At 40.2% G+C, this 251,257-nt stretch overlaps 6 protein-coding genes, 1 long non-coding RNA gene, 1 other non-coding gene and 1 pseudogene across 15 annotated transcripts; 5 read left to right on the top strand and 4 right to left on the bottom strand.

The window, feature by feature from the left end:
• Window positions 1–32,586: 32,586 nt before the first annotated feature.
• On the bottom strand, window positions 32,587–34,892 carry LOC109730504 (small nuclear ribonucleoprotein G pseudogene; annotated as a pseudogene).
• An 11,755-nt stretch (window positions 34,893–46,647) lies between these two features.
• Window positions 46,648–62,551, bottom strand: GATM (glycine amidinotransferase). The gene is made up of 9 exons (XM_012766713.3): window positions 62,379–62,551; window positions 60,608–60,826; window positions 54,107–54,302; window positions 53,103–53,293; window positions 51,647–51,784; window positions 51,344–51,508; window positions 50,108–50,171; window positions 49,525–49,641; window positions 46,648–47,704 (listed from the first exon to the last, which is right to left on the bottom strand). The coding sequence occupies exons 1-9, from the start codon at window positions 62,445–62,447 to the stop codon at window positions 47,592–47,594; spliced, it is 1,272 nt and encodes a 423-aa protein (XP_012622167.1). The 5' UTR covers window positions 62,448–62,551; the 3' UTR covers window positions 46,648–47,591.
• An 18,336-nt stretch (window positions 62,552–80,887) lies between these two features.
• On the top strand, window positions 80,888–82,566 carry LOC142871507 (L-lactate dehydrogenase A chain). The gene has a single exon (XM_076004320.1). It carries the CDS (start codon window positions 80,985–80,987, stop codon window positions 81,981–81,983), a length of 999 nt encoding a protein of 332 aa, XP_075860435.1. The 5' UTR covers window positions 80,888–80,984; the 3' UTR covers window positions 81,984–82,566.
• Window positions 82,567–89,741: 7,175 nt separating this feature from the next.
• On the top strand, window positions 89,742–107,109 carry AFG2B (AAA ATPase AFG2B). Of its 3 annotated transcripts, none has more exons than XR_001154633.3 (8): window positions 89,742–90,917; window positions 92,116–92,301; window positions 96,847–97,005; window positions 99,654–99,863; window positions 100,373–100,596; window positions 102,248–102,378; window positions 103,540–103,665; window positions 105,340–107,109. XR_001154633.3 is itself a non-coding variant. In XM_012766714.3 (8 exons), exons 1-8 carry the CDS (start codon window positions 89,832–89,834, stop codon window positions 105,502–105,504), a joined length of 2,256 nt encoding a protein of 751 aa, XP_012622168.1. In that variant the 5' UTR covers window positions 89,742–89,831; the 3' UTR covers window positions 105,505–107,107. The 3 variants fall into 3 exon arrangements, 2 of the variants coding, with proteins under 2 accessions (XP_012622168.1, XP_075860436.1); XM_012766714.3 differs by having other exon boundaries at window positions 100,373–100,565; window positions 105,340–107,107; XM_076004321.1 differs by having other exon boundaries at window positions 89,778–90,917; window positions 100,373–100,547.
• A 4,686-nt stretch (window positions 107,110–111,795) lies between these two features.
• Window positions 111,796–114,297, top strand: COXFA4L3 (cytochrome c oxidase associated subunit FA4L3). 2 transcript variants are annotated; one of them, XM_012766717.3, is made up of 5 exons: window positions 111,796–111,938; window positions 112,062–112,124; window positions 112,296–112,381; window positions 113,370–113,430; window positions 113,936–114,297. In XM_012766717.3, exons 2-5 carry the CDS (start codon window positions 112,089–112,091, stop codon window positions 114,002–114,004), a joined length of 252 nt encoding a protein of 83 aa, XP_012622171.1. In that variant the 5' UTR covers window positions 111,796–111,938; window positions 112,062–112,088; the 3' UTR covers window positions 114,005–114,297. The 2 variants fall into 2 exon arrangements, with proteins under 2 accessions (XP_012622171.1, XP_012622170.1); XM_012766716.3 differs by having other exon boundaries at window positions 111,863–112,124.
• A 7,769-nt stretch (window positions 114,298–122,066) lies between these two features.
• Window positions 122,067–122,128, bottom strand: LOC142871692 (U7 small nuclear RNA). Its single transcript, XR_012919909.1, has one exon. It is a non-coding gene; the product is annotated as a U7 small nuclear RNA (small nuclear RNA).
• A 5,179-nt stretch (window positions 122,129–127,307) lies between these two features.
• On the top strand, window positions 127,308–188,683 carry LOC142871508 (uncharacterized). 2 transcript variants are annotated; one of them, XR_012919772.1, is made up of 4 exons: window positions 127,308–127,394; window positions 139,983–140,139; window positions 159,419–159,555; window positions 187,984–188,683. It is a non-coding gene; the product is annotated as an uncharacterized LOC142871508 (long non-coding RNA). The 2 variants fall into 2 exon arrangements; XR_012919773.1 differs by lacking the exons at window positions 159,419–159,555; window positions 187,984–188,683 and adding an exon at window positions 135,713–135,839 and having other exon boundaries at window positions 127,329–127,394; window positions 139,983–140,700.
• Window positions 142,525–182,139, bottom strand: SLC30A4 (solute carrier family 30 member 4). 3 transcript variants are annotated; one of them, XM_076004323.1, is made up of 9 exons: window positions 182,088–182,131; window positions 177,607–177,677; window positions 172,459–172,962; window positions 165,726–165,872; window positions 150,578–150,731; window positions 149,225–149,426; window positions 148,288–148,393; window positions 147,355–147,489; window positions 142,525–146,732 (listed from the first exon to the last, which is right to left on the bottom strand). In XM_076004323.1, the coding sequence occupies exons 3-9, from the start codon at window positions 172,847–172,849 to the stop codon at window positions 146,578–146,580; spliced, it is 1,290 nt and encodes a 429-aa protein (XP_075860438.1). In that variant the 5' UTR covers window positions 172,850–172,962; window positions 177,607–177,677; window positions 182,088–182,131; the 3' UTR covers window positions 142,525–146,577. The 3 variants fall into 3 exon arrangements, with proteins under 3 accessions (XP_075860438.1, XP_075860439.1, XP_075860437.1); XM_076004324.1 differs by lacking the exon at window positions 177,607–177,677 and having other exon boundaries at window positions 182,088–182,139; XM_076004322.1 differs by lacking the exons at window positions 177,607–177,677; window positions 182,088–182,131 and adding an exon at window positions 173,092–173,317.
• A 29,117-nt stretch (window positions 188,684–217,800) lies between the features above and the next one.
• BLOC1S6 (biogenesis of lysosomal organelles complex 1 subunit 6) lies at window positions 217,801–236,326 on the top strand. 2 transcript variants are annotated; one of them, XM_012766719.3, is made up of 5 exons: window positions 217,801–218,234; window positions 222,870–223,011; window positions 229,980–230,067; window positions 232,933–233,019; window positions 233,720–236,326. In XM_012766719.3, the coding sequence occupies exons 1-5, from the start codon at window positions 218,204–218,206 to the stop codon at window positions 233,837–233,839; spliced, it is 468 nt and encodes a 155-aa protein (XP_012622173.1). In that variant the 5' UTR covers window positions 217,801–218,203; the 3' UTR covers window positions 233,840–236,326. The 2 variants fall into 2 exon arrangements, with proteins under 2 accessions (XP_012622173.1, XP_012622172.1); XM_012766718.3 differs by having other exon boundaries at window positions 217,802–218,030.
• Window positions 236,327–251,257: the final 14,931 nt, after the last annotated feature.

The following is a 251,257-nucleotide window of genomic DNA, read 5'->3' on the forward strand; positions in this document are numbered from 1 at the left end:
AGCCTATACCCCGAAGGAACTGTAGGATATGAAGAATATGTGAGGCCGGGCGCTGTGGCTCACGCCTGTAATCCTAGCTCTTGGGAGGCCGAGGCGGGCGGATTGCTCAAGGTCAGGAGTTCAAAACCAGCCTGAGCAAGAGCGAGACCCCGTCTCTACTATAAATAGAAAGAAATTAATTGGCCAACTGATATATATAGAAAAAATTAGCTGGGCATGGTGGCGCATGCCTGTAGTCCCAGCTACTCGGGAGGCTGAGGCAGGAGGATCGCTTGAGCCCAGGAGTTTGAGGTTGCTGTGAGCTAGGCTGACGCCACGGCACTCACTCTAGCCTGGACAACAAAGTGAGACTCTGTCTCAAAAAAAAAAAAAAAAAAAAAGAATATGTGAGAATCAAGATGATACAGGTGAGAGTGGATCTTGAAAGTGTAAGATTGAGGAGAGAGAGAGTGCATAAAATGAAGTCTTCCAGGAGAGAATTCACTGATCTGAGGGCACTCACTTCATGAATTATCATCCAGTGTTCTGGCCAGTACACTTGAGGTAATTCTAGATAGTTTGTTGCAATGTTTTCTTGAAGTTTGGACAGTTGGTAAAAATACCAGAAATATTTTGGCATTGTTTTGGGGAAGGGATCAACAGTCATAGGAAAGTGAGACTATTAGAGTGGATTTACTATGTAAGATCCGATTACCCATCACCTGACTGTGTACCCCAGGAGAGTCCAGGGAACTTCCTGTTACTAAGAAATAAGGAATACAATGGGGAAGGGAGCTCAGGCATCTTTGTCTTCTGTAAGTCAGGGTAGAGAGTGGGGGATACCGCCATGGAACTGGGCTCCGGAATATCAAATGGGATGATGTAATTCCAAAATAGCAGGAGCAAGGTTAATAGCACTTAACTAGAAGAGCTAACAAAGGTAAATGCAATTACTAATGTGCATGTAGGAAGACAGTCTGTTGCATGGCAGGAGTAATGCCATCTTGAAGTGAAACTGCCATAATGACCAATGTTTGACTCCTGCATATCCAGTCGCTCATGCAAGATCAAGAAACAATGCCTGTAGCATAGATAACCCCTCATAAACATGCTTAAATTCCCCACTGATCACAAGTTTCACAAGAGGGTCTGAGACATGACACATGTTCTACCAAAACAGTTTGCTATACGAAGTATACTTTCTGGATGGCAGGTGCAGGAATCCACCATCTCACAGCCACTCAAGACATGGTTTCTGTTTGTAAGTCCCTATTAAATGTTTCTCTCTGAGAAGCTTGATTGTCAGCCTCTTTCTTTGGCCTCTCAGGTCCCTTGGCCTTAGGTGCTAGGTTTGCATACCCCACCGAGGAACAGGGCAGCAAGCCCAGAGGTGCCTTGACCCATAAGGATTTTGGGCAATGATCAATAGATTAGGGTGTTCCTAGGATTGAGACAGATGGACAGCCACTTAGGGAATTACTCAATTTATAGAATAAAATAAATGCCAGGGTTGGTAAGCAGGAAGCTGACATCACTCATCACAATGGAACATTGTTATCCCTCAGCTAGTTTCTAAATCTAAGTTCACAAACTCAGAGCCCATTGATTGAAGGGGAAGGTGAGTCCCCTTGAGAAGGAAACTCCAACACTACCAAAAGGATATATATTAAATATTTTTATAATCCCTCTCTAAAAGGACCAGTGACATTTTCCAAAGATAACTGCACTGAGTAAAGGAGAATATCTAGATGTTTTGAGAACTGATTCAGGGGACCTGTAATGCTATCATGTCCTGTAGTTAAATTAGGGGTTTCCTGGGTCCAGGTGAGGAATGGAACACTGGCCCAAGGTTATCACAATGTTTCCAAGGTTTTTCAAACTCACCTTGAGTTTATTCTCTTGGTCTCTGAAAGTATAATCGAGACAGATACACTCAGATGCTGGGAAAACTGCTACTTTGGTTTCCTGACCTGTGAAATAGACTGCTCCATGGTAGAACAGGCCAAATAGAAGAGCCCCAAGCCTCTGCCCCTGGCTCAGATAGTAAATCAGAAGCATCACCACATCCCAAGAGGAACTGCAGAGATTAAAGTGTCCAAGTGTCCGGGGCTGGTGGTCCCCATCATATTCCCATTCAATTCCTTTATTTTAGAAAGCAATAGACAAACAATGGAGGATGATAATAGACTGCGATAAAGTTAACCAAGCATTTCCTTAGTTGCAGTTCCTATGGTATCTTTACTGCAGCAAATCAGCACAGCTTCTGGTATTTGATAGGTTGCTGTTGATTTGGCAAATCCTTTATTCTCAATCATGGGTTGGCAAACTTCCTATAAAAGGCAAGAGAGTAAATATTTTAGGTTTTGCAGGCCATCTGATCTCTGTTGTGCCTACTCAACTTAGCTATTTTTCTGCAAAAGCAGCCATACACAATGTGTAAATGAATGAGCCAGGCAGTGTTCTAATAAAGCTTTATTTATAGAAACCAAAGGAGTGTCAAATTTGATCTGCATGTTTGTAGCTGGCCAGCCCCTGTTCTAGATCCCCATCAACCAGGAGATTCAAAAGCATTACTGGGCAATAACAGCAGTACATTTGACTGTCTTGCCTCAGGGCTGTATTAACTTTCCTGAGCTGTCAAAATATATTCTGTAGGGATTTTGGTCATTTTGGTATCTCACAGCACAATATGCTAGTTTCATTATTTTGATTATATCATGCTAATTGGATCTAGTAAACCCACTGCTATGGTTTAGATATAGTTTCTCCTCAACAAGGCTCATGTTGAAATTTGATCTTCAATGTGACAGTGTTGGGAGTTAGGGTCTCATGGGAGGTATTTGGGTAATGGAGGCAGATCCTTGCCATCTAATTTTTTTTTTTTTTTTTTTTTTTTTGTAGAGACAAGGTCTCACTCTGTCACCCAGGCTGGAGTGCAGTGGCATGAACACAGCTCACTGCAACCTCCAACTCCCAGGCTCAAGCAATCCTCTTGCCTCAGTCTGCCAGGTAGCTGGGACTACAGGCAAATGCCACCACGCCTAGCTATTTTTTTTCTTTTTTGCAAAGCATTCCTCACTTAGACTACCTTTTCGTTGGCAAAGCTGGTGAGTTCCTGCTATACAATCAAATCACCAAGCTCTCTAATAGAAATGTTAATGTTTGGTTTTGGTTCATTGTATGATAATAATGAAAACTTACTAAGCAATACTGGAAATTGCCTATGACCCTATCTGGATTAGGTTTGAAATAATAAATATTACCAGATAGAATCAAATCTTAACATTTTTTGTTCTTGATAGTCATTCTATAAACTATATGATGTAATGTGGTATACATGTTGTACGGTGAGGAATGGTACTTGTGGAGAAAAGCTCTATTTCTAGACATTTTGAGGGTGAGCTAAGGTTTATGTGACTACCGGTGCATATAAATTTAATTGACAGCTCCCCGTTCTCCACATTTGCACAGCTGCTACATTTCTCTGTAAATATTAATATAGAAACAAAAATACTTTCTATTTATAAACTGTTAAAGGATATCCTGCTTTTTAAATGTCTTTACTATATTTTAGTATTAAAAAGCCATGTTTTTTCCATTTTAATGAGATCATTTAATAATTTTTCTATGAGTATTTTAGCAAGTTAGCTTTAAAGAATGATTTCCAAAAAATACCCACATCCTGTATGTTCACTTAATGAACCCTCCAACTCACCACACTGAGAGAACACAGCGCCGAAGGAAAGAAACCCTTGGTCCTCTGCCCCATCCTCCTCCCTCCTGTCTTCTAAGCCTGACTCAAAGAAAGAAGGAGGCCTCAGTAATGTGCTTCTTGAACTGCAGCCGGATTTATGCTCCCAAAGGCAATGGTTACAGGTTTGGAGTACGGCTCAGTGGAGCCAGACTGCTTGGGTTCCAAATCCATTTAATAGCTGATCTTGAGTAAGATACTTAGCGTCTCTGTAACTCAGTTTTCTCATCCGTAAAAAAGAAAAAGTATATATCTACCTTACGGGGTTATTATGAGAAATGAGCTAGTTCTTATAAAGCGTCTATAATGGTGTCTGTGGCACAGTAAATTTGGAGTGTTAGCTACTGTTATTGCCACGGTGCTCAGTCCACGGATGCGAATCAATTTGTTGGGCTTCTCTGAAAGTTTGGCCAACACAAGAACAAGGAGGAAATCTGGACAGGAAGGGCAGGCTGTTTAACTCTGCCTCAGTCTCCTGTTTAAAGCAAATCTGGGAGCAGCTCTGCTCACACAGTAAACGGAACGATCCTAAAACCACCGCCTTCCGCACAACTTAAAAGTTGGAAGGGGCACAGCTGGCAGCCTTGGGCCCCGAGGGCTCTAGTCTAGGCTGTTGCCGTAGGCCACGCCCAGGCTAGGGCGGAAGTGGGCTGGACAGGCTTGGGTTGGGTGGGAAGAGCTGCCAATCCTGGGATTGGCACCATATGGACCAATCGCTATCGGGCTCCGCCCTCAGAGGCGGGAGAATCGGGGCGACCTCGCGCCTGGGGCGTGGACTCTGCGCTGCTGGCAGCCCTCCCTGCCTGTATGATCCGCGAGTAGGGAGTCACCACAGCTGCAAGGTGTTGAAAAGCAGTGCGAGGGGGTCTCGGGAAAGGGGTGGTAAAGGGAAAAGGGGAGATACGACTACCTAAGCTGAGAAATCGGAAGTGATGGGGAACAAAGAGATGTGGGAGTACATGAGCATATGGAGAAATTGAGGGTGGAGGGTGGCATGAGTGTGGAGAGGCGACCAAGTGCTGGCGGTAACCCACCCGAGTTTGGGATGCCCTAGGGGTTCATCCCAATGGGAAAGTAAAGCAAAGCCTGGGAGAACATTGGGAGCCAGAGTTCTTACCTGGGATTGTTAGATCACCAAGTTAGCCACCTCTCCTGCATCAACTGGCATGAAAGTTAACCTAAGGAGTGCACAGGTGAGGTCCTAGGTATCCTGTGGGTGGCTGGCCCTTTAAGATGAGAATGGTATTGAGAGTTTTCCTTGGTTGCTCTTAGTGGGAAAGTCGTTCTTCTCAAAAAACTAGACCTAGACAGACAGCTCAGATTCAACCTCGGAATTACTGCAAGATCACCCCCACATCCTCCAGTTTTGAGAAAGGAGCTTCTCTAATCTTACCTTTCCTTTTACAGGGTCCCTGACAATCTCTGGCATAAACTCCCTGAAGACACTTTGCACTGATTTATCTGCCACTTTTCTGAGGAGTTTTTTTTTTTTTCATTGAGTTCATGATAGACTATTTTCGGTAATACTACATCCTCCCATCCCACTTCCACCTAAGAAACCTATCTGTAAACTCAGACTGGCAAAGCAGGAGTAGGGCTTTTGATATACTTTGGTGAGGGCCACTCACTTTTAGATGAGAAAACTGAGACTCAGAAAAGTGAAAGTAACATACGTTGAGCCCTCAGCATGCACCAGGTGCTGTGCATATCTTACATATAGTATTCAAAAACCTCAGCTGTGTATACTATTATTATCTCCTTTTTTTACAAATGAGGAAACAGGCTAAGAGTAATTAACTTGCTAATAAGTGGTAGAGCTGGGATTTGATCCCAGGAGCTCCAAATCTAAAACCCACCTGCTTAACCAACTGAATAAAAAAAAGCACTAGATAGTGGCAAAATAATTTTGTTTTTAAACACACCAGTTTCCATTTGTTAAGTCTAAGCCTCTTTATATTGTTTTGCAAATTCAATTACCTATTTGAATGGCACATAAATCTACTTCTCTACCTCAAGCTATTTCCCTCTGTTTGGTCTTATAGGGAGAGGCACTTTAGTTTCAAGAAAAATTTATATTTTGAGCTCCCCTGATAAACTAGGAGTTAGGGAATGCTCACCTTACAGCTCTGACTGTAGCAGTAAATTTTTTCATGACTGTTGTGAAACAGGTAATTGGCAGGTGTGGGAGGAATTTGGGAAATAAAGCTAAAAATTACTGGAATATCAGTGGCTGGCACTTCTGGGTTTTATGTGTTGTATTCCCTTCTACTCAAGGCCTTCAAGCTTTAGGGGTGACATAGGTATCTGTAAACCTATGAATAATCATCTTCTACTAGACGCATTAATTCTACTTAAAGTGAATATCATGAACCTGGACTTGTCCATCTTCCCATTCCCTGTTTTCCTGCATGCCCAATTCCTGTCACAATGAGTAGTGCCATAATTTTTGGCATCTCCTGAAATCTTATAATAATCTCAAATTCTTATTACATAAAATCTGTCCTTTTTACTCTCTTCATTGTCTTTTTATTTTTACACAATTCATTATAATTTGTCACTTTTTTGTCTTTTTTTAATAACTGTTAGTGTTATCATACCTTTTTTAAAATTTGTAGGCAGTTTATCTTTCCAAGAGCAATCCCCAATCATGAAGCAGTCATTGAACAGTTTAATTCCCAGAAATGTGAGTGAAAATTAACCTGATGAGTGCATAGGTGACACTCACCTTCCGAAGTTAGTTTTAGGTTAACTTTTTAAAACAAATATATTTTCTGTTGTTTTAAATTACATAATCCATAAATTAATGTTCACTATTAAAAATTCAAACAAAAGAAGTACATAGAGGCCAGGCGCAGTGGCTCACGCCTGTAATCCTAGCACTCTGGGAGGCCGAGGCGGGTGGATTGCTCCAGGTCAGGAGTTCGAAACCACCCTGAGCAAGAGCGAACCCCATCTTTACTATAAATAGAAAGAAATTAATTGGCCAACTAATACATATAGAAAAAAAAAATTAGCCGGGCACGGTGGTGCATGCCTGTAGTCCCAGCTACTTGGGAGGCTGAGGCAGCAGGATTGCTTGAGCCCAGGAGTTTGAGGTTGCTGTGAGCTAGGCTGACGCCATGGCACTCACTGTAGCCTGGGCAACAAAGTGAGACTCTGTCTCAAAAAAAAAAAATAAAATAAAAATAAGAAGTACATAGAGATAAATGAGAAAATCGTCTTTTACCCTGTCCCTGCAATCCCACTGCTTTTCCTGAAATAATTGCTAATAATTTGGAATATTCCATATTGCCTATACATTTATACAGCTGTATGTATACATATGTGTGCATATGTGTGCATCTATATGTATCTACACAGTTTTTTTAAATAAAAACAAAAATGAGATATTTTATCAGCCAGGGTCCCAGTCAGGAGACAGAAACCCCTCGTTAGATAAGTTTAATATAAAGACTTACTGAATGGTAACAGGGATTAACTATTAGGCGTAAAGAAAACTTTAAAAGAACAGTAATAGCAGATAGAGGGGGCAGTCTCCACCACTAGGGTCAAGGCATAGTGACCAAGGAAGATACAAATGGGGAAGAGCCCCCTCCCACCCAGATGATGATTAGGTCTTATAGCAGAGTGTGTGACTATGGCCCACTCACTGATGGAGTTTGTTGAGTTGCTGCTGAACACAGGGTGGGCCAGCAGGAAACTGCAGGCTGGGCTGCTGAGGAAACTAGCTGGGAATTGCTGGGTGGCCGCCGAGACCCTGGGCTGCAGCTCAGAATGCTGCAGGTAGAGCTCAACTGGAAGACTCTCCCCACCACCACAGGGGTGCTGTTGGTAGCAAGATGCCCAGGCGCGAAGCTGTAGAAACCCTGCGGTAGGTGAGCAGTACTGGGTGTCCCTCAATGGGAGGGAGGGAGAGAGAGGGAGAGAGAGAGGGAGAGGGAGGGAGAGGGAGGGAGGGAGGGAGGGGGGGAAGGGAGGGAGGGAGAGAGAGAGAGAGAGAGAAGGGGGAGGAAAAGAAAGAGGAAGAGAGGGGTGAGAAAATAAAGAGAAAGAAAAGAGAGAAAGAGAAAGAAAAGAGAGAATAAAGGAAAAAGAAAAGGAAAGCAGGCTGGAACCAGGAAGAGAATCCTTCCGTCCCTTTAGTGGCCTCTACTGGTAAAGCTTAACATCGTATCAGCTGGCAAAGAGAAGCGCTGGAATGTCCAGTATCACAAAACAGGGCAATGAAGGGTAGATTTGGAGCCCTGGTGTTATAAATGGATAACTGGCACAGGTACACAGCTTACTTTTTTCACGTAGTATCTTATGGAATCCTCCATGTTGATACATATAGATCTATCTTATTCTTTTTAGTAATTGCGTAATGTTCTGCATGCCTTAATTTCATTCATTAATAGACATTTGGGTTGTTTTCAGGTTTTCACTGCCATCGTGAGCATCCCTATACATAGTACCCTGTAAACATGGCAATTATTTATTTAGGGTTAGTTTCTAGAAGTGGAATTACTGGATCAAGAACATACATGTTTTAAACCTTGTAGATATAATACAAATTAATTCTTCCACTTGTATACAACAATTTTTGTCAAATATTCACCAAAATGGATACTATAATTCTTTTTTCGCTAATCTGATGAGCAGAAAATTATATTGTTATTTGAATTTGTATTTTCTTGATATTGAGTATCTTTACATATGTTTTGGTCATTTGTGTTTCTCATTCTGTGAATCTTGTTTTTTAATTACAAAAGTAATTTCTGTAATAATTCAGTGTCAAAGTATATAAATAAAAATGATAATAGTTAACATGTAATGAGTATTAACTGTGTGCTAGGCACTATTCTGAAAGTGTTACATAGATTAATTTAAGCATATTCAACCACTGTCATCTGAAGTAACTCCTGTTAACAGTTGGGTGTGTTGACCGAGTGCACTGCCTCACGCCTGCCATCCTAGCACTCTGGGAGCCTGAAGCAGGAGGATCACTTGAGCTCGGGAGTTAAGAACAGCCTGAGCAAGAGCGAGACCCCATCTCTGCTAAAAATAGAAAAAATTAGCCAGGCGTGGTGGCATGCACCTGTAGTTCCAGCTACTCAGGAGGCTGAGGCAGGAGGATTGCTTTTCATTAGTTGCATCACTTTGTAATTGTTCTCAAGTCATAAGTTGGCCAGTAATATCAAAAATACTAATTATCCAAGAATATCACTAACTTCCTGAGCACAATACTTTTTTCTTTGTGTCCTCTCCATTCATATTACAGGTATTCAGTAAATTCTTACTAATTTACCAATTTTGATTCATTACTTTAAAAAATGCAAAATCATACTGCCTAAATATCTATCCATGCTTTATTTCTATCCATATCGGCATTACTTACAATTTCTCCCTATGGGATTTTCAGGTTTCTTAGTATTGTCTCTTCTTCCTTCAATTTATCCTTACAATTGATACCAAAGTTTCCTACATTATCTTCCTTTCATTACCTTCCTCATAACATGTCATGATCTAAATCTTGACAATTGCTTCTTTTTCCAGTCTGAATCAAGATCAAGACTGCTGCAGGCTTTGTCAGCTTCTCTTTGGTTCACCCCTGCTGCTCTTAAGAAAGGGGTGGGGGGAAGCTTCAGTTTCAGTTCCTAAAAGATTTTGCCTCTTCCAAGAAGCTTCCCCTAGACTGATTATTGAAAAGCTACAGCTAATTACCTCTTTTTTCCAATCTCATTTGCATGAGATTGCCAAGTTGTAATCTCTCCAGTATCATATCTAATTATGTACTCACTCTTGCCTTAATTAAAATGTATTTAAATCATAGAATTAGAAGTTGGAGAGGACCTTGGGAATATAATGGGCCTCCCAGTTAAATGTGGTTGAATTAGCACATTCACTTATCTCTACTGCCTATCCAAAGCCCTCTAAAATATGTTCAAAATGCATAAACCCACCCCCAGGACAAAGAAACTGGGTAAGAAAATGACAATGACCACATTTTGGAAGTCGTAAAACAGATGGAAGAAGGGAAACAGAACTAGCAGAGGGGTAACCCACTAAACTATTAATGAGGGAAGCCCAGAACAAGCCAATTCTCAAAACCCCAGAAAAACTTAGGCTTTAGAGGTACTAGGCCTCTCTGAAAGGGGCAAAGTGATGTAAAAATATGAGCCATAGCTGAGGACAGGGATACTGCATTGAAAATGGGAATTAGATAAAAGTCAGTATTACACAGAGACAACCCAGCTCTCTTCCAATTCAGCTCTGAGAATTCTGTAACCAGGCTTATCCTCTTCAACTCACAGGCAATTGGAAATTTCCTCTTTGGGAAAGCTGTCCAGGCCACAAGAGGGGAAAACCCTCCAAGCTTGATAAGATCATCCTATACTGACCAGCTCAACCTCCTAGCCTACCCCACCCCTACTGTTGGTCTCATTGTTCTTTTTTCTTCAAATTTTACTTTATTGGTAAGAACACTTAATGTGAGATCTACTTTCTTAACTAATTTTTAAGTGTACAGTTCATTTTTGTTGCCTATAGGAACAATGTTGTGCAGCAGATCTCTAGAACTTATTCATCTTGTTTGATTTTATGTCTGCATTTAGTCATTGCTCTTAAATGGACTGCCAAGGATCACTTTCAGACAACCAAAGAATTTCTCCAGCATGAAAGACAAAATCAACAAAATGAAACTCAGAGGCAATAAAGGCAGTGAAGTTAGCAGGAAAACATGTTTTAAAAAACCCTACTATCTATTCTTGTTGCTAAGAAGAGATGTTCTATCTTCCCTCCCCCTTAAAGCAAGGAGGCTTTAAAAAAGAGCTTTCAGATGAAAAAAGACTTGGAAATTGAAAATACTACAGTAGAAATAAAAAAAATTTGGCCAGGAGCAGTGGCTCACACCTGTAATCCTAGCACTTTGGGAGGCCAAGGTGGGAAAATTGCTTGAAGCCAGGAGTTTGAGACCAGCCTGAGCAAAAGTGAGACCCTGTCTCTACAAAAAAAAAAAAAAAAAAAAAGAAAGAAAGAAAAATTAGTCAGGCATGGTGGTGCCTACCTGTAGTCCCAGGAGTTTGAGTTTGCAGTGATCACACGACTGCACGCTAGCCCAGACAACAGAGCAAGACCCTCTCTCTCTCTCTCTCTCACACACACACACACACACACACACACACACACACACACACGGAAATTCAACAGAAGGGAAGGAAAATAAGGCAAGGAGACCTCTGAAAACTAAAACCATGTATACCCACACAGCTTACTGTTTATATTTACAATACTTTATTCTTTTTTTCTCATCGCCAATATCATTTTGCTATTACAGGAACTCTCTCAAGAAAGAATGCAAATAACTTTATTCTGAGATCTCCCCCCACCAAAAAAAAACCATTTAAATGAACATCAAACTGTCCAATTTACTAATCAATAGCATCGAGTGACAGTTCACTGCCCAAGAGTCTTTTGGGCCCCTCGCCTCAGAATTGTTGCTTGGTGTGTTCACTAACCCTAAACTGTTATCCTTGTCCAACCCTGACCAAGCCCTAGCACGGAAAAGACCTGCCTTAAGCCAGGCTTCCAAACTTCATAAACTTCTTAAATGTTCCCTTCCCCCTCTAAGAGGCTACTGAGGCTCTTCCTTAAGAATAAACTTACCTTTGTTTAATCTACAGGTTGTTTTGGTTATATTGGTGGAGCCAAAATTACCACCCTTAAAAAAGTAGTACAAAAAAAGACGGTGGGGTCCAGGGGAATGGGAGAATAAAGATAAACAAGATAAACAAGATCAATCCAGGAGACCTAACATCTGAATAATAGAAATTCCAACAAGAGAAAAGAGAAAATGGTGTGGAGAAAAATATTAAAGAAATCATGCGAGAAACTTTTTTAGAACTGAAAGACATACATTTTCAGAATAGAAGACATGATGACTCAAAGGAGACCCACACCAAGCTTAAAAATCATCGTAAAATTTCAGAAGAATTGAGACCTATAGAAAGCAGAGGTAAGAGTTCCTGGTTGCCTGCAGTTAACATTATTGCCACCAGATGGCAGGAATGCCTTAAAGGCTCTAAGATTTTTTTTTAGTTTTTCTTTCATCTTTTTTTCTTTCTTTTTTTACTTCTGCCAGCTGAAACTACTTGATCCTTCATATCTTTCCAAAGCTTTAGAAAGTTTCTAATCTGGATTTCTATCTAGTAGTGAGGCGCCATCAGAGTTCTGACTCTGATTTCTTCTGAAAAGGCTCTGCTAAAAGGTCACGGTGAGATCAGCCTGGAGGAATAAGTATATTCTCTCTAAGCAAATGGCTCATGTAGCTCTGAGGGAAAAAAAGACTTTTAAGAGAAGGGACTCTGAGTATAATTGTCTACTGTGCACAGAAGAACTTCTGTCATGCAGGGATTCTATAAGGCATTCATTCATTCATTCATTCCCTCAAGTTTTATTGATGCCTACTATATGCTGAGTGCTGTGTTAGGCACCAGGAGTACCCCAGTAAAAAAAGAAATCAGGCCAGGTGCGGTGGCTCACACCTGTAATCCTAACATTCTAGGAGATTGAGGCAGGAGGATCACTTGAGGTTAGGAGTTCGAGACCAGTCTGAGCAAGAGCAAGATCCCGTCTCTACTAAAATAAAAAAAATTAGCCAGGCATGGTGGCTTGCAGCTGTAGTCCCAGCTACTCAGGAGGCTGAGATAGGAGGATCGCTTGAGTCCAGGAGTTGGAGGCTGCAGTGAGCTATGATGACACCACTGCACTCTAGCTGGGGTGACAGACAAGAAAAAAAAAAAAAAAGGAAATTGAATTGCTTGAACTCCACTTCTCAATCCCCTCCTTTCATATTAAAAAAAAAAAAAAGAAAAAAAGAAATCAGACATGGACTTTGTCTTCATGGAGCTTAAATTCTGAGGAAAGACATAGTCACTAAATAAATATATTAATACATACATAAAAACAAGTAGATATATAACTATATACATACATGTATATTAACTAAATTTTGGTAAGTACTATGAAGAACTAGGTACTCAGAAAAGAAGAGAGCGATCAGGTGTCTCTGAGGAATTTGCTAGAAGTTAGAGTGGACCAGGTAGGAAGCTATGCAGCTGTCTAGGTGGGAGCTGACTTGGATGGGGATGATGCTAGGGGAAAGAGAAGTAGGTGAATCCAAGAGAGGCTGGAGGTAGAATTGACAAGGTCATTGTCTGGATCTGGGAAGTCATAGAGCAGATGCATTAAAGGCGGCTCCCAAGTCTCGGGAGCAGGCAGGTGGCCAGGCTATGACAGTTGCTCTTTTCCAAGGTGGAGAAGGCTTGGGGAGAAAGGGGTTTTGGAGGAGGGGGTGGTGGACAGAATCAAGAGTTCAGCGGGGAATGTTAATTAAATTGGTCTTTCTCCCCCTTCTTCCCTCCCATGAACTGCTGCAAAGCACTGTTTCTCCCAAACAGTGCAGCCATGGGGGACCTCCCAAGTAGATGACAAACACCCCTCCTGTGCCTCGTCCAGGCTTGTCATGAAGCCAGGCCCAGCCTGGTAGCACATCACCTGTATTGCTTCCCAGTCCTGCTTTGCTCCGTTTCGCATTCCCAATGGATGCCTTGGGTTTGCACCTCCCCAGTAAAACATCAGCATTTAGTTCTTGTTTTTAGGCTCTATTTTCTAGATGATTTGGGGAGGACATTAGACAAGGGCAGATAAGGATGACTGTCCTCCTCCCACCTATCCCAGGACAAACAAGCACCAGATACTAAGAAGCCTATCCTGCCCTTGGGGTCCAGGGGAGAGTGACTATCCTGGTAACTCGGCCAGGTAGTTTAGAACTGGCTGTGTTTCTGGACTCAGCAGACCATTTTACCGGCCAGCAAACTAATGATAGTGAGACAAGAACCTGGCCAGGCTATCAAGTAACGAGCTGAGATCCCAACCAGGATCTGTCCACTCCAGAGGTAGTCTCTCACCTAAGGGACGGTGCCTTCTCTAGGTGTTTCCTGAACCCAGTCTGGTGTAGGAAACCAAGCATGGCCAGGTGATGGCCCCAGAGAGATTAGTCAGATCTAGTTTCTGTGCTCAAGGGACCATCTTGGTCTAGGGGCTGAGAAGTCCCCCTAGGAGCAGTGGCCATGGGGAGGAGATGCCACTAAAGGGGAGGGTCAGAAAGGCTTTCTAGAGGAGGTGACCCTGGAGCCCACTAGGAGAGTGTGGCATCTAGTAATCCCTCTCATGTTGAAATAAACTGAGCAGGTGACTGAAGAGGGAAGAGGATTCCTGGCAGAGATTACTGGACCTGGCAACTGCTCAGAGGAGAGTTAGCCTGTAAGTTTCTGTTCTTCAGCAAATGTTTTCTGACCTCACGTTACAGAGAGCACCGAGGCTGTGGGGACCCGTGGTGAGGAACACAGAGACAACTAAGGGATGTGTCAGGGAAGACAGACTTCCCAAGGAGGTGCCTGAGTCAGACCTGAAGGACTCACGAGGGGTTAGCCTACCTTCCGTACCTTGGACATACACCCTTGGTCATGCTCTCTGCTGGACACTAAGGATTCAGAGGTGCATGACGGCACCCTGCCTCTGTTGTGGAGCAGAGAAAGGTCACGTACAAAAATTCTGAATGTGCTCAGTGCTGCCAAGGAGTGGGGCTGGCCCTCTGCAGGCTCGAACTTATTCTGGGCCACTGGGGAAGCCTCACAGCCTCGGCTGTGCATGCCTCCACCCTCCTACCCCTATCCTGATCCCGTTCTGCTTAGCTGCCTTGGTCTGTGTCGCTAGTGGCCCCAGTGTACCAGAGGTAGACATCCAGGCACTCTCCACCCAAGCTCCAAGGGAGGGGAGGGGGCTTGATTTAAAAAACAGGGCCAGAGGGGACTTATTTGTGACCTATTCACTGGCCCCAGGGATTGAGGTCTTGAGTACTTAACATCTCTGTCATTCCACCTGGGCACCAGATCTTGTCCATAGAGCAGGCCATATCAGGTTTTTTTTTTTTTTTTTTTTTTTTTTTTTTTTTTTTTTTTTTTTTTTTGAGACAGAGTCTCGCTTTGTTGTCCAGGCTAGAGTGAGTGCCGTGGCGTCAGCCTAGCTCACAGCAACCTCAAACTCCTGGGCTTGAGTGATCCTTCTGCCTCAGCCTCCCGAGTAGCTGGGACTACAGGCATGCGCCACCATGCCCGGCTAATTTTTTGTATATATTAGTTGGCCAATTAATTTCTTTTGTATTTATAGTAGAGACGGGGTCTCGCTCTTGCTCAGGCTGGTTTCGAACTCCTGACCTTGAGCAATCCGCCCGCCTCGGCCTCCCAAGAGCTAGGATTACAGGCGTGAGCCACAGCGCCCGGCCCCATATCAGGTTTGATGGGCCATGGCTGGTTTCTGTCCCCAACCCCACCTGGCTCGTATACAGCCCAGTGGGTGGGGTCAGCAGACCAGATCTGCTGGTCTGGTCTGGTTGGTGACTTTTGCTGAGGATTGGGCATGGAGAGGAACCAGAGCGGGCAAGGGTGTACGATGTGCCTTATGATGGTGGGCAAAACAGGTCCCTGTCCTTGTGGAGGTCACAGTCTATTGGAGGAGAGATGTTATTGGAAATATATAAAGTACTGGGAGGACAAATACTGGGGACTTGCTGTCATAGGGCATGGAGTTTAGGAAGGTGTTTTTTGGAAGTGTGGTTTGAGTTCAGAGTCAAAGGTAACTGGAAGTTAGGCAGATAAAGGAGGTGAGGTGGTGATTGGAGGAGAGATAAATCTGTCCTTATCTAGAGATTACCCTATGCTAGGCAATGCTAAATCTTTCCCAGTGTCACCTACAGTGGGATAGTGGATGGATAACACAAGTGGACTCACAAGTAAGACTAGCAGATTTTTTTTTATTATTATTATTTTTTGTTTTAAAAATTTAAATTAAATGGGTCTGTGGAAAAGACTAGCAGATTTTGAACCCTGCCTCTGCCATTTCCTGGCTGTGTGGCCTTGGGCAACTTACCCATCTCTCTGTTGCTTGTGATAGCAAGGGAGTGGGGAGATAGATTCAAGCTGAAGAGAGACAAGGCTAGTCACATTTAAAAGTGTTTTCCGTGGGCCGGGCGCGGTGGCTCACGCCTGTAATCCCAGCACTCTGGGAGGCCGAGGTGGGCGGATTGCTCGAGGTCAGGAGTTCGAAACCAGCCTGAGTAAGAGCGAGACCCCGTCTCTACTATAAATAGAAATTAATTGGCCAACTAATATATATATATAAAATTAGCCGGGCATGGTGGCACATGCCTGTAGTCCCAGCTACTCGGGAGGCTGAGGCAGCAGAATTGCTTGAGCCCAGGAGTTTGAGGTTGCTGTGAGCTCTGACGCCCCGGCACTCACTCTAGCCTGGACAACAAGCGAGACTCTGTCTCAAAAAAAAAAAAAAAAAAAAAAAAAAAAAAGTGTTTTCCTTGGGCCAGGCTTGGTGGCTCATACCTCTAACCCTGGTACTTTGGTAGGGCCAGGTGGGAGAATCCCTTGAGTTTAGGAGTTTGAGAGTTTGAGACCAGCCTGAGCAAGAGTGAGACCCACTCTCTTGATCTCTACTAAAAATAGAAAAAGTATCTGGGCATCGTGGCTCGAACCTGTAGTCCCAACTACTTGGCAGGAGGAGAAACTGAGGCAGGAGGATCCGATCCCTTGAGCCTAGGAGTTTGAGGTTGCTGTGAGCTATGATGATGCCACGGCATTCCACCTGGGGCAACCGAATGAGGCTCTGTCTCAAAAAAATAAAAAATGTTGTCTTTGGCTGTGGTGCCATATTAGGATTTTTTTTTTTTTTTCTTGAGACAGAGTCTCACTGTGTTGCCTGAGCTAGAGTGCTGTGGCGTCAGCCTAGCTCACAGCAGCCTCAAACTCCTGGGCTCAAACGATCCTCCTGCCTCAGCCTCCTGAGTAGTTGGGACTACAGCCATGTGCCACCATGCCTGGGTAGTTTTTTCTATATATTTTTAGTTGTTCAGCTAATTTCTTTCTATTTTTAGTAAAGATGGGATCTCACTCATTCTCAGGCTGGTCTTGAACTCTCAAACTCCTGACCTCAAGTGATCCTCCTGCCTCGGCCTTGTAGAGTGCTAAGATTACAGGCATAAGCAACTGTGCCTGGTTGCCACATTGGGATTGAATTAGAGCAGGAGTCTAAGGGAGATAAGGGATTTTAGTGTTTCAGGTGAGTCAAGGTGGGTTGAGCCAGGGTGAGACCATGGAAGTAGGCAGAAGTAGAAAGTAGTAATTAATTGGATTTGGTTGGTGACTGGGTGACTCCCAGGTTTCTGGCTTGTGTTATTATAACTAATTCAGCGTTTGGGGGATGGACATGCTTGAAGCTCTGACTCCAGGGGGAGGGAGGCATGGTCAATATACGTAACCTTAACACTTGTACCCCCAAAATTTGCTAAAATAAAAAAAAATAACTAATACAGAAGAAGAATGAATGAAGTTCATTTATTTTCCATTTATTGTGATATCTATCATACATGCAAAAATATTCTGTATGAATATATATTCAATTTGAAGAAGAAGAATAAAAATATATACTTATTTATCTCTTAGGTCACTTGAGAAAAAGAATTCACTAATACATTTAAAACCTTTGAGTTCCTCGTCTTTCTCCCCGGAGCTAACCACTATCCTGAATTTTGGTTAATCATTGAACTTTTTCAATCCAAAAGTTTACAGTCAGAAAAAAATTTGGAAAAAAAAATTTTTTACATTTATGATTATAAATAAAAGCATATTTAGCAAACACACGTTATTTTTACTGTCGGGCAACATGCACTCTAAGTAAAAACAGTGTGCTTACTGTAGCCTTGAAACAAGTCCTCTGGCTCCCCCTTCCCACCAGATTGCTACCCCTAATCATTTCCCATGTAAAAAATCTGACACTCCCGCTGCTCAGCGTTGACACAATGTGGTTGAAGAGTGGGAGCCAAGGCCTGGCGAAGGCTGCGCATTCCTCTGAAAGCTGAGTCTCCAACTCCTTTTTCCTAACTCCCACGGGCTATGTTGTTTTTGTGCTGGCCGCCTGTTCTCTGGATTTGCAGAGGACTCGTCCTGATTCTTGTTTCCTGATCCAAAGCTTATTATTTAATAAACTCTTTGGGAAAATGATATGTTTGAAGCCCTGTGAAAAGTCCCCCTTGAACTTTCGCCTGAAATGCTAAGTAAGGAAAAAGTCGGGCTGCACCTGGAGTCTGGGCTCTGTTGGAAATTCTTGCAAAACAATGCAGATATGGGTTATTCAAACAATCTACGATTTCTGGCTTTTTAAGCAGAAAGTTTTGGTTCAAAGCTTTGGGGGAGGGTAGTTTGGAAACATACCATAGTTACACCCCAATCTAAATAACAAAACGTGTGAAATAGTTTTCCTTTGGTCAGAAAGAGATTGCTGTAAAAAAAAAAAATAGTTGTCCTATTTATTATTTTCCACCAACTCAAAACATTTTGTCCTAGTCCCAGTTTTTTTCATAAAAATGATATCTGCTTGATAGCGTAATTGGTCAAAAGAACAAGAGGTTTAAATATTGAAAAGGAGGTGACGAAATTGTCCTTATTTGCAGATAACATTATCATTCATATACCTGGAAAGCCTAAGGGAATCAACTTAAAAGTTAATTAGAAATAACAGGAGCATTCACTAAGGCAGGCATGGCAAAATTAATATGTAAAAATTAATAGTATTTTTATATTTCAACAAAACCAGTTTAAAAATATCACAGGTAAAATTATTTTAATCACAAATCAAAACAACAATAACAACAAACCCTAAAGGAAGTATATAGGACCTAGATGAATAAAAATATAAAACTTAATAGAGGACTTAAAAGGATTAATCAGAAGATTCCATTTTATATCCATTTTCTCTACATTCATCTATCAATTCAATGAAATCCCAACAAAAACTATAATTAGATTTTTTTTGTTTGTAACTTGACTTGATTTTTCCCAAAGAGTAATTATATGAAATTTACCAGCCAAAAAATTTCAGTAACTGTAAGAGAAGACTTGACCATGGCACGTGCCTCCACCGAGGCCCCCAGTGATCTCTGCTCCTGATTTTCACACCCTTGTATCGTCTCCCTCCTACATTGTACCAGGGTAAGGATGCAAGATAAAACATAAGATGCCTAGTTAAATTTGAATTTCAGATAAACAACACATAGTTTTTTGATGTCTCAAATATTGCACGAAATATACTTGTCCTAAAAAATAATTTGTTGCTTATTTGAAAATGAAATTTAACTGGGAATACTGTGTTTTATTTGTTAAATCTGGCAACTGTATTAAATCAGTTGGTTTGTGTGAATAATAGCTGTGATGGAAGTAATGGCACATCACTTCTGGGATTAGGTTAAAAAAGACTGTGGTTTCTGTCTTGGGCATCTCTCAATGGTTTGCAGACATTGGACAAGAGGCAGTGCAGAACTATGATACCCGAGAGAAGTGGAAAAAAGGAAGGCTGCCATTGCCTTAGCACACACTTCCAGGAGGCAGTTTCCAGGCTTCAGCACAGGGAGAGAGAATCCAGAGCCTGGAAGTCTCACAGTTAGGAAGGCCAAGGAGGCTAGCATCTGTGGGGCAGAACACTAGAAAGAGAATGCTGCACAGAGAGCAAGCTCTAGAGACCTGCAGAGGAACCCCTCAAGTCTTTAGCTGAGTACTGGTCTATGCATGTGTTAGAGGAAACTGCTTAAGTAAGGCTGGGAAAGAATCACAGGAGAGCAGTAGCCATAATCTTTCCAGAACTGACACGGGGCTAGGAATATCTCATGTTCTTACGTGCTGGAGTGCACATAATACACAGTGTACATAATGCACACCAGGTAGAGTCCTCAGAAGGTTATCACCTTAGTAGTAGAGATAAATTATCTTTAGATTAAAGGTTGCTTTGTACCCAGTCTAATACAAAGGAAGCTTCAAAAGAATCAAACTGATTCCAAGTTCAACTCTTTAAAGGAATAAACGAAATCTAGCGCCAACAATTTAAATTATAAGATGTTTGGCAAAAAAATAAAAAGTTTGTAGACCTGCAAAGAAGCATAAAAGTATGGCCCATAACCAGGAAAACAAAACCTGGTCAATAGAAACAAATCTAGAAGTGACAGAGATAATGGAATTTGCATTTGAGGTCATTAAAAAAGATATTATAAATACGCTCCATGAAAGGAAACCACATTTTTCAGAACAAGGAATGTTGCCAAGAATAAAAGGGGACATTTCTCTGGGAGGCTTAAGTGGGCAGATCACTCAAGGTCAAAACCAGCCTGAGCAAGAACGAGACCTTGTCTCTACTAAAAATTGAAAGAAATTAATTGGCAAACTAAAAATATATATAGAAAAAATTAGCTGGGCATGGTGGCACATGCCTGTAGTCCCAGCTACTCTGGAGGCTGAGGCAGGAGGATTGCTTGAGCCCAGGAGTTTGAGGTTGCTGTGAATTAGGCTGACACCAGGGCACTCTAGCCAGGCAACAAAGTGAGACTCTGTCTCAAAAAAAAAAAAAAAAAAATAGGGACATTTCATAATGACAAAAAAGTCAATTTATCAAGAGGGCATAATGTTCCTATATGTGTATATAGCTAATAATAAAGCTTCAAAATACAAGAAGAAAAACTGATAGAACTGAAAGACATAGATGAATCCACAACTATGTTTGAAGATTTCATCACTCCTCTCTCAGAAATTGAGAGAACAAGTAGAAAAAAGCAGCAAGGTTTAAAAAACTTCAATATTAACAAATTTGATCTAATTGTCATTCATAGACCATTCTACCCAGCAGCAGAATTTACATTCTTTTCAAATATATAGAGAACATTCACCAAGAGGCACTATTTACTGGACCATAACACAAATCTCAATATATATAAACAAACTGAAATAGTGCAAAGTATTTCTTTCCCCACAAGAAGTTAAACTAGAAATCAATGCCAGAAATATATCTGAAAAAAATCTTAGATATTTAAAAAGTAAGTATCACACTTCTAAATAATGCATGGGTCAAAGAAAAAAATCAGAAAGACATTAGAAATCATTATCAACTGAATTTAAATGATGATATATCAAACTATGCAGTACACATCTAAAACAGTGTTGGAAGGATATTTATAGCACTAAATGCTTATTAGAAAAGAAAAATCTCAAAAAAGATACTCTGAGAAAACAAAAATATGCAAGCAGAAATTAAAAATTCAGTAGAAACAGAAGAAATCTAAGAAAACAAGATAAAAAGTCAAAGAAATAGAAAATAAGAAATAAAAGTAAAGAAATTAGTAGGCCAATACAGGAGATACAACATCTATATATCTCCCAAAAGAGAGAACAGAAAACTGTGGAGGAGAAATTGTTTGATAGTTAAGAAATATTTCACAGAAATGAAAGACATGAATTTCCAATTTGAAAAGACCCATTGAGAAGCCAACACAGTGGATCAAAAAAAGACTCACAGCAAAGCATATTATAAACTTTCAGAACATTGGAGATAGAAAAAACCTTGCAGAGAGGAAAATATAATCATCAGAAAGGATAAAGAATCTGAATGGTATGTGACTTCTTAATAGCAACTCTGATAGTAGAGACCAATGGAGAAGTGTTTTTTAAAATAAAATTTTAAAACAAAAAAAAATTTTAATTCACATTTGATTTGGGTTGAAGTAAGCTGTACAAATTGATATTTCTCAAAATAACAGCCATATTTTTATGTTATTTGTAGATAAACCACAAAACACTTATTTTAGTATGTTTTTCAGATTTTAAATTTCAGATTTTACATCTAGATGAAGTAGATATAGTCATGAAAAGAGACAGAAGAAAACAGACACATCAGTTGTCAGTATCCAGAGCTTCAGATTCTGTACTGACCATGAAACTAAAGTTGTTAAACATATGCCTGATAAAAAAGTTGGCTGGGCACTGTGGCTCACACCTGTAATCCTAGCACTCAGGAGGCCAAGGCAGGAGGATTTCTTGAGCTCAGGAGTTTGAGACCACACAGAACAAGAGAGATACCCCATCTCTACCAAAAATAGAATAATTAGCCAGGTGTGGTGGTGAGCACCTGTAGTCCCAGCTACTTGGAAGGCTGAGGCAGGAGGATTGCTTAAGCCAGGAGTTTGAGGTTGCAGTGAGCTATGATGATCACTGCACTCTAGCCAGGCCGACAGACAAGACTCTCTCTCAAAAAAAACCAAACCAAGGTACTACAGTAATAGGGTATTGGGCAGGTGGGAGGGAGGAGGGGGGCGGATATATACATACATAATGAGTGAGATGTGCACCATCTGGGGGATGGTCATGCTGGAGACTCTGACTTGTGGGGGGAAGGGGGAAAAGGGCATTTATTGAAACCTTAAAATATGTACCCCCATAATATGCCGAAAACAAAACAAAACAAAACAAACAAAAAAACATATATATGATAAAAAAAACTTATGACGCAGGAAGATGTAGTCTCAACAAAGGAATGTAAACAGCAAGTAGAGAAGTGGAACAACAATTCCAGACTCTTCTCTTCTTCCTTTAGGTTCATTTGATGAAGACCAAACTTACACTGACACCCTTGTTTGTTAGGGAGCCCACAGTTTCTTTCACTCTGGCAATTCCCTTAACTGTGCATTTCAGATTTTTAACAGTATACTTAAAAGTCCTACTAGAGGGCTGGTCACGGTAGCTCACGCCTGTAATCCTAGCACTCTGGGAGGCCGAGGGAGGTGGATCGCTCAGGGTCAGGAGTTCGAACCCAGCCTGAGCAAGAGCGAGACCTCGTCTCTACTATAAATAGAAAGAAATTAATTGGCCAACTAATATATATAGAAAAAATTAGCCAGTAGAAGCCGGGCGCGGTGGCTCACGCCTGTAATCCTAGCACTCTGGGAGGCTGAGGCGGGCGGATTGCTCGAGGTCAGGAGTTCGAAACCAGCCTAAGCAAGAGTGAGACCCCGTCTCTACTATAAATAGAAACAAATTAATTGGCCAACTAATATATATATATATATATATAATTAGCTGGGCATGGTGGCGCATGCCTGTAGTCCCAGCTACTCGGGAGGCTGAGGCAGAAGGATTGCTTGAGCCCAGGAGATTGAGGTTGCTGTGAGCTAGGCTGACGCCATGGCACTCACTCTAGCCTGGTCAACAAGCGAGACTCTGTCTCAAAAAAAAAAAATTAGCCAGTAGAAAAAATTAGCCGGGCATGGTGGCACATGCCTGTAGTCCCAGCTACTCAGGAGGCTGAGGCAGGAGGATCGCTTGAGCCCAGGAGTTTGAGGTTGCTGTGAGCTAGGCTGACGCCACAGCACTCACCCTAGCCTGGGCAACAAAGCAAGACTCTGTGTCAAAAAAAAAAAAAAAGTCCTACTAGAGAAAGGTCATTTCTCAGAGGCAAGTATCTAAAAAAGGGGGAGGAGGGGGAGAGAAATGTCAATTGTAAGATTGATTGTAACACTATATAAGAATGTATTCCTTCCTCCCACATCTCCCCCAAATTTATTCCTTCAAAGTACTGGTAACTCAGTATAACCGGGTTCACAATGAGACTAAATGCTGTGTCTAAAATGACTTTTAAGCAATTCCAGAGTGCAGGAACCAGGGTATGAAGAAATGAAATGCAGCACTTTCAGTGCTATCTTCTGGAAAAACAGATAGGTAAGTCTTCAAAGTGTGAGTGTTCAAACAGCAGTTGTTTGAACAAGTGGATTATCAATGGCTAATGGAGTCAATCGGAGGCCTATAGGCAAAGATAGTGGTTGTGGCCTGCATACATCTTTCAGTTTTTCCTCCAAATATCAAATATAGTAGAAAACCTATTTAAAACATTCTCTTAGATATTTTCAATGGTTTCTGAATCATCTGTAGGAAGCTCTGACTTGTAGAAAATGATACATACATCTACCATTAAATTCACCTCATGTTTTATATCAAAATTTATGTTAAGCAAAACCAAATTATTTAACCTTTGGTCTGTCAAAGGGTTCCTCAGCTGTGCTTTGAGATGCCTTTGTCTATTTTCACAGTGCTCATTCTCAATCTTCATCACAACAAGAATACACAGGACTTTCAGCAATGCATAAACATTAGGGGAAGACTTGACATCAGGCAGATGGAGGGCTTCCTGGATGGTGGGTGGAAGCTCTGCCTCTTCTCTCCTGTGTTTCCACTTGATCCTCCAACAGTGGAGCTTGGCTGAGCGCATGTCAAGATTGGCCCAGTTGCTTCTGTGCAAGTCAGCTCTGTTTCTCTGGTGTGTTGGATTTGAGCTGTTCCCCGATAGATGGTACCAGAGATAAGCACATGTGAGCTCTGAGGTGCTGTTCTGAAAATAAATCTTTAAATTCCAGAGCAGCGTGCTCCAACGTTGGAGCACTTAGGGACTCTGTATAGTGACTTGTGGGGAGCGGTGGCAACGCCATTCCAAGATGGCGCCCGCTTCCTGGTCAAACCCTGCTGTTAGTCTGACAAACAAGTGCTCAGCGCATGTGCAGAGTTTGTCTCCTCCCTTCCAAGTGCCTTATCCAATCAGACAATGCCCAGTGTACTTACTGCCTTTATAAGCAGCCGCCGAGAATGCCTCGGCGTCTTCCGCATGTAACCAGCTAAGCAATCCCCATTAAAGCGCTGTCAGAAGAACTCTGGTTGCCGCGTCTTCCTTGCTGGCGAGGCGGGCGCGACAGTGACTCTCTAAGCTTAGTTGAGATTCCAGGTTACCTTGCTGAGCTCTGCAGGATTTCCCAGGGAGTTTTATTTGAATATCAAGTTTGGTTATTGAATTTATGCCTTCCCGAAATTCATGATAAGTTTTAATATTTTCCAACACTCCATTAGTGAGTGATACAATAGTGCAGCCAAGCTGCTGGCTGCAAAGAAAACACGGGAGTTTTGCTCCCTTGAGATTTTCTGCAAAAGACTCTTGTAAAAGGACATTTTTCTTTTCTTTTTTTTTTTTTTTTTTTTCCTCCCCGCCCCCCCTAAAGGACATTTTTAAGGACAACAATGATAAAAACGAAATCCAAATACGTTAATGCACTGCAGAGTACAAATGCTCAGCCAGCGCTACAAGTTATTTCTTCTAATAGTTATGTCATCATTTCTATCATCTAAACATAAAACTAGTGTTTGCAGAGATCCACTAAAATTTCAGAAAGCATCATGCCTGTTCATTGAGAATACAGATTTTCCTCAGTTCATTACTCCTTTCTTCACTATTTTGAGAAAGAACAGAAATTACATAGTCAAGTTCTGCAAGCACTTGTGGTGATGGATAAATAAAAGACCCAACTTCCTCAGTCCTTCCCAATACAACAGATACTCTCCTAAAATAGGTACCGATTTTGGCAACCACAAATTTAAGGCACAGGAAGAGCAGAGTGTGTGGCTAGCTTGGGGGTGTTTCTGTAAAAGTCTTGAAGCAGCAATTTCCATTTTTGAAGGCACTCTGCTGGACGTAACGTACACCTGGCCGCAGCAATCCTCCACGTTTTGGCCCCACTTCTCGGTATTCGTAGTATGAAATGACTACAACCAAAAAGTCTGTGTCAGCTTCTTAAGGCCTGATGCCCACACATTCCTCCCTCAGGCATGACATTCATCAGCCCTTGCTGGTGTTCTTGCTCTGCCGAGTCCAGTAGGGCATTGGTGATCATGAATAAGTGTGAATCTCTCACTTGCCTGAGGGTTTCTCCCCAATGCAGCTCTCTAGCAGCTGTTCCCGCTGTGTTTTCCTACACAGCGGTCTGTTAACTGCCCTGTTCTCAAAGCTCTTTCTCACGACCTCTTCACCAGGACTTCTGTGGCAGCCCGCAGAGTGCTGGAAAGTTATCAGGAGTAAAGAGACCTCCTGGATTTCATCAGCTCCATGTCCATGCAGGGGTAGGTTTTGTTTTCTCATAAGAAATCAGAATTGAAATAAAGATTTTAGGTACTCTTTGTTTCCCTCTCTTCAAGGTGTAAAAATAAAATGTCTTCATCCCATTCTTCTCTCCCTTCTTCTGCGCTGGGCTTCTGAGCATTGCTGCTGTTTGTTTCTGTTTTCATTCCTGTTCAGAAGTTTCATCAAGATTTTTTAGTTTGGTTTTGTTTCAGTGTCCTGATTTCATCTTCACTCAGTTTCTTTTTGGTTGGCTATTATACAAGTGTTTATGTTATTTATATGAACCAGACATTACAAGTTCCTTTGAATTTAGGACTCATTAAAAAAGCATAATTGTTTTTGACAAAAAGCATAAACATTTTCAATTGAATCCTTTAATGCCAGCTTTCTTTTTCTGAGATTTTTAGCCTCCCATGTGTGCTTTAAGGTTTTTAGTAAGCCTGTGTTCCTGTTATGTATGGCTACGTAACAAACCACCTCTCATTCAGTAAGCAACATAAAAACAACAATAATTTTCCTTACAGAATTCAGATAGGGCATGATGTGGATGTTTTGTCTCTGTTCTGCTATGTCCAGGGCCTCAGCTGGGAAGACTCAAATGGACACAGCCATGTCCATTATTTTACATATTGTCACGCTGCAATTCACACTACAACAGCAGAATCAAGTAGTTGCAATAGAAGGACGGGCATGGTGGCTCACACCTGTAATCCTAGCACTCTGGGAGGCTGAGGCGGGCAGATTGCTCTAAGTCAGGAGTTCGAAACCAGCCTGAGCAAGAGCAAGACACTGTCTCTACTATAAATAGAAAGAAATTAATTGGCCAACTAATATATATAGAAAAAAATAGCCGGGCATGGTGGAGCATGCCTGTAGTCCCAGCTACTTGGGAGGCTGAGGCAGGAGGATTGCTTGAGCCCAGGAGATTGAGGTTGCTGTGAGCTAGGCTGCTGCCATGGCACTCACTCTAGCCTGGGCAACAAAGTGAGACTCTCTGTCTCAAAAAAAAAAAAGTAGTTACAATAGAGACCAGGTGGTTTGCAAAGTCTACAATGTTTACTGTCTGGCTCTTTACAGAAATAGTTTGCTGAGCCCTGCTCTATTGGTTAAAATAATCACAAGCCTGCCCAGTGCCCACGGGGAGGGAATAGACTCCACCTTTTGCAGAAGGCGTGTCAAAGAAGGTGCAGCCACTTAAAAAAAATTGCCACATGCCCTGTTTGCCTCTCAGAGTTTGATCTTTGATTTTTAATTTTATAAGTTATTTAAAATAGCTCTTCCACGTGAATGTATACTAAAGTTGCTTCTGTTAGAAAAAGTTAAAAAGTGGAAATCAACTGTGTTATTTCAAGTTATGTTCTTTTTTTTTCCTTGAGGCACTACACTTTCCTATCAAGTTATATTCTTTTGAAACTTGCCTGTGTCAGCTCCTTTGGGTAAACATTTAGGTGGAAATTCTTCCAAAGAAAGGTTAGAAAGTTAACTCGTGTTCAGAGTTAATACCAAGGACAAAGACCTTTAGTTTCTTTAAAATAATAATAATAAAAAAAGGTAAATGGGTAAATGATAAATAATTGTCAAAACAGTTAAATCTTGCTTGGTCAACAAGTTTCAGGTTATATAAATATTATTTATTGATGAAAACTTTTTACTTAAATTTGCTATATTGGTACCATTTAAATTAAACCCCCAATTTCCTCATCTATAGAATGAATGGGTTGGGTGGTCAGTGGTTCTCAACCCTGGCTGCATATTCAAACCATGGGGAGCCCAGACTCCTACACTAGGTAATCAAATCAGAGCCTCCACAGGTGGTGCCATGACAGTTTTAAAGGCTCTTCACATGATTTTAATATACAGCCAGGCCAGAGAAATATGTGGTTAGGTGATTGTAAGCTCTTTGCAGAGAGTAAAATTCTGTGGTTCTGTGATTATAAAGGAAGATATGGAAATGGGAAGTTTTCCCAAATATTTCCCATGTTTCCCAAATATATGCTGCTTATGCTACTGAGAAAATTATTTGAAATGAAAGTTTGTATGTTTCAATATGATAACTAGCATGACTTCAACATCTCATGGTCATTTGAGCTAGCTGAGTTAGCCAGAACCTAAGTGAAATCGAAAAAAAGAAACAGGTTTCTATGATCCTTTCATGGGACTCAGTTTAAAGGAATAGTTAATACCATGTCTTTCCTTCACTTTCTAGAATTCTTGCTGCAGACTGATAATTTACCATCACAGTCATAGAGCAAAGAGGCTTGGCTTTCATTACAATAGAGGAAGAAAAATACTAATTTAGAAAAAAGGTAAGTTCAGCTTCTGTGGTTGGATAAAAAGTCTACACAATGAGATGGATACTGAGTCCATAAATGGCCTCAGGGGATAATCCACAAGTAGGAGATCGAGTGAACTCTAGATCATAATAGCAATAGAGCAGTTTCTTCTGAGCTCATTCAAGTGGCTATCTCTGCACTGGGGAAGGAACCCAATATAAAATAAATTCCAGGGACATTGAATGAAGCCAAAGCAAAACTTGTGCTCAGACAGTAAGCCTACCCATATGACCAGTATATAGTTCTTGGGATTAATTTAAACAGAAGAAGAGACAATACATTTTATTGTGTTTATTTTGCCATCTTTCTTGCGGATTGCCTGGTTAATGGAGGTTACATGGGACACAGTGGCCACAGAGACTCTGAGTGCAGCAGGAAACTTTCTTGTGGGTGTAAGTAGCATATATCTTTTTCATTAGTTAATCTCAGATATTTCTTTAAACACATTTCAGAATTCCCAGAGCTTTGCTCTGGGTGGATATAGAAGGTTTCTCAATAATTTTCTTGTAAAAACTTTCCAAAATGACAGAAACTTATCCTTGCTTGTCAGTTCACTTGAGGCTTTCCTGATGGAATACCTGATTGTTCTAATTCAGCTTCCCAGACTAAAGTAACTTGCTTCTTCTATTTCTGGGGTTGTTTCATGAGCAGAATTGCAAGTGCTCTTTATTTTGTGGCAGCCCATATCCTGACCTTGATTATCTTTCTTATTTGTAAATACAGACATCTCTACTGACCCATTCATTGAAGACTGATGCTCTCTGAGATCCCTGCCTTGACGGCTTGACTTTGCTATCATTCCAGGAAGTGTGATGGGTGCTATGTGTCTTTTGGGAAAAGAACTACTTGTTTTTTGTTTTTGTTTTGTTTTGCTTTGCTTTGAGACAGGGTCTCACTCTGTTGCCCAGGCTAGAGTGCAGTTGGTGTCGTTATAATTCACTGCAACCTCCAACTCCTGGGCTGAAGGGATCCTCCTGCCTCAACCTCCCAAGTATTAATAGCTGGGACTATAGGCATGTACCACCACTCCTGGCTAATTAAACAATTTTTTTTCTGTAGAGAAAGGGTCTTGCTATGTTGTTCAGGTTGGTCTTGAACTCCTAGATCAAGTGACCCACTGAGAATACTTAAAATTTCTATTAATAATAAAACATATTAGGCATGTAATATGGTCATTTACCTGTCCCATCCAGACTATTGAATCTGGAACATGTATGTTGGCATTTCCATACTGGTTTTAGTTTTTTTTTTTTTTTTTTTTTTTTTTTTTTTTGCGACAGAGTCTCACTTTGTTGTCCAGGCTAGAGTGAGTGCCGTGGCGTCAGCCTAGCTCACAGCAACCTCAAACTCCTGGGCTTGAGTGATCCTTCTGCCTCAGCCTCCCGAGTAGCTGGGACTACAGGCATGCGCCACCATGCCCGGCTAATTTTTTATATATATATCAGTTGGCCAATTAATTTCTTTCTATTTATAGTAGAGACGGGGTCTCGCTCTTGCTCAGGCTGGTTTTGAACTCCTGACCTTGAGCAATCCGCCCGCCTCGGCCTCCCAAGAGCTAGGATTACAGGCGTGAGCCACAGCGCCCGGCCTTGGTTTTAGTTTTAATAAGTGCTTTGATCCTTTGGGAGAAGACCAAGATAAAAGCATGAGAACCCCAGGGGACTTTCCAGTTGAATTTCTAGAACCCAAGTATCCTAATTATGGTGTTCTTCTGGTGCAGTCTAATTTATCCCCAGAAACACTGCCTGAGTATCAATAACTACTCTTAAGGGAGCCTAACTGTCTAGTATAGTATGTTCCAGAAGCCACCATCACTAGGATATTAAGGAATCCCTTTGATATCTCTGGCCTGCCATCCCATCCTAATCCTGGGGGGAGACTGGGGAGTGTGAGTCTGTCCACAGACATTGGGGTGACTAAGGGATCTCTTATGCCGTCGGGGTAGACACAGAAGATTAGCCTTTGGTCAATAGGTTCCCTTTGGTCTTGTGCTAGTTATTAAGGAGAATTCCAGTGGGACAGTATTATTCTAGGTCACTTAAGCATTTCTTTTTCCTATAAAGAAGTCCAGAACATTCCATTTGGCTCAGAACATTTGGAACTTAGTTGAGATAGCTGCGTGATACAATAGTTTCACCCACTGCTACCCTTCTCTCTTCAAATGTGGGTTAATGAAGGACCTATGTACCCCCAGGGCTGCCAAAAGACACAGATCCTGTTGTAGCAGTGCTTATCTAATCTTAATTATTTTTTTTTTTTTTAAACTTTTTTTTTTTTGAGACAGAGTCTCGCTTTGTTGTCCAGGCTAGAGTGAGTGCCGTGGCGTCAGCCTAGCTCACAGCAACCTCAAACTCCTGGGCTCGAGTGATCCTTCTGCCTCAGCCTCCCGAGTAGCTGGGACTACAGGCATGCGCCACCATGCCCGGCTAATTTTTTATATATATATCAGTTGGCCAATTAATTTCTTTCTATTTATAGTAGAGACGGGGTCTCGCTCTTGCTCAGGCTGGTTTTGAACTCCTGACCTTGAGCAATCCGCCCGCCTCGGCCTCCCAAGAGCTAGGATTACAGGCGTGAGCCACAGCGCCCGGCCTCTAATCTTAATTCTTTAATTCTACCAGTTAAATTTTACTCTACCCAAACGAAGAGAATAAACAAGCATTGCTATGTACTGGGACTAGCATTTCCACTGTCTAAAGTAAACTTTCATTCTTGCTTGATATGCTAATACTAGGAATGATATGACAAGACTCAGATGTGGATACAGGAAACGCTTCAAGAAAATATGTTGGAATAATATCTTTTCAACTTTATAAAATAAAATGAAGTTTATCCATTTTTTTTCTTCCTCTAATATTTATTGAGCTCAATGCCAATTTATTTTCAGATGTCATCCCAGACATAGTGGGGCGTGGCAGAGCAGTCCTACCAACCAGAGATTTTAGCACGATACACCAAGCCCCATCACACCGACCTTGCAGATTGCTTCCTCATTGTCAGTTGCTGCCTTTGAAATGGTTGCACCTTATCCCTTACCTTATGGAAACTCATCTACTCAGAAGTGGAAGAGGATGAAATTCAGGATGAAAACTAGGCAGATGGCAAAGGAAGATAGCAGCTTTCACATTCCACTTCACGTTTGTATCCCATTATAATAAAAATGTTCTTTATTGACACAGCATTTCTTTTCTTTCTTTCTTTCTTTCTTTCTTTCTTTCTTTCTTTCTTTCTTTCTTTCTTTCTTTCTTTCTTTCTTTCTTTCTTTCTTTCTCTCTCTCCTTCCTTCCTTCCTTCCTTCCTTCCTTCCTTCCTTCCTTCCTTCCTTCCTTCCTTCCTTCCTTCCTTCCTTCCTTCCTTCCTTCCTTCCTTCCTTCCTTCCTTCCTTCTTCTTTCTTTCTTTCTTTCTTTCTTTCTTTCTTTCTTTCTTTCTTTCTTTCTTTCTTTCTTTCTTTCTTTCTTTCTTTCTTTCTTTCTTTCTTTCTTTCTTTCTTTCTTTCTTCTTTTTTATTTTTTGAGACAGAGTCTCCCTCTCTTTCCTAGGCTAGAGTGCTGTGGTGTCAACCTAGCTCACAGCAACCTCAATCTCCTGGGCTCAAGCGATCCTCCTGCCTTAGCCTCCCATGTAGCTGGGATTACAGGAACGTGCCACTGTGCCTGGCTAATTTTTTCTATTTTTAGTTGTTTTGGCTGATTTCTTTCTTTTTATAGTCTCGCTCTTGCTCAGGCTGTTCTTGAATTGCTGAGCTCAAGGGATCCTCCTGCCTCGGCCTCCCAGAGTGCTAGGATTATAGGCGTGAGCCACCACATCTGGCCAACACAGCATTTCTGACATTTTACCATACTCATCTTTGGGTAGAATCCTCTCTTCCTCATTATTTCTAGAGTAATCATTCTTGTCAGACGCTGTGGACAAGCACGTGGCCCTGAATTCTACTACTTTTTCTCAACTTTTTTCTGCAGGGTTTTCTAGCTGAGTTGTTTCTAAGCCTGTGGAATCTTAATAGTTTTCAGGAAATGTGCAATTAAGAATAATATCTAATACTAACAACTGGGAGGCACAGAACCTCTTGGAAGCTGCTACCAAGGGAGCATCAAGCCTGTAGTAGCTGAGATGCTGGGGATTAACTTTCTATGAATAACCAGTTTGTGGCTTATCAGCAGCTGTCTCAGTATAAGAATAAACACCTCTCTGGAACAGAATGGGCAGGAAATGAATAGCAGTACTTTCCTGTAAGTAATCTGCCCATAGAAGCATACAAAGTTGCATTCTGATCAGCCCGTGTTAAGACTAAAATACGGGGGAGAACTATATAATTCCTTCCAATGTAACACAGAAAGCAACACAGGGTTGTTCAGAAATGAAGACAGATCTTAGGGTTTCCTTCTGCCATGACAGCTCTGAAGCCCATGTTGTACAAATTAGCTAATTAGTCTCTTCTTTCCTAATGTTACTACTCTCTCATTAAAGTAGCTTGTTTGTAAGGGTATTGAATAGCTCACAAAAAGTCTGAAGCTGCTTTAGCATAAATAAATAGAGATGTTATAGTAAAATCTAGAAAACTACTTGGCGTATTCTAATTTCTTTAACTGTAAGCAATTTGTGTGTGTGTGTGTGTGTGTGTGTGTGTGTGTGTGTGTGTGTGTGTGGATAGGCAGGGGTCTCATTATGTTGCCCAGGCTGGTCTTGAACTCCTGGCCTCCTGTGATCCTCCTGCCTTATCCTCCTAAAGTGCTGGGATTATGGGTGAGGGCTGCCATGCCTGGCTTTAAGCTGTAAGTAATTATAAATAACAGAGGATTTATGGGATTCAGGAAGATGGAATCACACAAATGCCAAGCCAACTGTTTAGATTTCTCAGACAAGATTGATGGCAACTGGTAAGTTAAATTTCAATTATAGCCAGTAATTTTATTCTTCCATATTTTAGCAAAGCTTCTATAAAAAGGTTGACTAATTTGAATTTTAATTTTTCTTGTTTCAGCCCCTGCTAAAGGTGCTAATGAGCACTAAAATTTGTACAAGTAAGTAAAGGGGAAAGAGAAAGAGGAAAAAAGAAGTTGCCACAGACCTGACAGCTAGCCCTTTAGAACTGATAACACATTCCTTTCCTAGGCAATCCACTCCACCCCAGAGAATTAGGGATTTTATTGGCTCTGAAAAGATCACATAATAATTTTCAAATTCATAGCGTAAAGAAAGCCAGTTTCCCTAGCCTGCCAACAAAGGACAGAATAGCTATTCTCATCTCTTGTCAGAGAGATTAGTTTCTCATCCCTTAATTTGTGGTTTTTCTTTTGTTTTTTTTTTACTATTACAAAAGTTTATTTAACAAAAAGTTTAATATGAAAATGTGCATGACCTGATTTTGACATCATAGTAAAACAGGCTCTTTGGAGAAGGGGACATGGATTTCTCTGCTAAACAGCCATTACTTTTATCATTCCAAGGCTTCTAACATGATGATACTATTTCCTCACATCACCACCATTCTGATATTGTTCAGTTGCCTGCTAGTTGCCATCTCCACATCTTCACCTATCACAAGATTCATAAAGGGATCAAATCCCCGCAATATTCCTTGGACATGTCTGTCACTATTTCATTTCAATGATAACTTCTTGCCCATAAATTTTTTCAACTTGGTAGGGTGAGCTTTGCTCATGTATCTACTCTCCTGGATCAGAGATCAGTCTGTGTTTTTCTTAGGTTTTTTGCATATAATTAGGATGACGGGAAGACCTTTAGTGGGAAGGACAACACTTCTCGCATATATTTTCTGTTTTTTTCAGGTAAGAACAGACATCATCACATTTTTTCTTTGTGGATGTGCCAATCTGTGATCCATTGGGATCCTGTTAGAAAACCTAAGTGAATATATAACAAACTCTCCACTTCCCCTCTCTCCCAAAACTGTAGGATTATAGACAATATTAGAAATGGGTATATTTAGTTAGGGAAAAAGTGAAGACACCGTAGTGGAAGGTTTGTTTGTAAAGAATGAAAACATCAAGACAAAATTTATAAAAATGAGTAGGAACTGGTGAAATAGAAATAGTATCAGTTTCCTATACACTTGATAAACAGATGAATACAGGATTTGTAATGGAAGGTAGAACAAAAGAATATTTTCCGCTGGCTTGGTCAATTGCCAAAAAAAATACGTGTTGTTCTTCATTGAAATTTGTTAAAGTTATAGAAGATTGACAATCAGAAGAAGAGAAACAAGTGATGAAGAGATAGCAGTTAGACGTTCAGAAGGCATATATTTACAGGTTTGAACTTTAGCTATCTCATGATAGGTTTTGGCTTAGCTTTGCAAAGCTAGCATTTCTGAAGTTGTTTTATTTCCACCTAGATATTAATTAAGCTATCTCTAGATGCTATTCTCATAGACAATGGTTAACTAGGTCAAAGATTGGTATGCTTTTTGATTTTTTAGAAATAGTATTCCACTAAATGAGCTAAACATAAATAATTACTAGAATTACCCCCAAGTTGAAAGAATCATACACAATTAGAAGAAGTTTCACATAAGATACATTTCAGTATAATTAATTATATCTCATAGTTATTTTGAAATATCATCAATTGTCACTTATTCTAGTGTTATCCTGCTTACTTCATTTTACCCAAACCTTAAGAAGAACAAAATTTTCAAATTCACCATGAACTGTTCTTGAGTTTGGTCTCCGGAAGGCCCTAGTCACAGTTCTGGGATCTTTGGCCGTTTTGTCAAGTATCAAAACCTCCTGTCTCTTTCATTGAGGCTTTTAACAGCATTAGGCTAATATCTGCTAAGCTTAAATAAGCTTTATGTGACCTTTCCCAGGGCACCTGATTATGTCCCTGAGTCTCTGAGTTGTTTTCCTTCCTCAGCCAAAGAAACAGAGAAAAGGCTGGGCGTGGTGGCTCATGCCTGTAATCTTCCTCACTCTGGGAGACTGAGGCGGGCGGATTGCTCGAGGTCAGGAGTTCGAAACCAGCCTGAGTGAGACCCCCCCCCCCCCCCGTCTCTACTAAAAATAGAAAGAAATTAATTGACCAACTAAAAATAAATATACAAAAAATTAGCCAGGCATGGTGGCACATGCCTGTAGTCCCAGCTACTCGGGAGACTGAGGCAGTAGGATCGCTTGAGCCCAGGAGATTGAGGTTGCTGTGAGCTAGGCTGATGCCACGGCACTCACTCTAGCCTGGGCAACAAAGTCAGACTCTGTCTCAAAAAACAAACAAATAAACAAACAAACAAACAAAAACAAAACAGAGGAAGTACACACCATCTTGACTACCTTGATGATGGTTAATTGTGTAAACTTGGTTATCTGTGGTGCACAGTTGTTTGGTCAAACACCAGTCTAGATGCTGCTGCGAAGGTATTTTTTAACATTTAAGACTTTGAATGAAGCAGATTTCCCCCCCATAACGTGGGTGAGTCTCATCCAATCTGCTGAAGGCCTTGACAGCAAGGACTGAGGTTTCCTGAAGGAGAAGAAATTCTCCTCAAACCCACAGCACAGAAACCCTGCCTGAGTTTCCAGGCTGCCTGGCCTGCTCTGGCCTGCACACTTTGGACTCAGGACTGCAGCCTCAGCTCTTACCTGAATTTCCAGCCTGCTGACCTGCCCTAGAAATTTTAGACTTGCCACCCCCCGCAATTATATGAACCAATTCCTGAAAAATCTCTCTCTCTCTTTTGCTCTCTCATATACATATATGAAAGAAATACATATATATATATATATATTTCCTATAGGTTCTGTTTTTCTGGAGAACTGTGACTAATATAACCTTTCTAATAAGAAAGTTATTACTCTATTTTTATTTTTTGTGTTTTTCCCCTTGGAACTAGAATCTACAAGCATTTCTTCATGGGTTCCTGGGTTTCCTTAGCTCTAACAGATTGTGCCAATTCTTATTTTTTTAAAGAAACTTATTCATTTATCTTTTCAAGAAAAGAACATTCTAAAATTGCATTTAATAGAAAGCAATGTTAAAACATAAATGCAAAGTGATTTGTACATACCTTGTAACTGTTTATTTTTAGATAGAGCTTTTAAAAACATTCTAAGTCCTTCATGAACAGAAATTTTTCAAAAGAAGACAGAATAATGGCCAACAAACATATGAAAAAATGCTCAACATCTCTAATCATCAGGGAAATGCAAATCAAAACTGCAATGAGATATCACCTATCTCCAGTAAGAATGGCCTTTATCAAAAAGTCCCCAAACAATAAACGTTGGTGTGGATGTGGAGAGATAGGAACACTCCTACACTGCTGGTGGGACTGTAAACTAGTTCAACCTCTGTGGAAAGCAACGTGGATAAAGTGATACAAGTAGATCTACCATTTGATCCAGCAATTCCACTACTGGGCATCTATCCAAAAGATCAAAAGTCACTTTATGAAAAAGACACCTGCACTCAAATGTTTATAGCAGCACAATTCACAGTTGCAAACTTGTAGAAGCAACCCAAGTGCCCATCAATTCATGAGTGGATTAATAAAATGTGGTATATGTATATCATGGAATACTACTCAGCTTTAAGAAACAATGGTGATATAGCACCTCTTGTATTTTCCTGGATAGAGCTGGAACCCATTCTACTAAGTGAGGTATCTCAAGAATGGAAAAACAAGCACCACATGTACTCACCAGCAAATTGGTATTAACAGAAGCACCTAAGTGGACATATAGGAATAACATTTATCGGGTGTCGGGCAGGAGGGAGGGGGGAGGAGGGGATGGGTATATACAAACACAATGAGTGAGATGTGCAACGTTTGGGGGGTAGACACACTTGAAGCTCTGACTCGAAGAGGGAGGGGGCATGGGCAATATACGTAACCTTAACATTTGTACCCCCATAATATGCTGAAATAAAAAAAAACATTCTAAGTCCTTGAGGATATCTATTAGATAATATCCATCTCCTTTTTACAGAATATAGTTAACTATATTTGGTGGATTATGGCTGGAGAAGAAGAAGCGTTATCTGAATTAATTTAAGACATAAAAGACTATAAGACTGATAATAAGAATGATGATATCTCTTAGAGTTATATGATATCACAAATATAAAAATTTTTTTAAAAGAAAAAAAAAAAGAATGATGAGATAGTACAAATGCCAGTTCACAAGAGAGAAGGGAAAGATGGTAGTACTATGAATTAAGAATCCTTTGGGAATTTCTCCTAGTCAGCGATAGTATACAGAGCACAAGACTGCCCAAGTTTCTTTTTCTAATCTCCTTTGTTGCTTGTAGCCTCTTTGGTGTCTGACTGGAAAAATGACGTTTCCGAGACTGTCATGGATGTCTTCTTCACTGGTGGTTGTGTATCTCTAATGCTTGTGTGGCAGGCAGATGCTTCTTTGAGATAGAAACATATAGAAATATGACTTCATCCTTAAGGAATAAATAGGAACCCACCCAGTTTCCAAAGGGGAGAAAAGTTCAGAATAATAAGCAAATTTTTTTTTTTTGAGTACCCAGTATACGCAAAACACTTTACTCAGGCTTTTTGGAGTAGTCAAAAAAAAAAAAAAGAAAGAAAGAAAGAAAGGAAATATATCTCATATCTTCAAAAAAAATTACAGAGGGGCTAATTTTTAAAAAGGAGGAGATGCACTCTATTTAAAGAACTCCTGGAGGTCTCACCCAATCTTTCTAGTAAAAAAAAGAAAAAAGGAAAAAAGAAAAAAAAAAAAAAAAGAACTCCTGGAGGGACTTCAACTCTAAATCCTACCTGTGGCAGCAGTTTTCCCCATTACTCCCATTTCTTCATGAACTCTTGGAAAGCATTTTCTGCATCTTGCTGGTTGTGGAAGTGTTTTCCCTGCAAAAAGTTGTCAAGATGCTTGATGAAGTGGTAGTCGGTTGGCGAGAGGTCAGGTGAATAGATAGATGGATGAGGCAACACTTCGTAGCTCAATTCGTTCAACTTTTGAAGCCTTGGTCGTGTGACATGTGGTCGGGCAGGTGTTGTCATGGATAAGAAGAATTGGGCCCTTTCTGCTGACCAACATTGGCTGGTGCATCTCATCGATTTGCTAAGCATACTTCTCAGATGTAACGGTTTTGCCGGCATTCAGAAAGCTATAGTGGATCACACTGGCAGCAGACCACCAAACAGTGACCATGACCCTTTTTTGGTGCAAATTTGGCTTTGGGAAGTGCTTTGAAGCTTCTCGGTCCACCCACTGAGCTGGTCGTTGCTGGTTGTTATTATAAAACCCACTTTTCATTGCATGTCACAATCTGATGGAGAAATAGTTCATTGTTGCTTACGGAAGAGAAGACGACACTTCGAAACAACAATTTGGGAAGCTGTGGCAACAGTTCAAGTAAGCGAGAATGGTAGCTTGGACTAGGACAGAGGCAGTGAGGATAAAAGAAATACATGGGGATTAACTGGAAGATTTCCTATAGATAATAGTGAAATCATGGGGAACAAAGTAGGAGACAGACCTAATGAAGAATGAGAAGGAAAGGGGGGGCCTTGAAAAGGACTCTAAGGAAGTCTAAGGGTTTAGAGTCCCAGGAGTTGGTAAACTTACACTGTAAAGGGCCAGACAGTAAGTATTTTAGGCTTTGCAGCCAACGGTCAAAATCAAGATATTATGTGGGTACTTATATAACAAAGAGAAAACAAATTTTCATTAAGCTTTTATTGACGAAATTCAAAATATAATAATAATAATTGAGAATAACTTTTTTTGCTATATAGGTCTACCAATGAGAAAAATGGAATTTTTCTTTTGGGAGATAGTGTTTTGCTTAATCTGTGTTCTAAGTTAGTATTCCCTATCATCAAAATAAATTGCAAATATTCATCTACTAATGCTGATCTGTAAGGAGGTTTCATATCTTTCTATATTTGAAATGTCTTTTCACACAGACAGGTGCTGCTAAATGCTGATTATCACTTCATGAACATGTCTCAAATGAGCAGATTCATTGCTTGGAAAGGTATTTATATTAATAGAATTCTATTAGATTCTTCTTTTTATAGTTGATTTTTTATTTGTCATTATATTGCAGATAAATCACTTTCAATAGAAGGTTAAATGGACTTTGAAATAGGGAAGTTTCCTTTGTACTTACATAGAGGTCTGAAAAACACTGCTGGAACTGTAATTTAAGCACAGAAAATATATCTGTTGCAAACGGAGAATGGAGATCTTGCATTTTGTTTTAACTTTTGACAGCATGGGAAGTGCATAGAGCAACTTGATATTACTTGTGATGGAAAGGACTTCAGTTGTTTTCTAAATGACTACCATATATGCTGTGCACAGTGGCTCAGGCCTATAATCCCAGCACTTTTGGGGGTTGAGGCAGGAGGATTGTTTGAGCCCAGGAGTTTGAGACCAGCCTGGGCAACATAGCAAGAACCTGTCTCTACAAAGTATTTTTAAAAACTAGCTAGGCACGGTCCTCATACCGGTAGTCTCAGCTACTCAAGAGGAGGATCAAGGTTGCAGTGAGCTATGATTGCACCACTGCACTCTAGCCTAGGTGACAGATAAGACTCTATCTCTGAAAAAAAAATTTTTAAATGACTACTATTAATACCATACTACAAGTTTTGCATATAAGCACTGTTTTGCCTCATAATTTCAGGTTGAATTTATTAAGAAATATGTCCACAGCAAAAGCTAATTTCCAAAGTTATTACCACTGGTCGAGGGCAGTTCTTTTCTTTCAGAAAGATTTTAATCTCAACCCTGAGCTCAAAAAATTGCAATAAAACTTTACCATTGCTAACCTATTGAACTGCTGTGTGGGAGGGCAAGTCAGGATGTCCACACAATTCTTCACTTTAGAATCAGTATTGATTCCTTAACAATCCACAAAGGAGCAGTATTGGTAACACGTGTTGATTCATCAAGAGCCAAGGAAAACCACTCAGAATCATTTGCGTTGTTGTTTAATTGACTATTGACGTGGCTCCTAATGTCTTCAACTCTTAGAGCAACTTCACACCCAAAGGCCAACACTAGTTTTAAAGTTTGTTTTTTCTGGACACATTTCTTCAGCTGTTGCAATCAAACGTGATTTAACTAACTCATTAGTACTTGGCTTTCCTTGCTTGGCTAACAAATGAGCTAGGATAACAAATAAGTAGGATACTTAATGTTGGTCGAAGGCTTATTTTCATTTTTTATTTTTGTGAAGAAATTTTGCTATAATAAGATATTCCATTTTCAATTTTCTATTTTTTCTGACAATTGCTTTCCCGTGAGTTGGATATATTGTAATGAGTGCTTTTGGTAATGTCAAGTTATATTGTATTCTTTTAGCACAGCTATAATGTCATCATATAACAAACACAATGCTCTTCCATTTAAGCTAACCAAAATAATCCACACTCCACTGTTTTAGAAGCATGACATTTGGCATCTACTTTTCTTGTTTTGACATGATGGGTATGGACTGGTAATAAAAAAAAAAACCATGGGTATGGTGATACATGAGACACTTGAAACACGATCAAGTTGTAACTGTCACCATGATTTGTGGTGCACCACAGGGAAGCAGTGATAGCACCAGGTAATGTCTCTATCACAACTACTCAACTTTGCCATTGTAGCACAAAAGCAACCACAGACAATATGTACATGAATAAATGAGGCTGTGTTCCAACAAAACATTATTTATGGTCACTGAAATTTGAATTTCATGTAATTTTCATGTGTCATGAAATATTCTTCTTTTAATTTCTCAAAGAATGTAAAAACTGGCCGGGCGCTGTAGCTCACACCTGTAATCCTAGCACTCTGGGAGGCTGAGGCGGGCAGATTGCTCGAGGTCAGGAGTTCGAAACCAGCCTGAGCAAGAGTGAGACCCCCGTCTCTACTAAAAACAGAAAACAAAAATTGGCCAACTAAAAAATATATAGAAAAAAATTAGCCAGGCATGGTGGTGCATGCCTGTAGTCCCAGCCACTCAGGAGGCTGAGGCAATAGGATCGCTTGAGTCCAGGAGTTTGAGGTTGCTGTGAGCTAGGCTGACGCCACTGCACTCACTCTACCCTGGGCAACAAAGGGAGACTCTGTCTCAAAAAATAATAATAAAAAAGAATGTAAAAACCATTTTTAGCTTGAAGGACTTGTGAAAAACAAGTGGCAACAAAGCACAATCAACAAAGAAAAAAAAAAAAGAAAGAAAAACAGGTGGCACACATCTGTGGTCCCAGCTACTGAGGAGGCTGAGGTGGGAGGATCACTTGAGCCCTGGGGTTCAAGGCTGCAGTGTGCTGTGATCGTGCCTGTGAATAGCCACTGCACTCCAGCCTGGGCAACATAGCCCAGTTTTTTACACCAACCTGTTTTTTACACAATAACAAGAACGAAAACAAGTGGCAGTCCAGATTTGACCTGCGGGTCATAATTTGCTGAACCCTGCTTTAGAAGATCCTGCCCTAGAGCAGCGGTCCCCAACCCTTTTGGCACCAGGGATGGGTTTTGTGGAAGACAAATTTTCCATGGACCAGAGCTGGGGGGGGTGGTTTCAGGATGATTCAAGCACATCACATTTACTGTACATCAAATCTGTTAATGATAATCTGTATTTACAGCCACTCCCCAGCGCTAGCATCACCACCTCAGAACATCAGGCATTCGATTCTCATAAGGAGCCTGCAACCTAGATCCCTCGCACGGGCAATTTACAGTAGGGTTCCTGCTCCTATGAGAATCTAATGCCACCGCTGATCTGACAGGAGGAGGAGCTTATATATGATGAGCATGATGAGGAATGGCTGTAAATACAGATGAAGCTTCGCTTGCTCACCTCCTGCTGTGCAGCCCAGTTCTTAACAGGCCACAAACCAGTATCAGTCCTTGGCCCTGGGGTTGGGGACCACAGCTCTAGAGGATGAACCAAGGTAAGATTGTTTCAAGATAAAGTCTAGAAAATGGCCACTGAACCTCTCAGTTCTTTGTTGAACTCAGAGGAAGCAGTTTTGACACTGTTGTGGGACTAACTTCAGATATAAGTGCATTGGACTGGGCACAGTGGCTCAGGCACTTTGGGAGCCCAAAGCAGGAGGATCACTTGAGCCCAGGAGTTTGAGACCAGCCTGGGCAACATTGCGAGACCTCATTTCTACAAAAGAACGGAAAAATTAACTGTGTGTGGTGGCACACACCTGTAGTCCTAGCTACTTGGGAGGCTAAGGCAGGCAGATTGCTGCAGCCTGGGAATTTGAGGCTGCAGGGAGCTATGATGATACTACTGCACCCCAGCCCAGGCACCAGAGCAAGACCTTGTCTCAAAAAAAAAAAATATATATATATATGGATTGAATAGTGAGTGGAAGGTGAGAAATGGACAAAGTATGAGCAAGTTTTTTGTGAAATTTGTCTCTGAAAACAAGAGAAGAAATTATGTGATTTAAGAGAGTATTTTTGGTTAAAATAGGAGAGACTTGAACATAAATACAATCTCTATTTTCTCTTTTAATAAGGAAAATAATATCTATCTTAAAGTTTCTTAGAAAGGTTGAATGAGGTAAAACATGTTTTGTATGCAGAATAAAGCCTAGCATATAGTAGGTTCTCAATAACAGGGATTCATTTTCATATACACTTATCTGCAAAAACAATGGAGTTTATTGCTTCCCATATGATTTTGTTATTTGGTTCTTGAACTATCTTAAAAATCAAGATTTTTACCCCCTTATTGAGGTGCTCTGGAAGTTGTTAAACGCATAAGTTAGCCAATTGGTCAAGATATTATAATTTCAATAGTTTTGATTTTGTCACTTCCTCAACTTTCCTCCTTCTAGACTGAATTCTAATCACTAGTCTATCTTCACATAGGAGCCATTCATCCCTTAGATAATTTTCATTGTCTTTTTAAAATCATACTATAGTCATACAAATGACTATACAAATGAATCACACAAATCATACACTAATTTGCTGTATTAGTGGGTTCATTTTTACCCTTATTAGTTTTTTATTAATAATGTAATTTTTTCCTGTAAGTCATACATAGATTGACCACAGGCCCTAGAAATTCCACTCCTAGGTATCTACCTAAGAGAAATGAAAACATATGTCCACTCAGAAACAGGAGCATGCCACTGGGAGTTTCCACGGGAGAAATGCACTGTATTTATAAGCAAGCAGCCTCTTTCCCCTAGGACTGACTATAGAGCCTGCCCAAGAAGACTTGCCTTGTTATTGTTATTGTTGATGGTCCCTTCCTTATGACCAGTACCCAAGGAAGTCTGGCAATCAGATTGGTTTCTAGAGGGTGGTTCCAGAATCAAGGACCATGGCTCAGTATGGAAAACAGCTGTTCTAATTCTAATTCCATCCTCATGGAAGACGATAAGAACAAGTCAGCCCAATGAGCTGAATTATTGGCTGTGTCTTTGGCAGTGATAAAACTGAACACAAATTAAAACTGCAAACCATATATGTGGGTTTATAATGATTCTTGGCTCATTGACAATGAGCTTATAAATTAGTCTAGCAAGTGTGCACTAGAAAACTGAGCAAGAGAAGGGACCTCCTCTGTCCCTGTGTATGGTACTGCTTTTTGGAAATCTCTATGGAAATTGTGAGAGCAAATCAAAGTAGTACATGGTGGTGCTTATCAAATAAACCATATGCCAGGGTCTGTGGTGCCAAGTTGACACTCTAGTTCAACCTAGGTCCACTCATTTAATGGACACAGGGGAAACTCAAGCAATGCAATGATGGGCTAAATGATGACATGCCACTGGCCCCCACTGACATTCAAACTAGTGATAAAACACACCTTATTTGCCAACAAGAAAGGCAGCATTTGAAGTTCTCCTGGAGAAGTAGTCCCAGGGAAAATGTCCATCATATAGCTAGCAAGTAAATTCCACTGTCTCTTAACCTATTGTTTGGGGGACTTACATTGTTAGGACTTGACACACATTCTAGGTTTGGTGTCATACCCATTGGCTTGTCAATGCTGCTAACATTATCAAAGGACCAATAATAACAATAGTATAGCTATATGTGTGTGTGTGTGTGTATGTATAACCAGTTTGGCCCAACTAGTTACATTTCATCAGATGAAGACACTCAGTGCACTGCCTACAAAATGGGCAAAGAATATCATGTTTGATAGGTTTATCATATTACTTTTCACCCTCAAAAAAATGGGTTAATAGAAAATTGGAGGCTGCATGCAGTGGCTCATGCCTGTAATCCCAGCACTCTGGGAGGCTAAGACGGGAGGATCACTTGAGGTCAGGGGTTCAAGACCAGCCTGAGCAAGTGACACTCTGTCTCTACCAAAAATAGAAAAAATCAGTCGGACGTGGCGGCACATGTCCGTAGTACCAGCTACTCTGGAGGCCAAGGCAGGAGGCTCGCTTGAATCCAGGAGTTCTAGGTTGCTGTGAGCTAGGCTGATGCCATGCCACAGCACTCTAGCCTGGGCAACAGAACAAAACTCTGTCTCAAAAAAAAAAAAAAAGGAAATTTAAAACAGCTGCTTTAAAAAGTGAGGGCAACAAAGGATCAAAGGGCTGGTTCACAAACACGGCATTGTGTCTTACAACTTAACATGAGGGGGATTAAAGGTGGGTCTCCATTACATAATTAGGTAAAATCAATATTGTATAAGCTAGCAAAACTCATAATACTGATATTAACAATCAAATGTATTGGGAGATGGAATGAAACCCCCCTCAGGATATTATCTCTATGGAACAGAATTGGCCTGAAGAACGTTTTGACTTGAGCAACGATAGATCAATTATAGTTCTAAATCACTCAACAGGCACACACCACAAAGTACAGATGGCTGTAGATCAGGTAGGCAAATGAACTGGAAACTTAATTTGAAAATATGAGAATGTTTATGCTGGAAGTTTTCAATGGCTCAGTTGTTTAAATCCAAGCCAACTAGCTATTTCAAATGTGTGGCATCTGTATATACATTTTGACTATCTATTTGGTTACATGATACTGTAAGACAAGTGGTAGCTGTCAAACTAAGGTGATCAGTTTGTTGTAAAAAGGCCGTGATCATGGATCAGGGGTATAGACTGTGCCTTGAGGGATTATTTTGAGCATGACTGTTTTCCGAGGTGGGGATAAAAAACCACACACATACATGCAAACACACACACACACACACACACACACACACACACACACACACACACACACACACACTTAACTTTGCTGGAGTTACAAGGAAGATAATTGGTGTAGCAAGCTCCCCAAAGAGAAAGATTAGGATCAACAGACAGCATGTGTGTCTGTGTGTGGATCAGACTTGGTCAGAAGGTTCACCTCTTTGTCTGCAGCACTTAGAGAAGTGTCCCTTTAAGAGGGTTGAGAAGTGAATGCAAGTGATTAGATGAAGGCCTGATTTTCCTTTCTAGAAGCTTAGCTAGTGCAGTAGTCACCCCTTATCTGAGGTTTCAGTCACCAGCAGTCAACCATCGTCTGAAAACGGTAAATGGAAAATTCCAGAAATAAACAATTCATAAATTTTAAACTACGTACTGTTCTGAGTAGCAATGAAATCTCTCACCCGCCCGCTCTGCCCTTCCCAGGATGTGAACCCTCCCTTTATCTAGTATATCCACACAGTCTACACTACTTGCTCTTTAGTCACTTAGTAGCTGTCTCATTACCAAATTGTATGCTGAAGTTGCTAAGATCTATGGTAAGAATGAATCTTCTATCCATGAAATTGTGAAGAAGGGAAAAAAAAATTCATGATAGTTTTGCTGTTGCACCTCAAACTGAAAAAGTTGTGGCCACAGTGCATTATAAATGCTTAGTTAAGATGGAAAAAGCAATAAATTTGTGGGTGGAAGACATGAACAGAAACGTGTTCCAATTGATGGCAACATACTGCACCAGATGAACTTAATTAAACTTTATCGTAGGTCTGTATGTATAGGACAAAGCATGGTATCTACAAGGTTTGGTACTATCCATAGTTTCAGGCATCCACTGGGGGTCCTCGAGGATAAAGAGGGACTATACACATCCCTCGAGGATAAGGAGGGACTATAAGCAAGGAGGAGAGAGAAACTTAATCAGAGTATGCAAATATGTATAAATCTATAAAGGACTGTAAACTTAGGGAGCTAATGCCTGGTGGTCTCTATTTTCTCTGTGAAAGATGAAATAACACAATCAGCTAAGAAAATGTAGTGCAGGTTTGGAACAGCTATTGAGAAGAATGCAGAGGGGGCGTGTAACAGAACTGCTGAGTAGCATTTAGGCCTGGCAATTTATACCCTAAGGGTGCACCAATCCACACAACTGCATCGATTTCTCAACTAGGATTCAGTCGAAATGTAGAACGAATAGGTGCGTCTGTGATGGATGAAAAAGGACACTAGGATATAAAGGAGATAAAGGTGTTGGCAAGGGAATAGTTGAAACCTGTGACTCATTTCAAGGCACACATTCTATGCAGATTTTCACGAATAAAAAAAATTATGTTTCCTTTCTGAGACCTAGGATTAGTCCCTTATACTCAAAAGATATTTAGATATTTTTGAATGAGTGAATTAATTAATTAAAAAACCCCAAATATGACTTTGCTAAGCACTCCTGAATACAAGTGTTAGGTTTAAATTTGGAATGAATATGTTCATTATTTTAGAGAATTAGAAGTCTGTCCTTCCTATAATTTACTTATACTAAGCTACCTTCCTATAATTTACTAGACTAAAATAACTAGACTCATGCCAAACCCTAATAAAGTCCAGTCTGGAACACAAAAGTTTATTAGAATAAAAATACATATACAGTATCTAACATTAAAATTATTTCATACTGTGTGTAGGTTTTATCTCCATTAGTTTTTTTTTTTTTTAATGCTTTTAAAGTCTATGCTGTAAATAATTTGCATACCTATAAACAAATCGTACATTACCAAAGATGCAATGTACCCATCAGATGCTGAATATCAAAATTTAAGGATGGGAACTGATAGTTATATCAAATTACACTAAATATTTCTGTAAATTTTTGGAAAAAGAGGAAAAGATTAAAATAATTCACTTAAAATGAGGTAAGTTGTATGAAAAGGTTTTTAGTAGCACATAACACCAATGCTGAGATGAGAATATTAAAAATATTCATGGAAAATTTACTTCAACATTTGCACAGTCTAGGTTATTTCTTTAAAAACAAAAAATTGAAAATTACTCAAATTCTTTATTAGAAAAAGACACAATTATCTGGTTCTACTGAGGATCTGTGTACCTTCTAAGCTTTTTCTCTTATTTAGAAAAAAAGAAGTAATACATTCTCAAGTCTACTGAAAAGGAAAAAAAACAAATTAAGATTAGGACCAACATTTCAAGCTGCCTTTTGGAAAGAAAATTAAAAACAGAGGTAGATGGTTAATTATTAGTTGCCAAGTTACCCAAGTGACTAATTTTTGTCTTGGTACACATTTACCAAAATTTTGCACTTGAAGCCAAATAGTAAATAACTTTAGGAGTAAAGAGTAATACCTAGTAGAAGTTATTTCCTTACGTCAAAGAAATGTAATAAAAGTGAACCAGGCTTAAGACCCCTGTTAAAGAGATGATTGTTTAAAGCACTACAGTTCATGCACTTTTAAAGCAGGAGAATGAACCTTGCCCCTAAGCTTCTTAGGTGTGTCTGAGGCCAGCCACAAGCTCCGTCAGGTCCGGTCAGTCAAAGTAGGACTGCAGGGTGCCTCGGCGCCGGACGTCGCAGGTCCAGCAGTGGAAGCCTCCTCCCAGGGAATTGGCGTTCCGAATGTTAACCTTAATGGTATTGATACCTGCATTGAAAAAGAGATGTGGTCAATTAGATGAATTAACATAAAGACTTTCCTACAGAAAGCAAGCCTAAAGACTTGGAGGAATCCCATGGTTCTAATCCTTAAGGCTACCCTCACCCAGAACAGTCTTTTCTCTTTCAATTTTATTTTTACCAACTATATGACATCTAATATATTCCACTGCTAATATAAAGTATTCATCAAAAAGTCAACAGAGACTCTGAAGTTTTGTTCTATTGACTATTCACAAGTCAATAGACTGGATGAGCATACATACTTAACAAATATTCAAAACTGAGTACTGAAATATTAAGGTGTTTTAAAATTATACTTTAATTTGACAGACTGTTTCTAATTTTAGCATGTTAATTTAGTAAGAAAAGCATAATTTAGCCAACTTGGAAAGCTGACTTCATATACTCACATATAAAGAGAGTTTATCTGATATAGATTAACTTTACCAGGACACATTAAGGAAACAAGAGAACAGCGCAGGTATTTTCAAATTGGGGATGTATGGTTATATAGGTACCAAAGATAATCAATTGGTTTAACCAAGTACCATATGTAACAACAAGGCTGTGACGTGCATGACCTACTTAACCAACAGTCTTTAGGAAGAATCTGTTGCATTAGACATAGTGGGGTTTAAAAATAAATCTATGCTCCTCTTTCAAGGAATTCATTATTTTAAGGGGGCAGATAAGCTACAGAGTCATTAAAGGGTCTATTGGTATAGTTAGGGAGAAGGAGGAGGCATGAGTCATTCAGGAAGACTTCCTGAGAAAGTGAGACTGAGAGTGGCTCTGAAGAGGAAGAATGCAGTTTGAACAAGGGCAAGAAGGGGATTTGGGGTAAGGAGTGGGCTTGTAAACGCCAGCAAAAGTTTTCTGATAGAACCAGGTATCTATCTTAGTCGGATGGCTAGGGACATATTAATCCTGAATGGGAGGGGATTCATTTGCTTGATCGAGTTTGCTTTAACAAGTTCCCTGTGTCTAAACAGACTTTTTTTTTTTTTTTTTTTTTTTGAGGCAGAGTCTCACTCTATTGCCCTAGCTAGAGTGCTGTGGCATCAGCCTAGCTCACAGCAACCTCAAACTCCTGGGCTCAAGCAATCCTACTGCCTCAGCCTCCCGAGTAGCTGGGACTACAGGCATGTGCCACCATGTCCAGCTAATTTTTTCTATATATATTTAGTTGGGCAGTTAATTTCTTTCTATTTATAGTAGAGATGGGGTCTCACTCTTGCTCAGGCTGGTCTCGAAGTCCTGACCTTGAGTGATCTGCTCGCCTTGGCCTCCCAGAATGCTAGGATTACAGGCGTGAGCAACCGTGCCCACCCAAAACAGACTTTAATTACTAAAAGTAAAATTATAAATTAGATATTTGGTCCTTTCCACTATGTTAAGCTGATAAACAACAAAATCTTAATAGACAAAGAAAATGAACCCAAGCATCTGGGTTATTTAACAAAAGCCAGGGGAAAAAGTGGCGTAGCATTAGGGGTCAAATCATTAGGGCTCAATATAAAACTGACAGGCCAAACTTTTTAAAGTAATCCTACACTGGCTAAGTCATAGAAGACTGATAAACTTATTGATAAGGGGGTGTCTCAGGAGCTCAGGCTGTACCTTCAACTTCTTGAGGCTATGCTTGTTGAAAACAAAATACTGGACATATATAAAATAATAACTTAGTGACTCTAAAAGGAATAGAAATTAAATTAGATAAATCATACATCAAACCTAGTATGTCATTTCTTTGGTTCTTCTCCTTTAACATTTTCATACACAGCATGGTTCATTTATCATACATACCCAGCTTTTCAAACATCTTTTGAATTGGGACTTCATTGGCATCCACCATAACACGTTTTTCATCTAACATTAAGACATTCATGGAAAGCCATTTGGATGACATCCAGAGTGGATGATCTAAAAACAGCAACAACTGTTAAACCATGTCTGCTATCATTTTTTTTAAAGCAAGAATTTACTTGAAGTGAAGAATATCAAAGTGAACCAGCTCAATTCTTTCAGTAGTTCACTTTCCATGTGAAAACTTATTTTAATCTTGACACAATTCATCAATAAAAGTTATGAATCAATCCATACTCATTACACATTTGGATTTCATCCTGTTTTCCTTAAAAAGTCATATCTTGGCTTTATGCGATATTGTTTTATTCTGTCTTCTCATTTTCATTTTCTATGGAAGAAAAAGTTGCAAACACAAGTCCCAGCCTTATTCTAGCACTTATAGTTCTAAGTACTACTTTATTCCTTACCTGGGGAAACATTTTCTCTAAATTGCTAACATTTGGGCTGCTCTCTATAGGTGAAAGATCCGTGGTCACCAAAGCAATCATTTTAGTCTATAAGCATATAAAAGTAAACATACCATCTGGGATGACTGGTGTTGGAGGAGTCACTATGGTCCACCCTGCTTTCTTGAAAAGATCAATCTGCAAGACCAAAAAAATTTAAAGAGGCTTAAATCCATATATACTATTCTTATTATTCCTGGTTTCTGATAGCCCTTATCTCATCAGTAATCCTTTCTGAGAAGCTGTCTTCTCAATTGCCAAAATAAAGAAATTTTCAAAACATTTGGATGATTTTGTCTGAATCCTAATTAAAAATGTATATAAAATCCTCAGATTCAAGTTTAAAAGTAACAGAAATATTACAACGTTTAAAGTTATTCTTGTGCTTTTCTCAGGTTTCAGAGATTTAAAATACCAAAGATACTTTCCTTAAGAAACTCTCATTTATAAAAAAAAAGAAACTATTTCCTATTTAGTTATAAGAAAACAAAAAATGTGACTATATCAAACCTGTAGTCCATCCATTTCATTGTCTATCACTTTGTATTTATGACAAATGATAGAGATGTATTTAAAAAAAACATAATTGTCCTTAGTGACATACTACAACTCAGCCATCCCTGTGTTTATATACCCACTTATTATATTGATAAATATTAAAATGAAATGAATAAGTCATTTTGGTCACTAGGTCTAAAAATAAGGGATAGAAATGAACAGTGACATGGTATAATAGTGGTTTTAAAAAGGTGTGCTGCAGCTTTGCAAGTAACAAAAGCACTCACCACCCAACTGGAAGTAGGGGGCCACAGGCAGAAAGTTAGGAATGGGGACAGACCAGTTGCAGCACAGTGGCTCTGCTTGCCCCTGCAGGGTGGAGCTGGCCACAGGGAGCCTGACCCTACTGGACAGGGAAGACACTGTCCAGTGGCATTGCCCTGGCCATGCAGAGAGATCATCTTGTTTACAATTCAGCTGCTGTGGAACCACTTCTGCAAGTTATGAGATAATACCACTCCGTTCAATAAAAATACACATATATGCACAAACTTGAGGCTTTGACAACAGCAAGCAGCCAAAGTCTGATGACATTACACTAATTATCATGGCAACAATGTATAATTCTGAGTGTTGGACAGCGAGTAATCAACACGCCATAAGCAATCCAAGGTTTGATCATCAAACGTTGAGCATTGCCGCATTTGTCAGTTAGAACCACCGGGAATCATGGAAGTGCTTAAAAATAAAGGTGGCAATTACTTTAGTTGCTAGACTCTATTGCTTTTTCAGAGTCCTAAGAACTCTTTTACCTGGTGACAAGGTCGGTCAGGGTTGGAAAGCACAAGACCAGGTCCGATGATATTGAAGGTGGCATCAATATGCATTGGATTAGGATCTTTAAAGGAGATGATATGCACTCTGTAGTCTGGAGCAAGATGTCTACGCATCCATTCAATGCCCAGGTTGTTTGTAACCTGAAAGGCAGACATACAATCTATAAAGATTTGGTTCTATGTTTAGAAAACTAAAAATATTTAGGATGAAAATATCTTAATTTGGAAATAAAAAATACAATAATATAGTGTGAAATTTCAGAGGCAGCCTCTATCAACCTGGCTTCTCTGTGCAAAAATATCTCTTCCGGCTCGAATGAAGTCAGCAGCATCAAAGCACGGCTCAAACTCAGTAGTCACAAATTTTCCCTGAGCAGCCAATCTGTGTCTGTCTTCTACAGAATGGATGGGATAATCCTAATTGGAACAAGAATGAACACACACAATGTATTGGTTCATGAGGAAACTATTTATAATGCATACATTATCTTAAAAAATCAGTTCATCATTTCCCAAAATACTACTATTCAGTCCTAGACTAAAACATGCATGGGAATTATGCATGATAAACAAACTAAAACAATAAAACAACAACAAAATAAAAAACTAAGCATTACGATAAGTAGTTTCCTATTATCCATGATTTTGCTTTCCACAGTTCAGTTACCTGAAGTCAACTGTGGTCTAAAAATATTAAGATAGTTTGAGAGACAGAGAGAGAGGGAGAGGTGGGGGAGGGGGAACATCATACACATAACTTTTATTACAGTAGATTATTGTAATTATTCTGTTATTAGTTATTTTATTAACCTTTTACTGTGCCTAACTTATAAACTTTATCATAAGTACGTATGTATAGGAAAAACATATAATATATAGGGTTCAATATGATCCACAGTTTCAGGCACTCACTGGGGATCTGAAATATATCCCTCCCCTCCAATGTAAGGGGGAACTACTATACTTAGAAAAGAGTGGTACAGGGGCAGTAATTGATTCTGAAAATGTTCCAAGACCCACACATTGATTTATGTAGCTATCGATATGAACATGTGTTTATACTGCAAGTTAACAGCATGAAGTCATACTGTTCTTTTAGAAAAGGAATTTGGTCCTGAGCCTAACTCACACCATAAAATGAGATGCCATGCTTATCCTGCCAAACTTGATGGGGTGTGGCAAAATAAATTCATTATTTACTTCTGTCTTTAAACCTCTAGAAGAAATTTTTATTTTTAAATTTTTCCATAAATGATCAAATATAAGTGGTTTAATAAGGGATATACATTTCATTTTACTGTGAATTTAGCCTGTGGACCAGGTTCTTTTTCTAAGAGAAGAAAATAAACTTCAGCCTAGTGACTTCCCTAGTTCCACTAACGACTGGAAGTACGCCAGCCGGCAAGTTTTCCTCCCCATCATGGAATGATACTACGGTACTCCCTCATAGGGTTGTTGTGAAGAATAAACAGGATTGAGGATGTAAAATAAAGAATTAAGCCCAGGACACAGCACAAGGTAAGCACCAAATAAATGTCAGCTATTACTAATAGTATTACTATCATAAGATCATTTACCTTCTTTTTATCATAAAACAACCATTTTTAAAAAATTAAGTGGTATTTTCCATTTCTAAAATGCGTAACATATACAAGGTATCAGAGAATCTCTATTTTACTCTTTGTGGACTATTTAGAAAAGTTACTAATAAATGGGCCTATTATTAGGGACTTACCTGGTCATAAAGCTTATCAGCCATCGTGGGCTTAGGAGCCGTGGTCCACTTGGCACCACGGTGGAAGTAGTCTTTGATAATTGACCGGTATGCTCGGTACTCAAAGAAGCGCGCACGCCACGCCATGGGAGCCTCGATAATCTCATTTCCCACGACTATCAGGATGTCTCGCGGCATCGCACTGTATAAACCTGACAGACCGAAAAGTTCCACAACAACCTCAGTAGTGTTAATTTCAAAGACAGAAAATTCCATATATTATTAATATAATCTCATTCTTAAGTAAGAAAAAAATTACTAAAAGCCCTGTACATGTATATATATATATATAATTATACAAAAATGGAAAAAGAATATAATAATACATACTAGATTGTTAACATGAATTCTGTGTGGGGGTGGCAAAGCCAAGCAAAAGGAGAAAAAGAAAAAAATGAAGCACTAAAGTCTGCACAAAGAGATCTTGAACCATTAAGGCTTCACCATTTGTAAGTTCCTTTCTTGCTGTCCAGAAACAGAGTTCTTGAAAGACTGTCAGTGATATAAGATAAAAATTGGGCCAAGGATCATTCTAAAACTATAAATTAGAACACTAACCTCAGGCACAAGAACAGTAGTGCAGCAATGTCAGTTAAAAATAGAAATGTTTCTATTCCCCTCTTAATTTCTGTTCTTGAGGAATATGAAATGGAATCCATTGTTCTTATGTAAACAAATGACCATAAAGTTTAGGAAAAACCGCTTGTTTAAAGGAGAGTCCACTAGATTTACTATGGAGTTTAGAATGTGCGTATCTTAATCATATCAACACAAACCAAACCATTCCTAAATAATTCTTTTTTTCTGATGATAAACTTAATTATGAGCATTAACTAATCTTTAAAGTTTGGAAGAGTATGTAAAACAAAGGAATCTCCAAGAAATTCTGAGAGCTTTCTCTTTACATGTTGAGAAAGAAATTGAAAATGAAGACGCTGGTAATTTAGTTATCTAACATCACTTACCCGTAGACTCAAAATCAGGAGTTTTATACTTCAGCGACCAGTCAATGGGGTCAGGCCTCTTCACTGTCACTCCTTCCATTTTTAAAATATTGCACATTTCTTCAATTTCAGTAACAGCCTTTTTCAAATGATCTTTGGGAAAATAATGGCCTCCATGCTTCTGGTAAAAGGGCCAGTACTTTTCATATGTGTTAGCCTAGAAATAGAAGAAAGTAAATGGAATACTTATAGGAGAAAAATATGATATAATATAGGTTATATTATATATAATATAATATATAATCATATATAATATAGGTTATATTATATATAATATATATAATAATATATATAATATAGGTTCACAGGCAGAGGCAACTCTTAGTATGGTGTCATGGAATTGAGACTACAACCACGACTTGTTCACTGACAATCCCCAGCATTGAGCATACTGGCACTCTGGGCAAACACTCCACATTTGTTGAATGAAGAACTCTTAAATTATCTTCCTATTCTGAGGCCTTTTGCTGCTTCTGCCGGAGATCTCATGCTCAATCACTAAGAGCATGTCTGCCCACGGATAGGCTTGGAATCCTCTTGGCCAGTTTGTACCATGCTTTAGGTCCAAAACAGAACACAGGCATTCCTGTTAGAGAGTCTCAGTGTGATATGAAACTAGGGAACACAGGAGTTTGAGGTTGCTGTGAGCTAGGCTGACGCCATGGCACTCACTCTAGCCTGGGCAACAAAGCGAGACTCTGTCTCGAAAAATAAAAAAATAAAAAAAAAAAAGAAAGAAACTAGGGAACAAACAAAATAGCCTAAGAATATAAAAGCACCTATACTAATCCAAAACCATACGTAACCCATGCATGACCCATACGTGACCCAGAGTTTCATGGGATATTGGAACACAGCACCTCAAGATATTTTATGGCAAAAAAGAGATATTTTAACCCTGTTAAGGTCAGGAACATACTTTCAAAATATGCTTTATTTCTCTTAAAAACCCGTTATTGATTTTTCTGTCCAACAGAATTAGCACTAGGCAAAATTGTGCAGCTGTGCAAGTCTGCCTTTAGTACTTCCCTGTCAGTGTGCCTCACACCAACCATGCCTCTCCTCTCCCCAATCCATTCAAGCTCTCACATCTCTTCAGGTTCTTTTGTCACAGAAGAAAGTGATCTGATAAACAAATTCACAAATTTTTAGTAGCTAAAAAAAATAAAAAACCTTAACAATAGAAAGTTTCCAGGGGTTATATGTATTTTAAAAGACAACAAGACAGTAAACAACTGAATGCTTTCAAATAGCTCAATCCATTTGCTAAAAGTTGAATTAGGGTAGGTGCAACAACTGTAAAATATTGTTTTCCAAAAATGTAAAAATCTAGAAAGATTCTGCATTCAGATTGCTTTGCATATGTCTAAGATCTCAACTTAAAGAAATACATTGGGAAATATACATGATGTGTTCTACAGTTGATCAAGATAGATGAAACAGAACTCTAATCAGAGAATCCAGAATCTAAGAAAAATCCTTGGACCTTCATCAAAAGATTTGCAAAGCAAGGTACATTTGTATGTTTTAAGTTAAAAAATGTTTTCAAGTTTTTAAATTTAAATTTTTGTTAAAAAATGTTTAAAGCAGGTATTTAAAAAAGTGTTTCTTTACACCACAGATTAACTGTCCAACCACCAGTACTGATCATATCAGATAGTAGGGTTTCCACCATAAATTGGATAATTTCAGATAGTGGTAAGTACTAGAAAGTACTAGAAAGTAAAACTGGGTAACGGGCTCAAGGGTATCTACTTTAGCTTGATATTCTCCCATTTGGTGCCTCCAGCAATGCTGCCTAAGACATAGGGCAAGTTCTCATACGCTCATTTCACATGCAAGGAATGGGGCTCAGGGAGGTCACATGCTCACTTGCCACCTGCACAAGCAGGACTAGGACTCAAATGCTCTGTTACTCTCACAGTGTTCCTACTACACCAAGGGAGGTGGTTAATACACTGGTTTGAACATTTGTATCTTGATGTGTAAAAACTTTTAAAACTGGAATTTCTTAACATAGTTTATATAGTTCCCAATGGTTTTTGCTCATCAAGACTGGACTCAATGTCTACATGTCTACTTCTTTAATGGCAAAGGAAATATCTTTTCTAGACTTTGTGTCTCTAGTTCCATTTTTACCTTCCATTTTGACAAATATAAAATACATGAAAGCAGACCTGCCTCTTGTTATTTCGATATCTAGGTTCACATCAGTTAGGCTGGAACCCAGCTTGGTTAATAACGAATAAGCCAAAAAACAGATCTTTAGAAAACATGAATGATGCCAGTGAAGCTCTAAAGTAGGGGTTGGTAAACAAAGGTCCATGGGCCAAATCTGGCCCACTGCCTGTTTTTGTAAATAAAGTTTTATTGGAACACAGGCACACTCATTTGTTTACATATTGTCTAAGGCTGCTTCTGCACTACAATGGCAGTAGTTCAGAGTTGAGTAGCTGCAACAGAAACTGATGATCTGCAAAGCATGAATTATTTATTATCTAGCACTAAACAGAAAGTTTGCTGACCTCTCGTCTGAATCACGAATTAGTTCCTTTACTTTTAAAGATGTACAGGCAAATAGCAGGCTCAATTTCTGGCCTATAAAAATTGTTATCAGCATTAAATATTTGAGTAATTTTTAAGACCAATCTACCCTTTCAAAAAACAAAACAAAAGCACTCCACTGTTTTCTACTCCTAGGAATTTGTGCAGCAGCAGCCAGGAAGAGAGGGTAATAACAACTCTTTATAAATTCCTCTCAGACACATCCTGGTACTACTTATCCATTCACCATTTCCTCCTTCTCATGCCAGGCACATCTCTTACAATCCGCTAAAGCACAAGAAGCCTTTGAAAATTTAACCCTGGGTTACAGTGGATGCAGAGTTATGTTGTCTTGCCAGACTCATTCCAAAGAATCCCGCGTGACTACACAGAGTGAAGCTTGCCTTGATAAATATAAAGTAAACTTTCCTGGGAGAAAAAAGTTATTTGAACAAATGTGAGTTTTCTTGAATAGCAGATAATCTGGCAAAGGTTGGACAAAGTCCAAATGACAGCGCCCATTATTACATTTTCCAAGAGATAGCTGGAAATTGTTTACACTTACTTTATAACCCTGCTAAGTGAGTTCATACTCATTTACCAAGCTGTCTGTAAGATAATGAACACTATATTAGATGTTTAGCATGTGATATTTTAAATAATCTGTTGCAGAGATGTGGCTGCATTCCTGGAAACTTCACAGTCTTTCAGAGCCTAAAATCCTTTACAAGGGCTTGCCAAATGAATTTTTAAATACTGTCTTTGGAAGACTAAGAAATAACAATGGAAACCTACTTCTTATTTATCCAGCTGTAAACTTATATTAACCTTGATTAATCTTGCATTTTATAAAAGGCCCTTTACCAAAGGGCTTTATTTTAAAAAAAGATAAGCAAAACAAAAAGCACATATTTGATAGCAAGTATTTACTATGTTTTGCTGAACAAAAGCCATATATATAGGTTTTAAAGATTGTGCTTCCTAACAGCTATGTTTCTCACTCCTTTTCTCAAAATTTCACTAGCACTTACATCTCCCAACATCTTATTCTCTAACTGCTTATAGACAGTTTACTATTTTATCTTTTATTGTTTCCAAACTGATTAATATATCTGTGGCATTCTTCTCCACCAGAAGGCACAGACTTGTCTAGAGGTCACGTATGTCTTAGATTTACCTTCTTCTCCCTCAATACCAGTCTTAGCATGTGGCATAAAACAGAAATAACCAGAGGAACGAAATCAATTCTGTAAATGTTACTAGTATCTACAACCAGTACACTCTCAATGGACTTTTGTAATATAATTGGCAAACAGGATCCATGCAACTGTAACGAATTGTAGTTTTATACTTTAAAAATCCTGTACATGTAACCTTTTACCTTTAGATTAATCCTTTAGGTAGATAACAAATGTCTTAATATTTTCATTTTACTGGGGCCCAGAAATTTCTGGAATCGTGCACAAGGTCAAATAGCTAATTAACTGAGACTAGCTATCAAGCTTTTATCAAATACCTAATTCGATCCCAGTCTCCTGACTTGCCACAAACCCTTGAAACTACAAAGTCTAGTCATAGATCAAGTGATAAAGAACTCAAAATAATGTCTGAGAATTCTGATTCCATAAGATCACATGATATGAAAGTCAATAATTTTAAAGATAAGTGGAAGGATAAATTATTGCCTGAATTTGAACTTTAATTTCATCCAATTAAAATGGATAGGGGATGGGACAACTTCTTTTCAAGAAAAGACTTATAAAGACTATGCGTTTTTAAAACATGTGGATGATACATAAATTAATCTGCTCATCAAATTTCAAATATCAGAACCAAATATAGTTTCATAACAATTAGAAGAAATTATTACTTTTTCTATTACCTTGTTTCCCAGGTCTAACTCAAGAACCATTTTTGGCCGGGTGCAGTGGCTCACGCCTGTAATCCTAACACTCTGGGAGGCAGAGGCGGGCGGATTGCTCGAGGTCAGGAGTTTGAAACCAGCCTGAGCAAGAGCAAGACTCCATCTCTACTATAAATGGAAAGAAATTAATTGGTCAACTAATATATATAGAAAAAATTAGCTGGGCACACATGCCTGTAGCTGAGGCAGAAGGACTGCTTGAGCCCAGGAGTTTGAGGTTGCTGTGAGCTAGGCTGATGCCATGGCACTCACTACTCTAGCCTGGGCAACAAAGCGAGACTCTGTCTCAAAAAAAAAAAAAAAAAAAAGAATCATTTCCTTCAAGAATACTTCCTAACTATCCAGCACTTACTATTATTTTTCTTCCTTTGCTCTCCTGGCACTACAATTCAACTGCTTTGCCAGTTGATTGGAGTAAGATACTTAGTCTTCATTTCTATGTGAACATCATATCTCTCCAAAAGAGAGGAAATTCTTTTGTGTTAACACCTCTAGAGTCCTGATACACAGTAGGCAATATTTCTGATGACCATGACAATGCTGTTACAGAACTTATTTCCTCAATCCTCATTACAAATAAAAATGTAGATATTCAGGAAAAATTAAGGACATCAAAGATACATTTGTAACCCATTATTAATGAGAGTTTAGGCTGTTGTCTACAATGTAAATGATGCTCCTTTAGATATTGGACCCTTATACTATATACAACCTGAACAACAGCCCATAGAGGTCTGACCATAAGAATTTCACAGATTAAAAAACACTAGGAATTTTAAAAAAGAGAGCTATTACATGTTGCCAGGGAAATACTGGAAGGCTTTGTGAAAGGAGTCTTTGGAGCTAGGTGGTGATAAATTTAAACTATAGGTAAGAGGGTGCAGGAGGATACGTGGAAGAGATTTAGGTGGGAGCAAAAACACAGGGCTTTCTAGGGAACAGAGAATAATCCAGTTTAGCAGCGCATAAGGTTATCTTATAAAGTCTGCTGACAACCAGAGTGGACTATTAGAGGAAAGGAGAGACATAAACAGGAATGAACATCTGCTAACCTGCCATACTAACACATCTCTAATGTGTTTAAACAGGGAGTCCTAGAAATGCAGACAATTGACAGATTGTGAAGGATCTTGAATAGCACAAGGACTTTATCCTAAGCAATGGGAGGCTAGCAAACTAGAGGAGTGAAGGGAGCAGGATGAGCAGCATGATCAAATTTGGGTTTAAAAAATCACTTGGATAGAAGTTGGAAGGTATTTTGGAGAGAAGAGTGAGTAGGGGAGACCAGTTAGGAGTTAACTGCAATAGTTCAGGCAGTAGATGAGCTCCTGACCTAAAGCAGAGGCAGAAGAATGGAGACAAGATTCATTTTGACAAAATATATGTTAGTTCTTGGAGAATGGATGTGGAGGATGTGCCTGAAAAGAGAAATCAAAGATGATTTAGCTTGATTAAATAGGAATGCCAAAGCTTAAAAGGAAGGAATGAAGAAGGGTCTAGTTTAGTGGGGTGGCTGGCACTTGAACTCTAGATGTCCCAACTCTGAGGTCCTGTGGCAATATCCAGTAAGGAGTTTACCAAGTTGATGCAGAGGGAGATCTGGACCAGAGTGGAGGTGGTGGGTAGGTAGCTGTGAAAACGGCTAACAGGAGGCCAATTGAAATTCTACTCAACCCCAACATTACAGACTGTGAAGGAAGATCTGAGCAGACTGTGAAGGAAGATCTGAGGAACAGCAAAAGAACCAAGATCCCCAGAAAAGGTCTCTCAGAATCCAAGGGAAGAGTTTCAAAAAGGAAGGAATTACCATTGTGGAAACAGTGTCAAATACCATAAAGGTGTCAAGTAAGATAATTCAAAGTTAACCACTGGATTTGGGAGGTCGAGGGGAGTCAGCCAAAGTGAAAGCAGTTATAGAGGAGGTAGTAGTAAAATCCGGCTGCAGAAGGTAAGGAGGGAACCCACTTTCAGACACATGAATACCCTTGCTTTACCTTCACCTCGACGGTGAATGGCGGAACACAGGCGTTTTCTGCTCTGCCCACTATCACTTCCTCCAAGGGGTCCCATTCATTGTACGAGGAGACAGGGCAGTCCTTGGGCAGAGGATCAGTGGCCTTGTCATCAGCTGCACAGGAGTTCTGGGAGGAAGCCGTAGCTGCCTGGGTGCTCTGGAAAGTTCGCTGCACCCATCCTGTTAAGGTTCTTCCAAGCTTCCAAGAACAAAGGAAAGATTAGCGTGCACCTCCCTATATAATACTTGGGAAGAGGAGGACGAGGAAACAGGATGAAAACTCAGAATAACAGTCATTTAAAACCCTTTAGGAGAACTTAAACCAAGATGTTAATACTGTATAGGTGGGTAGTGGGATTACAGGTGATTTTCTTTTACCTTCCCATTTATCTATAAATTTTATTTATTAATTGCTATAACTCTTTAAACCCCCCTCAGAAGATTGTGTGCCCAGAGGCCATACACCCTCATTTTATCTCAGATTGGGTTTCTGCGATCAAGCTTTAGGCAACTGTTCTGCAGATGATGGGTCAACACTCTTCTCAAAGATGGCAGAACGCTGCTCTACACCAGCCAAGCCCAGCTAGGGAGGAAGCCTCCTTTCCCCTTCAGTATCAAAGGTTACCCATACTAGGTTTTTTTTTTTCAAATGAAAACGTGGAAGGACTTTGTAAAGGTCTTTTGTAAAGGACTTTGTCTTTCAGAATAATCAGCTTCAAACCAGAAGTTTTTCATCTTTGACATGCACTTCACTTTCTTTGGCATGTCAGTTCTGAGAGTGACCGACTGCCATCTGCTTCTTTTTACAGATGGCCCACAGTACCCGAGCCAAGATAAAGATGAACTCGGGCACAAATTTAAACAATTAAAAACGAGATCGAAGAACTTCAAGAAGCCTTTAAAAAGGGTAGGGCCTATACAATCTAGAGTAGAGGGCATCCCTCTCAACCACTGAGCCAACCTCAACCTCCAAATCTCTATCCTCTGTTAAAAGCCTCAGTTAGGGGAGAGGAGGGGAGCTGGGGTGGGGACCAAAGCAAGAGGGAGAGCGGCAGCTGTGCAGGACCTGGTTCCCGGGGGAGCCAAACTGCCCAAGCTATTCCAGTCCCAGGAGCAAGGGAGGGTCTGCAGGCGCACGCGGGCACCGCAGGGAAGCCGAGGGCGGGGACTGGGCAGAAACTGCGAGTACAGGCTGAACTCGCCCCAACTCCTCTCGCAACTCAGGACTCCATGTTACACTTGGAGCGAGCCTGCTCGCCCGCCCCGCGTCCCCATTCCCTTTGCTTGCCCCTTCTCCCCATCCATCCGCTCCACACGCATTTCCCCGAAAGCTCCCCAACTCCATGCCCACCCAGGGCTCTGAACCCAATAACGCCACCCTTTCACTACGAAGAGTCTCCGTCGACCCCACCCCCTCGCCCTGGGCGGGAAGCTCGGTGGAAAGAACAGAGGTCCAGACAAGGAGGGCGGCGCCCCTGCGCTGCGGGCCGCCGCGCCGAGACGCGCAGACTGCAACTGCACCCCAAGGGGCGCGGCCGCAATGCACGCCCTCCTGCCCCGGGGACGCCGCCACGTTCCTGGCAGCCCGCAAAGGCTCTTGAAGCCGAGCCTCCAAGGGGGACCGAAGGGCCGCTGTCAGGCCGTCCCTGCTGGGGGAAGCGGGGGGACGCGGGGGCCCCGGGAAGGAAGCGAGCGCCCCGCGCCGCGCGCAGCCCAGCGCGGCCGCCAGACCAGGCCGGCGGTGCACGCACCCGAGACCCGATGTAGTGCACCGCCTCGGCGCCGCGGCTCCCGCCGCGCAGGCACCGCACCCGCAGCATCGCTCCGGCCCGGCTGGTCCACGAGCGCAATGTTCCCGGTGCTGGGCCGCGTCCGCGCGACGATCCCGAGAGCGCCCTGGGCGGGTGGGCGGGCGCGCGCCGTCCCGGCCTTTAGTAGCCGCGCCCCGCCCCGGCCGCCCCCCGCCGCCCCATTGGCTGCCGGGAACAGGTGGCGGGGCCGGGAGCGGGGCCCGCGCCCGCCGCCCGAATTAGGAGCTGTCTGGAGTCGCCGGGGGCCGGGTCGGGCTCCGGGCTTGCCCTTTTTTAGTTTGTCAGCCCACTGCTTGGCTTCTGCTGCGCGCCCGGAGCCCGGCCGGCCCTGGCGCGGCCCAGGAGGCCCCTGGTGTCCCGGGGAAGGGGGAGGTCGCGACTTCGGATGGAGTGAACTTCATTTCATGTTCTATATACATCTATTGTTTTAAGTGCCCTTTATGAATTTAAATATGCAAAGCGTGAGTACAAGCTTACGTTTAAATTCACGGATGTGCACTGACCCAGTCCCCTGATTTTACAGTGAACCAAACCACCTAAAGACTAGGTAGCTTCTTAAGGCAACGCCCGGTGTGAGGCTGGAGGGGACCAAGGCCTGACGCCGGTCACCTGCTCCCCCCATTACTGCGTTACTGCGCGCTTTCCATCCACTAGCCTGTTGGGTGTTAGGAACACTTGACATTTCAAATGGTCTTTGGCCATATGCCCCTGGCTTGAGGAACTCATGAAAATAGAGACAAATGTGGGTCAGATATAAGGGAGGACCGGAGATAGTTTTTTCCTTCCACTTCATGTATTACAATTTTTTAATTTATTTACATTTTTTTTTCTTTTTCTTTTTTCTTTTTATGTTTTGAGACAGAGTCTCACTCTGTTGCCCAGGCTAGGGTGAGTGTCCTGGTGTCAGCCTAGCTCACAGCAACCTCAAACTCCTGGGCTCAAGCGATCCTGCTACCTCGGCCTCCTGAGTAGCTGGGATTACAGGCATGCGCCACCATGCTCGGCTAATTTTTTCTATATATTTTTAGTTGTCCAGCTAATTTCTTTCTATTTTTAGTAGAGACAGGTCTCACTCTAGCTCAGGCTGGTGTCGAACTCCTGACCTCGAGCAATCCGCCAGCCTCGGCCTCCCAGAGTGCTAGGATTACAGGCGTGAGCCACCGCGCCCGGCCAAATTATTTTTCTTTTTAAAATCATGTACTGAAATGTTTGTTTCAACTTATTAGGATGCTTTTTTAGAAAAGTATTTCTCTCATAGTGCAGTGTTAATTGCTGTGAATTTGTGCAAAACTAGAGAACAGTTTAACGTCTAAGTTCCTAGCAGGAAAGGGGGCAAGAGATTTATTTCATTTTTGTACTTACAAAATATGTAACTATTCATTTCTAATGAGCTGTCTCTTAAATTCTGGTATCTCAAACTTGTTTTCCAGAGATCATTGATGGAAGGCACCAATCAGGATGGCATGGGTGAAAGAGCCTTGGAGAGGGAACTGGGAGAACTGAGTTTAGTCTTGACTCTGTTACAGACTACTTTGTGTCTTCCTGAGTTGCAATCTTTATCTGCAGAGTGAGAACAATTGCATTTATTGTCCCTAGCACTGGGGTTGATGAGGGTCCAAAATGAGAGATCGTGCTTGCAGAACCTGATGTTGCACCAACAGTTATATAAATATGAGCTACTATATTACCACTGTAACAATAAGGAGGCCCCCAAAAGTCATAATATGGTGAAAGGAGTAAGTCTAAATTCATATCTCAGCTCTGCTACTAACCTGGTATGTGACCTGGAACCAAATCCATTGACCTTTCTAATGAAGGCTTTACATTTTTAGTGAGGGCGTTGGGAAACCTCTTATCATTTCTCAAAATTTAAAATATAGGCTGGGCATGGTGGCTCACACCTGTAATTCTAGCACTCTGGGAGGCCAAGGCAGGAGGATCAATTGAGGTCAGGAGTTTGAGACCAGCCTGAGCAAGAGCAAGACTCCATCTCTACTAATAATAAAAAAAAATTATTAGATGGGCAACTAAAAATAGAAAAAAAAAATTAGCCAGGTGTGGTACCTATAGTCCCAGCTGCTTAGAGGCTGATGCAGGAGGATTGCTTGAGGTTAGGAGTTTAAGGTTGCTGTGAGCTAGGCTGATGCCACAGCACTCTAGCCTGGGTGACAAAGCAAAACTATGTCTCAAAAAAAAAAAAAAAAGTATCTTCTCCCAACAATAAAATGCAGCCCCTTCTGAGGTCTCATTCTCTCAGTGTATTTAGGGTGCCCAGACATATGTCCTCCTTAATAAAGGAATTAGGAGTACAGTAAGTACACATAACAAGGCCTTGACATTACCCTATGCCATTTCTCTCTAAGATCTAAGGACATCTTCATGTCACACATTAAAGACACTATTTTAATTTTGCAGATGTAAGAATTGGGAGTGCCTGGTAATAAAGAGGCTAGGGTGTCATGGCTTTTTCCATAAAGCCATACAGCACACCCTTGGATCTAGAAGAAAATATATGGATAGAACCACCCAAATCAGTGCTATTGTTATAAAAGCAAATCATATCACTCCCTTCTCTCCTTTATTTTTTGTTCTCAAAAAAAAAAAATTCTGTAACAAATTTTAGATTGACCTCATAAATTGAAAGCACAGCCTTCCATACTAGATTGTTTGTCTAAGACTGGGCCAAATCTGCACAGTTCTATAGTGATACTTGGTAACTCCTTGGTCTGTATGTGTTGCTTTATTCAGAATAAATGGAAAAGACTGTGTGAACTCTTGCAGTCCCTTCCTCCTCTGGCAGTAGATAATACCAATAACTTTGATCGAACCAATAATTTTAGGATCTTGATTGTCTCATATTTAGTGGTTACACATATTCAAGTCTAATAGTAGTGTACCCTTGTAGCTTAAATTCATAATTTAGGGTAGTGTGGCTGTAAAAGGGGATAAAAGGACAAGGAATAGAAAACACATCAGAAGCATGCCAAAAGATTCTGCTTTTCAATTTCTCTCTTATTACTGTTCCTTCGGGGATACAACTCTACCTGGTTCCAACCAACAAAGTAAGAGTTTTTGAGATGTCTCTTGATAGTAAAATAACAAAAACAACTAATAAAGTCATTGGGTCAACAAAATGTACAATAAAAGAGCTTGTTGTGAGAATTATTTCATTATCATAGTTGACTTCAGAATCTGTACAAAGGGAGCAAATGTACGTACAGAGGAAGGTGTTCCTAGAACTTAGATACTCTGTGAAACGGGCAAACCGGGAAACACACCATCTGCCCACCACACAACACTGGATGAGATTAGCTATTTTCAGAAGTCACCCATGCTATGAGACATTTGTACCTTTAGTTTAGGGCTGTGTTCCCCAACCCCTGGGCTGTGGACCAGCACAGTCCATGGCCTATTAAGAACTGGGCCATGGCTGCTCCCCAATGCTTGCATCACTGCCTGAGCTCCACCTTTCCCACCCCCACTCCATCCCCACCCCCGTCCCACTCCCCATCAGTGGAAAAATTGTCTTCCATGAAATTAGTCCCTGGTGCCCAAAAAGTTGGGGACCACTGGTTTTGGGGGAAGGATATTTCTCTAATTAAATTAGAAAAAAAAATGGTTATTACTCAAGTTCAAGTAAGGTAACTAAAGTGTAGTCCCATAAATGAAATGTAAATAAAGTTAAAATTTTTTTAAAATATCATTTGGGCTGCATTAATATCTTTGGAAGCATACACAAGACACTGACAACATAAGTTGCCCCTAGGGAAGGGACCTGGGTGGCTGGAGGACAGCAGTGAGATTTTTCACTGTAAACCTTATTGCACTTTGGAATTTTGAACATGTGAATGAATTGCCTAATATGTAAACAAAAAATAAATTTTAAAGATGGCATTTACAGAAGTGTGATTGTCAACATGAAGTCCTTTTTTTTTTTTTTTTTTTTTGAAGACTAGTCAAGTGCAGTAGTGAGAACATGAAGTCTTTAAAAAGGAAGCCTAGGCCAGGCGCAGTGGCTCAAGCCTGTAATCCTAGCACTCTGGGAGGCCGATGCAGGAGGATAGCTCAAGGTCAGGATTTCGAAACCAGCCTGACCAAGAGCGAGACCCCATCTCTACTAAAAATAGAAAGAAATTAATTGGTCAACTAAAAATATATAGACAAAATTAGCCGGGCATGGTGGTACATACCTGTAGTCCCAGCTACTTGGGAGGCTGAGGCAGAAGGATTGCTTGAGCCCAGGAATTTGAGGTTGCTGTGAGCTAAGCTGATGCCATGGCACTCTAGCCCAGGCAACAGAGTGAGACTCTGTCTCAAAAAAAAAAAAAAAAAGACCCTATACCCAATGGCAGGCACTCCCTCTACCTCCTCCCCGAAACCCAGGCCCTGGCAACCACTAATTTACTTTCTACTTATTAATTTGCCCACTCTGGACTGCTATAGTTTGGATATTTGGCCCTCCAAACCTCATGTTGAAACGTGATCCCCAATGTTAGAAGTGGGGCCTAATAGGAAGTGTTTGGGTCATAGGGACAGATCCCTCGTGAATGGCTTGGTGCCACCCTCACAGTAATGAGCAAGTTCTCTACTAGTTCTCGTGAGAGCTGGTTGTTAAAAAGAGCTTGGCACCCTCCACCCCCACCACATCCTCTCTTACCATGTGATCTCTGCACACACCAGCTCCCTTTCATCCACATGAGTGGAAGCAGCCTGATGCCCTCACCAGAAGTAGATGCTGGTGCCATGCTTCTTGTACAGCTTGCAGAACCATGAGCCAAATAAACCTCTTTTCTTTATAAATTACCCAGTCTCAGGTATTCCTTTAGAGCAACACAGAAGACTAAGATATGGGCATTTCATATAAATGGAACCATATAATATGTGGCCTTTTGTGTCTGGCTTCTTTCACTTAGTATGTTTTTAAGGTTCATCCATGTTGTAGCACGTATCAATACTTCTTTCCTTCTTAAGGCCAAATTATATTCCATTGCATGAATATACCACATTTTGCTTATCTATTCATCAGGTGATGAACATTTGCTTCCATTTTTGGCTATTATGAATAATGCTGTTATAAAATTCATGTACGATTTTTTTTGTTGTTGTTGTTGCCCAGGCTAGAGTGAGTGCCGTGGTGTCAGCTTAGCTCACAGCAACCTCAAACTCCTGGGTTCAAGAGATCCTACTGCCTCAGCCTCCCGAGTAACTGAGACTACAGGCATACACCACCATGCACGGCTAATTTTTCCTATATATATTAGTTGGCCAATTAATTTCTTTCTATTTATAGTAGAGACGGGGTCTTGCTCTTGCTCAGGCTGGTTTTGAACTGATCTCGAGCAATCCGCCTGCCTCAGCCGCCCAGAGAGCTAGGATTACAGGCCTATGAATGTATGATTTTTTTGTATGGACATATGTTTTTATTTTTCTTGGTTATATACCTAGGAGAATTGCTGTGTCATATGGTAAATCCATGTTTAAAATTCCAAGAAACTAGGAAACTATTTTCAAAGTGGCTGTACCATTTTTGCATTTTCACCAATAATGCATTAGGGTTTCAATTTCTCTACTAGCCAACACTCGTTATTGTCCATCTTTTTGGTTATATCCATTCTAGGGGGTGCAACATGGTATCTCATTGTGGTTTTGATTTACATTTCTCTAATCACTAATGATGATCATCTTTTTATGTGTTTATTGGCTATTTGTACAAGACATCTTCCCCGGGTTACCTCAATCTTAGGAAAAGCAAAAATTGAAGGATCTTTATTTAAGGAAGAGTGGATGCCTATTTTTAGGAGTTAACATTCTTTTTTCAAATTAAGACAAAACTAATATTTGCTTAGAAATACAAAGGGGCAGTATTTCTTTAAATACATTGCATAGGACATTGGGATTAAAAAGCCCTTTTATCTTAAAAAAACTATGAAAGATAACATCAGAGATAAATGATCAAGAGGAAATTTCTCTTTTAGTTTAGTATGAAGCAAATACAGTTCACTCAAAGAATTAAAGAATGGGCTTGTAAAAGACATTATTACCAACATTCCTACCTTTGAAGGAGCCTTTGAGACTTGCTTAGACATCAGCTAATAATGTAATTAAGTTACATCCACCCTTATGAAAAAAGATAGTTATTATTTTAATATAAACTCATGCAGAAAAACTCAGTTTACATAAAAGATAAAAGTATGTATGTGTGTGTGAGAAGGTCCTACCACATGGCCCTGTCCCATAAGAGTGCTCAATTAATATTTGTTGACTTGACTTAATTTTAAAATCATTTTTATTCTACTTAACAATAGCTACTATTTCTTAATTACTTACTACGTGCCAGATAAGAGTGCCACATTATCTCATTTACTCATCTATAAAGTATTCTTATAATAATCTTGTTTAGATGAGAAAACTGAGCCTTACAGAGGTTAAATAAATTGTCTAAAGTCAAGCAGTGGCCAAGTGGCTAATAGAGCCAAAATTCAAGCCCAGGCCTCTAAGACTCAAAAGCTTGTGCTCTTAACTTCTATGCCACGCGATTTTCTCACAAATTCTCATGGAAATATCTATTCCATAATGCATGGTAAACATAGGTAGCACAACTACTCCCAGTGCTAGATACTCTGCTGTAAGCTTCATGTTGCCTCATATCCTGCCACTTATCTCTCAAGGTATCTCCAAGTGTTTCCTCCAGGAGCATTTATCAGATAATTGTCCTTCTTAGAATAAAACCATACCCATAGAGATTGTGTGGTAATGAGTCTTTCACAAATTGAACTTATATGCATCAGATATAGCTGAATGCTGAAGGGAGAGAAAGATAAAAACAAAGTATGAGGCCTCTAAACAAGATGAGACATGGCTTAGATGCTCTACTGAGAACTCTACAGAGGCAAGAGAAGGTATTTTAGCATAGGGGTAGCTGTTGCCCCTGCACTGTACTCAAAGAAGGGAGAATATAATGAAGGGGAAGGATGCTTCAGAAGGGTCTGTCCCATTGGGACGGTTCTGAAAATACACTACATTTCATCCTCACCTGAGTCCAACCTTAAGACTTTTAGCAGGAGCCTAAAGTAGTTCCACCCATCCTGATGAAAAAGCTGGGCCTCACATATCTCCCTAAACTGGCACTTCTCTTTCTTAACCTAACAGGTGCTAGCACTGGTCGTGCAGCACAGGCGTGGGTCAATGTTGACAGCACCCAAGAATGAGGAAGGCATGTTGGCCAATTCTGGAAATGATGTTGGCGGTTCCATGGTAATGGTGAGCACTCTAGACTCTGAATCCAGAAATGATGTGGAAGTTAGTGAATCACTATCATTATATTATATAATATTAGTGCCATGAGATGCCTCTGCCCATAAGTACTTGCTGGTTTTGCAGGAAATATACTTGTAGCACCTTAGTGATGGAAGGCAGCTGTGGCTGGACCTTCTCCTCCATCTCATTCTTCAGCTCAAACTTCTCTCCCCGTGGTTTTTCAATCATTTTGTTCAAGTTGACTCCCTATTTACATTTCTGGTCTAGAGCCTCAAAGAAAATGCTATAAATAAGAAACAGATTGAATGACCAACAACTAGAGAATGATTAGGGAAATCACATCACATTCAGCATTTGGCAAAGTGCTTGGCTTTTAAATGAATAAATATTTTCTTCCCCCAAGCAGAGGGGAAGGGGGGAGCAATACATTTTTCTTAATGAATATTTCTTAAATGAGTGAATAAATTTAGAATTTAGAATAAATAAATTTCATCATAGGATGGTCATGCAGTCACTAAGAAGAATGTTTACAAAGAGTTGTTTTTTAAAGATGGTCTCGCTCTGACATCCTGGCTGGAGCACAGTGGCACCATCATAGCTCACTGTAGCCTCAAACTTCCGGGCTCAAGTGATCCCCCTGCCTCAGACTCCTGAGTAGCTGGGACCACAGGTGTGAGCCACCACACCTGACAAGAATTTTTTTTTAATAACCTAGGGCAATTCTCAAGTCATGACATTAAAGGAAAAAGAATAGAATATGATGTTGTACATATAGTATTCTCTCAACTATGATATATATATATATATATGCATATAAAGTGCCAGAAATAAATTCACCAAAATTTTAACAATGACTATCTCTGCATAGAGATGTAAAGGGTAATCTTTATATTCTTCTTTCTGTTTTTCTGTAACTTGTATACTTTACTAGATATTATTACATTTACAATCAGGGAAAAAAATAACTCTAAATGCTATTTTTTTAGAAGAAAAGGGCCTGTGTATGTTTAGAAAGAAGTCTTGTCACACAGATAGTTTCCTTTGCAGCTCTGCCCCAAGAAAACTGTAGACAGTGCTCTGGGAGAAAACCTCCCACAGCCACCTGGCTCCTCTCATGTCTACACACGCCATGATCTGGCAGGACGGGGAGATTAGCGTGGGAAAGCACTCCTGCCTGTCTCTCTGTTGTGTACTTTGCCCGGTTCTCTCAGTCTGTGCTTGCTATCTCACTCTTGTCTGTCTCATTTGTTGTTGGTGGAGAACTTTCTAGAATTATCTGTCCCAGCAAAAGGAACTTCTCTGGTTGGGCTCTGGGAAATGGAGAACTAACATTCACCAGCTTTTTGCAACCCCCTCTATTCCTACTTGTCTTGGACAGTATCCCAGGAAAAAGCACTCATCCCCTCCATCCACAATCATTTAAGTGGCAAAACTTCCCCCATAGTCATGTTCTCTCGGCTAAACAAAGGTCTGTCCAAACAAAATTATTCAGAATTTGCAAGCTTAGGATTGACGTAAGAGCCAATTTTGAACTTTTGCTTAGGAACTCTTAATTTTTGTTTTTACCATGCTACTTGGAATTTAAAAGCAAAACTAAATACCAAGACTATATATTGCAAGGCCTGAGCTAGAAATAGTAAGCCATAAGATGGAAATGGAATGATCTGAGAGGAATGAGTTTTTTTATAAAGGCTTGATTTAGAAATGACAGACTATGACAGCCAACACATTGCCTTTTCTAGAAAGTTATGTTGTTCATGTGACAGCAATTAAGTAACCTCAGGGCACAGATTTCATGCATATCAATATTCCCAAAAGAATGCATCTGCAACATGAGACACTGTATATTTCTGGCCTGGCTCTGTAGCAACAAAATTTCTGACTTAGCAGCCAGTTTATCGCTGGGAAAATCCAATAATTCCCAAATTTTCATACCTAGCCAATTAATATAAATGTTTGCTACTATAGGTCTGATTCCTCACTGACTCTAGTTAGATTAGTGCTATTTGATGGTATTCTCAGTTTCTTTCTTTTTTTTTATTTTAAAAAAGAGACACATTTATTCAGCGTAATGATCAGACTATTACATTTAGCAATCAACAGTATGGGTGCAAAAAAAAAAATCTACGTTAAAACCCTTTGTTGGAATATTTTACACTTTGCACAGAGCAGAAACTAAAATAACCCGTTATACAATTAGTCACAAATACAATCCTCGAGTTTTTTGCCCATACACATGAGTATTGTCTAAAACATGTCTTCTTTGTAGAAGGCCCTGCCACCACTGTGCTTGGCAGAGTTCACAAATCTGTTGTAATCTGTAGCTTCCCTGTCACTTCTCTGTCTCTCTTCTCCTTTTTTTAAATTAATTTTTTGTTTTTTTAATTTTTTATTTTAGAGTATTATGGGGTACATATTAGGTTACATATATTACATATTATGGGGTACATATTAAGGTTACATATATTGCCCATGCCTCCCCTCCCCCCTCGAGTCAGAGCTTCAAGCATCTACATCCCCCAGACGTTGCACATCTTACTCGTTGTGGTTGTATATACCCATCCCCTCCTCCCCGCTCCCACCCTCCCGACACGCGATAAATGTTACTCTTATATGTCCACGTAGGTGTTGATCCGTTAATACCAATTTGCTGGTGAGTACATGTGGTGCTTGTTTTTCCATTCTTGAGATACTTCACTTAGTAGAATGGGTTACAGCTCTACAGCTTAGTAGAATGGGTTACAGCTCAGGAAAATACAAGAGGTGCTATATCACCATTGTTTCTTAAAGCTGAGTAGTACTCCATGATATACATATACCACATTTTATTAATCCACTCATGAATTGATGGGCACTTGGGTTGTTTCTACAAGTTTGCAACTGTGAATTGTGCTGCTATAAACATTTGAGTGCAGGTGTCTTTTTCATAAAGATCTTTTGGGTAGATGCCCAGTAGTGGAATGGCTGGATCAAATGAGGTATTCTCAGTTTCTTATGTCCAAAGCTTCTCTAACCTCTAGGGCAGAGTGAAACAATTTCTCCCTGTGCACCTTGTTAATATCTTTTACAGGAGTTAGCACATGGCTATAACAGCTTGTTTATAGATCTCTCTTTCACCAGACTTCTGGAGAGCAAAGGCTATACCTCCTAACACAGTGATTACCACTTAATAAATATTTGTGGAGTATCTGATTAAGTACCTAATCAAAATTTTATTTTTCCCCTTAGAATTGATACCACACTTTAAAAAATATTTAAAATATTTGGGACATGCATATTTATAGAATTTTTGAACTGAGAGGGACCCTATTTTGTAGTTGGGACAACCATGGCCCAGGAAGGCTAAATGACCCGTCCAGATTCATCAAACGCTGCTGAGATCAATCCTCAGTGCCATTCTCTTTTCGAGAGTTAAGTAAACTTTAGGAAAATGCACTTTGATTTTATACTGCACTTTATTTATATACTGCACTTTATTTATAATGCACTTTATTCATATCTGTAAAACTTTAACTTCCAGGTTTAGCAAAATGGTGTTGTAGACCTCAAGAAGGGTTTTAAGTGTGAATACCACAGGTAGCTGTTTTGCACAGGTCTGCTTTCTAAACCTGTGGAACTCTATCTGTACTTCAATATGTTAAAACAATTTTTAGGAGTCTGAGGGAAATTTTATTTTCTATTGCAGTTTTTCTGATTTACACAAAAGTTACAAAGTTAGAACAGAGAGTTCCTGTAGACCCATCACCCTATTTCAGTGTCCCCTAATGTTATCATCTTATATAGCCATGGTACATTTGTTAAAATCAAGGAACCAACACTGTAAATTATTATTAAACTCCAGACTTTATTTGGAGTTTACCAGTTTTTCCACTAATGTCCTTTTTCTGTTCCAAGATCCAATGTGGGGCGCGGTGGCAACGCCATTCCAAGATGGCGCCCGCTTCCTGGTCAAACCCTGCTGTTAGTCTGACAAACAATTGCTCAGCGCATGTGCAGAGTTTGTCTCCTCCCTTCCAAGTGCCTTATCCAATCAGACAATGCCCAGTGTACTTACTGCCTTTATAAGCAGCCGCCGAGAACGCCTCGGCGTCTTCCGTATCATGTAAGCCTAAAGGGAACCCCATTAAAGCACGGTCAGAAGAACTCCGGTTGCCGCGTCTTCCTTGCTGGCGAGGCGGGCGCGACAATCCAATCCAGGACACCGTATTATATTAAGGCGTAATGTCTTCTCTTATCACCTCTGCTTTGTGACAGTACCTTAGTCTCTCATTGTTTTTCAGGACCTTGATAGTTTTAAGGAGTCAAGTATTTTGTAGATTGTCCTTCAAATTGGGTTTGTTTTATGTTTTCCTCACGACCAGACTGGCATTATGGACTTTTGGAAAAAATACCACAGTGATAAAGTGCCCTTCTTCTCACATCACATCAGGAGGTATATGATATCCTCCCATCACTGGTGGTATTAACCCTGATCATTTGGTTAAGGTAGTGTTTGCTAGGTTTCTCCACCATAAAGTTAGTGGTTTTTTGTTTTTTTTTTTTGAGACAGAGTCTCACTCTGTTGCCTGGGCTAGAGTGCCATGGCGTCAGCCTAGCTCACAGCAACCTCAAACTCCTGGGCTCAAGCCATCCTCCTTGCCTCAGCCTACCGAGTAGCTGGAACTACAGACATGCGCCACCATGCCCGGCTAATTTTTTCTATATAATTTTAGTTGGCCAATTAATTTCTTTGTAATTTTAGTATTTTGTATTTGTACTTTTTTATTATTTGTATTTTTGTATTTGTATTATTTGTATTTTTTGTATTTGTATTTTTGTATTTATATTTTGTACTTTTAGAGACAGTGGTCTTGCTCTTGCTCAGGCTGGTCTCAAACTTCTGACCTTGAGCGATCCTCCCGCTTTGGCCTCCCAGAGTGCTTGGATTACAGGCGTGAGCTACCACGCCCAGCCAAAGTTACTATTTTTTCTTTTTCATATTCTCTTCTTTGGAAGTGAGTCACTAAGACCAACTCCCCTGGGAAGGGGAGAGGGGTTTATCTACATATATTTTTTGGAAGTCTCCTGTAAAGGATATTTATCTCTTTTCCTCTTGTTATTTATGGAAATTTTAGTTTAATAAATTACAGCAAGTTTTGAGTTTGTGGGAAGTTAAACTAAAATTTAAATTGTGTAAGACAGTAACTTTTGGCAGATATAAAATAAGCATATGATGTTGGAATATGAGTTTAAGAGATGACATTTCTTTAGGTGACATCATCATGGCCAAGACATTTCATCTCAACAAACTTTCCAGGTCACTGAAACTTATTCCCCTTTAGCATTAAAGTTTTTTAATATATGAACTTCTCCCATTTTTATGGATGTCTTTCCAAGACAAATCAAATAATCTTTACGTTCTTGAACAGAATATACTGAACACAATTTAACCTTTTTACAAAACTTGATCATTGTGCTGAAATTCATGGCAATGATGATGGCAGAACTTGATGAGCTCTAAGGTTTCTTCCAGTCCAAATTACTATGACTTAATAACTATCAGGCAAAATTAATGAAGCTATGTCCCCAAATAACCAAAGATTTCTTGTTGATAACTCAAAGTTTTTACCTTGGGGTGAGGGTACAGTAATCTCAGCCTCACTTCTAGACCAGAGAGGAGCAACAGGTGTTCACACAAAGGCATCCCGGGCAGCACGTGCAAATCACCAGGGAGCTTGTTAAAAGGCAGATCCTGAGTCAGGCTAAGATTCTGTATTCCTAACAACCTTCCAGGTGCTGCCAATGCTGCTAGTCCATAGGTCACATGCGAAGTAGCAAGGTACCCTGGAAATCCCACAAACCAAACACTGTCCTCTGGCTATTGATAGGCCCACTGAGTTCCTGGGAGCAGTGTGGAGCTTTTCTCTTATGCTGCAAAGTGTTTTGAATAGACATGGAGAAGGAACTAGGTGACAGAAATAAAAAAACACATTCCTCTAATAGAAACCAAACAAGAAAGGAAAATGCTTTTCCTACAAAGAACTACCTTTGAAGGCAAAAATTTCCTTGACTCTAGGTCTCTTTTGATGGTGGGAGGAAGTATCCAGACCACATCAAAAAGACAATACGCTGGTTTAACCCTCAGTTTTGTGGAGAGAAGGTCCACTTCTAGAACTTGAAGCTTCTTATCCTAAAATTGCACTTGAGGGTCTTACAAAATGTACATTTTATAAGATTGCTTCTGCTACTTACTATTTTCTCACAAGCAGAAGGTAGGTTTCTCTGTCAGGATCTAAGCCACAGTAGCCAAACTCTTAGCTGCTTTCAAGCTAGGGTAGTATGACATATGGAATTTACTTATTTAAATATAAAATGAAGTATATGATTCCTGATCAAAATGTAGTGCCTTTATTAGGGCAACTAATAAAAGATTTCTTGACTGTGAGAAGTCTTTCACATCACTATACGTATGACTGTAGTCTGTCTGAGATAGTCCCAGCCAAAAATGCAGTGCTCAGGGCAGTGCACCACGTGTGCAGATCTGGAGATCTGAATTCTAGCCACTGCTTGACCATTAACTACTTGGATGACCTTTGACAGGTCACTTAAATCTCTCCAGGCCTACCTGTACAAACTAGTTCATCTCAAGGTTTAAGTTCTCATTTATCACCATTCCATTCTGATACCTTAGGAAGGTTATTTTGCATACATTTCTAAATAATGTTCATCTGTTTTAATAATGCCATTAATAAAGCTGATTCTGTCAACATTGTGCTTAATACTTGGGCAAGTAGCAGCTTGAATGTTATCTTAAACCAAGTAATCAGCAGGAAAAAATGCTGAGATTCTGACCTCATTTCTTGAATAGATACGTTTGTTTGTGCTTGTGAACTAGCTAGCAGTTTAGTCGATATTGTGCAGAATTGTTGCTAAGTTCTCATTTTCCCCAGATAATTACTAAAATCAAAGTTGGTAGCATGAATTATATCAGTTGATAAGAGTGTGCATTTCTGGCCAGGTGTGGTGGCTCACGCCTGTAATCCTAGCACTCCAGGAGGCTGAGGTAGGAGAATAGGTCAAGGTCAGGAGTTCTAGACCAGCCTGAGCAAGAACGAGACCCCCCCTCCCATCTCTACTAAAAATAGAAAGAAATTAATTGCTCAACTAAAAACATAGAAAAAATTACCTGGGCATGCATGGTGGTACATGCCTGTAGTCCCAGCTACTCGAGAGGCTGAGGCAGTAGGATTGCTTGAGCCCAGGAGTTTGAGGTTGCTGTGAGCTAGGCTGATGCCACGGCACTCTAGCCCAGGCAACAGAGGGAGACTCTGTCTCAAAAAAAAAAAAAAAAGACTGTGCATTTCTTTTAACTGAGTAACACATTATATTAGAGTTGGTGTTAGTCAAAACTGACTCTGGCTTTAATGAACTGTAAAAGGTAAAGAGGAAAACTGCTGGCTTCAGCCTGAAAAACTTTAGCTTGGCAAATGTGTGTCTGAGACAGTGGCAGGCCCCACGGCAGAGTGAAACACAGTACAGCACTGTAGGAAAGAGTGTGGGCTCTGGAGCTGTGCTACCTAGGTTTGAAGCCCGTCCCTACAATTTACTAGCTGCAGGGCCTTGTGTAAGTTAGTTAACCCCTCTGTACCTCAGCTTTCTCAAATGTAACAGGGATGATAATAGTATGTATTCCATAGAGTTGTTATGGTGATTAAATGGATTAATACATGTAAAGCACTTAAACACTCACTACATGACAGCTATTGTTATTATCATCATTAGGAACTGAAATGGAGAGAAAGGGAACCAGTCAGGACAGGAAGGCGAGCCTGGTCACATTAAAGAAGAAGTGCTGAGAGCAAGTTCAGAAATGGGGAAGAAAGTACTTGCCGTATCTGGTTCCTACATTGAGCATTCTCTGTGCGTGACTACAACACTCTTGTATAAAACTCTTCACCGTGTGTGTACAGTGTTTCAAAATGAGTTCATATATATAATCTCATTTAATTATCATCAATCTACAGAGGTAAAGTCTTTTATGTAACCTAGCAAATACCTCTGGCTCTCACAGAATGTGGGGTAAGTCAGGCACAGGACGGATCCTGAAAGCACCAAAGCTCAGCACAGAAGAGCACCGCAGGCCACCCGTTCCTATTTGGATTCTGAGAAGTGTGACTGCTGGGCTCTTTGACATGTCACCAGAGAGGTATTATGGGGCCATTTTGTTTCCCAAGATGACTTCACCATACATTTCCCAAAAGCACTGTATTTTATCATCTTCATTTCTTCACATTCACCAAATGTACTTCATGTTCCTTGTAGTAAGTATATTTTGCATGCTCTGCCTGGCTTTTACTATATATCAGATCCTTAGATCTGATCTATATATCTATATATCAGATATATATCTGATCTATATATCTATAGATCAGATATTTAGAATAAAAGTAGCCACTAAAAGCATTTTCTCTGTTTAGTCCTGAGAGATACTTGTATTTTTGTTTTGTTTTGTTTGTTTTTGATAAGATAGCAAAGTAAGGTCCAGGCGGGTGGATCGTTTGAGTTCGGGAGTTCGAGATCAGCCTGAGCAAGAACAAGACCCCATCTCTACTAAAAATAGAAAGTCATTAGACAGACAACCAAAAATACACAGAAAACATTAGCCAGACGTGGTGGTGTGATGGTGCATGCCTGTAGTCCCAGCTACTCAGTAGGCTGAGGCAGAAGGATTGCTTGAGCACAGGAGTTTGAGGTTGCTGTGAGCTAGGCTGACGCCACGGCACTCTAGCCTGGGCAACTGTCTCAAAAAAAAAAAAAAAAAAGATAGCAAAGCAATATCCTATAGATCAGTGCCACAAAAATATTTCAAATACAATTAGGTGACCAATAGAAAATAGCTATATGTTAATGACATAGAACATAATCTGTAGCCAAGTAATGGGAAATATGTCTCAGAGAGGTCACTGGCTTATATTATTAATTAAAGTAATAATTAAAACTTTTTGCTTAATATGTGCCTGGTAGTATGCCAAGTACATTATGTGAATTTAATTATCATAATAATATTGCAGTATGCCAGCATATACCAAATGGTAGGAGCTCAGTAAGTATTTGTTGAATAAATGAACTAAGGTATTAGTTTGATCTCTATTTTAGAAAGATTAAAATTAGGTGAATTTTAAAGCTTTGCTTAAGGTCACATAACTATTAATTAGTAGACCTATTTGCAAGTCCAAACTTGGTTACAGCATAGCATAGTGTAGTGGTTCAGGGTGGAAACTTTGGAGCCAGCCAGACCACCTAGTTTTGAATACTAGCTCTGCCACTTACTACTTGTGTGAACTTGAGGAAGTTATTTAACCTATTGTGCCTTAGTGCTCTCATCCATAAAATAGAATAGTTCTAGACTCCCAAGGTTATTGGGAGGATTAAATGAGATCATACATATAAAGCACTTAGAACTGTGGTACTCTACATGTATAGCCATTATTGTTTGGTAGAGCCTTACATTATATGCCAATAGAGCTTCTACTTCTCAAAATAATTTCCATAAATTATCTTATATAATAATATCCTTAGAAGGTAGGTTATAATAATTACAATTAATATAAGTCAGGTTGAGTATTCCTTGTTTGAAATGCTTGGGAACAGAAGTGTTCTGGATTTTAGATTTTCTTAGATTTTGGAATATTTGCATTATACTTACCATTTCAACATCCCTAATTTGGAAATCCAGTATCTGAAATGCTCCAAAGAGCATTTCCTTTGAGTACATGTCAGCACTCAAAAAGTTTGGATTTTGAGCATTTCAGAATTTGGATTTCCAGATTAGGAATGCTCACTTGATATTACTTAATCCTCACAATAACACATTCTATAAATTATAAGAATCAGGCTCAGAAAGATTAAATGAATTACTCAAGACCACACAGTAAGCCAGTGGCAATGCTAGCCCCTACTGGAAGAAGGTAGAATGAAAGATGACTAACACATAGTGTCTACTCTTAAAATCAGGAAGGAGTAGAGGGAAGACAGATGGGAAAACTAACTCAAGGCAGAATGAAGCCAAGTGCTAAAAGGGAGGGAGGTTACATGCTGAGGAAAACCAGAGGAAGAACTGATGAATTCTGTCTGAGGGAAGTATGTTTGCTGAGACTCCAATCCAATGGCCCAAAGCAGGTCAGGCACCATTTTGCGGTTCTTGGAACATACTGAGTTTACTTGAAGTCAGAAAAGTTTGCAGTTCTGAGAGTAGCAACGCAGAAAGAAGTGGGCCAAATAAAATTTCAAAAAATGCCTAGGCATTCATGGCTACTCCCACACATTTTTGGGTATGGGAGAGAAACAGTGACCTTCATTTCAATGGACAAAGGAAGCATTCATTACCAAGGATAATGTGAAGAATACAATTATTCTAAAGAAAGTTCCCTATCTGCACAGTTTGAGAGGATTCAGGACATGTATCTTCCTCCCTTTTTCTTCAGTTTTGCTACTTTGGAAACCAGTGGATCAATTTCTTTTAGAGTCAGCCCTCTCATTTTAAGGCCAAAAGGTTGAGTGCTCTCTCTCTCAGGGCTATACTATTACAGCAAGATCTTATCAATCAGTGAGATAATGGTGCAGCAAAGAGATATTTCTATCTCTTCTGTCTGATTCTGGTACCTTAGAAAGTAGAAATTAAAAATTTCATCCCATTTTTGGATGGAGTGCAGCAAAGTACTAGAGGAAACCTCGATGAAGTAGACATCTGTGAATCACTATGAATAAACCATTTCAGACACTCTTCCCTATCTGTAGACTGTCCTTATTTCTGGTTCAGTCCCCAAGACCAGATCTTATATACTGTTAGGTCAATTACTAGACAAGTTTGAGTGTTCAAAAGCTCTAGGAGTCATTATGATAGACTAAAATTCTCAGCTCTAATATACCTTAAGTATAATACCTAAACCAGATTTTCTGAGATTCTTCAAGCTCATTCTCCTAAATTTGAATAAAAACTAAGTGAATCTCTAGTAATTGAGGAAACAGACATTTAATTATTAAACACATAGCATTTTGCTCAACATTAGGGTGGGGAACAAAAATTATAATAGAAAAGAAGGATACAAATTCCTAAATCACTTAAAGATCTCACTGGAGAGATAATAAACGTCACATTAAATAACTGCCTACCATTGCAAACAGAATGCAAGTGGATATAAAAATGTATGGTTAGGCTGGAGTCGCTGCCGCCGAGTCCGGACGTCTTTGTCGCGCGCCTCCGACGCCCCCCGACTTGCATTCCCGATTCCTTTTGGTTCCAAATCCGGTATGGCGACTCTCAAGGATCAGCTGATTTTTAATCTTCTAAAGGAAGAACAGACCCCCCAGAATAAGATCACAGTTGTTGGGGTTGGTGCTGTTGGCATGGCATGTGCCATCAGTATCTTAATGAAGGACTTGGCAGATGAGCTTGCTCTTGTTGATGTCATTGAAGACAAATTGAAGGGCGAGATGATGGATCTCCAACATGGCAGCCTTTTCCTTAGAACACCAAAAATTGTCTCCAGCAAAGACTATAATGTAACTGCAAACTCCAAGTTGGTTATTGTCACAGCTGGGGCACGTCAGCAGGAGGGAGAAAGCCGTCTTAATTTGGTCCAGCGAAACGTGAACATCTTTAAGTTCATCATTCCTAATGTTGTAAAATACAGCCCAAACTGCAAGTTGCTTATTGTTTCAAATCCAGTGGATATCTTGACCTATGTGGCTTGGAAGATAAGTGGCTTTCCCAAAAACCGTGTTATTGGAAGTGGTTGCAATCTGGATTCAGCTCGGTTCCGTTACCTGATGGGGGAGAGGTTGGGAATTCACCCACTAAGCTGTCATGGATGGGTCCTTGGGGAGCATGGAGACTCTAGTGTGCCTGTATGGAGTGGAGTGAATGTTGCTGGTGTCTCCCTGAAGAATCTGCACCCGGATTTAGGCACTGATCAAGATAAGGAACAGTGGAAAGAGGTTCACAAACAGGTGGTTGAGAGTGCTTATGAGGTGATCAAACTGAAAGGCTACACATCCTGGGCCATTGGACTGTCTGTGGGAGATCTGGCAGAAAGTATAATGAGGAATCTTAGGCGTGTGCATCCAATTTCCACCATGATTAAGGGTCTCTATGGAATAAAGGAAGATGTCTTCCTTAGTGTTCCTTGCATCTTGGGACAGAATGGAATCTCAGACGTTGTGAAGGTGACTCTGACTGCTGAGGAAGAGGCCCGTTTGAAGAAGAGTGCAGATACACTTTGGGGGATCCAAAAAGAGCTGCAATTTTAAAGTCTTCTAATGTCACACCACTTCACTGTCTAGGCTACAATAGGGTTTTAGTTGGAGGTTATGCACATTGTCCTTTTTATCTGATCTGTGATTAAAGCAGTAATATTAAGGTAGCCTGGGAAAAACATCAATGTCCTAAAGTTAGAAATGGGAATGGTTCGTAAAAACCTACAGCTGTATCCTGACAATGGACGGTCCTTACCCTGTGTCACCCTAAACTGGTTAGTGGAAAATAGTTCCACCACTGCTGAAGCACCACTGCCAATGCTGCACATGCTGCAGTTGCCCTTCAAACCAGATGTGTGTTTACCATGTGCTATGTAACTCCTGGTTCCTTCACCCAACATGCCTAGTCCAGCTTTTTCCCAATCAGTTACATCTTGGGATCCAGTATATAAATCCAACATTGCATGTCCTTGTGCATAACTGTTCTAAGGATCTTATTTTGTGTACTATATGTATCAGTAGTATACATTGCCATATAATGTAAAGAAAAAAATCTACATATAAACAATGCAACCAACTATCCAAATGTCATACCAACTAAACCATTAAATAAATAAACCTTGAAAAAAAAAAAAAATGTATGGTTAGTGCTACAGGACCTCAGAGTAAGGCAAGAGCAACTTGAACCAAAGATGTGAAGGCAATCTTCCTGGAGAAAGTTAGATTTGTGCTGAGGCTTTATGAATAAATGGACTAGAGTAAAGGATTTATTTGGAGGAGTGAATAGCAGTAATTCTGCCCTCTCCCCCGTTATACTGTAGTACTCTGGACGCCATTTCCTAGCACATTGCCTGTACACAGAACGAACACATAAAATGGCATTCAAGGCTTTCCATGACTGAGTCCCATTTTATCAATCCAGCCTTGCCACTACTCATCCATTCATTCATTCAAAACATCTTTATTTTACACCTAAATGCTTTAGGTACTGTGGTCGTCAGTATGGAGCACCCAGAGAAAAGCAAGATCCATTTTCTGTCCTTAAGGGGCTTAGACAGACAAGGACACCACAACTATAACACAATATGATAATTACTCTACGAGGTAAGCATAGGGTACTGAGGAAACCCAGAGCTAGAAATGCTTATCTTGGAGGAGGGAATTAGGTCAAGGAAAGTTAGTAAACTTTCCTTGAAGTTGCTTTGAATAAACCATTTCCAGACAGTATCTTCCTTGTTTCTATAGGCTGGTGTTCTTTCTGGCTCAGTCCCCAAGATCAGATCTCATATAATATTGGGTCAACACTTAGACAAGTTTGTGAGGGTTTTTTTTGAGACAGAGTCTCACTTTTGTTGCCCAGGCTAGAGTGCCGTGGCGTCAGCTTAGCTCACAGCAACCTCAAACTCCTGGACTCAAGCAATCCTACTGCCTCAGCCTCCCGAGTAACTGAGACTACAGGCATGCACAACCATGCTCAGCTAATTTTTTCTATATATATTAGTTGGCCAATTAATTTATTTCTATTTATAGTAGAGATGGGGTCTCACTCTTGCTCAGAGCAGCTGGTTTTGAACTCCTGACCTTGAGCTATCCACCCACCTTGGCCTCCTAGAGTGCTAGGATTACAGGTGTGAGCCACCACGCCCGGCCAAGTTTGAGAGTTTTAAAGCTTTAGGATTCATTAAGATAGATTAAATTCTCATATCTAATATATCTCAGATATAATCCTCAAACCAGTTAAAGTATAGTAGTTTTCTTGGCTGGATTAATATAGTGGCAGTGTAAGGAGAGACTGGAGGATGGAGTTTAATCAGGAGGCTATTGCAATAATCTAATAAAATTAATAAAAATTCCTATTGATGGTAGAAATAGAAAAGGGTAGATGAATGTTTAGACAAGCCAGCAGCCCATGGGTTTCCAACTGCATGTTTTATTCAACCTTAAGATACAGTATACAGTATTTGAATATTAACAATGATTATGGAGGCAATCCTGAATTTTAACAGATTCTTATAATTATTGATTTAACGAAAAACTTAAAAGCATGCATAAGGAGGGATGAATGGAGGGATGAGTGATAGAAGTGGTGGCCAGGGTGGGGAGGGGTGGCCTGTTAGGAATAGGAATACCTCCCTTGAAGATCACGTTCAACGTCTACCTAAGTCTGCCCTGAAGAGTCTGCTGTGTCTACATAGAACAAGATCTGATCCATACAGCATGAGTCCCCAGGCTGCTCCCTAAATTCAGTCAGATTCAATTCAACGAGTACTTACTGAGCATCAGCTATATTCCAGCACACAATTGGATTCCTGTAAAATATGCCAAAGATATGTATTTTTTAAAGTTAGTTTCTATCCTTAAACAACTTACTATCTTCTCAGGGTAACAAAATATCCACCTATATGTAAAACATAGGAAAAAAATACTACTAGAAAATAAGTGCCAAAGGTATGGTAAAGACAAGACTGACCTTTTCATTTTGTAAACAATAGGAAGCATATTTCAACCTCAGGGCATTGGCACAGGCTTTTCCTTTTCCCTTCTTCTCTGATTCTGCCTGGCTCCTATTCATCCTTCAGGTCTCAGCTGGAATGTCACTTCCTCAGAGAGGCCTGCCCTGCTTTCCTGTTGTGAAATAATAAGAAATATAGATATTGGTCTCTGGCCCCAGTCCCTGCCTGGCACAGAGCTCCTAAAACTCTTGTAATTTCCTGTGTGATAGAGGTTTTAGGAGAATCTTTTGTTCTAATGGTTCTGCTCTGGTTTCTGACACAGAACCTTGGTGAATGGAGCAGTCTTTTGTTCTACTGAGGCAACTCTCGCCAGGGTCCTGGATAGATGCTGGTCACCAGAAAGAGCAACCATGATTATAAGCTTGGAGCTTTCAGCCCCAACCTCTAGCCTGCAGAGAGGGGAGGAGCCTGGAAATGGAGTTAATAATCAATCATGCCTACGTGATGAAGGCTCCGTAAAAATCCCTTAACTACAGGGTTTGGAGTGCTTCTAGATAGGCAAACACACATCTGAATGACAGGGTAGTGCACTCCAACTTCATGAGGACAGAAGCTCCTGCACTAGGGACCCTTCCAGACCTCCCCCTTTGTATCTCTTCATCTGGGTGTTCATCTGTATCTTTTACTATATCCTTTACTAATAAGCTGGCAAGTGTAAGTAAAGTGTTTCCCTGAGTTCTGTGAGCCATAGCCTGGCAAATTAGTGGAGCCTGGGAAGGGGGTCATAGGATGCCTGACGTACAGCCCATCACCAGTCAGAATCACAGGTCACAACCTGAGACTTGTGATTGGCATCTGGAGTGGTGGGTAGTCTTGAGGGATTGAACCCTTAACTGGTGAGATCTGATGTTATCTCCAGGTAGACATTATCAGAATTGAATTGGAGGATGCTCAGGTAGTGTCTGCCAGAGAATTGCTTGTAGTGTGGGGAAAACCCTCATATATCTGGTGTCAGAAGTATTGTGTTGAGTGACTGAGTAGTATGTGAGAATAGAAAAAACTCCCTCCCCCCATTCTTAATACCTGTCTAAAGTAGCCCTTTTCTGTTTATTTCTTTCATAGCAATTTTCATCACCTTTAGTTATCTGGTTTATTTACTTGTTTACTCCTTTAATGTTTGACTTCCCCACTAGACTATAAACTTTATGAAGGTAACCATTACAGTGTTTTTGTTGTTGGTGGTGGTTGTTTTTACCACTATATACTCAGCCTCTGATACAGTAACTAGCATGAAGTAGATGTTCAAGAAATATTTGTTTAATAAACACATATTATATTAATTGAACAGTGTGAATCAATATCATAGGAAAAATTTATCTTAAAATTAGCTTCTAAAAAACTATGAAATAAGAAATTTCCTGAAAATCTTCAAGAACAGACTTTCAGAATGATGTTCTATGAACTGTAGCCTGAGGGTCATTTGTAATACAGCAAATACTTTCACCCACCTTCCTCTGACTCTATATCTTACTCTACATCTGACTCTGTATCTAGAATTACTCTAAAGAATAATTATAGCCTGGATGCACGATAAAGAATAAAGATGGAAAGTTTAAAAAACAATTTTAATAATGCTCTATAATTTAAGATAAGAACATCTATTTGGCATATTAGGTCACTTAAGATATCTGCATGAGCATGCTGAGATGCAAGCATTTGCAAATCATGCTTTTTCAAGTGTGGCTAAAGGAATCTATATTCATCTCATCATAAACGTTGCTAATGTTCAAATATGTTAGGGTTCTATATAACATGAAAATGGAAACACAGGAAAGGATTGGCATTCATTGATTTACAGATGACTCATGGTATTGGTTTAATTATTTTTTTAGATTTTTCATAATTATGGCAGGTTTCATATACTGAAATATATTTAATATATAATATTTATGCTGAAGGCACAAAAATCATGTATAATCATTACCGTAAAAAAGAAACAGGTTCCAATTATTTCTTTTGAATTCTAGATATATTGTATGGAATATTAGACAGATTGTACCTAACCTTGAATGTATAATAGCAAATGAAATAAAGAGAATCTATTTGTTACATGTTTCTTTTTAGGAAAACCTCACAAAGGATTTTGTTTGGCAAAGCTCTTTGAAATAACTCAAAGATAGAAATGTTTCTAGGCTACAGCAAGATGAATTCCATCTGTTTGGATTTTGATATACCACTAAATTCTGGATTTAGGGAGAGCCTCATTTTTATATTTAACACAGAAATTAAATTTTAACTTAGAAACTGAGTTCTATGAGGCAAGTAAAAATTATATGAATATAAAGTTATTGTTATGGTCTGAATGTGTCCTCCACAAAATTCATTTGTTGAAATTTCAACCCTTAGGTATTAGGAGGTAGGGCCTTTGAGTGGTGATTAGGTGATGAGGGTGAAGCCCTTATGAATGGAATTAGTGCCCTTATAAAATAAACCTGAGAGAGTTAGTCAACACTCTCCACCATGGGAGGACACAGCAAGCTACGAACTAGAAAGAGGGCCTTCACCAGACACTGAATCTGCCTTGATCTTTTATTTCCCAGCCTTCAGAACTGTAAGAAATAAATTTCTGTTTGTAAGCTACTTAGTTTATGGTAATTTGTTACAGCAGCCCAAACAACTAAGACACTTAACACATAGAGACAACAGATGGTTTCAACATCCCGGTGTGAATCCTGGGAAAAATCTATCCGAAGCCCCAGTTAAGAACACTTCTATAGCATAATAATCTTGTAGTCTTCAGGCTTAATTGGTTCTGGACTCCCTCTAGTGGTTCAACCTTTTGGTGCTTTAATTGGTGCTCTTCAATTTATAAAATTACCATTTTAGGTCAGATTAAAAGCAAATCAGCAAAAGAACCACACAACTAACTCCCAATAGAATGGTTTTCTACAAGAAGATTATATCATTGAATGGTATGATACATGTGGATGTTCATATGGCTGAAATAATAGTGTTGCAAATGATCTGACAGTATAGGAATGGATTTTACTGGCTGACTAGAAAAGACAGTTACAGTTTTGCTCAGAGTAAGTGGATAAGAGTGAAGGCCCAGTAACAGAATTCTTCATTGCTTTTGTTTGTGACCTAAGGTGAGGACTAAGCCTTTTAGAGGGAGGGTGAAGTGAATATTTCCTGGTATATGGATCCTACAAGGTCAGAGGATTCTAGTTTGACCTCATATAAAAATCAATCTCAACCCAAAGCAACATGTTGTTTCCTTCACATCATGTCCCTAATACAGCTTCTACCTCTGTTTAAAACCAATGCAGAAGAATTTAAGATTGATTTAACTTTATCTGCCTTCCTATGTTGGCTTTGGTATGCCCACTGGCTGTATCTTCCACATGAGCATACTCAAAATTTGAGGAGGAAGATTCTTTTTTTTTTTTTTTTTGAGACAGAGTCTCACTCTGTTGCCCAGGCTAGAGTGCCATGGCGTCAGTCTGGCTCACAGCAACCTCAAACTCCTGGGCTCAAGTGATCCTTCTGCTTCCCGCTCCCGAGTAGCTGGGACTACAGGCGTGCGCCACCATGCCCGGCTAATTTTATATATATATATATATATATTTTTTTTTTAGTTGGCCAATTAATTTCTTTCTATTTTAAGTAGAGACAGGGTCTTGCTCTTGCTGAGGTTGGTTTTGAACTCCTGACCTTGAGCAGTCCTCCCACCTCGGCCTTCCAGAGTGTTAGGATTACAGGCGTGAGCTACCACGCCGGACATGGAGGAAGATTCTTAAATTCACTCCATTAAACCTTCACCTCTTGGTCAGTTTTGTACTGTAGATATACATAAATCCACTAACTCTTTTATATGGCAGCCCTTTACCTATTTAAGACAGTTACCATGTCCTCAGTAAGTCTTCTTTTCTTTTCCTAGATCCTCAAAGCTTCTTGGAGATATGGAGTAAAGGAACTTCATGAGGTACAGGCATCATGATAGGGGGCAGTAAACATATTGGCTTTTGTATTTCAGAAAGTGCAAACATTATTGAAAAGTGTGAAGACCAGAGAAAACAGAAGCCAATGAGAATAAGAAAAAGAAGAACATAGGGAGTAGTGGGTGACTTACCCATTTTAGGACCTCCTCCTGCTATTGCCTGATTCCTAAATTGTTCCAGCACTGGAGCTGGAAAAGTACAGTAGAGGCTAGATAAGTTGCTGTGGAGTCAACAAGTCTGTCTTAATGTCTGCCATGAAGTTTGGATAGAATGAGACCAAGAATTGGCATTGGTCTTAAGATCCCAGATCCGACAGTACTTTCCACTGAGAGGATATTGCTATACAGTCTGTAATTGATTATTTGCATAGATAGGAAAAAAAAATCTTCCAACAACTTATCTGAAATATCAATTTGATATCCCACATATTTGGGTTGCATTGATGATGGGAAAAACACAGGTAGGAAGATGTGAGTAGAATAAAAAGAAGGCATATTTTCTTGCCTGTGACTATCTGTAGTTCTTTTTAATGAGAGCTAAAAGGGATAAGAAATGTATTCTAGCTGATAAAAAGGAAAGAGGAATTCCCTGCGGGGAAGGGAAATGTGGAAAGCAGGTGGAAAAATAATAGCAGGCAATTGTCTCAGTTATATAGACAGATATCACCTCTAATACAGGACTTAGTACTGCGATGCCCCAAACAGACAGTAAGCACTTGTCGTATGAACGGAAATAGTGGTGATTAAGCTGTCCCCGAAGAAAAAAGAGTAAATCAAGAATCAGAACAAATGTACCATTGGTAAGCTACAAATACATCAGATAGCTAAGTTTTCCTTCTTTTCCCTCTCCAAGGGATTTTAAATGCCACAGTGTGCCTTTCCATAGGAAAGACCTCAAACAGGTTAGAACCCTGGTTATCAAAGGCGCCAAGGCTGTATTATCAGTTACTCCAAGTCACCTAAGACATTTGCACCAGAGCACCCAAAATACTGTGCCCACGGGACAGTCGTAGTTTCTACACAAAATAGCAAAGTCCCTAGGCTGATATTCCAACAGCGGCAGTGGTGATGCTCCAGCGCGAAGGCCAGGAAAACAGTGTGCAATGCCCGTGACTTCCAAAGTATGTGTAAACACCAAGGTCCATGCTTAACGACCGAGTGAAGTTAGCTTACGCTGCCGCCTAGATACTTGTAATGAAGACTATCTTCATAAAGCTCTGAAGCAGCCGACTTGATTTCATCAATGCAGACACCACAGCTGCCCAGAGAACCCGAACACAGTCTAATTTTCAGATTGGTCCTTTTGGCCTTCACTCACCCGCCAGTAACCAAAAGTCTTTCCCGGCGCATGCGCACCACCTGTTTCCGGCCCGGGAGAGCGGTGTTCCGGTCTTTACAGGCCGGGTGGGTTTCCTGTCCCACTTTCCTCTGCCAGGTTTTCTGTGTGCAATGGGTCCGGACTCGGGTCCTTCTCCCGAAGGGCCGCTCTTAAAGTTGCTACCCTCAGACGCTAGAGACCGGGGCACGCAGCGCTGCCGCCTGGGCCCGGCCGCCCTCCGCACCTTGGGCGCGCACTTGGGCTCGCCGGTGAAGATCTCGCTGCCCGCCGGTGGCTCCTGCCTCTGCACTGCCTGGCCTCGGCGGGACGGAGCGGACGGCTTTGTGCAGCTGGACCTGCAGTGCGCGAGCCCCGGGGCGGCAGTGGGGGCCCCGGAGAGTCTCAGCCTGAGCCGCCTCTGGCTGGTGCCCTGTCCACCCCTGCGGCGCCTCACCGTGTGGCCAGTGTTGCGGGAGCGGGCAGGCGCGCCTGGTGCCCCGAATCCACCTGTGGTGCTGGAGGCGGTGGAGGAGCTACTGAGGAACCGGCCGATCTCCCTGGGCCACGTGGTGGCCGCTCCGCCGGGCGCCCCCGGCCCGGTGGCCGCTCTGCACGTCGTCGGCGGGACGCCCAACCCTGATCCCGCCGGGCTGGTCACCCCTTGCACCCGCATCAGCCTCAGCGAGGAGCCTCCGTCTGAAACGCCGCCGCTGCCCGAGGTGCCGCTGGGGGGTCTTTCGGAGGCGGCCGATTCGCTGCGGGAGCTCCTCTGCCTGCCACTCCGCTACCCCCGCGCCCTGACCACGCTAGGGTTGGCGGTGCCCCGCGGGGTGCTCCTGGCGGGCCCCCCCGGAGTAGGCAAGACCCAGCTGGTGCGGGCCGTGGCCCGGGAGGCGGGCGCGAACCTGCTGGCAGTAAGTGCTTCCGCGCTGCAGGGCACTCGGCCTGGGGAGACCGAGGAGAACGTGCGGCGGGTCTTCCAGCGCGCCCAGGAGCTGGCCAGCCGCGGGCCCAGCCTCCTCTTCCTGGACGAGGTGGACGCCTTGTGTCCCCGGCGGGGCGGTCCACACCGAGCCCCCGAGAGCCGCGTGGTGGCTCAGGTGTTGACGCTGCTGGACGGCATCCGTGGGGACCGCGAGGTAGTGGTTGTGGGAGCCACCAACAGGCCGGACGCGCTAGACCCGGCGCTACGCAGACCCGGAAGATTTGACCGAGAGGTGAATAGGCCTGGCGCGTTAGCCCCTTGTCTCTGGAACCGCGGCCTCTCTGGCCCTGGTTGGCTGCTCCGAGTCGTTTAACTCTTAGGTTTGGGAGTTGATGAGGCTCCAGTGGGGCTCTTTATAATGCAGAGAACACATTCTCTGCCCTTGTATGATCTGTGAGCCAGGACGTGCTTTTTGTGTGTGTGTGTGCTCAGAGTCAAAATATTCTGGGAAGCAGGATGGCCATTAAAGATTAGTGTGGTTGCGCAAGTCCTGAGGATGTGTACTGTAATCAATAATGTTAATTTTTTTTTTTTTTTTTGAGACAGAGTCTCACTGTGTTGCCTAGGCTAGAGTGCTGTGGTGTCAGCCTAGCTCACAGCAACCTCAAACTCCTGGGCTCAAGTGATCCCCCTGCCTCAGCCTCCCGAGTAGCTGGGACTACAGGCACGTGCCACCATGTCTGGCTAATTTTTTTTCTATTTTTAGTTGTTTGTCTAATTTCTTTGTACTTATAGTAGAGATGGGTCTCGCTCGTGCTCAGGCTGGTCTCGAACTCCGGAGCTCAAGCAATCCTCCCGTCTTGGCCTCCCAGAGTGCAAGGATTACAGGTGTGAGCCACTGAGCTGGACCAATAATGTTAACTCTTAAGAGACTAGTTCTGCTACAAGCATATTAAACTCATAATAAGATTTGGAATGAAAATTTAAAGTAAAAGGGTAGCCTCAAGAAGTGTTGAAATAAAAAGGCAGAAGGCAGGAAAGAACTAAATCAAAGCAGGCATTAACTTCTGGATTTACTCATTCCTTCTCAAGACAGCACCATCCTATCCACAATTGAGAAAGTATCCACAACTGCTCCCTGAGTTGCTAGGAAAGGTGAATATTCAAAGCTGTCCTGTTTTATAAGTTTTGGTCCTAAATTGACTCTTGATTTCTAAAGAATAGTTTGAAATTCAGTGACTAAGTGATGTTTAGATTTTGTGATAGGATTGCACACTTTTTAGTTTAATCTGTTCAGGACTGGAGTGGATTTCTTCCTTGCACCATCTAGTCTCCTGAATAAGCTCCTTAAGGGCAGGGACCTAGACTCCATGGTTTACAATTCTATCCCTGGCTTTAAGAACTTAGTAAGTTCTTAAAAATAAAAACTTGTTAAATGGACATAGAAATTTTATTTTTAAACTATAAATTTTTCTTGGCTTTGTATATAGGTGGTCATTGGAACTCCCACACTTAAACAAAGAAAGGCAATTCTGCAAGTCATTACCTCAAAGATGCCCATCTCCAGTGGTGTTGATTTGGGCCATCTTGCAGAAATGACAGTTGGCTATGTTGGCGCTGACCTGACGGCACTCTGTAGGGAGGCTGCCATGCACTCACTCCTTCATAGTGAGAAGGTAAGTATTTATGAACATTTATGTTAATCTTTTCATTAATGTCACATTAATTTTGGGGCTAAAAAGTGGTAAGTACATTTTCTTGAAACATTTGATAGCTTCCACAGCTGTTAACATTTTACATCTCAATAAAATATATGGTTGAAGGTGGGGATAAAAAGATGTGTCCTTCAGGTCTACTGAGAGAATTTTCCATCACTCTCATAGTAACTCTCTAGTGCTGAAGCCCAGAGCAGCCAAGAAAGACACTGTGGCCCCAGAAGAATCAAACACTTTTTTTTTTAACTTTGAATTTTTTGAATTTTTATATACCCTTTACCCAGATTCTCCAAATGTAACATTTTGCCATGTGTGCTTTATCATTCTGTATTCATGTGTATGTATTTATGTATATACAAATATTTTATGAAATACTGGAGAATATACTGCAGCCACAATACCCCTTTACCCTTGGAAAGTTAAGTGTATAGTTTCTAAAAAGAAGGACTTTAAGCATAGTACAGTGGTTAAGCTGAGGAAATTAACACCAACACAATACTTTCACCTAACCTAAATAGACCTTAATCTAGAACCATCCTTTTATTTTAAGAGTATAGGTTAGTTATTCTGTAGAATATTCCTCAGTTTAGGTTTGACTGATGTTTCCTCATAATTCAATTCAGGTTTTGCATTTTTGGCAAGAATATCACAGAAATGGTCCTGTGTTTTTTTCATGGCATCTGTGAAGGTAGCCCTTGATATCTCTTTGTTCTATCACTGCTGAAGTTAACTTTCATGTCTTGGGATAGGTGGTGTCAGAGTTCTCCATCATCAAGATATAATTTTTCCCTGTGTTAATAATAAGCATCTTGTGGGAGAAATAAACTTTTATAACCAAGAAGATTGGGCACCTGGAATTTTATTTAAATTTGTCTTTGATATTGAGGTCTATGATTCATGACTACCTTTCTTAACAATATTTAAGATATTAGCTTAAATATAATACTTTTCAGCACCATTGATTGGGGAATCCAGTCATTTTGTATATATAATAAATAATCCTAAATCTCTAAACCCTTTTAGAAAAAAATTAATTTCAGCAGTTTGAGGATTCTGGGACAAAATTTTCAATCTGGTTGTGACATCAAAATTGTTTGAACTACAGAAGGGTGATTTGTCATTCTAAATTTTAAAAAACCTTTGTTCTTAAATAATTTATACCCTCCTCATTTCCTTTTCCTTTACTGTTACTCTTACACTGAAGGTGGGGAGGAGTTATGTGATCTAAGTCCTCATAGTGTATGTTTAGAACCAAAAACTGCTTGAAGTTTTTTAAGTCCCATGTGTAAAGGTTTGAGAATATATGTCTTGAGGGAGAGGATGAGAGTGCCAGGGGATGAGAAGAGAGATGTACATTTAGGATTTCCTCTGCTTTGAAGTTCCAGGTCTGGCTTAGGTGGACCAGTCAGCTGCTGTCATCCTAGGGTGGAGCCCACTACTACTTCAGGAGGGGCCTGCCCAGGTGTAGTTACCACAGGTGATGGCTGAGTTCAGAAACAACCCAGGGGAAGTGGAAGGAAGAAGGGACAGAGACATCTGGGAAGGTACTGACTCCATCTTTTTTTACTTTCCCTCACCAGGCAGCTGAGGGGCTGCTGCTGCCTCCATCTATGCCAGGGCAGACATAAAACATTAAAGTTTGTTAAACTTTTTGTGACGTATTCCTATTGAAGAATTAGAAATGTTTAACACACATATAACACATGTGCAGGGAAAAAGAATTTATATGTCTGAAAGAGTTATGGAGAATCAAGTGAAATAATGTACACACAAATGATCTTGAACTATAAATGGGATTTTTGAATATTAGTTGGTGTTATCTAAGAAAGCTATTTTTAAAAATTATATAATAGTGTTCTTTGTGAGAAATTAAACAAGATAGAAAACGATAAAGAAAGAAAGAATTGCCTAAAACCTCACCTCCCAGAGATTATAGTTGTTAACATTTGAGGGAATGCTGTTCAGAATAGTTCTGTACATATATATCCACTTACACAATTTTACATAAGTGGGATGAAATAGTTTATTGAAAATGAGAATTTGTGGACTAAAATTCAGAAAATTCTGAACTAAATGTTTAGAATTTTGTAAGAGGGCAAATACTTTAATAAATATAATACAGATATTACAAATAGAAATGTAAGGACTTTTTAACAAAAAATTTGCTTCACTAGAATAATCAAGGAAATTGCAAGTAGTCTCCAAAATGTAATCTTAGAATGAAGATGACTTTTCTAGGCATAACAGAAAACCAAATAGCCAAAATGAAAATTATTTGCTAATTTCACAATTTGGGGATGGCAAAACAATGCTGTAAGTAAAGTCAAGACTAGGAAAAATACTTTTAGCCCAGTTTCCTTGAGATAGAAAAAAAATTATTGTCTTTTGAGGTTTTTTTAAACTTTGTATTTTGAAAAATTTTCTCTAATTGCTTTAAATTGCATTTATTTGAGTAATAGTAAAGTATAACTTTTTAAAAGTATATATTCACTCTTTATTTTTTCTTTTGTGAATTTATTTATTTATTTATTTTTGAGATGGAGTCTCACTCTATTGCCTGGGCTAGAGTGCTGTGGCGTCAGCCTAGCTCACAGCAACCTCAAACTCCTGGGCTCAAGTAATCCTTCTGCCCCAGCCTCCCAAGTAGCTGGGACTACAGGCATGCACCACCATGCCTGGCTAATTTTTTCTATATATTTTTAGTTGGGCAATTAATTTCTTTCTATTTTTAGTAGAGACGGGGTCTCGCTCTTGCTCAGGCTGGTCCCAAACTCCTGACCTTGAGCGATCCTCCCTCCCCAGCCTCCCAGAGTGCTGGGATTACAGGTGTGAGCCACAGCACCCGGCCTGTGAATTTTTTTTTATTTTGAAATAATTTTAAACTTATAGAGAAATTGCAAGATAGTTACAGAGAACTTCCACTAATCCCTTTATACAAAATCACTAATTTTTAACATTTTGCCAAATTAGTTTTATCATTTTGTCTCTCTGCCTCTTTCTGTTCTTTTCTCCCTCTCCCCCACTCCTACCCCCTGTGGATATATGCACATATTATTTATGGGGACCATTTAAAAATGGGTTACATATATCATGATCCTTTATTTCTTAACATTTTAATGTCTATTTGCTAAGAACAAGGATGTTCCCATATGTAACCACAGTATGGTCATATTTAGTCATTATATTCAGGAAATTTAATGTTGATACAAAATGTTCTCAAATCTCTCAAATCTCCAGTTCATATTCTCATTTTGGTAATTGTCCCAATGTTTTTAGCATTTTTTTCCTCTAGTACAGAATCTAATCCAGGATAATGGATTGCATTTAGTTTTTAGTCTTTTTAAATCTTGAACATTTTTCTTGTCTGAGACATTTGACATTGTCATAGCTGAATGCAAGTCAGGTTCAGGGTATGCATCCCCACTGGGAATACTACAAAAGCAACATTGTATCCGTAAGACTGTTGTATGTGGAGGCGCAAGACGTCCATTAGCTCCCCACTGGTGATGCTAATTTTGATCAACCTGTCAGGGCAATGTCCAGTTTCTCCATTATGTAGCTACTGTTTTTCCCTTTGCTACTAATAACAAATCTGTCTGGAGATATTTTGAGATATCCTGGTCCTCATCAAACTTTCACTTATCTGTGTATATGTAGCATGCAGTTCTTACCCAAAATATCCTCTACTTTGATGGTTGCAAAAGTGGTTTTCTAATTCCATCATTCTCTCTATCTTACTCTGAATTGAAGAAATTAACACAATAGTCAGTACCATTTCTTCTTGTCATATTGTCAGAAATTTAAGAGTTTCTTAAATTATTACCACTACTGGTAATATCCAGTAGTGAAGAGGTATGGGAGGAACAGGAGTTTCATATTATTGGATGAGAGTAAGTTGATGCAGGACAGTTTGGTAATAGCTGTCAAAATTGTACATGTGCATATTCTTAAACCCAATAATTCTACTTTGAAGAAATTATTGTATAAAATAGCTGAACATGAGCACAAGGACTTTCAGTTGCAGCATTGTTTTTAATGACAAAAGACTGGGAGTGACCTAATGTTTGTTAGAAAGATGTAGTTATGGTACATTTTTCAATGCAGTTATCAAAAAGGGTGACATAGAGCTATATTAGTTGACATGAAAAGATTTCTAACATAAGTGAAAAAAGAAAAGTGCAGATTGATATGTATAGTATGGTCCCATTTGTATATCTGTTTAAAAAGATATACATATGTTTATTGCCATAAAGCATTGGAAGAATATATAAGAAACTGTTGATGTCTACTGGGGATGAATACTGATAGGAGTTGGCAGGAAGATGTTTCATTTTTTGTACTGTGAATAAATTTCTTTTATAATGATAAAATATTTACAAATTCAGAAGAGGATTTTGTTGAATGAGGTACCTTCTTGTTTTTAAAAAAGCAATTATGCTTAGGTGCCACAAAGAAGGCCCACCTGACTTTTTGTTTGATTTTCGTCTTTTGGGTGTATTTCTTCAGAATCAGGACAATCCGATGATTGATGAAACAGACTTCCTTGAATCTTTTAAAAAGATTCAACCCTCATCATTTCGAAGCGTCATTGGACTGATGGACATCAAGCCTGTTGGCTGGGAGCAGATTGGTGGTCTTGAAGATGTAAAACTGAAGTTAAAACAGGTAAACCAGATAATCTGCTTAAGCTAGTGGAATGTTACAGATAAATAGTCTGTGTATTGGCCGGGCGCGGTGGCTCACGCCTGTAATCCTAGCTCTCTGCGAGGCCAAGGCGGGCGGATTGCTCGAGGTCAGGAGTTTGAAACCAGCCTGAGCAAGAGCGAGACCCCGTCTCTACTATAAATAGAAAGAAATTAATTGGCCAACTAATATATATACAAAAAATTAGCCGGGCATGGTGGCGAATGCCTGTAGTCCCAGCTACTTGGGAGGCTGAGGCAGGAGGATTGCTTGAGCCAGGAGTTTGAGGTTGCTGTGAGCTAGGCTGACGCCATGGCACCCACTCTAGCCTGGGCAACAAAGCGAGACTCTGTCTCAAAAAAAAAAAAAAATAGTCTGTGTATTTATGATGAAAACATACCGCGCTGAAACTTCTCTTGCTGCTGTCATTAGCAATTCTAAGATCTAAATCCAGTGACCACTTTTCAGTCCTTATTTAACTGGACTTCTGTAGATATCAAAACTTTTTCATACTTTCCCACCTCAACCTTCTTTTTTCTCTGTTTTTTGTTTTAAAGATTTTATAATTTAGGACAGAGGTCAGCAGATTTTTTGTAGAGGGTCAAATAGTAAATGTTGGAAGCCTTGTGGGCCATGCAGCCTCTGTTACAGCCACTCATCTCTGTCATTCTAGTACAAAAGCAGTTGTAGAGAGTATGTAAATGAGTAATTGTATTCTAATAAAATTTTATTTGGGGCACTGAAATCATACCATTTTCGCATGTCAGAAAATATTATTCTTTCGACCTTTTTTTTAAGCATTTAAAAATGTGAAGGCCGGGCGCTGTGGCTCACGCCTGTAATCCTAGCTCTTGGGAGGCCGAGGCGGGCGGATTGCTCAAGGTCAGGAGTTCAAAACCAGCCTGAGCAAGAGCGAGACCCCGTCTCTACTATAAATAGAAAGAAATTAATTGGCCAACTAATATATATACAAAAAATTAGCCGGGCATGGTGGCGCATGCCTGTAGTCCCAGCTACTCGGGAGGCTGAGGCAGAAGGATCACTCAAGCCCAGGAGTTTGAGGTTGCTGTGAGCTAGGCTGACGCCACGGCACTCACTCTAGCCTGGACAACAAAGCGAGACTCTGTCTCAAAAAAAAAAAAAAAAAAAAAAAAATGTGAAAACTGTCCTTATTTTGTGGGCTGTAGAAATACAGGTGGCAGGTCTTGGTTTGCCCCAGACCTCTGATCTAGAAGACAGTAAGTGGATACAATACAGGGACTGGTAAAAGCACAAAGTTGCAGTGAACAATCACTGTGGCCTGTGTGGTTACTTAGTACTGGTTTTCACCATGGAAGTTGTGGGGAGTACTCTCCAAATCCTCTTAACCTCCATTGCGGGTTCAGAAATTGATTTTGCCAGTTCACCTACCTGTGATCCTGCCCTAAGGAACTAGGTTTCATAAGTGTCAATTATAATGTGTTCATCTTAACCAGGAGCTATGTTTCCAGTGAACCCTGGAATCCTTGAGTCCATGGATAAGAGCACTTACAATATACACTAATATTTTTATGCATCATCTCATTTAATCTTCACAAGATGTGTGAGAGAAATTAGCTTCCCCTTCCTTTTGGAAACACTCAGTTTCCTTAGCTTTGAGATGTTAAGTTTTCCTCCTGAGCACTCTTCTCCCCTCCCTTAAATGTTAGCACTCCAAGAAGCTTCTGGAAGTTCTCTTTTTGCAGGACTGTGTTCTTAATCTTTGTCATCAAGATTTTCTTGATGTCAAGGGCTTCACCTGTCCCCTGAAAATTGTTGACTCAAAAATCTATGTATCTAGAGTAGACATCTCTTCTGCTCATAAGAACTACTTAGCTGCCTGCCTACTGGATAACCTCAGGGATCTCAAACTCAGCTAGTCAACTCCACCCCCCCCCCCCACTGGATTCCACACTTCAGTGAATGCAGCCAGCCCCTCCCATCCCCTAAGTCAAACAGTTTCATGCATCTCTGTGTCTATTCCTTCTCCTTGTAATGCCCTTTTCAGGCCTGGTTGTTAATTTACAGCATTTACTGAGTGCCTGCTTAGGGCAGGTATCATTCTAGTTGGGGATTTAGAGGTGAATTTTGGTTACATTGTAGCAGATCAGAATGACAAACCCAAAATGGAAAAATAAGAATAGTGAATTAATAAGTGTTGCAAAATATGGGCAGTAACATAGTGACTAGGATGAGGATATTCTACTTTAACCAAGTCCTCTCTAAGGAAATGACATTTGAGCTGAGACCTGAATGAGAAATAGCAACACAAAAATTTTGGGGGGATGTTCAGGCAGAGAGAACAGCAAGAAAAGGCCCTGAGATAGAAACAAACTAGATATTTGGGAAATAGATTATATAAGGCTTTGTAAACTGTGGTGAATAAGGAATTTGGATCTTATTCTAGTTCTAATGGGAAATCACGGAAGGATTTTAAGCAGGAATGGATGTGAGTTGACTTAGGTTATAAGATCTCTGGCAGCTGTATGGAGAATGGACTGCATTTCCAGCTCATAATGGGTAGCTGAGCTTTTTTTGAATCAACAAATTAATTTACTGAATTATTTAACATTTTGTTATACTAAATGACTCTTCTTTTTGTATACTTACAGAGCATTGAGTGGCCTCTGAAATACCCTTGGGAATTTGCTAGGATGGGCCTGACACAACCAAAGGGAATTCTCCTCTATGGGCCGCCTGGATGTGCTAAAACCACCCTGGTGAGGGCCTTGGCCACAAGCTGTCATTGCTCTTTTGTTTCAGTGAGCGGAGCTGATCTCTTTTCTCCTTTTGTTGGAGATTCAGAAAAAGTCTTGTCTCAGGTTTGTTTGTTTGTTTCCTCATGTGTTTGAGTTTACTTTTGAATTTTTATTTCATGCCTAATGGATAATCCTTATTTTTAAAAATATTACCAGCTTTTCTTCTGATTATAAAAGTTATGCATGTTTATATATAGAAAACTTAGAAAATGCAGGAAAATGTAAGTAAGAAATCTTCTATAATCCCTCTCCCTACTATTAACATTTGGTTGAATTTCCTTTCCTTTTTATTTTTAAACAAAATTGAAGGCAGGTTTTATATATCTATAGCTTTATCCTACTTTTTAAACTTAACATTATCACTTTTGAAATTCCATAATAAATATTCTTTGAAAATAATGATTTTTGTAACTCTTACACAATACCATTGGCTACTTGTTTTATTTATTCATTCTCTAATTCTTAGACATTTAGAATCTTATATTTTAAGTTATAAACAGTAATGCAGAGAACATACATTCACGTGACTGATGTATGACATATAACTTTTTAATATATTTTTTCCTAACAAGGTATTTCGACAAGCAAGAGCAAATACTCCGGCAATTGTGTTTCTGGATGAAATTGATTCAATCTTGGGAGCTCGATCAATCAGCAAAACAGGATGTGATGTTCAAGAACGAGTTCTTTCTGTTCTCCTCAATGAATTAGATGGTGTTGGACTTAAGACAATAGAGAGAAGAGGAAGTAAATCAAATCAGCAGGGTAAATACAAGGAGCTGAAAAAAATGAAGAGGTATTTATTAGCCAGAATGCTCCAAAAATCCAGGCCAGCATTAAATAGAATGCATGTGTGCTGTAGCTTTTCCTATACCTGAATTAATGTCACAGAAAGATTTGTATAATTTCAATTTGACTCTTTTGGTATTTTTACAAAGCTAGTTAAATTTGTGATTTGGCTAGGAAAGGTGAGATAAATTTTATAATAAATTATCTTAAATATATATGAATGTGAATTGTATTTTGCCTCAGTATGGCCAGGCATGGTGGCTCATGCCTGTAATCCTAGCACTTTGGGAGGCCGAGGTAGGAGGATTGCTTGAGGCCAGGAGTTCGAGATAAGCCTGTACAACATAGTGAGACCCCATCTCTACAAAAGATAGGAAAATTAGCTGGGTGGGGTGGCATGTGCCAGTAGTCCCAGCAACTTGGGAGGCTGAGTTAGGAGGATCACTTGAGCTCAGGAGTTTGAGGTTGCAGTGAGCTTTGATGATGCCACTGTACTCTAAACCAGGCAACAGAATGAGACCTTGTCTCAAAAAAAAAAACAGGGTGAGGGGAGAATGAGAAATAAAATTTTACTTATTGCTAATGGAGAAGGGAGTTTATTCTTATTTCTATATCCTGAAGAGCCACTGTTCATGCTTTTCTAAAAGTTTTATTTATAAAACAAAACATAATTTTGAATAATTTTAATAGTTGAAAACTTTTAAGTATCTTTAGGAATGGGTTTCCATGGTTTTAATGAAGCTAAAATGACCTTTGGAAGTCCTCTTCCTCCCATTCTAAGTCTCTTCTCCAGATAGAGTTTGGTATCCTTGGCAATTTTTTTTCTTTTATTCCTCTTTTCTTAATTGTTTCCCATTTTTACAATTGTCACATGGAAGGAGAATCTTATAGCTCCTTAGGAACATATCATACTAGAATTAGAAGGGACCCACGAGGTTATTTAAGTCAGTCATCTCATAATGCAGGAATTCCTAATATAGTATCTAGCAGGTATTCCCCCAGCCTCTGCAAAAATACTTACAAATACAGGGAACTCACTACTGTGAGGGATGATGTCACTGGAGAGTTACTCTGATTATTCAATTCAACAAATGATTTTGAATGCTTAGTGTGTGTAAGGCCTTGCACCATCTGCTTATGGACATTTCTTTATTCAGGATTGTTGTACCTGCAACTTAGATTAATTGTCATTATTTCTGCCTCTGGAAAGAAAAATAAATAAAAAGTAAAGTAAATTTCCCTCTTTAGGGATATATTATTCATAGCCATACATCTCTGCCTGTTAGTCATAATGCGGCTGTGTTTTCAGTAGTCCGTTTAAGTTGTGATCATTTGCTGGGGGCTTATGTGCTCTCAGGTCACCAGATAGGCATTCTCTGCTGTGGGCAAGGCTTTTCAGTGGTTCTCACATGAAGAAATGTCTCTCAGGATTAGCCACTCCTTTTACCATGCACACAAAGTAGCTCTTTGATTAATTAACGATTTTTTTCTAGGGTACCTTAGTATCAAGAAGGTGGTCTGGAAAGGGGGTATAAGCATTCTGGCCCTAAGAAAAGGATATCCCTATTTAAAAATAAATGGACCTTCTGATTTATAACTTTAAAAACATTAATAATTAACAACTTATTGACAATCATTTGTTGTGTGTTTTTCCTTAGAGTTTCAAGAAGTTTTTAGTCGAAGTGTCATGATTGTTGCAGCAACAAATAGACCTGACGTGTTAGATGATGCCTTGTTACGACCTGGAAGATTAGATAAGATTATCTATATTCCACCTCCAGACCACAAGGTAATCATTGTACACGTCTACTGTGTGTGAGCATTCTTAACAATGCATCAGCGTCTGTGCTCTAAGGGGCTCAACAGAATTGAATATAGATATCCGTGGTGTCCTACTCATACTGGGTTATACATTCTTCTCTGCCTAGTGGTCCTTCATAAAATCATAGTTTTGATCTGCTTTTGCTAAATACTCTGGCTCTGTTTTCAGAGAAAGAAGCCTAAAAGTAAGTTAGTTACCTTTTTTTTTTTTTTGTCACCCAGGCTAGAATACAGTGGCATAATGACAGCTCACAGCAACCTCAAACTCCTGGGCTCAAGCAATCCTCTTGCCTCAGCCTCCCAAGTAGCTGAGACTACAGGCATAAGCCACCATGCATGGCTAATTTTTCTAGTTTTTGTAGAGATGTTGTCTTGCTTTTGCTCAGGCTGGTTTCGAACTCCTGGCCCCAATCCATCCTCCCACCTCAGCCTCCCAAAGTGCTAGGATGACAGGTGTGAGCAGACTCAAAATACTGAGTGTCTTGAGTTTACTCAACATTATCTTGCAACTAGAATGGAGGAATCTTAAATTGTTACAAAGGGTTTTGGAGATTATCTGGGTCAGCATCCTTATTTTATAGTAGAAAAATCTGAGATTACAGAGATTATGCAAAGTATCCAGTCAGTCAGTCAATCAGTAAATACTTTGCCCTCAACATCCGAGCCACTGACAGGGAGTGGTGAAAGACACAGGATGAATTTTTTTCCTTCCTTGAGCTTTTATCAGGTTTTGAAGGGTCTGAAAAATAAATTTTAATGTCTATTTTTTTTTTTTTTTTTTTTTTTTGAGACAGAGTCTCACTTTGTTGCCCAGGCTAGAGTGAATGCCGTGGGGTCAGCCTAGCTCACAGCAACCTCAAACTCCTGGGCTCAAGCAATCCTCCTACCTCAGCCTCCTGAGTAGCTGGGACTACAGGCATGTGCCACCATGCCCGGCTAATTTTTTTCTCTATATATTTTTAGTTGGTCAATTACTTTCTTTCTATTTATAGTAGGGACAGGATCTTGCTCTTGCTCAGGTTGGTTTCAAACTCCTGACCTTGAGCAATCCGCCTGCCTCGGCCTCCCAGAAATTTTAATGTCTATTATACTTTACTTATTGTCTATTATACTTATTATTTTGTTCCAGGGAAGGCTTTCTATTTTAAAAGTCTGCACAAAAACCATGCCAGTAGGGACTGATGTCTCCTTAGAAAACCTAGCAGAAGAAACCTGTTTTTTTTCTGGAGCTGATCTTAGAAACCTCTGCAAAGAAGTAAGTGATTAGTAAAGAAATCTATTGTTCAAAACACTTCATCTATTCAAATCTTGATTCAGCAGTATTTACTAAAAAACATCTATGTGTGACCTTTTCCTTTATAGCTTACAGTTGGATGAAGGGGTACAGAGAGGCAAACCGTAGCACTGAATTGGCAGTTGAAGTACGTAGTGAGTTGTGCCCAGTCCAGACTTGGCATGTCAGAGAAGGCTCTCTGAGAGAGGGGATGTATAAACTGAAATTGGAAGTATGATTAGGGAGTTAGCTAAGATAGGGAAGGGGGAATGTTTGAGGCAGAGGGAATAAAATGTGCCAATGATTAGAGGTAAGAGATGATGTGACTTTATTAAATCTTAAAGTAGAGAATGGCAAGAAACACAGCTGAACGAAGTGGATAGTGTCCATAGCACACAGGTCCTTGTAAGCCACTTTAAGGCATTTTATTTTTATGGCAAAAGAAGCCATTGTAGGTTTTTCCATTTCCATAAACTTTTACTAAATATAATACAACATTCACAAAAAGACACAGATCATAAGAATAGTTTCTTTTTTCTTTCTTTTTTTTTTTTTTTGAGACAGAGTCTTGTTCTGTTGCCCGGGTTAGAGTACTCCCAGGCTCAGGCAATCCTCCTGCCTCAGCCTCCTGAGTAGCTGGAACTACAGGCATGTGCCACCCACACCTGGTTAATTTTTTTCCTATTTTTAATAGAGATGGGGTCTCGCTCTTGCTGAGGCTTGTCTCAAACTCCTGACCTCAAGCAGTCCTCCCGCCTCAGCCTCCCAGAGTGCTAGGATTACAGGCATGAGCCACCATACCTGGCCAAGGATACTGTTTCTTGAATTAACATAAAGTGTTCACACTTTCATAAGCACTACTCACATCAAGAAATAGAACATTATCAACACCCCAGAATATTCCTTTGGACCCATTCCCAACGTCTGTACCCTGCCTCCTTCCAAAAGGGACCCACTGTCCTGACTTCCAACACTGGATATTAGTTTTGCCTGCTTTTAAACTTTATATAAATGGAACCATATGGTATATATTATTTTCTGCCTGCTTCTTTAACTGCAGAAGAAATTCATCCACAGGTTTATGTATAGCCATAATTTATTTGTTTCCATTGCTCTATAACATTGTAGTATATGAATATTTTGTATTTATCCATTCTTTTATTTTTGAACATTTGTGTTTCTACTTTTTGCCTATTATGAATTATGCTGCTATGAACAATGTTGTACGTGTCTGTTAGTCTTTGTGTGTATTCATGTATATTATATGTATATAACTACAAAGAGAATTGCTGGGTCATAGGGTGTGGTTTGATCTTTTCCTTTAGGATCAGAGCCAGCTAAAGACTTTCCTACTCTGAGGTCAAGAAGATATTCTTTCATCTTTAAAAATATATGTGTTCATAATGTATATATTCTGCAGCTTGCTTTTGCTTTTTTCCCATTTAAAGCTAGAATGTAATATAGAAGAAATTGTGGTCTACTAAGTGGATTTTCAATCACCTTATTTAACTTTTTAACTTAATGTCTTTAGTGACATGAATATTGGAATCCTGTGAAGTGAGACTGAGATGTTGCATTTAGATTTAAAGTATTACCATATATTATATAAAAAAAAATGAAGTAAAGTAACTGTTTCTTATTGCTTATCTCTTATAGGCTGCCTTGCTGGCTCTGCAAGAAAATGGACTAGAAGCAACCGCAGTGAAACAAGAGCACTTTCTAAAATCACTCAAGACTGTAAAACCATCTTTAAGTCACAAGGACTTGACTTTATATGAAAACTTATTTAAGAAAGGATTTTCTAACTTAGAAGATATTTAAAAATGATTTTACACATGGTTCAGTTTTTCATATTAATTGAAATGTGAATTTGCTTATAGTTTGCAACTTCACACTTTTAGAATTTGTGTGTATATTTCCTGTAAATAAAAAAACTTTTGCCTGATAAGCTAAGGCTTATCTTATTTCTAAAAGATATATTAAAATACTGTGCTAAAAGTACTTAGGAAGAAAGTGTGTGTGTGTGCTGATTTTGTTGTAAGGGTAGCTATTTTTGGTTGATTGCTTTTTAACTTTGAAATTTCATACTTAAAGTTGCAAAAACAGTACAAAGAACTCTTATATACTCTTAGCCAGAGTCACCAAGTTTTAACATTTTGTCACATTTGCTTTCTCTCTCTTCCCTTGGCCCACATATACACATACACACCCCACATTTTTCTGAATAATTTGAGAGTAGATTATATGTATCATGCCCCTTTACCTCTTTAGTACTTTAGTGTATTCTTACAAATAAGGTTATTTTCTTACATGACCACAGTGCAGTTACCCAATTCAAGAAATTTAACATTAATACAATATTTAACTTGCTGTCTAGTGAATTTCATGCATTTTCCCAATAATGTCCTATATAGTAAATTTTCCCCTTGCAGGATGCAATAATGGGAAAAACTATAAATTTGGTTGTCATGTCTCTTTAGCCTTTTTTATTAACTTGAAACAGTCTTTCTTGACCCTGACATTTTTCACCAGTACAGACCAATTATTTTACAGAACAATTCATTCCTGGATTTGTGTTTGATGTTTTGTCATGACAGATTCAGGTAATATATCACCAGTAGAACACTACATAGTGGTGTTGTGTCCTCGTTTTTCTCACCTAACAATATCTGGTAAATACAGTGCCATTGTTCACTCACTAAGTGCCATGCTGGGACGTCCGCTGAATGAGACTGATGTGGCACTGACAGGCCAGCTGGGAACACGGCAGACAAATTGTCAGTGAATTAATGAGAGTGGTGAGAAATACTTCAGAAGAAGTGTAGGGTATGATAAGAGTGTAGTGCATGAAATATACGAAGTCAAATGTTAAGCAATTGTTAGAAAGTTTCCTATTTCTGACTGGAGCCAGGGCTATTGGGAATAATTAAGGGAAAGACCTGTCTAATTTATGGGTATATAATGTAATTCCATTACAGTTATTCTAACAAACTGACCCTTGATTTTGAGTAATAGGAAAATACCTAGAAAACTTACTAGAATTCTGACTTCATCTTTACTGGTTATTAATCTTACATGCCTTTGCAATCCTAGACCTGATAAACCCTGACCTGAACCCCTTAACTCTGACATCTAGCTGTGGGCCCCTGATCTTTCCTTGAAGAAATTTCTATTGGTCAGGCTGGAAACTTAGCAACCACTCTTTTGTTCAGGCTGTGTTGATTTGCAAATGTCTTTTTAAATTGTAATTATGGTTGGCATTCCATATCTGTGGGTTCCACATTGGCAGATTCAGACAACCCTGGGTTGAAAATATTTGAATAAACAAATAAATTAAAAACAATACAACTATTTACATGGTGTTTACATTGTATTAGGTATTACAAGTCATCTAGAGATGATTTAAAGTATGTGAGAGGATATTATGTAGGTTATCTGCAAATACTATGCCCACCATTTTGTATTAGGAACTTGGGCATCTGTGGACTTTGTCCCTGAATCAATCTCCCAAGATACTGAGGGATGATTATAACTTCCCAACAGAACTTGGGAAGCCTCGTGAGAAGACCATGTGTCTCTTCTCAATGAAATGCTCAATAAATGGCAAAGTCAGATCAAGAATTTCTTTGTCCTCATTTGCTGGCAAATTTAAAAAATAAATAATTTCTTTGATTCAGTTTTAATCTGATTTGAGGGTGGCTCTGGGCAATTTATAAAAACTATATTTTTGGCCGGGCGCGGTGGCTCCCGCCTGTAATCCTAGCTCTCTGGGAGGCTGAGGTGGATGGATTGCTCAAGGTCAGGAGTTTGAAACCAACCTGAGCAAGAGCAAGACCCTGTCTCTACTATAAATAGAAAGAAATTAATTGGCCAACTAATATATAGAGAAAAAATTAGCCGGGCATGATGGCGCATGCCTGTAGTCCCAGCTACTCGGGAGGCTGAGGCAGGAGGATTGCTTGAGCCTAGGAGTTTGAGGTTGCTGTGAGCTAGGCTGACACCACGGCACTCACTCTAGTTTGGGCAACAGAGTGAGACTCTGTCTCAAAAATAAATAAATAAAAACAAAATAAAAACTGCATTCTTGATCTGTGAGAAAATTAAAACATTACAACTTTTAAACACCTTTCCCCCGGTATAGTGGGAAGTGTGAACAGTTTTCCTATATACTGAGCTCACACTGCCTTCTGGGCCACATTAACAGTGAACCTTAAACAATATAGAACATTCCCAGAAACCCCCAAATTTAGCAATTCCAGTATTATAAACCTGGTAACAAGGTAGCCACTGAAGGATGGGGTGTCAGGATTAAAGTCCACTAACAAGGTTGGGCAGAAAGAATTTCAACAAAAATATTTAATAATAAAATATTCTATTTTTCTTATAAAGAAAATAGCTGGGCTGATTAAAATGTAAGTTTAAATTTCTGAGGCAGGAGCCAATCAGCCATGTCTCTATGCCCCTGCAAGCCTGGGTGGCAGTAGAGAAGGTTCTAGAAGTTTCTGGCAACTGAGGGTGGTAGGAGAAGCTCCTCCAAGGGATTATGGGCATTGAAGCAGCCACAGAGAGTAACGCTGGTGAGTGTCCTGGGTGGGATCCTTTGGGGCTTCAGAGTTTTTGGGGTGGGAGCAGTGCCTGCTTCTCATCCAGGTTGCACTGGCCTGGCCATGGCTTCTGGGTGCCCTGGCCAGCACGCAGGACTTGGTTGCAAGGAGGACTCTGATTTCATCCCTACCCTCCAGTTACCTGTAGTGAGGCTATGAATTCTGTTACATTTTGGAGTGGGAAGCACTTTTATGGCTTAAGAACTGGATGATGGAAAATTCTTTTCTGGGTAGTCTAGCCTTCAGCAACTTCAGACAAAAATGGCAAAACTGAAGGTTCTTTAGTCATATGCAGTTAACCCTTGAACGACACAGGTTTGAACTTCGAGCTCCACTTACATGTGAATTTTCTCCCACCTCTGTCAACCCTGACGCAGCAATCCAATCCCTCCTCTTCCTCCTCCTCCCTCTCCTCAGCCTCCTCAACATCAAGACAACAAAGATAAGACCTTTGTGATGATCCACTTCCACTTAATAAATAGCAAATATATTTTCTCTTTCTTATTTTCTTAATAATATTTTCTTTTTTCTAGCTTACTTTATTGTGAGATTTACTTTTAAAGTACAATATTGTGTGTATATAATACATATGACACAAAAAATATGTATTAATTAACTGGTTTTGTTGTCCATAAGGCTTCCTGTCAACTATTAGTAGTTAAATTTTGGGGGAGTTAAAAGTTATATGTGGATTTTTGACTGCTGAGGTGGAAGCAGAGGGGTGGGGGGCGGGAGGTGGGGATGGTCTGTGCTTCTACCGCCCAAGTTGTTCAAGGGTCAACTGTGCCTGTTTTTGCAACAATATTTATTGAGTAGATAATTTAAAATTCACATTTGCTGCATTTGCCTTAATATGTATGTGCGATTAAATGTAAACAGGCCACCCAAAATGCAGGGTGGTAACTCCTTGAATCTAAGAAAAGACCGAACTACAAATTGATCTTGATATCCCAAAACTCAATACACCTGGGCATTATCAAAAAAAAGGGGAAAGTATAGCTTTCTGGGTTTAATTCTCATTGCTGCAAATAGGAATAAGCAGATTTTAAAGGTTATATGGGCATGTTATATCTGTAACTACCTACAATTTGTGAATGAAAAAAACTTTTAAAAACATTTCCAAACATACATAAAAATAGAATAACAAACCTCCACATACCTATCGCTTACATTGGATAATTATTAATATTTGACTAAATTTGCTTAATTTGTTTTTAGTTATATTTTAAAAGTAAATCTCGCTGGGTGCGGTGGCTCACGCCTGTAATCCTAGCACTCTGGGGGGCCGAGGCAGGTGGATTGCTGGAAGTCGGGAGTTTGAAACCAGCCTGAGCGAGACTCCATCTCTACTAAAAATAGAAAGAAATTAATTGACCAACTAAAAATATATACACAAAAAATTAGCCGGGCATGGTGGTGCATGCCTGTAGTCCCAGCTACTTGGGAGGCTGAGGCAGGAGCATCACTTGAGCCCAGGAGGAGTTTGAGGTTGCTATGAGCTAGGCTGACGCCACGGCACTCACTCTAGCCAGGGCAACAAAAGTGAGACTCTGTCTCAAAAAAAAAAAAAAAAAAGTAAATCTCATGATATTTCTCCCCTAAATATTTCTATATACAAGCTCTAAAAAGGGAGGGGGTAATTTTACTATATAACCATAATACCATCATACCTACCAAACTTAACAATATCCCTTTAATATTATCTCATGTCTGGATTCTATTTAAGTTTCCTAATTGCCACCAAAATATCTTTTTAGAGTGGCTTGTCTATTTGTATGTTCAAATAAACACCCCCACCTTTGGTAAGTTTTCCCAGACCCCCTCACAATTAATCAGCTGAGTATAGCACCAAACCATGCCTTGTGCTAGATTATTTATGGGCACTAAATTGTAGGCACCTTGAAGTAAAGGACTTGGGTCTTATTAATCTTTTTAATCCCTTTGTGCCCCCATCCTCAGAATAATGCCTAGACTGCTACAAAACAGCATTGCATTTTGAAAAAAAAAATGACACTGGAAAAGCAGGGCTCTGAGTGTAAGGTCTTTAGCAGGCAAGGGCTACACATTTTAATTTTAATTTGGGGGTCCTTAAACATTACTGTAAGATTCCTCTTTCCCCTTCTATCTTTCTCCCTTCTTTTCTTCCTTCAATGAAAAACTTCTCTTTAATTGTTAACAACATGAGGCTTTTTTAAAAAAGAATTTTCTGACAAAAGTAGCCTTAGAAATCTTGCACAAGGAGCTTCACAAGGCTTCTCTGATTCTATATAATACAAGGAGAATCAATATTGAATTTTCTTTGAAGTATCTGATGTGGATCTAACCAATCAATAAATGTCTCCGGTTACAGCTCTTGAGTTACACTGTTATTAGAATAAATGGGTGGTAAACTACATTTATGATCTGCCTTATTTATATAAGACAAATCTTTGCAAATAATTACTGTTAAGTGTCTACCCTATGCCACATGCTTTTCACACATTCTAATATTTTTCCACCTCCCTCCCCAGCTAAATTGTCCCCATGCTGCAGATATATAAACTGATTCTCATAAAGGTCAAGTAGTTTACTCAAAGTCAGCTAACAAGCGTGGCAAGGGTGGGCTCTGAACTCAAGTCCGTTTGACTGCAAAACCAATGTCTAGAACTAAAACGGGGTTGAAATAGAGCTGGGTCTGGCAATTCCCAGGGAACGTTAAGATGTGTGCGTTTTTAACTTACAGCTTGAACCTAAAACTGTTTTAAAATAAATGAACCCTTGACCTAATTGCAGTAGCTAAGAGAGGGTGCAGAGAGAGCGGTTGGTGTTGGGCGCCAGACACACCGGCTTTCTGATGACACTTACCAGCTGTGTGACGCCAGCCTCTCTGAATCTTAATAATAACATACCCATCTTGCAAAAACGCCCAGAGGAACCCGGCTCCGTGTCTGGCACACAGCCCCTGGCTGGATGAAGTTGGTATGGTTCTTCCCCGGCTTTGCAGCCGCCAGCAAACTCTGCAAGGCTAGACCTTCTCTTGGAAACCTTTCCAACTGATTCTTTCGTTTCTTCTCCCTCAACCGCCAGTTTTTTTTTTTTGTTTGTTTGTTTTGTTTTTTAGTGGAAAAAAATCAGGACACCATTGGAATTATTGTGAAATGAACTTTACAATTTAATGATCTCCGTTTGTGCGCTGCATCACATTTTTGGAGCTTTTTAATGTGATTGGATTCATTCCAATTTACCTGCCTGCACCTGGGAGGCTCCCCTGGAACCCAGGGTGGAAGCCAACCCTGGGACCCCCGCCGGCTCTGCAACTCCCCCCTTTAGAAGGGTCGGCTTTCACCCAGACCTTGGCCTTCAGCGCTCTCCTTGCTCTCAGGTTTCACCTCCCACACCCCAAACGCCCGGACACTCGCAACCCGGGCGGCAGGGATGGACCGGCAGGTGGCGCCCGCATCCGCGTCCCACTGCGCCGTGTCTTCCGCACGGCGTCCTGCAGGGGGCGCTCGGGAGCCGGGCGCCGAGCGGGGAAAGCGAGTCAGGTCCGCGCGCTCCCCGCCCCCCGCGCCCGGCCCTTCCCGAGCGGCCGCGCTCGGTATATAAGGCGCGGAGGCCGCGGGCCGGCCGGGTTCTGAGCGTTGGCATCTCCCGCGCGCCGCCCTCCCGCAGGTGCGCCTCCCTTCCGCGGGGGCGCTGTGAGCCGGCCCTCGCCTGGCACCCACCGGGCTGGGGTCCTGGTGGCCGAAGGTTTACTCAGTATCTCGGATTTTTTTTTTTTTTTTTCATTTCTAGATTCAGCCTTCTACACCGAAGTTCATCATGGGCTTTTTCCAACTCCTGATGAAAAAGAAGGAAGTAAGTTTTTAAAGCAAGTGAAAGCTTGGCCAAAAAAGTGTGAGTTTTTCAGGGTGTGAAGATGGCGCAGATTTTGAAGGAAAGTGTGAAGTGGCATGTCGCTGTTTTATTATATTTCTCGTGTTTTCTGTTGACACATCTGAATGTTTCCCTTCAACCTGTATCTGTTAGCTCATCCCTTTGGTGGTGTTCATCACGGCTGCGGCGGGCGGAGCCTCGTCTTTCGCCGTGTATTCCCTGCGGAAACCCGGCGTGATGTGAGTAGGCCTCAGTCTACAAAAACCGTCTTTGGCGGTGTTGGGTTGGCCTTTAGTTGATGAAATGCGTGGTATCAGTTTCCTGGTTCTTTTCCCCCATGAACAATCACGTCAAGTTGTGAACTTGGAGTCAGGGCTGAAAAGTATCTTGATATCCGAAGACTATGAAATGATGATATTAATAACATCAGTTTATTTCTTGTGTTTAAATATTCTTTTATCCACTCTGTTGGCCCTCTTCCACTCTTCCTACAGTGAAGCAAAGTTTGAATTTTTTTTTTTTTTTTAATTTAAGTTTTGGAAATTTAAAGTTCTTGTATGGTTTTTTGGGGGTCATGTGTCATCAAACTTAAGTAATCATTTTAATTAAAATTTTAAATTTCAACTTATCAGAAGGTTGAAATCTGTACTAATGTGGTAGAATTGATAGATTCAGTCGTCAACAATGAACGTGATCTCAGTTTTGGATAGATGAAGGCACCCCTCCCTCCCCATGTATTCTGGAATATGGGGAAAATAAACTTGAAACTGATCTAGGTGGGGCTGGAGCCGGGAGAGGGCAGAGGTAACTCTACCCACTCACTGGCAGAGAGGCTCATGCCCTGAAGTTCACAACCTGCAGAGTTCAAGCCCAGCCTCTCCCTCCCCAGGAACCAGGAAGAACATTATTGTTTGTCCTTAGCCTGGCACTTCCACCTCCATTGTTATTGGGTTTGTGGGATTGTTCTCCAATCTAGCCCCAAAAGAGAATACAGACCTCTTAGCCTGCAGAAGAAGTGAGCCTTAATGTTTCAGCCAAACCCATGAAACTCCCTTAGGGAATTTTTCCATTAATTTTAGTTACACTGATGGTTCCTGATAGTTAGCTAACAGAGAGAATACCTCAGCATGGAGATTGGGTTTGTCCCCTGCATGTTTATAGACCCAGTATCAATGTTGGTTTAAATTCACTCATTTTGATGTTTAATTAGCCTTCTTTTAATTTTAGCATTGATCGAAAAGGAAATCCAGAACCTTGGGACAATGTGGATCCTACCGTACCTCAAAAGGTATTAAGTTAAAAACAAGTGACTTACATTTTGCCCAAACCTTAGCAATCTTGTCAGCAAAATAGATTTAATGCCTTACCCTTATTGTGTAACTTAGATTGTACCTTCACTGAGTAATTACAATGAGGAAATTTTAAGAGCCTACTGTGAGCTAGGAGCATTGCACATACACTCATGGAAGCAGACACACTCTTTGAACTTAAGACTCACATAATACCTTGGCAAATTAAAAAATCTGTATACTGCTAAGTGCAAGTAAGGCACATGTGTTTGACCTTTCTTTCTGATCCTTAACACTTAGGAACCCAAGGGCTTTTTAGGGGGTGGAGTGGTAGAAACCAGCCCACATTACTGTTTTGTGCATGTTGTAGAGGTGGAAAGAGGTAGTTCTACAAATACCATGGTGGTGCTTTTTCTACAGGGGGGTTGGACAAATCCCAAAAAGGGGACATGAAGATGAAGGGCAAATCTTTAACAAAACATTTTTATTTCTTTCTTTTTAAAGCTTATAACAATTAACCAACAATGGAAGCCAATTGAAGAGTTGCAGCAGGTCCGAAGAGCAACCAAATGACCAGTCCTCACTTCTTTTCTTCCAAAGAGTACTCTATAAATCTAGTGGAAACATTTCTGCACAAACTAGATTATGGATACCAGTGTGCGGAAATGCTTCTGCTACATTTTTAGGGTTTGCCTACATATTTTGGACTCTGGATAAGGAATTAAAGGTGATGCAGCAATAACCACATAGTGCAAAAACAAGTTTCTATGTTTATTTTCCTGTTGTAAATTTGAATCTTGCATATTGAAATTTTGATGTTTATAATACCCAAATGTTTCTCTTAAAATAAAATACCGTTTGTGGAAGATTTCTCAAAGATTGGCTGTATATTTAGATGGAGGAGAAAATCTTATGGGAAAAAACACATTTGAAGTATGAAACTTGATCTTTTAAATAATGTCCAGTGCAAATTTCTGTGTAAGCTTTTTTCCCAAGTTTGTTCATTCACGAGAATTTATTGAGCATCTTACTGTTTGCAGTAAAGCAATGAACAAACCAAAACTTTGGAGGGATGTGAATAAAAGATGGTAAGTACAATGAGGAAAATGAGGTTGGGTACTGGGTTAGAGACTTGCGTGAGGAAATGCTAGAATTCTGTTGGTGAATCGTAATGTAGGGCAGACTGAGATCAGCTCTAAAGAAGCCAAGGCAAACTGTAGTGCTCCTGTGAGGACTGGGAGGAGGGGATGGGGAGCTTTGCCAGCACCCTGCAGAGTCTGGGGCCACTCTTCACTCTGGCCAATGGTGACTGGAAAAGGCTGAAGATGCAGTCATACCCAACATGCCCCAGGGCTCCCTCCACTGTCCTTAAAAATGGAATCAGTGGAAAGTTGCTTTTCATTAAATTATTTTAAAAATGGAAATATAATTCACATACTATAGTACTCACTTAAATTGCACAATTCAGTGGTTTTTAATATATTCCCAAGTTGTGCAACTATCTCCACCACCTAATTCCAGAACATTTTCATCACCTCCAAAATAACTTCCCATTAGCAGTCATTCCCTTATTCCCAGCCCTGGGGAAGTACTAATATAATTTGTCTCTGTGGATTTGTCTATTCTGGACATTGTATATAAATGGAATCATACAGGATATAGTCTTTGTGTCTGGCTCCTTTCACTGAGCATAATGTTTTCAAGAATTTATGTTTTACCGTGTTATCAGTATTTGATTCCTTTTTTCTGACAAAATACCGCTGTATTGTATGGATATACCACTTTCATTTATTCTTTGGTAAGTTGATGGACATTTGAGTTATTTCTGTTTGGCTATTATGATTAATGCTGCTATAAAAAGCCATGTACTAATTTTTGTGTGGCCATATATTTTCAGTTTTCTTAGGTATACACCTAAGTTCATTTTTTTTTTCATATGCATATAATAGAAACATAAGAGAAGGACTAAATTCTTGTCATTGTAGGAGAGAGGGGGGTGATCCCTTTCTTCCCCATCATAAGGGTCACAGCCGATATCCCTATAACAAAAGGTTAACAAGAGAAAAGCAGAACAAATTTGTTTGACCATAGTTTTATGTGACATGACAACATTCAGAATGAAGACCAAAAAAGATATAGGGAAAACTATTTTTTATGCTTAGATTCAATGAGATAGGGACAGCCATGTAGAAATACAATTGGACAAAAAAGGTATGATCTAATGCTAGTAGACTGAATGGGGAAACCCAGCAAGGCCTGTCCGTTCAGATTCTTCTTGGCTTTTCCGTGCAGCATTTCTTCCTACCAGGGATGGGGTAAGAACCCCTCTAGAATGAGGATCTTGATTTCTTTATGGCCAGCTGTTAAACAGAAAGGTGGGGAAGGGTAAGAATAATATTTTTAGGTCTTATGCAGGCATCCTCAAACTAAGGCACGCAGGCCACATGTGGCCTGCCGAGGACTTGCCAGGTGTTTTTGCCCCTGCTGCCTGTCCTGCTTAGCAGCCAACTCTGTCCCGGGCTCACAGTGTGCAAGTGTGGAATGTGCGCCGCACTCTTCAACAGCCCTCGCACAGTCTGAGGGATAGTGAACTGGCCCCCTGTTTAAAAAGTTTGAGGACCCCTGATTATGGCTGGCTGTGAGGAAAAAGGGTTCTGGTTTCTATGACCTGCCTTGGAGAAAAGAGATTCCAGTTTCTGTGGCTTGGTTGGGGAGAATGAGGGGTGAGAGACAGGCTGGCAGGAGAAGGTCAGAGAGAAACTTTGCTTCTGAAGCCTTGATTTTGGGGTATTGTTTCTTGGGCCCCAGTGTCACCTTCACAGCAATAAAAAAATAATTAGCTCTTGCCATGGACTTTGCAATTCTTCTTTTTTTTTTTTTTTTGAGATAGTCTCGCTTTGTTGCCCAGGCTAGAGTGAGTGCCATGGCATCAGCCTAGCTCACAGCAACCTCAGACTCCTGGGCTCAAGCAATCCTGCTGCCTCAGCCTCCTGAGTAGCTGGGGCTATAGGCATATGCCACCATGCCTGGCTAATTTTTTCTATATATATATTAGTTGGCCAATTAATTTCTTTCTATTTATAGTAGACAGGGTCTCGCTCTTGCTCAGGCTGGTTTCGAACTTCGGACGTCGAGCAATCCGCCTGCCTCGGCCTCCCAGAGTGCTAGGATTACAGGCATGAGTCACTGTGCCCAGCCTGCAATTCTTAAAGGATTAAAGCAAGATAATGATTGCCAACCTATGTGGCTTCCTTATCACCTCAAGTTTTCCCAGATGAAAATCTCTGATGGCCCATCTCAGGGTATCATGTGCAGCAGTTGAGAAGCACATTTTTATTTGCATAAGCGTCTAAAGTAGAATATGATATTATTGAAGCAAATAAAAATGAATACCCTGGCAAACTAAGAGAGGAAATTGCGGAGTGCTTATTGAAGGATAACTGTGCCTTTCAACTTTAACATACAAACCTGATTGAAATGCAGTGGTTTTATGGCATGAACAGGGCAACAGAAGGTACTATTCTGCGGGTTTGAGGGGGGGAGAGGGGTTAAAAGCAATGCCGACACTTAAATTTCAAAAGATTTTATTTTTTTCCTTGTGTTTTTATCATTTCCCCCAAACATTTATTTTGAAAAATGCAGAGAAGTTGAAAAATTAGTACAAAGAATACTCACACTGATCAGTTAACATTTTCCCATATTTGCTGTATCTCTCTGTATATGCTTTTTAATAATTAATACTTTAAAAATAAGTTACAGACATCATAAAGCTTTTCCCCCCAAAATTTGAGCATGTATTCACTGCCTAAGAGAAAGGAGGACTATTCTAGCTGACTAGGACATCATTATCATCCTGAAGAAAATTAGCATTAATTCAATAATATCACCTATCATATGATCTGTTTTTTTTCTGTTTCAAATATCTTTTATCTGTAGTTTTAAGTCATCCAATCCAAGGTTTACTTGTTGCAGTTGACTAAGTTGTTGTACTGAATACTTGATTGACATGTGGTCATGAAAATGACTCTAAAAGAGCTTATATAAAGCGGTTATCTCTACAGATAATGAAAACATTGGATAACATTCTCTTACATGTGGACTTAATTTTTACTTATATTAATAATTGTTTTTGTGTTGCTATAAAGGAATACATGAGGCTGGGTAATTTATAAAGAAAAGAGATGCATTTGGCTCATGGTTCTGAGACTGTCTAGGAGCATCGCACCAGTACCTGCTTCTGATGGTGGCTTAGGAAGCTTCTATTCGTGGTGGATGGTGGAGGAGCCAGCCCGTGCAGAGATTGTATGGTGAGAGAGGAAGTGGGGAGAGAGGTGCCAGGCCCTTCAATAAGCAGCTCTCTAAACTAAAAGTGAGAACTCACTCATTGTCACAGGGAGGGCACCAAGCCATTCATGAGGGACCTGTCCCCATGACCTAAACACCTCCCTCCAGACGACATTTCCAACATTGGGGATCACATTTCAACATGAGACTTGGAGGGGACAAATGTCCAAGCTATATCACTAATAATGACACATTTTCATGTAATTTAAATCTATAAGAAGTTGTACCATTGATAAGCATTCACTGATGCTAGGCTGCAAGGCTCAGATGGTTTAGGAAAGGGAGACACACCTGACTCAATCCTTGAAAAGCAAATAAGTAGAGGTCAGCAAGGCAACCGAAGTAGAGGTGCATATTCACCAAGGCAGAGAGGCCTAAAATAGCATGGTATCTTCTGGAAACTTGACGTACTTTAATACATGAAATTTTTAATATGGGATATAAAGTTGGAAGGATAACTGGAAAAAAAAGTATGTGGTATGTGTAGGGCCTTTTGTGCTATTATTCTGCAGGCACAAAGGAACCAGAAAATGTTTTGAGTTGGGGAAGGAAGACAATAAGTTCTGCTCAAGGGAGAGTTGACTATGTAGCAACTGGAGGCAGGGGATGTGCTCTGGAAGGGACTTTGGTTGCAGGCCAGAGACCAGTTGCGCATGATCCTGCAGACAGGTGGTGAGGGCCATGCCTAACCAAAACAATGGCAGAGGGAATAGGAAGAAAAGGGTATGATTGAGAGCAGCTGAGGAGAAATAAATGAGAAAATCTCACTGGATGAAGACTTATTGGATGTAGCTGGGGAACGTTCAAAATGACTCCCAGATTTCTCACCTGTGTGGCTGGGTGGGCAGTGGTGCCCAGACAGGAGTGAGAGAGAAAAAAATGGAATGTCGGGGGGAGGGGTGGACAAGAAGAAAATGATTAGGCTTTGGAATTGTTGGGTCGGAGAGCCCAGTGAGCTCTCTAGGTAAAGGAGTGGGAAGACCAAGGCCATGGATGAGATTGCCTACAGAGGCTTCTAGAGTGAAATAAAGACTGAACAGAGAGGAACATAGCATGTGGGCAGAGAAAGGATCCTGTTGCTGACAGGGATTGAGGAACCGTGGTTAGGGAAGGAGAAGAACAGGGGAGAAGTGCTGGAGCCCAGAGGGGAGGGAGTGCTCTTCCCTGTGGGAGATTGCTACCCTTTGCAATTAAACCGAAGCCCAGCGTCCTTTCAACTTTATAGCCTTGAGCCTTAAGCAAACACAGTTCTCTTTTATATACTAATAAAATGTGAAGTAAGTTTTCCAAATAAAAAAAGTTAAAATCATATTCCATATCACTAAAAACTGGAGTGAGAGCTAATTAAATACTCATGCATCATTTTTTCTTTTTTCTTTTCTTTTCTTTTCTTTTTTTTTGAGACAGAATCTTGCTTTGTTGCCCAGGCTAGAGTGCCGTGGTGTCAACCTAGCTCACAGCAACCTCAAACTCCTGGGCTCAAGCAATCCTTCTGCCTCAGCCTCCCAAGTAGCTGGGACTACAGGCATGCATCACCATACTCGGCTAATTTTTTCTATATATATTAGTTGGTCAATTAATGTCTTTCTATTTATAGTAGAGACGGGGTTTCGCTCTTAGGCTGGTTTCGAACTCCTGACCTCGAGCAATCCTCCCGCCTCGGCCTCCCAGAGTGCTAGGATTACAGGCGTGAGCCACCGCGCTCGGCCCATATTTTATTTTCTTGAAGAAATTCTTTTACAATTTAGTTGAGTCTTTGTGGTAAAGAATGAAATTACAGGCTCTGAAATCAGACTGCTCTGCCACTTATTGTATTGCTTTGGAAAAGCTTCCTCATCTATAAAATTGGGTTAATTTGTACCTGCTTATGTTGTGAAGATTTATGTATAGGAGATAAATACCTACCATGGGACTAAACATGTGTTAGCCGTTCAGTAAGAGTTCCCTTCTCTTTTTAAAAAATGATCATCATTACTATAAAGTAAAAAGCTCCTTAATGTGTTTAAAATTATATTCTTCCATGAGTAGGAGCATTGCCTGTTTGGAATTTATGCACACCTACCTCTGCTGACTACTCCTGGCCCACTTCTGGTTCACAGCACCCCAGATATAGAGCTTTAAGGGAGCACACACACACCTGTAGATAGGCCCATTTCACGTTCACTCTCACCTACATAGATACCGAGCCAAAAATAAGAACTCCTGCTGCACACACGCACACCTAGATGATCTTACGTCCAGAAAAGACATAACAAAAACATATATCTCCTTAGGAACAAGTGCCCATATTTTAGTAATTACACAGCACATTACACATATTTGCATACTCAAAAGCCATGACATGTTTTTTGAATAAGGAAAGAGGGTAGAGTTGAGTACATTGTCAGCCTAAAGACAGGAACTGGGGCAAAATTAGAAAGTTTATTTATTTGGGCCAAGGGATCTGAGGGACCTGCCCCCATGACCTATAAACACCTCCCTCCAGACGACATTTCCAACGTTGGGGATCACATTTCAACATGAGACTTGGAGGGGACAAATGTCCAAGCTATATCACTAATAATGACACATTTTCATGTAATTTAAATCCATAAGAAGTTGTACCATTTATAAGCATTCACTGATGCTTGGCTGCAAGGCTCAGACGGTTTAGGAAAGGGAGAGGACTGCAGCCCGGGACACACTGACTGGGTGCCTTGGGGAGTGCTCCCCTCGGCCTTTGTTACAAGCAGGTTTTTAAGGGCAAAAAGGGATAAGGAATGGGCTGAGACAAAGTTGTTTGACAGGAATTCTCATTGATTTACAGAAATAACACTGATCAGTGATTGCCTATATGTCGTTGAACCAGATGGTATGAGTTAGGGTGTCCCTCGTGTGGCATTTATGGCTACTCGGTATCAATGGAGAGACCACAAGTTATTTAGCTCAGGGCAGGGGAGCGAGAGGTGACTGCTGTCACATGCTGTCACCTGTCAGTGCCTCCTTGGGCCTGATATGAGGGGGCTGGAATTCCTCAGATACAAATCTCTTTTCTTTCTTAGAATAGAATTGTTTTTTTCCGGTAACTGTCCCTTGTGATGTTCCATGCTTAGAAAATTGCCTCAGGTAATTGTATAATCTCTCTTGAGAAATGAAGACTGTTTTTTGGGTTTTGTTTTGGTAGCCTTTTACTACATCATTTGCCTGTGTGCATACGACTTAGCTTTAAAATGAAAAGGAGAATAATACAATTAAGGAAAATCCCAAATTTTATAACTCTTGCAGACATGTTAAAACCAACTTGCTCATTCACCTGGTATGACTTATAATACATATATAATAAAACATTGCCTATTTGGAGACAGTTAAAAAAAATTAAACTCTACTTTTTTGTGTTTACATCAAGTAATATATGTGTTTGTTTTTTCTTTACTTGCATATGTAATCACAAAGTTAATACTATTTCTTGGTGTTTGTTAAGATTCTATTGCTTCAGGCAGGTTAGCCTGACTTATTTTATAATGCCTGAATTCTCCTTAATACAAATGAGAAATGGATTAATACCACAAGGCAAATGTGACCTAGTGTTTGCTTATTATTTTGGAGACAATTTCATTGAGTCAATCAATGAATATTTCTCAAATCTTAATTATGCCAGGATTTTTAAAGTAGTACCATTTGCTTTTTAAATTATTATTTTTTAAACTGAGATGTCGTTTAGATACAATAAAATGAACAGGTCTTAATTATTCAATTGAAGGAAGAATTGTGATAATTGTATGCACCCATGAAATCATCATGCAAAACAAGCTATGGAACATTTCTATCACTCCAGAAAGTTCTCATGGGACACCATTTACTTTTTAAATTAAAAATCACCAAATTGTATACTTTCTTTTCTTCTTTCTTTTTCTTTCTTTCTCTTTTTTTTTTTTAATACCGTCACCCAGACTGGAATGCAGTAGCATGATAATATCTCACTGCAGCCTCAAACTCCTGGGCTCAATTGATCCTGTCACCTCAAATCTCCTGAGTAGCTGGGACTACAGGCACACCACCACACTCAGCTAATTTATAAATTTTTTGTAGAAACCAGGTCTCACTATGTTGCCCAGACTGGTCTCTAATTCCTGGTCTCAAGTGATCCTCCCAACCTGGCCTCCCAAAGCACTGGGATTACAGGAGTAAGGCACCATGCCCAACCAAATTGTATAATTTAAAGGGGTGAATTTTATGGTTTGTGAATTATATTGCAAGAGAGAGAGAGAGAGAGAGAGAATTTTAATTTTTATTTTTTATTTATTTTTGGGGGGTGGGTCTTCCGGTAAGGACTGGAAAACCTGCTAGACAAATTCTAAAAGAGCTGTAACAGCGAGAGAGAAGAATTCACCCCACATTTACTTGCCACCTTACTTCCAGAAATAACAGAGGATGGCATAATTTTTTAAAATTATCTAAAGTACATGAAGTACCCCCCTCCATATCACTATTATCACTGTTATCGGTGTTATCACTTAATTTACTTTTTTTTTTTTTTTTGCTAAAACAGGAAATTGGAAGTTGCTGAACATTGTACAAAACACACCATGGCCAGCTGGGCTTGTACCGCAGTCTACCCCCACAGGGACCACAGACAGGCTTCCCTGGGAGCAGCACTAGTGTCTAAGTGATGCAAATTTATCAGCCACAGAGCAAGGGCTCGGGCAGGGTCCATGAGTAACCACAGCAACAAGGTGATCCCTGCAATAAACCCTCTCCAGGGCAGGGCTGTAACCAAGGGAGGCAGGAGAGGCCACAGCTGGCTCCACAGCTAGACTATTAGCATACTCTTCACCAGCTCCTCTTCCACTGGTGTGTGTCAGAGCTAACCCGGAAAGCAGGAGCCCTCCATGTCACCAAACCAAAGCTTCCCAAACCACACTAGGAATCTGGCTAATTCTTTCCCTGGAACAGTGATTCTCAAACTTTAGCTGTGCATCAGAATCTCCTGGAAGGCATATTAAAATGTGGAAAGTTTCTGCTGCTAGTCTGGGCTGGGACCCATGTATTTGGGTTTCTAACAAGTTCCCAGGTGAGGCTGATGCTGCTGATCCAGGGACCACACTTTGAGAACGACTGTGCTAAAGCTGTCTACCCCTTAAAACACCTGGTACTGAACTGGGACTTCTCACCCAGTCAGTAATATCCTTGAGCAGTCCCGAGCTGTGGGTAGACAGCTACTCATGCTATCTGGACAGCAGGGTCAGGCCAGGTATGGAAGGCCCAAGAGTGGGAAGGCCTCCCCCACCTGGGCTGCCCTGGCTGCCTGTTCAGGTACACTAACCCCATCACCCTCACCTGAGCAGTGGTGGATTTATCAGGTGTGTAGACAAGACACGTGTGCTTTTCTGAACACTGCCCTGCATAGCAGAGATGACACTACTGACCAGCCATGTCAGGACAGTCCGGTGGTGCTTCTGCCAGTGACAATTAAGTCTCACAGTAATTCAGCTTTGCAGGTGGCTCAGCGGGCCAGGAGCAAGCAGTCAGGTCGGCATCTGGATCCGGGCTCTGCCAAGCAAGAGCTGTGTGGCCTGGGCAAGTTTCCTCACTTCCCAGAACCTTGTCTCAGGGGCAAACTTGTGGAGTGGGTCAGTATTTAGGTCAGGCAGTTTTAACTGAGATACTTCTGGCCTGTGTTTTTCCCCTCATTGCTCTTCTTCCCTCAACTGTGAGCTGGGCAGTGTTCCTGGCTCCAGGGTGAGGGCTGAAGTTTGGAGGACAGTCCTACTCCAAGTGCAGTTGGTGGACAGGCAGCATCAGCATTACCTGCAAGGGATGCAAATTCTGGGACAGCAGCCCACACCGACTCAATCTTGGTCCGTGGGGGTGAGGACCAGGAATCTGTGTGGTTTTTTTTGTTTTGTTTTGGTTTTTTTTTTTGAGGCAGAATCTCACTCTGTTGCCAGGGCTAGAGTGCCATGGCATCAGTCCAGCTCACAGCAAACTCAAATTCCTGGGCTCAAACAATCCTTCTGCCTTAGCCTCCCGAGTAGCTGGGACTACAGGCATGTGCCACCATGCCTGGCTAATTTTTTATATATTTATTTAGTTGTCCAATTAATTTCTTTCTAAATTTAGTAGAGACAGGGTCTTGCTTTTGCTCAGGCTGGTCTCGAACTCCTGAGCTCAAATGATCCTCTCCCCTCTGCCTCCCACAGTGCTAGGATTACAGGTGTGAGCCACTGTGCCTGGCCCAGGAATCTGTGTTTTAACACATAACCTCTTCAGGTTATTGCATGAGGCTAAAGGCTGAGAAGCCCTGGCCTAGAACAGAGAAGTTTCAATGTAAAAGCTTCACAAGCCACAGCTGAGCGCACAGTCTGAAAGCCAGTACGCATGTGTTAGGAGAGGAAGGGCTTTTCTTTGGAAGGCAAAGCTCAGAAACGGAGCGCAGAGTTCATGTCACAAATCACGGCATCGGGAAGGATCTGTGCTGATGCCATAGCCATCTCTACACCTGAAGGAGGAATGGTTGGATCAGCAGGGAGGAGAAGAGGACCAGATGGGGAGAGATTAGATCTTGGAGGACTTGTAGTGTTCACTCCCTTCTCAAAGACCCCGCCAGGCCCTGGCTTGGAAAGGTTTATGACGTGGGTTAGACTCTCCACCAAGAGCTTGAAGTAAGAGGCAGATGAGAGTCCAGTCAGAGGCATGAAACTGAGGAGAAAAGAAAGGGCTGAGAGGCCGTCCCAGGTCACCTGGCACCTCAGTTCGTGGAGGGGCTAGAGATGGAAAGGGAGCCAGCCAGGAGAGACAAGGGGGAGCTGAGCAGAAAGCCAGGGAGAGGCACGGGTGTGACAGTGCACATCCAGGGCCAGCGGATCATTGTGGGCTAAGAGCCCTGGAAAGGAGCGAGGACAGCCCCTGAGGCAGGGCACCGGTGGGAACAGAGTCCTCACCCTTGTCCTGCGTGGTGAGACAGTGCAGCCCACGTGCCTTATCTGGCTGGTTCCGAGGGTCACGCCAGACCTACCTATGGCTGTGCCCTGTGCTGACCCGGGGGAAGGTTCTGTCTGGGTTTATCCCGGGCAGACCTCTGGCTGTGGAGGAGCTGGCACAGGGGAGGGCATCCCCTCAGGGCCCATAGCGGAGGGAGGGGCCTGGGAGGCATGTGGCTCTGGTGCCGTCTTGGGCCACCTGGGTGTGTCCCCGTGGTTCTTAGAGAGTTGGCTCATTCCCTCCCTCCTCACGGAAAACAGACGCCCATGGTGAGGTCAGTTTCAGCTGAAGCCGCTTTGCATAACAAACAGAAAATCTCCTTCCTCTTGACAGTAATACTGACACCTAAAAGCTTTTTGGAGGACAGGGCGGTCAGGAGATGTGGGTTTTCCTCTTGCTCTGCGGGACCTTGGGGAAACTGCTCAGCTAGCTAATGTGTGTCGGGCACCTTGGAACCCTCACCACAGCCCTTGAGGCAGGGGCATCCTTTCCCCAGCTCAGCCGACATCTGCTGATGGGTGGGTGCTCTGCACTCCGGGAGTCAGCAAAGCCGGGATTCCTGCCCGCTTCTCCAGCTGAGTCATTTGACTGCAGCAGGCCAGTGGCAGGCTGGCCTTAGGCGGGCCACGCCTGCTCTAATCTCGGGGACTAGGACGCCCCTATGATTTCATCCCACCCTGACCACAGGGGAAACAGCTTCACCTACCCCTGCAGCTTCCTTTACCTGGAGGGCGGGGAAGACACCAGAGCAGCCACAGCAGAGGTGTGGGTCTCTCTACCAGCCTGTACGTTTTTTAAGGGCAGAGGCCCTGTTTTTCTACCCTTACTGGGGATATAGGTATAACTGCCCCCCACTACTAGAGTACATGGCATATGGTAGGTGCTCCTCAAATGTTTTCTAATTAAACCCAGTGACAAATCCTTTTGCAAGACCTATACCATAATTAATCTCTGGCATACTTCATCACGAGATTTTTAAGTACTTATTCAACAGATATTTAAATGAGTGCCTAGTATACACCAGGTGAATAGTGACCCAATCGTGAGCAAAAATAGCTCTTCATGGGGCTCTGGGTTTGTGATATGACGAGGTGACCAAGGGGAAGGGGCACAAGACCTCGGACATAGGCGCGAGGCCTGCCTGGGGTTCAGGGAAGGCGTCCCTGAGGGAGGAGTTTGCGCATCAATCCCCCCCATTAGGGCAGGTTCCAGAGGGAGCTCCTTTTCTCACAGGTAAGTGGATCCTCTATTCACTGACAGGAGTTACACAAATGTCAATGCAAACTATTTTGAGGCCACACTGTATACTCCGTACAGTTATCAAAAATAAATAAAAATATGAAACCTACTACTGAGTAAGCTATAGGGAAATGGGCACAAATTATACATTGCAAGGAGCATGGTAAGTTCAGCTTTTCTGGAGGACAACCTGGCAATATGTACCCAGAGCTGTAGACACTCTACCCTAGGGAACCCATTTTGGGGACTATTCCAAAAGAAAATACGTGGCATTTATAATAAAAAAATTTAGGCCGGGTGTGGTGGTTCACGCCTGTAATCCTAGCACTCTGGGAGGCCAAGGTGGGGGGATTGCTTGAGGTCAGGAGTTCGAAACCAGCCTGAGCAAGAGCGAGACTCCCGTCTCTACTATAAATAGAAAGAAATTAATTGGCCAACTAATATATAAAGAAAAAAATTAGCCGGGCATGGTGGTGCATGCCTGTAGTCCCAGCTACTCGGGAGGCTGAGGCAGTAGGATTGCTTGAGCCCAGGAATTTGAGGTTGCTGTGAGCTAGGCTGACCCTACCGCACTCACTCTAGCCTAGGCAACAAAGCGAGACTCTGTCTCAAAAAAAAAAAAAAAAAAAATTAAAAAGGAAAACAGCCAACATCCAAATAAAAAGGCAACACTGTTACATATTACTATATGCAAGACAATAATCTATAAATACATGGGGTGCAGCCGGCGCTGATGGGTTACAGTTCTTCATGTGCCGTCCTGACGTTCACAAAATCACCTCCTTGGATGCTCACAACGCTTCTGCGAGGAGCAGGAGGCTCCAGGCACCCAGCTAATGAGGGCAAGCAAGCGTCCTACGTGCCCCCTGTCCGCAGTCTCATGGGGCCCCAGGCTCTGCGTGCTCCCGAGAGGGCCCCGGGCACAGCCAGGCTGCCCAGGGGGCGAGGGGCTGAGGTCACCGTCTGCTTTCCGCCCTTCTTCCTGAGTCACCGCCCGGGTCAGAGAAGGGGAAACCCAGCCTCTGCCGGCCTGGCTCTGCTGGCTCTGCGGGACCGTCACTGCAGACAGTGAAGCCAGAGCCTCCCCCCACGCCGCCACCCCTGACGACGCCCACCCAGGGTCCTCACATCGGCCGTCTTCCCTGTGGTCCGCAGGCCGTGGCCCCCGCACGCCGAGAGCGGGGTGCTTCGGTTCTCGACAGCCCGCGCCCCCTCGCGTGGAAACCACGGAATGTCCCCAGGAAGGCGTCTTTGGCAACTCTAGGCCACAGGAAGTTCGCCGCCGGTGGGACTGAGAGGATGCGAGGGAGGAAGCGCAGCCCCGCCCCAGCTGCCTGGGGCCCCTCCCAGGGCGCGGGAAAGCTCCGCGTCTCCACGGACGGGACGCGAAGGATCCGGAGCAGGAGCGTCTGCGCTGCAGGTGGGTCTCACCTCACACACTTTACAAAGACCTCCCCCACCCGCGCCCCGCCCAGGCTGCACCTTGGACCCATCCCAGCTGAGTCTCTGGGTCGGGGGGAGTCTCTATTAGCCAGGACCACTAATTAAAAAAAATAAATAAAATTCTTATACCAGATCTTTCTGTAGTTTGGGACGCTTCTCTGTGCAAATTCTGCTTGTCCTTCGAGGCACTTCTCAGATACCTCCTCTGCAGGGAAGCCCTCCCTGACCTCCTTGTTTCCCAAGGAAAAGTTAATTCGTCCCCACCTACCATCAGTTCTGTTAGGTGTTGTGCTTGGGCACGTGGAGTCTGGGACTGCCAGGGTTCAAGTCCTGCCTCTGCTATTTACTAGTTGTGCCAGGGCCAAGTCTCCACTTCTGCAAGACTCAGTGTCCTCGTCTGTAATACGAGAACAATAAAAGTGCCTGCTTTATAGGGTTAACGTACAATTAAATGCAATAATGTGCTTTTAACAGCAGTGGGCAGTAAATTCTAGCCAATTTTATTGACTTGTCCCTACCTTCAAAATGTAAATTCCTTGAGGGCAGAGCCCATGTCTGCCCCAGTTTTGTGTTCCCGGCACTCTGTCTACACTGTGCTTTACACCCAGTGCTCATTGAATAAATGAGTTGGAAGGGGATTCTTGTGTGACATTAAGACTTGCTTCCTAATTTAGCTCCGGAATAAATCCACGGTCTATATACTGATTTGTTCTGTAATTTATTTTTTCTTTATTGAGTGTCTTCTATGTGCTGGGCCCTAAGAATTTAAAGGAAAAGGCTCAGTCACCGTCATTGAGGAGTTGAGAGTCCGGTGGAGGACGCAGATTCATGACCTTGTTATTGTCTTTATTGTGCTGTGACATTGGTATGGAAGTACTATGGGCACGCCCAGAAGGGGGAGGAGGATCGGGAGGGAGGAGGAACACATTAGCGCAGAGGGTACAATCAGAAGGAGCTTGCCAGGTGGAAAAGCATGGAAAGGCATTTGAGGCTGGGGGAACAGCACCTGCAAAGCCAGAGAGGCCCAGCGGGCTTGGTGCAATCTGAGGATGGTGCGAGCAGGCAGGAGAGATCACAGTGGGTCGTGATGAGGGTGGAACAGACAGGCAGATCATGGCTCGAATGGGAGAGGCTTGAGGCCTGGACTGAGGCTGGGACTGTATCCTGCCAGCCAGGGAGGGTCCAACATGTTTGTGAGCTGAGAAGGTAAACAGAGCATACCAGGCTGGTTTCCTTCTTTAAGGCGGTCCCGGCAGCCACTCCTTACCAGCGTGGGTCCTAACTCAGAGTCCCTGCTGGCAGAGGCCCGTCAGGTTGGACCAAGCTTCATCCCCACCTCTGTGTCAATAGGGCAGATGACCAAGAGTGGGCGTGGAGGAGGATGTAGGTTGGGCGGCACGATCCCGTGAGTTTCATTCCTTGGAGGTGTAACTTTCGGACTCAAACAAGCTGCAAAAGTTGGGGCAGCCCATGAAAAGCGGTCAGAGCAGCAGGTTTAGCTGAAGGGGCCCTGGGTTGGTTGACAGGCAGGAGACATGCCTTTTCTGTTTGTTTGTTTTAAATGATGACTCTGCCATTACCTGCTGCCAAGACACCATGGATAACTTAATCCCCCACTCAGGACCTGCAGTTTCACCTTCTGCAAATGAAGGGGGTGGACCAGGTGATCTTTCCACTCTAATTCCAAGGAAGAAGGAAGTTCAGGGAGCATCGTGGGTTTTGTAGATAAGCTGCCAAGGATGGGGACTCCCAGACAGAACAAAGTCTCTTCTAGAAAGAACATCAGCCTTTTCAGAGTGGGTGGGTAAGAGGCTTGCCTTTCTGTCTGGCCTCTGCTGCTCTTAGGCCTGGCCTCAGCCTCAGGGAACTGGGAGATATGGGGGAGGTGGGGGCAGTGGAGCTCCCCCCCCCACCCAGCAGAGAAGAGAAGAGACCCCTGAGGGAGGCTGCACAGTGCTGGCATGCGGTGGCCCCAGCTCCCTTGGGGGTCCCCTGTGATCCCAGCTGCTCTTCTTCTCCCCAGCAACATGTAGCCCACAAGAGCTAAGTCCAAGGGCAGACCCTGGGCTTCTTCGGGAAGGGTGGGGGGTGACAGTGGGAGGTGTGACTGTCCCCCCATGTAGGCTGTGCACACTTTACATCTCTGGTTCCTCACACAGTGCCCCCCCATAGCAACGGCTCAGTTCATTTTCAGTGGATGCAATCCGGATTGGAAGTTGTATATACAAATTTGTTTCTAAAAGGGTGGGAGACAAATTACTATTTAATAAATGCAATGCCATAGACATCTTTCAAGACATGGTGCACATGAAAGAAAAAGCCATTTTAGTTTGCTTAGCCGTGTTCAGAGGCCTGGGACGCAGGTTGGGGCCGGAGGAGGGATGCGGGAAGCACAGGTGTGGAGCAGGCAGGGGGCCCCTGGGCTTCAAGGGTCACTGGACAAAGGAGGTTTGGCAGCTGGCACTTGGAGCTGCCCCTCCCTGAGAGACGGGAGCCCGTGGGGAGGGGCGGATTTGGAGGAGAGGTGATGAGTCTGAGAGATTGTGGGACTTCCAGGTCAATGGATAAATTAGAAGATCCTGGAAGCCTTAGGTGTGAGCAAGAAGACACAGAGATGTGGAGACAACGTTTAAGGCGGGGCAGAGGAGCGAGTGGCCAGGGAGCTCTGAGATGCACCACTAGGAGTGCCCACCTTGGGACTGGGAGTCCTTGACCCCTGTCCTGACCCTGGTACCCAAGGGTAGTGGCCAGGGCAGGGAGAGGTCCCTGGGAGCATTCCAGTGAAAGGCCAGCTCCACGGGGTTCCACTTCCACCCTGTTCCAGCTCACCTTCCTTTTGTGGTCAGAAGGATACAAAGTTCTGTGGTTTCCCCCTTGAGCCTTCACAGGACCAGCCTCCCGGCCTGCTACACCCTCTCCTCAACTCCTCACTGAACTTTCTTCATTTTTGCAGAGTAACCCTGTTACCCTCCTCATACCCAGGCTTTCCTGCCCCTAATTCCCCCAGATCAGTTCTGCCACCCAACAGGTGAGCCACGCTTTTCCTGGCTGTGGCCCAGGTAGGGCCGAGGTGTTTCCTGGTTTCCAGGGCGTGGTGGTACCGCCTCTGCCTCCCGCTCGCTCCTGCTGCAGGTGGAATGGCAGGAGAGGTGCAGCCGCACGGGGACCATTTCCACCCTCCAGACACAATGGGCATGAACAGCCTCAAAAGCATCTATAATTGCAAAACATAGTAAAATCATTAGGAATTGATAAGTTTTGAGTATTTATTGCTTTTTACTTTTTAAAAATTAATTTAATTTAATTAATTAATTTTTTAAGACAGAGTCTCACTTTGTTGCCCAGGCTAAAGTGAGTGCCATGGCGTCAGCCTCGCTCACAGCAACCTCAAACTCCTGGGCTCAAGCAATCCTCCTGCCTCAGCCTCCTGAGTAGCTGGGACTACAGGCACGTGCCACCATGCCCGGCTAATATATTTTTAGTTGTCCAGCTAATTTCTTTCTATTTTTTTTTTTTTTTTTAGTAGAGACGGGGTCTCGCTCTTGCTCAGGCTGGTCTCGAACCCCTGAGCTCAAATGATCCACCTACTTCGGCCTCCCAGAGTGCTAGGATTGCAGATGTGAGCCACTGTGCCTGGCCTATAATTTAACTTTTAAAATAATGATGGTTTAACAACTGGTTTGCAAAATTCCTGAAAATTCAACAATTAGCTCTTGGAAGCAGTAAAAACTGGCTCCAACAAACCATAATTTGCCACTTGGGCCAGGAGGAAAGGGAGAGACTCCAAACCCCAAATTCTACAGGGGGCCCTATTCACATGGATGTGCCCCCTCTCCGGGACCCATCTCTCCCCCCCTTTCCCCCTCAGGTGTCGGACACCACCGGTCTGGGCAGCAGGTTCTGGGCAGCAGGCCTCAGAATCCCTGTATAGTCGGACCCAGGAGGGGCAGAGCCCAGCCCTGGGCACCCTCCCACCCAGCAGTCATGCCCTTTCCCGGCCTGGACCTGTGGGCCCCGTCCCTGGCCAGGCCTCAGCCCCGGACACCTACCCTGGCAGTGCTAGAACAAGGAAGTTTTTATGGTGCAATGTCCTTCCCCTTGAAGGTGTGAAATCCTGTGAGGGCTGGAATTTCCACATTGCTCAGACAGTGGGCTTCCCCCACACCCCCAGTGAAAAAAACAAAAGAGAACCAAAGAGGCCAGCTCCGCTCTCTGAGCCTCTCCCTGTGTCCATGGTCTGAATGGAGATGGGACAGAAGAGAGCTTTGTGGGTGCGACTCAGCCTGGAGCCACTTCTGAGCAGTGAGAATGAACAGCAAGGCTGAGTTCATTCAACAGATTCTACGTGTGCCTGTCTTTGTGCTTGGGGACATCAGAGGTGGTGACCCACGTCAGTGAAAACCCTGTCTTGGCTACCCCAGGAAATGAGTTGAATCTCTGGCCGCGTGTTCCCGTGTTCCTACTGATGATCCATCACTGGTTCCAGAAGCTGGTGAAGGCTGAAGGAAAGGGGTCACCTTCTTATCATGCCACAAATATGCCCTGAGCTCTGGTTTATGTCCCTCTACTAAAGATGCCTTCTCTTACCCTCATAAACTGGAGCCAACCCAGCCCTCGAGGCCACTCTCACGCCCCCTGCTGGAGGAGCCTCCTCTACTTGGGGTCTTAATCTTTGAGTAAGGTTAGGACATTGTCATTCATTCATTCATGCATGCATGAGGTCGGGGGAGTGGGGGTGCGGGGAGGAGGAAGGAGGATAGAAGGTTTGTCCAAGAACATGTAGGGGGCCAGCTGGAGTGGAGGCAGGAGAGTGCACGGACCAGAGGGAGAACCAGAGGCAGGCAGGCTGCTGGGCACACACAAAGCCTGGGAGTCAAATGTTCTCACTCTACAAACACCATTTCCATTTTCTATCAGAGCAAGTGGGGCTGGTTTCCACTGGATTTCTGAGGTACACCGAGTCAGTTTAAAGCAATCACAAAAATGTAATTAATGAAAACAGGAAGCTGAAATGAAATGAAAACTCAAAAGAGGAATAAGGGAGGGGAGGTGAAAAAATACTTAGAACCCCCTGACCACACCCCTGTCCTACCCTCTTTTCAGACCCTATGCTAGCAGGTGCCTTTTGTAAACAGTGACACAGTGTCCCAGTGCCATGCACAATAGTTATTCCCTTTATTAATCTGCCTGCAGGTGACACTCAGAGGGCGTTTCCATGGATTCTACTTGGTCCTCACCTGTCTTGGTCCTCACCTCGCCCCAGCTTCCTGCCTTGTGTTAAGACCTTTCTATCCCTTTGAGTTGTCACTTTTCCATAAAGATTAATATATTTTTCCCACCAAGAGGCTCAGCTCTAGCTATATTCCATCTATTTATAATGCTTGAAAGTTTAATCTCTCTTTAGCATTGCTTACTTGCAAAATATTTTGGGAGGTTTACCTGAAATTCAGGCGCAGCCAGTGGAAGGCTCAGGCGCGAGGATAGGGCGCCATCTACTGGTAGATTTTTGAATATGACAAAATTGAGTTTGCATCGAGCCTGTTTTACACAGGTGAACACTAGCTGACTTAAAAGTTAAAGGTGGGGCCGGGCGGGGTGGCTCACGCCTGTAATCCTGGCACACCAGGAGGCCAAGGTGGGAGGATCGCTCAAGGTCAGGAGTTCGAAACCAGCCTGAGCAAGCGCGAGACCCCCGTTTCTACTAAATATAGAAAGAAATTAACTGGCCAACTAAAAATATATAGAAAAAAAATTTAGCCAGGCATGGTGGTGCATGCCTGTAGTCCCAGCTACTCGGGTGGCTGAGGCAGATGGATCGCTTGAGCCCAGGAGTTTGAGGTTGCTGTGAGCTGGCTGACGCCACAGCACTCTAGTCTGGGCAACAGAGTGAGACTCAGTCTCAAAAGAAAAATTTAAAAATAAAAAGTGGAAGGATAAAGTGGGATTTCTAACCAGGAGAATACAGGTAAGAGGACAGGAAGAAATCAGAAACTCAGGAAAGAAGAGCAGGTGTAGGCTAAAACAAAAACAAAACTCTAGGTAATGCAGATTCTCCTCACTAGGGGGTGTACCTCCCTCTCCTTACCCTGAGAATTTTTGCCTTGTGCAAACATTTTGTTTTGACTTTTTTTTCCCTCCCTTGAATTATTCCCGTGGGGAAAATTTCCATGACCACAATAATTTGGTCAAAGGGCACAGCTATTTTAATGCCCTATTTTATAAAGTTTGCCAGATTGTCCTCTGGAAAGACTGTACCAGCTGATAGCAATCCAAGAATGTACCAAAGTTCATTCCTGCAAGACTTCCAAGGGCAGACTTTTAAAATGGTGGGTTCTAAGAGTTTATTGATTTAACATTTGCAAAACAGAGTACCTAGGTGGCTTGATGTACATTTCTTTAATTACTTGTGAAGGTCAACATTTTTCTTTGAAATGCTGGACAATAATTTCTTCGTATACACACTGCCTAGACAAGGTGGCTTTGCCTATTTGTTCAGTGAGAATTCTGTTCTCTCTATGGATCTATATTTATATTTATTTTTATTTTTTGAGACAGAGTCTCCCTCTGTCGCCCCAGCTAGAGTACATTGTCGTCAGCCTAGCTCACAGCAACCTCAAACTCCTGGGCTCAAGCGATCCTCCTGCCTCAGCCTCCTGAGTAGCTGGGACTACAGGCATGTGCCACCATGCCCGGCTAATTTTTCTATTTTTTATAGAGACGGGGTCTCACTCTTGTTCAGGCTGGTCTCCAATTCCTGAACCCAAGTGATACTTCCGCCTCGCCTCCCAGAGTGCTAGGATTACAGGTGTGAGCCACTGTGCTCAGCCTATATTTAATCTTTGTATTTATTTTATTAATAAATTTGTATCTGTTGGAGTTGTCACAATTTCTCCCATTCTAATAGTTACTTTTTAATCTTAATTTTTATTTTCTTGTGAAATATACTTGAATGCTCCTGTGATTACACTTTTCCATTTTTTTTTCCTTAGAGACAGGATCTCTCTGAGTTGCCCAGGCTAGCGTGCAGCGGCATGAACATAGCTCACCACAACCTCCAACTCCTGGGCTCAAGTGATCCTTTTGTTAGGTTTCAATCTGAAACTGTGGGTTCTTGGTGTGTCCATGGTTGAAGAATGACCAGATACACCAAAGTTAGGCAAACACAAAAATGAGGTTTATTGAGGAGAGAAAGATAAGATTATAGGGCAAGAGTAAGATATAGGTTTACCGAGTATGGTACATATGCCACAGGTGGCCACTGGGCCCCTTGTCACAGCAGGAAAAGAGAGACCCTCCTTATAGTCTGGGTCTTGTTTTATGGTGTCTGGATAGGGACCTCCCTGTGATTCAGATGTCACCGTAGAGCCCCTTTGATTGGACATTTGGGGAGCTGCATGACCTGAGTCTTACTGCACATGTGGGTTCTAGGTCACTTTCCAGACTTTATGGCACCCATGCAGCATGGCCCGTGGGCTAGAGAGTCCTCTGCATTCTTTTGCAGCTGCCGTGCCAGGTTCTGATTGGTAGATTCATAGGGTGTTCCCTCCTTCCTAGGTATGGAGAATCTGGATTGGGCAGGACCAAGATGGGGGCAATGACACCCACTTTCATCCTTAGAAGACCCAGAATCCCTCCCTATCTACCTAACACTTTTGCCTCAGCTTCCCCAATAGCCAGGATTACAGGTGCCAGCAAGAGGCACACACGCATGAGCAAAGGGTGTAAAGGCACCGGCCACACTGTCTCCATGGACCCATCTGGCTGCTAGGATGGCTAGCCCGGCAGGGAAAGAGTGCTTGAGGGGGAAAACTGGTAGACACTGAGTACTTGCTGTGTGCCAGTCACACTGTACAGTACCAAGCAAGCCACTGTGTAAATGTGGAAACTGAGGTAGCTTGCCTAAGTTTGCACAGAGGCTGATCCAGATCAAACCAGGTCACAGCTGCTGCCCCTGCCCTAAAATCCCAGTTGACATCCACCACCACTCCCCATCTTTGCTTTGTACCATCTTTCTTGCTTGTGATTCTTTTGCTCATAATTAGTTGCTTTTATAGTTCAGATTAGCAGAAGAGGAAAGGCTCTGTTTCCCAAGACCTGGGGACATACAGGTACATACGGATACTCGTAAAAGTACCAAGTGTGGGCTTGTGTTACGGATCTCCGGTCATGTGTCTCTTTCTGGTGGCTGTGAAAATAGCCACAGTGGCAACTGTGGAGGCAGATGGCTTCATGACAACTCATGACAGCCTGTACTTGACAGAAGTGGTCTCACTTTTTCTGCTTCTGCTTCCCTAGGAACTTTCGCCAGCAATGTCTGGGCTTCCACAGGCTGAGCACGGAGCCTGAGAGGAAGGACAGGGCTCTGGAGGACTGCACCGTGCAAGGAGCAGGAGGAGGGGGACAGCCAAAAGTGGTCAGAGAGGTGAGAGGGGAGCGAGGTGAGAGGGCAGGCACAGAACCAAGGAGGTGAGTCTCCAGGAGGCATTGGCGGACCCAGTGAGAACTCAGCTGAACAAAAGCCCGTGGAAGTTCTGCAAGTCCTGCCACGGAAGATGGCTGAGATTAGATTCTCAGGTGAACAGAAAAAAGCGTCTGAGAAGGCAGTGTGTGTGCTGTGCTTCCTTTTGTGTGTGGGGGGCATGGAGGGAGGACTGGAGGAGGTAAACTCTGGAAGAAGACACCCAAGAGGCTAATACAAGTGGCTAACTTATTGGGGAACAGACAGGACAGTCTGAGCAGGAGGGTGAGATGTCTATGATCTATCTTTTTACATTGCTTTGATTTTTGAATGATATGAAGGTTTATGTATCGAAAATAAAGACAAAATTTTAAATCTAGTGACTTGAATGGTGGAGACATGCCCAGTGGCTTTGTTGCTTAGAAGAGCACTGGTGTCCTCGGGAGATATTTTGGTCAAGTGGAGGCAATGAAGTCCACAGTAGAGTACATGTGTGGGTGAAAGGGATTTTGCCTGTGAAGGAGGGCCGTAGCCAGAGGTAGACTCAGGGTCCAGGTGACCTAGCAGCCTAGCATGGGAGAGTTGTTCTAGCTTGGGAGAAATCAGAGGAGGGAAGGTTGAAGATGGAGGAGGATGGCTGATGGAGCACGGAGGGGTAGAACCAAGAACCTGAGCAGCCTGTGAGTCCCTGTGTGGGGCTGAGTGTGGTGGGGCCCAACGCCTGTGTAGGTGTGAGGTCACAGGGATTTTTGGAGCAGGTGTATGCTGCGTGGAGGGCTGTGTAGTTGGCTTCTAAGGCCCTTGCAACTCTGACTTTCTGTGATTCTAGAGCAGCACTGTTCAACAGAACTGCCTATAATGTTAACGTTAATGTTCTGTATTTACACTGAGCAATATGGTAGCCACAAGCCACATTTGGCTATTGAGTGTTTGAAATGTGGCTAGCGTAATTCAGGATCTTAATTTTTAAATTTATTGAATATTTTTTACTCTTGTTTTTCATTGAGGCATAATTGACATATTTGGCATATGTATACATCTGTGAAACTTCACCACAATCAAGACCAGTAAACACATCCATGACCCCAAAAAGTTTCCTTCTGCCCCTTTGTAATCCCTCCCTCCCACCCTGCCCTGTTCCCCATATCCCCAGACTACCACTGACCTGCTTTCAATCATGATAGATTAGTTTGCATTTTTAAGAATATTATATAGACATGGAATCATGTAGTATTTATTTCGTCTGGTGCTTTTGCTCAGCGTACTTGAGACTCACCCATGTTGTTGTATGTATCAATAATTCACTCCCTTCTGTTGCTCAGTATTATCCCATTTTATGGATACACCACAGTTTATCCATTCATCTGTGGATATTTGCTTTTTTCCTCCAGTTTTCAGCCATTGCAAATAAAGCTGCTATGAATATCATTATACAAGTGTTTGTGTAAAAATATGCTTTTTTTCCCCCTTGGGTAAATACCTAAGAATGGAAATGGCTGGATCATATAATAGATTTTAGGGGAACACAGGCAAGGTTCAGCTCATAGGAACACGTAGCAATCTGAGCCCTGATTCTGTCACTGTGACATGATGTAGACACGTCTCTAGTAGGTCTCTCTCCAGAGAAAAACTATTTTTAGGCCAAGATTTAGTGGGTGTGGACGTATCCAACCATGAGGCTTCCTGAGAATTTTTAGGTTCTTCTGTTTATGACTGATCAGATTCTGCTCCTGGAAACATTCTCCAAAGCAACCCCCACCGTAGCCTTTCGATGGAAGGACAAGGGGCTGTGCTAGGGAAGGGGCTGTGCTAGGATGTCATTCCCCAAGTGATGGCATGTTCTGTGCTGGGGCGGTTATGAGTGACTCACTTGTAAAGCAGACCCTGCACCCTCCTTGTATATTTGTGACTTTGAAACTGCAGTTTCTCAATCACAGAATGAGTGGAGGAGACAGATAATTTATGGAATATCAAGCACTGCATGCGATATTTTATGCACATTGTTTTAGCTAATCCTTAAAGCAGTCTTGTGAGGTTCAGGGTGTTATTCTCATACGGATGAAGAAAAGGGGCTTAGAGCGGTTTAGACCCTTACCAAGATCACACAGCTAGTAACTTCACCGAGCTGAAACTGAACCTGCTGCAGGCCAGATCCAAACCCTCTCCTTCCCATTGCACTTTGCTGTCGCTCCTTGGTGTCTCACCAGCAAAGTGTACAAGGGAAGTTATTGATGAATAAGACACGTTTCCTGCTATGCCCCTCCTTAATCACAGCCCTCCCCGGGCTAAGAGTGGGGATGGTGGAGCCAGACTGTCTGGGTTGGAATCCCAGCTCTGCTACTTATTATCGAACCTTGGACAAGACACTCAACCTTTCCCTGCCTCAGTTTCCTCATCTGTACAATAGGGTAATAATAACTCATAGGGACTCATAGGGCTATTTGGTAGGGTTCACTAAGTTAATATCCAAAAAGCTTTTAGAACAGTGCCTGGCATGTACAGTGCTAAACACTCGATCAATGATGATTATTGCTATATAGACATCCAGACTGAGGCCCAGCAAAAGAGTAACTTGTCTAATGAGATACACTTAGCAAAGCTCGAACTAGAATCGGTTCTTTTTTTTTTTTGAGACAGAGTCTCACTCTGTTACCTGCGCTGGAGTGCCATGGGGTCAGCCTAGCTCACTCCCCAACCAAGATGAATCAGTTTTAAACCCTTAACTCTGTGACTTGTGAGATGTTCAATGCCTTCCTGGATATTTCTGTGAATTACCAGAGGCTTATGCTTTTGTTTTGTTTTTTTTTTTGCAATGGGTTCACATTCTTTATGCCATTTCTGAGCTGTTTGTCTTCACCTGTCCTGGTGATGGCTGCTTCTCCTTGATTTAGCCTCCCTTCCCTTTCCCCAAACCATATATGCATTGATTTAAGATTGGGAGGACTGCTGTGACCAGTGGGTGCCAGAGTATGTTGGCCATAACATGGAACTACCCCTGCCCCTCACACGCAAGACCAGGTGTGAACGGGGAAGTGCAGCGTCCCAGCAGCAAAGGAGAGGTCGAGAGGAGCCCAGCCTCTGTGGCTTGGATTCCAGCCCTTCCAAGTCATGGCTGTGAGGGCTGAGGACAGAGGAAGGGATGGTAAGAGGAACATAAAGGGACCTGATTCAGCATTATTCTGGTAACCCAAAAAAATAAGAACTCGAGAAACAGTAAACTTTTGGCTACTGTTTTTTTTTTTCCAAACATGTGTTGAGTGCTCCTGAACTATTATACTTCCATTACTTTTATACATCTGTTATCTAAAACTTGATTGTAATTTTAACTGCATTAGTCTACACTGAATCCTTCTTGTATTACGTTACTAGTTATAACTATTTAAGTGTTGTCTTAGTGACTTTCTATTACTGTGTTACAACTTTACCTGTATGACTCTGGGCAAGTCACTTAAACTCTCCTGGTGAGGATTACAGTGTTCCTCACAGTACCATCATGAGGATTAAACATAAAGCGCACAGCAGTATCTGGAACGCAGTAAGGGCTCCGTAAGTGTTAGCAATTATTTATTTCCCTGGTTAACCAAAGCTGACTGTAGTTTGGTACGGCTGGCACATGGGAGATAGGACAGTGGTGGTGGAGAGAAGATGGAACTTGGGGTTGGCCCAGTAAGCAATGACCAGATCAGGACTTCATATGGTATTATGAAAAGGATGGACTTTATCCTACTGGCCATGGTTTCTGAAGCCCTCCCTGATGGGAGACAAGTGTGATCTTCTATCTGTAGGGGTAAGATGCCCTCCAAAAACATAATGTCTTATTTCCTGTTTAACTTAAAAAATTCCATACCAATTTTGTGTTCTATTCTATAGCATGTTCAGTGGCAGAGAGCTGGCTTTCAAAGATCAATCCTTGGTTGAATGATTATAAAATGGATGGCATCTGGAAATATTCTCAATCCATTAGAAAGACACCATTTCCAACCAATTGCATCAACCTTTTGAGATATCCCTATTTCAATATCATGGTACCTTAAAGATGAGAGGTGTTTCTAGAACCAAATATACATCAGTGACTAATACACTAAATTATATAACACTTTGTCTTAGGGTTTTTAAAAATATCCTGGACTTTGGAAAATATTCTTACATAAAGAAGCAAAGAGAGGATGGAACAGGCTTGTGTTCTGACAATACTGAAACTTCAGTCAAGCTGCAAACTGATTAACAGCCTGTTGGACCAGGATTTTCCTTACAGCCTTCGCAGGTAAGTATGATAGATAAGTGAATGGAAGCCCAGGAAACACTTCTTGCCTTCACCCCAGGCCCTATTCATTCCCTGACTGAGGTCAAACATTGACTGTGATCACTATTCAAATGCAAATATCCTTGTAACCATTAAAACTGTTAGCAGGTTTCCTCTAGAAAGGAAGTGGGGTCACATCTTCAAATCCTAGGAAAGTCAAGGGACTGGTCTGTCTTGTTCAGGGCTACTTTGCCTTCATGATGTCGCTAACAATTTCCTATTAAAAAAAATAAAATCCTACTCTATTACCATGAAATAGTTCAATATATTTTGGAGAAAAACCAACCCACACACATTTTCCCCATAACATCAGCATTTTGTTAAAGTGAACTAAAGTGCTAAAAAAAACAACCGACATACCACAAACCAATGTGCAGAAACTGACAAGTGACAATAGGAATTTGAAAACAAAACCAGAACAAATTTTGGAAAAACCCAGGAGATATGGAAGCTATCTGGCAATTCACAAAGTATCATCTTCATGTTTACTGGGTAACACCCATGGCCAAACTATCGTTTGTAATGCTTGTAAAAGAATCACATGAGAGTCTGTTAAACCAGAATACTGCTTGAAAATGACATCTTTGGTGATTTGTCACTGAGGCTGGAATTTTAAACCTCCTAATTTTAAACACATGATTCATGTGGAGATTATATTTAGTCATAAGGCTTCATACTTCCTATTTATGCTTAGTCTATTTCATAGCTCACAGCAATTATAATGAGACCATAGTTGGGAGTTGAAATATAACCAAAAAATACTATTCTACTAGTATATTAAAGAAAACAGGGTTTCGTATAAAAGAGCTTATAAAATTGTTAACCCAAATTACTACTTAACATGTGACATAGACCAAAAAAAAAAAAAATACACATCAAAATAGAAATATAGCCAGATAATCAAATAATATGCAACATCTCAGTAATTACTAGTATATCTTATTTACAACTATGTTTTTATTACTCCTTTTAAAATATAGTTGTCTCTTTCTAGGAAACTCTAAAACTTTAAAGAACATAAGAGCCTGACAACCAATTTTCATCTTATTTTGAAGATAAAACGTTATTTTTCATTTGTAAGTTCCCAATTGGCACAAACTACATTAGGTATTCTACATATATTTTTATTTCCTTTTTTTAACAAGTGAAAAATTAAAAAATCAAGTAAATAAGCTTTTATATGTTGTAAAGTATACTTAAATGATCCTGGTGATCATGGTGTTTGGGAAGAAAACTGCTTTGCTAGTGATATTAGATAGAACATATAGTACATGAATAATATTGAAATCTTGCTACTCTTTTCTTATATTCTGCCCCAAACCCAAAGGGGGATTACAAATAAATAAATAAGGTCAAGGGAGAGAAAGAACCTTTGGTGACTCAGATTTGCCAGTCACAAAAACTAAGCAGACTCTAGAAGACTTTACTGCATCCATATATGTTGTTATAGTCTTAAAATAGTACAACAGTCTACACGAAGGGTTGGGAAATTTTTCCTATAAAGGGCCAGATAGGCCGGGCGCTGTGGCTCACGCCTGTAATCCTAGCTCTTGGGAGGCCGAGGCGAGGCGGGTGGATTGCTCAAGGTCAGGAGTTCAAAAAAAGGGCCAGATAGTAAATATTTTGTCACAACTTCTCAACTCTGCCAAATAGCATAAGAGTGGCCATAGACAATGCATAATTGAATGAGTATACCATGTTCCAATAACATTTAATTTATGTACACTGAAATTTAAAGTTCATATAATTTTCACATCATGAAATATTATCATTTTTTTGAACCATTTAAAAATGTAAAAGCCATTCTTAGCTTTTGGACCAAATAAAACAGGCTGCAGGCCAGGCATAGTTTGCTGATCCTGGCCCACACTATTGGCGTCTTTCTTTTCTGCCATTGTTGCTGGGACTGTAGGAACATAATGAGTGACTGATATCAAAAGAGAAAGGTTCTTTTAATATCTCTTTTTATCCTATCTCGAAGATTTTTTTTCAAGAAAGCATTATAATCTGAGATTATAAAACTAGATAGGTTGTAATATATTTTCGAATGCTTTTCTTTTTAAGAATGTGTTTCTAGGTCTACTAGTATTAATCAATAAAAAGAGCAGAAATTTAAGGGACTGTACATTTTATTTTTTAATAAACCACATGGCAAAACACTTTAATAAATGTATAGGAAATTACAATTTGAAAATTGCAAATACAGCACATATACATATACTTTAATCTAATTACATGGACAAACCCCAGCTTCAAAATCTTTCTAAAATCAATCATATGCAAAATACCTGGTTTCTGAAGGGGTATATAGAAAAGTATATACAATTTGTTAATCTGTGATATGGCTTATTTAATAACATTTATTTAGAGAAGTATAAGCTTTCCAAATATATAATATCTTCTAGGTGGAAAGCTGACATACTGGCACATTTCAATTTTGTGTTGCAGTTATTTCTGAATATACTTAATTGCACTATTTAAATTGACACTGTCATAGATTTAACTGGGAAAGTCTCCATAAACGTTTTCCAATCTTACCAAAACTCAGAAAATATTTGTTGGTCCTCACAATAGGACTGGAAGAGCAGGTTAAACCCTTTGTAAGTGAGAATTCTGTGGCTGGCCTGAATGCACACACATAATACAGAGGAACTCCCACAACAATTTCTTCTCTCCAATTTGCATGCTCCCACTAACATCACAAACAATATACTTGATAGGCAACCAGTACAACAAATCTGAAGCCTTGGCTGACAGGATTCACATGACAGATCTGGGGTTAGGGTTTGCAAATGATATTTTGGCTACAGAGATATGAAGATTCATCAATAATTTGGAGATCAGATGTGCCTCTCCTCAGCACAGCATATGGCAAGGTATCGCTGTTCATTTATGACTAATCCCCAACTAGTTCATGAACTAAGCTTGGTTCAAAGACAAACCAAACCAAATGAACCACCCTTATGTCTAGGAACACATTCTGTAACTTTAAATTTACTATATACAAGGCAGAGTCAGCAGTGAAATGGCTTAAAACCTTATCTCACAGGGGCTCAAATTCTGTAAGAACACTTTATTCATTATGTTGAACCAATTAAGATAAATGCATAAAAAGAAAATAAATTTAGCTGTTTGTTTCAGAACCAAATGATTAACTCTACAAAGGTTGTAAGAGTGGTTATTTAAAAACATGACCCAGGGTCTTATTAGCAATGATCTTCACTGGTGGTTGCACAGTATAGTCTATTTCTATCTATCATACTTACTCTATGAAGTTTAGTGTGCAGAGAAATCTGGATCAGGAACAATCAGTTAAAAAAAGATTCTTTCCCACCTGGTAGTACATTTCTACATGGTGCCTTGTCTCTGAAAGACAGTTTTTTCTCACATTAAAATGAAAGAGAAGCCATATACCTGATCTTGACTATGTTTATTGTGGGAAAAGCCTACCAAAGACGAACACTGTCAGCTGCGACGCTTGGCTTCAAGAAATAGAACACTGAGACTCCTAAGAGCAGGAAACTTAGTTTTAGAGAATAGAAATATAACACCCAAAGTTGAAAACAGTAAAATAAAAAATTCAGTGATTTGGCAAACAATACTGATGGGAACTGTAAATTGTGAAAACCTGTGCTCACATTACATACCTAATGGAAATGTATGTAGGGATTACAATAGCTTCTAGTTCTGCATATCACAGCCCTCCGAAATATGCCTTAATCAACTATATTCCTGTTACATTTCTAAGACAGCATAATTGTTAGTGAGACAACAGGTCTTTTCCTAAAAGAAATCAAAAGGCTGCATTTGGCCAAGAGTTGTGAAACACAGGTTTATGTACACAAGCAACTCTGATTATTTGCAAATATTAATTAAAATACATGGCACTGAAGAACTGCTAAGTTTTAATGTTGTGATCTGTTCTGTTGTATTCTCCCAGTGCAAAATTAACAATGTTGTATGTTTGTCCAACTCAGCTACTGGTTTTCACAGGGCAATAGAGAGCTCTTTGAAAGCTCAGTTGAGAAGAGGAACACATGGCTGTAGTTCAACAAGTGAAGGATAGACCTAATGCTCTTTGTCAGAACCTGTGCAGTCCCTGGTCATATCTCCTAAGTTAATGTCCTTCTTTGTGCATTTTGTCAAGTTACAAAAAGTGAAATCTATCAATTCCCAAATCTAATAGACCCAGTAAAGTAAAAATACAAAATCTGAAATTTTTGCTACAAAAACAAAGCACAAGAGACTTCATGTGTACTTCACTATAAGCAGAACACGATAGTTAAGATTTACAACAGTTCTCGGTGTTTCTGTATTTTACAAAAGGATCCTTTTCAATTCTCAAATGAATTTTAGATGGTTGTTTCAAATAGCTTTTTAAGGAGCAGGTTTATAAAGCCAGATTTGCCTTTATAAGATAAAGGAAAGTTTATAAGAAACAAGGTCAGTAAATATGGGAAAATTATTAGTGTATAATGCGTATATTTTTTCCTTTCTCTTGCTAGATACCCAAAGTCCATAAATGACCAGGTAGCCACTGAAATAGCTCTCATTTATTCTTACTTGCCTTCTTTCTATATATAAGAGTATTTTGACTTAGTTTATTCACTCCTGAAATTTTTGAGAAACTCAAATCATTATTTTAAACGACTTTACAATAAGAATCCCATAAAGTACATTTTCAATTCATCAAACATCTACTGGGTTTTATTAGGTACCATCAATCATTTTATTGATACCATTAACTCCCAATAATCATTTAGGTAAATCCAGGTTTTCTTATCTTAGGCTTAATTATAGTAAGGTACTTGGTAGGAAGATGAAATCTGTTTCCTATTCTTCATTTATACTAAGTCATGCCTATCTAGAATTTCAACTCACAACTTTCTGGGTACATTGTTAATCTACTGATTCTCTGAGAGCCCAAGAACCATATCAATTCTTGGTATAAGAAACTGTCCCTGTTGAAAAGGGACTCCTAATGTGCACAAAGATGACCTCAAAACCAGTGGTTGCAAAATGAAACGTGAATAATCACAGCTGCCTTTTTAACACAACACAACTGTTACCAATTAGGTTGCCTTCAGTTTGGAAACTTAGTCTCCCTACAACACAAATTTAAAGTCTATTCCTATTCCAGTGCTTTAAAACACACACACACACACACACACACACACACACACACACACACACACACGGACAAAAACCCTTTACATTTTTGTTTTTTCAAAGTATTATCTTCCCTCAACTCCTTTGGACAGTTCTGCTATGGTATTATTGGAAAACCTCAAAATTATATCTTAGGGTTTATGGAGTCCATGGAGAATCTCTAACCCACATTATAAAGCAGAAATTCTCTCTGGAGTAATGTGGTTAATCTACATGTGAGAGATGGGTATGACCAACTGAACCTTAGCCCTCTACAATTTTACCCTGAAAGACAAACACAGATTATCTGGTAAGGAGGCAGGAACCAAGGTACCATATTTTTCGTACAAATTGTTGGCAGTTCTTAAAGGGACAGAGGACCATTGTTTACCTTTTGCAGTCTCTTGCTGTTTTTAAAACAATTCCATGAACAATAAAAGTGATTTTGGGAAGACATAAGTCTGAAACCCCATACTCCATCCTCGCTTCTTTGTTTTAAATTACTATATAGTAATCTGAGTTTTAGACTAACTTCTGTCATTTGGAATAATATTGAAAATATTTGCTAATAATTTAATGATAATGAACACAACATGTAAAGATTTGGTTCTAAGATTACAAATAATCCATAATGTTAACTTTGAGATTCAAAACCCTGTAGCATCTGGAAAAAGCTGTTTATAAAGTATAACTATAATACCATTAAGACTTATTTGTGAAATAAAACATTTCTGAAACACTTAGGAATACATGCTTATTCCATTCTCTGGATAGTTACTAATACTTTCTGAAATCTGTTGAGAAATAACTTCTGTAAAAAGAGAGCAGCAATTCCAGAAGCTGGGTGTCAAGATTACGTAATAAAAAATTTCAGTTTTCTAGCATTTGCTTAATATAAAATGGCCTTTAAAAAGTATTTTTAAATGCAAATACTGAATTCTTGATGCTTCCTTTAAGACAAGTACTCTATCAAATTAATGAAGTATGGTCTTGGATTGTCTTCTATGAGGTATCTGTAGAGTCACATCTCATTCTGTAAACAATGTTTTGAAAACATCTTCACTTGAAAATCATGAAGTCTCATTTTACCATTAACAAAGCCTAGCACTGTCAGGCTGGGTGACTGAGAGACTGGTACTTGATATGAACACAGCTGTCAGGGATCCCATTTTCTCATTTGGGTTTGCATTTATTGCTCTCAAGTCTGTGATCATAGGATAAATAAGGCAGTAGTCCCCAAAATATATAACGTTAGGGACTGAAACTCTGGCAATTTGCACAAGTTCTGTCCACTTCTTGTCTGTAACTCTGAAGCTGAATAGTACATTTATACATGCCAAATGTGTTCAATAATAAATGGTTTGCTTTGGATTGTACTTCCTCCCATTTAGATGAACTTCCAGGAACTGCAATGTCAAGAAAATATCATTACTATTCATTGTACTTAGTTATACATTAGTGAAAAAGACACAGGGAAAAAAACATCCTTATACTGTGAGCATATTTTTATTCATCTGATTTCTACCCTTTCTAAGCTATTAGAGAAGTATGTCAGTTTATCTATAATGGCTTCTCATTATTCCATCTCTCTAGTCCACTCTCAGGTAGAGAAAGAATACTAGACATCACTTATAACCCTGTCATTAAAAAGATCTTATGCACTTTTAAAAAGAAACCACACACATGTATTTTGATAAAAAAATAAAAATCAGTATCTGTGAAATGCATTAAAGAGATAAAAAAAACATAAGAATCTAGCATTTCTTCTATAGAAAAGAGCATGGAAAATATATTTAATGCCTTTAATCTGAAGGTAAAAACCAATTTGTAATGCCTCAAGTCAAAGATATCAAAAATTATTCTTCTGCTATCAATATTGACCTACAACTTACCTTTTGAAGAGCCTCAGCCCTCCCTTAAGACAAATCTTTTCAGCAGAGAAGTCTTCCTACTTAATTATAAGCACATATTTAGTTCTAAAGATAGAAATTCACCAACCCCAGGCCCACATTACTATCAGCAACATACTTAGCTGTATGCGAACTATGGCAGTAGATTTTCCTGAAGTAAGAGACCAGATATTTAAATCTTCCACTGAATATACATCTTCTATTTTCATCAAGGCTTCTTTGATATAGTCTACATTCAAATGGCTTGGTACACCTATTAGTTAGAAATATATAAGTAAAGTTTACTTTGGAAAAAAATAGTTTTATATTACTGATAAGACATTTTTCAAAGAAAACAAATGTCTTTGCCAAATTCGGTTTAAACAGATACTTTAAAATATGTTAATATTAATACTTTAAGATAAACCATGCACATGTATATTTTTACTAAAAATGTAGGATATATAAAAGAGATTAATACCTACTTAAAAAAGTTTATTCTCCCTAAGAAAGAATGCCAATCAAGCCAGAATACTCATTTAACAGACACTCTAGTATAAACAAAAAAAAGAAAAAGAAAAAAAAAGAGAGGAATATCCAATGATGATAAACCTATTGTTGAGAACATTTATTTTCATGCTTACACATGATATTAGTAAGACAAGGATGTTGTAAATATAACAAAGTCACAAGTTAAATGGGAATTAAAGAATAAATAAACCACTAAACATAACTGCAGTGAGAATCAAGAGTTGCATTCTTGTCCTAGCTCAATTTATTAGCAGCATGACCTTAATCACGGTTAAGTTATCTCTCTGAACTTCAATTTTTTGTTTGCACATGGAGATAATTTATTCTAACGTCTGCCTTACCTACTTTGCTTATTATAAGGGTCAAATGGGTAACAGAGGGGGGCACATTGATCCTTATATATTACATACATGTAAGGTAGTGTTACATAACCTAATAAGTAACAGAAGAAAGCAAAAGTCCTACTAGACTGTCCCCCCTGACTCCCAATTTGCTTTGGATAAGTAATAAACCCATAATGGGGATATTAGTGAGATCTTACCTTCTAGTATTATAACTATTGTATCCCATATGATGCGAAATGTTGTAAAAGCCACAAGAAATGAAAATATATATGTACAGATGGGATCAGCAATCTTGTATTCTGGCTAAAAGGTAATAGATCAAAGTTTTGATTAAATATAGACTATATAGACTAAATATAGACTATGATTAAACACACATAAAACAGACTATAAAGCAAAGCAGGGCATATGTTCCCTAATCTTTGATTTTTTAGGAGGATTGGAGAATACCTTTAAAACTTGGATATTGTAATTGAGAAACATCTTTACTATTTCTTAGATTATTAATGACTTTCCTCATGGGAATTATTTCCAGAAGTTTAATCACTTGTTCTATTGTTCTTCTCTGTGCCTTCTCTACATCTTCCACCCAGAATCATAGAATACCAGAGCTGTAAGCAGTCTGTTTGTTTTAGAGACAATGTCTCACTATGTTGCCCCGGCTGGCCTCAAACTCTTGAGCTCAAGGTAGCCTTCTGTCTCAGCTTTCTGAGTAGTAGGACTACAGGCAGGCACCACCATACCTGGCTCTGGAAGGAATTTCAGCAGCCATCTGATCTAAGCCTGTCATAATAAAGAGGCAGGAACTCAAGTTCAGAGTTGAGGGACTTGCTGAAGGTCAAAGCATTAATGGCAGAGCCAAGATTAGAACTACCTAGCAGCTCAGTGACAAGGTTTAAAATTGAGTTCTCCAGTGAAGGCACTACCAAAGCCTACTACAGGTAGTGTTACCCCATGAGGTGATACCATTGTGTTTACTGCTAACAAAAGAGCTACACTGACGGCTTATATCAATGCAAAATGAATAAAACTGGCATTGGTTTCCAACATACTGATAAAAGACAATCAATCAGCTTTAGTTTTAACACTGAAATGAAGTACATTTTAAAACAGAAAAATTAGCAATCATATTACCTTGAATCGTATGATGTATGCAGCTATTAGCACACCAACACTCTGTACCAAATCCCCCAAAGCATGTACAAATGCAGCTCTCACTGCCAGGCTATCCTGCCCATGGCTGTTTCCACACCCAGAACCTGTGGTAGGAGAATTTGTAGGCAGGGTGTGGGAATGGGAGTGATGGTGACCAGATTGGTTCAACAGGAACCCCATTCTGTTAAAAATAAAAAAAATTATTATTTTCTTAATGTTACTGATAAAAATATTTGTTACTAGTCAGACACTAATGAAGTAACATGGAACTCATTCACTTAATAAATATTTGAGCAATTATTACTTATCAGGTACTATTCTAGGTGCTGGGGTCAAAACTGAATAAGACAGACATATCTCTAAGCCCCATAGAGCTTATGTTCTAGTATAGAAGGTAGAGAAGCAAACACATACATAATGTATAGCCAGGCAATGCAAAATGCTTTCAAGAAACATAAAGCACTTTAACAGGATGGAGAAAGATGGGGATCATGGTCAGAGAGGGCCTCTCTCAGATTCTGTCTGAGCAGAGACCTGAAAGGATTCCGGGAGCAAATGTTGGTGAACGTGTTCTAGGTGGAAGAAGAGTAGGGCAAAGGCCCTAAGATAAAAACATGCTCCATTTACTTAAAACCAAAAACAACAAAAAATACCCAGCCATTATATAGCCAGAATAAGATAAACCAAAGTGTTAGGAGATGACTGGAGAGGCACACAGGGTCTTATTAAAAAGGCTATGGTAAAGACTTGGTTTTATTCAAGTACGAATAGAAGTCACTAGGGCGAGGATTGGTAAACTATGGCCAATAGACCACTTTGGTTCGCTAACATTTTTTGTACATCAAATTTTATTGCATTTGTTTACATTTTTTATTGTGGCTGCTTTTGTTTTGTAACAGCAGAGATGAGTAGCTTTGAAAGAGACTGTAGAGCTCTCAAAGCCTCAAATATTTACTATCTACCACATTATAGAAAAAGTTTGCTGACCCCTGGTCTAAATGATTAAATACATAACTTAAAACTTTGGTAGCTTATAGGAAAAAAAATTGGTAGTTAAAAAAATCTAGTTAATACAAAAGTATTCTAAAAGTTAAACAACAACAAACTTTGTCCTACTTAAATTCATGAATGTTAGTCCAACTCTAATATACCTGAGCAAACTAATGAGGAATTTATGATGTCCAAAGTATTTCATTTATAAGAAAAATTAGTGCATAATGCTATATATGTTGAAAAATATGAAAATATCAGTGCATATTACTCAATGCATGTACACAGTCTCTTAAGTTCACAGTACTTGAAAATGTTAATGTGAAAAAATATAGAGCTTACATTACATTAACTGCAACTCCAACAGCTGCGGTGATGAGCATTATATCTCCATTTATTTCATAGTTCATATGGATAGTTCTTTGCACAGCTTCATATAAGAGGAATCCCATAAGTATATATACCAACAGCACACTAATCATAGCTGACAAAACCTCTAGAGGGAAAAAGATATAAAACAAATATATTTTCATCACAATTATTATACTCCATACCAACTAAATATTATATAGTCTTTTATTTATATTTTCTTTCCTCTAAGGAGATACAAGCACAATATAATTTTTATCATGTCATTTTTCTTATTTAAAAAGTGTTAGCAGCTTGACTGGGCTGGATCCTCTACCAATTCATCTTCATCACTCCTTATCCTCCCTCCACTCATCTCTCTTTAGGTCCAATTATGTATATTTACAGACCATACCCAAGGTAAAAAATGACAAACTGAGAACAAACATTTGTAACATATCTGACCACAGACTAATTTCCTGATATAAAAAAGGACACTTAAGGCCGGGCGCTGTGGCTCACGCCTGTAATCCTAGCTCTTGGGAGGCCGAGGCGGGCGGATTGCTCAAGGTCAGGAGTTCAAAACCAGCCTGAGCAAGAGCGAGACCCCGTCTCTATAAAAAAAAAAAAAAAAAAAAAAGACACTTAAAAATCAGTAACAATAACAACAAAAAAACAGTAACAAAGTGAACAACACATTAGAAAAATGGATAAAGGACACAGACAGCAATTCACAGCAAACAGAAATAGCCAAATTCTCAAAATTCAATCATAATTAAAGGAAATTCAAATAAGCCTAAGATTTCTTTTTCCGCTACTAATTTGGCAAGAATTAAAAAGTTTGATAATAGCCAGAGTTAGCAAGGATATACTGGTGAAAGTATCTAATGGTATTACCTCTTTCAAGAGCCAATTAATAAAACTAATAAAAATTTAAAATGCATATATTCCTGATCCAAAAATTGTACTTCTAGGACTCTGACAGAAATAACGGTACAAAGAAAAAAATCTGGAGACATTTTAAGTGTCTACCAAAGAAGAACTTAATAAATTATAATATATACCTATATAGTGGACATGTCCACACAGCCATTTATTTATTTATTTATTTATTTATTTATTTATTTTTGAGACAGAGTCTCGCTTTGTTGTCCAGGCTAGAGTTGAGTGCCCTGGCGTCAGCCTAGCTCACAGCAACCTTCAACTCCTTGGCTCAAGCAATCCTACTCCCTCAGTCTCCCGAGTAGCTGGGACTACAGCCCAGGCATGCACCACCATGCTGGGCAATTTTTTCTATATATATTAGTTGGCCAATTAATTTCTTTCTATTTATAGTAAAGACGGGGTCTCGCTCTTGCTCAGGCTGGTTTCGAACCCCTGACCTTGAGCAATCTACCCACCTCGGCCTCCCAGAGTGCTAGGATTACAGGCATGAGCCATCGTGCCTGGCCACAGCCATTTATTTAAAAAGAAAAAAGAAAATAAGGCAAATTGATAATCACAAGAAAGATAACAAAGATTGCTTTCAGAAAACATCTCTGTAGTTCATTATTAGAGAAGTTTCTCTGAATGTGTTAAAAAAATACAGACAGATACGAAAGTATTACATCTGGGAAGTAGGACTGGAAGCTTGGAGGATTCATTTTTCACATTATCCTTTTTGGTAATGTTTGAAGTGCTCTAAAATTTTACTATAAACACATATTACCTTTAGACTAAAGGAAAACAAATAATTTTTCTTTTTCATGAGACAGGGTCTCACTCTATTGCCTTGGCTAGAGGGCAGTGGTATCAGCGTAGCTCACTGCAACTTAAAACTCCTGGGCTCTGGCCATCCTCCTGCCTCAGCCTCATGAATAGCTGGAACTGCAGGTGTGTACCACCACACCTGACTAATTTTTTTTTTTAAATCTCTTGTAGAGATGAGGTCTTGCTATGTTGCTCAGGCTGAAGAAAAACAAAATATTTAAGACATGCAAGCATTCAAAGTGCTTTGACCCAGGATTCCTCTTCTAGGAATGATACACACACTCCTGCCAACTGAGTTGTACATGTGCAAAATGAAGTATGTTCTGAGGCTATTCATCAAGTGTTGTATATAATAGCAAATGATTGGACACCACAAAAAGTGATTAATAAAGGCACTGTAACATGGAATACTATGCAGCTGTAAAAAAGGAACAAAAAAGCATATCTTGATAAGGAATAATTTCTAAGACATAGTATTATGTGAAAAAAGCAAAGTATGCAATAATTGTATATGATACATTACCATATATATAGAAAAAGGAGAAAAGAGAATATATAAATAATCATCTATAAATATAATCTCTGGAAGGAATATACAAAATACTTATAAAAAACTGTTACTTTGGGTGAGAACTGGTGGCTGGGAAACAGGATCATTTTGTAGTATATGTGCTTTTGTACCATTGGAATTTTCTACCATGTGAATATAAAGTAAAAATAATTTCATATCTTTTCAAAATAACAAAAATAAGGCAATATAAAGTACATTTAAAAATTAACATTATTATATAAAACAACTATTGATACTAAAATAGTAAAAGCAAGAAAAGAATTTAGAGAAAACTTTTCCTTTATAGAAATCTGACATTAATCCTGTTAAGTGTTAAAAGGTAAACAATCTGGAAAACTGTTATCTGGGATGACTCATTGCTCAAAGGTTCAACATATTGGACTTTGATACATTTTCATTCCAATTTATAAGTTACAACACAGAAAAATTAACTAGCAGTTATAGGCTATTTCCTTAAGACACCTAATTAATGTAGCCAAAACGCCTATAAAATCCTGTGCATCAACAGAATAGATGCTGGAATAAAAAACAAAAAACATACCATTCCTATTTAAAACCATGGCACACCTATTCCTGACACACTTCAAAAGAGATACAAGAGCTAAAGAAGACAGAGAAAAAGAACACCTGAAATAATAGGAAGCTGTGGAGAGATTTTCATATTAAATATAGACTATAAACTCTTTGAGGATATGGACCAAATCTTATTCCATGTCATATTTACTATAGTACTTAGCAGAGTAGCTTGCATATAGCAGATACTCAAATATTTATGGATCAATTTGTAGGATGAAGTTAGTCAAAAGTTGACCAAAGGAAAATGATAAAAGGCTATACAATTAAGAAAGTTAAGCTAAATATGAAGAATAGGTCACTAACTAAATCCCCTTAAAACAAGAAGTTAATAGATCAGAATAGAAAGTTTAAGTCAAATAAAAGACAGAAAACACACACTGAATTTCCAAATTATAACTGCTAATCATAAGGTATGCATATATAAATAATATAAAGAAATGAAATAATTTAAAAAATTTTAAACTGTAAAATCTCATGTATTAGTTGTAGCCTCTACAACTAGTTGGACTTTAATAAAGTATCAAGGTTGAAGCTAGCAATTAGGCCACCATAGTTTTTAAGGTGCCTTAATTCAATTTTTAATATAAAAATTATAAAGCAATATACTTTACATTCATAAAGATTCATAGCTACACAAGTTAATGACAAAGATACGATTGGTTATAAAAATTTAAAACCAATAATCAAAAATTATTTCAAAAGCTCTTAATATTAATAATTAGGTTGACAATTCTTTCCAATTTTCCCAGGACAGTCCAGTTTATGCTTGCTGTCCTGGCATAATCAGTAACAGTGTCCCATATCACTCTCAAAAGCATCCTGGTTTGGATGATTAATTATACAGTTACCCTAGTAGGTCTGCCAGATGAGATACTGGATGTCCAGTTAAATTTGCATTTCAGATAAGCAACACATAATTTTTTAGTATAATCGTGTCCCATGCAATAAATATTTCGGACATATTGGGAATTCTGTGTGTATGCTAAATATGGCAATGCCATGCCCCAGTGATAAAATACTTAAAATTACGTTTTCGTAAATTCTTGGACAAGGCAAACCCAGATTTAAAATAAAGTGGGCCGGGCATGGTGGCACACGCCTATGATCCTAGCACTCTGGGAGGCTGAGTCAGGAGGATAGCTCAAGGTCAGGAGTTCAAGACCAGCCTGAGCAAGAGTGAGACCCCGTCTCTACTAAAAATAGAAAGAAATTAGCTGGACAACTAAAAATATATATAGAAAAAAAATTAGCCAGGCATGGTGGTGCATGCCTGTAGTCCCAGCTATTCAGGAGGCTGAGGCAGAAGGATTGCTTGAGCCCAGGAGTTTGAGGTTGCTGTGAGCTAGGCTGATGCCATGACACTCTAGACCAGGCAACAGAGCAAGACTCTGTCTCAAAATAAATAAATAAATAAATAAAATAAAGTGAAATGAAAGTCAAACAAAAAGCATGAAAAGAGCTTCTTGGCAGAAGGACTCACACCCTTACACAGCCCACTTTGCTCCTGCAGCCTGCAGCTGAAAATTTAGTTCCCTACGTCACAGTTTTCACCCATGTGAGCAGCATATAAGAGATCCTAATGACTACTCACAGTTAACAGTAATGGAATTCAGCTGATTCAGAGAAATTCCCAAAGTGGCATATTATGGTACTGCTATCAATGATCCCCTTTTCAAGCAATTAATAAGGAATGTGCTTTATAATCTGGCTCCCTCGGTGAAAAGCAAAGACATTCATCTGCTATTTTTTATTCTAATCACCTGTCAAAATGTCTTCTGGACATAGTACTGATAAATGTAAAAGAAAAAAAGAAGACAAATTTTAAAAAAAAAAAAAAAAAAAAAAAAAAAAAAAAAAAAAAAAAGAAGACAAATTTTAAGTAGATGTCTGGGGCTAAGATTTATAATTAGGAAGTATAAGGCATAGACAAAACTAAAAATCCTAATAGAAGTTATATGATCATTTGTTCCGATAAAACAAAAAGCTCTTTCACTGTGAATAAATTAAACTTTGGTGAAATACCATGAATAGGACTAAATTAGGGTTTAAAAAATTTTTCTCTCATAACATTTTTAACATGCTGGAATGCAGATAAAGATAAGCAAGTTTTCCCACAACATTTAAGAGAGAGGGAAGCTCTCATGAATGTCATATTTCAATCTAAATGGAAATTTAGCATTAAAAACTCTTGAAAGAGATTTTTATGGAAATGCTAGAAAACTTATATAATAGTAGCTCTAACATGTTGCTACTTAACTTTACACATATATAATTAAATCACTGTATCTGGCTAAACTGTAGCAGAGGAGGGAGTAAGATGAGTGAATGTGTTTTTTTGCTATAAGATCATTTGGATCTTTTCATTCAGCTGAAATATAAACAAATATATATGGTCAATGACCTAATAAAAACTAAAATACACCCTAAATTTCAACTACAGAGAATAAACCATTTGAATGGCTAATACATGCTAACAGAAAAAATTAAATGGGAGAAAACACAGATGATTATCAAATTTTGGTAGTACTATAAAATATGAAAACTGCTTATTGCACATTTAAAACATTAATTGTCAAAACTAGAGGTTTTCAAGATTCATATGAAAAACACTGGAGTCCTCTGTTGTCCTCTGTTATTCTGCATCATAGGACCTTATTCTTTCTCTTTGCAGCATTTATTACAATTTATGGTTATATTTGTGGTAGTGTATGTATTTACTGCCTGTCTCCCCACCCTACACTATTATTTATTCATTCAGTAACTAACTATTGGCACCCATTTGGTGAATGAGTATCAGTTTGCTTTAATTATATAAACCACACACAGCCCATGCATATTTATTTTCATGGGTGCTATTTAATTTACTGGCCTATCTTAACTGTTAATTTTGCTGATGCTATGATGCCAATAATGAGTATATTTCACTTAAATTATATAACACTTATCCTTTCATTGCCTCAAAGAATTACATGTAGCAAACATCTAAAGACAGGATTCAGAGGTCTATAAAAATGAATAGAGAAGTAGAGTGGAGATATAGTCTCTTTTCTACTTCCTTTGTGCTTTCTCTTTTCTACCCTCTTCCAGTAGAAGATAGGAATGAACAGAAGAAAAATGAGTGGGCTATATTGGCTTTGCCTAGGATTTCCAAACTATTATAGTATAGGTTGAACATCCCTAATCTGAAAATCTGAAATGCTCCAAAATTCAAAACCTTCTCAGTGCCAACATGATGCTCAAAAGAGCATTTTATATTTCAGATTAAGGACACTCAATTTGTATTTCAACCCAGCCACAGAGAACTCCACTACACTCTCGCTAAATATATCATATAGGATTTTCAGTGGCCCACTGTTGCCACCAGAATGCCAATCTAAACTGCAACGTTTGGATCTTCACACCTTCTATTCTAAATACTCTTGTACTCCTGCCTTCTTACTACTCTCCCTACCCATACCCAACATGCCTACCGCTCTCAGGTTGACCCAGTGTTGACCACCTCACTCATGTTTTCCTTCTGCCTCAAAACTCCCATTTCCAAGAAGTTCTAGAAATCTATTTCTTTCCTATAGATGTTCATGTGATGTGATTAAATTCCCACTAAGATGTGGATGATCTAGGCATAACTCTTGTCAGGGGTGGGAGTAAGTCATTAAAATGAATCACTAAGAAGGGATTATGGGTTTTTTGGCTGTGTGTTTGGGGCATGATTTTTTTAGCTGAATACTTTCTGCTCCTTTGGTATCAGGGAGTAAAAAACAACACAGAATTATCATTGTAACCATATACCTATCCCAGGACAACTTGTCACCAGATCTGCTAGAGGTCTTTGCTCAGTAAAACTATACATTGCTGCAAAAGACTTCTACAATGTCACTTTGCCATTAACCTGGGCTGATGATTTGCATTACTATAGTGCAGATCTTGCTTTTTATTTCAAATACAAACAACTTTGCTTTCTACAGTCCTTTCACATGATCACTATCTTTAATCTGTACAACCTCTTCAGCCCAAAATCTGGAAGAAAAGCCATATAAACAAAGCCAATTAATTTCATAAGGATAGAGGCAGAAAGCAAGCAAGGGGATGTTCTCACTTCCCCCTTTTCTAGACGATAATGCTATTCCTCCTGAGGACATGTGGGATTTCTCCTACAGTGTGGTTTCATTAAATTCTAAGTTTTATTAGCTTCCAGAATAAAATTACATACTCACGGTCAAATAAATCCAGGCATCTAAAATTAACTCACATATGGTTCCTACCCCGCTTTCCCTCTTCCTACGAAAAGCTGCTATTATAGCTCATGTAAAGTAATAATGAAAGAAAAAGAACAACTTGAATGATGTTACACAATCTATGGGCTCACATGAAGGGAAGGAAAAACAGCTACAAAAAACTGAATCCTGGAACAGCCACTTGGGCTTGTCTGGCAAATCTAAAAATACCTTTCTTTACCTTGACTGAATTATTTTTGCTAAAATGAGCTTTGTTACACTGCAAAAATGTTACCAAAGACTTATGAGTTAAAAAATGTTTGTAGCCCCATAATATTCTGAAATTTAAAAAGTATATTTTTAAAAACTGTTATTCAATCATCAGAGAGGATCATCTTACTTTTCTCCTATTACCTAGCTAGAGAGAGAGTTATACTGGGACAATTAAGAATTCTGATTAGGTGAGGAAGAGAAGGTAGGCCATTTTAGAGCATGGAGCATTTTGAGAGATATGAAAAATCTGCAGAAGAGGATATACTGGGATGTAGAAGAGAGAAAGACAAGTAGAAGACTGGAACTACTTTTTATTGGAAACTTATTCTGTGTCAGTACCATGGTAGGTACTTTATATACCTTATTTATTTTTCACAATCCTGCAACAGAGGTATTATTATCCCTAATTACAGAAGAAACTCCTACTTAGAGAGATTAACTCACTCTCCAAAAGATCATATAGATCTGATTTGACCACAAAGTCTTAAAAGTGGTCAGTACCAAAACAAACAAATAGGACCAGCCTCTAAGATAAGTAGCTCCCTTCTAATTTCTTCTTACACCCAAAATGACCTAAGTCAGTCTGTACCATCCAACTATACTGAGGATCAAATAAATTTTTATAGTCTATTCTGTGAACATGACCACAGTTTTACATTTAATTAACATTATAGATAAATGTTTTCAAGTTCCAAATTTCAAAAATACCTCTACTCCCAGTTTGGAAATTGGTTTCATGTACTCCCAACACAAATAATTTGAGGATCATGCACTATTCTAAATTATCTGTTCCACAACTTTCATGTCCTTATTTACTGAGCCTGAATATGCAACAATTTGATTAATAATCTCTTCTACAGCACTAATTAGTGTCAGACACAGAGTTTAATATTACTTGTTCCTGTCCCTATTTAACTCATGGTTTAGAAGGAGATACAGTTTCATAAAAATAGCTATAAAAGACATGATGAATGCTATTAAGCATGTAAAAAATTGTTATGAGAACATGAAAGGGAGATAAATTTAGAGAATGATACTACTAATATCTGACTATAATTTGCAGACACAAATCCTCCTTTATACAAATCCAAACTCATAAATAAATCAGAGTGATTTCATTATACAGACAATTCTTCATTGCATATTAAATATATTTATCTATGTCAGTTTCTATTCACCTTCACATGTGTAACATGCTTTTACTGAACGCTAGATGAGAGTTCAAATTAGATAAATGTTATCAGTTGTAATTTGACATTAAGCACAGGATTTTAAGTATTAAAAACTCCTTATTGCAGGAGAAGCAAAGGCATAGTAAAACTATTTAGCCTAGGTTAACTAGACCAAAGAATACCAGAAATTGAATTTTCATTTCCTCATTTAATATTTTATCCAATAAAAGTTAATCTTTGGGTTATAGAAGAAACAACTAACCCTTCTTCTTCACTCCAGACCATGTGGAGGAACTGGAAGTCCACTACAGACAGCACTTGATCCGATAAAACTAATTCTCTAGAAACATTCCAGATTCAGTCTAAACTGTGCACAAGGAACTGATGGGGAAGAGAAAACTACAATGTGAACAGCAGGTAATGACATTACTGTTTTACCATCAAGTAGACTAGCATCTTCAATTTCTTTTATTTCTACCTTTTAAAATAAACATTCTAATCATTCTTACTTGGATGAGAACCTATGTTCATTGGTACTTCAAAACTATTCACAGACACAAATCAGTATCAAAAATATTTTGGAACCTAAAAGAAACAAAGGCAAGAGTAGAAGCTGGCAAGAACCTCTTTTGCTTTCTTCCACCAGGCTCACAGCATTTTTGTTCTTTTAATTAAGAGTATAAACTCCATTGTATCTCTAGCACCTAAATGCAGTAAATGTGATTTGTTACCATATTATGACAAAATTTAACCAAAATTTCTAAAGATTGGATATTCCACAGAGTTTATAGTGGCATTTCTGTATGTGTAAATAAAGCCACATTTAAACCTTGAATTTATTTAAAATTCTTCATAGAAGAATAAATGAAGCTGATTACATGAAGAATAAATGAAGGCTGCTTTTGAAGTGCTAGGGACTTTTCTAAGTACTTTACAAATATTAACTCATTTAATATTCTTAATAACTCTATGAGGTAGGCACTATTAGTAGCATTGTTTTACCAGTAGGAAATGGAAGTACAACGATGTTAGGGAACTTGCCCAAGGTCCACACTGGTAGGAAGTGAGAGAGCCAGGACTTCAGCCAAGCCATTGATTTCAAGGTTTATACTCTTAACTACTTCTCTTTGTTGCCTCTCTCATGGGTACTTGTAAACACCAAACAAAAGTCAACAGTCCATAGGAAGATATAAAACATATGCCTACAAAGAATATGATTTTTTTTTTTTTTTTTTTGAGACAGAGTCTCACTGTGTTGCCCAGGCTAGAGTGAGTGCCGTGGAATCAGCCTAGCTCACAGCAACCTCAAACTCCTGGGCTCAAACAATCCTCCTGCCTCAGCGTCCCGAGTAGCTGGGACTACAGGCATGCACCACCATGCCTGGCAATTTTTTCTATATATATTAGTTTAGCCAATTAATTTCTTTCTATTTATAGTAGAGACGGGGCCTCGCTCTTGCTCAGGTTGGTTTCGAACTCCTGACTTCGAGCAATCCGCCTGCCTCAGTCTCCCAGAGTGCTAGGATTATAGATGTGAGCCACCGCGCCCGGCCAAAAATATGATCTTTTAAAGTGAAAAATGCATCCACACAACACAGAACTAAAATGGCAATTATAACTAAGCATGACTTGATATTTATTATCAAATAGAGTGTTTCAATTTGGTTCCTCAATGTAGAAAAAATTTCCAAGAAATCTTAATCTAATTTTCTGCTTCCTCATGCAGAATCCCAAGGCAACATCCTGTGCTCAATTCTTATTCCAAAGGAACAAGAGAATATTATTTCTCTCAATAGTTAAGTGGTCATTCTCATTCTTTAAGCTCCGAAATTTTCAAATCAAAAGTGTCTACATACTGTTATAAAGTGATCTCTAAGAGGCAGAACTCTGTATATATAGAATAACTGCCTCCAGGTCTAGAGTTGGATATAGAGTATGCTGTCTTTTGCATAAGAAAGGATGGCAATGAGCAGGATATTAATACATGTATGTATTTGCTTACATTTTCAAAAGAAATGCTGGAAGGATAGGCCAGAAACTAATTTAAATGGTTTACTAATAGAGTGGGAAGAGGGGATGGGGTAGAGGGACAGAATGAAAGCAAGACTTCTCTGAGTAAATCTTTTCAATTAAAAAATAACTTTTGACTTTTGCAATATTTTATTTTACACATTTACAAAATAAATTCAAGGCTGGGCACAGTTGCTCATGCCTGTAACCCCAGAGGCTAAGAGGGAGGACAGCTTGAGGCCAGGAGTTTGGGACCAACCTCAGCAACATAGCAAGACTCTGCCTTCACACACACACACACACACACACACACACACACACACACACACACACACACACACACACTTAGCCAGGACAGTGGCACATGCCTGTAATTCAGCTATTTGGGAGACTGAGGTGGGAGGATCACTTGAGCCCAGGAGTTTGAAGCTGCAGTGAGTTAGGATCATGCCACTGTCCTCGAGCCTGGGTGACAGAGTGAAACCCTGTCTCTAAAACAAAAACAAAACAAACCAACAAGGAAAAAACTCCATCCCTGTCCTACCTCCCATGCCATCAAAACAAAACAAAATTCAACAACAACAGTGACAAACCAGAAATTTCTTAGGGAGATTCCTTTTGCAATGTTCTTCAGGGCCTGAATCACCAAGTCTTGGAATTAGAGACCACAAGTGCTACACTATTTAAATGTGTCCAAAGTAAATATATCTCACCCTAAAGAACTTCAAGAGATTACTCATGAAGTAACAGTATTCTGTGGAACTCAAGGATACCAACTGCTTAGCTTTATTTACAAAATTCTATTTATCTCTGTTGTCTTTTGAATCTTGCCCAAGTCAGCATAAGTTTTTTCTTCCACTATTTTCACAATTACTTCAAAGAATAAAATAAGTCAAATAAGGTCTATATTTAGATATATCCTCATAAGATTTTGGAATATAAAAAGGAAAAAAGAAGATCCCAAAAGGCTCTTTTAGTGTGAAGCTTGAGTACCTCCTTAGCTCTGGAAATACTCATCAATCTATATCTTTAACAATTCTCTCCCTTTTATTTTTTTAGAAGACTTGTAAAAATTAAGATAAAATTCATGCAATATAAATTTCACCACTTTAACCATTTTAAAGTGTACAATTCAATGGTTTTTAGTACTCACACAAGGCTGTACAACCATAATCACTATCTAATTCCAGAATGTGCTCACCACCTTCAAAAGAAATCCCATACTAAGTAGTCACTCTCTTTTATTTTTTTTTAAGTTCTATTTCCTGAGGTTCTTAGCTGTAGGGCTTTGACCTCCAAGATTATTCTTTTACAGTTATAAACTTTTTCCTTCTGTTTATATCACATCTTTTTGTTTTATATACTGGGAGATTTTCCTGACTATATTCTTTAGTCCTTCTATTAAAAACAGAATTTTTTTTTTCTTGAGACAGATCCTCACTCCCTTGTCTGGGCTAGAGTGCAGTGATGCCAGCATAGCTCACAGCAACCTCAAATTCCTGGGCTCAAGTGATCCTCCTACCTCAGCCTTTCGATTAGCTAGGACTACAGGTGTAAACCATGATGCCTGGCTAATTTTCTTTATTTTTAATAGAGATGGGGTCTTTCTCAGGCTGATCTTGAACTTCTGGCCTCCCAAAATGAGACACCATGCCCGGCCTGAAAATGGAATTTTTAAAAAGTTTCAGCAGTAATATTTTAATTTCAAAGAGCTTCTTCTTGTATGTTTCTTTTAAAAAACATTTTACTGTTTTATCATCCTAAGTATATTAATAATTTTAAAACTTTCCTTCTGTTAAGTTACCTCTTTTTCCTCTAAGCTTAATTTTTCTGTTAGTTTAATTTTGGTCATTTTCTCTTATACTGCTGGTATTTCTCATATGCTAGAAGGTTCTTGGTTGCCCATTCACATTTAGGGTGAAAGGATAGGAAAGCTGCCCTTTGCAAAAAGGAAGTGATGGAAGGATAGTCCAGAAATGAATCAAAGTGGTTATTATTAAGGGTTCTAGGGCAGGGCAGAGTAGGACAAGTGTATCACTTTAGGGTGAGTGGGTGGGAAACCTGGCTGTAAGGCTGCAGAACCCTGAATGCTAGTAGGAATAAAACTTATTCTGGAGCATCAACAGGCACATTAGAATTCTCAGCTTTCTCCAAACATTTCATTCAATTTCTTTCTAGAAGAACTATTTGGTGTTATACATTGGGGAAAATGCAGGTTGCCTGAGTGGAGCTGGAGGTGAGAAGGGAGGTAGGGGCAGAGTGAAATTACTGGGAGCAGCTTCCTACTTAGAGTCATTCAATTAATATTCTTTGTTAGCCCCAATTCTAATTTCTGCTCCTTTCTGTCCCTGAGCCTTCTTCGGAGATCTGTTGGGCTATTCCAGTTACAGCTCAGAGTATATTCTAGGGCCCAGGCTGTAGCTTCTTGGCTTGTTTTCTCCTTCAATGTACTCCTATCTACTTTCCAACTTGCAGAAATTTCTGGTTTATTGGTGACCCAATCATTTGCTTCTCTTTGTTGTTTTGGTACTTCTATGTTTTTATTTTAATGAACTCTCAAAGAGACAAGAATCAAATGCTGATCTGATCTAGTCCACCGTCTTGGAACTTAGTACTTTTGAGGAGAGTGAAAGATGTGACTTTATATAGAAACTTCAAGAGACACAATAGCACGAGGCAGCTTTATTTTCTCTAATCTTTACATAGTGCTTGTTATTTAGGAAGAAACAAGGTGACTATGTAGAACAAAACTAAGTACTTTTAATATTTAATAGATTTAAGAGAATTTTCATGATTATGGGTTCTTAACTTATATGTGTTAACACCTTCTATCTTCTGTTATTGCATGTTTTTGGGGGAGAGTTCAACTGTTTTCATCAGAGTTCCAAAAGGCTTATAAGCCAAAAGAGGTTAAGAACCATAGAACTAAATGAATGCACTCTCTCAGACAGTGTCATAAGTTAAAAATCCCCATTCCATGATGATATATTAAGTTTTAGATCTTGAAACTGCAGGTGTTTAAAATCACAAAAAAATTAAGGTTTAAAAATAATTTTGAAGTTGTTTAAAAATCCCCGGGCAACCAGTAAACAAATGACAAAATAATATGTTGAAAAGCAGTAGAGTTTCTGTTAGGAACACATTCAAATGCATTATGAAGTAGCTTAACAACAGAAAAACCTCACTTAGGGTTTTAGCTCTCTTGCACAGTAGCTGAGAGCGCTGAGGGGTGGTGATGCCAGACAATTTCCTAACCTGATGACCTGGATAGCTACTTGGAATACCACCATTTTGGTACAACGTTCAAGTTTTGCACTAGAAGACCCAATGACTAAATAAGGAGACCTAGATGCTGAGTTAAGGTAAGGCTAAAAAGCAACAAAGAAAAGAAGGAACTGGTTGAGCTTGATATATTAGCCAAGAATATTGTAAAATAAAACTACCAGATGTTAACTCTGGTTCTTTGAGACTAGTTTTGCTGAAGCTATTTAGATGTCAACTTTTGGATTCTATGCAAAAGACATGTGGTCATATGGCACTTCATATAATAGTTTAGGTAATTTTTTTTTTTTTTTGAGACAGTTTTGCTCTGCCACCCCAGCTAGAGCGCAGTGGTGTCATCATAGCTCACTGTAACTTCAAACTCCTGGGGCTCAAGTGATCCTCCTGCCTCAGTCTCCTGAGTAGCTAGGACTACAGGAGTGTGCTACCACATCCAGCTAATTTTTTCGATTTTTGATAGAGGCGGGGTCTTGCTCTTGCTCAGGCTGGTCTCCAACTCCTGGCCTCAAGGGATCCTCCCGATCCTCGGCCTCCCAGAGCTCTAGGATTCCAGGTGTGAGACACCATGCCTGGACAGTTTAGGTAATTATTTTATACATATTTTTGAAATAGGTAAAAAATTTAAAAATAACACAGTAAGAAGCAGAACTGTGTAGGTAACAATGACTTTAACCCTTTTAATTAAACATTAATATTCGTTCAAAATAGGCAAATAAAAATGTATGCATTTGCAGAATTATGTTGATATAATGGTTTCAATGAAGGTCAGTCACACAGTATATGCTTAAAATCAAATTATAGTAATCCTTAAAATCTAGGCTATGGTAGCTTTGATCGAAATACCTCAAGTCAAAGGGAGAAGCTAATGCTCACTAACAAGCAAAACCCATGTGGTTTTGCTTAGTTCAATAAAATGAAAGTAAACTTTTTCTGACGACATCTTCAGGACATAGGGAGAAACGTGAAGATTAATGATCATCATATAATTTTATGTATAAACTTTTTTTGAATAAATCTCATTTCCTTTTTTAAAAAAATTTTATAGTAGAGACAGGGTCTCACTATGTTGCCCACCTTAGTCTTCAACTCCTAGCCTCAAGTGATTCTCCCTCCTCGGCCTCCAAAAGTGCTGGGATTACAGGATTGAGCCACTATGGCTGGCCTTATTTTCATTTGCTTTGTTCAAACAAGATATCTCTGGTAAGATTTCAGTTAATCAGGGTTATAGGTCATCGTGGTTTTACTATATTGTGGTTATAAAACATTACAAACCAAAAGAAACCCCAATTACCTACCTAACCGATGAAATCCAAAGGTGAATCTTTTGGTTGGTGATTTTGATGACAGCCACAAAGCAAGCAGGGTAAGTATGATGGCGCTTAGGTCAGTTAACATATGAAGTGCATCTGTCATGATTGCTAGGCTATTTGCAATGTATCCACCTTAGAGTAAGAGAGGGAGGGAAGAAGGAATAATTAAAGAAAAAATAAGCAATCAAACCAGAAATATGTAACATCCTACAAAATATGAACTGCTAACTAAATCTTTATCATATTACAATTAAGTCAAAGTGTTCTGAAATTATATGCAAAATATTATATATATGTATATTTTTCTGGTGAGAATGTCAATTTCTATTAACAGATTCTCCAAGGAGTCAATGGCCTTAAAAAGTTAAAGACACCTAGGGTCATATAAAGAGAAATTTTGTGTTTTAGCACTGCAACTTTTGTTAAACCTACTAATTCTACTATCAGACAGTGAATTATTAATAATAACCATAATATCTAAATATTACAACAAAGCTGAAGAAAAGGTAGGTGTTCATTTGCTGGGGAGAGTTTGAACATAATTTTTTGTTGTTGTTGCCCAGGCTGGAATGCAGTGGCACAATCATAGCTCACTGTAACTTCAAACTCCTGGGCTCAGGCAATCCTCCTGCTTCCACCTCCTAAGTAGCTGAGACTACAGGTATGTGTCACCATACCTGGCTAATTTTTTTATTTTTTGTAGAGATGGGCTCTTGCTATGTTGCCCTGGCTGGTCTCAAACTCCTGGCCTCAAGTGATCCTCCCATTTTAGCTTCCCAAAGTGCTGGGATTACAGGTGTGAGCCACTGTGCCCAGCCTGAACATAAAATTAAAATGAAGAAATCACAAAATGTATATTAATTCAACATAAAATATAAAAATTAACTGATACACTTGGATATAGATAGCAGTATCTCTGAATAGAGGAACAAAAGGTGGTATTTAGGATGCAATTTTTTTGGTATTGATTTTTCAGGCATTATAAATGTAATAGATTGTATGTGTGTGTGTCTGTATTGTCCCATTATGGATAACCAACCTTCCTAGCACCATTCATTGAATAAGCTTAGTCAATTTTTATGTGTATCAATCACCTGGAGGGATTGTTAAAATACAAATCTGCTTCACTATCTACTCCAAGAATTTGGGATTCAGTAGGCATGGGATGGGGCCTGAGAATTTACATTCCTAACATGTTCTCAGGTGATGGTGATACTTCAGGCCTTGGAACCATGCTGAGAATCACTGTTATAATGTATAGAACTTCATGATCAGGTAGTGTGCTGAGCTGTTTGTTGGTGACCCTCATTCCTGGCCTGGGTGTGCAGAGCCAAGAGTAGCAGGAGACCTGGGGCTGAATCTTGTAGTCACATACATTATCCTCAATGTGCTCTATCTATATAAATATCATTTTCTATGTATTCCCTGACATTAAAAAGCTGGAAAGCACTGAGAGAAAATACAGGTCAGTGGTAAACAATATGGAGCTTTGGAAACTCAGAGTGACTGAGTGAATTCCTTAACAGTTTTGAGCCTTACTCAGCTATAAAATGAGGATAATTCTTTAAAGCCACACTGTCCAGAACTTTCTGAGATAGAAATGTTCTATGTCTATGCTGTCCAATGGAGTAGCCACTAATCACATGTGGCTTTTGAGCATTTTAAAAATGGCTAGTGGAACTAAGGAATTAATTAAATTTTAATAAACCTAAATTTTAAAAGCCACATGTTGGTAATGTCAGCAAAAACAGAGTATGGAACTCTGAAAATCATCTCCTTCTGAAAGGCAATGAGGACATGGACAAAAATTGTCAAAATCAGCTTTTTCAGAACTTTGGAAATGAAATAAAGTCTTATACACATAGAATTCATTTAAGAAAAATGGCTGATTTTCAGTAAAAACAGCTAGCTTTGTGGTGTTTTTTTTTTTTTTTTTTTTTTGAGACACAGTCTCGCTTTGTTGCCCAGGCTAGAGTGAGTGCCGTGGTGTCAGCCTAGCTCACAGCAACCTCATAATCCTGGGCTCAAACAATCCTGCTGCCTCAGCCTCCCAAGTAGCTGGGACTACAGGCATGCACCACCATGCCCAACTAGTTTTTTCTATATATATTAGTTGGCCAATTAATTTCTTTCTATTTATAGTAGAGACGGGGTCTCGCTCAGGCTCAGGCTGGTTTCGAACTCCTAACCTCGAGCAATCCGCCCGCCTCGGCCTCCCACAGTGCTAGGATTACAGGCGTGAGCCACCGCGCCCGGCAGCTTTGTGGTGTTTTAACTTGTCCTATGCCCATTTGCCATTTCCCAGTGTTATGGCAGCTTGAAAACCAACAGGCCACAAAACCTCACTTTGGCAGTCACTGGAAGAGGCAAAATGGGTTAGGAGCTCCTTCAAAGTCCCATTCCCAGAGAACTGCCATTATTTGACCTGTCTGGGGATTCCCTGAAATACCTACCTGCAAAGCTGTTTTTATTTGACCTGACACTTGGAACTTGCCCTGTGTCAACAGCTCCCACTTTCCTTCCCATGCTTGTCAAAAACTATCAAAGGCAACTATTTGACACTGCAGTTATCTGAGGTAGTAGATAACAATGTGTTCCCATTGTTCTGAAATTTCACAATGATGTACCTTTTTGTGGATCTCCTGTCACCCAATTTGCTGGGCTTTTGTTGACTCTTTCAATCTGGAAATGTATAAACTTCAGTTATGGTGAAATTTCTTAAACTGTTAACTATTGATGATTTCTTCCCTTTTGCTTTCTCTTATTCCTCAGACTCCTATTATTTGGAGTTTAGACTGGTAATTCTAAATTTATTTTAATTTTTTTGCCTTTTCTGTCCATTGTCCATCTCTGGTTTTTTGCTCTACTTTGTGAGAGAGTACCTTAATTCATCTTCTAACTTTTTTATGGAGTTAACAGATATTCTATTAACATGATTTTATTGTTCAAAAGTTCCTGTCTTTTCCCTGAATTTTTTTTAAAGCAGCCTGTTCTTGCTTCATGGATACTTGATAAACAATTATATCTGGCTGGTTTTTAAACAGGTTTTAACTAGCTTTCCTTATTTTAGCCTTCTTTACCCACACTACCAGAGGTACCTAGTACCAATTCTGGGCCCACTTGGGATTCTCTAGTGCAGCAGTTCTCTATTGTGGACCTTCGATCAGCAGTATCAGCAGCCCCTGGGATCTTGTGTTTTAACAAATTCTCTAGGTGATTCTGATGCACAGCAAAGCTTGAGAACCACTGCGCTAGTGAAAACTGAGCTGGTTCTCAGCTTCCCCAATGCTGGCTTAGGAGCTGGCTTTTTTGGTCTATTAAGTTAGTTACTGTTTTATCTTTTTCCTTTCCAGTTTCCAAAATTTTTGTTGCTATTTTCTCCTCTCCATTTTTCCCCATGTGTGTGGATTTATATCTTTTTTTTTTTTTTTAAATCCCTTCATTGCAGTTTAAGACAGGCTTCAGAGAAAGCAAAATTAGATGCTAAAGTTCAATTTGCCATCTTTATTTTACCTGGAAGTCTATATTCGCTTAGCATTTTCATTCCCAATAAGAATGCAATTGTTAAACTAATTGATAACTCTGTGTTACCAAATCCTGAGGATATTTAGTTCTCATCTAATTACACTTCTCAGCAGTTTCAATCTATTTATTTCCACTTTGAAATACTTTCTTTCTTGGATTTTAGAACATCTGTTTGTCTCTGCTTGACTTCTAAAGTTGTAGTTCCTTGGGACTTAGGCTTTCTAGGTAATTTTACCCATTCCTGTGGCATTACATACCATATCTCTCCACCTTCATCTGTATTTGAATTACAGACTTATGTTTAACAGCCCCCCCATATCTTCACTTGGATATTTCACATACATACAAAAAGTAACATGTCTAAAACAAGCCCATGTCCAAATCCTGTTCTGCATTCTCCTGCTGCTTCAGAGACTCAGTTCTATACATTCAGTTGCTTAGGTGACAAACTTCAGAATCATTCCTGACACTGCTCTCTCCTTAACCTTCACATCCAAACCATCAACCAATTTTGTCAATGTACCTTCAGTTTTTTAATAAGTGCATTTTTCTCCACCCATTCTATTCCAAGTCATAATTGTTTCTTGTCTGGACCCCTGCATCAGTTTACTTGCAGCCAAAATAGTATCCTCTCATCTAATCTCCACATAACAGCCAGAATAATCTTTCAAAAAGGTACACTCCATCATGTCATCCTCCTGCTTAAAACCCCTGACTGGCTTCCCATTGCACTTAGAATAAAAACTATACTCATTTAATGTAGCCTATCAGGACCTGCCTGATCAGGTCCTCCTGCCTCTTTCCCCCATATTTACTACATTCCAGCCAAATTGGCCTTTTATTCTATTCCTTTTCAAGAACTGAAAGCTTTGGGACCTTTGTACATGCCGTTCTCTTCGCTTGGAACACTCCTTCACTCCCTTTGCTTGGATAACTACTACTATTCTTTTTTTTGGCTTAAATGTACCTGGTTCATGCCTAAACTATGTCTCACTGGTTACTATAGGTTACAGTACCTTGTTCTTTTTCTCCATAACACTTAAGACAACGTGAATTTTAAATGTACTTGTGTGTTTAACGTCTATCTTCTTAAATGCTCTAGGTAATAGGGATTATAATACAGGGTGTCCCAAAAGTTGCCATACAGAGGCAAAATGGGAAATTGTAGCTAAATGTACCTTTATTTACAAAACATTTATTACAAAATTTTTCCTTTTCACTTGTGACATAGCAATAAATAGTATAAAGTCAATGATTTTCTAGGTGGTTGCCTGAAGGAGGAAATTCAACCAAAGAGGATCCTTGCTGGCTTGCAGTGGGGGAGGGAGAAAGAAAATCAGTTAGCTGCCTCCAGACTGGGTCTTCTTGCCAGTCAGGAAACCCATGTTAAGACTTTTTAAAGACTAGCTCTTACTCTCTCCAAGGCTAAATAATATTGTTAACGCCTATCTTAAATACTACTACCATATAAGTATTATTTAACACAATATTTTCATGTTTGAAAATAAAGTCAGTATTTGAAAGGAAATACTTATATTGTGGCTTTCATAAAACAACATTTGCCAAATATGAGATTGGCAAGTGGGAAGTTCTCATTCCCAGAAATGGGAAGTCAGGACAATTATATTGTAATGATTTTTTACTTAGGTAAAATAAACTCTAGATGAATTTTAAGGTGGAAAATTGTGATTACTGTTACTTTAACTTCAAATATTAAATATTAACTTCAAAAATCACCAAGCCTGAATACTCAATATTCTAGTTGTGTTAATTTGGGCAAGTCACTGAATCTTAGTCTGCTAAAACCACGGTGCCTTATCTGGCCACAGCTTCACTCCTGTCTTTTAATTTCTTTACAGCTTAAGCATTTATAATTATCTAACAGAATAAAATTTAATTAATTCAAAAAAATTTACTGAGTCTCTACTTTGTGTCAGTCACTTTTCTAGGTGCTGGGAATTCAGCCTATTTCAGTGGAAAAAGACAGATATTAAAGTGGGTTGGAACCACAGGTGAAAAAATATTAGAATATATCACATGAAATAAGACTTTTGTTTCAGTTATGCATATATTTATACGCATGTTCACGTGTGTTGTACATATATAAATATGTATGCATGCATGCCTACTTGAGTCACAATGTTAAGTGTATTTCTTACTATAGTGAGGTCAAAAAAGTTTAAAAGCCACTGAGGTAGAGTGATCAGCCAGTTTGAAGGCCTTAAGGCCAAAAAGATCTTTATGAGTTGTAGGAAGAAAGAGAAGTCAAGCATGGCTGAAGTGAGCACTGTGGAGCAATGGTATGAAATGAGTAGGAAACATAATTTTCCTACATACAACGTCTAGCCAAGCATCTTAATTCTGGATTGCCACCTCTGTTTTCATCATGGTTCATCATTAAGAAACAACATGAAAGAATCATCTCCCTGCTTTAATGTCACTTTGTAAACTGCCACTGAGACAGTAACATGTGACTATGAAAATAATCTCTAAATGAAGAATGGACTGTATCTTACAGTCAGAATCTATTATTTGTATAATTAGAACATGAAAAAGAAAACCAAGTTCATAGAATGCTGGGGAAATCCATTGGTTCATTTCAGATCCTCCTTATACTGAAAAAAATTTATGTTAGTTGGTAGTATTTAGTTTTACAAATCTCTTGGCGATAAATACAAAAGGAAACGGTATAAACAGACCACTTAAATCAAATGCAGAGAAAAAAAAAATCTAGTGACTGGGCCTCACAACTTTAGCCTCTCTGGGCCCTCAGAATCCTTATATGTAAAAGAGAAGGTGGAGCAGGTGTTCAGTAAGATCCCTTCACACCGTAAAATTCTGTGATTCAAAGTCATTTTAGAATCATTTACTATTTTAAACGCTGCAAAAATTAACCTGGCATTTATCTTAAAAAGAGGAAGCTATACAATATACAATGAAGATAAAACCTAACTTTAACTTGATAGTGTCTAAAGAACTAGAAGACAAAGTCAAAGTTATCTCGGAAAGTTTATGTTGTACTTAGGTTGCTCTGTACTTTGGAACCCTGTGGCATTTTCATATCATGAGATCAGTATCTTGATAAATACAAACTTCCTAAAGAGAAAGTTTAACCCCAAATCAGGTGTAACTACAGCTTGACAAAGACGCTTGATGAAAGGCAAATAGAAAGTGAGTTGGCAACACAACTCACCTACAAGCTCTCCAATCATGAAAATCAAGTAAAGAACGGCAGCAATGGTCAACCTGGTTTTCACCTTTCTCTGCTTCAGCAACTCTCTCTGTTTGCTGCAGTTGTCACAGGAATCCACCTTCAAACTCAGCTGACTGTTGGTCAAAGGTAAGTCCTGGTCCAGTAAGGAATCATCGTCGGCCTGCAGGGCCGGGTGCGCCCCGTTAATAGGCCTTTCCAGGGTTTCAGAACCATCGTCGGCCACCACAACCCGAAGTTTGTTGAACCGAGAAAGCCCCTCATCCCCGACCTCATCCGAGAAGTCAAAGGCGCTGGTGTCATTTAAGAACAGTGGCGCATCATCCTTCCTCAGCAGAGATTTGAGGCGCTTCCACGCGCCAGACCCGGCCATGGCAGAGGCTGAGCGGCCGCGGCGCGGAACGGCTCGCGCGGGCGGACGGCCGGCGGCTCCTACTTCACGGGAGCGCCAGTGTCCGAGGGCAGTGCCGCGCGCCCCTCCCCATCCTGTGGAAAGCGAAACACGTTATAAATTAAAGGCGCCCCAACACTACTGCCCACAAGTTCCGAAGCCCCCGGCGGCGGAACGCAGGGCCAGCCCCCAGGCTCAGCTCCGCGAGGGGGCGGCGCATCTACCTGGGGCGCTGCAGCTGGGCCGCCGCTCATCTCCCAGCCCTCGGCCGGCTCGGCCGGACCAGCTCCCACAGGCCGCAGGGCCGAACTCGCGCCTGCTGCGCCCGCCGCTGGAGGCCCGCTCCCCGGTCTGACAGGTTGGGGCCGGGCGCCCGCGGCCACCGCCTCTCCTCGCCCTGCGCGAGGCCGCGCGCGTGCGCCGGGCGAGGCGCGCGAGGGAGGGGTCGGCGCGAGGACACGCAAGCCCGCCGCGCAGGGCCGGGGCGCCCGCGGGGGGCGGGGCGGGGCGGGGGCGCGCGGCGTGTCCCCGCCCCCAGCCCGGCTCGGGGGCCGCGCCCGACGCCTCCGCCGGGGGCGGGGGCCCTCAAGGGCCAGACGCCGACCCGGCGTCCTTCCACCTCCCCACGCTAGGAGGTCTGAGCGCACTGAGCCCGGATGCGGGTCCGCGGGCTCAGCGGGTGGATTCGAAGGGTCACGGCCGGGGTTGGGCGTTGCTGCCGGGAGTTCCCCCCACAGAAGGTGGGTCTCCGGAATTTCGGGTGGGGATCTTGGTTGAGGGTGCTCAGTAGAAAACAAACCTGACACTTTCTTGGCTGGCGGGATGCCAGACAGCTTTTCTCTCCTGGAGTTGCTGCTTCCCTGGCAGGCCGGCAAAATTTGCTGCACAGTCAGGTCAACTGAAGAGGGCAAGACTATGGTCGTCAGCAGTTCTGTGTCCTACCGTTTTTTCCAGCAAATATGTATTGTCATCTGTGTGCTCACTGCCACATTCCTTTAGCCTCCCAAGTATTTACAATATGGACTAAACCCAAGCACAAAAAATCCAGTGCAGGCATACCTCAGAGATAAACTTGGGTGGGAGTTTGGTTCCAGACCAGAATAGTATGATAAAAGTTAGGTCACATGAATTGTTTCTTTCCCAGTGCAAATAAAAGTTATGTTTACACTACACTATAGTCTATTAAGTGTGCAATATCATTATGTCTTTAAAAAGTACATACCTTACTTTTAAAATACTTTATTGCTAAAAAAAAAATGCTAACAATCGTCCGAGACTTCAGCAAGTGGTAATCTTTTTGTTAGTGGAGGGTCTTGCCTTGGTGTTGATGATGTTGATGGCTGCTGACTGATCAGGGTGGTGGTTGGTGAAGGTTTGGATGGCTGTGGCAATTTTTAAAAAGACGACATGAAGTTTGCTTCATCCATTGACTCTTCTTTTTGTGAAAGATTTCTCTGTAGCACTCAGTGCTGTTTGATAGTATTTTACCCACAGTAGAACTTCTTTCAAAATTGGAGTCAATTCTCTCAAACCCTGCTGCCAAGTTTATGTAATATTCTAAGTCCTGTGTTGTCATTTCAATGATGTTCACAGCATTTTCACCAGGAGTAGATTCCCTATCAAGAAACCACTTTCTTTGCTTATCCATATGAAGCAACTCCTCATCTGTTCAAGTTTTTTTTTTTTTTTTTTTGAAGTCTTGCCCTGTTGCCCAGGTTGGAATGCAGTGGTGTGATCATAGTTCATTGGAGCCTGGAACTCCTGGGGTCAAGCAATCCTCCCACCTCAGCTTCCCAGTAGCTGGGACTAGAGGCACACACCAGTATGTACTGCTGATTTTTATTATTTTTGTAGAGACAGGGGTCTTGGTATATTGCTCAGGATAGTCTTGAACTTCTGGGTTCAAGTGATCCTCCTGCCTTGGCCTCCCAAAGTGCTGGGATTACAGGCATGAGCCACCATCCCCCCATGCTCCCCCATCCAAATTTTATCATGAGATTGCAGCAATTCAGGCACATTGTCAGGTTCCACTTCTAGTTCTCTTGCTATTTCTACTCCATTTGCAGTTACTTCCTCCACTAGAGTCTTGAACCCCTCAAAGTTAACCATTAGGATTGGAATCCACTTCTTCCAAACTCCTGTTAATGTTGATATTTTGATCTCCTCCCATATATCATGGATTTAAAAAAAAAAAATTTTTAGAGCCCATGACAATATGAACAAATATTCTCAATGGTATCTAAAATGGTGAATCCTTTCCAGAAGGTTTTAAATTGACTTTGCTCAGATCCATTAGAGGAATCACTATCTATGGCAGCCATAGCTTTATCAAAAATATTTCTTAAATATTAAGACTGGAAAGTTGAAATTACTCCTTGAACCATGGCATGCAGAATGGATATGGTGTTAGCAAGCATGAAAACAACATTGAACTCCTTATACATCTCCATCAGAACTCTTGGGTGACCAGGCGCATTGTCAATGAGTAGTAATATTTTGAAAGCAATCTTTTCTTCTGAGCTGTAGATCTCAACACAGGGCTTCAAATATTCAGTAAACCATGCTGTAAACAGGTGTGCTGTCATCCAGGCTTTGTTGGTCCATTTATAGAGCACAGCCAGAATAGATTTAGTGTAATTCTTAAGGGCCCTAGGATTTTCAGAGTGATAAATGAGCACTGGCTTCAACTTAAAGCCACCAGGTGCATTAGCCTATAACAAGAGCGTCACCTGTCCTTTGAAGCTTTGAAGCCAGGCATTGGCTTCTCTCTATGGCATGCACTTCCAATATAAATGTGTTTCATAGATGTTGAAAGTCTTTTGTTTAGTGTAGCCACCTACCTCAATGGTCTTAGCTACATTTTCTGGATAACTTGCTGCAGCTTCTCCATCAGCATTTGCTGCTTCACCTTGCACTTTTATGTTATAGAGACAGCTTCTTTCCTTAAACCTCATGAACTAACTTCTGCTATCGTCCAACTTTTCTTGTTCCTTTTCCTCACCTCTCTTAGCCTTTATAGAATTGAAGAGACTTAGGACCTTTTGGATTAGGCTTTGGCTTAAGGGAATATTGTGGCTGATTCAATCTTTTATCCAGACCACTCAAACTTTCTCCATATCAGCAATAAGGTTGTGTTGCTTTTATATCATTTGTATGTTCACTGGAGTAGCACTTTTAATTTCCTTCAAGAATTTTCCTTTGAATTCACAACTTGGCTCTTGGGCATAAGAGGACTAGCTTTCAGTCTATCTTAGCTTATGTCATGGATTCTTAAAGTTAATTATTTCTAGTTTTTGATTTATAGTGAGAGATGTTTGACTCTTCCTTTCACTTAAACACTTAGAGGCCACGGTAGGGTAATTAATTGGTCTAAATTGTCCTAATTTCAATATTGTTGGGGACATGGCAATAAGAGCCAGTGGAACAGTCAGAATACACACAACATTTATCAGTTAAGTTTGCTATCTTACATGGGCATGGTTTTTGGTGCCCTAAAACAATTACAATAGTAATAGCAATAATCACTGATCAGAGATCACCGTAACATATAATAATAATGAAAATATTGAGAGAATTACCAAAATGTGACAGAGACACAAAGAGAGCACATGCTGTTGGTAAAATGGCTTATGAAAGACTTGCATGATGCAGGGTTGCCATAAACCTTCAATTTGTAAAAAAAATGCAGTACATCTGAGAAGTGCAATAAAACAAACTGTAATAAAATAAGGTTTGCCTGCAGAGGTACCTGTTTGGCCTTTGGTTCTGTTTAACAACAACAACAACAATAAAAACCCAGAAACATTAAAAAGAATTAAGTTCTGAGTAGTAGCTCCTCATTTAAACCTAAATTTTAATGGCAAAATGAAATAGCCATAAGTCTTGCCCCTGCCAGTCTTAGAGATTCTTATTGCAGGTATCCTGAATAGGTGTATTAAGTGCAAAATTTTGTGGGTGTGTCTATTTTCTGACATAAACCTTTTAGCTTTCATCATATTCTCAAATTGAGTTAATAGTCAAATAAGGTTGAAAAGGAGAGAAACAACAACAATGTCAGGAGAGCTTACCTTATAGGACAAGCCCCTAGCTTCTAGTGGGAGTTGAATTGTAATGCAAACTCCTGTTTATCCAGTGTTTATGAATGTTGTATTTTTATAACAGTCTACATGTATTACCAGATTTATAGTTACAAAAATACAAGAAAAAGTCACTATGAAAACATCATTTTCCTCTGAAAATTCAGGTGGCACTTTAGAATCTTATATATATCAAATGCAAGAAATCAACTGCTTTTGGACTCCAGGACAGTCCCTCATATTTGTATGCCCATCACATTCCTACAGAGCTGCAGCCATGGGAATCAAGTTAAGAAACTTGGATCACAGATTCCATGGTTCTTAGACCAGGAAGGGAAAACTATTGCCCAGAATATTCAATAACCAGGGCACCGTGGTCATAATCAGCTGATGGGAAATAGCTTACTCAGGGTTGCTTTCCTAACCCCCAAAATCTTAATTCACCCAATTTGGGAGTAGATTGTTTTTTGTTGTTTTTAATTTGACTTTGGTATACAGTCTGAAATTCTAATGAGAGATACAAGTGACTAAAGCACATATTTCAGGAATGTGATCATTCTCTCTTTAGTATAAATTCTTCAAAATAAGATTCTATGTAAGGAAAAGAGACAGATGTTTTTAAGAAAAGTTAAGGCAAGAGCATGGATTGTTTTGGGTACTTACAGCCAGCATTGTTAGGGAGGGCTGCAGTCCTGTATCCAAGTTTGTTTTTATTATTTTGTCTCCCTGGATACCTGGAGAAAGTGATGGGAGGACAACAATAACTCTATATGGTGACTTTAAGATATATCCACAAATTCTGTGATCTTCTACCCATCAAGAGGTAGAGCTTAATTCCCTTCCTGTTGAGTGTGGGATGTGCTTAGTGACAAGTACATGGCCTATAATGAATAGAACATGGCCAAAGTAACTGTGACTTATAAGACTAGGTCATAAAAGGCATTGCAGCTGCCTCCTTATTCTTACACTTGTGCTGGGAGGAGCTAATGCAGCCCCACGGAAAGGCCCATGTGATGAGGAACTGAGGCCTCCTGCCAACAGCCACATGAGTGAACCATATTGGAAGTGGACCCTCCAGCCCCAGCTAAGCCTTCAGATGAGAGATCCTGAGCCAGAGCCACTTAGCTAAGCCACTCTCAGATGACCCATGGAGACGGCATGAGATAATAAAGGTGTATTGTTTTAAGATGTAAGTTTTGGGGTAATTTATTATACAGCAATAGATAACTAATATGCCAAATATAAACTTTTTTCTGTACCAGGAAAGATACTTTTCTTATTCTTTTATCACATTCTTGGCTCTTGTTGCTAGTCCTGCCCTTGGACTAGTGGCATGATTTATATTGTTGAGCTTCATAATGGGCTGAGTAGACTTCTGTGAATAGACTTGGAATGTAACCATCATTTGTAACCTTGTTTCTGTGTATTCAGAGTTTATAACAATAGACAAATGAACTTTTGAAACAGGGCCCACTTATAATCTTGGTAGTACCTGCAGTTCTGCTAGTTATTGCTCAGTATACCATTCTTTTATAGGAGACTTCGTCATTCTTTCCAGTCTGAAAAAGTTTGAACTTTTTTTACATAGCAGATGGAAAAAGTTGCCAATCATTTAGCCCATCTTTCAACCAGGTAAACCCATAATATATAGATTGTTTAGGCAGAAACCTGTCAGATCAGTTGCAAGATAACATACCTTGGTGTAGTTAAAAGGAATAGACACAAAATATCCTATGTCATAGTATCTATCTCCAGATGTCTCTTGAAAAAATGACAAATCTAAAATAATATGATAGCTAACATTTACTTAAGGCTTGTTTGTGCCAGGCACTATGCAGGGGACCTGAGCTCATGTAATCCTTACAGCATCGCCATGAAGATGGTAGTGATTAAAAGCAAGGATTTTAGAGCCAGACTGCTTGTGTTTGAGTCCTGGATTTACTGTTTATAGTCATATATGGTCTCTGGAAAACTATGTAACCTCTTTGTGCTTCAGTTTTCTTATCTGTATAATGGGGATGATAATAGTACCCACTTCACAAGGGCCATGGTAAGAATTAAATAAGGTAATACATGTAAAACATACAAAACTTAGCACACATAGTTCCTAGCACATAGTAAGTGCTCAATCAGGGCCAGCTATTATTTTTTTGTAGATGAACACAAGGTCTCAGGGAGGTTAATTATCTTGATCAGGGTCATGCAGCTAGCAAACAGAGCAGGAACACAATTCAGACCAGTTTTGTTTCAGATCCCTTAATTATTATGCTGTCCCCCTCAGTTTCTTTCTTCACAAAAATGGAATGATCTGCAGAAAAGCGTCTAGACTCCTTGAAGCATGTTAGCAGAGATCCCCATTTCATATATCAAGGATTTGCTCAGCACCTTGAGAGACTGGCATCGTCCTGTAAAATCCCCCTTGGAAATGAGCACAAAAAAAGTGAAAAAGTTTTTTAAAATTGAAATCTGGGGGCTGGGCATGGTGGCTCACGCCTGTAATCCTAGCACTCTGGGAGGCTGAGGTGGGAGGATTACTTGAGCTCAGGAGTTCAAGACCAGCCTGAGCAAGAGTGAGACCCCGTCTCTACTTAAATAGAAAGAAATTAGCCAAACAACTAAAAAAAAAGTGGAAAAAAATTAGCTGGCCACAGTGGCACCTGCCTTATAGTCCTAGCTACCCGGGAGGCTGAGGCAAGAGGATCGCTTGAGCCCAGGAGTTTGAGGTTGCTGTGAGCAAGGCTGGCACCACGGCACTCTAGCCTGGGCAACAGAGTGAGACTCTGTCTCAAAAAAAAAATAAAAAAAGAAAATCAAAATACGGGAAAAGGTACTACTCAGTTGACAGGTTCAAATGCTACATATTCCCCATCCTGAGAATACCTTTCTCTATTGGAGTATGTGGCTGTAGTAGGTTCCCATAGGATGTTTTGGATGTGTCCTGTTATACTTTTCAGGAGGGGCTGAAAGCAGTTGGATGTCTATGAACAAGGGTTAGTGATGTGATACACAGCTACAGTGAGTATAATAGTTTCTTCCTTCTGTTGGTTACTCTGTTAACAGTTTCAATGTAACCATTCCTCCAAGGAAGAGAAAGAGAAGGACACAAAATAGATAAGAGACTTGCCCAAGGTTGGGAAAAGGCCCCTTTTTGGACAGAGAGGAGATAAAGGACAGGTCCCTGGCCCAAGAGCCCACCTACCCTATCAGGGAAACCAACCTGTAAGCCAAAACCTACACTTAATCAAGTTCATTATTGCCATACCTTTGTTTTTGTTTTCTCTTAGTTTTTAAAGTAAATGTTCCTATGGGTTTCTCTAACCATGCCTGGATGAAATTAGAGGGAATAGGAGGCCCTAGACGGGATGGGGGTTTAGGGAGTAAACATATTAGCCCTGGAATCTGGAGATGGTGGCTGGGCTGGAGGGGCTTAAATGAAGTTGAGGGTAAAGGCTGCCTTTGGGAGTGCTTCGTCATAGACAAGAGCATACGTGAGAACTCAGAGAACCTGGTTCAGCTTCTAATTTTGTCATTTATTCTCTTTGACCCCTAGCAGCGTAATATTGCTGAACTCATTTTCTTGTCTTTAAAAAGTGGGAAATAGTATTTGTCCTCATAGGGACACTGTAAGAATCAAATGAAATTTTGTATGTGGAAGGATTCCCTTACCAACTTACCTGAACTAAACTACAAAGTAAAGGTACGGGCAAATGCTGGTTGTCAAGAATCCACCACTTATCTGTGTCATTTTAGGATTCCTAAACCCCAGTCCGTGGTTTATTAATGACACATTCTGACTCATTTAGAGCTCCTCTAGATGACCACCACACATCACTAATAATTACATTATTTCTATCCTACACTGCATTTGTAGCACCTGGTATCATGCTGTGGGAGGAGCCCTGTAAATTTTCATGGATTAATATATGAAAATATTTTAATCATAGAGTCCATCCATAACTTTAAATTCCCCTCTAATATAAACATTTCTATTTCTTTAAGCTGGTGTGTAAGGTCATTTCTAAGACATTTTTAGTGATGAGATCAATGTGTCTCATAATAATTGGTGATTATTAATACACTAACAGTTTATATTTTTACTAGATCTATTTCAAACGTTCATGAATTAAGCCAGGACAAGGAAGCAACTGCAAAGTGACTCTTTTGTGGCCTTTAACAACTGGTGACTTTAAACAATGAAGGCCATTGTGTAAATTCCCTGGAGGAGTTATTGTGAGGATTAATTAGATTTAAATCTGCAAAGTGCTTTGAACTTTCCCCAGAATTCCTTTATAAATAAAGATGGCATTAATTCTTTTTTTTTTTAAAAAGTATCTTTATGTTGGTCTCCCTAGAAACAAATGTAACAAGTTAATCTGCTATTCAACTGCCTGTGTTCCCTGAAGCGAAAAACCCAAGACTAAGCCAAATCTAAATTTCCTTTAGTGGTTTTAATCTGACTGCAGAAGCACACACGACTGAGCAAAATTTACTACCCTAATCACAAAGATCTTGGTGCATAACTCACATGATACAATAATGTCTCATAATCGCCATGCCACATGGTAATTAAATAGAAATTACTGTAATTATTACAGCTATTTTATACTGACCAACAAAGTTTTACTCTCTTCTTTGTTATATTTTAACAATTTACATTCTGTTCACTTACAAATTGGGTTTCAGGCAGCCTTCCCTTTGGTAGTTCTATCTTATCTCCAAACAATATAAATGCTGAAAAAATTGCCTGATTCCAGGAACTGTTTAATCCTCATTGTATGCACAGATACATACAGACATTAGTCTCCAGGTCTTCTCTGATCTTAATCCTGTCCTCAATGACCCACTCAGGGTATGCTGTCCCTACCTCTCACCCAGAAGGAACAGTTCTGAATATTCTGAGTGTTGGGCGTGAGGCTGTAGAAACTCTGGAGCAGGCCAGGTGAGCCCTAGGGAACAGTAGGATAAGAGGCCTATTGTAAATGAGGAACCAGTCTGGCAGGTGACCAACCTGGTTTGCTTAGGGCTAAGGGAGGGTTCTCAGGACAGGGGACTTTCAGTTTACTGGGAAGAATTTACCTGGCCCTGAGAATAGATTCTGGAACCCTGATACTGGCTGAGTCTGCTAAGTGGGGAGAGAATCTTACCTGGGAAAGATACCTTGTTCCTTTTGTGCCCTGCAGCACACTGGACTGTGTGTTCTCAGAGAACTCTGGACATGACTCCTGTTACATTGTGATGGAAGAGGTCAGAAATGTGCAACAGGGAGGCCAGCCACACCCAGGCAGGGGCCCCATGGCACTAGGGCCCTGTTAGAGCCATCACTGTTCGGCTCAGTTCTGCAGCTTTGCAGGTGTGAAAACTGCGCCTGCGGATCAGGCTGTGAAAAGCAATGCATGCCAAACAACTGCTCAAGAATCTGAGTAAGTTACTGTGGTGGTTGATATCTTAATTACCCTGGGGATATACCTTTCCTGTTCCCCTAGATGCCCCCTTCACAGACCAGTGATAAGAGAAGCCAGGTTACCTAAGAGCTAGAGCAAAGACGATGGGAGCTTTAAAAGACATTGCTTCCAGTTGTACCCCTGTTTTCCTGCTGGGGTGCTCTTCCTCACCCTCTGTATCTGGCTAGCTTCTGTTTAGCCTTCAAGGCTTATGTTTAACCCCCACCCCTGGGATTCTGCCCAATCTCCCCCAATCCCTTCCTCCTCTTTTTTTCTCTTTCTTCTCTCTCTCCCCCTCCCTTTCTCTCTTCCTTCTTTCCTTCTTTTCTTCAACACATATTTGAGTGTCTGTAATATGCCAGTCATTAAACCAGGCTCTGGAGCTCTAGAGAATGAGAGAAAGTCTAGATGATATGCCATCCCCCAATAGTCCTGCATACACATTACAAATTCTTACAGTCTTTCACTATGTTTTCCCTAGATTAAAGCAGACTGTTGGCATTTATATCTATATGTAAATTTATGTCTAGTCTTCCTGGAAATTTTTCCCCAGGCCCCCATCAGGTGAAGTCTGCCAATAACCAGCCCCATCCATTGTGTACTGATTGTTGTAATGTAGGCCAGGAAATTCACTTAATACTACTCTAGCTGCCTTTAGTCCTCTCAGTTGTGTTTAGTCCTGAGTTGTGACCTCAAAGCTTGTAGCCCTGTCTTCATTTTATAGTTTGGATATTTTTATTCCAAAGCGTATCACTTTGCACTTGTTCCCATGAGATTTCTTTGTCAGTTGTCTGATCACATGGTCAGATTTATAGGCTGTTCTGATTATCCAGCCCAGGGATTGTCGAACTTTTTTTTTTTAAAGGCCAGATAGCATTAATAAATATTTCAGCTTTGCAACAATACCCGGGTGTCAGTCAGTTACTCAGCCATAGAAGCTAGTAAACAAATGAGTGTTACTGTGTTCCAATAAAACTTTATTTATGGAAACTGAGATGTGACTTTCATATACTTTTCATGTGTCACAAGATACTACTTCTCTTTCAATTTTCCCCCCACCATTAGAAAATGTAACAATCATTCTTAGATTGCAGGCTGTATAAAAACAGGCACAGGCCAGATCTGGCTCAGTGTTGCTGACCCTGGTTCAGGCTCATTACTGTTTAGAAACGTTGTGAGAGATTTTACCTCAGATGCTCTCCTCTAGATCATGTACGTGTGGCTTCATGTGTCCCTCCCTAGCACAGACGCCTGAGGATTCAGGCCGTTTTCTTGGTTTCATCAATCCTCACTTACCAATATACTATGAAAGCAGCAATATTTAGAACCCCAACTGTTTTGAGTTAGGTAGGGTAGGGCTGGGGGCCCAGAATCCACCAGAATGCTTGCTTGTGGCTACCCAAGCCTCTCAGTGGCTCCTGTTTGGACCTTTCACAATGGAAATCTGATTGTGTCTCCAGCTTCCTCCACCCTTCCAGTCTCAGCTCAGGCACTCTGCTCTTGCCCTCCAAGCTGCAACCATACTAAACTTGTGTGTGTGGCTCTGACCGCAGCCTTTTCATGTGCAGCTTACTTACTTGGAATGCCTTTCTTCACCACTCCTTTATCTAGTGAATTCTAGGTAAGCTCTAGAGCTCTCTCCCATGGCACCCATGACACCCCAAGGCTGGATGAGCCCATTTGTGACACGCGCTCACATCTCACTTAGTAATGTTATAGTCATTAATGGCATTATTTCACCAATGGCTGCCTGTAACTCCCTTGTTAGACTCTAAGCTCTGTGGGAGTAGGGGCCTGTATTTTTGCCACCACTGTCTCCTGGCACACAGTAGGTGCTCAGCAAGCACCCTAGTAGGCCTCAGACTGTTGGCGGGGGCATTGATGCCTGTGACATCCCCCCCATCCCCCTTACTGGCAGAGTGGACTCAAAGTCCTTTTCTATAAAATGGAAATAATGACTAGTGTCATTAAGTTGTGGTGACTTAAATGAGATAATGTGCCTGGCACATGGCCTGACTCAGTTACTGCTAGATTAGTGTTAGTCCCCTCGCCCATTCCTCTTATTCATGTCAACTCCAGGTTGCCGGACACCCAAGTACCACTTGGATTCCCCAAGCACACAGGACTCCACCTTCCTGATCAGAACTGCACTGTTTCCACTGAGAAATCCAGAATTAGAAATATGACCACCACACCCTTTGCATATCTGCTGCCTTCCCAGGAGCTGTCACTTGGGCCTTCCACTTCCCTCCCCCGACTGGAATCACCAGGCCTCACCCATTGTTTTTGCTTCTGAGCTAGTTCCTTATTGCCTCATGAAACATTCCAATCTCATACAACCTTTATTATCAGACTCTTCTTTAGAAACCTGTCAACAGTTTTTTCAAGGTCTCTAGGTGAATAATATCAAGCAGTTCTTTAACTACATGCTATTTATTTCCTCAAGAATTAATTTGTTGAATTTTCTCTTTAAAGATACCATCTTGCCTTCCTTCCCTGAAATTAAGTTAAGCCTGCCTATTTCACAAGTAAACCATAACTTCTTAGGTTCCCTTTAGAAGTTTCATAATGATACTGATCATTGTGATATAATAAAAATTATATTTTGAGCCCACTGTTCTAGGAACCTTACATTATTTAATTTGGTCCTTATAACAATCCAGTATAGTAGACACTTTTATTCCCATGTTGTATATGGAATAAATAAAATTTCATGAATAATTTGTTCAAAGTCACGCAATTAGAAAATGGTGGAATCAAAGTTTGTATCAGGCTTGTCTAAGCCAAATGCCCATTGTCTTTCCACTCGGATATTTTCCTCCCTTCTTATGCTTGGTGGTTGGTAATGGTGGTGGGAAGGTATGTATGTCACATTTTCACTTTTCTCATCTCCTGGATGAGCAGCCAGTTGTTGTGACTGGTTATGTATCTTGGCTAATGGTCCCTCAATGTCGTGTTGGACTTCCAGGGAACTCAGGTAGGTCTTGAAGTATTATTCTTGCATTCAAACCGGTCATCATCCATCCATCATTTGTCCATCTCACGTTCCTTTACAGTCTGTACACCAGACACTGCTATGTGCTAAACATGTCTTAGACCAAAGAAATGTGTGCCTAGTTTTTGAAATTAAGACACTGGGGAGTTAGTGGAAGAGGCATCGGATGGAGGCAATGGAGAGAAAGGAAAGGAAAGGACTTTCTAGGAAGTCATTGCCCTGGGCCGGTGGGTATGAAGGAGGAAGGCAGGGGAAGATTAATGAGATTCTTATACATCAAAATGGGAGTGATAAGGCAGAACCAGTAGAATTTTTCTGTGGCATGAAATACTGCCTGTTTGTGGTACCTTATGATTCTCCGTTCCCTTCTCAGGAAGCTGGTACTTTCAGCTATCTGATATTCTCATTTATTCTCTTCCAAGCCAATTTTAGGAATTGGCCAGCCTAGGTGTTGCCTTTGCATTTTGTGTTCTCTATACAGGTAGCGTCCCCACTTATAAACAACAGAAATTTATTTCTCACACCTCTGGAGGCTGGGAAGTCCAAGATCAAGACACCCCCAGATTCTGTGTCTGATGAGGGCATGTGTCCTGGTTCATAGATGGCTGTCTTCTCCCTGTGTCTTCACATGGTGGAAGGGATCAGGGAGCTCTCAGGGGTCTCTTTTATAAGGGCACTAATCCCATGAGGGCTTTGCTTCCATGACCTAATCACCTCCGAAAAGGCCCTAATACCATCACCTTGGGGGTTAGGATTTCAACATATGAATTTTGGGGGACACAAACATTTAGACCATAGAAATGGGGATGAAATTACTTGAGGTCTAGGATTTTCTTTAAAATATTTTAATTTTTAAGAGTGGGAGAAAGTGAGGCAAATGTGTGAAAATCTTAACGATTGAATCTGGTTAAGGGGCATTTTATACTCTTCATTATATATTATATGTTACATATATTCATTATACTGCTTTCTCTACTTCTGCATATTTCAAGCTTTTCTTAATATAAAGTTTAAAAATGTAAAGAAAATGACAATAATTTACAGAATAAAATCGATAGGCTGAATTTTCAAGCCACCTTAACCAGGGATACAACATGGAAAGCTAATTTGATTTAAGATTTCTGCATACACTGAAATCCTAGCAAGGGCAGTTAGCTTTAGGATCCAAGAACAGAAGTTTAGTGCCCTACTGTCTCACTCCATTTGTGCTGCTATAAAAGAATACCACAGACTGGGTAATTTATAAAGAACAGAAATTTATTTCTCAACAGCTCTGGAGGTTGGGAAGTCCAAGATCAAGATGCTGGCAGTTTTGATTGTCTAGTGAGGTCTGCATCCTCTATAGGGGAGGAAGGCTGTATCCTCACATGGCAGAATGTGGTAGGGCAAGCTAACCAAACAATGTGTGGAGCCTCTTTCATAAGGGCCCCACTCCCATTCATGAGGGAAGAGCTCCCGTGGCCTAATTACTTCTTTTTTTTTTTTTTTGAGGCAGAGTCTCACTTTGTTGCCCAGGCTAGAGTGAGTGCTGTGGTGTCAGCCTAGCTCACAGCAACCTCAAACTCCTGGGCTCAAGCGATCCTCCTGCCTCAGCTTCCCAAGTAGCTGGGACTACAGGCATGCACCACCATGCCCGGCTAATTTTTTCTATATACGTTAGTTGGCTAATTAATTTATTTCTATTTATAGTAGAGATGGGGGTCTTGCTCTTGCTCATGCTGGTTTCGAACTCCTGACCTTGAGCAATCCGCCCGCCTCAGCCTCCCAGAGTGCTAGGATTACAGGCATGAGCCACTGCGCCCAGCGCTAATTACCTTGTAAAAACCCCATCTTAAAACTATCATGTTGGCAACACTTGAATTTCAGAGGGGACATTCAAATGACAGCACCTACTAACCATATAAAATAACCATCTATTTCTCTTTCCTTTTCTTTCTCCAAAAATACTTGATTTGATCTTTGCTAAATTACAACTTCAATACAGTCCTGTCCCCTCAAGAATACTCCCAGAGTACCTTTGAGTGTCCCAAACTCTTCAATTACTCATTTACAGCTTCCTAGTTTACTCCAACAGATAACCATTCTCTCCTTTGCATTTAACTTTTGCTAGAATGACTCTATTCTCCATCTTCAAATCTTGAGGGGTGCTTCACAATTGTTCCCTCCCTATACTGACCACATCTCAGATAGCACTGTCTGTTACCCAGCACTCAGCACAGTTAAACCCCATCAGCCAAAGACCACCAGGCACAAGCCTGTAGTCTGACAAAGTTAGGCCTAGTGACTGACAGGAAGGGAGAGTGCTCCAGAACTGTGAACTGCTGTCCTCAACAAGAGCTCTAGCAGCTTCCTTCTCATGCAAATGTCTAATTAGAGAACAAACTTTCCTTGGATGTCTACAAATGAGTTAGCGCAAGAGAGATCATGTTTGGAGGATGAAAGCTAACTTCAAGGGAACAGAGAAAGAGCCCTAGTGACTTCTGGGCTCTGAGCTCTCCCTTATGACTCCTGTACTCTGGGACTGTGGTAGTCACTCAGAGAATGACATATTCCCAGCTGCAGCCAGGAGCTCCTCTCTCCCCTTCTGTTCTTCTTCTGTTCCAGGAGCTAGTTCCAGGAATTGCCTCAAAGACAGACATTTGATGCCTACACCCATGAACTTCTCCTACTTCATCAGGCACTTCAGTCCTGCTGCAGGCCAAGCGAGTGGTGCCTCTATTGCTACCGCCAACAGCAATGGACCTCCATTTCTTCTGCTTCCAGCTTCTGCTTTTGCTTAGGAACTGCCATTCTTGTGATAGTGAGAGACCCTGCTAACTCAACTGCTGGTGCAGCTTCCACTCCTGCCGGCACTTCCACCCATCAGACCTCTTCAGCGCTGAAACCTGAGAAACAGCAGGGCCCCATGACAATTTCTGACCTTGTGGCTGACCTCTGCCCTATTTGCTCAGCTGCAGCCTCCTAGATTGACAGAGATGGCCAAGGCAAAACCACTTCTGTGGCTTACAGATCTTTTTCAAAGGCATGGTTTAATCCGATCCTCTTTCAGCGCTGGAAGGTAGTTATTATTTCTATTTGAAGAAATAAGAAACTAGGTTATAGAGAGGTTAAGTAGTGTGTTCACAGTCACAGAGTTAATGGACAGCCGGACCATGATGTGAACTGAGGTATTCCATGTCTCGGAGGCGTTCATCTGCATCTGAATCCAAGTTATTACCAAGCTTCTATATTTCTATAATTAAAATATTTATGGCAACCAAATTGTATTACCACAAAGAATGACTCATTATTAGCTACAGGCTGAGATTGCTCAGAGCCAAATGTCATATTTTATTATGTGCTGAATTTACTACTTTAAACCAGACATTCCTAATTTTTCCTTGTGATACGTCAATAAATAATATCTACAGTTGATAAATCAAGAAAAATAGGTATAAGTATATATACAAATTCAATGGTAATCAACAGTAAAAAAACCAAAAAACCAAAAACAAAACCCAGAAACTGTTCATAAAACCTGGGTAATGGGGGTGTGGGGTGTAGGGAGGGGTGGGATATTTTTGTTTTTCATTTTAGACACCTCTGTACAGTCTAACTGTTTTTTTGTTTTTTTTTGAGACACAGTCTCACTTTGTTTCCTGGGCTATAGTGCTGTGGTGTCAGCCTCAAACTCCTGGGCTCAAGCAATCCTTCTACCTCAGCCTCCTGAGTAGCTGGGACTACAGGCATGCGCCACTATGCCCGGCTAATTTTTTTCTATATATTTTTAGTTGGCCAATTAATTTCTTTCTATTTTTAGTAGAGATGGGGTCTCGGTCTTGCTCAGGCTGGTTTCGAACTCCTGACCTTGAGCGATGCTCCCGCCTCGGCCTCCCAGAATGCTAGGATTACAGGAGTGAGCCACCGTGCCCAGCCTCAGTCTAAAATTTTTTAACATGTGTATTACTTCTATAAATTAAAAAAATTTAAAAATAGAAAAAAGAAGTAAAATGAAATAAAAACCATCCCACCAATGAGTGGTTGTTTGGTCATATGTAATACTATACAGCCAATAGAAAAATGAGGTACCTCTATACAAATTTTAACTAAGAGAAGCATGTTGCAGAATGATATGGTTAGACTAATACTATTTATTTCAAATTGTGTGTGTGTGTATGTGTAGGTATGCTTACACATCAAACCAGATGGATGGATACATGCCAGAGTGTAGGTAGGGATGATGGGTGAGGAATAGAGGAAGGCTTTGATTATTTACTTTCTACACTTGTGTATATTTGATTTTTTTCAATAAGTGCATGTATTCAATATAAATGTATATGGAATATTCTGTAGGCTCAAAGCTAAAGTGATTCTGAGTGTTTCTTTTTTCATTTTTGCCATAAAAGAACCCAAGTGTGGGGCTGGGCATGGTGGCTCACCCTGTAATCCTAGCACTCTGGGAGTCTGAGGGGAAGGATCGCTGGAGGTCGGGAGTTCAAAGTCTTCTTCTCTTACCCACCCATCATCCCTGCACTTTGGTATGTATCCTTCCGGTTTGGTGTGGAAGTATACCTACACACACACACACACACACACACACACACACACACACACACACACACACAATTTGAGCAAGATTGAGACCTACCTCTACTAAAAATATAAAAAATTAGCCTGTTGCAGTGGCACACGCCTGTAATCCCAGCTACTAGGGAGGCTGATGGAGGAGGATTGCATGAGCCCAGGAGTTTGAGGTTGCAGTAAGCTATGATGATACCACTGTACTCTAGCTTGGGCAACAGAGAGAGACCCTGTCTCAAAAAAAAAAAAAAAAGAAAGAAAAAAGAAAAGAAAAAAACAACCGCCACCACCAAAAAACCAAAAAAAAAAAAAAGAAAAGAAAAGAAAAGAAAACCCCAAGTGTGATTGTATCGTGTTATGCAGGAGAGTCAGGATCTTACACTGACTTGTAGCTTCTAGTAAGGAAATTCACTGGTTCTCTGTTCCATGGTATTGTTGCAAAAGGGAGAAACAGAGAGTAGAAAAAAATTTTTTCTGAAAGGGAAGTTTGTGAAATGAATCACTCCACTCTTGTGCTTTGACTTCACCGCAGCGCTGATCAAACGTATGATTCATGTTTCTTTTATATTATTAGATTGCCATTCTCTGCTTGGTTTTGAGCATCTGTCACCCAGAGTAAATGGGATTTAAGTCCAGTATTTGATGATTGTAAGAAGGTATCTGTCCTACTCTTTGGAGTTCTGGACTTGGGGTCTTGACTAATTCTGATACTTGTTAGGATCCTTTTGTGATCTTGGCAATTAAGTTACTGACTTTGAGCCTTAGTGTCCTCATCTGTATTTTGGGCATGCTTTTAATATTTATCCCATAAGGTTATTGCTAAGATCAAATGAGATAACCTATCTGAAGCCTTTGAAAATTATAAACACTATACAAATAAATATAAAGAGTATTGTTTTATTAATCCCAGTGATGACAAGGTGTGTCCACTGACTACAGGGTTAGAAAATGGAGACTCCCTACCTTATTTCCCCTTTCTATCCTTTGCAAACCATCTTCAATACCCACACACACAAAAAAATTTTTGGTTGGCAGGACAGTTTTGATTGTTTAGTGTTTTCACAGCGGTGTACCAGGAATCATAGGCAAGTCTAGGAACTTGTAGCAAAATACTTCCTTTTTCTGCCCCTAGCCCAGAATTGTCCCCAGCAATATCAGATTATTTATGTCTTCCTTTTATACTTGGCACCTACTAGAGCTAAGGCCCATGGCCTTTACAGTGCTTTTTTTTTGAGACAGAGTCTCACTCTGTTGCCTGGGCTAGAGTGCCATGATGTCAGCCAGCTCACAGCAACCTCAAACTCCTGGGCTCAAGCAATCCTTCTGCCTCAGCCTCCTGAGTAGCTGGGACTACAGGCATGCGCCACCGTGCCCAGCTAATTTTTTCTATACATTTTTAGTTGGATAATTAATTTCTTTCTATTTTTAGAAGAGATGGGGTCTCGCTCTGGCGCAGGCTGGTTTAGAACTCCTGACCTTGAGCAATCCTTCCGCCTTGGCCTCCCAGAGTGCTAGGATTACAGGTGTGAGCCACCGTGCCTGGCCCCTGTATGGTGTTTTATTAAAGGGTCCTCCAATAGGATTATAGTGATTTTAAAAGATGATCACAGATTCTCTGACACTCCTTCCATTGAGAATAGGATCTATGTTCCCCCTGGTCTGAATCTGGGTGGGCTGACAACTGCTTTGACCAGTAGAGTGTGGCAGAAGTGTTGCTATGTGAATTTCAAGCCTACGTTATGGAAGGCCATGTAGCCTCTGCTTTGTTCACTGGGACATTTGCTCATGGAGCCTTGCTGTCATATAAGACGTCCAGCTACACTGAACCATTATGCTAGAGAGGTCATGTGCAGATGCTCTGGTCAACAGTCCCCATTGAAGCCCAGTCTTCTAGCCATCCCAGGAAAGCCAGCTGAGACCCTCCAGACCACCCCACCTGCCAGATGAATACCGACAGTCCTCCACCAATGCCTCCTGGAACAGAATTCTCCAGCTGAGTTCTGCTTAAATTCATGACTCACAAAATTGTTTTGAGATAGTTTTTTACACAGCAACCAGTAACTAGAACAGGGACCATAACCCCTGTCATCACCATTTCAGCACAATTTTTGGGCAGATTAAATACAATTATGGGGTCAATTTACCTTCCTTTTTTTTTCCCCTTTGCTCCGAAATTTAGATATAAAAAAGAATTCTGATCCTTTCAATTAACAATATGTATATATGCATTTTTACTGGTTTGGATCCATTTATACCTATTTTCCTCTCCTTTGTAATTTAATTTTAGTGAATATTTCCATGATCTCAATAGTTATAGAGTCTGTTTTAAACAGCTGTATCATATATTAGATGTCATAATAAGCATGACAGCCTTCTTTCCTTGGGGTTTTGAGGGTTTTCCCACCCATTGTGGGGGTGTTTCCTCACAGACTGCTCATTCTTGTCAATAACCATGTCAACATCCATATCTTCTTCCTTGGGGCCTACAGCTTACAGTTAGGGAAGTTTTTCTGACTGAATTCTGGCCAATAAAACATAAGCAAAGTGATATGTGCTACTTCCAGGCCTTCCCCTTAAAAAGTACAGTAAGTAATTCTAATTTTCTTTCCCAGTCTGCCTGGTAAATATTAATAAGTGGAGAGAATGCTGAGTATCTAGAGGAAGGAACTGCCATACAAAGGAAGGAGCCTGGATCCCTGAATGACCATGTGGAGCAGAGTCCCCACACCTGCTGACCTCCACAGGAATGGGTGAAGGAAAAATAAATTTTATTTGGTTAAGACTTAGGGATTCTAGGGTGCATCTATTATAGCATGATTGGTTATTTGCCTTAATTAATAAGGATATTTAAAATGTCTCTGCTACCATCATGCACATTTACCAAGCTGGTAGAGTAGGACAGTAATTACTACTGACTTCCTTCAAGTAATTACTACATCTTTGTTTCATTTTCAGAAAATTAATTTTAAGAGTTCTGCTAGCATTTTAGAATTTTGAAAAAAAATCACTGGCTTCTCAAAGGTAAAGCTCTGTGGTATCTGTAAGTAAAACAAAACCTTAAATTATAAATTTGTGTTTTAAAAATAGGGCTGTTAGAGTTAGTGTAGAGTAGAGGTACTAGTATGTTCTCTGAGGTCTCATGGTTCAAGTGCTTTTACTATTCATTAGTTCATTCATTCACTTCCACATGTAACATGTACTAGATATTGGAAGCCCAAAGATAATTGCAACAGATTCACTTCTTTTAACTGTGACACGTACAATCATGTATTACCTGGGTGACCATGAGTAAGCTGCTAACCTCTCTGAACTTTAGTTACTCCATTTGTAAAATAAGTACAATATTACTATTGTTCTCACTTCTAGGGTTCTGGTGGGGTCTATATTAGATTAACCATGTAATATAGTGCCTGTCAATACTAAGTGCTCAATAAATATCAGTTCCTTTTTTAGAAAAAAAACCCACGATACTTACTAACCATTCTTGGTAGATGGGTAGTTAAAGATTTCTAAAGAGAGATTCTAAACTTTAACTCCCCAAATGGGGAGCCCCAGAGCTTCCTTACTGTCATCTTGCCTGAGGAACTTCTTTGCAACTGAGTCAACAACCATTCTTCAAAAAAAGAATTTTTAAAGAATATTCATAATATTCATCATTTCCCTGAGGCAAATACCTAGGAATGGAATTGCTAGATTATGGGATAGATATGTGTTTAACTTGATAAGAAACTGACAGTTTTCCAAAGTGCTTATACCATTTTACACCTCCGTTAGGAAAGTGTGAGTGAACACTTCTCGTCTCAGCATTTGGTATTGTCAGGTTTATTTTTTTCATTTCATTTTAATGAAGTCCAATTTATCTGTTTACTTCTTTTGTTGCTTCTGTTTTTGTATCATATCTTAGAAATCATTGCCTACTCTAAAATCACAAAAATTTACACCTATGTTTTTTTCTAAAAGTTTTATAGTTTTAGCTCCTACATTTAGGTCTATGATCCCCTTTTATTTAATTTTTGTGTATGGTGTGAGGTAATGGTCCAAACAGGTTCTTTTGCATGTGGATATCCAGGTATCCTAGCACCATTTTTTTTTTCTTTTTTCTTTTTTTTTGAGACAGAGTCTCACTCTGTTGTTCAGGCTAGAGTGCTGTGGCATTAGCCTAGCTCACAGCAAACTCAAGGGCTCAAGCAATCCTTCTGCCTCAGCCTCTTGAGTAGCTGGGACTACAGGCATGTGCCACCATGCCAGGCTAATTTTTTCTATATAGTTTTAGTTGGCCAATTAATTTCTTTCTATTTTTAGTAGAGACGGGCTCTCGCTCTTGCTCAGGCTGGTTTCAAACTCCTACTGAGCGATCCTCCCGCCTCAGCCTCCCAGAGTCCTAGGATTACAGGTGTGAGCCACTGTGCCCAGCCTAGCACCATTTGTGCATTCTTTCCTCATTGGTCTGTCCTCTTGATCCTTTTGTGGAAAATCAATTGACCATAAATGTATGAATTTATTTCTGGACTCTAATTCTGTTGATCCATATGCAAAGTTTTTATTGTAGCAATTTATTTTAGTTTTAATGTATATTTAATTTGTATTTTCCTGATGACTACTAGTTGTCCTAGAAAGTTTGTTCTTGTCCATTCCAGTTAATCTCTTTCCCCATCTCCAAGAACTGGCCACTGTTTTGATTAATTTCCACCATAGATTAGTTTTATCTGTTCTAGAATTTCGTATAAAAGGAATCACACAGTATGCACTCTTTAGTGCAGGCTTCTTTCACTCAACATAATGTTTTTGAGATTCATCCACATATCTGTGTATCAGTATTTTGTTCTAAAAAGAAATTTAGACCACAGAGTTTTCTAATTTATTTCAACTTACTTCCTTTTTGGGTAGACAATTTTTTACATTTCTCATCTAATTGCTGATTAATTTTTGGTATGGTTTTAGGTCTGTCCAGTTTTGGATCTCTTAACTTTTTGCTTAATTCTCGTTATTGTCATTCCCATGTAGTTGCCTTCTTACAGTCCCTTGAAGGCTGTACCAGTCAAGAGTCATTTATTCTTTCTTCCAAAGCTCATATACATTGCCATCCTTTTGCTAGCTGACTTAAGTGTATATTTATCAAAACATCCTATTTATTCCAGGTTTAGATTATATTTTTGCTCTTGAGGTATTAAAATACACATTTAATTTAGAATACCTGGCTGAGCGCGGTGGCTCACACTTGTAATCCTAGCACTCTGGGAGGCCAAGGCAGGCGGATTGCTTGAGGTCAGGAATTCGAAACCAGCCTGAGCAAGAGCGAGACCCCATCTCTACTATCAATAGAAAGAAATTAATTGGCCAACTAATATATATAGAAAAAATTAGCCGGGCATGGCCATGCCTGTAGTCCCAGCTACTCGGGAGGCTGAGGCAGTAGGATTGCTTGAGCCCAGGAGTTTGAGGTTCCTGTGAGCTAGGCTGATGCCATGGCACTCACTCTAGCCTGGGCAACAAAGTGAGACCCTGTCTCAAAAAAAAAAAAAAAAGATAGACTACCTACTAGTGTTTGGAAAAATTGCCAGAATTATTCACGGTATTTGGAGGAAACACTTTCTGTATAGAGGGGACCCAATTCCTTCTCTGCTCATTTATTTACTTATTTATTTGGTGCATTTGATGTTGCAGATATAGTCTGGAAGGGTTAGTTACAAAGATATGCATTTGCATCTCTGGCTACAAGAAAGAATAGACATGCACAAAGAAGTCAAAGTGAGCTTGTGCTGTTCTGAAGAATAACTTTCATGCAATCTGCAGATACCATTTGAAAGTCAACCCTCTCTTCCCTGATTCCTCCACTGCCAATAACTAAAGCTGCTGAAAAAGAGTGAGTTTGTAGCACAGCCAGGCTCCCTACTTTTTCCACCTTTACTCTGATCTCTCAGTGTCCTCTGGCTCCTGTCTTTTTTGTCCTTGTTTTGTTTTCCCAAGGAAGACCTGCCTTGGGCAAAATTGTCAAATCAACTTTCCAATCAGCATTCTCTTTGCTGCCTGATTCTGCTTTTTTACTACTCTGTGCAAACCTTTCTATGCTCAACCCCAACCCTCCATTAGGGTTCAACCAGAGAAACAGAACCAATAGGAAATATATATATTAAGAGATCTATTGCATGGAATTTGCTTATGTGACTGTGGCAGCTGGCAAGGCACATTGGAAGAGCAGGCCAGGACTCTTAGACACCAGATGAAGCTGTTAGCCACAGAGGAAGTTCTTCTTCTGCAGAGAAGGAAGCCTCTGTTCTGCTCTTAAAACCTTTTAACGATTGAATGAGGCCCACGCACATTATTTAGGATAATCTCCCTTACTTAAAGTCAATTGATTATGGATTTAATTCATATCTACAAAATGCCTTCACTGAAACACCTAACTTAGTGTTTGATTGCGTAACTGGGGACTATAGTCTAGCCAAATTGACACATGAAACTGACCATCACACTGAATTTTCTATAGGATTCTGCTTTCACATCTTGGCTTAACTGGTAACTAATATGTAACCGAATGCTTCCCAGGGGCATTTTTTTTAAAATGAATAAATCTTCAAGAAACAATAATGAAATAAAAATAGGCAAGGTGTGTGTGAGTTGGGGTGAGGTGAGAGTGAGATTGAAAACTACTACCTATTCAAAAGATCAGGACTACCCACAGGTATGATCACCACTTCTCATTATCCCCTCAGTCTCCTTGAATATCAGCCATTTTATCTCCACACATTCCTCTACCCGCCCCCTCAACTTACCTACCCAACACCTCCCCACCAGCACCTCCATGTTTCTACCTATGAACATACCTTGATATCTGCACCTAACATATCTACATTGGGCTTCTCCCACCCCTAAATTCCTGTGTGTATATTTATGGACCATACTTTTTGTTTTTTTGAGACAGTCTCACTTTGTTACCTAGGCTAGAGTGAGTACCGTGGCGTCAGCCTAGCTCACAGCAACCTCAATCTCCTGGGCTCAAGCGATCCTCCTGCCTCAGCCTCCTGAGTACTGGGACTACAGGCATGCGCCACCATGCCCGGCTAATTTTTTCTATATGTATTAGTTGGCCAATTAATTTCTTTCTGTTTATAGTAGAGACGGGGGTCTTGCTCTTGCTCAGGCTGGTTTCAAACTCCTGACCTTGAGCAATCCGCCCGCCTCGACCTTCCAGAGTGCTAGGATTACAGGCGTGAGCCACCGCGCCCGGCCCTATGTACCACACTTTTATCTCATGTTTAATCTCTCTCCTATAAAAGTCTTTATGATGATCAAATGACTCATTCATTCATTCATCAACTACATATCTAGGGCATTGGCAGGTGGTGCATACAAAATAAACAGATTCAATTCCTGATCCCAATGACCTTCACTTCTAATGCAGAGGACAGAATAAAACAAGCTCAGGACACAGAGCAGGAGCTATGTGTTCTGACTGAGAGATTTCAGAAAGCTGGAGAGGGTCCTTTAGCTGGGACTTAAAAGTTAAGAAGGATTTTGAAGGATGGAGAAGAGTACTTCAGGTAAAGTGAACTACATAAACAAATGCATAGAGTCCTGAAGATGCAGGAATAACTGAGAGCCTGCTCATGGATTTAGATGTAGGATGTAGATGGTTGGATAGTCACACTTGGGGCCCAGGTTATCAGTTTCATTTACTTGAGGCTGAAGCTCACTGATAATTAGAAGAGACAAAGGTTCAGGACAGACTTAAAAGAGGTAGTTGAAAAGGTAAGAAGGTCAGAGAATACAATATCTAAAAATCAAGGGAGGATATTATAAATTATGTTGGTTCTATAGAGAGAGACCTAGTGGCTTGTGACCCAACTTTCTATCTTTTTAGACTGTCCCTTTTCAAGTCCTTTGGCTAGAGAGAATAGGCTTTTCTTGGTTTTCTTTTTTGTTTTTCCTGCCTGTACACATTGGCACAGGCTTCTCCTGCACAGTCTAGGATATCTTTTTAAAGTTTTTAATCAATTCATTGAGATATAATTTGCATGCAATAAATGTGCTCATTTCAAGTGTACAATTGTATGAATTTTGAAAGATGCATGAATCATGTAATTATCATCACAAGACACAGAACTTTTTCATCATCAGTTTTTTAATTTAAGATGTTAACACTACCCAAAGAGATCTACAGATTCAATGCGATCACTATCAAAATCCTAACAACATTTTCTTGCAGAAGTAGAAAAAATCCCCTCTAAACTTCATAAAGAATCTCTAGGGACCCCAAAAGCCAAAATAATCTTAAAAAAGAATAAAGTTGGCAGCTTCACACTTCATGATTTCAAAATTTACTACAAAGTTATGGGAACCAAAATTGTGTAGTTCTGGCATAAAGACAGACATAATAGACCAATAGACTGAAATAGAGAGCCAGAAATAAACTCTTACATATATGGTCAAATGAATTTTGACAGAGGTGTCAAGACCATTCAGTGAGGAAAGGACAGTCTTTTTTTAACCAATGATGTGGGGAAAACTAGATATCCACATGGCAAAAAAAATAAAAAGAAGAAAAAATGAAGTTGGACCCTTACTTATACCATATATAAAATTAAATCAAAATGGATTAAAGACCTAAATGTAAGACCTCAAACTATAAAACTCATAGATGAAAACATAGGGGAAATCTTCATGGCATTAGATTTAGCAATGATTTCTTAGATACAATTCCAAAAGCATAGGGAACAAAAGAAAAAATAGATAAATTAGATTTCATCATAAGCAAAACCTTTTGTGCATTCTAGGTACACAACAGAGTTAAAGACAATTCATAGAATGGGAGAAAATATTTGTAAGTCATATCTCTGTTAAGAAATTGATATCCAGAATATATAAACAACTCAACAACAAAAAACTACTCAATTTTAAAAATTGGGCAAAGGATATGAATAGATATTTTTTTCAAAAAGATAAACAAATGACCAATAAGCACATGAAAAGATGCTCAACATCACTAATCATTAGGGAAATGCAAATCAAAACCACAAGGACACAGGGACATCGTGGTACACTCTTGTAGTCCTAGCTACTGGGGAAGCTGAGGTAGGAAGATCCCTTGAGCCCAGGAGTTCAAGGCTACAGTGTGCTGCAATTGTGCCTGTGAACAGCCACTGCACTCCAGCCTGGGCCACATAGCAAGACCATGTCTCTTACCCCTCCCCTCCCCCTACACCAGGAGCTAGCACGTTACACCCATTAGAATGGCCATTATAAAACACACACACATACTCACACACACATACAAAGTATTGACAAAAATATGGAGAAATTGGAACCCTTGTGTGTTGGTGGTGGGAATGTAAAAAGGTGCAGCTGCTGTGGAAGATGGTGAGGTGATTCCCCGAAGAAATTAAACATAGGATTACCATATGATCCAGCCATTCCACTTTCAATTAGACACCCAAAAGAAGTGAAATCACAGACTCAAACAGATACTTGTACATCCATATTCATAGCATTATTTATCATAGCCAAAAGGAGGAAGCAACCCAAGTGTCCATAGATGGATGAGTGGATAAACAAAATTTGGCCTATACATACAGTGGAATATTATTCTGCCTTAAAAAGAAAGAAAATTCTGGCACATGTTTCAACATGGATGGATTTTGAGGATGTCATGCTAGGTGAAATGAGACAATCACAAAAGGACAAATACTGTATGATTCCATTCACATTAAATACCTAGGATAGTCAAACTCATAGAGACAGAAAGTAGAATGGTGCTTGCAAGGGGCTAGGGAGAGAGCTGATAGATATTGTTTAACAGGTACAGAGTTTCAGTTTCGAAAGATGAAAAGGTTCGAGATGGATAGTAGTGATGGTTGCACAACCATGTGAATGTACCTAATATTAATATAACAGAACATATATCTGCTTAAAAATGCATATGATAATAAATTTTATGTTGTATACCCTACCATGATAGATAAATAAAAATAAAAAACAAAAATGTTTTCTTGTGCCTCTGATTAGTTAACCCCCTTCCCCCAAGCTCAGTTAACCACTGATCTGCCTTCTATCATTATAGATTAGTTTTGCCAGTTCTAGAGCTTCTTGTGATTTTTTAAAGCAAGCATCCACTGATTCTGTGGCAAGACTACTAGTTGCTTTCCAACCACCCATTCTTCCCTTCTTCCCAATGTTTTACCTGTGTACGTGGCTGTTGAGGAAAAGGCTGTATCTCTTCTGCAGCTAAGCACAGCATGTGACTAAGTTCCAGCCAATGGGATTTGAGTGGAAGTGATGTGCACAATTCCAGGCCAGGGGATGGAGAGGGTGTGTCCTCTCTTTCTGGCCTTTCTCCATCCTGCTGCCTGACATGAGGACTTTCTGGGGCTCTCTGAGACCCTACAAATGAGGCCAACACACAAGGGATGACAAAGGTACAAGCAGCCTGTGTCCTTGTGTGGGAAGAGATAGAGTTCTATCTCCTTTGAGGCACTATTACCTTGGTCTCTGTTACAGCAGCTGAATGTGTACTCTCATTTAAATTCTACCATGGGCAAGAGACTGAGCCAGGAAATAAATGTATAAAGATGAGTGAAATAACTTGACAGTGCAAATACTGAGAGTTCACAATCTAGTGAGAGAGGCCAATACAAACTCAGTGACTGTAATACAGACTATGTAACTGCTTTATTGGAGATAAAAACAAAGCCTGGTGGAAGATTCTAATTCTGACAGTGGCGGTACTAGGAAAGATTTCCTAAGTAAGGTGATATATGACTTGGGATTTGGAAAATGAGTTGAATACTGATAAATGGAGGAGGATAAATAGGGCATTCCAGGCAGAAGGGACAGTATATGTAAAGGTACAAGGACATAGAAGTACATGGTATGTTTACAAAATAGCCAATAGAAAAGGCAGCATTCACACCAGCAAATGTAGAGGAAAAATAGCCCAGTTAGCAGGTTCATGTTGTGATGGTCCTTGAATGTTCTATTAAGGAATTTGGTTTGGGACCAGTGGAATCTGAGGTGCTCATGGAGGGGATGCTCTGCAGGGAGCAGGAGATGAGATTCTGGAGCTCAGAAATGAGGAAGTGAGGTGAGGGTGGGAGATGTAGATCTGGGTGTCACTCACATCCAAGGGGCAAGGGAACAGATAAGGAAGAAGATGCAGAGCGAGAAGAAGGCAGAGGTGAAACCAGGCCACATCTTCCAGGGTGTGAGAAGAGGAAGATGGCAGAAAGGGAGTCAGTGAAAGAAACTGGGAAGTGATCAGATAGGGTGGAAGAGATTCAGGGAGGGTTGTGGTCATGGAAGTCATAAATGACCCCAGATGTCTTCCTGGTAATGTCAAAATTATTCTTTCAATATTAGCCCATCATTTCCCCAGCATTCCTGGGGGATCACTTTAGAAGCAAATCACTTTAAGTATTATACATCCATACATCCGTTATTCAGTCTCTTTGGGACTGCTTCAGTGTAACTGTCTTTTCTCTTGGCTTATGACTCAGTTTATTGTCTGAGCTGGAATCTATAGAGTGTGAGTAGAAACCAACCACAGTAGATTCTGTGGTGTGCTGCCCAGATCTCTCCTTCAGGACAGAGGTGCTAATTTCCCTGGCTGCTGGGCATGTTGGCTGCTGATGGCTCACACAGCTGAGCTCCTTTCTGAAGGGTGCTAATTTGCCCAAGTTTACGCCTCTCCCCAGGGGATGCCTTCCTCCAAGGATTAATTGATACAAGCATACAAAAGCTGGCTCCTTGCCTCTATTAGAGAAAACTAGAAGGGTCATTGCAGCTCCAGAACTCTCTGCAGGATTAGCCGATGTCTCTGATGCAACGCCTAAGAAGTTGGCCTCTTGTCCTCGTACCCAATCCTACTGTCTTCACTTCCTTACAGTGTTGTTCCTGGAGGTACCCTCCAGGAAACATTCTGCGTGCAAATCTCTGCCTCACAATTCTATTTCCTGGAGAATCCCATCTAGGACAGTTGGTCCCACACTGTCCTAATGACAGTCTGGCGGCTGACTAGCAATAGGAATCTCCTCAGTAGTAACAGGTGGAATATTGTTAGTGCCTGGCAAACTGCAACTGTGCAACTGTTAAAACATTCACTGTTGGTGGACTAGGATAGGCACTAGTGGAAAGGAATGCACTGTGAGATGTCACAACTCAGGTCTTTGAGACTTTGGGGGAAGTAGTAATTATAAAGACTAAGGAATTAAATGGCTCTTGCTGTATGCTATTGAAGCATTGAAATAAAAATAATAGAAGACTGAGGGCAATTAACCTCTAATTCAAGATGAAATGTGAAAGCCAGAGGGCTTCCTTGGCAGCCTGTAAGGAGACTCTCAAATCCTGCTGCCAGATGGCAGCAAAAGTTGAAGAAAAGGCCCAGGACTATGATAGTAGCAAAGCTCCATAGCATAGGGAATTCTCATCCATGCCAAGTTTGTTACACTAAGATTAGGGTCTTGACTGGGAGGCAGTGGGACCCTGAAACTTGATAGGGGGGAATCTAGATTGATAAACTTGAAAATCCTGAATCCCTAGGTTACCCTGGACCCTCTGGGCTCAGAGAAGCAGCCCAGTCCTTTCTGTGAAAAGCCAATGATCCTACTTTACTTAAGACGAAGTAGAGGCCTTTGCCTCATGAGACAACATGGACCCCTCCCCATAATCAAACCTTATCTCCCCACCTGGCCACCAGACTAATTTCTAGGATCAGGTAACATGGTAACTCAGCACTTCCCTTAGCTGCAAGGAGGAAATGGACCACACACTAAAGGAGCTGCAGGATCTAGCTAGTATGAATGGGATCAAGAAGAGTATATATGGGACTGGATCCTAAGGATGCTGGATCAATGGGGGTGAGATACAAGGTTGGATAAAGAAGAATTTATGGATAGGGGAGTACTCTTCTATAACACAGAATTTAAGACCTTAGGAGATAGTGTTTACTTGCTGTGGGATGGTTTTTGAGTTAGCTTTGAAAAAGTGCAGCAGAAAATTCAGAGTGCTTTAGAAGACAGTAAAGGATTAAAAGGCTCAGAAATATGTGCTTCCTGGAGTAGATAATAAGTCTGAAAAAGCCACCTGCTGACTATGTTCTGCAGAAGAACCCAGATGATACTCCATTTATTAAAGTGACAAGGAATGTGCTGGTAAAGGGGCACCAGAGCCATTGAGAAACTCAATGGTGACTCCCTTCCATAGGCCAGGGCCACAGATGTAAGATAAGCTGTTACAAAACTAGGTTCCATGATAGGCATGCGGATGATAGGATCCTAAAGTCATAGAGGTCAGGTAGTAGCACTTAAACCATCAGATGTTAAATGAGTGCAATTATCATAGTAAGAAGGAAGAATAGGGTTTTCTCCAGAGAAGTCTGTCACATACAGGGCTATGGAGATGGTTAAGACATAATGGGTTAAGGAACAATATAGATGGACCGCCAGCGCCAGTTTTGACTATTGCTCAATCTGTAAAATGAAAAGAAATCCAGAATGAATGAGCAGGAAGCTGAGGGCATCTGTCCAAATAAAAAGTTATGGGTCCTTGCCCAGTTTCTGCATCTGAGCCAGTTTTCGGATCCGGAGCCCAGTGGATGAAGTCTGCTGTGCCAGACGTATCCTTGCCAGACAAGATTATCATGGCCTCGGGTACAGACTGTTGACCTGATACATGCATTGTTTTCCATCCCGGTAAGAAAGGGGAGTAAGAATCAGTTTGCATTCATGTGGGCATGGACAAAATAAGTATAAATTTATGTTCTTGCCCTAGGGCTATGTTAATTTTTCCATCCTTTCACATAATATAATAGAAAGGCACCTGGATCACCTACCTGGAAATGCAGAACATCACATTGGTCTATTGTAATTATGACTTCATTAGACTGGATGAGAAAGAAGTCTCCAGCATGGCCTTGGAAAAACACTTGTGCTCCAGAGGGTGGGAGATTAACCCTGTGAACAGTCAGTGTCCCATGACGTCAGTGAAGTTGTCAGAGGTCTAGTGGTGGGCATGCCAGGACATCCCCTCTAAAGTAAAGGACACATTACTGACTTTGTATCTCCCATCACTAGGAAAGAAGGAGAATACCTGGTAGAACTTTTTGGGCTCTGGAGGCAGCATATACCACACTCCAGCTCATTCACTGAGTAGCAGGGAAGGCTTCCCAGAGCAGGGCATGGGTCTGCAGCAGGTCCAGCCCATGGTGCGGCAGCGCTGTTGTTTGGGCCTGAAGATCCAGAAGACCCTGTGATGTTGAAGGTATCAGTGGTGGGAAAGGATGCCTTGTGCAGTTTATGGCAAGCCCCTGTAGGAGAACCACCACATAGACCCTAGGATCTGGAACAAGGCCCACTATCTGCACAAAATTTATAGACCTTTAAAAATATCAGCTCCTGGTGTGCTACTGGACCTTGATAGAAATAGAGCATCTGCTTGTGTGACAGATATCATGTATCCATGTGGCCAGAAGTGCCCATTATGAGCTGGCTTCTGGCTTCTGTAAGAACCACCAAGTCATAAGGTCAGGCAGGCTTAATAGCAAACCATTGCCATTTGGAAGTGCTGCATCTGGATTGGTTACAAGCAGGGTCAGAGGGCACAAGTCCACTGTACAAGTGGGTAGTCCAGATACCAGTTACATTTACAAACATGGCCACTTTTATGGTTTTAGGTAATGTTACCTGGGTGAAAAGATATCAGCAAAGCTTTGTCTTAATAAGGTTCTAACTAGAAAGACAGAAATTATTCTGAGTATTTGAAAGAAAAAAACTTTATGATAGGGAATTGTTACACATAGGTGATGGAAGAACTAAAAAGTGATCACGCAGTGGTGAGGCGATCCAGAGATTAACAATGACAGGCTGGAGGAGAGGTGGTGTTCCTGGAACCCAGGGGTTGGGGTTATGTGGTGTGCCAGTTGTCACTTTATTGCCCCTCCACTCCAAATCCATTCTTTATTGCACATAGGCAAAATTCTAAGGTGGCCTCCCAAGATTCTCACCTCCTGGTGAATAGGTCCTGTGTAATCCCTTTTTCCTGAGTGTAGGTGAGATTGTGAATATGATAGATTTTGCTCCTGTGATCAGGTTACATCAGAGGACAAGGGGGAAGAAGTAATTGAGATGCCAAATCAGTTGACTTTGAGTTAATCAAAAGGATGGTTTTGGCCGGGTGCAGTGGCTCATGCTTGTAATGCTGGTACTCTGGGAGGCCGAGGAGGGAGGATTGCTCAAGGCCAGGAGTTTGAGACCAGCCTGAGCAAGAGCAAGACCCGTCTCTACTAAAAATAGAAAGAAATTCATTGGCCAACTAAAAATACATAGAAAAAAATTAGCCAGGCATGGTGGCACATGCCTGTAGTCCCAGCTACTTGGGAGGCTGAGGCAGGAGGATTGCTTGAGCCCAGGAGTTGGAGGTTGCTGTGAGCTAGGCTGATGCCACGGCACTCTAGCCCAGGCAACAGAGTTAGACTCTGTCTCAACAACAACAAAAAACAATGGTTTTCATGGGTGGGTCTGACCTAATCAGGTACTCTCCTAAAAGGGACTGTACTCTTCCTGAGAGAGAAGATTCAAAGTTAAGAGTGGCTCTGGAGGGGGTCACATGGCAAGAATGGCCTCTAATTTTTGACAGTGGTCCCTAGTCATCAGCCAGCAAGAAAACGAGGACATAAATCATATACCTGCAAGGAACTGCGTTCTGCCAATGATCTTGGAAGTAGATCACTTTGCAGTTGATCCTTCACATGAGGATGTAGCCAGCTGACACTTTGATTTCAGCCTTGTGAGACCTCGAGCAGAGCACTCAGGAAAAACGTGCCAGACTCCTAAGCCACAGAAGCTGTGAGATAATAAGTTTGTGGTAATATGTTACACAGCAATAGCAAACTAATGCAAAGGCTCTGCAAATGTTTCTCTTTTGTCAGTTGTCATATTAAGCTTTGCCGATAGAGGGAGGTGGCAAGACATTGCCATAGGAAGGGTGTTTTTATCCCCTCTCTTCCCGATTCCCACGTGCTCTTCTCACCAGTGCACCTTCTGCTATGCCAAGCTCCTGAAACACGCTTGACTCCTGTCGTGCCCAGCTCCTGCATTGCATGCAGCTTCTGCAGTATTCCCTCGCTAGCTGCACACAGTACATCCCTGTGGGCGGTTTCCCCGTCATCCCTTAGGGTAGCTTTGCAATGAGCTGCAGGGTTTGGCATCTCTCTGTAGACGGCTTCCTTCAGTACCCCAGCAAGGGCTGCTGGCATAGCACCTCAGCAGACTGCACTACCCAGTGAGCCATGGCTATTCCATTTCCAGCAAGATCTGGATCTTAGTCTTGGAGAGGATCTTGGCTGCTCTATCTCAGTCCCAGCAACGTGACTGCTTCTTATGTCTGCTATTCTTGTGTTCTTTAGAATTCTCTTTATTTTTTTTTTTCTGGCCAATCCTGCATAACTCCAATGGCTGTAATAGTGAATAATTTTTTTATATTAAACTTTCCCTGTTTGAGTTACTATAGTGATTCTCTCTCTTGATTGGACTCTGGCTGATAGACAGGGCAAAGCTGAATCATGGTGGGACTCTCCAGTGAGGAGCTGGGGCCAGAGGCGGTCATCACTCCAGTTGCCTCCTAAGGCAAAAAGGAGGGAGGGAGAAATATCCTGATTTCTCCTTTACTCCCCCTTCTAATCTCCCAGCCTTCCGTCTTTACCAGTGCCTCCCATTGGCCAAATAGAGCTGGAAGCCAGCTGTCACAGGGACCAGGGAACAAAGCAAAGCAAAGCATTGTGACATGGAGCAAAGCAGGGGAGGCTAGAACTGAGGGCAATCAGGATTGGCAAATCCTGCAATAGTCATTGACATTAAGGGATTAGTTCTACTAAGTTTATGATGAGACATAGACTATATTTATCTCTTAATTAAGTAAATTAAATTAAAGCCTATCTTCCCCCTGGGAACACATAATAGAGATTTTTTTTCTGAAACCTAAAAAAGAAAAATGACATTCTAAAATCTTTAGCTGTGAACAAAAACTAATGCCTTTAAATGTACTTTTGTCTAGGAAATGAAATAAGCAGTTTAGAAAAAATACTTTAAGATGAAGGTAAGTGAATAATTAATTTTAAAGACAGCACTTTCATAAATGAATTCAAAGGATGTTGACAAGAAATTTACAGGAAGGCCAAAGACGAAGGCAATAATTTAGAAAGTACTGGATCCACTGGCATTTTTAAATTGAAAAAGGAAATGGAGACTCTGACCTCTTTGCATTATTGACCTCATCACATTATAAATAAATTGAATTTTTGTACATCATCTCACCGTTTGGTCTAGAGCATCTTTGGAAATAATTCATATTTAGTAACTGAAACACTTTGAAAAGAACATTTTAAGTAAAAAAAGAGGGCTATTTTGTAAAAGCCATTGCAAGTACACTTTTGGCAATTTTAAATGAAGCACTATTAATATATCCTAGGTAATTTAAATAACTCTTAGCTAATTTAAACAATTCTATCCTAAAAGGAAAGCTGAGTAAAAGGATAATGCATAATGCCTTAAAAATCACTAAAATCACACTTTCTGTATAGCATAGAAAGAGATTAAAACTATAACGGTTGGTGGCTACTTTGATAGCTACAGGTAAGATTAATAAATGAGTTTTGTGAAACTCCAAAGTAGAAGAATCACTGTCTTATGGAAAATATTTAAAATCCTTTGAATGAATAAACATTTGCCAATAGTTTTACTAATAGTTCAAAAACACTGATAGTATTTCAAATGATTAACATTAAATATTATGAATATTCATTTACTGTCAGATATCATAATACTAAAAAGAAGAAAGAAGATAGCCTGCCCACCAATAGAAGCACAACATTGAAAGTGCTATTAATGTTAAGAAAAGCCCTGGTGTTGGTAATGTTCTCTATCCTCTGTTGATCTTCAAACTTTGGAGGTTTGGAATTTCAGTTGCCAGCTTAGCCAGTGGAGATTTACCCATAAAAAACTAGCTTATTGTATGAGATTGATTTGTACAAAATAAGTGAATTTGTAATAAAACATAGAATTGCCAAGCCCCCTGATATCTATTTAAATCATTTAGTCTCTCTTGTTCCAACAGGAATGTCTACTTAAGAAACCAAATTAAGGCTGAAAGGTTACTTAGGAAACCTACAGTTTATTTAAGAAATCAGGCTGGGCTGGGAATGGTGGCTCATTCCTGTAATCCCAGCGCTTTGGGAGGTTGAGTGGGGAGGATCACTTGAGGCCAGGAGTTTAAGGCCAGCCTGGGCAATGTAGCAATGCACTCCTCCTCACCCCACCTCACGGACCCCCATGCTGTCTCTACAAAAAAATTAAAAAAAAATTAGCCAGGCAGGGTGGTACATGCCTGTAGTCCCAGCTATTTGGGAGGTTGAGGCAGGAGGTTTGCTTGAGCCCAGGAGTTTAAGATTACAGTGAACTATGATTGTGCCACTACACTTCAGCCTGGGTGACAGCATGAGATCCTGTCTCAACAACAACAACAAAAAATTAGTCTAGGAAAGAGAGAGACAAGGAGAAGGAAAAAAAATGAAAAGAATATAAGAATATAAATGTATTTATTACCACTTAAAAATGGTAAAGGTGGTAAATTATTTTTTAAAATGCATCCTGCCAACCTCTGCCTTTTGAAAATGGAAAGTTTAATCCTTTTATTTACTTTTTATTTTTGTTTCTGAGGAGATGGAGTCTTGCTATATTGCCCAGGCTGGTCTCTAACTCCTGGCCTTAAGTGATCCTCCCCACTCAACCTCCCAAAGCTCCAGGATTATAGGTGTGAGCCACTGTGCCCAGCCAAGATGGTAAATTATATATGTATATTTTACCTCAATAAGAAAATAAAAAAATAAAAAAATAAATCACATTAAGGTTAGTGAATATATGTAACCAATGCACTAATAAGGGAAAAAAATTTCTTTTGGTATATAAGTGCTCAGTTAGGGGCTGCTATTATTTGCAATAGTGTCTATGGTTTACAGATCTGTTTCATATTTTGGGTGCTTGATTCTCACAAGAACTATGTCAAATAATGGGTCTGGTATTATCATTGCCTTGTCTCTTTTACTGATGAAAAAAATCAGTAGGCTCAGAGAGTAAGTGACTTGACTAAAATCTCATAAGTAATATATAATAGTTGACATCAGTTGTTTTGGTTGAGCCAATTTCCTTCCTCCTTTTGGTAACAGGACTCTGATTTTCCTTAAAGGAACTGCCCCTTGCCTTTCTGTAGCTCCTAGCAGGACCGTCAATCAGGAGCTCTTGCCTCTCTCTCTTTGTTAAATGTGACCGACACCGACCCATCAGGATTCATTATATTCCCCCAGATGCAGAGATTGGTGTATGGGTGGGCATGTGATCTGATAATTTGATTTTTTTGAAGGGATTGAAATTAATGAATAGTGGGAGTGAGTGGCCTCACTTGGGAGCTAGCTATAAGGACCATGAAACCCTGGAGCATTTCCTACCACACTGAGAGAACCGCAGGAGCCAATGCTATACAGAGGAGAGCAGCGTGGAGAACTGAAGGGAGAGAGAGGGAGAGAGCCCTGATTTCAGTTGAGGAAATGGATTTAGAAATCCTTGAAGCCAGATAACCTCCTAGACTTCAAGTGCATCAGTAAATTCCTTGTTTTGCTTAGGCAGGTCTGGGTTTCTCCTCCTGCAACCAAAGAATTCTAATTAGTACAGCTAATGGTTACCTTAGTTGGGCTTGAAATAGACCTTTTGACTTTGAACCCTTTGCTATTTCTACTGCTGTATACTTCAGAAAGATTCCCCTAACTACTAATGTCAAAACTCATCAGGCACTTTTGTGGGAGATTTGAGAATCTGTCCTCTTTTCAGAGACATATTGTCCTAGATTTCCTTCAAATTTTCATTTTAAAAATTCTATCAAGAGAGTGGGAAGACAAACCACAGACTGGAAGAAAATATTTGCAAAACATATGTCTAATAAAGGATTGTTATCCAAAATATACAAAGAACACTTAAAATTCAACAATAAGCAAACAAACCACCTGATTGAAAAATGGGCAAAAGAGCCAAAGAAGATATATAGATAACAAATATGCACATGAAAAGATGCTCAACATCATACGCCAGTAGGGAATTGCAAATTACAACAACAATGAAATACCACTACATACTGATAGGCAAAATCCAAAACACTGTGGCCGGGTGCGGTGGCTCACACCTGTAATCCTAGCTCTATGGGAGGCCGAGGTGGGCAGATCGTTTGAGCTCAGGAGTTTGAAACCAACCTGAGTAAGAGCGAGACTCCGTCTCTACTATAAATAGAAAGAAATTAATTGGCCAACTAATATATATAGAAAAAAATTAGCCGGGCATGGTGGCATATGCCTGTAGTCCCAGCTACTCAGGAGGCTGAGGCAGGAGGATTGCTTAAGCCCAGGAGTTTGAGGTTGATGTGAGCTAGGCTGACGCCATGGCACTCACTCTGGTCTGGGCAACAAAGTGAGACTCTGTCTCAAAAAACAAAACAAAACACTGACAACATTTAATGTTGGTGAAGATGTGGAATAACAGGAACCCTCATTCACTGCTGGTTGGAGTGCAAAATGTTATAGCCACTTTGGAAAACAGTTTGACAGTTTCTTTTAAGACTAAACAAACTCTTACCCTATGATTCAGAGAAATCACTCCTTAGTATTTACCCAACTGATGTGAAAACTTATATGTACACAAAAACTTGCACATGGTGTTTATAGCAGCTGTCTTTGTACAGCATTGCTATAAAGGAATACCTGAGGCTGAGAAATTTATGAAGAAAAGAGGTTTATTTTGCTCTTGGTTCTATAGGCTGTACAAAAAGCATGACACTGGCATTTGCTCCTGGTGAGGGTCTCAGGAAATTTCCATTCATGGCAGAAGGTGAAGTAGAACAGGCATTACATGGTGAGAGGAAGGAAGGAAGAGAGAGAGAGAAGGAAGGTGCCAGATTCTTTTTAACAATTAGATCTCTTGGGAAATAATATAGCAAGAACTCACTCAATAGTGAGGGTGGCACCAAGTCATCCACATGGGATCCTCCCTCATGACCCAAATACTTCCCACCAGGCCCCACCTCCAACAGTGGGGATCAAATTTCAACATGAGATTTGGAGGGGACAAATGTCCAAATTATATCAGCAGCTTTATTCATAATTGTCAAAATTTGGGAGCAACCAAGATGTCTTTCAGTAGATGGATGTATAAACCGTGGTATGTCTATGTAATGGGACATTATTCAATGCTAAAAAGGAATGAGCTATTAAGCCATGAAAAGACATGAAGGAAACTTAAATGCATATTACTAAGTGAAAGAAGCCAGTCTGAAAAGGCCACATACTGTATGATTCCAATAATATGACAGTCTGGAAAAGGCATAACAATGGAGACAGTGAAAAGATCAGTGGTTGCCAGAGGTTGGGGGAGACAGGGATGAATAGGTGGAGCACAGATGATTTTTAGGGAAGTAGAACTATTCTGTATAACAGTGGTCTCTAAGCTTTTTGTCACCAGGGACCAGTTTCCTGGAAGACAATTTTTCCACAGACAGGGCTGTGGGGAGTTCGGGGGATGGGGATTGGCTGTAAATACAGATGAAGTTTGCTCACTTGCTGCTCATCTCCTGTTGTACTGCCCAGTTCCTAACAGGCCATGGACCAGTACCACTCCGTGGCCCAGGGGCTGGGGACCACAGCTGTATGATACTATAATGCTGGATATATGCCACTACACATTTGTCAAAACCCATCGAATGTACAATATTAAGAGTGAACCCTAATATAAACTATGGACTTTGGGTAATAACAGCGTATTAACATAGGTTCATGGACTGTAACAAATGTATCACTCTGGGGCGGGATGTTGATAGTGAGGGAGGTGTGGGTGTGTGGGGATAGGAGGGTGGAGAGGAACTCTCTGTATTTTTTGCTCAATTTTGCTGTGAACCCAAAACCGTTCTAAAAATAAAGTCTATTAAAAAATTCTATCACCTGCTTTTTCTCATATTGCCTCAAGAATAAATACTCTACTCACAGGCACCTGTGATAGTCATCAATGCTGTTCACATTCTGGTTCTCCCTCTCTCCAAGCACATGCTAGCGTAACACTTCCCTGCCCCTTTGATGGCTGGGTGTGGCCATGTGGGCAAGCTGTGGACAATGAAATATGATATATGTCACCTGGGAGTGTGCGTGTGTGAAAGTCTTCAAGAGTTAGTGTGCACTTTGCCATGTTTCTTCTTCCCATAGCAATGACCGAGGCTGATCCTTATGGTAAAGGCTGTCAGCCTGGGTCTCTGAGTGAAGACTCTCTGGAGCAGACACCTTCACAAAATGGACATGTGTGAGTGTCTTAGGCCCTGAGATGTGATGATTGTTACTGCAGCAGAGCCTAGCCTGCCCTGACTGATACCATGCCTCTAGTGACCCTTGAATAACATAAATAAAAGAGATAAGGGAAGTTGAACTTATATCTCTCATTTTAAAAAGTTAATGTTTATTTGAAAACAGAAATTTGAATAAAACTTGCCTTGTATTTTCTTATATAAAAAATCTCTAGTAATTGTGTTAATTTTCTAAAAATTTCAGAAGCCATTGCTTTTGACTTCCACATGTATTTTACAAAACTTTTTGGTGGCAGGGTTAGCAGGAGGTGTTGGTGAAATAATCCATGTAAAAATATGTCTGTTACATAATTCAAGGAAGGAATATGGAAAGTGTAGCAGAGTTGTAGTGGGTGGAAGTATTTTAGTACTTTGCTAATGTGAGAGAATATTTCTCATGCAAATACAAGAGAAAAGTACTTAAAATTGCTTGAGAAAATGTTATCTTTTCAGATTGGTTAACCATAGGCAAAATGATAACTTTTTCTTTAATGCCTTAATTTCCTTGATTTTATACCCACAATTCCCCTCCTTCCTTTTAATTATTTTGCAAAAGTGTCACCCTATATGAATGTGTTCATATTTTCAATATATTAATACACTGGAAGTATAAGGTCATGGGCTGTTATATCCTTCTCCTATATATATTCCTCTTTCCCATCCCTTTTCTCTGCATCCTTAGTCCTTACATCTTTCTCACTCAAGTACTTTGTCCCCCTCTCAATTCTTTCTCTTTTTCTTGGAAAAGGATGGAGAGAGCAAGATAAAGGGGAGGATAGAAATGAATGCCTGTGAGAGAAGTAGGTTAAACAGAGTAGACTTTTACCAAATCTTAGCACATTCTAAATATAGGACATCTGATCCATAAAAGGAATAGAAAATATTCATGGAATAATGCTTTTTTTCTTTACTTGAATCTCTTACCTATCTTCTTCCATTAGGCTAGAAAAAATAAAGGATATAGGAAAATTTAAAGAAAACAGCAAAAATGAAAAGCGGAATAGCAGTTTTGATGTATTTATTACATTATATTTGCTCTTCCTCTTTCAGATTTCAAAGTCCTTGAAATTGAATGGCATTTATTTTGCTATGAATATCTCTCTATCTATCTATCTATCCACAGTATTTAACTCTTTCTAGGTAGGGTTTCTTTGAACTAACTTATTACAACTGTATGACTACATTCTGTGTTATCTTTTGTCTTCTTAAATTCTTTTAGTCTAACAGACTATGTAATACCTTTCTCCATTAGATTCTTCTACTAACCATTTAATCTGTGTTACTCAGCACAGTTAGTGCCTGATGCCCTTGAATCTGAAATATATTTTTGCTACTCACAGTGTTTTTTCCTGCCTGGAAGACTTTTACTAGTTTTACTCTTACAGATTACATTTTACCTGTCCTTCAAGGTATGGCTTAAGTCCCATATCCTCTATTAAGTTTTAAAACTTTCTCTAGTTACTTCCTAATTGTGCACCACACAATTATCTGAGATAGGTTGAATAATGGCCTCCCCCCCAGAGATGACCACGTTCAGGTCCTTGGAATCAATGAATGCTACTTTTAAATTGCAAAAGAAACTTTGCAGATGTGATTAAATTAAGGGCCTTGAGATGGGGAGATTATCCTGGATTATTCAAGTGGGTTTAATGTAATCACAAGGCTTCTTATATAAGGCAGGCAGGAGGATCAGAGTGGGAGGGAAGTGATGTGACAATGGAAGCAGGGGGAGAAAAGGCCATGTGATGTGGGGCCATGAGCAAGGAAAGCTGCAACCTCTGGAAGCTGGGAAAGGCAAATTCTTGGGAAGCAGATTCTTCCCTAGAACTTCCACAAATAAGCAGCTCTGCTGACACCCTGATTACAGCCCATTGAGCACAATTTCAGACTTCTAAGCTCTAAGATTTTATTAAGATAATAAAATTGTGTTGTTTTAGGCTACTAGGTTTGTAGTAATTTGTTATAGTAGCCATAGGAAATATGGCATCATGTCCTTTTCATTCCTCTAGGTCTGTTCCACATAATTGAGCACTTTTTTATTGTCATGTTCACTAATTCTGCTGTGTATAAATGATAGAATATACATTCTTGGTGAACAGGAATTGGGATTTTTTTTTTTTACCTCCTACCGTGCCTAGTTCTGTCCTAGGTATTCAGATGTTTGGAGTGGATTCTAACTTTGGTGCATAAAAGAGAATGGGGGAGATGAAAGACATTTTGAAAGACATAAAACTCAACAAACTGTGTTTGCTTTCTTGAGATCAAATTCCAACATCTTGTTTATGAGCTCTGTCACATACAATGTTATGTTAGGTGCAAAGTAGCCATTTAATGGAGACTGGAACACAGAGGGCACTCCCACAAGCACTGATGCATTGAGCTGAAATCTGTGGGGGTAAAGAAGAAAAGGGAGAAAGATAAAAGCAAGATGGGTCTGGTAGAAAGTCCTCCTTGTCTATTTAGCTGATTAGTTTTTGTCACATTAAGTAAAGTTAGTGCTGAAAAAGAACATCAAATTTCTAACATGAATTTTTCCTTAAAACAAAATGGGGAAGATGATAAAAATAGGCAGGGTGTAGCAGTTTAATTTCATTCATCAAATTTGAGGAACCAGGTATTTTTAAATCCATGTAATATGCTTAATGCCGTGCTAAGAGATGAAGAAGTACAGACAACCCACAGGACGTGGGTCTAAAGAGTCTTACTACGTAGTTGGAAGCTAACACTAGCAACCAAGTAAGGTGGTTACCAAGCAACGGGCTCAATGCCCGACATGCAGAGAAGCCAATACTGAGGCACTAGCTTTTGAAAAAAGAAAAAGCTTTATTGTGAGTTGACTGACCAGGAGACAGGAAGCAACACTGAAATCTTTCTTCCTCATCTGGGGGTGGGTCAAGCTTTTATGGCATTTCTAACTAGTCTCAGGTGATGAAAATGCAGCTGGTCTGCCAGGCTGGTGGTATTAGCAATTAGGAGGTTAAAGCTTTTTCTCTCTGCGCATACCTGGGCAACATGACTTGGGATTTTGGCTCTGCGCCATGTGTTAGGTACTTAAGCCATGGTTAATCAGTTTGAGCTGGTCTTGTAGTTACAGGTTACCAGGCAGTTTATCAGGTGCCATATTGTGTGATTCAGACTTTGGAGATTATACATATTTGGAACTGGGTGGCTAGAGAATCAATACTTCATTCATTCACCCAATATTTATTGAGAGAGAACCTATTATGGTTCTCTGTGAATAAGAGTTTCTGTTTGGAGTTTACAATGTAATCGAGAAAGACAAGGGGAATAACTAATACAAGAATGGATTAAGTGCTAACTAGCAGGATGCTTTGTAGTTGAAAAAGGTTATTACTGTAACTTCTGAATGAAAGAAGTGGGATCTTCAATGATTTTAAGGTAAAGATATTATTTAGGCTGAACCTTGAAAGATGAGGACTTTGAAAAGAATAGATTATTCCAAGCTGAAGCGTGAACAACAGCACTGAAGACATGAAAGGTCATAGTTTTAGCAGAGTGCTCAGATAAAATAAAAGATGTTTGAAAGATTGTGAATTATTTTCCTATTGCTGTGGTAACAAATTACTACAAACTTAAAACTACACAAATTTATTATCTTACAGTTCTATAGGTCAGAAGTCCAACACAGGACTCACTGGGATAAAATCAAGGTGCAGGTAGGGCTGAGTTCCATTAGAAAGGATGGGGCGGGGGGGGGGGCAGGGGTGGAATCATTTTCCTTGTTGTTTCCAGCTTCTAGAAGTCACCCACAAGGTTGGTTGGAGGCTCCCTGCCTCTGTCTTCAAAGCCAGCAACGTTGCATCTGTCTAATCATTCTTCATAGTCACACCTCCCTCTTGACTTTCTTTTGTCCATTCTTCCAGTTTTAAAAGCCCTTGTGGTTACATTGGGCTCAATGCAATCATCTAGGATAATCTAATTTAAAATCAGATAATTAGCAACCTTAATTCCCCTTTGCTATGCAACTTAACATAATCATAGGTGTCAGGTGTTTAGGCTGTAGACATCTTTGAGGGGCCATTATTCTGCCTACCACAGGTAGTGTCAATGGAAAAGCAGCCAAACTGTAAAATAATTTTAAGAGGTATATTCTGAGCCACATTGGAGGACCATGATGCAAAGCCACACCCAAGAAATCATGAGCAAGTGGACTCGCTATGGTTCGGTTACAGTTTGGTTTTATACGTTTCACAGAGATGGAGATTACAGGTAAAGTCATAAATAAGTACATGGAAGGCATACATTGGTTTGGCTGGAAAAGGTGCGCCATCTTGAAGTGGGGGGCTTACAGGTTATAGGTGGGTTTAAAGACTCTGACTTGTATTTGGTTAAAAAATGAAGCTTCTGTTTCAAGGCTTGGAATGTTTTCAGGGAAGTCTGTTAAACAGAGACAAGCTACCAGACATATATTTATTGTGTAAATTGAGGACTTGCAGGTTTGTCATGAATAGCCTTAGGCCTGTTAATGAGTTACAAGGGATATTTCCAAGAAGCAAAGGGGGCCATGATGAGGAATGTCTGACCTCCCTCATGGCAGGCAATTCAGTTTTAGGGTATCCTCTTAGCCAAGGGAGACCATTCAGTCAGTAGCCAGGAGGAGCCTTAAGATTTTTAATTCACAGTAGTAAGGAGTTGTTTATCTTGAGAGGCCAAAAGAGAAGGGGTGTGAATGCATTGATAAGGGCAATGGGGAGCTGGTACAAGTTTCTGAGGCTTGGATATAAATTTTAATTTTGTTGAAGACAGCTTTGCAGCACAGAAAAGTGTTTGAATAGGCGAAATCAGGAAGCAACATTAAGAGCCACCACATCTACATCGTGAGAGCGTCTAAGGTACGGAAGGCATAGCGGATAGTTTTATTTGGTGTGAGGCTGTCTCTGTCTATTTCCAAGTGTTTTCCATCAAAACTCATGACATCATCCCACAGGATCTCAGCAAGCGCAGCTTCCAGTAATTTGCCTGAATTTGTTCGGTAGATGCTACAACGGAGGCTTTAACTCATTCATTCATCTACATTTAACATGGGGGGTAAAGTAATCATGGCAAAACGAGACTGAGTCTCACAGCCAGCCAACCACCCAAGTTTTTAAAGGTCCAAATCGCAGGGAAAGCGCAGTCTCCGTTCTTAAGGTTCTCCCTTAACACCGAGGCAACACCAAAAAGCTGTGCTGCGACAGGGCTGAAGTCCCGTTTTTCTACCTAGTCCCAGTGGACAAATCCTGACTGTTCGCCTGCGCACAACAAAAACAACGCTCTGCCAGTCTTGGCGACCCAGAGCCCAAACTCACCACCGCCCTCGCCCCAACTCCCACCCATCGGGTCCCAGGGACCCGAACCCGCACAGATGAGTCTACTGACGTGGGTGGGACTTGATCATGACGTCAGCGCGGGACCCCAGCGGCGCTAAAGGGGCGAGCCAACCCTTGACCACGGGACCCGAGTCTGTCGGTTTCCGCCTCCGTCACTTCCGGGTGTGACCGCCGCTTTGGTCCGGCGGAGCGCTGGAGACACTGGGTTCTTCCTTCTTGTATCTGACTGTCCAAACGGTTGTGTCTTCCCTGTTCCCAGCCGGAGGGACATGAGTGTCCCTGGGCCGCCGTCCCCGGATGGGGTCCTCACAAGGCCACCCAATAGTCTGGAGGCCGGGGAGCCGACGCCGGGTATGTGCTGTCTGGCGGGACCGGCGGCCGGGGTTGGGTGCTAGCGGCCGGGACCTGAGTGGGTGGGACTCCGGAGCCACCCTGTGGGAGTTGGCCGCTTGCGGCAGCTGCGGCCCAGTGACTGTGGCCTCGCGCGGAAGTAGGGGACTACGCCGGCCCCCCTGCCTGGAGGAATGGGCGGGAACCAAGTCCCTTGGAAAAGAGGTATACTGGAGTGCAGTTGGAGGCGGTTGATGAAGTCATTCTGAGTTTGTTGACTCAGCACATCGCTGGCTATTTGTCATAGGGTAGTGGTTAGGGACCAATTATTCACCAGAAAGATGATCAGTTTATAATTCAGAGAAGTGATGTATGCGGTATTGACCACTTACTGTGAAATGCTCTGTGACATTGGTGACATTAATTCATCCCTATTTCTCCAGCAGTCTCTCTCAACCCAAGTCCAGGAGCGATTTAAGCCGAAGGCACCCATTGAATGGAATCAATGAACTTGCTATGCATCCAGAACATTACTACTTACGACCATCCTTGAGAGAATTGAGAAAATAGTCATTCAGAGTATTTTCTGTGTCCTGTGGTTCTAATGAGGAACCCTAGAGGAGAAAAGCTACAGGGCTTTGGATCTGCCTTTTCTTTTACCTTCTGTTTCAGAAATACAGGAGTTACCTCAAAATAGTACTCTTACCACTTTCCTGGTCATGCTTTTCCTCAGGGGTCTCCTCTTTACAGCTTTGTGAGTCACGTCTGTAAATATGACTTCCTTGTATATATTTGCAACTTGAGTCCTTCTCCTAACTCTTGCTTGCTCCTCTGTCTGCTTTCTGGATATTTTGACAGGGTGGTTTTGCACTAATCTCACATACAGCATGTACATAAATAAAAACAGATGTCTGAGTCTGTTAATGGTGCCAAGTCACTCCGACTTGAAACTTAGAAGTCACTCTGGACTCTTTCTCTTTTCTTCCACCTCTGTTTAGGGGATTCCACTATACACTTTCCATCTCCTCTTTGTAATTTCACCCTTAAAACAGCAGTTGTAAGGCTAGCCCACTTCCAGTCTCTTATTTCAACACATCTATCTGTCCCACTGCTGTCACATCACTGCTCCAAGGTGAAGCTCCAGTCTTGTCATTTTCCTGTGCTTGGAAGCCTTAAATGACTCCTCACTGCTTACTAACAAAGATTCAGACCTATTAACTTGGTACTCATAGACCCTCATAGGCTGGCCCCATGGTCTTATAGTTCACTATTGCTATGCTAGTATACATACATCCCATGCTCCAGATACCTCCCCCTTCTAGAGCAATCCTATACTGTATGCCCACCTTTCTTCATGCTGCTTCCTTTACTTATGTCATATTCCTTCCTCTCCTGTCAGTTTTCATCTCCATTTGGAAAGCGTCCTCACAGATTGTTGGTGGAAGTGTAAACTGGTGCCATCTCTTAGAGCAATTTTGCAACATCTGTTTAAAAATGCATAAACAGCTGGGTGCGGTGGCTCTCGCCTGTAATCCTAGCACTTTGGGAGGCCGAGGTGGGAGGATTGCTCAATGTCAGGAATTTGAAACTAGCCTGAGCAAGAGCGAGACCCCATCTCTAAAAATAGAAGGAAATGAATTGGCCAACTAAAAATATATAGAAAAAATATTAGCCGGGCATGGGGCACATGCCTGTAGTCCCAGCTACTCTGGAGGCTGAGGCAGGAGGATCGCCTGAGCACAGGAGTTTGAGGTTGCTGTGAGCTAGGCTGACGCCATGGCACTCTAGCCAGGGCAACAAGAGGGAGACTCTGAGTCAAAAAGAAAAATAAAGAAAATGCATAAACACTTTCTCCCAACAGTCTACTTCTAAGAATTTATCCTACAGAAACAGTAACACAAACATGCAAAGATAAGCAAGGAAGCTCACTGCAGTATTGTTTGAATAGCAAAAAGTGAAAATAACCTAAATAACCCATCTATAGGGGACTGGTCGAATTCTGTTCCAACAATGGTCAAGTTCTATTCTGTTAAAAAGAATGTTCAATGTGGACAAGTTTGAGAGCTTAATTTAATTTAAAAAAAGAAAATGTAGTTCTATGTATGTTCATATGGAAAGATATCTAAAGTATGTATTTAAAAAGTTGAAGAATGGTCTGAGTAATATTTCATTTGTGGTAAAGGCAGTGTATGTGTGAATTTGCAGGCACTTTCTACAAGGCTCTGTAAGGAAACTCGAGAGTGACTCCTATTGGAGTTAGGGGGTAAGAAGGAGTATTTTTACTTTTTTGTGCCTTCCTTTGTAGAGTTTTAAGTTTTTACAGTGAGCAACACTTAAAAAGAAAAAGAAATGAAAACTCTATCCATTCTTCAAGCCTCAGCTCTAGTGGCCATACTTCCTTTAGGAATTGTTTCTAGTTATCCCTGGTGAAAGTCATCTCTCTCCCCTGAATTTTCATAATGGTGTCTGTTTCCCTAATGGCACTTCTCATATTCTATGATTCCCCTGTATTGTGGTCTTTCAAGGAAGGGAACTTGCCTTATTTATTGTTGTAACCTCAGAACCTAGTAATATAGACATTCAGCAAATGTTTCTTGTGTGAATAGGCTAAGGACCCTTTCTTCTTTAATCTCCCACAATAAAATATCTTGAACTTAGTAACTAAAGATATAAAAAAAACATGAGTAACGGAGACTTGTCCAATTATTAACCAGAAGATTGGGGAGGGAGAGGAGTGCCTGTGAGTTAAAATGTGTAACATATTATAAGTGAAATGCATTAGTTGTTATTCCTTAAAGTTGAAATATCCTTATGTGAGTGTTTCTGTTTATCTGTAATACTTACGTTTTATTTACTTAAATAAAATTGCTGTTTGTACTGTTATTGTGATCGAGCCTTAAGCAATGGCCTTAGTTGGTAGATATAATTTATTCACTCCGCATCTGATGGTACATCAGTGGCATAATATACTTAAGTGCTCTACTTTTCCCATTATTGTTATTATTATTATTTTTGAGACAGAATCTCACTGTTGCCCAGGCTAGAGTGTCATGGTATCAGCCTAGCTCACAGCAACCTCCAACTCCTGGGCTCAAGTGATCCTCCTGCCTCAGCTTCCTGAGTAGCTGGGACTACAGGCTTGCACCACCATGCTCAGCTGATTTTTTCTATATATATTTTTAGTTGGCCGATCAATTTCTATTTTTTTCGTAGAGACGGGGGTCTTGCTCTTGCTCAGGCTGGTTTCGAACTCCTGACCTTGAGTGATCCTCCTACCTCGGCCTCCCAGGGTGCTAGGATTACAGGCGTGAGCCACTGCGCCCAGCCCCCCTTTATATTTTTATTTTATGTGTGGAGTGCTTCAGTTTCTAGTTAACTCTCATCTTGTTTCAATGTAGCCTTGCCACTTTGGGAAGTTCAGAGTTTATTCATCTGTTTCTCAGGGTTAAAATAAAAATCGTATCAATTTTATTTTGATTTTTTTAAGAAGCTTATTTTGAGTATGAGAGCATGTTGTTTTCCTCAATCTTGTGAAAGTTTAAATCTGTGGCAAAAACCATACCTAGAATGTGCTGTAAGCAGTGTGTTGTGATAAATGTGTTCTATATTGTGATCTCATTTGATGTTACTGATTGTTACCAGACTATGATTGTAGAGAGATATTTCAGAGTTTAATATTTATCAATTTTAGAGTATAATTTTAGTAAATTTAGTAACCATTTTACTTTTTTTCTCATTCTAGATGAATGATTCTAAAATCTTACAAATTATTAATTGAACTCTATTTAGAAATTGTTTTTCACTTTTTTTTGTAGGAATAGTGATTCATCTTAGACATTTTTGAATACCTGGCACAGTGCTTACACTGTTATTATTCAAATGAAAAGGATGGGGGATTGTACCTAGCATCAGGTCTAGGTTTACACACAAGGCAATTATTATACATTATTTTCTATGGTAAATTAAGGTGCTGAATCTTAAGAAAATCTTTCATCTCCTCCCTAACACTTATTAATAATAAAACCCCTTTTATGTGTAAAGCTCTGTGCAAAATAAATGTTGACCTATATTTTTTCCCATAGAAATGAAAACATATATTTAGGCATTACATTTTTGTTTATATAATTTCTACATGCTTTTTTTTCTTTTTTTTTTTTTTTGAGACAGAGTCTCACTTTTTTGTCCAGGCTAGAGTGAGTGCCGTGGCGTCAGCCTAGCTCACAGCAACCTCAAACTCCTAGGCTCGAGCGATCCTTCTGCCTCCGCCTCCCGAGTAGCTGGGACTACAGGCATGAGCACCATGCCCAGCTAATTTTTTATATATATATCAGTTGGCCAATTAATTTCTTTCTATTTATAGTAGAGACGGGGTCTCGCTCTTGCTCAGGCTGGTTTTGAACTCCTGACCTTGAGCAATCCGCCCACCTCGGCCTCCCAAGAGCTAGGATTACAGGCGTGAGCCACCGCGCCCGGCCTTCTACATGCTTTTGAAAGCGAGAATGCTTTAGTTTGTTACCTGTTATCCACTTTTCAGCCTGAGCCTCATTTAATAATGCATTGTAAACAATAAATCCTTTGCCCTGAAAAAAACATACAGAATTTTAAAAGAACATATGTTAATGTTCTCTTACCTTAGGCTTTAGCTTATATTAGTAGCTTAAAAACTCTTTTTGAGTGCTCATAACCCATTTTTTAGAGGAGGCTCAGAAGGTAAAAGAAAAGGGTACCTATAGTTGTGAGAGTGGGTGTGTGTGCTCTCAGCCCCGCTGTGGGCCTTCTTCCTACCTACTACTCCCAATGTCCTTTTAGTACTTATGTCAATTTAAAAGCTTCCTAAATTTGATTTTTGCTTGGAAACAGGTTTAAGTGACACTTCTCCAGATGAAGGGTTAATAGATGACTTGCCTGTAGAAGACAAAGCTGTGGAGCAACTGGCAGAAGGATTGCTTTCTCATTATTTGCCAGATCTGCAGAGATCAAAACAAGCCCTCCAGGAACTCACGTAAGCTAACAAAAAAACAGATATGTGTTCATTTCCTCTCTGGCATGGTCATAATTTACTGTATGATTGTGTACTGTATAATATTTTATAACATTAAATCATAATTGAGTATTTCTGTGTTTTTTTTTGAGACAGAGTCTCGCTTGTTGCTCAGGCTATAGTGAGTGCCATGGCATCAGCCTAGCTCACAGCAACCTCAAACTCCTGGGCTCAAGCAATCCTTCTGCCTCAGCCTCCCGAGTAGCTGGGACTACAGGCATGTGCCACCATGCCCGGCTAATTTTTATATATATATATATTAGTTGGCCAATTAATTTCTTTCTATTTATAGTAGAGACGGGGTCTCGCTCTTGCTCAGGTTTCGAACTCCTGACCTCGAGCAATCCGCCCGCCTCGGCCTCCCAGAGTGCTGGGATTACAGGCGTGAGCCACCGCGCCTGGCCTTCTGTTTCTTTAGTGATAACAAATGGGAGTAGAGCAGTATGTAGTAATGTAAATGTAAAAAGTGAAATGAGTACTCCTACACTGTTTGATCTCTTCTAAAAAGTACCCTGAAATCTTACCTAGATCCTGTGATTAGTTCTGGTGTTTTATTAGGTATTATTGCAGGGTGGGTATACACGTATTTTTTAGTAGAGTTGAAAAATTGCCTCCATAAAAGTCACACTTGTTTTCAATTGCTGGTTCAAATGAGTTGCCAGAGATCCTTAAGTATCTTTTTTCAGATGATTGTTTCATTCCTAGTGATGACTCTATTAGCTAAATAAAGGCTTAGAAGATATGTTAAGAGAGGAACACAGTAAGGTAGAACAGAACCCATAGAATGGGATCAAGATACAAAAATATACACTCTGACTTTATGAGCTCCTATCCAGAGACAACAGACTTAGCTTCTGTCTCTTCCTGGGTCAGGGACTCTGTGAATTACCCAGGCTGGCCTGTCTGTCATTTCTTTCTGTGGTGGTCAGCTTTAAACTGGCTATAAACTGCTGCTGCTCTAAGACCTACACTTTGAAAACTTACTTCAGAGGCCTCTTTTAGGGGAAAAGGAGAGGAATGATCAACAACTATGCCCATTTAGTAATTATTAATAGTGAATGTTATGTTCCTTGGTGTTAAGGTGCTAAATGAATATAAATATAGTACTGAGTTCTAAGACTACATGTACACTACTATAGTTAGGGAGTGGGCAACATTCTCAGTTTTCTGCTAGTTCCAGGTGAGATTTTTTTATCCCTAGCACATGGTATACCTTGTATTTTGATGCCAGTCAATCCTTGTGGCAGAAAAGTCATAAGATTTTATGGGGGAGTTTGGATGAGGTGATAGACCGAAGGAAGGTAAGAAACTTTGCAAGCAAAACTTATCTGGATAATACTTTACTTGTCAGAAGCTAGGCATTAAGGTTTAAGTGCAGAATTTGATGATAATATTGTGTTTTGAATGATTTCACTTATCTTTCTAGGCACCTAGGCAATAATGATAACAATAGTAAAATCAGCTACTATTTACTACTATATATACTAATTGCCCAGCACTTTAACATGTCTCAATCCTCACACCAACCTTATGGAGTATCTAATATTATCCTCATTTACAGTTGATGAAACTGAAGCTCAGAGAGATTAAGTAACTTGAAAAAGATTGCGCAGGTGGTGTGGTAGAATTAACTATTGAATATGATGAATTAGTAGTTATTATATTTCTTGTGTGTTAAGGAAAGGTAAGCAAATTCAGAGAAAGGAAAAGAAATGTTTCCTAATAGCTGCCTCTTTCCTCCACCTCTCCACAAATTGCAATATTTATAAAGACGTAGGTGAAAGAGTTCTGGACCGAGAGGCACCTGGGTTCTAGACCTGGCTCTGCCATCAGACCTTTGGTAAGCCACTTCATCATTGTAGGAACAGAGGCCCCCAGAGGTAAAGGAGAAGGTAGTGGTAGATAGAAGTTAATTTTATTTTGTAGCTAACAATTTTACCCATTGGAAAGGAAGACCAAGAATACAGTTTAGCTCTCTCTATAAGAGTATTCTAAATATTATTTTATCTGTATTTATTATTTTGTTATTATATATTATTATTAATTATTTTATCTGTATTTATTATTTTATTGTATTTATTTATTTATTATCAGCAAGTAAAAAAAGGAGGTTTTTGGATCCAAGCCCCTAAAGCAGCTAGGGAGGTGCAATTGTGAGTGGCCTTTATGGAGCTCCCTTTGAGATAATCCAGGCTTGGACCTCCTAAGGAAATAGGTTTTCTTTCAGAGGATTGTTCCTCGGATACTGCATCAATGCTTCCAAACATTCCCAGCATATTTACCACAGATTATACAAAGCTTCAAGGGAATGGAAGTTCAGTAATCTTTTCTGCCCCACTGTATTTCAGCTAAACAGTCTCTGGAACCTTCTTCAAGAGTGACTAGACTTATGGATCAGGAAAGCACAATTACAGTGTTATTTTAAAGGACACAGATCAGAGTTAGCTAAATGAAGAGACACATAGGGTGAGGTCTAAGGGTTATGAACACAGAGCTTCTTTCTGTGTCATTTTTCAGTGAAATTAGGGCATGTCACCCTCCCAGCACGTCAGTGTGTTCACCAACCAGGAAGCTCTACTGAGCTGTAGTGTCCAGAGTTTTTACTGGGGCTCCATTAGTTAGGCATGACTGATTGAATCATTGGCCATGTAATTAATTGAACTCAAGCTTCAGCCCCCTCCCCTCCCTAGATGTTGGACTGATGTCTCATGGCTCAAATCCCCAACCCTCCTCTAATCACTTGGTTGGTTTCTGGCTTGACCAGCCCTGATCCTGAAGCTGCTGGGGGTGGAGAGGTAGTGCCACCTTGAGTTACCTCATTAGCATAAACTCAAGTATGATCCTAGGAGCTCATGAATAACAAAAACCTCATGGATAACAAAGATACTCCTATCACATGGGAAATTCCAAGGAGCTCATGAATAACAAAGATACTCCTATTACTTGGAAAATTCCAAGGATTTTAGAAGCTCTGTGACAGAAACCTGGGACAAAGATCAGACAAATTCTTTATTATATAACAGATGTTCAGGTCTTTTGCTCATTTTAAAATTGGATTGTTTATTTTCTTATTGTTGAATTTTAAGAGGTTTTTTTTGTATATTTTTGATACAAGTCCTTTATGTGTTTTACAAATGTTTTCTCCAAGTCTGTAGTTCATCTTTTTATTCTCTTAACAGTGTCTTTTGTAGAGTAGAAGTTTTTAATCTTAATAAAATTTTAAATTTAATAAATAAATAAGAAAAAAGTAATCAATTTTTTCTTTCATGAATTGTGCTTTGGTATTGTATCTCATCACCAGACCAAGGTCACCTAGATTTTCTCCTATGTTTTCTTCTAGAAGTTTTAGAGCTTCGCATTTTACATTTAGATCTTTGATCCATTTTAAGTTAATTTTTATGGAGGGTGTAAGGTGTGTGTTTAGGTTTATTTCTTTGCATATGGACATCCAGTTGCTCCAGCATCATTTGTTGAAAAGACTATCCTTTCTCCACTGCATTGCCATTGCTCCTTTGTCAAAGAGAAGTTGACTTATTTGTGTAGGTTTATTTACAGGCTTTCTCTTCTGTCTCATTGATCAATATGCCTGTTCTTTCACCAGTACTATGCTGTTTTGACTTCTGTAGCTTTATACTAAGTTTTGATATTGGGTACTGTAGATCTTCCAACTTCGTTCTGTAGTATTGTGTTGGTTATTCTAGGTCTTTGACTTTCCGTATGAACTTTAGAACAGTTTGTTAATATCTACACAATAACTTGTTGGGGATTTTGATTGGGATTACATTGAATCTTTAGATCAAGTTGGGAAGAATTTATATCTTAAAAAATATTGAGTCTTTTAATCCATATATTTGGAATATCTCTCTATTATTTAGATCTTTGCTTTTTTTTAATTAGAGTTTTCTAGCTCTTGCATATAGATCCTGTACTTATTTTGTTTATTACCAAAGTATTTTACTCTGGAGGGAGAGCAATTATAAATGGTATTGTTTTCTAAATTTCAAATTCATTGCTGGTACATACATGGGAAAGCAACTGACTTTTGTATATTAACCTTGTATCCTGCAACCCTGCTATATTTGCATATTAGTTCCAGGAAGTTTTTTGTTGTTTCTTTGGAAATTTCTACATAGAAAATCATCTGGAAACAAAGACAGTATTATTTCTTCCTCCCCAATCTATATACCTGCTATTTCTTTTTCTTGTCTTATTGCCTTAGTTAGGACTTCCAGTATGATGTTGAATAGGAGTTGAATAGTAATAGTGAGAGGGGACATGCCTTGTTCCTGATCTTAGAGGGAAAGTATGTAGTTTCTCACCATAAGTGTGATGTTAGCTAGGGTTTTTAGGTTTTTCTTATCAAGTTATGAAAGTTCCTCTGTCTTCTTAGTTTGCTGAGAGTGTTTTTAATCAGGAATGGGTGATGGAAAAAGCATTTGTGATGGAAAAAGCATTTGTCAAATGCTTTTTCTGCATTGATTGATACAATTTTTCTTCTTCACTGATGTGGTAGGTTGTATTGATTGATTTTCAAATGTTAAATTAGCTTTACATACTTGTGATAAATACCACTTGATTGTGATGTATAATTCTTTTTATACATTATTGGATTCAATTTGCTAATATTTTGTTGAGGATTTTTTCATCTATGTTCATGAGAGTGATTGGTCTGTAGTCTTCCTTTGTTGTAATGTCTTTATCTGGTTTTGGTTTGGGGGTAATGCTAGCCTCATAGAATGAGTTGTGAAGTGCCCCCTTTGCTTCTGTATAGTCCTCCTTAATCATATGGAGATATGTTCCAAGACCCCCGATGGATGCCTGAAACTGTGGATAGTTCTGAGCCCTATAGAGGTTGAATATCCTTTGTCCAAAGTGCTTGGGACCAGAAGTGTTTCAGATTTTGGATTTTTTCAGATTTTAGAATATTTGCATATACATAATGAGATATCTTGGGGATAGGAGCTAAGCCTAAACATGGAATTCATTAATATTTTATATATACCTTATACGCATAGCCTGAAGATAATTTTATACAATTTTTAATAATTTTGTGCATGAAACAATGTTTTAACTGTGACCCATCACATGAGGACAGGTGTGGAATTTTCCATTTGTGGTATCATTCTGCACTCAAAAAGTCTTAGATTTTTGGATTTGGAATGCTTAACTGATATATACTGTGTTTTTTTTCTATGCTTAACTGGTATATACTGTGTTTTTTTTCTATACTTATATACCATAAGAAATTTAATTTATACATTAGGCACAGTAAGAGATTAACAACAATAACTAATAATAAAATGGAATAATTATAAAAATATACTATAATAAAAGTTATATGAACATAGTCTCTGTTTCTCTCAGGATCTCTTATTGTACTGTACTCACATGTCTTGTGATGATGTGGATGATATTCTGCAGACTGCGGTTGACCAGGATAACCGAAATAAAAAAAAGAGAAACTACATACACATAAGGGGGAACTACTGTATTTTCTGGAGGTGATTGTGGAGAATTTGTATCATTTCTTCCTTAAATATTTAGTAGAAATTACCAGTGAAGCCTGGTCCTGGTAATTTCTTTCTTTGAAAGGTTCTTATTGATTCAATTTGTCTAATATAGGCTGACATAGATTTTCTGTTTCTCCTTATATGAGTTTTGGTAGTTGTGTCTTTCAGGGAATTAGTCCAACTTATCAAATTTGTGAGCATAGAGTTGTTGAAAGTATTCCTTTATTATTATTTAAATGTCATTGGGATCAGTGGTCATGACCACTCTTTGATGCATGATACTAGTGATTTGTGTCTTTTCTCTTTTTTCTTGGTTGGTTTATTTTATCGATCTTTTGAAGAACCAGCTTTTGGTTTCATTGATTTTTTTTTTTTTTCTGTCTATTGTTTTCCAGTTGTAGCAGCCTGTTTTTCTGTCCTGCTTATCGTGGATGGTTGACTTGCTGGGTTTTCCTGTCATCCATTCTGTATTTCACCTTCTCTGGTCTCTAGCCTGAGCTGAAGGGACAAATTTATGACCTGTAGGGTATACTAAACTCAATACTGTATGGTGAAGATGTTGTAATTGCACTTAAGTTTCTTTATTGCTATTTCTTTTTCATCATTGCTTTCTATTTAGCGTAGTTTTGCAAGCAAATCACATATTTTTCTTTGTCGGGTTCTTTAAGGTATTCAATTATGTGATGCTTTAGTGTCACTTATTCTTGTGATCCTGCCATTGATTGATCTCGAAAGGAATATCAGGGAAGTTGGCTTCTCTTCCTCAGTAGGTTTTGAATCAGAATTTTAATGAGGAACAAGTTGTCTGGTTTGACCTTTTAACTTCATAAGTGAAGAAGAGATTTTAGGCCCAGAGAAATAAACTGAATTTCCAAGATCACACATTGGCTATTGGCAGGGGAAAGCTTGCGATGCGATTCTTAGTCCTATGCTTTTTTCATCTTGCTGCTTATTTATCTCTTTTGACTTACTATCCCTTGATACTCCATCTTTCCCAATTCTAATTCTAATCTAATTCTAGTCTTTGCTCCTCATTTCCTTTATGGGAATGTTGTACTTTTAAGATATATAAAACATTGAGTTTCTTGGGCAAAATATTAATAACATAGAAAACTGTATTGGAATATATAGAGTTGCTAAAAATAACAAGTAAATAAGATACTTTTAAATGATTTGATTATTTTAGTTATTAGCATCTGAAATTGAGGCAAGAATAAAAGACACATTTAGTTATCAGAATGTAGCTTTGGAATATTGTTTTGAAAAAGATTATGCTAAACCAAATAAGCTGTGGAGAGTCAATAAATTTCCAAGTTAATTTCTGACTGTTAGCATTAGCCAAGATGAATGTGATTCTTTTTAATGAACCAGCACTTGACAATCTGTGGAATTTATTTTGGCTGTGTGCTTTTGTTTCAGACAGAACCAAGTTGTATTATTAGATACGTTGGAACAAGAGATTTCAAAATTTAAAGAATGTCATTCTATGTTGGATATTAATGCTTTGGTGAGTATGATTTTGTTGGTGTAACCTAATGACATCTTGTATTAGAAATAGTTAGGTTTATCCTCCCAACTTGGTACTTAAATGTATATTTAGGATCTTATTGTCTCATTTTTATTTTTTTATTTTTTTTATTTTATTTTTTATTTTTTTGAGACAGAGTTTCGCTTTGTTGTCCAGGCTAGAGTGAGTGCCGTGGCGTCAGCCTAGCTCACAGCAACCTCAAACTCCTGGGCTCAAGCAATCCTCCTGCCTCAGCCTCCCGAGTAGCTGGGACTACAGGCATGCGCCACCATGCCCGGCTAATTTTTTTATATATATATCAGTTGGCCAATTAATTTCTTTCTATTTATAGTAGAGACGGGGTCTCACTCTTGCTCAGGCTGGTTTTGAACTCCTGACCTTGAGCAATCCGCCCGCCTCGGCCTCCCAAGAGCTAGGATTACAGGCGTGAGCCACAGCGCCCGGCCTCATTTTTAAAGTTTAGAATTTCATGTTAGGAAAAGATGGGAAGAGGATGCAGGCCTAGAGATGTAAGAGAGAAGGGAAAAAATACGTTATTTTCAGACAAAGTAACAGACAAAGAAGAAATGAAGAGATGTGTCAGTAGAAAGATTTGCAATCTTAATGTGGCCACAAGTAAAGTCATAGTCTGATTTTGTAGACACTCTTTGTATCTCTCTAGGCCTTCCAGTTTTCATTTCCTAGATGATAATCAAAGCCACTTTTGGCTGAGAGAAGAAAAGAGAGAAAGACTCCATTCTGCCCCTTCAGATTGAAGTAACAGTTAACAATATTTGCTTGGTTCCCTTGTAGTGGCAGTAGAGAGTGCTTTACTTTCCTAAAATGAAACTGAGAGTCCTTTTTAACAGGAAATCTTGATTTGCTTACTAGAACTTCCATTGTTTTGAATTGTTATCTTTCAAATGTTGAACTTGTAGTAGGAAATTGAACCTATTTATGAGTCTGGAATAGATCTGTTCATAATTAAAGACTTAGAAAAGAGAACTGAAAGGAAGGAAGCTTTGAGGTACTATTTTTTCCTTTAAGGAAAGTACATCTCTCTTTACCAGTTACATGGTTTCTTAAATTACCATTTTATTTAATTGTATGGCATATTCATAATGCTATGATACATTAGCACCATGGGCTGAAATGGACACTTTGAGAGTGATCAGTTATATTTTTCAATATAAATAGTTGAATAGTTGAATTTCATCAGAAGCTCTATTGCTTTTTCGTGAGAGGAACTGATACACTTTATTTTAAGAAACACGGAATTAACAAAAATAAGGAACTTTTCTAAGGAACCTTTCTTTTTCTCTTGAACATTAAGAATAGCTTGGTTTGCATGATTTTGTAGCCATTCATATATATTTCAAAAAATGGAAACTTTCCATTGGACAAAGGTGGCTTTCAAACTTTCCATTGGACAAAGGTGGCTTACTAATGTTTTCCTTTTATAACAGTCAAAAACAAAGTCCATGTTCTCTAGCATTGGACAGAGGCCTGTGATAGTAAACAGAGTCTTCTGCCTAGTAATTCCTGACTTCTTGTGAAGCAGGTGGGCAAGGCTATACTGACCTACTTTTGTGTTCTCCACTGAGTTCATATTGCAGTAAAAGGAATGTTTGTTGAATGAATAAATGAACCAAGCAGATGTAATAACTGTTTCTTCAGTCTAAAGGGCAGAAAGAAGTCTTCCTCTTATTTTCTTCTCTCAGCCAAGAATGGTTTTGATTATCATCTAGGAACCAAAACCATGAAGACCCAGAGAAATATAAAGAGGTTCTGTAAGTTCTAGAGCTCATCAAACTATGACTTTCTTTTTTCTTTTTTTCTTGAGACAGGGTCTTGCTCTGTTGCTGAGGCTAGAGTATAATGGTGTCATCATAGCTCACTGTAACCTCAAACTCCTGGGTTCAAGCAATCCTCTTGCCTTAGCCTCCCAAGTAGCTGGGACTACAGGTGTGCGCCGCCTGGCTAATTTTTCTATTTTTTATAGAGATGAGGTCCTGCTATGTTGCCCAGGTTGGTCTTGAACTCCTGGGCTCAAGCAGTCCTTCCATGCTGGCCTCCCAAAGTGCTAGGATTACAGGTATGAGCCACCATCCCTGGCCCAGACTGTGACTTTGCTTGCAGCCATATAAAGGTTGCAAATCTCTCTACTGATACTTCTCTTATTTCTTCTTTTTCTGTTACTTTGTTCCTTTTCTCTCATACTTCTGTAGGTCTGCATTATCCTCCCGTCTTCTCCTGACATGAAACTTTATTTTAGGCTGCACAGGCTGAGATACAAAGACTGTACTTATAATTCCTTGGGAAGCAAAGTGTCCTCATAGAGGTTGTTCTATTTAGTCTGACTTCAGAAGCCCAAGGGAGTAGAACTGAACTTGTCCACAGTCCTCTCAGGGCTCTCTAGCCACAGCTTGGGTTTTCCTGATGGGCACTTTACTTAAACTGTCCCATGTACCTTGGCTCATTCTCTCTCCCTTGTAAAGGCAGTAGAGAGTGTTTTACTTTTCTTAAATGAAACTGATCACATTATTGGATAGGCTTACTGAAATTTTAGGATTATATTGCATGTTTTTAAAGCAAAATGTTGTCTGTACCCAATTTAATATAAATGTCTATTTTATGTTTAATAACTCTTTTTTGTCAATCTGAACTGAATCAAATGTTTTTAAAATTCTGCTCTTGGCTTAAATGAAAGTTGTATTTTGGAATTAAAATGTGGAGATAATTAAGACTCTAAAAAAATTTGACCAATTTAGGAAGAAGGAACTGTAATATAGGTGTTGACTTATTTATCCATTTTGATATTTCAGTCCATTTTAACTTGACTCTTCATTTTTTTTCCACGTCAAGTTCACTGAGGCTAAACACTATCATGCCAAATTGGTGAATATAAGAAAAGAGATGCTGATGCTTCATGAAAAGACATCAAAATTAAAAGTGAGTTGCAAATTGTTTTATGTTCTTCACAAAAGTAGAAGTTTATTGTTTTTCTTCAGTATTTATTTTTTTGACTTTTTTTTTTTTTTTTTTTTTGAGACAGAGTCTCGCTTGTTGCCCAGGCTAGAGTGAGTGCCGTGGCGTCAGCCTAGCTCACAGCAACCTCAAACTTCTGGGCTCAAGCAATCCTGCTGCCTCAGCCTCCCGAGTAGCTGGGACTACAGGCATGCGCCACCATGCCCGGCTAATATTTTTTTTATATATATATATTAGTTGGCCAATTAATTTCTTTCTATTTATAGTAGAGACGGGGTCTTGCTCTTGCTCAGGCTGGTTATTTTTTTTTTTTGACTTTTTATATACGTCCATATACAGTAGTACACTTCATTTATGATACATTGTTTTCTTTTAAAAATGTCACGTTTTTGAACCCCACTCTGATCTTCCTTATTAGTAGCGGGGCTGGTAGCTCATATTCTCTGGATATTTTCTGCAGTTCTCATTTAATAAGAGCTTAGAGTAACAACTCTTTTTTGAATAAAGGGGACCCTTAAATTACTCCAAATGAATTTAAAAGTTAAATATTAAATTTATTAGTATGTATTGATTACCTTAACTCAAAGCATTATTATTTTTAAATTGGGTCATAACCTGTAACCCTTGATTGTTTTCTTGGTTTTACATTTTTTTTTTGACACAGAAAAGAGCACTTAAACTGCAGCAGAAGAGGCAAAAAGAAGAGTTGGAAAGGGAGCAGCAACGAGAGAAGGAATTTGAAAGAGAAAAGCAGTTAACTGCCAGACCAGCTAAAAGGACATGAAAAGTTGTGTTTGTGTGTTTTCTTTCCCTATCCTGTATTTGGATTAAGATGACCTAAGTGTAGACTGAAGTTGAGGGTAGTGCCTTATACCATGATTGCTGAGTCTCCATGTATTCATTTCAGCCATTCAAAAGCCTTTCTTTCTAAGTAACTTACATAATGTTACTTGGTTTTGATATTTTTATGTAATTTTTTCAACCTTTGTTTAATTTTAAAATTCATTATTTTGGCTTTGAATCATTTATAAACTGGAAAATGATTTGTTACGAGTCTAGATTCTAGTGGTTAAAAATTAGTATAAATTTTTTAGCTTCTTAATGAATGTAGATTTCAAAGTTTCCATTTCGTATTTTTTGAAATGACTTGCCTTTCTGGCAATACAATGCTGATTTTTGGTAATTGCCTTCTCATTGCTTAGTAAAGAAGAAATAACAACTATTTAATCACATATGCCCCTGCAAAAGATGTAGTGTAAGCCTTTGTGAAGAACATAGTGGAAAAGTGCATGCACGAGATATAACAGCACTTTAGACATAATTTAGGTAAGTAAGATGCCAGATAGATTCTACTAACACTGCACTCTCTTTGCTTCTTGGTGGTGGTGTTCTGTAGCTTTTGGGTTCAAAGTAGGTTACATCTGTTCCTAAAGTTTGATGGGGGTGGTGGAACTATCACATACTCAAACGAGCTAATATATTTATAATACTTAGTCATCACACACTGAGAGACGGCTTCTGTGCTTTTAAAAAATTCATAAAGTAGAATGCTATGTACCAACTACCCACCTTATAGATAAATGATAGGAATGGTGGAAAATTAGTAAATAGCTTCACAAAAGAGGCAGCATAATATCTTTAGTGTTTTCTAGAATTTTTTTCCTGATATTTAATGTAGGAACTTACTATGTGAGGAAAATATTATGAAGTTTTAAATTGAGAACATATTATACACTGTTTTAGTATTATTTAATATCTAATTGGTCTCCTACTACATAGGGACTGTACAGAGCCTGTGAAAGTGTATAATTTGAATGTGTATCTTTTATAACTCATATTACATTTTTGGTAAGCTGGAATCACTACCTCTGATCACATATCAGGCTAATGATGGAGAAAGCATTAGATTTGAGTGTTAAGAACTGGTCCATTTAAAGATTTAAATAGTGTGTTAAAAGAGCCTTTTTCTTCTTTAATGAATGAATTATGACTTCACAATTCACTTACTTTGACCTCGTATTTAAGAATTTAAATATATTTTATTTGAAAAGGCTAGGTGTTGCCCTCAAACACTTGGCAAAACTGCTTAAGGCTGAATATATTAGGGCTTGCAGGACAATATCACCTAAGTTGCTGAATGTACTCATTTATAATATATCTGACAAAGGCAGGGCATTGTTTTTCAGGGTGGTTTTGGACCAACTGCAATAGTTGTTTAAAATGCTGGTTCCTGGATACCACTCTCAATTTACTAAAGCACATCTGGATTTTTTGTTTGTTTTTGTTTGTTTTGTTTTTAAAGTTTCCCCCAGTGATTCTGATTTACTTTAAAAGTTGAGAACCACAGGTCTTAGTGGTTTAGGTCAGGGTTTCCCCACACTAAGCTGTATAGTATTATCACCTGGAAACTTCAAAAGAAATGCAGACATTCTGGATTCTTGGTTATAAGTTATGATGTGGAGCCCATGTATTTTTTAAAGAGCTCCCCAGATATGATGTAAGGACCCACTGGTATAGACTATCGAAAGATTTATATTTATAAGCAATGAAATAGTTTAAAAGCTACACAGTACCTCTTAGGCTTAACCTTATGAAATAAATTCTGAACTGCTGCTTTTGATATAGTCAGATTTAAGACTGAACTCTAGCAGGCAGGGAAGAGATATAGAATTCTAGTCAGTTAATTGAACTTTTGTGACCTGTATTAAAATAAATCATGTTTATTGAATGAATGGCAAGGCACATCTACTTTTAGAATTGTATTATTTAAGTTTTGAAGACTTAAAAATTTCATCAAATGAATATATATTAGCATCCATTATTTTAAGGTCAGTTATGAATCTGAAGTAGTTATCTTGGTAATTAAAACCTAAAACTTTAGCTGTATTTCAGTAACATAGAAACATATCTTACTGATTAAACCTGAGTGGAATCCTTACAATTTATCTTATTGTATTTTTGTATAAAATAGTGAATACGTATTTAGGAAGTTTCTGGGTTTTGGCTTAAAAAATTGCCTTTGTTTTGAAACTACATCACATGTATAGTGCACTGAAATGCTGGGAGTTCATTTTGTATTTATTTTGCAGTAAGTGTCATGTAAATATGCAGATGTTGAATGTAATATATTGATAGATTGTGTCCAGAATGAGTTTTTAGGTGGATACAGTTTATAAATATTCCACTCTACATACCCTTATACATTTGTCTGATTTTGAGCTTGTAAAATGAGAACTACTTTTTCATATTTAATAAAAAGGTCTCTGAATTATCTGATGTCATTTATCAAACACCATTCTCTGCACAGCACCATATACTTCCTTTTATGTACATTATTTCAAATATTTTGTGCTTTTGATGTCCTCTCCTATCATCTTCCTCTTAATCTCCATCTATTATGTCACAGAATTATGGATCCACTCATGAAATTCCTTTCAGAAGGGTGATAGTGTGAAAAGATTGTAATTGATAAAACCCAACTTCCCCTCCAGCAATAAGAGTCAGCTGACTTTTTCTCAACAACAACAACAACAACAACAACAACAACAAAAAATACAACTTCATGAAGTTCTTCACTATTCTATGCAAATAAAAATAATAGCTATTCCTTTTAGTGGTTTAGTAGAAAGTGCTTCAAAAGGATCCCTGTGTGTATAGCTATAGGTAATGGAAATTTCCAGCTAATCGAATACTTAGGTCAGGTTTTTAATTTTTTCAACTTTGGAGTTGGACCCCTGAAAGACTTCTGTGGATGACTTTTGGAGGGGACATGAGCTCTCATAAATTTCTAAAAGAATTTTGTGGATGTGTATTTCTCCAAATTGGGTCAAGATTTCATCAGATTCATATAATGAAAGCTTTGTCTGTCTATCTGTGTATCTAAAATACACTCCAAAGTAGCAGTCCCCAACCTTTTTGGCACCAGGGACTGTTTTCATGGAAGACAATTTTTCCATGGTCTGGGGAGGAGGGGATGGTTTGAGGATGATTCAAGCGCATTACATTTCTTGTGCACTTTATTTCTGTTATTATTACATTGTAATATATAATGAAAAAATTATATAACTCACCATAGGTTGGGGACCCCTGCTCCAAAGCAATGATTCTTAATCATTACACCTCCAATCCTCACTGTGCACATATTTCAAGAAGTTACTTAGTTTCTAGATTTTTCTTTTGGATGAAGGTAGTCCTATCTATGTTTGTTCAGATTTATCAGATATTTAAGATTTGTTCTGTTGCTAGTTATTCCTGTTTTAGCTCAGTTTGCATGTATGTGGCCAGATGCCATCTAGTCTTCAGATTAATATTTGAGTAAGACAGGTCTTATTTTCAAAGCCAGTAAGAGAAGTGAGTAGTCACTTCTAATGACTGTAATTTAAAAAGGCGTTAAAGCAAAATTCCAAAGAAACAATGTAAAGGAAGGACAAAGAGAAGATCTTGGGTAAAATTTGGGATAGAGGTGGTTGAGAAAGAGAAAGGGACAGCGTGAGACCAATGTGGAAGGTCAAGGTAATTTATCCTTCATGTACACACCCTGAATAATAGAGGCTTATAAGCATGTAAAGGGTAATAAATTAATAAGATCTACCTAGTCCACTTTTAGGTTAAGTGTAGCAAAAAGTCGCCCACTACTGTTACTTCATTGTAAACTGAAGAAAAGTTTATTGCTGTTAATTCTAGTTTAGACCATAAATATATTCCTAATGGGCTCCAGGAACCGTGCAATGTTCAAATCCTGATAAAGATGGGGCTGAAACTCACTCCAAGAATGTATGGGTAATTTACACTCCTATTTGACTTGACTTTTACTTATTAGAAAAGACATTTAAAAAGTACAAGGGAATACTAAAAAACAAGAACATGTCTATAAACCTGAAGGTTCCTGGCCTCCACTTTGTGCATATAGGGCCTTAGTAACAGTGGTGAGGACTGAGGGCTCTGAAGTCAGACTGCTTTGGTTCATATTCTTACTTGATTTGGGGTGTTAGACAAATTGCGTAAGCCTGGTATTCCTCAGTTTCTGAAACTAAAGTTGGGGTAAGAGTTTTACCTTCATACGGTTGTGAAATTTCATGTTTTTAAAATAAAAGTCCTTAACAAATTAGTAAGAGCTCAAATGTTGGATGTTATATCTCAGTACCTTGAACTCCCATATCTACGTGAGGGCCCCTTTTTGCACATTTATTTTTGTTCCTAGGGTTTCCTCCGTCTATGTTTGCATGTTGGATACCTGTTCATTCTTTGCATCTCAGATGTCATCTCTTACGGTTTTTCTCCCTGCCACCCAAATAATTTCTCTTTTTCTGTGTTCCCATAGTACTTGTATAATACATTTGCCTTAGCACTCACAGTATTCATTATGTATTCATGTGTCTCTCAAGATGCTATGAAAATGTGTACTATGTATGTAATTGTGAAGTGAGTTGTAAGATACATTGATCAGAGGGCCAAGATAACTGCTGCTTCCTGGAAACCTGCCTCTTAGGAATATTGATTGTAGGGAACCAAACAATCTCTGTAAGTAGAAGGTAAATAAATTAAGAAAGCAACCAGATGGCTTAACACGTCATTAGTGACTTTTTCTTTTTTCCTTTTCCCTTTTATTTTCATGGTATAAAAGGTTAGACATTGCAAATGCAAAAATCTACCTCTTGGCCGAGCGCTGTGGCTCACGCCTGTAATCCTAGCTCTTGGGAGGCCGAGGCGGGCGGATTGCTCAAGGTCAGGAGTTCAAAACCAGCCTGAGCAAGAGCGAGACCCCGTCTCTACTATAAACAGAAAGAAATTAATTGGCCAACTGATATATATATTAAAAAAAAAATTAGCCGGGCATAGTGGCGCATGCCTGTAGTCCCAGCTACTCGGGAGGCTGAGGCAGAAGGATCACTCGAGCCCAGGAGTTTGAGGTTGCTGTGAGCTAGGCTGACGCCACGGCACTCACTCTAGCCTGGACAACAAAGTGAGACTCTGTCTCAAAAAAAAAAAAAAAAAAATCTACTTCTTGCTGCTACACAAGACTGCTTGCTATATAAGTTTCCCCTGAATAAATCTTTGACTACCTACAATCTGGGGTAGTCTACCTCTTCATGAGCTTGCCCTGTACTTACAGAGGCAGTTCTTGGTTCTGGCAGGGAATTTTCCCAACACAAGATCAAAGATATTTCTTCATCACCTTTTTATTCCATGGTGCAGCGCCTAGCCTATAGTTGTATTAATCAGGGTTCTCCAAGAGAGATATTTTTAAGGCACTGGCTTACATGATTGTGGGGGCTGGCAAGTCTAAAATTTGCAGGGCATGCTGGCAGGCTGGAGACCCAGGGAAGAGTTGATGTTGCAGTCTGAGTCCAACGGCAGTCTGGAGGCAGAATTCCCTCTTCCTCCTGGACCTGTCTTTTTCTCTTAAGGCATTCAACTTGGTTGGATGATGCCCCTGCCATTATTTAGTGTAATCTATTTCGCTCAAAGTCTACTAATTTAAATTTAATCTCTTTTAAAAGTACCTTCACAGCAACATCTGGACTGGTGTTAGACTAAATGTCTGGGTACCGTGGCCTAGCAAAGTAGCTGCATACAATTTATATTCACAGTTGTTTTTCACTATATATTTTGGGATTGAGTTGAATCTTGTAGGAGGGAGAGAGAGACTTGCATAAATTAAAAATAGCTATAATAAAAAACTGGATTACATGAATGCCAAATAAGGGCTATTACAATAAAAAATTGAATTTCTGCAATTCATAGGTAGCCTGCAATCCTTGGATAATCCAAGCTACTGCTTCCATGCCTAATTACATATTTAATTAGACTAAAACATAATAACTCCAGATCTTGGGATCCGAATATGCTCAGAGATACTGAGTGAACTTGAGGTTACAAAAATACAAGCCTGTCTCTGAGGAATATTGATTGCCACACCCACTATTTAGATTTCTACTTCTCTATCAACTAGGGGCTGCTCAGCACTCTTAAAAACAGCTTCAGGGAACAAGTGGGCAGTTTGAGAGAAGGCTCAATAGATGAACATGTCTCAGGTAACGCCCAGATAGAGCACATATGGGATAATGCTGCCATCTTGTGGTACTCTTTGGGTCCCTCATTCCACAAATTCTAGTATTGTCTCACTTGGTTTGATAAGCTTTTTAACTATAGCTTTTTAGGTAAGTCATGATTTTCCGTATGGTTTGACCTTTTGTTTAAACAATAACATGCTTGAAGGTAATCTATCTGAAACTTTTGATAGCATTTAAAACAATTTTCTTTTTTTTTTTTTAACTTTTTGTGTCTTGTAGTTTGATGTTGGGTTTGAAGTTTGTGTATGTGTGTGTGTGTGTGTGTGTGTGTGTGTGTGTTTCTCCAATCATGATCAGAATCCTCTTTTAAGAAAAAAAACCATGCTCAGAATCCTCTTTTAAGATAAGCATTTCAGTTCAAAGATCTTGCTGTGAGCAAAGGGCCTGGGAGCTCTGTTTTTGTTCACTTGACTCTGTGATGTTGGGCCTTAGCTGATTGCATCTGGGGTGGGCACCTGATCCCAGGGCATCCAAGCTAATCAGCGACAGCAGAAACTCTGCCTGGATGCATCTCATTGAGCATCTCATTGGCTTAGTCATTCACTGTCTTGGGAATGTGCACCAGAATACTCAGAATCAGCACTTCAATGCAGCAGAAGTGAGAACACACAGATGCAGACGGAGCAAGTGAGTGTAAAGTGGGGATGAGTAGGGATCCATGAAATTATACTTCTGAAAGGAGACAAAGTACTCAGACTCCTCAAGGCCTTGGATCCTGAACAATTTTCTTGTATGAGGCTCTGTGAGACCTGGGTGCTGGACTTTTCTTGGGTTCCTATGGGATTTGATTACTGGGCTAAGATTTATGTTTTCCACATCTCCACAAACATTTTTATAGTACCATCCTCCTGTCTCCCGCTTCTCCCAATTACGAGCTAACCTTAACATGTCTCTATTTATTGCAACTATCATTGGCATCTAACATTATCCTTGTCTATTAGGTTGCTCTAGTATGTTATATTTTTTCAAAGCGTTTTAATATGCATTATTTAATTTAATAATAAGGATCCTACTTTGGAGTTTAGGTATTTCCATGTTTGCTAATCCAGGAATTCAAGGAAGAAGACATCAATGACCAGCACGCAGATGCAATCCTGCTCTCAGCCACACACCTGTGTTCCTTGCTTGTTGGGTGTTTCTCTTCTTTTGTCCAGTTTATTTTCTTAAAGTGTTCACATCTCTGGCTAGATTTCTAATCTCAGATTTACTTCCAGCTCATCCTCAAGTCTAAAATTCAGAGCCCCAGCTCTGTTGAGTGTTTATTTTCTAAGTCAGGTGTTTTATACATGCTATCTTATAGCAGCAACCTTAGGAGGTAGCTACTGTTACCACCATTTTACAGATGAGGAAGCTGAAACACATTGAGTTTGGGTAACTGCCCAGGATCACACAGAGGTAAGTAGTGGGGCTGGGATTTGATTTTGGAAAAACTTAAAGCTACCATGTCACAGGGGAATTTTCATAAACTGAAGAGCCTAGAAGTGGATACCACTTCATCTACTAATTTTCTTCTCTCTCTCTCTCTCTTCTTTTTTGTTTTAGAGACAGGATCTTCCTCTGTTGCCCAAGCTAGAGTGAAGCAGTATGATCATAACTCACTTCAGCCTCTAGCTCCCGGGCTCAAGCAATCCTCTTGCCTCAGTCTCCTGAGTAGCTGGGCCTACAGGTGTGCACTACCATGCCTAGGTAATTTTTTTGTTTTCATTTTTTTAGAGATGAGGTCTTGCTATGCTTTCCAGGTTGACCTTGAACTCCTGGGCTTGAGTGATCCTCCTGCCTTGGCCTCCTCAGTTGCCGGGATTGTTGGCGTGAACCACCGTGCCTGGTTCTGCTGATTCTCTTTACCCAGTTTGACAATATTGGAAGAAGAAAAGTGAAGGAGGCATGAGTTTCCCATTAGGAGAGAGCATAGTGGTGAGGATGCACAAGGCTCTTCTTTGATTTTCCTGCAAGGTTGTTTTAATTCTAGACAGACCCTAAAACTCAGCACCTTTAGGGGCAGATGCAAGCAATAGTGAGACTGGAACTGGGTGAGATGTGGCCCAGGGGCCTTCCCTTGAGCTGCTAATGATGTGAAGCAGGTAGAAGGAAGTGTAGCTGCTGGGAGAAACAAGCAACTCTGGAATGGCTGGGACGTTCCCAAGAAGGCAGGACCATCCTGAGATATTTTACCACCAGCACCACGTGGAGAGAGCTGTCTTTAGTGTTGCCTTCCTGGGCCTGCATTTCTGGGTCTGCATCCTACTACTTAGTTCCATCTCTTTTGCAGCACCTTTATAGCTTTGGGGAAAGAACACAGCTGCAACTAGAAGCCAGTTGTTTCTCACTGGAGCAAGTTAGATTCCCTCAGGAGTAAATGTGCAGACAGAGGTGATCCCTAAGACTCTTCCAGCATTAACATTCTGAGATGCCTTGTATCCCATGGCTCTTAGTGCAGTGGCGGCGCCCAGACAAATGTACTCATCACAGATGGGTTGTTTCTGGCCTCTAATCACCTTACAGCCCGGGCCTCAGATGACGAATCCTGAGGTTCACAAATTCACTGTCCCAGAACAGAAGAACAAGGAAGAGATTTCTTCTCACGAGGGCAAGTACTCCTCCCCTGTTTGTATTGATAGTATAATAGCAAGGAGAGAAGAGGTGAGGCACACGAGTCACTTTGCCCCTCTGCAGTCTGCCCGGGAGCCCTTTCATTCTACTGACTCACCTTCCCCTCCCCAAAGAGAGTTGTCATCCTGAGCAGCAGCTTGTACCACCTTGCAAGTCAGACCTGTTATTAAAGATGCAGACTGGCATTTAAAGCAGGCTGTGTCACACCCACCCTAGTCTTCGTTCTGAGCTCTTCTGGTGGCCTCACGTACCTCCAGCCGCAGGGAGCATAACTCCAAGGGCCCCAGGGCTGTGCTCTGAGCCCTGACTGCACCTGCACTGGAGCACGCTTCCTACAGGCTGCTCCTAGAGGCGGTTGGGCATGGCAGGGATACTAAGGCAGGTCCGCTCCCGGGAGACATGGGACTTCTCTGATGGTTGACTTTGGTTCAAGAATTCCCCATTGGCTTTGCTGAAGCTCTGCTCAGCAGTTTAGGGTGCTTCCCAGCACCCTTCCTTCTCTTCTTCACTCAGGCAGACAGTACGGGAAAGAATAAAGAGGCTGAAGGAAGTAGGCATGTTGGGAGGGCTGTATTATGTAAGGCCAAAAGACTACCATGTCCCATGAGAGGGCACACAGGACACACCATCCACCTGGCCATCAAAATGCTCTGGTGAGAAAGGCACCATCACTACAGAGTTCTGCAGGCTGGGGCTGATGGTAGGAGTGTGGTCACAAACTGAGCTGGTCAGCATCTATGGGCATGACGGAGGCTGGGAGGTGGTACTTAACTGCCAGAGGCCAGGCGAGAGGTCCCTGCCAAAAGACAGGGTTTGAGGAGCAGTCAATGGGCTTTACCATCAGGGAGAAGGAGGTTGTGGAAATGGTCTATGGAGCATGGTGTCTATTTGCACCTTGGGCCAAGATAGTCGATATGGGTGGTGCTTAGCATCTATAACAAGGGTCAACAAACTTTTTAGGTTAACAGGCCAGATTGTAAATATTTTAAGGTTTGTGAGTCATATGCTCTCTGTTGCAGCTGCTCAGTTCAGCTGCTATGGCACAAAAGTAGTCATAGTGTGTAAACAAATGACTGTAACTGTGTTTCAATAAAAATTTATTTGCAAAAACAGGTGGTTGACTAGATTTGGCTCATAGTCCATCATTTACTGATCCCTGATCTATTTTTTTTAAAAAAGAAGCAAAATTGTAGGAGCAAGAGTCTGAGAGCAATCATTTCAATAAAAAGCCATGATCCCTCGCTCAGTTCCCAGACTTGAGTCAATTTTCAGATCTGGAACCCATTGTCTGAAGAGGTGGCTGGAGGAAGAACCTGCAACACTATGGCAAATACCTGCCATGACGATTCCCCCAGTCTCCTCCAGGGACTGATGGCCATTTACTTAGGAGACTGTATGCTGGGAAAGGGGGAATAATCAGACATTTCTAGCACTATTGGACAAAGGGTCTGAGTTGCACTGATACGAAGAGATTCAAAGAAGCATCATGGTCTTCCTGTTAGAGTGGGAGCCTATGGGGCACCCTCTATGGGGACCAGGTGAAATGGGGCCCTGGATAAAGTCCAGTTTACAATGGGCCCAGTGGGCCTGCAGACCCATTCAGTGGTCATACTGCATTTTCCCCACCACTCTGGCCTCCAACACCATGGGGCTCTGCTGGCAGGGCTGACTGCACTGTGGCTTAGACCTCTGCAACACCCTTTCCTGTTCCAGCCCCACTCAAAGCTGGCAGCTTTCTGTGTCATCTAGTATATATCCCATAAAAATATCCCTGGGATGCAATGTGTTGCCTCCGGAACACAAAGAGGCCTACAAAGCACTGTCTTTCTTCTTGGTGATGGGGTTAGAAGATGTGGCAATTTGCCTTTTACTTTAGAAGGGGACATTTCAGAACACCTCCAACCACTGGACCTCTAAAAGTGTCACTGAAATGGCCTGTTCTGGAGTCTTCCTAGGGTTTATCTCCCATCCTCTGAAATGCATGCATCTTATCAAGGCCTCCAGCCTACTTGCCCACTCTGGCTGGTCCTGTCCAATCACCTCGATGTCATCTTGGTGTCATGGATCAGTGTGATATTCTCTTGAATAACCCAAGAGGTCCAGATCTCTCAGACTATATTGTGATAGAAGACGGGAGAGTTAACATAACTCTAAGGCAAACAGTAAATGAATATTGTTGTGTGGTTTTGCTGTTCAGAGAGCCTCAGCCAGCACTTCTAGCTGGAGGTTTAGGGAATGCCTGATCCACAGGTATGAATTTCATATAGCAAAGCATCCAACCAGGGGCTCCACTTCAAATGAAGGAGGTGTGAGAGTGGATCATGACCATGGGATTCTCTGGTTGTGACATGGACACCCAGAGGTAACTGGCCTTATAGATGGTTGGAATGGTCTAAAGTCACAACTGAAGCCCCAGCTCTGAGAGACGATGTGAAAGGATGGAGTGCCATCTCTCAGGACATGATGCATTTATTAAGTCAGTGATATATAGTGCTATGTCACTTTTGTATAGTGCTGTGTCCCCAGTAGGAAGGATATAGACCCTGGAAAACAAAGGGTGGAAGCAGGAGTGGTCCCACTTACCATCATTCCCAATGACCCACTGGGGGATTTTGTGGTTTATTTCCCTGAAATTCTGGGCTCCACATGGTTGGAGGTCCTGATCCCCCAAAGGGAACACACTCTTGCCAGGGACATTATAAAGGTCCCATTGAACTATAAGTTGCTCATGTATTTACCTTTATTGAGATCTTTATTTCTTCATAGAGCTTTGAGTTACTGTACATTTTACTCTACAGAACACCCTGGAGAATTTCTTGCAGGTCTAGTGGTAATAAACACCCTCATTTTTTTTCTGTCTGGGAATATTATTTCTCCTCACTTTTATTTATTTCTCTCTCTCTCTTTTTTGTAGAGATGGGGTCTTGTTATCACCCAGGTTGGCTCTTGAACACCTGGCCTCAAAAATCCTCCCAAAGTGCTAGGATTACAGGTGTGAACTACTGTGCCTGGACTCTGTGCCACTTTTAAAGGCCAGTTTTGCCAGATATACGCATAGGATTCTTGGTTGACAGTGTTTTTTTCTTTTACCACTTTGAATATATTGGTCCATTACTTTCTGGCCTCCAAAATTTCTAATAAGAAAGCTGATGTTATTTAGGAACACTTCTATGAGAAAAGTTGCTTCCATCTTGCTCCTTTCAAGTTTCTCTTTTTATCTTTGTTTTTCAAAATCTTGATTATCATGTATTTCAGCGTGGGTCTTTTAAATTCATCTTATTTGGAGTTAAGCCTCTTGTATGTTTATATTCATGTCTTTCATCATATTTAGAAAGTTTTCAGCCATTATATATGCAAATATTTTCTCTCTGTCTTCTTCTGGAACTCCCACAATGCATATGTTGGTCTGCTTGATGGTATCCCACAGGCTCTGTTTACTTCAATAATTAGTTTTTCTGTTGTCAGCTTTGATAATTTCTATTGTCCTATTCCAAGTTTGCTGATTCTTCTGCCTGCTCAAATCTGCCTTTAAATCCCTCTAGTGAATTTTTCATTTCAGTTATTGTACTTTTGAGCTCCAGAATTTCTTTTTGGTTTCTTTTTAAGTCTTCCATCTCATTTATTTATTTATTAGAGATGGGATCTTGCTATGTTGCCCAAGCCACTCTGCTCTTAAATGCCTAAGCTCAACTGATCACCCTGCCTCTGCCTCCTGAGTAGCTGGGATATAGGTATGTGCCACCACTCTGGCTTAGGTCTTCTATCTCTTTATTGATAATTCCATTTTGTTCATAAATTATTTTCTTGACTGACTTTTTCTACATCTTACTTTAGTTCTTTGAGCATCTTTAAAACAGTTATTTTAAAGTCTTTTCTAGTAGGTCTGCCATCAGGCCTTTTAAAGTGACAATTCCTGTTGATTTATTTTTTTCCTTTGAATGGGCCACACTTTCCTGTTTCTTTGTATGCCTTATAATTTTTATGGAAAACTGGACATTAATGAATCTAATGTGGTAACTCTGGAAATCAGATTGTCCTCCTTTCCCAGGTTTGCAATTTTTGTTATTATTTTTGTTTTATTAATTGTTGTAGGCTCTTTTAGTGCCAAAGACCAGCATTAGGTGTAGAATTAAGGTCTTCTCAGGTGTTTTCTGAGCCTCACATATACAGTTGCTTTGAACGTCTTAGTCTTTAATGTCTGGCTCCTAAAAGTGGGAAAAAAGAAGAATGAAGGTGGGGAAGAGACACTCGTCCTTTAAGTCACCTGGTAGTCACTTTAGCTGGGGAGGGGCTTGACTTAATGAGGGAAGGTACAACAACAGTAACCACCTGCCTCTTTATCTGCATCAGAAGTAGCAATCAGCAAGCATAGCACACATGCCTGATATGTAGACAGTGTTGTTTGTGCCCACCTTGGCTCCCACAGCTGTATGCAAGCTACTCCTGGAACATATCAATAGCTCTCTGCATGGGGCTGACAGGTGAGGGATGAGTAGCTGCTACTGTGCTAAGAGCTGAAATTGATCAAAATTAACCACAACTTATGGTCCAAACTTTCCCCTGAAAGTTTCGAGTCTTCAATAGATTCCAGAGTTCCAAAATGCTCACATCAGACAGATTCTACCAATGCAATTGTTTTTCAGGTGGGGAGATGAATTCCTGGTGCTTTCTACTCTGCCATTGTCCCAGAATTCTACTCCAAGGTTCAATGTCATGTCTAAAGGGCACTTTCTAGTACAGTACATCTGCCTATACAGTAAAGATTTAGCTTTACCACATCTCAAATAATTCCTATCTTTGAGAAACTGTTACCAATAATCACACACCAGACCCAATAATCATACTCTTCCATTTGTCTTAGGGCAGAGATGTTGAAGAACTTTTTTCTTTTTGTTTCTAGTACAACAACCGCCTGAACATTTGATAACAACAACAACAACAACAACAATAGCTGTCTTAGTCCATTTTGTGCTGCTTTAACAGAATGCCTGCGACTGGGCAATCTATGATGCACAGAAGCTTATTGGCTCACAGTTTGGGAAGCTGGGAAGTCCAATATCAAGGTGCCGGCAATAGACAGGGGCTTTCTTGCTGTGTTATGACATAATGGAATGTGAGACAGAGCGAGAGGGTGAGGAACTATAGATTGGTAATAGCACCAATCCCACCCATGAGGGTGGAACCCTAATGGCCTAATCACCTCCCAAAGATCCCATCTCTTAATACTGTTACAATGGCAATAAATTGTCAACATGAATTTTGGAGGAGACAAACATTTAAACCATAGCAATAACATGATAACTACAATAACTATAATATTAGCATTTACTGTTAACTGAATACTTATTCTATGCCACCTATAGTAGCAATCACTTTTTATATATTAACTCATTTCATTTTCATAAGAATCCTATGAATGAAATACTTTTCAAAATACTAATTTTATAGATGCAGTTAACTGAGGCAAACTGGAACATTCTCTTTGAGGGTAGTGATGTGCAAACACAAAGATAACTTTTGGTCTTCATAGTCCCACATACTCTGAGGTGTTTATGGCTCAAGAGGCATCGTATTTATTCTTCTAGCATACCCTTGTGGTAGGAGGACAGATTTTATCTCTATTTTATAGATGAGGAAATTCTGCACAATTTCTGGTGCACCACCCCTTGATCCAACATTCAAGTATGCAAAAAACCAGTTTTTGGTAAAATAAATTAGGTTCTATCATAGCTCAGATAATTATAAATATCAAGCATTTTTGCATGGGTTTAATATACCAAAATTTCCAGGAACAGATCTATTGGAAATAATTGAGAAGATTATACTTTATTTTTTCCAGAGCTTCAGAATTATTCACCATTTCAGAAAATCATGTCACAGAAACAATGCTGCAGGTGGAATGGAGATGCCAATAAGAGTCTACAATTTGCATTTGAAGCTATGGTGTTTGTTCATGGCAATTTTGTCATAGATGCAATTGACCCCTCTGAAGATAGAAGGTGTTGATTGAAACAATTAAAAATAATTACTCAAAATTCACAAAGCCAAATAAAAGTTTAGAGGAAAAGTAAATACCTGCTCCAAAGAGAATTTGAGATTAAATTTCTGAGAAAGACTAGATTACAGATCCAGTACTTTTCTTATGTCCTAGGAGACCCCTCTGGATGGAAAGGCTAAACTGAGTGAGCCATACCCTGCTCTACGGCATGCTAATATACATATATTTAACAAAACCCTTTGTGGCTCTAGGACTGAGGAGTCTTCACTATCATACTACCTTGCTTATATATGCAGAAAACAACATATGATAAGAAGACTTTGTATTTATGGGGCCTATAGTAGACATCTTCCACTCCCTTCCCCCTTCTGCCTGATATTCAATCCCTTCCCCATTTTGGGGGGGGCACTCATCATAATAATTCTGGTGGAAGTCAGAGGGGCCAACTTTGTGTCTCTCTGCTTTGACAGCTGTGATGCTGGCCTTTGACATACAGTTGGTCAACTGGACACTTCCACTGAGAATTGAATTCTGATTCTCTTTAGATTTGTGTCACTCACTCTAGAGTAATTTGTGATGATATGGGAGTATCTTGGGGGCAGCCAGCCTGTTCCTGGTAAAAGATGGTGTGGTACTTACTGCTTTTTGATTCTCCAGAGCCACCCTGGTTCCTATTCACATCTCCTGCCATCATTGCTCCATCATTTTGATGGTTCTGTGAACCCCCGAGAGCATTTTAATACCCCTTTCCTACTTAAGGTATGCAGACTGGCTTCTTGCTTGCAACCAAGAATGCTGATTGAGATAGAAAGTTTTGTAGTGTGTGAAGCACCTCCACATACATTAGTGCTTCTTGTCTGAAAAACAACTTCAATGACACATATAAGGAAACTTGAGCCACCCTGTAGCCTGATAGCAATTTTAGTTATTATTTGACAAACAGGTTGGCTGTGAGGAAAACAGCACATTTGGGAGGTGTTGGCACTTCCTTTAAAAAACTAGGCATAAAATGTATTTGTTCTGTCTGCCTGCCTCCTTCCAGTTTTGAGAATGCCTGATGGTCTGGCAGGATGAAGACCATGTGTTCTTGGTGCGTAGCAGAACTCATCCCCAGCTTTTGCACAAGCTTTTGCACTGTGTTACTGGGTTACTATCCCAGCTAGGGAGGTTTTGTCAAATGGAGTGTGTGTGTGCATGTGTGTATGCGTGTGAGCTGCTTCTCTAGCTACTGACTCATTTAGGGAAGCATTTGCGGGCAAGGAAGGGATGAGGGTGGGGCTTGCTCAATAGGCAGAGAAGACAGTACTATTTAAAGCTACATGGCAATAGGATCAGTTTCTTTGCCCTGCTCTTTCTCCTGTCCCTTCCCTTTCTTGTGCTATTAAGGATCCCTTTCTCTGTTCTCACTCATTCCTGCTCATGGGCCTATGTGTCTGTCTTTCCAGAGCCTTGTCAGTTTGCTTTTCCTTCTTGTGGATGTTCTTGAATTGGGGTGTGTTCTTCTTAGTGCCAGCCCCTCCTATCACTTCCTCTTCTCACACTTTAATGATGCTTCTCCTAGTTTCCCCTCTTCCCGAGTGCACTTTCACCACTCTGCAAACATCACATGGGTAGCAATCGAGTCTGAATTTTTAACAGTGTATGCCCAGATAGCAGGTATGGGACTTGTTTGACATGTACTGGGCAAGGACTCAGTGAATATCCCTCAGATGAAAGAATGACTGGATAAGTCAGTGAGTAAACTCTCAGTCCCCTTCTTTTTGTTTGATGGAAAAGTTATAACCTCTGCTCCCCTTTGAAGTGTTTTGCAGTGGAAGGAGGGGTCTTGGGTGAGATGATAGAATAAATACACGTGAAGGCCCAGGATGTGGGATTTGCTCAGGACATATTTCTTAACTCTCAATCTGATTCCGTAGCCACCAACCTAAAACCACCCAGCAAGTGTTGGCACATTTCCTGTGATTCCTTCTTGTTTGCACCCTTCCCATGTAAGTCAGGGCTTCTTAACTGGTATGGGGAGCATGGTGGGCCTTGGAGGTCAGATGAAGAATTTTGGAAATATAGGGGGTGCAATTTTATCAGAATTTTGGGACACACTCTATTGGCATTTAGAGAGTGGGGATCGGGGATGCCAACCTCCTGTGCTATGTGAACAGTGCCATACAACAATTAACTGTCCAGAGACCTGCACAATTTCTGGTGCCCCACCCCTTGATCCAACATTCAAGTATGCAAAAAACTAGTTTTTGGTAAAATAAATTAGGTTCTATCATAGCTCAGATAATTATAAATATCGAGCATTTTTGCATGGGTTTAATATGCCAAAATTTCCAGGAACAGATCTATTGGAAATAATTGAGAAGATTATACTTTATTTTTTCCAGAGCTTCAGAATTATTCGCCATTTCAGAAAATCATGTCACAGAAACAATGCTGCAGGTGGAATGGAGATGCCAATAAGAGTCTACAATTTGCATTTGAAGCTATGGTGTTTGTTCATGGCGATTTTGTCATAGATGCA

This window comes from Microcebus murinus, chromosome 6 (assembly GCF_040939455.1).
Source record: "Microcebus murinus isolate Inina chromosome 6, M.murinus_Inina_mat1.0, whole genome shotgun sequence".
NCBI lineage: Eukaryota > Metazoa > Chordata > Mammalia > Primates > Cheirogaleidae > Microcebus > Microcebus murinus.

What these genes read in the sequence shown, in the direction of transcription:
- GATM (XM_012766713.3), bottom strand. Translation starts at nt 62,447, where the DNA reads ATGCTGCGGGTGCGGTGCCTGCGCGGCGGGAGCCGCGGCGCCGAGGCG. An exon ending in AACACCAGTCATCCCAGATG is followed by an intron (nt 49,642 to 50,107) that starts GTATGTTTACTT and finishes TGCTGTTTTTAG; the next exon opens with ATCATCCACTCTGGATGTCA. An exon ending in AAAGATGTTTGAAAAGCTGG is followed by an intron (nt 47,705 to 49,524) that starts GTATGTATGATA and finishes TTTTCAATGCAG; the next exon opens with GTATCAATACCATTAAGGTT.
- SLC30A4 (XM_076004324.1), bottom strand. Translation starts at nt 172,849, where the DNA reads ATGGCCGGGTCTGGCGCGTGGAAGCGCCTCAAATCTCTGCTGAGGAAG. An exon ending in CTTTGGATTTCATCGGTTAG is followed by an intron (nt 150,732 to 165,725) that starts GTAGGTAATTGG and finishes TTTTCCCTCTAG; the next exon opens with AGGTTTTGTCAGCTATGATT. An exon ending in GGAGTTGCAGTTAATGTAAT is followed by an intron (nt 149,427 to 150,577) that starts GTAAGCTCTATA and finishes TATTTTTAACAG; the next exon opens with AATGGGGTTCCTGTTGAACC.
- BLOC1S6 (XM_012766718.3), top strand. Translation starts at nt 217,949, where the DNA reads ATGAGTGTCCCTGGGCCGCCGTCCCCGGATGGGGTCCTCACAAGGCCA. An exon ending in GGCCGGGGAGCCGACGCCGG is followed by an intron (nt 218,031 to 222,869) that starts GTATGTGCTGTC and finishes GCTTGGAAACAG; the next exon opens with GTTTAAGTGACACTTCTCCA. An exon ending in AAAAGACATCAAAATTAAAA is followed by an intron (nt 233,020 to 233,719) that starts GTGAGTTGCAAA and finishes TTTTTGACACAG; the next exon opens with AAAAGAGCACTTAAACTGCA.
- AFG2B (XM_012766714.3), top strand. Translation starts at nt 89,832, where the DNA reads ATGGGTCCGGACTCGGGTCCTTCTCCCGAAGGGCCGCTCTTAAAGTTG. An exon ending in TAAAACTGAAGTTAAAACAG is followed by an intron (nt 97,006 to 99,653) that starts GTAAACCAGATA and finishes GTATACTTACAG; the next exon opens with AGCATTGAGTGGCCTCTGAA. An exon ending in AAGTAAATCAAATCAGCAGG is followed by an intron (nt 100,566 to 102,247) that starts GTAAATACAAGG and finishes GTTTTTCCTTAG; the next exon opens with AGTTTCAAGAAGTTTTTAGT.
- COXFA4L3 (XM_012766717.3), top strand. Translation starts at nt 112,089, where the DNA reads ATGGGCTTTTTCCAACTCCTGATGAAAAAGAAGGAA. An exon ending in CTGCGGAAACCCGGCGTGAT is followed by an intron (nt 112,382 to 113,369) that starts GTGAGTAGGCCT and finishes TTTTAATTTTAG; the next exon opens with CATTGATCGAAAAGGAAATC. An exon ending in ATCCTACCGTACCTCAAAAG is followed by an intron (nt 113,431 to 113,935) that starts GTATTAAGTTAA and finishes TTCTTTTTAAAG; the next exon opens with CTTATAACAATTAACCAACA.
- LOC142871507 (XM_076004320.1), top strand. Translation starts at nt 80,985, where the DNA reads ATGGCGACTCTCAAGGATCAGCTGATTTTTAATCTTCTAAAGGAAGAA.